At 57.0% G+C, this 245,730-nt stretch overlaps 2 protein-coding genes across 4 annotated transcripts in view; one reads left to right on the top strand and one right to left on the bottom strand.

The window, feature by feature from the left end:
* SEC61G (SEC61 translocon subunit gamma) overlaps positions 1–1,774 on the bottom strand; it is a 4,270-nt gene extending 2,496 nt beyond the window's left edge. Inside the window, exon 1 of one of the 2 annotated variants that reach the window (XM_045828049.1) lies at positions 1,634–1,774. The gene's annotated coding sequence lies outside the window, so the exon portion shown is untranslated. Of the gene's footprint in view, positions 1–1,302; positions 1,460–1,633 lie in introns of those variants that run through there. The other variant, XM_045828048.1, reaches the window with a different exon arrangement.
* Positions 1,775–98,841: 97,067 nt separating this feature from the next.
* EGFR (epidermal growth factor receptor) lies at positions 98,842–240,219 on the top strand. Of its 2 annotated transcripts, none has more exons than XM_045827089.1 (28): positions 98,842–99,068; positions 196,840–196,991; positions 198,058–198,241; positions 200,678–200,815; positions 202,326–202,394; positions 203,247–203,365; positions 203,688–203,829; positions 205,382–205,498; positions 206,324–206,450; positions 206,542–206,615; positions 207,472–207,562; positions 208,275–208,474; positions 209,374–209,506; positions 210,111–210,201; positions 211,200–211,357; positions 212,121–212,156; positions 214,320–214,461; positions 215,222–215,344; positions 216,014–216,112; positions 221,837–222,022; positions 228,434–228,589; positions 229,481–229,556; positions 232,894–233,040; positions 234,723–234,820; positions 235,123–235,290; positions 235,662–235,709; positions 236,626–236,731; positions 237,498–240,219. In XM_045827089.1, exons 1-28 carry the CDS (start codon positions 98,981–98,983, stop codon positions 237,857–237,859), a joined length of 3,630 nt encoding a protein of 1,209 aa, XP_045683045.1. In that variant the 5' UTR covers positions 98,842–98,980; the 3' UTR covers positions 237,860–240,219. The 2 variants fall into 2 exon arrangements, with proteins under 2 accessions (XP_045683045.1, XP_045683046.1); XM_045827090.1 differs by having other exon boundaries at positions 236,629–236,731.
* Positions 240,220–245,730: the final 5,511 nt, after the last annotated feature.

Genomic DNA, 245,730 nt, shown 5'->3' on the forward strand with positions numbered 1-245,730 from the left:
CATTGCTTCCAACTGGTACCCACCCCGCGCGGCTCTCATTCTGCTCAGAAGCCACCGGTGCTGGCAACCCAACAAATATTTCATTTTAAACTCCCCGGAACCCAGTGTCTCCTGCAGCGATTCCCAACCACGGCTCCCGCAGAGCCAGAGGAGAGGGAGGAAAACGTGGTTCCACCCCGCCTGTTCCACCCCGCGGCCACCCACCCGCCCAGAGAAGAGGCTGCTGGCTGGGGCGGACCGGTCGGATTCTCAGAACCGCGAGGCCTGGCTGCGGCGAGGGGCTCGGGCCTCGGGCCTGGGCACAGGCGGCCGGTCTGGACGCGGCCCTGAGCGAACAGTGCGTTTCTCACACTGGTTCTAGTAAGGAAATGCCGCCTCGTCTTCGCTTTTTTCTTTCGTTCCTTGTGTCAGAACTTCCTGTCCGCACGGACCTTGGCTTTGGGAGCCACGGATGCAACTGCTCCGGAGGCCAGTGCGTCCCTGTAACTTACTATTACCTCCAGGGCTCGGGGACAGCGGCCGTAAACACTACGCTTCTGAGAAACCAGTGGGCGAGCGTCATTGTAAGGCCAGGCGGGGGTTCGAATCCCGGTCTGTGCAATGATTCCTGGCCCGGGGAGGGCAGTCACAGTGATGAACATGAAAACATTCAAAATGCACCAGGAATTCTATACACATTCTGCGCCAAGTGTGTGGGGTCCCTCCAAAAACATGTATTAGTGCCTGCTGTCTTAGTATTTCGCCGAACTTGGTTCTTCAAACCAACTGGGCTTAAACTTTTACAGACGTCGCGACAGAAGTTAAGGACCCTTTCCCAGGGGCGGGGGGGTGCACCGGACACAAAACTGTCCGGGTTGGAAGCCGATACCCCACTGCGATCCGCTGACCTGCGATCCAGAGCGACCCTCCCAGGTCACGGCAGCGGAGGCAGGGCCGCCCGACCACAGGTCCTCGGAGGACCCATCCGAGAGGGCTCCCATCCCCAAAGACAACCCCGAAGGGGACCCCGGCGGCAAGCCATCGGCTGGCCGGGGATGAGCGACCAGAAACCCGACTTCTGAGCTTTTTCGCGCCCGGAAGGACCACGGACCTTGGCGTCCCTCTCCCCGGGGCCGCCGCGGCCTCGGGTCGCCGCTTCCCCACTTCCCGCGGCCGGACCCCGGTCGCGGACCAGAGCGAGGGGCCCTCTCACCGCCCGCCGGTCCGCGCCGGCCGCCCGGGAGCCCCGCCGGCCCGCCCGCGCCCCTCGCCTCCGCGAGTCACAAAGGCTCGCTCACGCCCCGCCGGGAGACAGCGCCTTACCTGCCCACCGACGCCTCGGTTGTTTGGGACACGTAGCTCTGGAGCGGAGGGACCACGGCCCGCCGGAACCGGAAACTGGCTCGCTGGCCTACAGCCCGCCCACCCCTCCGCTCATTGGCCGTTTGCGCGTAGAGTTCAGTACGCAGGCGCAGCTCGAAGAGTGTCCCGGCCCCGCTTCCGGGAGAGGGCCGCGGCGCGGGCGGGGGGAGGCGTCTTGACTTTGTAATATGTCTGAGCTTGGCATCTACCCTGTTCGTCCCCCGCTGAGCCCCGGGCACCGCCACCAGCCCGGCCGCACCCTCGCGCGGGGCCCGCCCTCTTGGACGCTGACCTGGCACATCTCCCCGGATTCCACTGGGCGGGATGACTTCCAAGTTCGCGCTTCCTGCGGGTCTTCGCGGACCGTGCGCCTCCCGACTGCCCACACTTTCCTTGCACTTTTATGGGTCACAGTGAAGCGTGTAACCCGCATAACGGTGTTTGCCCGGCCCCCAAACCTGGCTTCCTCCCGTGCCAGCCTTGGTAATATCGCGGGAACTGAGCCTACCGTTTGGTGCTTTAGATTTGGTTTGGGGACGTGCTTATCATCTGTGTATTTTGCTTGGAATATTGTGAACCCAGGCATGTGGTGGCCACTGGTGAACTTGTCGACCTGTAACTTACTTTTTAGAATGACCCAGTCTTCCAACAGGTATTTACTGTGCACCTCCTCTGTACAACACTTTAATACGTGCTGTGCGTCAACACTTTAGTACGCGCTGTGCGTAAACCTGGCATCGCTCACCCCTTTGGAGCTTGTTAGGATCTGGTCAGGGAATTCCGAATGCAGGGAGAGGGACAGACAAGTTAACAAAGTCATTTTAACTTAATATAAAGGCTGTGTAGCACATAAAAAGGGTGGTGTGGGGAGAGAGGTGGGACAGAGACAGGACTGCCTTGGGTGGTCACCGCGGGATTCCAAGGAAACGATGATGCCGGGGCTCTCATCCCAGGGGTGAGGAATGATGCAAACTGTTCAAACACCCAGGTCAATTCAAAATTTAAAAGTGACTCTTAAAACTAAGACTTAAAGGAGAGTGCCTAGCAAGTACATTTGTAACAGCCAAGAAACTGAAAGTGATTCAGGGGGTCCATCAACAGGGAAATGGATAAACAAAAAAAAGGCATATTTCCACAATGAAATACCACACAATTGAGAAAAAATTCTATGCAACATTGATAGTATCAAAAACATGGTGAGTGAAAGAAGTTATGTACATCCTAAGAAATGTTTTAGACAGAAAAATCAGTGCTCTGCCATGATGAGGAAATTGACACATTTCCTCCTCACCCCCTCCCCCTCCATTGCTGTTGGTGTTTGGGGATATTCCCTAAATGAGGGCGGATTCCTTTGTTGACTTCACTAGGATAAAAAATTTAAAAACTCTCCAAAGATACTGATAAGAGAATGAAAACACAAGGCACAGACTGGTTGAAGATGATTGCCAAACACATACCTGATGAAGGACAAAATATACAAAATCTCAAAACCCATTTAAAAATAGGCAAAGCATCTGAACAAATGCCTCACCGGAGAAGATGCACAGAGGGCAAACAAGCGTGTGAAAAAGTGTTCAGCGTCAGGTGTCCTCAGGGAACTGCGAAGTAAAACGGCGCAACACACGCCGCACACGCGTGTGTCACACAGCACTGAGCACACCGAGTACTGATGAGGATGCACAGCCACGGGAACTCGTACTCACGGCTGGTAGAAACGCAGGCCGGTACAATCGCTTCGGGAGACAGCTGGCAGTCTCTTGCGAAGCTGAACATAGTACTATGCTATCCAGCAATCACGCTCCTTGGTATTTACCTAAACGAGTTGAAAACTTAACGTCCGCAGAAAAACCTGCACACAGATGTTGCCAGCAGCTGTAATTATAATTGTCAAGAGGGGGAGGCCGTCAAACTCTTGCCTTCAGTAGTAGTTGAGTGGAACAAACTGCCATACCCTCCTACAATGCACTATGATTTAATAACAACAAGAAGTGAGCTAGCAGGCCATGGACAGACATAGGAGAAGCTCAAAGGCACGTTGCTCGGTGGAAGGAGCCGGTCTGGAAAGGCTACATGCTGTGTGATCCCAGCTCTGTGACATCCTGCAAAAGGCGAAACGGTAGAGACATTTAAAAGGTTAGTAGTTACTAGGGGCTTGAGGAGAGGGAGGAAAGGATAATGGGTGGAGCACAGGGGTTTTTCTGATGCGGTGAAACTACTCTGTGTGACCCCCAACGGTGGGCACGGGGCAGGAGGCATCTGTCAGAACCCACAGAACTCCTCGCAACACGCACAAGGAGCACGCGTGCTCCTGTAATCCTACCGGAGATTTTCCTGCCTTGCTTTCTCCCGCCGACAGGCAATCCTCCTCAGGCTTCCTCCTTAACTCAAAAGTGTGCAAGAAAGTACAAAACGGTCGTTCCCCAGAGCATTTGTGATCTTGCTTCCTGGCATGTCCTCAGTTTGGCTCAAACAAACTCATAAAAATTCTCTGTAGGTTACAGTGTTCTTCTTAGATCAACAGAGAACATTTAGAAGCCCTGAAAGCGACAAGGGTTTCCCTATCTTTACTAGCAGAAGAACCCAGGAAAGACACAAGATGGCGATATTACTCCAAGAAAACACGTGTGTGTGAGACTCCCCTTCCGTCCTTTTCCCTCCTCTCTCTCTCTCTCTCTCTCTCTCTCTCACACACACACACACACACACACACTCAGCCCAGGTTCACCTGACGTCCTGAAGTCTTTCAGGACCATCTGCTGTCCTCACCTTCTCAGCTCTGTAGTGTCTTACCTAATAATACACTTCATTTTTGCCCACATTCCATGACTATGGCACAGACCATTTAAACATCTCAAAAGCTTTCTAAGAGCTTTTTGTCCTTTTTTATTGTTGTTAATAAAAATCAAAACAATAAATAGTTCACAATCAACAAGATAGTTTATTCCTAGGGAGACTCATGATTACGACAATTTGTTACCAGTCGAGCTGCCTGGAAAATTTGGTTCCATTTAACTGGTACTGGGATTTGTGTTTCAAACCCTCAGCCGTCAGAGGGCAGTGCAGACGCACAAGCGTGGCCACACAGCCTGCCTCGTGGGAAACACCCCTGGATCTGGGTTTCTGGGAGCTCCATTCTCACTGCAGGAACCAGCTAGACCGTCCACAGCAGGAGACCGCCACCAGGTTATTAGCACCGAGAAGCATCCGTTGTATCAAAAGTGAAAAGAACATGAATGTATTTCTGAAAACCATCTATGTGATTCAAAATTTCTTGTTCAAGACATTATCTCTCAGTAATAGTGTAGTTCCCATCGACAAACCCTCTTGAAGACAATTGTAGCGTCGGGGCAACTACGACCTGAAGGCTCCCGATTCGGGAGGGGCGTCGGCAGGGAGGAAGACGAGACACTTGGTGAATGAGCCATTTTTAGGGCTTGCACCCTGAGGGCAGACCCCAGCCTGTGCCGTGGGGACACGGGAACCTCAGACAGCACACCTCCCTTTCTGGCCAAAGGAAGCACAAGAGAGAGTTCAGGGCAACTGCAGCAACTAGCAAGTGAGGGGCAGGGAGCAAGAAAAAGAGCCAGAGAAAGGGAAAAGTAACGCCAGAGTGTAAACTCTAACTTCTAGCTGCCCCTGAATCCTGCTCACACAGGGCAAGGCGACGTGGAGCGGCTGCAGCTGAGCCCCAGCACGTCCCCGACTTCCCCCGCTGCCCGCCGGTGCCTCTCCGAGCTGGGCCGCAAAGGCCCGGGCTAGCCCAACTCTGCCCCCGACGGCTGCCTAGTGCCCCGAGCCCGTTCTAAACCGCCCTGGGCCTCCGCGTGTCCCGCCAGCCAGCGAAGGGAGCCACACCTCTCTGGCGGGGTTATTTTTGAGGATTATCGTCACTAAAGTGTATAAGCTGCTGGCACACAGGAGTGAAGTATGAGTCTGCTTCCCACTTCTCTTCTGCGGTTTGCACGGAACCCGTGACTAATTCCCGATTTCTGAGATAAACTCTGGCGGCAAAACCTCCCGGTCATTATGCGACTCCGGTCCTGAAACTCCATGAAGAGCCGTGTGAGCTCGCTTCTAACATGCGTGGGTGATCCATCCCCATTTTTAACTCCGGGTTTGAGGAGTAAGCTGCCACCTTTCTGCAGCGGGCACTAGGCTGCCAGGCTTCTTAAGCCTCTGATGCCTGTAGCCTCTAAATAACCGAGATGGTTACCAACTCCCAAGGAATATTTCGGAACCGTTTGCCCGTCTCGACATCGGCTTTTCTGGCTTCCTATCTAGTCTGGGCTCTCTAGTCTTTATTAATCTTTATTTCCTATTGCCTCTTTTTTTCTCTCTCAGTGGTAACTTTTACATGCCTATGAGTGACGGTGTGGACCAGTTATTTAAAGAACTATGACCTCTATCCTGGAGTCATCTACCATTCTTCCTTGTATCCTGCCTCTCCCATCCAATCACCGCACACCCACCAGCCCTGTAGGCCCGCCGGTCCTTGCCCCTCTACCGGGGGCCTGTCCCCAGGACCCCATGGCAGCCTCCGGCCCGGGTCCCGCCTCCACTCACACGCCTGCACGCCGCTCTCCGCCCCAGCCGAGAGGGTCAGAATATTTAGTATGTTTATCAGCTCAAATGAATCTTTCACTTGAAGGTCTCTCATCGCTTCTGACTGGAGTTAGAATTAAACCCAATCTCCTCGCATGCCCCTGGGGACTTCCCTGCAGTCGCTGCTGAGCCTCCTCCCCCGCACTGTGGCCCTGGCTGGCTTCCTGCCCACGAGCGTTGCACGCTCCCGTCCGTCCGAGCCGCCGCACTGCCCGCACTCCCCGTGTGCTTTCTTCGCCCGGCTGCCCACCCCCGCTCACCCCCGCGTGGATTCTGTCCTGTCTCCTCCGAGAGGGGCTTCCTCGCTGTGCTAACTAAAGCGGTCCTCACTGGCCCCGGCCCCGGCCGTCCCAGGGTCCCTCTCTGTCCTCTGCCACTGGCGTGCGGCTTCGCAGCGCCTGCCGCAGTCGAACGTGGCTTTGTCTGTCGCAGCAGCACTCGGTTCAGACGTGCAAGCAGAGTTTATCAGAGAAAAGCGCTGAGAGAAGTAGCAGAGCCGGCGCAGTCCTTCTGACTCGTGTTGCTCGTAAGGTGGCGGTCAGGCTGGGTGCACACAGTCTGCGTGTCCCGTGGCCAAGGCACCGATAAAGCAGAGCCGTCCCCACGATGTTCTGTGCTGATGCTGTGCATCTGGGGGTGGGGAGCGGGGTCGGGGAACACCGGCGAGACCACGTGTTTCCCTGGCTGGAAAGAAGGAGCTCCTCTGGAACACGGCGACCGGTCATGGTCAGCCCGTCCACGGTCAGCCCGTCCCCCTGTTCAACCAGCCCAGCTCTCTGACCGAGCTCTCTGCGGTGACACTGTCCTGCTGGCCACCAGGACAGGGCCCTGCGCATAGGAAGGCGACCAAAAACTATTTCCTGAGCGAGTGAAAGAACGACAGCGTGAGTGGTGATGAAGTGAATGACTAAAAGGAGACGTGTTCCACGTGTCTCTTTTCATTCTGACTTTTTTTAAATCCTAATCTAAGATCACAATCTGTCCCAGATGGCTTTTGGCAACAGGGGTGATAATGAGGTCATTTCCACTACGACAGGGTCAATGTTAGTAATGCTGACTGCATACTCATCTGTTTTTGGAATGCTTCTATATTGGCAAAACAGGAACAAAAATTGTCAGATGAAGGGAAAGTACGTGCCCAGCGGAATCCTCAGGAGAGTGACTAATACAACAATGTAAAACACTCACCACGCACCGGACCAAACGCACCCCCCGAGGATTTCTCGTTGTAACGAAGTTCCCTGGTCTTTAATTTAGGTCAGTGTTCTGGCTCCGCCTACTCCACAACGTAAATCCTGGGGATGGGTCTTGTTGGCGTGTAAACTGAACAGGACTTACTTTCATAACACCAATAAAAAACAGCAAAGTGGGCAAAACAAATCCTTGGTCGTCTCCACCACGACCCATTGCCAGAATCATGTTCCTCCACCAACGTAACATCTGTGCTTCGGGCCCAGGGGACTAAGGAGTGACACATGATGGGGAAATTGCACAAATTAGCCCACTGTGTGTTTCTACGAGTCATGCTCTGCGGTGATCTCAAGGCCGTTTTCTTCAACTAATGATTAGCATGGGACCGTCGTAAAGCCTCTGAAATTTCACACCCTTAGCTACTTTCTTTTCTAACAGTCTTTCCAACATCATGTTTTCCTCATTTCCACTGCACTTCCTGTTTTTTCCTTGGGCCGTGGGATGATTTTTTCTTTCTTCCTCTGATGGCCTCCTACTCATTCATTAAACCACAGTCAATTTCTTACTCCTCTCACATTTTGCACATTCTTAAACCTCAAGTAATCATGTAGCTCCCACGTTCACTTAGCTATAGACTTCGAGCCAAACTCTGAACAACCTTTGCAGCCGCATGTAAAGCTGGACCCGTGTGTTCAGGCCCTACTGGCGCCTGGCATTGACCATGTCCGCTCTGTGCCCGCCCCCACCCCGCGGGCTTTCTTGACGGTGGTGCCGCGATGAACCCCGCCCACTTGCCAATCCGTAAGCCCACGAGCCTGCCCTGGCCCTCAGCACCACTCTCCACAACCAGCCATCAATCATGCCTCATAGTCTACACGCCGTTCTACGTGTCCGCTCTCGCCAGCACAGCTGTAACCGCATGTGCGACCTCTCTGAAGCTCAGCGGTCACTCGCCGTGGCTCCTGGCAGCTAGGAGGCCGCAACCTTGAACCAAAAGGTTCTTTAGGACCCGCCTCAAGGCCCCTCTAGGACTTTTGTATGAAATACAACCTCTTCGTTATTAATAAGGGTCTAAATCGGTTCTCCTGAAATTCTAGGGAGTATGTTGAGATGAAGTCCAGTATTGCTTATCTCCACAAATATTTCTTATCTATAAAAAGTGAATAAGAATTCAGGAATGATAACTGCATACGTGAAAGATATGAGCCTGACCTCTAGAAGAAGCGGCAAGGGAGTGGAAAACCAAGGTTAGTGTGGCCTGAGTAAGAGTTCACGTCCACCGCGGGTTTCACACTGGACAGGACACCCACACGCTCTGAGCTTCAGTTTCCTTATCTGGCAACTGAAGATGACATCTCACTCACACGGGCGTGTTGGCAGATAAATAACATCGTACATGAAGTTTCCGTCTCAGCAACTTGGGAACTGTTAACACACAGGAGCACGGCGCTTTTATACCCAAAGAGTAAAGCGTCGACCATGGCTTTCAGTAACAGAGTAAGGACGTCGCCAGGGAAACGCCGGCGCACAGAGACCACTGGGGAGAGTGCCCAGCCATTCCCGAAGGAGGTCCGAGTGTCGGGGATGGAGAGGGGTCGCGGGCGGGTGGCCTCACCTCGGACACCACGGGGCCACAGAAACAATACTGTTTCACTCCTCAGCTTCTGGGAAAAAGGAGTTTGCCACGTGGAGAAAGAAAAAGAAAGAAGGCGTGTGGACTTTTATGGTCTTTAAATACAACCAGTCTAAGACTCACCTTTCACCTGGGCCCAGCGAGTTCTGGGCCCGAGAGCACTTTCTGGCCGCTCTCAGTCACCGGAGAGAAGCGCTGGGGAATTGCGGGTGAGCAGCCTCTCCGCGGCTGGGACCTCGGACCCCCAGACTCACCTGGGCATGGGTGGGCTCAGCCTCCACCGTAGGAGCCGCCCCCTGTGTCCCCTGCAGACAACCGCTAGCTGCTAACTCGGTCCGGGACTTCAGAGCTCCTGTAGTCCAGCCCTTTGTCTCGGGAGGAGGACCACCCGCCAGGCTCAGGCCCACCGAGTGGACAGCGCTGGGCCACCACTGAGAGGCGAACCGGGCCTGGAGCCCAGCTCGCCTGCTCCTGGTCCAAACCCTTTCTCCAGAGCCCCGCAGCTGCCGCTGTGCACCCTGGAGGCCGTGGACTTGGCTCATTCAAATGCAAATGTGTTGTGCGCGGCTTTCATGGGGCATTTTTTGTCTGGCTTTGCAAACTGGAGTTGGCCGCTCTGGGCGGGTGTCGCTGCGGAGGCGCTCCCAGCGGCAGCCCCCTCCTGAAGCACCAGTGTTTTCCCTGCGCTTCTGTTTCGCACGGGAACACGTGCTTCCACTTTCCCCGCAGCCTGACCTGGACCCCGCAGCACTTAGCGCCGCGTCCACCCGATCCAGGGGAGGGGCCAGCGGTGAGGGCGACGTTAAGGAGACCGGCCTGGCTCGCAGGGACGTCCTGCGCAACCTCACTCCCACCCCTCCTCTGGGAGGTCCCCCAGGGGACTCCTTGAGGGACCTGGGGCTGCAGCTGGGCTCCGTGTGGGGTCAGCGCCGGTGGGGGGGTGGGGGGTGAGGGGCGGGGGGCAGACAGGGGTCCAGGGCAGTTCACAACCGCTGGCGAGGCTGCCGCTCTCAGACGGTTACAGAGGTTGGGCCGCCCGCCGCGGAGCCAGCGGAGTAAGTCCCGGCCGACACCTTCATGACGTTCCTGGTTCATTAAGTCATCAATACTGGATTCGATCATCAGGTACTCATTAAAATCAGCACAGTCCAGAACTGCGCCAGGACCCAGGGGCCTGCTGTCCTGCCCCTTAGTCTAGACGGGTGAACAGGTGAGGGCCATGCAGGGGTGCAGGCGACACAGTGGGGTAAGATTCCCAAGTTCAGGGGCGCAGGCTCTTCCTGACTTCGCTCCGGGGCCGGGCGTGTTACAACGGTGCCTGCGGGAAAGCAGTGTGTGGGCGCCCCCCCTCCCCTTCCCCGGGAGCTCGGCCTCGGGGCCCTGGGGCTGAGGTAGGGCAGGGGGTGGCAGAGAGAGGATGGTGCAGGTGAGGTCGGAGGATGGGTGTGCGCCTGGCTGCTCGGTGGGAAGTCCTTGAGCAGACAGACGGCCGGTGTTCTGCTGGAGTCGCTGGGTGCTCTGGAGCCAGAGAGAGGGCGGCACAGGGGGGCTCCGCCCGGGCTGACAGAGCCAGACTGGGAGCCACGAGAGGTTAATGAAGCAAGGCAGAAGTCCGTTTTCCTCTCCTGGAAAGGTTACCTGCGTGCAGGTGGTGGGCGGCTGGTGTGGCACCCCCACAGGGTCACGAGGAGGGCCCCCTCCTTTCCTCTGTTCAGTCCCCCGGAGGCGGAGTCCACCACAGCCGGGAGCATGCGATTCCCTCTTCTAGGTCCGGCCCTGCCGCTCCCACACATTTGCAGGTGGCCCCTAGAGGTTTCCCCCCGGAGGAGTAAAGGCCGGTATTGGACAGATGACTCAACTGCCTGGGAATTTTGTGGATGTAGTCATATTGGATTAAGTGATCATTTTGTCATTAAAAAAGCTGCACTATAGCTCTGGCTGGTGTGGCTCCGTGGGTTGGAGCACCTTCCTGTGACCAAAGGGTTGTGGGTTCGATTCCCACTCAGGGCACATACCTAGGTCTCCAGTTCGATCCCTGGTGTGGGCCCGTACAGGAGGCCGCCAGTCGATGCTCCTCTCTCACATGGATGTTTCTCTCCCTCCCTTCCTCTCTCTTAAAAAAGAAAACACACAAACAAACACTCAAGTGCATGGGCCATCATTGTGAGGCGCATGGAATTAAGGAAGCAGGGAGTGGAGGGGAGTCTCACCAGGAGCGTCTTAAAATCTCCAAATGCTGTGTGGCCCGTCCCCAGCTTGTCTGTCCTCCCAGTGTCTCCTCTCCAGCCGTCTGGTGACACGCTATGACAGGCTTCTGTTCCCCAGCATTTGGGATTGCATGCAGAGGTTTGAGCTGGCAGAAACAGGCAAATCCTTGACGAAAGAAAATATGATGTACTCTCAAATCTTTCACTTTCTTGTATTCGAGGTTAAAAAAAAAAGCTGGAACAGATTCTTAGAGACACACTAGTCACCAAGTAGACCACATAGCTACACTAGGAACAGGCCTGTGAGAACAAATGCTTCTAAAGTCATATTAGTTAAAATAGGAAACTATCAAAGGAGAAACTGAGAAGGCAAGGCTGGGGGGGGGGGGTGGCAGGCAGAGACCGAGAGAGACCCGGACTCCTGTCTCCCGGAGTCAGCCGGAGCTTCCGCACCGGACCTTTCTCAAGCCCGACGACGGAAGTCCCTCGCGGCAGCAACGAGCCCAGCTTGCAGAAGGGGGAGCTGCAGCTCAGAAAGTCCAGCCGGTTTCCCGGGAAGCCGGGGCCGGCGGCAGCTCCCAGCTCAGGTCTGCAGCGGGAAGCGTCCCACAGGCGGGCTCCTCGGACTAACGAGCTGGCCCCGGACGGCGCCTCCTGGCCCGGGGCTCCTTATTTCGGCGAACGTCCCGCCCGACTGGCCAAGGCCGAGGGCCGGCGTCATGCTGGACCGCAGTCTTTCCCAGTAGCGCCCACTGCCCATGGTGTCCCCTTCTCTGCCATTGTCCCTCTCCAGCCACCATGCGATCCTTCTGGACTGCGGGTTCTGGCCTCACCCACCTCTCCTTACCTTCCCCCACTCATTCCATCTCTGTTGTTTGGAAGGATGGAATGGCGTTCTATTTGGGATGGAGCGGGAGGAGGAGGGCAGAATGTTCAAAATCCTTCCCTGGCCTACACAGCCCAGCAGGACCGGCCCCTCACCTGTGTCCTGGCTCGCCAGGGGCACGCGGCGGACCAGCCCCCTTCCCACCACCGCAGACCTGCCTCGTACCCTCCGGTCTCGGGGTCAGGGCGTCATTTCCCCCGCAGCACCTCGCCTCCCCTAACCTGCTGCATAGCTCACTCGCGATGGCGATGCTCATGGTTCATCTCCCTGAGCCAGAATGGAAGTTCCAGAACTGAGGTCAGGGTCCACTGTGCCCTCTGGTCCCCAGAGCAATGCCTTGCTTGGACAGTCCACTTGCTTAACAAGCAGTTGTTGGATAAATTGTTTTATTCGCTGATACGTATGGCCTCTAGGGGAATAGAGAACCCGCCCACCCATTTCTGGACGGCGTGCACCCGCGTACCTGCAAGAGGAGCGGGCGCGTGTTGGGGCGTGCCCAGTCAGCGTGTGAAGCTCTCAGGCGAGGGTGTGAGCAGTGCACTGAACCGGGACTTCAGGAGAGCAGAGCAGTGAACCGGGACTTCAGGAGAAATCCGCCGTCCAGCCCGAAGGGTGACAGGGAAGCGGGATGACGAGATGAGATGACATGGCATATAACCGACTATAAAGGGTAGTTAGGTTTTGTTTGAGGGGTGGATTTCAGGGGGGTTGGGGGCCTGTTTTTGTTTTGTTTTGTTTTGCTATTTTCACGTGTGGCACCGGTCAGTTCAGATGCGCCATCATTAGCTAGCACCTGTCGTTTGCGTTAGGGCTCACTCCTCGCGTTGCTTGGTTCCGTGGTCCTGACCACGCCCACCGTGTCCGCCGCCCGAGCGCCACACAGAACAGCGTCTCGGCCCTGAGAAACCCCCGCCTCACCCACTCGGCGCTCTCCCGCCAGCCCCCAACCGCCAGCAACAACGGACCTTTTTGCACTTCTCTTTAGTTTCGCCCTTTTCGCAATGGCGTCTGGTCGAAATCACACAGCGTGGGGCCTTTCCAGATCGGCCTCTTTTCCTGAGTGCCAATGCACGTAAGGTTCCTTTGTGTCTTTCCATGGTTTAATAGCCCATTTCTTCTAATCCGCCGTATGAATGCACCTCGGCTCGTTCACAAGCTCCCCAGGTGAAGGGCACTCGGGCGGCTTCCAGTTGTCGGCAGCGATGCGCGAGGTCTGCGGCCAGTGGGCACACGTGAGCGTCGTCCGCCCCAGGCCGCCGCGGCCAGCTCTCCAGCTGCCGCCCGCACACGCCGGCGGAGAAGACACCTGCGCACCGCGGGTCTGCACTCTCGGCGGGACTCGGACCAGCTCCTCGATGCCTTTCACGACTGTTTCTGCAGGGATCCCGTGATCAGTTCCGGGACCGGTATTTCTGGATCCACGAGCACATTCAGGAGAAAAGCGGCCAAGAGCACGGGAGGGCGGGAAGTCCCTGGAGGAACTTCTGAAGGCACCGAAGGCATTCTGATTGAGAAAGAGAACCCAGGGACCCTGCCAACGTCTCCACCGATGGCAGAGCGGGGGAGGCCCAGGGGAGAGGGGGCGGCCCTGCTCCGTGGGACCACGAGGAGTGGGAGCAGGAGCAGTGGGCGAAGCAGCGTGGACATGGGCCCCAGGTTTTCAGAGGGTGTGAGGCTCCCTCCCATCTGTGGCAAGCACTCGCCTATCTCCCTCATCAAGGCGCAGGAGAGAGCGGCCAACGACAATATCCCGTTCCTGATAAATCCTTGAATACACCCCACGTGCACTTCCTGCCCAATCCTGCCAGGCAGGCAACCTTCAGAGTAGAAACCCCCTAAAACAACCTTGAAATTGGGTCCAATATCCCATACACTCTCCATGTCAGATGTCACCAGATACCGTACCCTGGAACGTGATCGATGCTGCGTATTCTAAACGGTTACACAAGAACACCCCCTCTAACATGGGTGTGACCCAACCCGCGTGAGAGGCAGACCCCCCTTTCCCGGGCTCCTGCGTTAGGTGTTCGGCCCCCGTCTGCACCCTCCCAACCCCAGTTCGAGACTCTCCCTGCAGGGTCCGTTGGACAGACACCCTGGGGTGGCCCCCCAGGGCTTTGCGCTCAGTGCCACGAGGACCCGTGGACTTCTCCCTCCCCATCGCGCACGTGCCATCTGACCCAGCGGCCCAGCGAGTCACCCTCCGGTGGACCGCTCGAGCCCCGCGGACGCCCAGCCGGCGCCACGGGGTCCCCGCTCCTGAGGAAGCCTGCGTGTCCTTCTCCGGAACTGAGTCGCCCAGGGCCTCCGTTTCGTGCCGGCGTCCCCCTGCCTGTCCTGGCGTTCTCCCTAACTGACGCCCTTACAGCTCGTCTTGGTGCAGCGCCTCCTCTCTGCGTCTCTCTGTTACGTTTACAGAAACTAACACTGGACGCTAAAAAAGGAACCAACCAAACAAGAGCCCACAGTCCTATGGGTGGACGTTCCGCTTTGAAGACGCCTGGCCCCAGCCTTCGTGTGCGCATGCCCCGGGTAAGGAAGCCGTCCTCCGTGTCCAGGAGCCGTGTCGCCGGGGGCGCCTCAACGCCACGAGCTCAGCCAGCGCTCCTCGTCGGGGAGCCGTAGAGGCAATCTTAACTCAAACCTGTATTTCTTTTGGCGTCAAGGGAAAACTATATAAACTTTAATTTGGCTGCGCGGGGCAGGAAAGGAGACGTCATGGCCAGCCTCCGCTGAAGCTCAGACTTCACACTGCAGGCCCTCTCTGTCAGAGCAAAGCACACAGAACCACGGAGCCGTGCTCGTAATGCAGTCACTTTAATTAGTCTCTCCGTCCCCATAAAATATCAGACGCTGGCGGAGCCGCCGTCTTCTGACTTCAGCCCCGTTAGCATGAGTGCATTACATTGGTGCCCCTCCAGCTCCGTGCTCACATGTCACTACATCACGGCATACTTCAGAATCCTGTATTTGCTCAGCCAGTTGTGCCAAAATAACCCAGAGAGAAAGGCAGGCCGTGCACACGGAGCTGATGTGTTGGTGCTCGCGTGGCACCAGCGGCCACATGAATTCTGTGCCGTCTCTGTGCTCTCTGGAGACTTCCCTGGGCGAGGCAGCCTGAGCACAGCCGCCGGGGGAGGAAGCTGGAGAGACAGAGGAGAACTCAGAACGTGTCCCGAAGGTGACAAGTCCGATCGGACACCGGGTGCTCTGTGTACGGGACAGGCGAGGGGAGCGGAGGGCCCTCAGCCCCATGCAACTCGATGCATCACCTTATTATTTGGCCACAATTTCAGAAAATGTGCGGGTGCTGGGTCACAGAGAGGAGCCCAAGGCTGGGCCTGCCGGGAAGGCTCTCGGACCCGTCCAGGAGCCCAGCCCACGCGAGTCCCACCACAAAACGGGTGCATCCCACGAGGGCTGCATGAGCCCCGGCAGAGGGGAGAGCCCTTCACCTGTGGGGCGGAGCCGGCACGCTTCCCAGGAAAGCCCCCCTGGAGGTGCAGGGGGTCCTTCCAACTTCAGCAAAGGTGCAGAGGCGTAAGAAGCTGGGGGAGGTGGGGAGACGCCGAGTTGTTAGAGCAGAGTGTTTGTGACAAAACTTCCTAAACCAGTGACTTTAGAGTCAACCTGGAGACATTGTCTGCCCTGACAGTGCGCCTCTGCACAGACCCTGCACTTGGGGAAGAGTCGCCAGTGTCCAGTCGTTGAGCAGACCCCTCCCTGACCCTCTAGCTTTGCACTCACGGCCGCCCACACGCAGGTGTACTGGGGCCGTGTTCCCCCCGCAAGGGACCGGTGGGCGCTTTGCAGAGGGAGCTACTTACTACAGGAAGCTACTTACTACGGGAGGGCTCCTTTACCATGGGGGGTGGGGTGCTAACACGGAACGCTACGCTCGTAAAAATGCAATTCTAAAGAGAGACCATTTTGGTAGCAGAAGAGACGTATCGCCTCCTTTCTCTTCCTTCCCCCTCAGGCGGACTTTCCATGGGTGGGCATTTTCTTCTTGAGGATGTGTCCTCGCCCAGGGAGGCCATTCCACAGAGGCCTCCTCAAGACACTTTGAATGCGTGAACGTGTCCTCGTAGTCGACCCCATGGTCCTCCTCGGTTCCCTGTAAACGGTGAGGAACCCTGGCGGCCCTTCCCTGAGACCTGTGTTCGTCCGGTTGTCAGTGCGCTCTGCTGTGTGACTGGCGACAATGGTGGTGACAATTTCCGCAGCACTCCATCCGTCCTGCGGGTGACTCACGCTCACGGCCAGTCGGTGTGGGGGGGACACCGGCCCTCCTATCTACCTCCTCTGCTCCGGCTTCGTTCACGTCCACCTCGCCCTGGTGTTCCTGAGACTCTGACTGTCCTGACACAGGTTACAGCATATTTCTCGGGCCGGCATTCCCATCCCCCGCGGGCGTGGAAATGGCGCTTCGTGTCTCTGAAAGCAGGAGCCAGCGTGGTTCTTGCACGCTTCTTTCCCAGACGGCTGCGAGCTCGGTGCAGACGTGCAGGGCGCGTCTGCCGCACGGAAGGCGTCAGGGTCTCGCACGAGGAACGTGTTGAAAAGCGCTCAGTGCGCCGGGGAGATGCGCCGTTCACGCCAACCTTTAGACGGCCCGGGCCTGCCGTGGCGAAAGAGCAGGCTCCGGGCCACTCCTGCGGGCTGCCCACTAGACGGAGGGGGCCACCAGGTGCTGTCGCCTGACTCACGGAGGCCCCGAGGAGGCAGAGGCTCTGCACTGAGTTTTGTCTCCAAACAGAAAATGACGTGTCGAACCAGCGCTGGGGGAAGCAGCTGCAGCGCCATCCCTGTGGGTCGCTAAACCACTCGGGACAAGGGATCCGTCCCTGGGGAGCTGGCGGAAGGCTGTCTCAGTGCGGCCACCAGGCCCGTGTGTGAATGAACACTCAGGAGGGAGACGCCGAAGAAACTCCCGAGGGAGGAGCTAGTCCGTCTCCAGGGAGGCAGGTTGGGGGGCAGGGCGGGGCTCCTACTCGCCCCGTCCTTTCCCCAGCACACCCGGACTTCTCTGGAGAAGCCCTGGGCAAGGACGGTCCCCATCTCAAGGGACACCAAACTATCCCTCTGCCTGACACTCCAGCCATGTGCCGAACCCAGTCTTTCCTCGGTCTCCGTGGGGTCTGGGAGAGGTGCCCCCGGGGCCCAGACGGGTCAGAACCAAGGCCGCCATCGCCTGCCGTCTGTTTCGGGGACGCCACAGCGGGGCTGAACAGGGCGCCTCAAACGTCCCCATCTGCAAAACGCCCTGCACCGGAATCAAAGCGGTGGAGTCACCTTTTCCCACACAAGCAGTGTTCTAATAACGTTAGCACATATATTTGGCCAATGGCATCATATAAAATCCTTTCGGGAGACACGCGGGTAATTCCATCTGTTCACTCCTTTCATTGTTGCTCGAGGCTCCAGGCTGGACGAAAACACGCTTCGTCAATGAGGCGGCATTATTAGGCATGCCGGAACACTGCTCCAGACGCTTTTGGTTTTCCAGAGTTGTGCAAGCTACAGTGGCATTCCAAAGCCTCTGTTTGTCTGTTTTCCTCCACTGGTTATAATTTTAAGAAGGGGGAGAGGAGAAGGAGGAGGGGGAGGAGGAGGAGGGGGAGGAGGAGGAGGAAGAACAAGGCTGCCACTGCGGTCCCCATCCCCCAGCGAAGGCTGCTGCCCATCCGCTGCCGTTGCTGCACGGTGTCCTGAGCACCGAGGAGGCAGAGCTGACGACGGTGTTGGGGGGTAGCTCTACCCCCGCCCGCCGTCTACTAACTCCCCTGCCTCCGCCTCTGAACGGTCTCCCCACCCCCGGCACCTGGGCTGGGCACCAGGAGAGACACCAGCTGCCTCTTCACAACCTTCGGGCTGGGCTCACAAAGGCCAATACGGGTCACGGCCACTGCAGTCCCCTGTCCCCTAAAGACTGTGATGCTTTCTGAGGCAGAGACCAGTGTGTGTCTTTCTGTCGTCCTAGGTCTGTGCGCCCTTCCCAAGGGTGGCCGGGGCCAGCGCCAGACTTCAGGGAACAGCCAGTCCCAAGGTTGCTAATAGAAGGGCCGGCCAGCCCCGCGGGGACGCCGTGGTGCCAGGGCAGGGCACGCTTCTGCAGCAGGTCCCGGTCGGTGCTGGCCGCCGAGATCTGGGCCAGGACGCAAGAGGGTCCTAGGCCCGAAGCTGCCCGACGCTATCTAGGCGGCAAAGGAAGGAGGTGTTGGGGGTACAGAAGCAGAAAGGGCAGCGTTCCGGTGGATGGATGTCTGCCCAGCGTCCTGCTGCCCGCTGGATGAGGGCGGGTGTGCAGAGTCCCTGGTCCCACGGGAAGCCGGGGGTCAGGGGAGAGAGTTAGAGGACACTTCCCAAGTGGGCGAGCCGCCGAGGCCACCGGTCACTACCTAACCAGTGCAGTACCATGTCAGCTTCTGACCACGCCCCTGTGCTCTTGCATAGGTCCGAAACCACTTTTTAAACAAGCAATGCGCTTGGGGACTACACCGACAGAAAAGCGACTGACCCCGGTGACATGTGGCCAGCTGGGCCCTGGGGGGCAGGATCGCAAATTAGAGAAAGCTGTTCCTACAGACCCCCTCACGCTGGCATTCTGCACCCCCCCCCCACTTCCCATCACTTCCCCGTCCCCAAGGACCCTGCACGCTGCCCCCAGGCCCTCCCCCACCCCGCAGCCACCTCGTCCTTCTGGGAAAGGCTACTTCTCTGCCCCGTGTCTCAGGGCCTCTGAGTTCCAGCATCTCAACCAGTTACGTTGGGAAGAAAGCAAGCTCACGTTTTTCATTGACTGATTCACACTAAGGTGGTGAGAACTGGCAAGTTTTAACTTCCTGGCAACATGTCGTCACTTAAAAAAAATTCAGCCTTCAGGGAGTCCCTGAATCAGTGAGTGCCAGGCTTTGAGGATCTCTTTTCTGCGGGGGGGACGTTCCCCAGGCGCCCACCTTTTTCTCGTGTGCAGCAGCAGAAGTCAGCCCTTCACAGTGGAAGCCTGAGAAGTCACTCATTTTCTCCGGGACTCTGAAGTCGCTAAACTCTAGTTCGTTTCCTCTGTCACACTGAACTTTCAACTTGGCTCATCCCCTTCCCTGGTGGCCGCTGCCCTGAACTTAACTCGGACATCCATGTAAGAGGAGTTCCTGACCCCAAAGACATTCGCTTGAACTTCTTCCGCAGGGGGAGCTGAGCCAAGCAGAGCATTCCGTGTTGCGTAACCAAGGCTGATAAGACGTGGAATGGCTTGAACTCAGGGATGATGATACAGGACAAACAGCCAGAAGATGTTTCCCAGTCTTAATTAGGTTCCATCTGGCAGGACACATGCGCGCCTACTTCAGAGCATTTTTGGGTGGGGAATAACTGCTGGAATTGTTTATGTACCAGGCCACTCAGTGTTTGGGAGATAACCCCAATGGGAAAGAAAAACAAGGATAAAGTCATGGAATAAGTACTAGCAAATATTTCAGCTTCGAATCAATTTTATGGAAAAGTTGCCTAAGCTGGAGAGATGAAAGTCACGTGAGAGCAAAGGGAGGGAAATTTTCAACAGCCCCAGCCCGTGGGAAAGCACGTGACAGGGAGGCAAGAGCCCATTGGCTCTCACCCTGACACGCCCTCCCCCCCCCCTCGCCCCCTACAGCTAGCTAATCCTTCTGCACCGTCGGCCGGCAGCAAAGGCCCGCGGTAGGTCTCCACGCTTAAACTTACTGTTTTCCATTATTCCAAGAGAGTTTGGTTTTTTTGGTGTTTTTTTTTTAAGAATCCTTTGGCAAATCTCAAGGAACCAGCAACTCCTCTAACAACATGCCATCTGCTGGCCGTGCACCACCCCGGCCCTCTGCCCACGGGAGCCGCGGCGGGTTATGCGCCCCCGTGAGCGCGTGGGCGGCCGCACCGTCTCACCGGCATCTGCCCAAGGACCTTGCGCCCCGGGATACCCGTTTCCTGGGCAGCACCCTCATCCTCCCTCACGCTGTCACCGAATGCCTCGCTGCCCCAAATCCTCTGGCGTTTATCACGTGGGCCTCTGAGCAGTAACCGCGTTGCCGTTTCTCCGTCTTTCTTCCCACCGCCTGATTGAAACGCAAACCTCTCCCATCTCTGCCCAGCACGCTCCACTCCCTGCCGGCTCCGGCTGCGGCCCTGTGCCGCCAGCCAAAGCCCGGCACCGGTCACCAGTCACAGTCACCCTGGCGGGGCGTCCCTTGGATGTTCCTCCTGGAAACGGAGCAGCGCAGGCGTCGTGCTGACCGGCCGCGGGTCCCCAGGGGCGCCGTCTGGCTCTTCTCGCGCGCGTCACAGGCGTTCAGGCCAGCTGCGGCCGAAGCTGCAGGGCGACCTCTGGGGCTCTTGGAGGTAGCGAGAACCGCAGGTTTCGGGCCCTCGTCTGACTCCTCCTCCTGTCCTGCAACACGTTTCTGTTTCGGCGTCTGGGGCGCGGGGGCGTCTGTGTTCTGGAGGCTGTGGCTCTGGACACGTGACCCAGTCGCCGGGAGAGGAGTGCACTTGACCTGCGTCTGAACTTGCTCACCGTCCGCAGTAAGCCCCTCATCTGCAGACATGGAGCTCGGCAGCCGGGGTGCTGGTCCAGAGAGCCTCTCCCGGCTCCCCAAACTAGCCAGTCCAGTTTGCCTTCTGTACTTAGCATCCCTTCTCCAGGCTGCCCTTCTTTGGACTTGACCTTCCACATCGTGTTTGGAGGCCATGGCCTCCCTCTGCCTGGGATGGGGTCTCACCGCCCTTTGCCTCAGGCCCGTCCTTCCCCGCCACGGCCCCTGGAGCAGGGCTGCGTCAGGAGCCCTCTCTGTGTTCTTGCTTTCGGGGGGCTCCGCCTGCCAGGCCCCCGCAGCTGCCACGGATGAGAATCAGACTACCAAGACATGATCTGCTAGGGGAGGAAAGGTGGCGGATCTCTCAAAGGTGAAGGACCAAAAGCCTTTTCCTCAATGGGCTCTTACTAGGTTCATTGTGCACAGGAACACAGGTAACACTCATTAATCATTGCCAGGCAGTGAGGGTCAAACAGTAGATAACATGCAAAGAACTGTGAGGGCCTATTCTGAGTCAGGGTCTGTTAGCTAAAGGGCTACAAAACTGTGGGAAATAAACTCGCATCCTGCTCGGACCCTTACCATTTAATTGAGAGCATTCTTAGCCAAAGCAGTTTTCACAGGACTTTATGTATTCTTTCTTAGGCCTGATCACCCGGGGAACCCACCCTTTCCAGCACAGGGCTGCACCGCCCTCCGTCATTGTTTCAGGCTTAAGTCAGGCAGGGGAAGTAAGGCAGCCAGGAGATTAGGAGACTTCTTGCTGACAATGAGGACTCAGGCTTTGTCCAAGCTGAGGGGTGAGGGTCCATCACCCGCTTTTGCTATAGCCCCCCAAGTCCTTCCCTGGGGCCTCCCTGGGATCATGCCTATCTTAGGTTGTCCTCCCGCTTGAGGAATCTCACCCATCACTAGCTAACTGATTAAGCACTGGGGGCCAGTTATGGATGAAGAAAAAGGAGCAGAAGCAGTGCCCCTGCCAGGGAGATAAGCTTTGTCTCCTAAGTGGCTTATGATCCCAAGGTCGCTCCCTCAGCCTTAGCCATGGGGGGTTACAGCTTCTGGACCCAGGTAGGGCAGTTCCCAACAGGGGTCTGGGGACCTATGGCCACCGAGAGGTCCTGCCCACGCCCCAGCACACACAGGAAGTCTTTCACAGCCTTTTGTCACAGCCTTAGTCACACCGAAGCAGTTCTAAATCAGGTCCGCTTGAACTACCGGTCTCCTGTCCCCCTGGGAGCCTGCGGACCCCTCTGCCGCCCGGCAGTCTTGTCGCCTCGTGGCCCCCGTGCCCGGCCCGCTCACCGGTTCGTCCCACAAACATCCCCCCGGGGTCTGCGATGTGCCTGGTGCTCTCTTCAGGACGGGGAGGCTGATACAAATTCACACCTTCTTACTCTCAAAAATGTAACGATGGAGAGAAGGTTTGTTAACGAGGCAAGGAGACATTTTCACGGTCCCCTCGGGAACCACAAATGCAGTCAACAGACTCCTGTGCACCGTGAAGTTCTGTGGAACCGAGATGGTCTGGCCTGAATGACACCCGACTCTGCCCCAAGGACGACGGGTCCCCTGCAGCCACCTCCATCCAGCTCAGGCCGTGGTTCTCCCGCACCCGGAGCCGAAAGAGAGGCCCACGTTCTCTGCAGTCCTCACGGCCACCTTCGGGTCAATGCTATCGCCCGTCCTCCTAGGCATCTCTGCTTCTTTGAGGCTCTTGACCTTCGTCACCTACACCCTCGCCCCTCCCCATAGCTGCCACTTACCAAATCCCTAGTCATTCTGCTGCCCCTGCAGGAGACTCTGTGAAGACAGCACTCCTTAAGGGGTGCTGCAGGTCGGGCGGTGCCTGGTCCCGGCCCCCAGGCTGGGGCTTGGAGGGCGGCGAGGATCCCCCCAGCCCCGACAGGTGTGTCCCCTGGGAGGTGTGTCCGTTTCAACTCTCAGGAGAGAAACGGAAACGTTTTGTAAGTATTCGTGAAGTCCTTCATCTTTGCATGTGCCCTCCCTCAGAGACCCTCGGGGAGCAGCCTTTGTCGGCGACGTCACCGGGAAGGCTTGTGCGCCCACAGAGAGCAGCTCGCCCCCACACCCCGCCCCTGCTCGGGGCTCCGCTCTGCTGCAGTGATCGGCGTCTGTCTGTGACAGAGGAGCGCCTTTCCCTCCTGGTCTCCATCATCTGATGGCGGACGGGGGTGGGGACGGGGGGAGGGCGGGGCGGGGAGCAGGGGGGGTGGGGGGAGTGTGGACATTTTAATCTCCTTAGCGAAAACCTGATTCTGAAGTAGAGTTCTCAAAACAAGATCGACGCCATAATTTCTGGACAGCCACAACAAACCCTCCCCCACCGAGAGTGGTAATTTGGAGATGTCACTGAGGAAGAGCTCCATTCCTGGATACCCTCTGAGCCACGCCCCTCCGATGTATAAAGTGCTCGTGTGGCAGGGTCTCCGCTACCACCGCCGGCACCGTGCCCTCGCCCCGCTCTGAAGACTGCAGGGGAGAGACATGGGGCGAGGCCACTGCATGTTTCTTTGACGAAGATCCCCAAGGGGTGAGCTGAGACCTAGAGAAGCCAACCCAAGTGAAAGCGGTAACTTTGTGGTCGCCAACATTTGTCATGCCGTTGTCACTCAGAGAGGCTTAAGGAGGAATCCCATTGGCTCAGTGTCCTCAAAGCCCAGTGCCCAGGTAAGCGCCTGCAGCGTGCCCTGGGAGTTTGTCAGAAATGCAGGTTCTCGGGCCCTGCCCTGGCCAGACACCTGTGTTTTACCAAACCCTTCAGGTAATTCTGATGTGCACTGAGGGGTTTGAGAATCATAACATTAGAAAATTCTAATACATCAAGATTTAATGAAAAAGACTATCAAACTTGTTTCTTCTTTTCTATGTTCAAACAGGTGTTTACCTTGGTTTTAACGGCCTTTCATGAAAGACTAGGGATAAGGATGAAATGAATCTTCATGAAGTAAAATCACTGGTTGACACACTTTCTCTGAACTTGTGGGTGCACGTTAAAATCTCAGCAGCCATGAGGAGCAAACCCACTCCTATTGTTGCCACAATATCTGCATGTTAGGGTAAACACATCCGTAAGGACACAAATGAAATCACACCACTCTTTAAAGGTGGATGATCTCACCCATGGTTAGTGCCCATTAATGTCCTTACTGTGGAATACTCGGCTGGGCCAGTGGGTAGTTCAGACAGCGAAGCGTTTCTGCAGAGGTGACATGGGAACCCCGCCTGTCACTTTTCACCGAGAACAGACTGTCATTTGTCCCTTGCTGGCATACATACTCGGTCAAAGATTATTTCACTTCCTTACACAGGCCTCATGGGCACTTCCAAATTTGGGGAAATGTTTCCTTCTTCCTTGAGAAAGTGAGATTGTGTCCATCTTAAATATTTTCTTACCAATTCGAGGCGAGGCCAGCGAAACACCAGCGTGACTCATCGTGAAAACGCGGCCAGGCGGACAGAAACACGCAGAACTCTCGCCGACCAGCGTTCTTCTTCCCTGGGAGTCCCAGAACACGTGTCAACCTAAAGGGTGTTCCAAAGGCCTTCTCAGGGGCTCCTGGTGAAATGAATGCACAAACAAAACCACGTCCATAAAATGTGCTTTGGTTTCTCTTGCAGGTCCCTTGGGTCCTATTTATCAGCACCTTCCAGTGGTTACTTACATGAATACAATGTGTTGTTTATCCTTATTATCATTATAATTAATGGCAGTTTGTTTATGATTTCTCATTGGTTTTTCTCCGCACACGCACGGTTTTGCTACATCACTAATTTTTTGTGTTTCCCGAAGCATCTCTCAGAAAGAAGACACACGCAGAAACGGTGCCTTCGTCACGTGCACGCAGAGCAACTAGAAATCACGCTTTCGGCACGCATAGAGGTTTATGGAAATGTGAAGGCAGTTCTGAACAAGAAGGATTTTTCGCAGTGAGGAGGAGGTTCCCGCCCTCTGAGGTCTGGACACAGTTATCCTCCTTTCTTTCAGATAAAAACCTGCTTAGTTAGATTTTAGTGCTTTTTGTTTCCCTCTGCAGTTTCTCTGCCCCCGTCAGACACGGTGCTCACGGATTCCGAGTCCGAGTGTGGTTCCAGGGACTGAGATCCCGAACCACATCCGCAAAGGTTTCCTGTCAAATGACACCGCTCCACGGAGCTGTAAATACCACCGACGAGGCCGCTGTGAGAACTGGGGCGCCTGTCGTCTCCATTGCACCCAGACTCGCTCCCTGCTGGGCAGAATCTCCAGACAGTTCGAGCAAAATCATTGTAAGAAAACAACGGATTACGTGTTGATCTCATAAGGGGAGCATTAAGCCCATGGTTTGCCAGGAGTTCATGTCTCCGTAATGCTGATACACCACTTGCCAAAAAAAGAAAAGAAAAGAAAGAAAAAAGAAAGAAATTGCCATTTCATGTTTCAGTTAAGAAGTGATTTATTTCCAGAAATACTTCCAGATGTTCAAGTTCACCTTCACTTTAAGACACCACACTTTCCAAAGCAAGCAACCTCGACTTGCAGCTACCCCATCACGGTCCTCACTTCGGTTTAACATGTTGAAAGAAACGCGCCTATTTGTGCTGCCCCCGCCCCGTCTTCTCGGCCCAGGGACCCCCGCTGTAAACACACAGGGGGTCGGGGGGAGCGGGCTTGCAGGAGCTGCGTGGGGGAGCCCGGGCCACATCTGCTTCTGGTCTGCCGAAGCCGGGAGAGGACTGCCCCGGTTCTGGGGCCCGTGAGAACGCCGGCCCGCGCTGCCTCCCACTGCCAGAGACGGGGGAGGCTGAACTGCGGAGTGACCCCGCCATTCCATACGGTCCTCCGTGTAAACACACTTCTGGGGCAGCGGTTGCAGTCGGACAGAGGCGGGGGGTGGGGGGGGTGGGAAGTACCTTGGCTGCGTTACACGGATGGTGGGGAGGACAGCACAGCGCAGGTCCGTTCCACGGACGGGAGCTTGAAACCTGGGCTCTCGCCGGTCTTGAAGTGGCTCCCTGTACTGGGAACCTGCCAGCTGTGCCCCGGCGGGGGGGGGGGGCGGGCAGTGTGACAGCCTCCTGAGACCAGGCAGTGCGGACCCCAGCAGCTCTCTGTGCTGGGAACCTGCCGGCTGTGCCACCGAAGCCGGAAAAGGCCGTTGTCCACGGAGCATGTGAGAACTGCATTCCATTACCTGCACCGAGTACAAAGACTCGCCTCGTCTCCCTCTGAATTAGAGATTTGTTGAACCTACTGCTTAGCAGCTGCTTAAATAGAACTTAACGTGAGGTGTAAGGTCCTAGAAGAAATGTGAATCTATGAAAAAACAAAACCTTGCGAAATGGCCTTTCTCTGCAGAAATCCAGCTGGCAATAGATGCTGTAAACCGTACCCTAATTTTGGACATAAATTGGGCATCGCTTGTGCAGTTATATCCCAATACGAGCTGTTTCCCGAGGTCAGCAGAGTCTCGCACTGATTTACTGTATCAATGCCCTTCAGTCACTGCAGAGCCCACACCTCCTCACGCACCTCTGCCCCCGCCCGTCCGCCCACCCCCAACGCCCGGGTTCAATTCCAGACTCTTCCCGAGGAAGAAGAGAAGGCACGGCGGCCCTTCGGCCACCCTCAGGCTCCCTGTGCGGCCTCCTGCCAGGGGCTCCTCCTCTGCATCTCGGCATCTCCCCTCGTCTCGCTCCCAGCTACCAGCTCCTTCTCCTCTCTCTCCTCTCCTCCTCCTTCTCCTCCTCCTGCTCCCCAGCTTCCCGTTTCAGTTCTCACACCCCTGCCCCCTCCCGGGAGTGGAACCCTCCTTACAAAGTCTCCTAAGGCCATCCTGCCCACCACACAGGCATTATGGACGTTTGCATGGTTCTTGTGAGGCCCCTGGGTGGCTGTCTGCCCGACCAGGAACCCCAGGGGCGTCCCTTTGCTTGTCCCCTGGTCTCCAGTGTCTGACACCTTCCGGGGCACAGAGTGGGACTTCAAAAAGAGGAAACAAGTGGAACTTGCCCCAAGCAAAGCCAGGCTCTCAGCCTGGAGTATGTTTTTAAGAAAAAAGAAAGAAGTCATGAGGTTTCTAATGAACTCGACTCGCCCCTGCACGAGGGTGAGGACCCTCCGGACTCGGTCACTGATGAAACCCAAGAGCCCGCCCCCGGGGCTCAGGGGGAGTTTATGGGCCCAGGCACACAGACGCTGCTTACCCGGGGGTGCTGGCTTCCTCGGCCCGGCTGGAGAGGGCCCTGGGCAGAGGGGACGGCCTAGGAGAGAGTCCATAGTGCCCGTGGGGCCGCCCCTCAGACGGCCACCGTGGTGCAGGGCTGGGCAAAAGTGCCGGCGGGGAAAGCTGCGCAACACTTCTCGGCAAACAACCCCCGCGAGGGAAGACCGGTCTGGGGGCCTTGCACAACTTCTCTCAGCTCACGGTGGATGTTGCGTTTCTGATACCCTAGGTGCCAGCTGCTTGGGAGTTGTAGCATCTTGCTTTAGTTGTTTTCTCTGACTTTTCAAACTGCTAATGGTTAAAGCCGTCCGGGCACGCGGGGCTATTTCAGTTAGACAAGTGTCTCCATGTCAAAGCAGAACAACGCACGCTTGTGTTTGACCAGTCGAGATGAGTTTGTCCGCCTGTGTTTCCTGAGGACTGCGCTTCTTCGCAGAGCAGCCCTGCACTGCCCTCCCCTTCCGGGCGGGGCTTACAGATCCTGAGCGAACAGGATGGGCATCCGGGCCAAGTTCAGGGTGAAGTTCCCAACAGCTAATGAAATGGCCGGTGTCGAGTAGAATTTCATAAGAAGGCTTTTAGGTGAGGGGACTCCTGAGCTACTTGGCTCTCTGATGCGCCCCCGGTGCCACACGGATGTCACTACACAGCCGGGGACTTGGACGAAGGGTTCCTGAGCTCATCTCGAGTCACCTCCCAGTTCCCAAATCAGCTCTGCGGTCCCTGCTTCCGTCCACGCCGACCCCCCTGGGGACCCCGCCCTGTTCCACAGCACAAGTTAAGACACTAGAAGCCACTTCAAATTACACCTGAACTTTCAAACTCGTCCCTCCCATCAAAATGACCCATCTAATGCGGGTCACCCCTGCAGGCTTCTTGGGAAGAAAAGCACAGCGAATTTCCCCACTGCTGTACAAAAATCACTGTACATCCGCCCTTGGGTAAAACAAGGTGATGTGCGTAAACACCGGTGGAAGAAAAGAGCTATATACATCTTAGTTATTATTATAATCCATGGAGCTCTAGTTCAGCCACAACAACTGCATTTCATCCTTTCATTCGACACAGTGTTATTACGGGCCAACCAGCGTTCTGGGATTCTGGGTCCGGGGACAGAACAGTGAGCGCAAGACAAAACTCTTAACCTCATGGAACTTCTGGTTCAGGAGCAAGACGGTAGAGAAGATGAATAAGAAAAGCAAATGCCGATTTGGTAATAAGAAGTTCAAAGTGAAAAACAAAGCCAGAGAGCGGGGGAGGCAGTGTGAGGAGGGCTGGGATTTCAGCGAGATAAGGTGGAAGATAAGGGTGGCGTTCCCCCGAGGGTGGCCTGCCCTCCCCCGGGGGTGGCCTTGCCCTCGGTCCCCTGGGGCCAGTGTGGCTGCAGCCCCCAAGGGAGGGCGACGGGGCCACAGCGGGGGAGGTGTGCTCTCTCCCAGGGAGTCTGCAGGACCCTGGCTGTCACTCTGACTGACGGGGGAAGTCGCCGGAGGATTCCGAGCACAGGGGTGGCGCCCTGCAACCCCACTCTGCCTGCCGCTTTGAGGGATTGTGTGTGTGTGTGTGTGTGTGTGTGTGTGTGTGTTAACCTCAACACAGTTGTTCTGTCTTTAAAAAATTCAGACCTGCTGAGTCGGACTCCGTAGGGCAGAGGTGGTCAGAACCACCTGCAGGCCCGTTAAAATGCAGTCTGCCAGGTTCCGCCCCAGAGTCTCTGCCGGTCTGGGGCTCGGACTGAGGATCTGTCCTCCCACCAAGCTCCCAGGTGAGGCTGAGGCTGCCGGTGGGGGCCTGGGCAGACCCCTGCTGCAGGCCCACCGGCTAACAGAACAGGGCCGCGGTGCGGGAACGCCGGGCTGCAGGGGCAGGGACCGACGCCTCTGTCCCCCGGAAAACGTATGGAAGCCCAGGACCCGTTTATTTCGCCAAGGTTTATTGTGCCCTCAGTGTCAGGGGTGACCTGGCAGGAACCGAGATCACTGCCGCCGCCTCAGCGGCGGGGTTAGAGACCCTCAGGTCATTGCCAGGGCCAGGCCAGCGAGCTCACGGGGCTCCGCCCCGACGCCGTGGGCCCGCAGGGAAAGGCGCCCAGCCCGCACCCGGGTCGGCGAGGCTTTCCGCAGGGCACGCTTCGGTGGGGGCCAGTGCTCCCATGACGTCGGGGGCGAGTCCGAACCCGCGGAGCTGTGGGTTTTGTGTCCGTATGTCCAGGCAGTATGCAGTGCGACCGAATATCCAGTCACGGGCTTCAGAGAGAAGTTTGTCTTCCAAAAATGCTTTCTTAAAAAGTATTAGTCAGCCCTGGCTGGCGTAGCTCAGTGGACTGAGTGTGGGCTGCGAACCAAAGCATCGCAGGTTCGATTCCCAGTCAGGGCACGTGCCTGGGTTGCGGGCCACGGCCCCCAGCAACCGCACATTGATGTTTCTCTCTCTCTCTCTTTCTCCCTCCCGTCCCTCTCTCTAAATAAATAAATAAAATGTTTTTTTAAAAAATACATCTAACAAAAACAATTTTTTTTTAAGGCAAAGGAGCAACGCTGAGGCGGGAGCAGAACGCCCAGCCCCAGCGCGGTGTTTCCGAGCGCTTCGCCCTCCAGGACGAGCCCGTGTCCACAGGGGCGCTCTTGCAAGCCCTCCGTGGAAACACAATTTAGAAATAAGGATCCTTGTCGTAGCTGCACTCTCTCTCTTTTTTTTTCTTAACTGGGTCAGATGATTTATTTTTATTGAATCTTTATTGTACTCTGCCATTACCATTTAGTCTCCTTATACCCCCACCCCCCAGCAACCCCCACAAGGCTGTCGTCCGTGTCCGTGAGACCTTTGTCCTTCTTCCTTGACCCCCCGCCCCCCGACCCCCCACCTTAGCTGTCACTCTGCGCTCCGTCCGTGAGTCTGTCCCCATGTTGCTTGTTCGTTCAGTTTGTCCGCTAGATTCCACACGTGAGTGAGATCGTGTGGCGTCTGTCTGTCGCCGACTGGCCTACTTTGCTCAGCACAGTGCTCTCCGGGCCCCGGTACCTCCGACACACCAGCCCCCGCCCCACACGGCAGACCGCGACAGTCCGCTCTACTGGTGTCCTTTACTGTACACACGTTACAGCTGAGACGCTGAGGGTCTAAGTCACTGGCCCAGATGCCACAGGGAGGAAGGTGAGACACCCCGGTAATCCAGCTTCCCTGCTCACCCACACAATGATTGGGACATGTTTAAAAACTACGATACTGGCCCTGGCTGGTGTAGCTAAGTGGATTGAGTGCAGGCTGTGAACCAAAGTGTCGCAGGTTCGATTCCCAGTCAGGGCACATGCCTGGGTTGCAGGCCATGACCCCCAGCAACCGCACATTGATGTCTCTCTCTCTCTCTCTTTCTCCCTCCCTTCCCTCTCTAAAAATAAATAAATAAAATCTTTTTAAAAAAACTACGATACTGCATGTTCTCTTTTGTTAACAATGAATATTAAAATGCATAAAATATTTTAAAAGAGTGACAAAAACATTTTTAAAAAATTTAATTATATCCTCATCACACAGAGAGCTACTATTCAGCTTTTCCTGTGTGATACGGTACCTAAATGACATGCACGAAATTGTTGTAATAGACCTTTTATAAAATGATGCTTAGAAGTGTAATCTATATATGATTATACACAATGCACGTTCATTAAAAAATTAAAGTACAATACAGTAGGAAGTCCAAATTAAAAATCATTGAGAACTTCAAGACTCTGAACTCATACTCCAAGAGATTACAGAATTAAATTTAAGGATGTCTGTCCAGACAGATGCAAGATACAGGGAATGTCGGTGTCCACACCGACATTCTCTGCATTCTTGATTTCATTTCTTCACATGGTTTTCTTTTTTTCTTTTCTCTTTGGAATGTAAAGCTGCTTTTAATTAGAGTTGGCAAACAATGTTATATTAGTTTCAGATGCACAACGTGGTGATTTGACATTGATATACTTACCAAGTCATCAGCACGTGAAGTCTAGTGCCCCCTATCGCTGCGCAAAATTATTGCAATATGGGCTGTGTTCATGTTGTAACTATCAATGTGTATCTCTTAACGCCCTCCACAGTCTTTTCCCCACATCCACCATCCAACCCTCTGGCAACTATCAGTTTGTCCTCCGTATCTGTGAGTCCGTTCTATTTGTCCATTCGTTTAGTTTTTTAGATCTCACATAGAAGTGAAATCGTACGTATTTGTCTTTCTCTGACTTATTCTACTCAGCACGATACCCTCTGGGTCCATTCCTGTTGTCACAAATGGCAAGATTTCTAGGTGTTCGCATGGACGTCACTATTTTATTATTGAAGGTGGGGCTTCAAATATTTTACTTAGTATTTTCATGGATTTAGTGTGGTGGAGACTCCTCAAGAAGTTCAATCTTCCACCATCCAGTAACAGTCTACTTTTCATTTTAACTCAGGATAGAAAGAGCCAAACAGTTTGTGATATTAGATGAAGGTTTTCATATAAAATTAGTAGACACATGGATAAGTTCCCCAGAGGATCACAAGGAAGGTATTTTAAGTGAGTTTTTTGCAGAGTTACCCTGATGTTTTGTCTTTCTATGGTTGTTTCACTGGAGAGTCGGTCTGATTTCCTGAAACATAAACACAGAGGAACATTTTTTGTGTTAGTATTTGTTCATGTTTAAGGTCACAAATTCTAAAAATAGTGGTTCCTTAAGACTAGTCCTTGGACATTAGCCCTTCGAGACACTCCACACAAGAAGAAGTCTGTGGTTTGGGGAAACACCACAAATTCTTGTCTGGATATTTGCAATATCTAAGAACTTCCACAGAGAAAAAAAAAGTCACTAGTTTAACAGTTAGTGGTCATTTTGAATACCTCAATTAGCTTTCACTCCATCTAAAGAGAGTGACTGTGTTGGTCACATGCATGCTATGCGTGTGGGGACTTCTAAATTCTGTCCACTGCGAATCAGCCATTAGCAGCACTGAAGTGTGTACGTCACACCCACTGGCCGGCTGCAGGACCGAGTCCAGTAGGTCACTGGCCTTAGTTTCTTGTGGCTTTAGCAAAAACACTTTGAAACCTCTTTTTCTTTTCTTTCTTCCTTTATTTTTAACTAAATTCACTAGGATGACATTTGCTCATAAAATGCTGTAGGTTCCAGGGTTTCAATTCCATAACACATCATCTGTATACTGTGTCGTGTGGTCACCACACCAAATCAAGTCTCCCTCCATCACCACTCATCCCCCCTCCCCCATCTCTTCCCCCTCCCCCATCTCTTCCCCCTTTCTTAAGTGCCCACGCAAACCAGGAGGTCCGACCAAACTTGCAAAAGACAGGAGCGTCTCAGAAACTACAGGCCTTTCTGCACCCGGAGGAAGTAGTTGTTTTTGGAAACGAAGAGACTGACTTTTTCAAAGGAAAACCACTTAGGCGGAAGAACGTGCTCTCGGAGCCTCCCAGCCCCAGATGACTCGTCTTTCCTGAAGAGACGCCCTGGCCAGAGACAAAACGCAGACAGCCCGAGGCTGACTTCGAGGCTCTGCAGACACTGGAGTCTGCCTGTCGCCGCTGCGCCGACCCGACGCAGTTTTCGCCGCGTTGGAAAACGCGCATCCCTTTGGCCGGGCGCTCACGGTCAGTCGACTCACAGACACAGCCACGCTGCCTCTGACCGACCTGCAGGAGCACCCGCCTGCAGGAGCACCGCGCCCTCGCGCGCGCTCCGTCCGCCAGGGCGCAGGAAAACCCTCTCCCTTGCTGCCCCGCCCGCCCCCTTGCGTCGGCGCAGAAACCATTCCCACACTTCCAAATACGCCTTCACAATCCCACACCCCGCGTGAGGCTGGATTCCTTGGCTCTGGAAGGGCTCTCTCCAGAGCCTGAAACAGATCCCCGGCGGCGGCGGCGGCGGCAGCTCCTCTGCGGCTCTGTTCAAACAAACTTGGAATCTTCCGGGCCCCGGGCGCCCCGCGGCTGAAAGAAGATCCCCAGCTGGGATGTCCTGCATCAGCGGTGCCGGCCATGCACTGTTTTCTTTCCCGGTGCCGGCCTTACTGTCCTGCAATTTTCTTTGGCCCCGCAGGAGTGTGCTAATCATTCATAATCATCGCTTTTGTTTCTGTTTCTCCATTTCCCTTTTTCCAGAATAATTTCAATAACATTGCTACATACATAATGACATGTTACATATAAACATGCCAACATCGTGCATGGAAGAGTTCTATTATATCTAAGTATTTATGGCAGCAGCATAGGCACGGTCATAAATACATACTGACGGAGTTCCAAGGAATTCAAGAATTTCCACCGTATGTAAACTGTGACCTCATTTAGAGTTTTCTCTGTTGTTTTGGGTGAGCAATATTTATGCAACCAGGAAAAAAAAGTCTTTTCGAAATTACAACTAATTCTGGTATGAAGAAGCATCTAGTTTCTGCTTTGCAAAGATATATTTTTCTCTGGAAATGCTACGCTGAGCCGACAAGGCTTGAGAGAGAATTATTTTCAAAGAGAAGGCCAACGCGGAAGGGTGAACCCACCAGGTTCCGTAGAGGTGGCTTTTCTCCCACGTGGAAGACGTTTTCCCACCTCGACATTCACCGTAGTGACGACTGGATTGGTACGCCTGCTTCAGTGCCGGAGGGAACAGTCCCGGGCGTGGGAGAACTTCTCCGTCATCACTAAGGGAATGGTAAGTACCAGAATGTCTGTTCCTTGCCTGACACAAAACGCTGCTGCGTCCAACAGCCCTAAGTCTTTTGCTTTAAGTCGCTCATGGGAATTGAATGAAGAAGTAGTTGACCCATCGCGACATTCATTACGCTGTGCGTTAAAGAGGGCGCTTTCCTGGAAGTTTTCAGTGAGCCGTTACCATAACAACGGGACTTACTGGGCATTTACTGTGTGCCGTGCTCCGCACCAAGCACTGCACAGGGGACAAGCTCCTTTCCCCTCCGTGGGTCACAGTTACTGTGAGCAGCAGCGGCGGCAGCAGCAGCGCCTCCCCTTCTCAGACGAGGAAATGCAGACCGAGGTTCAGCAACTTGCAGGGGGTCACCGCTAGCAAGGACGGCATAAGGATTCAAACCCTGATGGTTCAACTGCCGGCATCCTAAACGGTACCTCTCTTCAAGGGAAAATGCTCTGGCTATGTATTTGGAGATTGTTTATATATACATGGCTCTCTTCTAAAAGATATTCAGAGCAAAGACAAACAGTGGGATTGCGTGTTTACTCGCCTTTGACATTGAACGATCGGCCTTTCTCTAGACGAGGCTAACGGTTGTACTTGGATTGGAGTAGACGTGAGAATCCCCGACCACTCAGTCCGAAGCCCTAGGGTGATAAGGGCTCCACCAGGCCGCAGTGTCTCAGAAATCGGTTGGCAACCCTGTGCGTGTCATCCTTTAGTCACTCGCCACCTCGCACAGTTGCCTGAAGCCACACACTCATTCTGGCCTCTGAACAATGTAGCGATTACTCACTGACAGCTGTTTACCAGTTCCTGTCACTTTCAGACCTGCTGCTTTTAATTGGCTTTAATTAGAGCAGTTCTAGAAGTGCAACAATGCCAACGGGACACAGGAGGCGGGAGACGTCTCCCTTTCGTGTCACGGTAGATGACACAGGACAGGGATGGCTTTAGTCGGAAACGATGACACTATGCGGCGTGGGATTGCCTCTTGGTGGAGCTCAGCTCCGCGGCTTTACCTTCCGTGCGTCTCCGGTATTCGACCACCTCTCACCACGCGGGAAGCCGGAACCCTGGCTCTGACCGTGAACCCTGGTTCAAGGGCCACCCTCATGCCTCTCCTGGGTTTCAGCAAGTGTCCCAAACCGTGTTGTCCTGGGTCGCTGCCGCTGTCCACGCCATTCCCAGCACGGCAGCCAGGGTGACCCTTAAACAGCATAACTCTTACGAAGCGTGATCCCCTTTAGAGAATTTAACCCACGTCATTTCCGTCCCCCAAGCCGCACTCTGAGTCTCACCGGAAGCCTCACCCGGGGCTGGCAGGCGGCGGGGTCTCGGGTCCTGGGACGTTTCTCACCGGACGTCCTCCCGGCTCCCCTTGCTCACTCGCCCCCTGCAACCCCAGGGCCCCCTCGCCACCCCCTGCCCCCACACTTACAAGACCCTCGAGCCTGCGATGTTATTTCCATAAAATTTAAAAACCTCCAACATCCTGCCTAAGTCCTCTATCCATTATTTCTTGTTTATCCTCCATGTCACCTGATTAGAATGTCAGCTCTAAGCAAGCAGAGATTATTGTCACTTTTAGACAAAACAGGACAGAACCTGGCAAATGGTAGGCACTCGATAAATGCACATTGAATGAGGAAATGGGTACATGAGCCACTTAATGCTTGCAGTCGAGCACGCTTCTATGGTCGAGCGTGAACATTCATTTGAATCGATGTTTGTGCAAGACGTTAGTCTAACCGCAAATGATGGCCACAGGTGATGAACTGGAAATCGGAATCAAGATTTGAGGCCATAAGGAAGGTAAGATGGTATAGTAAAAACAGCCATGAAAACCTTAGTTAAAATCCCCGCTCCCCCAGTCACCAGCCAGGTGACCTTGGGCAAGTCACTCTGTCATTCGAATCCTCAGTCCTCTCACCTGTGAGACAGTGAGGCTGTGGCACCTGCCTCAGGTGGCTCTTGTGAAGATGGCCGTACGATCCGGCGCTTCCACTTGTGGGTATTTATCCAAAGGAACAAGGTACCAATTCAAGAAGATATGTGTCCTCATGTGCTCGTGGCAGCATTACTTACAACAGCCAAGATATGGGACCAACCTAAGTGTCCATGGATAAATGAACAGACAAAGAAGTGGTATCTACCTACCTCTCTGTCTATCAAAAGGGATACTATTCAGCCATAAAAAAGAAGGAAATGTTGCCATTTGCCACAACCCAGGATGAACCTTGAAGGGGTTATACTAGGCGAGATAAGTGAACCGGAGAAAGGCAGATACCGTGTGATTTTGCTGTCTTTGGAACCTAAAAAAACAAAAACAAAAATGAAAGCAAATACAACAAATAAACAAATTTATAGATACAGAGAATATACAGATGGTTACTAGAGAGAAAGGCGGTTGGAGGGTAGGACAAAGGGGCAAAGTGGGTAGGTTTTATAGTGATGGATGGTACCCAGGCTTTTCGGGCAACCACTTTGGCACTGCACACAGATGTCGAACTACAATGTTGTATGCCTGAAACCCATGTAATAATAGCAACAGTAAAATGATCAGAGGAGTTGATACATGTAAAATGCTTGATATCAGGTAATTGCTCAATAAATAAATAACAATTAGTAGTAGTAATAATAAACACAGTAACTTTTTGAAATGTATAGAGAGCCTCAGAACTCTCTGAAAAACGTGCCCCCTTAGTCACTACAAACAGTTTCGAATCGTTGGTGCCTGACGAACGCTGGTTTTAAAAACAAGAGCGAGTCTTTCAGGGTCTCAGAGATGGTGGGCGTGGCGTGGCTGTCCGTGAATGACTTCATACCACGCCTGACTCCGCCCTGCTCCGGGGTCCCCAGACCTTCTCGCTCAGGACTCCATCACATTCTTGAGACTGATCCAGGGCCCCCGAAGGGCCCATATTTAGGTGGGATGTATTTATTAGTGTTTTCCGAATTCAAAATGAGAACAGAACTTTACCCAGTGAATTCATCAAAAACGGCAAGTCGTAAACGCACTACACACTAAAATAAATAACATTTTTTTATTTAAAAAAGTACACATGCCACAGAACAGTGCGGGAAGTAGTGTTGTTTCACAATTTCGCGAGCGTCTTCCACGCCTTGCGTCACAGAAGACAGCCCGGTGTGGGCGCACACTTCGCTTTCATCCTCAGCGACAACGTCACACGCCATGCAGACAGGAAACTCCGTCGTGTGCTCGTGGGGGAGTGAGGGTGAAAAGGACAAAAAAACTAAGTGTTGTCATGAAAATTATGGTCACCTTGTGGATTCTGAATTTCAGAGGGCACCCGCCTCCCCTATCTCCCCTGGAAGAACCACTATACCAAACTGCGGTCTTTGTCTTCTTGAAAGTTAATAAAAATAGAAAATCACATCGCTTTCAAGCATCTTTTTCTCACATCGTGTTGCTCTGACAGCCAGTCTGATTAAACAAGAAAACTTAAAAGATGGGACGTAGGGCCTTCATCCCTTTCCTTTCTCTGCCCTGCTGAGGAACGGAGTCTTACAGCCGAGATCGGGAACCGATCCCCTGCGACAGGCAGAGTTCTTCCCACCATGCGTGCGCCGTCCAGGACTCGACCCCTGCCTTCAGATGGTTTGTAACATAATGTAGGAGGCAGTGAGAGTTCTTTGAAAAGCACATTTGCAAAAAGCAAATTCAAAGCTGTAGATTTTTTTTTCTTAGTTGTCATTAAAAAAAAGAAAAGAGCCCTGGCTGGCGTAGCTCAGTGGATTGAGCGCGGGCTGCGAACCGAAGTGTCGCAGGTTTGATTCCCAGTCAGGGCACATGCCTGGGTTACAGGCCACGGCCCCCAGCAACCATACATTGATGTTTCTCTCTCTCTCTTTCTCCCTTCCTTCCCTCTCTAAAAATAAATAAATAAAATCTTAAAAAAAGAAAAAGAAAAAGAAAAAATGCCCTAGGGAGGGGCCCTGGCTGGACGGGTCGACCGGACAGGGCATCTTCCTGATATTGCGAGGTCGTGTGTTCGATCTCCCGTCAGGGCGCACGCGAGGGTCAACCAGTGAACACGCCAGTACTCGGAGCAACAGGTCGATGTTTCTCTCTCTCTCTGTCTCCCTCTCTCAAATCAACCAATGATTTTTTTTAAACCCGAGGAAGCAACAGTAACAGGCGTCACTCCGTTTCCATTAAAATGCCCGGGAAGACAAGGGGTTTGCACCAGCACGGGGAATCAAAGGTAACCGTGAACACGCACCGAACACGGGGGGCCGTGGGCCTGAGCGAACCCCCGGGGCAGCCGACGCGGGGACTCTGCTGACAACGGACGACCACGTGTGCCCGGCGTCCTGGGCCGGGGCACCGGGGTCCGGAGGCAGGACCGGCCCCGCCGAACCCGCGCCAGACCTCAGCGCGCGCCGGGGAGGCGGGCGACTCAGGGCTGTGCCGCGGCTCTTGGGGCCTCCCTGTGTCTCTGCGAGCTACTCCCATAAAAGCCCTGCCAGCGATGGAAACAGAGCACGTTTCTAAGAAAGCCAAGTCCCTCTAACTTCCTTAGAACCAAAGTGCCGACCCAGCCTGGGAACGGGGGGGGCGTGGCTCTGAAAAGACTCTCAAGTTTGGATCACTGGGCTGGACCCACGCCACAGGTGGGAGGCGGGCATGGGAGGTGAGTGGGGAAAGGGTGGTGGGAGGTGCTGCAGAGCTCACCTTTGCCTTGTGCCCGGGGGGCGGGGGAGGGCCGGGGCGGAGGGGCGGAGCTCCGGGTCCGGTCTTGCCCCCCAGCTGTCTGTCGCCCGGATACCATGCCCCTGCCTCTGTCTCTCCCAACCGCAGCCCCGCTGCGGCGAGCTCCCTCCCTTCCCTGCTCAGGCCTGAGTGGACCTGCCTGCGCGCCCTCAAGAATCCTCTGACACTCGGTTCGTACGTGCCAGGGCACCAGCCACACCCAAGCGGCCTGCGAGGGAGCTAAGTAGATTCCGTGTAGGATGACTGTTTAGAAAAAAAAAAAAAAATCGGTCTGGAAGAGTTCCTCTTCGTTCTAAGACAAACAAACCTAAATAATCAACGAGCGTGTCTCAACCGGACTGGCGTCCCCGCGATCCGCCTTCCCGCCCGCGCCAAGGCCGCTCGCCCTGGGTGCGCAGGCGCCTCCGACCGCCTCTGGCCCCGGGGGCGCTCGGGGCTCTGCCTCCCACGCGGTGGGGCGCTTTCATCTGGCTTCCGCGCCCTGAGCTCGCGACCGCGCACTCCTCCTTCCTCGCTCACCGCGGGCACGAGGGACCCACGTCACCGTGAGGCTTCGCCCCTGTCCTCCCAGACACTCCCGGTCTGTGAACGGGATGGGCTTTGTCCCAGGGCCTCTCCCAGACCTTCGTCCCAGGGCCTCTCCCAGACCCTCGTCTGCACCCGGCCCGGGTCCAGAGCCCCCGATCCCCCCCCCCAACCCCGGGAGGCAGGGGCCGGATGACGCGGCGCGGGACACTACACCGAGAGCAGCAGCACGAGAGAGGGAACCGTGCTCAAGGAACGGGAGGAAAACCTTTCCCCCCATAGATTTGCTGCAGGAAACAGCAAATCTATCTTAGAATGTATTTGTTCTGTACTCTCTCTGAAAAAAAAAAAGAAAGACGCATGGCAACCGAGGCAAGAAGAGGCTGCATGGAAAGCCGTGGGAGCCGAAAGGAAACGTTTGTGGGAGAGAGAGAAGAGCAAGCTGATGCTGCGGACCGCCGTCTCCCTGGAAGTGGGGCGAAATGCGAGACGCGAGCCCAGGGCATCGAGGGGAGGGATGAAGGCGACGACGACGGGGAAAGGCGTTGCAGACGGAGCGAAGTCCGCACAAGCCCCCGCCGTGAAGAATCAGCCCTCCCAGAGGAGGAGAAAGCCCAGCAAAGGAACAGGACAAACAACCCGAAGGAAAACAGAGGGAGGAAATGAACGTGTCCGAGAAGAATCTTTCCCCGGTGTTTAAAGCAAGTCTGGAGACTTAAGAAGTAAAAGGGCCACGTTGTGTGTGAACATACAGGGTTTCCTTTCCCGTGTCTTCATTCCCCCCCACCCCGCCCCTCCCACCGACGTCCTGGCAAACCCACCGCGGGGCCAGGCTCCGGTCCACCTCTGCCAGGAGGGAACTTCCTGAATTCCTCACCTGTTACATCTACCTCTCCTCACCTCCTGGAGAAGCTTTATCACACTCCGCCAGTAGCAGTGGCCGTGATGGAAGCTTCTTGTGTTAGCGAGGGTCCTCTCGTAGTAGATGCCGAGAAGAGATTAAACGTACAAGAATTTTATTCTGGGAAACACCTGTGAGAGAAACCGGGGGAGTGGGCACCTGTGGGCAGACCCCCATGCTAGTCTGACTTTCAGGGAAGGAGCGTGGGGGGAGGGGGACATGCGGGGCTGTGGCTGCAAGTCTTTGAAAGGCTGCTGGAAAGTCCTAGAGCGAGCCTTCCCGTCCCGCCCGTCATGGGCTGGGAGGGAGGTACGCCTGCAGGTAAACTCGGCCATGAACTTCAGAGCACGGCCACTCTCAGTTACACACTCTGTACTCAGCTGGTCTGTCAGCCGCATTTTCATGGCCACCACAGTGCTCAACCAACGTGGATTCACCAATCCATCTTATCGAGCCTCGGGACACCACGCATGCACGATTCCATGCTCCAAACACAAAAATGCTCCAGGCTGCACCCCGTGTGTTTGCAGAGGTCAAAACCCAATGGGGAGGACAAACACACCGTCCAGCCAGTGTGGCGCCCCTGGCAGATGCCGCGGGGACACGGAGGAAGCACACAGGAGCTGTACCTGCAGAGTCGGGGATGCAGGGAGGAGGACGCCAGCCTGGGAACGCGGCAGCAGGCTCAGGGGCCGGCCGGCCGGGAAGCGCCGGAGTACGACAGGCTGCTGTTATCTCAAGTATGCGCAGCCCCTCCCTGGGCAGGGCCGGTTCCCGGCAGGCCGGACCACGTGGAATGCGAGCTGTTTCGGCTCGCAGCACTTCCGGCGTCTGCCAGGCCCTCTGCTTTCCCTGACCCCACGGGGTCCAGAGAAGCAGCCCTGTCAGCCCGCATTCCAGAGCGGAGATGACATGCATCAGAGCAGCAGCTGTCCCACGGGGGACACGGAGCGGGACTGAGAAACAAGCCTTTGTTTTGCTTGCACATTCAGAAGCGTGACCCCAGCAGAACGCAGCACCCAGCCTGCTCTGGCCCGGGCCGGCAGGAGGCACAGAGACAGGAAACAGTTTCAGGTGTTCTGGGAATCCCTGCCCCCACCCAGTGTGTGGCCCGGAGGTAGGCTGTGTGATGGGCGTGATGGACAGGAGATAGAACTGTATAATGCCGTTTTCTCTAATGTGTTAATGATATTTATGGTGAATAGCCCTGGCTGGTGTGGCTCGGTGGATCAAGTGCCGGCCTGTGAACCAAAGGGTCGCTGGTTCGATTCCCAGTCAAGGCACATGCCTGGGTTGCAGGCCAGGTCCCTAGTAGGGGGCATGTGAGAGGCAACCACACATTGGTGTTTCTCTCCCTGTCTGTCTCCTTCCCTGCCCCTCTCTCTAAAAATAAATAAATAAAATCCTTCACAAAGAGATATGGTGAATAATTTGGACAACGGAGTCCCACGGATGGGTTTTCACTAGAGAAGAGACTTGAGCAAATCTGGTTTATGAAGTGTGGTCAGGAAGCCCACAGGAATGTGCTTGTAACTGCCCAGAAAGAGCCCCAGTGGGCTACTTCAGTGAGGGGCAGTGAGGACGGAGGCAGGGGCAGATGTAGGTGGCGCCCAGCAGGCAGATGCCACGGGGGACAGAAAGCCGTGAGCGAGCGAGGCCAGCACAGACGTGCAGGCGTCAGCTTTCGGGGGAGCTGACGACGTGTCTGACTTGGGGGACGTTGAGTCCGAAGTTACTCCACGGCACCCTGTGACGGCGGCTCCGCAGTGAGACGGCCCAGCTGCACGGTGGCTCAGGTGAGGCAGACCGGACGGAGCAGCCCAGGTGGAGCGGCCTTGGGGACCCAGATCCGATCAGGAGGACACAGGCTCCGATGGACGCTGGAAGTGCGCGCCCCTCAGGCAGAGGTGCGGCTGACCTGTGCAGACCCCGGCGCCCCCGCCCAGTCCCGACGGGTCCACTTCTGGGCGCACGAGGACTCCCGGTCCTCACCGGTCGGCACAGATAGCACCGTCCTGACTGGTGGGAGTGCAGCCACTCTGATTGGTCAGTGCGGATGCCGATGAGATAGAGTGGGAGGAGCACAGCGCAGGAGGCACGGCGGCCTGGCCTGTAACTTCTCCCTGAAATGCAGGGAGTGTGAGGGGCTTCTGCCAACAACGTCTGCTGGACTCTGGTTTTGAACTTGAGCCCAGTTAACCACAAGCACTCCTCTTGGGCAGGTGTTTTCTTTTCAGGGTCAACATAATCAGTTACTTTAAATTCTTAGTCTGATAATCCCCAAACCCTGCCCTATCTGAGCCTGGTTCTCATGCTTTCTTTGACTCTTGGGCTAGGTGTTGGCCCTTTCGCAGGCTGGGTGATATTTTTGTTGAAGGCTAGACATGAGAAATCTGGGCACAAGGAATGGAGGTAAACAGGCCTATCGTGTGAGGCTGTGCATTTATCTGGCCAGGACTTGAGTTGTGTTTCACATTTGCTGTAGATGCAGAGGTTCAAGGCTAAAATATCTTCCTGAGTTTTTGCTTCTGTCTCCCCTATTGCCTTTGTGTTTTCCGAGAGTCTTCTTCTCCAGGAGGGTCTGCACCTTGCAGTTGTGTTGCCATAATCTCATTGTTATTACACAGGAGCCCCATCCGTGCGGTGGCGTGGTACAGAGAGGAGGAGAATGTTCTATGATTCTCTTAGTATGTTTCAGCCTTTTCTTTAACTTTTATTTATTGATTTTAGAAAGAGAGACAGACAGATGGACAGACATCGATCTGCGGCTCCACGTATTTCTGTGTTCATTCATCAGTTGCCTCTTGCACATGCCCTGCCGGGGGTCAAACCTGCAACCTCGGCGTGTCGGGACAACACTCTAACCACCTGAGCGACCCCACCAGGACCTGCGTCTCGGTCTCTCAGTGGCCCTGTGCTCCTGGGCCGTGACCCTCACCGGTGATCCCTGAGGGCCCCAGCCTTCAGACCATAAGTGAGACAGGGAGACCCGAAGGACAAGGAATCGGGTGTGTTTCTTCCCCCGTGTCCGAGGCTGGCGGGGACTGCAGTGGGGCGTCCCCTCTTCCCCGCGGTGGCTGGGCTCCGTCCACACGGTTTTCCCCGAGAGCCAGTCTTGGTCAAGGAGGCCGGAACACTCCCGTGTGTTTCAGATGGTAACGTTTCCTCGCCCCTCCCTCTGCCGGAAGCGTGAGGTGGCTGTGTCCCCCACCTTCACCCCGAGGACCCAGGGGAGCTCCTGGGGGCGAGACGACGGCCGGGTCCCCCGGAGTCGTCATCTCCCCGCAGCCGGCTCGAGCTCCGGCTCCAGCCCCCCTGGAGGGGGCTCCTCCCAGCAGCAGCTTCTGCTCCCCAGAAGCCGGGAATCCCAGTCCCCACCTGACCATGCCATCAGTTCGGGGGTGCTAGGCTGCACTCTGATCTCCGGTCTCCGAGAGACCTACGAGGAGTCGTTGACTTTCGGTTTGTCCAGCTCCGTCTCTTTTTCCGAGACAGGAGTTAGGGCTTCTTCCCGCACAGGTATGCGTTGGACCAGAAACCAGAAGTGCCCGTGGCTTTGGGGCATCACAAATACCCTTCCTCCTGGCGTCCCGGGAATGACCCACAGCTGCCTTTTCCTGAACAGAAATTCTTGCGTAGTCCGTCAAGATTCGCCTTTGGGTTCGTCCTTTCCAAGTTTCGTTCAAGAAGACTTTTTCTGTTCCTAGTTGAAAGGATATTTCTTGCATAGTTTTTCCTATTGACTTTGTAATCTTACCTTTAACACTGGGATCTCTAATTCATCTGGAATCCACCTTTTCCTGTGGTGCTAAGCAATGATTCCATTTTTGTTGTCTCTGCACTGGGAGCCAGTTTGGGCAATGGAGTCTGTGAAACCACCCATTCTTCGCTGTGTGATTTACGGCATATTAAGTTCCCCTCCGTACACCCTCCCTTCTCCCGGGTGTCTGTGTTCAGTTCCTTCGGTCCGCCTGTCTGTTCGTGTGCAGCCCTGCAGGGTTTTAATACTATGTCAACATCTAGTTGGACAAACCCCTCTTCTTTCTTCTTTTTTTTTTTTAAGGTGAGTGTGCTATTCAAAAAGGCACTCTTGAATTACATCTCTCTGTGTTTATCTTTGTGCCTTGTTTCCCCCATCTTTTCCAGAAGGAACACAGAGATGCCTTTAAGTTGGTGTTCCTAGCGCATAAAGCAAGCCTTTCCTTCGTACGTGCGAACAGAGCTGCTAACCCAGCGTTGTGGGGGCCTGTGCGCCAGGCGGCAGCCCCGTGGGGACCTGGGAACTAACTCCCTCTGCTCTGCTCTGCTCTCCTCGGAGCCGAGGTCACTGAAGGGAAGAAGAATGATCCTCTGTTGGGAATCACGTCTTGAATTTCTGGCTGTCATTCTTTATAAAAGGCTAGCCAGCCCCAAAAGATGTTACCCATACAGGGGATCTGCAACAACTAGATTGGTTTTAGGAGAAAGCGCTGAGGGCCCACGAAGTGAGCTCATTCCCCAAGATCTCACCATCTCCCCTTCACAGACCAGGCATCGGATTTGGTCCTTGATCCTCAGGTCCCTGCTTCCGCCAGTCCCCGCACCGCGTGGCTTCCTTCGGCGACCAGGGAGGAGAGAGGCTCCCAGCGGTCGGTTCTGAGAAGGGCCCCGGCCTGAGCATGCAGTTCGCTTTACACACAACTGCCGAGGGACGGGAGCGCACCTCGCCCCGGGAGCGAGGGGTCCCACGCGAATCAGGACCTTGCTTCCGGCCCCAAGCGGGGTTTGTCTTCTTGTCTCCTGACAACTTCGGGCAGCTTGGAATCCAGTATTTGTGTACAATAAGGTAGGAGTCAAGGTCTGCTGCAAATATTTTGAGGACAGCAAAGCCCTGACAGCAGAAAAGGGCCTGAATTAGAAGCTGCAGTGACCTAATGGCCCTGGCGGGGGCAAGTGACTAATTGATTCTGTACACACAGCTGCCGGAGCCCGAGCGTGGAGGCGGAGCTGCCGCGCCGCTAGTATAAACCGTGTACCCTTAGAAGTTATTTTTATGGGGTGTCCTTTAACCTAAGGGGCTGCCGCTCTGTCACAGAAGCATGCATCAGCCAGCAGTTGCCACGGGGAAAAGAGATGGTCATACCGCTTTCTATTACAAAGGAAAATAAATTTACCGAGACAGAACAGTGCATAGGACAGTCCATCTTGTACGTGTGCAAGTCATGTTGTTCAACCGTTTCTCGCGTTTTTGACTCCTCCACCCATTTCCATGTCTTAGTTGTCCCTTATTTGTAGGAATACATACCGCACACCCTATCAAACAACAGTGCGGGTATACGACCCTATGACCTAGTCTGAGAATCTGTGTGTGTGTGTGTGTGTGTGTGTGTGTGTGTGTGTGAATGTCACTTGAAGCCTGATGAGGTCATTCTTTCGCAGCTGGGTCAGAACTGAGCGGCACCCCAGAGTGGATGGCAGAGCCGGCTGCGGCTTGGTCTTGGGGGACCGTCCCTTGGAGACGGACAGCTTTTCAAGTGAGCCAGGGCGCTCCGCCCTCTGGGTTCCGACCGGGGGAACCTGAGCAGGACTGCCGCTCTGGGCCAGGTCAGGCCATGGGTCCACGGCCCCCCCACCGCCCGCAGATCAGGTGGGAGGCGGTTCCCCAGGCTAAAGCTGCTGGAGGAGAAACTCCTTCAGAGGTCATGTGGCACAGGCCATGCTCTGAGACCTTCACTGCAGTGCCCTTTATGATCATGAATAACCGCAAACCAGTATACGGCCACACAGAACGTATTAGTATTCATTAGTACAGCTTAAACAACTAAATAAAAGGTTATTTGGAAATGCAAACAAGGACACAAGGAAATATTTATGTTGGCTAAGTAAAAACATTTGAATGTAGCCCTGGCCAGTGTGGCTCAGTTGGTGGGAGCGTCGTCCCGTGCAGCAAAGGTTTGCACAATTCCCAGTCAGGGCACATGCCCGGGCAGTGGGTTTGATCCCCAGCTGAGGTGCACAGGGAGGCAGCCAATCGATGTTTCAAACATCTCTATCCTGCTTTCTCTCTCTCTCTCAAAACAAAAAACATAGCCTCAGATGAGGATTAAGAACAAAAAAATTGAGCCCTGGCTGGTGTGGCTCAGTGGCTTGAGTGCCAACCTGCAAACCAAAGGGCCGCTGGTTCGATTCCCAGTCAGGGCACAGGCCTGGGGTGCCGGCCAGGCCCCCAGCAGGGGGCGCAGGAGAGGCAACCACACATTGATGTGTCTCTCCCTGTCTTCCCTTCTCTCTAAAAATAAATAAATAAAATCTTTTAAAAAAACATTTGAATGCAAAACCCCATCTAAAAACGATTCCAGTTACACAGCAGGCTCCACAGGAGGCCTGTTTGCGCGGAGGAAGAGGTGACCGACGTGTGCGCGCTGTGCTCACACGTACCGCCGCGCGCGCAAATAGTCCCAGAAGGAAATGTCTGAATTTCCCTTCGACGGGATTGTGACTTTCTGGGCCATTTTAACTTGTTTCTCCACTCAGCTCAGGCTTGGCTACAATTGGTATAAATTACCTTTAGAAACGGGAGGAAAGAGCTGCTTGAAAACCTCCGCCTCCCCCTGCGCTGCTGCGGGGCCCCAGGGCCAGCAGGGCCAGGAGGCGGGCCCAGTGGGAAGCAGGGTCCGGGTGCCTGCGCGCCTCCCAGTGCGGACCAGTCTCATCTGGGCCAGGGCCGTGCAGCGCGGGGGCCACCCCGGACGAACCTAAGGAGTTACCGTTGCGTGTGTCTGAGGTTTATGCACGTAGGGCTCTGGAGTCACCTCTAGCCGGGCCCAAGGGAAAGGTACACATGGCGGCCCGCCCAGCACAGGCCTGAACGTCGTACAGCGATAGATCAGGCTATTACAGAAGACACACTCCACTCCCCTATCTTCACGTTCTCTGTAATCACCTGTAGGCCAGGACAGAATTGGGGAGTTTGGGACTCCCCAGGATTCCGAGACAGCACAGGAACGGGCAGCCGTGGCCTGCCCCCTTACATCCCCACCCCCACCCCCGTCCCCCGTCCCCGTCCCCACAGGCCCCTGGCCCAGACCCTTACAAACCAGCCTTCGGAGCTCAGCGTCCGCCCTGCGTGCGGTGCCCTTGGCAACCCGCGGCCCTGAGGCTGCACACGGTCTGGGGAAGGGCCCGCGATGGACCTGCCGGCCCTGGAGCTGGTGTCCCCAGTCGCCAGGGCCCTGGGTCCTCAAGAACAGTCTAGAAGGCGAACATGTCCCCTTCGCCCTGCAGACCCCTTACCTCGAAGTGGAGAAACGCTGTTGGGAAAGGGCCAGAATGTGGACAAGGATGTGCGGCGGCGTTAAAACGTGACTAGCGATGACAATGCAAGTGGTGCAGACAAACTCTCAACACGCAGTGGGCCGTCTGTCCCCAGGTGTTCCGAGAACCAACACGAACAGAAAGTTTGTATTCTTTCATCTCCTTGGTGTCTGTGCGAGTGTTCTAAATGGCTTCGCACATCACCTGCTCTGACAAATGTCTCCCAGGGACTTGACTAGACCGTGTGCTCTGCCGCTGCTGCTGAGGGTCCTGGCTTTTCGGAGAGGCCGGGGGGCTGGCCGGGCCGCTCGGGGCGCACCCATCCTCGCCCATTTTCTGGGTGCTGCGTGCCGCGCTGGCTCTTGGCGACTCGAAGAGGAGTCTCCAGGTGGGACTATGGATTTTGTTATTGCTCTTGTCAGCTGCATCAGGTGTTGCCTCGTACACTTGAAAAAGCTGTTGTTAGGAGGATACATCATTAGGGTTGTTACATCTGCGTGGTGAAATAGCCCTCTCGTCCCTGTTTATCTCCAGCCACAGTCCTCGGGCTGAGGTCGGCTTTGTCTGATATTATGTAGCCTCTCCGGCTTTTTGTAGTGTTATTTGTGTAACACACCTTTTTGGTCCTTTTACCGTAATTGAAATTGCGTGTTTCCATTTAAAGTGGCTTTCTCGTACCCAGCCTATCGTCGAGTCCTGTGTATTAGTCAGAGCCGACAGCCTGGTTTTGATGCGTTTAGACCACGTGTAGTGGGGGTGTCTACTGGCGTTTGGACTTAGCCACCCATTTGTGATTTTATTGCTTTGGTCTCCCTGTTACTCCTGTTCTGACTTTTTGAATCACTGAAAGAGTTTTCAGTATTTCACTTTAATTTACATATTGGGTTTTGGCTATGTGTTTGTTTTTTTTTAATTTTGGTTGTTACTCTAGGGATTATAATATGTGCGCCCGGCATGGCACTGTCTCCTGTGCGAGCGGGCTCACTGCACTTTGACCTTTTCCTGCGTCGGATGCTGGGCTTCTTCTCTCATCAGTAAATTCACCCATTTAACTGAGTATCAGACGTTTTCAACCACATTTCTTTAAATATTCCCTTGTACCAATATTGTTCCTCCTCTTATCTGAGGCCACAATGGCATCAATGTGCTTGGCTTTTGTTCTTTTCTCCTGCGAGAGGAGTTTGTCCCTTAAAAGCAAGGGACCTAGTATGTCTCCAAATTCTCCAAATTGTTCTTTCTGACCTAGTATGTCTCCAAATTCTCCTGTGAATGTTTTTACTTTGAGTTGAGTTTACTTTACGTTGAGGCCAGCACACCTCGAGTATGACATTTTTTATATTTACAATATCATGTTGACAAAATGTTTTACCAGAACCAAAGACAGTGTCCACCAGCCAGTACCTGTACAGACAAACCTCTAGCAGCCGGCCCGGCTTATCCTACTGTGTTGATCACATTGGAAAAGGAGGGTTCACGGCAGAAACTGAAACTGAACCAAATCCATGCAGATATTTCTTGAATGTAGTTTTGGGGGTGGAATTTCTAACAGGGCTTACTCCTCCGCTGCACTCTGCAAGTACACGTTACTTTTAACGTCATCAACAGCAGGAGTTACAAGTTCAAATAAGTAGTGATCAATCCAGTGTTTATTTTGACAAATCTTTTCCTTTTACCTCTAAAACTCAACATGCTCTCATACCGCGATCCCGGCGACAGTCTCTGAAGAGAGCTCTAACAAAAGCCGTGAGTACCATCCGTTGCCACTCGAGATGAGTAAAATACACGTCAATCCTCTCGAGTGGAAAAATGTCCACCGTGGGTGCCTTTCACTTTCAGTCATCAGAAACAAAGTTCTGGAAGGCAAGTGCTGCATTTGTTGTGCCGTCAGTGCCCCCGACACTCGGTAACTCACGGAGAACTTGACACTCGCATTCTAACCACCCGTCTCAGCGACAGCTGACACTCAACCACAGCCCGCTTTGCACTCACTGTCAGACCCGGGGATGGAGGCCGCGGAGCGGGGGACCCAGAGGTGCCGGCTGAGGGTGCTGAGCTTGAGCTCCCTGCAGGGCGCGCGGGCGAAGCTGTGCATCGGCCGTCGGATAAACCGTTCGCAAGGTCAGAGGGCGGTTCTGCGTTGGAAACGTAAATGTGGCCGGAAAGTAGGTCTAAAACTTCATGTGTGCTCCTCCTCTCCACACAAATGCGGTAATGCTCTCCCATGCCCCCCAGGCCTCCCCTCTCTCTCTCGCCTCCCGCCGCCCAAGGAGCGAGTCTACGGAGTGAGGACGGAAGCAAAGGCCGCGCGTGTGATGTCTATTTGGGGGGTGAGGTGCCTTCTCTGTGCGGGAGATCAGCCCGAAGCCTGAGGAGAAAGATGATGATGGTGGTGATGGTGATGATGGTGGTGATAGTGGAGTCTGTAACCACTACAAGGAGCAAGACGTGGAGACACCTCATTCTGCAGTTGTGAAAGCGGAGGAACGTTTCTTGGAAGGGCATGGAGGAGCCGAGTCATCTCCCTTAGCCACCTTAGGAGACTGTCCGTGAGTCACCCCTCACTCACCGAGGCTGTCGTTTGGTGTGACACTGGCCAGTGTTTGAGAAACGGCCCAAGTCCCCTCCCAGGGACCAGCCCAGGCCCGGAGTGGGGACTCCTCGCCCCAAAGAGGAGTGGGGCCCCTGGACCACCTGCGAGGTGACAGTGTGAATTAAGCTCACACCCCCGGGACCAAAAGAGGGAAAAAGGGACCCCTCTCTCCCTGTCTGTCTTCTACCGGGGCAATCACTCTCCGGTCACCACCCGAAGTGACGTCCGTCCCATTTCCACGGGACCAGTGAGTGATCCACCAGCTTTAAAATCCCGTCCCAGGGATCTGGTTTCTGAGCCTCCTCCTGAGCCCACTGTATCCGTCTGCCCACCCGGCCCAGAGCGGAGCCTGGGACGACAGCATCCCTGCCAGGACTTGGTCTGGAAAGCGTCCGGGAGACAGGAAACACAGAGCCAGTGCGAGGAGGCGGGTCGGGCTGGAGCTGGGGCGTGCACTGCGGTGCTCGGCCGCTGGGACCCCCGAGGAGCTTGATGAAACGTGTTTCCAAGGGAGGGATGTGGCCGGCTGGCCTGTGTGGAGCCGTCTCCATCACCCACGCTCCGTGGAGGCGCCCACGGGCGTCCGCTCCCTGTGGCTCTGGGCTGTGCATGGCGGGCAGAGAGCGGGGTGGCTCCGGCACCCCGACCCTCGGCAGTGGAGACGCCCGGGCAGGGAGGGGGAGGGGTCTGGGCGGGGCCAGGAGAGGGACGGTCCAGTCCCCTGCACCCGCGTGGAACCGACAGCTCCACCCCCCGCTGGAGGAAGAGGTGGGCCCGGGGACGTCTGAGTGACACGAGAGAGGTGACCAGGGCAGATGTCACATTTGCACAACTGTCTGCAGGGGAAAGGGCAGACCCGGCATGACTCACCCCCGTGGTGTCTGCAGATGCCGGGGGTCAGCAGCCCTCGACGACTCGACCCCTGTGTCAGGAACGGAGGCCACGACTCCCAGCGGAACCGCAGCCCCCGGGGAGTCCTGCCGCCTCGTAGGTCGCTGCGGGGGAGCAGCTTTCCCGGGCGTCACCGAAGGCAATGGGGGTTCCCCAGATTTCACCCTCCCTCTCGGGAGGCCTTGGAACCTCGGTGGTCCCCCACCCCCCGACCCCGATGAGCCTGCCCACACTGCGGCTGGCCCTCTCAGCTGCTCGCTGGGAAACCCGCAAAGATGCCCCAAACGCAGACCCCGGCATCCCGGCGTCGCCTGGCTCCGCGGGTCCCGGAGCTGTCAGCTCTCCGAGGTGGTCGGGCAGATCTTTTGCCGCATCTTCTAGTGGCTTCTAGTGCGCGAGTGTGTCTAAGTGACACACTCGCTTCCCATCAGCAAAGTCATCTTTTAAACGAAACTCGTGAACCAGTCAACCACGTCATAAAATAAATCATAAGCGGTTAGTAAGCATGTGAGAGAGATAAGCCTCTTAATTATTAAAATATTCCAATTAAAAATGAGGTGATTGGAAACGTTAAGGCAGAATGAGGAAAGAAATGCGGGTGCCAGAGAGAGGGAACCAGGTGCCCTCAGACACCGCTAGCGAGTCGAGCAGAACTTTTCTGAAAAGAATTTTGGCAAGAATGGTGTTATTTTTTTCAAGCGTATTGACACAGGAATTCCACTTCTGAGGAATCTGCTTCTTCTAAGATTCATCTGAGATGCGAACAAGTATTTCAGCCAAATATATTCAACCTAGGATTATTTTTCATAAAGAAAACACTAAAAATCTCTGTAATATAGTTAGAGACGATTAAATCACAATGCATCAATAAAATAGAAATGTTATACAACTTTGTAAATCACCTTTATCAAGCCTTTGTCTACCAGGAGAAAATGCTTTCCAATAACACCAGGTCTCCAAAGCCAAATTTTAAGTGTGTACAGTGCAAATTCAATTACTCTAAAAAAAAATACATAGGGAGAACTCCTGAAAAAATATTTCAGATGTTAATATTAGTTTTCTGGGTGTGGAGTGAAAGGTATTTTATTTCTCTGCATTTTTATAGCTTTAACTGCTTCTCAAATTTTCTGCTGAGCACACCCGATTTTTGTATTAATTTTCTCCACCTTCATGGCAAAGGGTATTTCATGTACTTCACAAACGTGGCCCAGATTCCCAGGAAAACATGCAACTTGGCCAATCTTGCTGTGAACCTCCGAGCTGGGAGGCCAGCCACAGCCTGCACACGGTCGGTCTCCCCCCCCACCACCCCGTCCCCTCCGCTCTGTCTCCCAGCGCAGCGGGCTGGGAGCACTGGAGGCCGGTAATTATCTGTTGGTTTAGTATCATTTGTCTAGTCCCCGGAGGATGACCGATTTGCATTTCTCTCTCTTTTTTTGTGTTGATCCGTAGCACACTCTGTCTTCCCCCTAACGGGCCCCCGGGCACGCACTTGTCAGTGTCACTTTCCTGTGCTTTCAGGAGGCGCTGCAGCCGCAGGGTTCTCTGGCAGCCGCCCGCCATCTCTATGGTGTCCTCCCTTCAGTGTCCAAACGCCGTCATTAGCAGCTGCTCCGCCGTCCTTGTTCGGGCTCAATGAGGGAGCACAATCGGACTTGGCACGGGGCGCCTGCCAGGAGGGACCTGCCGCCCTCCCCGCCGAGCCGCGCACAGGGCCCGCTGTCCCTCACCCGGCCGGAGCCCACCGCTGGGGACCGGCCCGCCTGGCTGCCTCCCAAGCCGTGAACGCCTTGAACTCAGCCTTGGACGCGGTTTCTTCTTGAACAGAGCGAGGAAAACAAAACGGGACCAGACAAAACACCCGCCCGCACACCCCCGTGTAGGGATGTGCCCCTGATACCCGGAGACTGTTTTAGCGGAATTGACCCTCTCCCCATCCAGGGTGCAGGCTGGGAGGACCTACGGAGATTACCCGCCCCCCCCACCCCCCCGAGACGCTTCCTCTCACCTCCTCTGATCAATGTGACAGGCCGTGCAGCGCGGCCCCATGACAGCTCCACAAGCCACACCGGCACGAATCGATGTGCGCTGCTCATGTGCCGTCCAGCGGAAAACTAAGACACAAGACCGTGTGCGCACGCTGAACCCCACGAAACGAAAGTGCTTCCATGCAAACAGAAGTAAAAACGCACACGGAGAGGCGTCACGGAGATCGTCTGGTTGCTGGGGGGAAGACAAGGGCAGACGGACTGCCTGGTGTTGTCGCACTTAAACCCAGCCCGACGGCTCACAAAGACCAAATCGTACGCAGTTGCAGTGGGCCCCCTCTGCAAGGAAGAATCGCTCTTTGAAGGCAGTGAATGAAGGAGATGGCAAGAAAATTTCCCACTCTATTGTATTATGAGGCACAAAATCGTATTTTAAAAGAAAAGTTTTTTTGAACTTTAGGTTTTTTCCTGCAAGGAAAGCATAGGCCTTCCCCTTTACAGACTCTCTGGAAAGAAGCTGGAAGGCCAGAGGGTGAACCCCCCTCGGCCCAGCCCCCCTCTGCGCAGCCCAGTCCGTCCACGACGAACCCCGACCCCGACCCTCTCCTTGCACGTGCGAGGCCCCACGGACATCGGCACCACTGTCTTCACACTTAAAAGAAACCCCCCTTTTTGGCCCTGGCTGGCGTAGCTCAGTGGATTGAGCGCGGGCTGAGAACCAAAGTGTCGTAAGTTCGATTCCCAGTCAGGGCACATGCCTGGGTTGCAGGCCACGGCCTCCAGCAACCGCACATGGATGTTTCTCTCTCTCTCTCTTTCTCCCTCCCTTCCCTCGCTAAAAATAAATAAATAAATAAATAGATCTTAAAAAAAAGAAAGCCTGCTTTTCACTCATTTTCTCTTCTAAAAGCAATGCATGTCTCCACTAAAGGTTTATGTATAATTACTCCCTAATAGTCTTTCCCTTAAGCCTCACTGCAAGCCTGCGAGGGCGATACTCTCACCCTCATCGTACAGATGAAGACCCCGAGGGCCGGAGGGGCCGTGGGACTTGCTGGGAGGTCACACCGCCGCGGCAGGTGGGCTCCCTCCGTGCCCGTCAACGGGGGTCGCAGCCGCCCGTCCGTCCTGGCCTCCACCCTGCCCCTCCCCCAACCGTGGACTGTCACTCCACGTAGCGGAGTGCTCCTTTCCTGCACGGGCGAGCCCCCGCAGTGCCCCGTGTGTTCCTTGTTCCGCAGCGCGTTCCCATCGCCCTTTCGTTTCTTTACGTAGGGGATCTGTCTGGACCTGGAACAACCCTGACGCAGTCCCCAGACCCAGGTGGGTCCTGGGGAGACAGAGCTCCGCCTCCCCTGGCGAGGTGCCCCCATGTGTGCCCTGCTTGGGGCCCGTCAGACCAAAGGGGAAACTGAGGTGCTGTGGTCACGGGAGGTCGAGGTAAGACGTTTCTATGAGGTTAACGGGTGACAGTTTCCAGGAAGTAAAATTTCAGTGGCCTGAGAAATTGCCCCAGAGAATGGCAGTTTTATAGCTTATTTTATACACGAGATTCAGAGGGGGAGGCGTAAGCGGGGCCGGGGTGGTGGGGGGGGGGGCGGTGTTACGTGAAATCCGCTGATGGCAGGTTAAGAGGGTGGGGAGAAGCAAAGCAGGGGGGTCTCGGAGACCGGATGGAAAAGGGGCAGGAGCATGCACACACGCTTCTGCACGGCTGTGCACGGGATGGCTCCTGCTCCCAGACACGGTTTACGGTGGAGATGGTCACAATGCGGAGTTCTGCGGTCTCGGGTCCTGGTGCCGGAGGCTGTGCCCCGGGATGCCTGGAATAGGTCACTCTGACGTTTCAAAGGCCTGTTATCTCAGAGGCACGGAGACCGCGGGCGGGGAGACTCCAGGTGAAGACTGACCTTTGTCCCGGGAGCCACAGGCCTGGGACGTGACCGCCCGCCAGACTGGCTGTGGGTCCGGAATTTTTGTGTGATCAGGTCATCCCTCCGCTGGGGCTGCTCCAGGCCTCCGACCGTGCGAGGCCCCCACGCAGGCCTCCCCGGGGCTTGTCAGGCTCCGCACATGGCCCCCTCTTTGTCCGCAAGGAGACGTTTATCCCTTTCTCAGACTGCGCGGTTCATCTTATCATCGAGAGAGAGAGCAGCCTTACAAGAGGAAGTTCTGGGCACTCGGCGTTCACAGAGCCACGGGCGACCCTGGGTGGGTGACGACGCCAGGGAGCCGCGGGGTCGGCCCACCCGGGCGGGTTTCCGAACCCCGGATGCCTGAAGCACCGCATGCCGGTACCGCACACCTCGGTCGGGCTGGGGCGTCTGTTTGCCGTTGACCGAACCCGCCCAGCGTGGACGAGGATTTCAACAGGGCGCTTGTCATGAGTAGAACTGTTTAGGCGAAGGTTATGGTGAATGTTTCGCTGGTTCCCAAGCGCAGAGGTGGGGAGCAGGGGGAGGCACTTCCGCGCAACCTGAGAGTCTCTGTGTTTTCACCAGGAAACTTAACCCGTTCACACGTTGTGGGCCGTTTGAAGTCATTTCTGCACATTCGAGTTTCATTGTCTCTTTCCTGCCCTCTCTGTCAGGCCTCCGACTTTTCTCGGTTATTTCTTGTGCTGATTCTGTCTCAGCTTTGGACCGAGTGTCCTTGACAGAGCAGCTCATGGTAACCCTGGTAAACACAAGCCATCAGACTGGGTCTGGTTTATAAAAGACCAAGACAGTGTGCGGAGCTGTTCCGCCTTAAAGGAGACTAAAAATACAAAATGACTTAATGCAGTGGCTGATGCCACAGTGAGTCTTGTCCTGAGAGGGGAGAAGCGCCGTGAGGAGCATTTACTGGCTCAGCTAACGAGTTAGTCTGTGTCCAGGAGATTAAGATATTGTATCAATGTTAAAGTTAATGGAAGTAATGCATGTATTGGGGCTGTGTGAGAGAATATCTCTATTCTTGGAAAATACACACTGGCGATTTAGGGGTAAAGGGCCGTGATGTGTGACATTCTCAATGACCAGGAAACAAATTGTGTGGGTACATGCATTTCCTTTGCTCTCCAGGAGAGCAGTGAATGGGGCCAGACTTCACTTGTTGCCAAACCGGATTGGGAAGTGCTATCTCATTTGTTTTAATTTGCATTTCCTGAATTCCCGGCAGAGGGACTCAGGCCAGCTCACTCTTATCTCCTCTCTCTGTTTTATGGCTCTATGGTGAATGCGTAATTCTTGCAGGATTTCTTCCCTCCCTTTGGCTTGAGGAGCTTATGCATTAATTTTTTGAGACTCTGGAATTATTTTTCTGTTTCATAGGGTCATTTTTCATGCCATCTATGGTCTGTGTGCCTTCTGTTTATGTCCTTTGCCTTATTTTTTTTCCCAGAATCTCTGCCCAGGTCCCAAGTGTACTTTTTAAAATCACGGCGCTCCTCTTTCCAGGGGACAGATGGTAGCTCGTCACAGTTTGGGCAGAAGCGGGGAGAGAGGGAGCAGAGACCATCTAAAGCTCTGACTCAGGTACTTCCTTCTGAAATGCATCCTCATCCAATTCATTATTTCCTCTCCCTTTGAATTCAATTGTTTGTTTTGGGGGGTGTTGAGTTTTATCAGTTCTGTATAAATTTTGCATACAAACCCCCTATCAGATGTCATCATTGGTAAATATATTCTCCCAAATACATTGTATCTAAGGCAAAACTAAACACTGGTTTTATTTGCAAGAAAGTAACAATATGTGCAGGAAGGGCACGAGGCTGGAAAGGCACCCCTCACGGTCTTGTCTTTCTTCCATTTCGAATTTTGATCAGCGGGAAATATTACTAACCTGCATACACGCAAAATGCATACCTTGCCAGCTTGGTGGAGAAAATAGAGCAGAGGATACTTCTCTGTTTGATTATATAAAAATAAGGGCTCTTAGACTATTTTATGTCCTCTGAGGATATTGTCAGACAGAATCACTTACACGAAGCCATTCAAATTAGTCACGTTTTAAACGGGTGACCAATCTGTCTAGTGCTATTTGGTATAATGTTTATTTGTCACGCTATTACTCGTATACATTAATCATAGTGATCAGCGATGAACACCCTCAAAGATTCCCAACATTGGGCTGCAGTGTGGAAAAACATCTGGAGAAGAATTTTGACCTTAACAGTTCTGTTTCGAAATTATTGGCAACATGTTATGACCCAGCCGATACCAGGGAGCTCCACCTGCTTCTCCAGGGAAACAGGCCAGATGGAAGGAGGGTCTGGCTGGTGTCGGGATACATAAAGGATGCATCCAGAGAAAAAGAAGACATGTAAGAGCCTGGAAGCGGGTCTCTGAGGAAGTTGCAACATCATCCCGTGTCTGAGGTCATCTTGTCCTCAGAACTCAAGGTCATTCTTCTTGCTGAGCTGAAGGCTAGGCTCCCCGAGGGAACAGTTGAGCAAAAATCATGGAAGTTAAAAATGGTTTCATTCAATCTTTTCATTCTGCAGCTGCAAAAAAAAAAAAAATGTTCATGGAGGTTGAATAAGGAGCCTGACCTAGTTGCAAGCTGGACTAGAATACAGGTCTCTTCCCTAGTCCCTGCATTTATGAACTCACCATTGGGCGGGATGGGCAGGTCCCGACAGACCCTCGTACCTGGAGAGAACGTGGACAGAGGAGAGCTCTCAACCCACGGGGTGGAAGTGGCCTTTGCAGAAAAGAGTCCACAGTCATGGAAGTTTGAGAGTTGATTGGATTACCTCCAGGTAAACGGAGTGTTGTGTGTGTGGTTGGTTGGCTAGCTGGCGTTACCGCAGGAGTTCTTAAGGTCGTCGTGTCCTCACGGATCTCTGAAGGGGGCCTGTGAAAACAGCATGTCCCAAATCCGTGTGCGGCAGAGCACCAGGTTTATGAAACACCCCCTGTCTTACCTCCATGGAGCACAGCACACGAAATGTTCACCCAGGGAGTTCCGGGCGCCTCACCGTGACTTCCCCTAGGGATCCGAGCTAGGGTTTCCCTCCCCGTCCTTCATCCTTTGGTTCTCCGGCTGCAGGTGCAGACCCTCCCCACGACTCCCGCCCCCGCCCCCCATCCTCTCAGACAGATGGACGGAACCAGGCTCCTGCCGTCCCCACAGAGCTCCGATGCCCTTCTTTACGGAGGAATCTCTGCCCCTTCCTGTGAGAAGGTCCTTATTCGCTTGCTCACTTAGCAGCCTTCTCTTTCACCTGGTCAATATATGGCAAGCACCTACTATGTGCCGCGTTCTATTCTGGGCCTCGGGACACAAGCGGGGACGGACGACACCGTCTGCCCCGTGGAGCTCACATTCTCGGCAGTAGGTAGAAGGAGGGAAAGAAGGATTTCTCTAATCAGTAAGCACACCTGGCGTGCAACATTTTATCTCTTTCATGGCGTGTGTGTGTGTGTTTACAATATGTTAGGGTATTTACGCTTTTGCCTAGTTTTAAACTTGTTGAAAACAACACTGTATTTGTCTGCTCAGGCTGTCCCAACAAAATGCCATAGACCGGGAGGGTTCAACAGCAGAAGTTTGTTTCTCATAGCTGGGAAGGCTAAAAGCCCAAAGTCAAGGTGCTGGCCAGGTAGGGGGCAACGTGAGGCCTCTCCTCTTGGCTTGTGGGCAGCCGCCACCTGTCCGTGTGTCTGCATGAGCCCTCTGTGTGCTCCGGGGGACAGAAAGCTCTGGCCTCACCCTCTCCTCCGAGGACACCGACTCCCTCCCAGCACCCCACCCTCAGGAGCCGCCTAAACCTCATTACCTCCCGAAGGCCCCGCCTCCAAATACGGCCACAGGGGGCGTTGCAGCTTCTGCTGTGGATTTGGAAAGGACACAAACGTTCAGTCCGTTGCACTACTATTCCTCAATCTTTTTTAATTTTTATTCATTGATTTGAAAGAGAGAGGGAGGAGCATCGGCGCGTGGTTCCACCTACTGACGCATTCATTGGCTGGCTCTGGTCTGAGCCCGGCCGGGGGGGTGGCACCTGCGTGCTCGGAGTGTCCGAGCCACGCTCTCACCACCTGAGCCAGCGGGCGAGGGCTCCGTCACTTTTCTGTAGCTCTCAGAGCTCTGCGGGTGCTTCTTATAAAGCGAGTTTTTGGTAAATACGACTGAGTGTGAGGTGTGGAAAGAACCATTTGGAGGCAGGCGTGCGTGGGCGCGTCCAGTGCCTGGGGGGCGCGGGGGCTGCCGAGGGACCGTGGCGGTCCTCCTGCTGCGGGCAGGGCCGGAGGAGGATGGCGGTGTTTGGGCAGGCCCGCCCTGCACCGTGTGCGCGGCTCTCGCACCTGTGTTGACTTCATCAGGGTGCCCTAAATGCCTCGTATTCAGCTTCTGCCAGCAAATGACAAAACTTTGGCAGTTAGAGCCACATTTCACATTTTTAACTGGGCATTCTGTATTTTTTTTTTCATTTCCCAGCGAGGGCAACGTTGCCCTTTGGATCTATGCAAAGGACTAAACCCTCCTGGTCTGTGTGACTCTCTCGGTGAACAACAGAAGCCCCCGGGGACGATAGCAAAAGTGTCCTCTGCTCAGGCGCGTGACCCAAACAAGCGTGGAGAGAGAAGCTGCCGCTCTCCTTCCTGGATGAATCGCGTGTGTTCCTTGGCTTGATGTAAGCAGTAAAGATAACCTTCAAGGCATGCCTGACCCGCAGTACCGGCTCCACGGGAGTGTCTTCTGGCTGTGAGAACACGGAGGCCGCGATTCACCCGCCGTGGACTCCGCCGGCGTCCACGGAGCCCCTGAGGCGAGCCAGCTCCGGGTTCAGGCCCCAGGGTGTAACGAGGAGCTCAGCGTCTGCGATCACACTGTTCATTACCCTCTTTATTTGATCGCTTCCTCCTGTACTTAGTCATACGTGCACGGTTCTCAAGCTTCTGCTAAAACATACGGGGAGCAGCATGGGTCGTGCACTACGAGGTAATAAAATGTATTCAAAAGTCAGGGCGGAATCTGAAACTCTACTGTCTGAATAGACCGCAAAGTTCAAGGAGAGAAGCATTCTAGAAGGGACTGCGAGGGGATACACGTCGCTGTATGACGTTATGTGTAATTTAGGTCTTATGTACAGTCTGTAACATCCACCCACAAAGGTAAAGGAAAAGTAAACAGAGGGAAATACATGCAGTCCACGTGCGCTAGACGTGGCCAGCATCCTCTGCAGATGGAAGACTTGGGTAAGTTGTAAGACAAGGCGAACACCCCCATTTCAACGGCGCTGAAGGGCGAGAACCACCCGACCGCTGCAGCTGCGAGGCCGTGGGCGGAAGGAACCCCGGAAACAGTCTCCCCGCCCCCTGGGACCCCACCCCAGCTCCGGCGTCCGCTCAGTTTGCCGCGGGCCAGTCTCCGACTGCGGGCCGGGCTCGGCGGACGTGATCGCGGTGCGTGGACGATGCGTCGGGGATCCTGCGCCCGTCCGGGGAGGAGCCTCCGGTCCTGCTCAAGGCCGTCCCTTCCAGGTTGCGGGGCACCGAGCAGACCACGACCTTCACCGTGCAACCTCACACGGTGTTGTGAGGCTCACAGCACGGCACACGCAGGTACACACACGACGAACCCCTGAGCTCAGAGCCTGGCGTACACGTAAAACCCGAGGGACAGGTTCTCCTTTCCCCGACCTTCGCTGTGGGCAAACGCCCTGTGCTTTCGGAGGGGAGACCCCGACGAGAGCCAGTTTCGGGAGGAACCGTCAGAGGAACTGGGGCCCCTCCGAGGACTTTAAGGACAGAAAGTGTAGCCAGCCGTACAGGCAGGCACCTGGAACTAAAGACAAGGAGCTAGGACAACTGTCCGGGGAGCCACAAAGGGGCAGGTGCTGAAACCAGGGCTTGTGGGGTTACGACCCGTCCAGGTGCCTCTATCCGGAACGCTGCGGGCACCTGGAAGGTGCGTCATCAGAGTCACGAGGACAGATGCCATCGTGCCCACGTCCCCATAACCCCTTTTCCCCGTAACAAATGGAGGCACCAGCGAGAAGAGCCGGAAGGTTCTAATGAGTCTCTTTTCGGAGGTGTCATCACAATCGTATCCTCTGGAAGGTTGTGATCCCGCCGCCCACCCGCTCAGCTCTGCCCCCGCAGCCCAGGAATGCGATGACCAGGCTGTTTGGGAAGGGGCCGCCTCTTGCTTGGGAGGGTCGAACATCCGTAGGGAGCCTCGTGCAGATCCACAAATCAGCCTCCTTAGCCACGAGACGGTTCCAGAACTTAATTCAGCCGATTTGTCAGTAAACACATCCCATTGACCCAACTCCCCAGAGACGAGTTCTCGGCGGCGTCGGGGAGAGTCTCCGGAACTGACTTCACCTCTGAAGAATGGACGGCTGTCTCCGCACCCCCCCACGGGGGCGCGGGCGCTCGCTCAGAAGGCGCACGTGTGCGCGGCGACTTGGGAGACAAAAGATTTACGCGACAGAGTCTTGGCTTCCTATTTGTACAAAATTAAAATGAATTCCACATGCAATAAAGAAAATAAAAACTGTCTCCCGAGACCCGAGTTCGGAGGAGACTGTCCAGAAGGCGAGGGATGGGCCCACGGAGCATTTCACAACTCCGGAGAATGGCCTTTGTTCTGCCGTGTACAAACCGGAACTTTCTAGATAATTAATTCAGAGCGCTCCGTCCCTTTTGGTATGTGTGTCCACTCAGACTTGTCCATTAATTAGGCCAGATTGCCTCTGCCCTGCGATTGGGTGACCGGCACTGGTTTTTGTCATGTGTGTTTTTCTTTCCTAAGAAAGAATATCTCCTTCGCCTCCCTCTACCAGGAAAAAACAAATAGATTTTGATCAAATTGAAGCAAACCCTTATGGGAAAAATAAATGCTACAATGAGCAAAAAGCCCTAAAACCAGCAAAATGAAAGGAAATATAGGCCAGGTTCCCGGGTGGAAAGAGCCACTCCACTGTTCTCAGCATGAGATCGAGTGCCCTGATTTGTTCCGAGCCGACCTCAGTGGCCCTATTCAAATTCTGACCTGATTTCCCTTGGGCTTTAGATTAACATACTTTTTGCATAGAGAGGCCTTTATTTTAAAAGATGAGCGATTACTGTCAGTAGAAGGACTACACTAACATCTGAACCACATTTCCTGGGCGCCTACACCAAACCAAACCTTGAGGGAGTCTCCTAGGGCTTCTCAGATTTTCTGTTTGGGAATTTTAAAAGGACTTCAATTTTGAAAATTGTGTTCTTACATGTGTAATACATCCAGAAAAGGAGAGTGCAATGGACATGGGTTTGCTTGTATGTTTGCACGTGTTTGAAGAACAGCAATAAAACACCACACCTCCCCCCCCCCGCCCCGTTTAAGAAACAGCATTCCTGGCACCGTCTTCTGACTCTGCCTCTCTCCGGCCCCCGCCAAAAGGTGACCGCGATGCTTTTGAATATTTAGTATTTTTACAGTGTTTATTTCTAAATAGTTTGGAATTAGAGTTTTAGCTTTGTTTTTGACTTAATATTTACACACGATGGCTATTATTCTTGGGATGCTTTTCCTTTCAAGTTTTCCGAGGATTGGGTTCTGTTTTCAGTTGGCAAAACTTCTGTTAACATCTAGATTTGTTTCTTAGTGTTGAGTGGAACCAGTGACACTTCTATGTTTTTACATTTATTAAAAGCTTTGATTTTTTTAGTAAATATTTTAGTAAACAGCATCTATGTATTTGCAAAGTAAGGATACTTTTTGCTAATCGGATATGACATTCTAAGTATACCTAGTAAATGTATCAAATTTATTGGGATTACATTGGTTAATAAGGTTAATCAAGTGTACATTTCTGGGCTAAATGATCCGTATATTGCACTGTGTGCCCACCACCCAAAGTCAAATATCTTCCGTCACCAAATATTTGACCCCCTTTACCACCCCCACTCCCCTTCGTAGGATTCGTAGGGGAACTTTGAGGATCTTTCTGTTCGGTGGACAGGGGTGTCATCAGTGAAGTCACATGTCGCCCTCCAGAAAGGAGGGTGGGCAGAAGCTGTCACTGAGGCGCGAGGTCTACAATGACTCACACCGGCCTTGGAAGGGCTCCTGGCTGGCAGGGTGGCAGGAAGGACGGGGCCCCCCCACATTCCTCCAGCCCACCGTCCTTGTCTACCGGATCGCGATTAGGAGACCTCCATCTTTGGTGGAGCTGATGAATTTCTCCAATCTTCCTACTGGAGGCAGTAGGAAGAGAGGGGGAAATGCTGGGCATTTGCAAAGTTCCAAGAAGAAGAAACTAATGCAGCAAAGACGAGGCTGGGAACATGCCATTCATGATTTCGGCTGAGACCAGCCCCGCCCGCCCCACCCTGTTCACACCTGGGCTGAGCACCTCTGAAACAGGTGTGGCGCCAGGTGCCCCAGGATAAGCCCGGGCAGAGCCTCTCCCCGTGCCCCTGTCAGACTTACTGCTGAGAAAAACTCGGCTTTAAGACAAATCTCCTTCTCAGAAAGACAGATTCTAGTCACCTCGCGGTAAACTCCTTCCTCAGAAATCTCCCACAGAAGACTGAATAAAAATACATGTTATATGTCACCCCTGGGCGTGTCTGGGAAGGAGGCAGGGTGGGAAGGTAAGAAGGAAGAATGTTATTTGGTTGTTCGTAACCAGGGAGTTCATCTCTTTCTTGGAACAACTCAAAATGATTTGACAGTTACAATGAACACATAGGTCCTGTCTTAGAACTGACACTAAATTAAAGCCCATTTGCTGTTTTCTCGTCGAACACAGAGGGATCTACCATTTTTTTCTAAATTTCATTCACGTGTGTACGTGTGGGGGTGGGTGTTGTCATCTACAAATGAAGCAACAGGATTTTTTTAACTCTCCCTGTTGCCCAGAGTCACACAGCAAAGGGAGGCGGTAACAAGGCCACTGGGGAACCTTGACCTTCACTGGTTGCTCAGGATTCTGAGGCTCACCCTGTACGTGAAGGAGCCTCCTCGCTGCGGCCTAACCCCGAATCTCTGCAATGCGCCCGCTCCAATTAGCTGTCGGGAGAACAGAGGACGCCGTGTCTAGCTCACGGCTTCTGACGAAACGATTCAGGTCCCACGTCGGTTGTGTTCGGAGCCTGTGTGACGTCATTGCGGTGTGTCGGACACCAAGACTTCGTGAACACAGTCTCTAAAGCCGTGCGGCTGCATACCGACAGTGGTCTAGTGAGGGAGCAATCTGTAGCATCAACGATACGTAAGTAAATGTGTGTATTTTATCATCAAAAAGAATTTAGTGAGTGATGTCGGTGAAAATGGCAGAGTAAGGAAATGGCAGAAACCACCTTCTCCATTAAAGCCATGACACTACTGGCAAAAATTGCCAGAATGATCATTTTTGGAACTCAGAAAATAAACTAAAATTCTCCAGAAATCTTGGAAACATTTTTTTTTTTTTTTCAAAAAAACGGTGGGACCTGGTAGCTCAATGAGTTCCAATTCAAATAAATTCGCATTTAAATTCACATAGCATATTCGAACCGTCAAAAACCAAAAAGAGAAACCAAAAGGGAAATGAGCAAGTATTTCAAGATAAACACAGCTCAAATGAAGACATATCCTGCAAAAACATATGGGATGCATTTAACACCATGCTCAGAGAGAACTTCATAACCTTAAATACCTCTGTTGAGAAGGGAGAAGGATTTCAAATAAATAACCAAGCCTTCCACGTCAGAATGCGGAGAGAAGCAAACTGACCCTAAAGCAAACACAAGGAAGAAAATAATAAAGATTAGAATGGAAATGAATAAAATATGGAATATAAAACCAACAGAGAAAATGAACAAAACCATACTCTGGTTCCATAAAAAGGCCAAAATTTAAAAAAAAAACTTTAGAAAGTTTAAGTAAAAGAGAGAGAAGACTCGAGTCCCTAGAAAGATAAAGGAAGGAGGGGACATTACTCCAGGGGTGGAAAGGATTGTCAAGAAATATTGCAAACAGTTGTAAGCCAAAAATGACATAACTTGGATGGACAGATTCGTAGAAAAACACAAGCCCCCAGAACTGACTCTACAAGGACTAGCTACTGGGGTGGTAAACACACAGTCCGATACACAGATGATGTGTTGTACAATTCTATACCTGAAACCTGTATAATTCTATTAACCAATTGTAGGGAAGTCGGAGATGCAATATGGCTCCAGCAGCAAAGGCGTCTGGGAAAGGTCAGACTCTCCGTTTGACCTGCTGTGACTGTTTACCTCTCTGTAGCCCCAGGCTCGTCTGGCCCCCTGGAAAACCGATCCTGCCCCAAGACAAACACCGTGCCCCCAGGAAGGAGGTTAATGAGCACAGAGTGTGGACGGCAGCCTGGTGCTGTCTGTGACCTCGGGAACGCTCCGTCCCTTCTGGTGGTCTCCCTGACTGCCCACCGTAAGACGTTACTCTTATCAACCCCCTATGAAAAGGGGCCCTGCCCTGGGAGGGGGTGGGCTCCTCCCTGCCGGCCACCGCAGGGAGCCGCTGCTTCGCCGGTACATGCAGGTTCCTCCTATTCCAGTACTTCCAAATTTGAGTCAGGCTATGTGCGTGTCAGTTCTATAGCTTTCCGTGTCTAAAATCCTGAATTTAGACTGTCAGGACTTTCCCCCAAAACCAATGTCACCACAATAAATTCAATAAAATTTTTTTTAAATAAATAAATAAATAAGCCCTGGCTGGCATAGCTCAAGGGATTGAGCTCGGGCTGCAAACCAAAGCGTTGCACGTTCGATTCCCAGTCAGGGCACATGCCTGGGTTGCAGGCCACGGCCCCCAGCAACCGCACATTGATGTTTCTCTCTCTCTCTATCTTCCTCCCTTCCCTCTCTAAAAATAAATAAATAAAATCTTTTAATAAATAAATAGATAAATGGAGTAGACAACTTGCACAGGCCTATAGCAAGTAAAGAAACTGAATAAGGAAAAAAAAAGAACTGCCCACAAAGGAAAGCCCAGGTGCAGAGCGCCGCACCCGTGAATCCCACCAAACACTGAAAGGTGCACCTCACGCAGCTCCGCTCCCGGATTTCCAATCCCAGCGCCAGCAGCACAAGGCTCCTCCGCCCTCTCTGCCCCCTTGGGTGGATGCGCCACCCACACGTGTGGGATCCCGGGGCAGCAAAGAACAAACCGGGAGGTTTATCTTGCACGATTTCTCTCTTACACATCATGGCAGGTCCAAGGAACGAAGGCACATACCTCTGAGACTCAAGTATGGAAATGCGTGGCTCCTGTGCGGGCCCCTGGCGCTCTCGGGCAGAGCGAGGCGTCCTCGGGGCTGGTCCCACAGACGCGGGGGGGAGCCTGCCTGCAGGATGTGGGAAGACCAGGGGCGGGATGGCTCGTCTGGTTCCGGAAGGCTCTTACACCTGAGACTTGGAGCTGAGAGCCAATCCACATTTCTCAGGATCCCGTTACGTATCGGTCGAGAAAGCTCTAGGCTTTGTGACTTCGGTGTGTCGGAATAAAAAAAACAACCAACTGAATGAAACGAACCGTGAAGAGCCTTAGCTAAATCAGGACACAGAATTGACTTAGAGTATATTCCAACACCCCTAAATTTACTAGTTGCCCTTGGCAACAAAGGTGAACGTGTACCAACATCATTTGCCTTGACTTCTTTTGCACTAAATGAATTTCAGCAAAGAGGGATGATATTCCAATAAGTATCTGTTACTTTTTGTGTCTGAGCTGAACTATTAAATCTTCCCAGACCTACTGCATTAATTTAATTATTTCATGGTGACTTGGTAGGCACACTCTTAGCTGTGTACTCGTCTAACTAAACTAAATACCCTGAAAACGGTTCAAATTCTGTGTGATTGTGCATAAGTATGTGTGTGTGATCTTGTGTCCGTAAGGCCTGGTTATGGGGGAGGGAGAGAGACAGAGACAGGGATTCTGCAAGTGCGTTTTGGTTTGGGTTTGGTGTCTAGTTGACACAGAATATACGAAGCTAGTTTTTCCCCCACCTTTCCCGCCACGTCACCAAGTTTAGCCCTTTTACAAGTCGTACGAGTGCTCTCTGCTGATGCATTTTGCTGCGGGTACCAGAAAATGCTGAGTTCCGTGTATCTCCTGAGACTGGAAGGCGGTCACAGCAGGCGCCCTCCGTGAGAGGTGACGCCGGGCCACGTCTCGAGGTCAGCTAACGCGCCGTCTGAAGGGGCCGCATTTGCGCCGAGAAGCACGGAGCAGCAGGGAAATTTCAAGTCTTGCCAACTGTGGTTTGGCCCTTCTGGGATGCAAGGGAAAAAAAAAAATTACAGCCAGTCCCAGCCCCTCTGTTTCCTTTTCTCTGGGTCCAGCACTCTGGACTGCGGTCAACGCCAGCAGCTGGCGTCCTGGCCGAGTCTTAGTAGGTCAGGTTGGAGTCCTGGCCATCCTCACCCGGCCCTTCATCTGCACCCGCCGCACACCGGGGCCCGTCTGAATGGAGCCTCGAGAACCACAGCTCTGCCTGTTCTTCGCTTTGGGCAAGATCCGCCTTTGTTCCCCGCGAGACAACGGCGGTGCTCCTTGCCTTGGGTTGAGCGCTTGGCAACCTACAAAAAGCAGGGCGTACACGTCCGTGGTCGCAGCTTCCCACCGAACCCGCTGCATCCTTGTGGCACACACTCGTCCGACACACGCCCGACACCCTGGAATGAACACTGCGAGCTCCACACTGACGGGCACGTCCGTCGGGGCCGAGGGGGTCTGGGAGTTTGGCAGGGGCGTCCGGAGGGCCCGGGCAGCTCTTCCTTCCGTCAGCACGCAGGCCTCGTCCCCCGGGGCTCCTGCAGCGAGTCTGCTCCCTGCTCAGTCGGGGTAACGTGAGCCCTTAACTTCGGGGGAGCCCTCGGTGGGCTCCTCCCACGCATCAGGACCAGGCAGGGTGGTCGTGGGGTGACATCAGGCAGGGCGCGACCCCAGCCCTCAAGGGTACTTCAGTTTCGTGAGGAAGAACATGTTAGAATTGACCAAAGGTGCATTGCACACCTACTGCGTGCCTGCGTGCACACCTACTACGGTGGGTCCTCTCACCCTTGACCCCCACGTTTCTCTCCCGTTTGTGGTGAATCCCGTCGGCGGTCCCGTCAGAGCACATGCAGAACTCGCTGCTTCTCGCCCTGCCTTGAGCCGTCAGAGACTCCCGCATGCGTTCGTGGAAGACCTCCCCAGCTGATGGCCTGGCTTCCACCCTTGGGACTCTGCCTGTCCACGCAGCAGCCCAGGTGGTTCTCTTAACAGGTGAGTCAATGGTGAGATGCCTTTGCCCAAAACACGCAATGGCCACCAAACAGAAGAGAAGGAAAAGCCAAATCTCGTGGAAGGCCCGCCAGGCCTTACAGGGTCAAGGTCAGTGTTCCGGCTCTGAGTTCATTTCCTGTGTCGGCCACCACGCCCCCTCCAGACACCCTGTGTCCTTGCTGTCCTCAACATGCCCTTCACCGGGGAGCCCCCAGCTGGAACTTGCTTTCCTCTATGACACGTGGCTCCGCATCAGCTCCTCGAAGTTCGTGCTCACGCGTCACCTCCTCCAGGAAGCCTTCTCTGGCAGCTTTAGAAATTCCCGTCTCCCAAAAGAGACGAGATGAAAGAGAAGTTGCCGATCTTGTGTCACCGTGTTCCACCACAGCCCCAACCTGGATTATTTTGAACTAAATAGCAGACATATCTTTTCACCCAAAAATGTTTCAAAAGTTAAGACTTTTTGTTTCAAAAAATAACCCCAATGTGTTTATCACACCCAAACAATTTCTTCATGTTCTCCAATATCCAGCTGGTGTAGGAGTTTCCCTTGACGACCAATTGACCAATCCATGTTTTTAAGTTTGTCTCAATCAAAATTCAAGCAAGAATCTCTCTTAAGGTTTATTCTAAATCTATTCTCTCTCCCTCTCGTGCTTCTCTCTCTCCCCCTGGTCTCCTCCCTCCCTGCCTCTTTCTCAGTGTATTTGTTGAGGAAAGTGAGTGGCTTATCCTGGAGAATTCTACATATTCTAGATTTTGTTGACTACACGCTATCCTCTACATTTCCCACAAAGTGGTAATTAAATCTAGACATCTGATCCCATTTGAGTTCATAGTTTTAACAAGAAACGACCTAGGGGATGTTGTATAGTTCCGCCACTGGCCACACCGTGTCCGCCTGCCTTCCTTGGGGGAAAGGAGCAAACGCGAACAGCGCCGGCAGCGCGTGGCTCTGTCCCTTCGTTGGACGTGAACAGAGGCGGACACTCAGCTCCGGCCGTCCTTCCTCGTGTTCCGTCAGTGGGAGGAGATGGCGGCGAGTCCGGAGACAGCCCGGGCAGGGCTGGAGGGGTCACCCGGAGGCGGGCCTGGGGACAGCGCCGGGCAGTCCCAAGGTCTCGGGAGAAATGAGGGAACGGAGCAGCTGAAAGAGAACCTGAAGGAGAAGGTGCTGGACGGGAGGGGAGCGCCCTGGAGGACCCGCACGGAAGGAACGAACTCTCCTACAACTAGGGGGAGTCCGCAGCGCCGGACAGATGTCTCAAAGACATCGGATGAGACAAAGGACGGAAAAAGCATTTAGAAACAACAGCAAGAAACCACGCTCCTTACCACAGTTTCATTACCATCTGTGAGGAACCCAAAGGACATTCTCGTTTTTTTTTGGGGGGGGGCCTGACATGGCCCTTGCCACCTCCAAACAGACTTCCCCTGAGGGAGGCCGATTTACGAGGCTGGTGGGCAGGGCGGGGCATTTGGCCCAGAGGGTTGACCCTTCCAAGTGTAATGGGAAGTGGGCGCGGGCCCTGCCACGAGGGACCCACGACCTGCGTGCCACCAGTCCCCATTAGGAAGACAAGGGAACCACCTGAAAATCACCACATGGAGAACGCTGGGGCAGGGAAGCAGAACGACCCAAAGTGACCCGGTAAGATCCCAGATCAGAGACGCGTCGGCCAGAGAGACGAGAGCAAACCACCCAGCGAGTGGCTGGCAGAGCCAGGGAGGAGGCGGGGCGGCTCTGAAGAGGGCACCCGGCCAGCCCGGGCTCTGGGGTCCGGCCGCGGGCCTCTCGGCTCGGGCTCCAGGGTTGTCGGGGGGCCGCGGGGTGAAGCCCGGCAGTTTGAAAACTACCTGTTGAAAACTAGCCGTGCAGTAGGCGGGATCAAAAGTAATAAGGAAAGTCCCATTGACGAGCCAATAAATTTAAAACGACAATACGAAGCTTTTTTCACATAAAAGGGCCAGACACAAACATGGGTCCTGGTGCCCACTCTGCTTCTTGCCAAACGGATGAACTAAAGCAAATTACATTAAGACCCTGATGGTTGTTATTATTATTATTATATTATTATTTTGCATAAGACCTGTACAACAGAGCTGGCACTTTCCATCTCAGAGTTTGTGTTTGGAATAAGGAGATATATGTTTCAGACTATCAAAGAACCGCCGCCAAAATGCAAACTCTGACCCCGGAGTCTCTCAGGGTTTAAACAACCAGCCCCGAGGCCCCATAGCCGGGTCCTGCCCGGGCCGTGCGCAGGCTCCGAATACAGACCCATCACGCCACCTCCCTTCCTTGGACTCACCGTCAAGGGCACAACCTCCCACACTGCCCAGATCCTGGCAAATCTCTGGGGCCGTGGCAACATCGCTGCCAGCTGGGAAGCAAGCTGCAAAAAGAAGGAAAAAAAAAGAAAAGAAGAAGAAAGAAAGCACTTACAAGCCTCCAGCTCTAAGGAGAGAGACTCGTGGCCGGAGCGTCAGCAGGAACACAGGGAACTCGTTTATTCTTTCCTGTCTCACCTGCACGCTCCCCAGCTGGCAAACGGGTCCTTCAGAAATCTTAGACCAGAAAGGGACCATGAAAGGCTTTGATGAGTGTTCGTATTGTTTTTGGAAGCCATGGGCCAATCTGGAAATTATCCCCGCGGTATTTACCAAGAAGCAGGCACAGAGTCAGCCAGAGAAATTTCCAAAGTGGTGGAACCTGGTATGCCGAAGAGGTAAGACGTTTCCCCCAAAGCTCTCCGACTTTGCCAGAACTCTTGGAGCCGCCGGGCTCCTTGTATAGTAAGGACCCAAGGGATTAACATCTGGGGGTGGGAATTAAAGCCCAGCAAAATACAACCACAGATAGGGTTTTTCATCAAACTGTGTCTGAAAGCTAAGAAGGTTGACCGCTGAGTTCTCACAGCCAATGCACGGCCGAGAAGAGTGTGAACCCTGTTCCCGGCGTTTCCCAAGTTCGGGCTCCTACCAGGGTGACGGTCAATGTCATGTGTCAACTGGACTGGGCCACGGGGTGAAATCGCATTTCTGGGTGTGCCCCCGAGGGTGTCGCTAAGAGAGACGGACGTTTGCGTCGGTCCGTTGGGCAAAGCAGATCGCCCACCCCATTCTGCCCATCCCGCAGGTCTCTGAGCTGGGCGTCGGCCCTCAGACGCAGCCGGACGGGTCGGTGGGTGCAGGGGCGCAGAGAGGGGACTGCCTGAGAAAGTAACTACGGTACGATGTTAGTGACTGAAGCCAGGTGGTGGCATGTAAGTGTTCGCTGTAAATTTGTTTGAATTTTCTAGGTGTGTGAATATTTTCATGGTTGCATTTCTGTGTAACAGCAAACAAATAAAAATTTTAACAAGATCCCTTTTGGGGAAGCATTGAAAAATATCTAATACCTAGGAATGGATCAAACACAATATGTGCAATACCTCTCCAGAAAAAAAACAAATAAAAAGAACTACTATAAAGTGTTGCTGTTATAAATAAAGAAGAATGCACCGTATTCGTGGTCTGGAAGAGGCAATAGTGTGACCATCTCCACTCCCCACCGGTGGGTGCACAGAGGTGGGGACGGCAGGTGTGGGCGGCTGTGTTGATGTGGACAAGTTGACTCTAAACACTTTTTGGGGAACACCAAAGATCAGGAACAGATAAGACAATCTTGAAACAAAAACACAGCGGAGGACTCACGTGGCCAGTTGTCAAAACCTATGAGGAAGCTGCAGCCATGAAGACGATGGGTTGCGGAATCCGTGCAAAGACAGACAGGCCGGGCTACGGCAGGAGCAGAGCGCCCAGGGATGGCCCCGCACACATGCGGCCGCCAGGTTTCCCACGTACACGGGGCGGGGTCAGCAGGAAAATGTCTGATCTTGGCTCCTACCTCACACGGTGCATAAAAAGGTCAGTTCCTGATGGGCCGCGGCTAAATACGGAAGGTGAGACCATGCATCTTTCCAAAGAAAACAAAGTTGAACATCTTCGAGATCTCCTAGGGGCAAAGATTTCTTACACAGGACACAAAAAACACCCATCCTATAAAGGAGAAAAATAATAAAGTGGGCTACACTGATTTAAGAGAATCTATTCACGGGTATTAAGAAGTACAAATTGGTAGCTACAAAATAGTCTCACGGATGTAAAGTACAGCTTAGAAAACACTCACAGTGTACTAATTGTGCACGGTGCCAGCTGGGGACTGGAAATATCAGGGGACCACTTTGTAAGGTATGTGACTGTCTAACCACTATGCTGCACACCTGAAATTAATACAGAAAAATATTGAATGTAAACTATACTCGAAATGAACAATTTAAAAATCTACCCGTTAAGACACCATCGTGGGAATGGAAATGAAAGCTATGGAGAAAAGAAAGATGTTTGCATTACGTATTTCCTGCAGCTCGCGTGTACCCGCAATGTACAAAGCACCGTAGATCGATAAGGAAAAGACGGAAATGTGGTTTTTCGGGATGGGGGTAGATCTGGCCGGGCGCAGCAGCGCAAGAGTTGGCTGATTTCCCCTCCTCGTCCTCTGGGCTCCGGGAACGCGCCCACTCTTCCAGGCTGCGTGGCACGTTGTTAGGCCCCGTTGCAGTGGCATCGCTGCTGAAGCTCCTCTCGGTCTCCCACCAGCTTGGTTCGACAGCCCTCCACTCTCAGACGCCTCGAGGAGTTATATTTTTCTCGCCTGTCCCCTCGCCTGGGCTTTCTCTCTGCCTGTAAAGGGGCAGGGGTGGTAAAACAGCCAGCCGTGTGAACACCTGGACCCGCTGGATACAATGTGAGGGCCCTGGGGTGTGGAGGCCCCTCTGGGGTCTCCGGCTTTCCCAGCACCAAGGAGAGAGGCGATGACGAGGCAGTCACCTGATTTCATGGGGGTTCGGCTCAGCGCTGCCGTCGGCCGTGGGAACCGCCCGGGGTCCGCAGGAGAGGGGAGCCGCCCTCCTTGAAGAATTCCCTACAGCAAACCCCACTCCCCTGCCAGTCTCCTGGCTGGTATCTCTTGGGAGACCCTAAAATACGAGTCGTCCCCAGAGCAACAAACCTGATCCCCGACTCTGGGACCCAAGTGTTTCATCCCACGGCCACAGATGCGCTGGAGCTCCTGGCCACAGCTCGGTGCACGCAGCCCTGTGGGCCTGGGGCTTGCGCGAGCGGGGGGCCTGGACCAGGGGGTGTTCTGGACAAAGGAGATGCGTCTGGGCTGTTTGCCATCCTTGGGGGAGGCTGACCTTTCCAAGCAGAGCGATGCTACCCGCTGGCTGTAGCCACCGAGAGTTCAAGGTCTCCCCTCGGTGTTGCCCCGAGGTACCTGCCGAATATGCAGCTCTGTCCCGCGCCTCCTGCCGTCAGGGCCCTAATTCCTTACCCGGCCGGGCCGCTGTTCCCTGCATCCACTGCTGGTTAGAGTCCTGCTCCAAGCCCTCCCGCCTCCAGCCCCCCTCAATGACACCGCCGGCAAGGTCTTGCTGCTGCCCCAGAACCAAGGGACCTCTCCCCGTCATGCGAGTGGGAAGACTCAGTGCAAGTTGACCTTATGTGCTTTCGGCTGTTGGGCCCTTCTCTTGGGGTGCTGCCCACCCCAGCCTCACACCTTGACCTTCCTGCTCAGCCTGTCAGGCATTTCAGAGCCGTCGAGCAGAGCCGAAGCTCGCAGTGGTATCTGTCTTAGTTTGCTTTCAGCTGAAAATCGAGGAAGCCACTACTGCGGGCCTTGTCGATTATGGTGAAATACCCATACTATACGTGTGTGCATATCATAAAATTTGCCGTTTTATCTGTGTGCACACGTGGGCGGCAGTGGCACGGACGGCCCGCAGCGTGTGAAACCAGCACTGCTCCCCCTCTCCAAAACCGCTTCTCTGCCGCAAGCAGGAACTAGGAGTCGGTGATCCATCACTGGTTTTAAACGATGAGTGTTTTCGTTCTCCGCATTACCGACTTGGGATCAGGTGCATTCAGACACACTTCACCAAAGCCTTTCGGTATGTTGGAAGGCTCAGGGCCGAATGCTTCTCTCGGGAAGGGAGGAATCAGAACTCGGCGCAGGCCTGGCCCGGAGGCCTGCGCCGGCCCGGAGGCCCCCGGCTGTCTTCGGGAAGGTCGGCGTTCCTCCAGAGCCAGGCGGTCACTGTGGCCTCTGTTTCGCCACCGGTTCCCACGGACACAGTGGTTAGATTCCGTGCACTGGGACGGACGACGTGTCCAGGACAAACACCTCGTGGCATCTGAGCAATGCCACCCAGCCACTGACACACACACACACACACACACACACACACGCCCTGTCCCTGCTGCGGTCACATCCTCCCGGGTCAGAGGGCGCAGTGGAATGGAGACACAGCGGTGACGCTCGTGAGCAGAGGGCACTGGGACGCTGGGACACCCGCCTTGACCTTCAAAGTTGCGTTTGTTAGTGTTGGTGGTGCACCGCACAGCACGGTGGCGAGGACAGGAGCGGACCTGGAATTCAACAATCTCAGTTCAAAGGACAGCCACGCAGCTCCTGGGCCTTGGGACCCCCTAAGGCTCTTACTCACTAAGGCAGGTTCCCGGGTCTCCGTTCTCCAAGCTGTAAGATGCACATAAGTATCGTGACTGTGTCACGGCCCTCTCAGTGTCTGGCCCATACTTACAGCGGTTGTTAAAAATGGAAAGAATAAATGAAACACATCAATAAACAATGTTCAGTAAGTGTTTAGGTGTGCTTTTGAGACGCACAAGCGTGGCTAAAAAGACGAGAGGTTTCCATTAACGAGGCTGTTCCAAACGTCAGGTTTACAGACGATCAAAACTGTTTCTCTGAACAGCGCTCGGACGTCAGGTTTCTGCAGGGAGCAGGTTCGGCATTCTTGTCATAGTTTTTCCTTCCAGTTCCAAGATGCCGAGTTTCAGATAAGCACCTGAATTCCAAGCGACAGCCCAAGCGATACTGTCACGGTCACTCATCTATAACCTGGATTAGTTCGTGTGTGGGGGGGAGGGGGTTTCGGCATTCACTAGTCCCGTGGGGAGTCCGAAGAAAACTTCCAAGTTCATGAACGCCTGCACTTTGCACTGGTTGAGATCGCGCTCACCCCATTTCCATGGATTGCCACAGCCCAGGTGGCTGCACACCTGAACGTGTCCTTGGAATGTGCCGAGCCGCACACAGGTGCCAACTATTCCAGCTATGTGCTCGCAGCCCAGCGAACGCAGCTCCTCGCCAGCGAGAGCCCAAACAGGCCCCGGTCCCGTGCGGGGGACGGGAGCCAGGTGCTCTCGGTCGTCAGGTGCCATCCCGAGTCCCGCCGGGAATGCCCACCAGCGAGGGTCAGTCAGACTGAGGCCGGAAAACAAATGACTAGGTGACCCAGGAGAAGCCGCCGTGTACAGGGTATACGGCAGACACAGCGCTAATTGGATCTCTTCCTAACTAGGTCAGCGATGTCCCAAAGCCTACATATATCCAGTGCACATGACAAATTAGACCTCCATCTGGACCCCACACACAAGGGGAATGCAGGGGAAGCTGCCAACCTGCCCAGGTGAGCGTATCGTGGGCCCAGAAGGGCCGAGGTTCCAGGGACAGTTTGGAATCGGGAGAGACTGGGACTGACATTTGCAGCACCTTTCAACACCACCAAATCTGTCATAAGGAATGAAAGTATTTTAAGGTTATACATAGGCAGCATTTAATAACACTACATTCATAATTAATGCTCCTTTAACTGTTGTTCAATTAAATCAATGCTACTACCCAATATGCCAAACTAGTTCCATTTTTCTGTTGCAGAAAAAGAATATAACTGCTGCAGAGCTATAGCTTGCTATAGAAATTGAGTGTGGATTTTTCTATTGTGTCAAGAACTTTCATGTTTCGTAAATGCTATAATTATTATCTTAAGTTCTGCATCTTTTAATTTATTTTCATTTTAATTTTTGTGGATATTGAGGTCGATGCCAAAATTATGCTGTCATATAAGTACTACAATAATCATCCTTTTGCTTTTAAGTAAAGTCCTCAGCTTAAATTCCCAGAAGTAGAGCTCTGATCAGAAGGTGATTTTGTCTGTTGGTTATCTGTCCGTTACCTTTGCCGTGATGGGTGCTGCAGAACTCATGGGAAGAAGCGTTGTGCTAATTTGCACGACACGTGTTACAGGTGAGAGCAACACTCTCATCTCTAACACACCAGCTATTGCAGCATCCCACCGAGCATCAGAGACATCTCACTGGTCTTTTAAATACCATTTTATTTATAAATTACAATGCTGACCATCCTTCAAGGTTTGCCAATTAAAAATACGTTCCGCTGGGCAAATTTTCCATACTTAAATTCGGAGACCTTATTGGATCCTCGTTAGTTAGTAAGTAACAAACACGTTTTCCCATATAAGCTGAAAATATTTTCCAACTTATTTATTTTTACTTTGGGTCAATGATTTTGTTCATGTGTTTAATTAATTACCATTTGATATTCTGGTGATTTGCGAGCCAGCTGGGGATACCGCCCAGTTCCTGCACTCCCACGCGTGCAAGGTCCCTAAGAACTAGCGAGAATGAGTAACGTGGCAGCTAATTGAGGGCTATCGATGAAATGAAATTGGGACGGTATCGGGCTGACGAAGGACAAATCCACACTCTCTCCTAAGAAAGAACAGTACTACGAGGAAGTCGCGGCGGAGGGGGCCTGGCGGCGCCCTGTGGCAGTGCACCCCTGCAGCACGGCGGGGGCCGGGGGGGGGGAGGGAAAGCCACATGCCCACCAGCTGGTTCTGAAAGAACGGGGGGAAGGAGGCCCTACAAACAGTCCTCGCTTAGCCAGTGCACCGGGGCACTGCCTCCTGGGGTCGCGGCAGTTCCTTCTCCATGATGGGCACTGGCTTGTGCCTCAGTCGGAGCTATTACAAAGAACGCTGCCACAAATACTTTGCCTGTGCCTTTGGGAGCATGTAAGCATGCCTTTCTGTCGGGTCTAAATCTAGTCTGTAAATTACTGGTTTGCAGCGAATGCCTTTTGTAACTTTAATAGATGGTTCCCACATCTGATGACCGAACCTCTTTGATTTCTTCTACCAGCAGTGCGCAACAGCAGCTCCCTAGTTCATGTATTCTCTTAGTTAGCGTTTGTTCAGTTCAGTTGCACCCCAGACAGAAAGGATTTCAGAGTTCTAACCCTTGCAATAATTGACTATGATTTTACCAGTATTCTCAGAAAATTGGGGCCCCGATACCCTATCTCGGGTGACCGGACCTGTGTTGAACACAGAGAACAGAGTCAGTGAGAAAACCCAAAGATTATTCTGGAAGTTCTTTCATTTCTTCTTGCCATGACATTTAACAGTAATTGCAACCGTTAAAGTCTGGCAGACCCTATACACTTAACGAAAATAGCTATATTCTTACAACCAAAATTACTAGACTACAGTGATTCTTGTATTTCAGCAAGTTACCCAGTGAGGATGGATTACTTATGGTTTATTTATTTGAGTCGTGTATGGGCAATTCAGGACATGGTGGAAATGGCAAAGGAGTTCTTCATGGGCCCCGCAGTCCGGGTTGTCAGAGTCCGTCTTGGTTAGTTCTCCCAGCTGACTGCAGCCTCGGTCATTTTCTGTGACTCCTGCCCAGTACGGGACATTATTTACTCGTTCAATAATTCAGTAAGGGTTACCCAACGCTGGGTCAACACTCCACCTGCAATGCCACAGGAGAGCAAGGTGAAGGTGAGGTCAAGGGTGCTTTCTATCCAAGAAGAACATACTGGGCATTCTACTCTAGTCGCCTACCTCAGACCCTTCAGAAACACCCAAAACAAGATTCAACAAAAGATGAGTCAGAGCAACTCCCAAACCTGCCGAGTCTACACAGCTGGACCCACACGTGGTGGGACGGGACCCAGGACTCCGCCCAAAGCCCCGGTCGGGAGACAGAGGCATCCACCACGGCGCCGTGGTAACAGGCGCCAGGTGCAGCGAGGCCATGGGGACAGGAGAATGTCCCCATGAAGACCATTCCAACACCACGGAATGTGGGGGGGGAGACACTGTATCAACAACCAGCCTTTTCCACTGGCTCCAGCGGAGAGCCTGCCGGAGGGCAAATGGATCGTTGCTTATTAAGCACAGAACAGAAACAGATAACAGAAAATACTGATGGTACAGCAAAGCTTCTCAGAAATAAAGAAATGTTTACCTGTGCAGTCTGGCTCAGGATAAACATGTTCAAGAAAATGCACAGCAAGACACAGCCAGTGAAACTGGTGTACTTTGAGGGTAAGGAATCGTGGGAGGACCCAGGCACACAAGAGGGCTTACAGTTTGAGGGGAGGGCCGGATTATCTGCAATAACCAGAAACGCCAAGAGACAATGGGCCGGTGCCACCAGACCGTGACACACTCAAGTGGCCTCTGTATATCCTTCAGGTATAAAGGCCAAAATATTCTCGACCATGGAAGAGTCTAGAGGCCATTATACCCGTAAGATTTTTTAAAGAAGATCCTTGAACACAAGGCACACAACAGAAGTGCTTAATAAAATCCATTCGCCAATCTAAATATCTACCACATGCATTGGTGCTGAGTATCCAATCTACTTAAGTATATATAATTACAGGAAGAAATGATTGTAGAAAACGGTGATTGTAAGAAAAGACAGGAGGGCCATCGACACAGACGTATAGGAAGCAGATACAGAATGCCCAATGCTTGCGAGGATGACAAGAAATGGGACCACTCGGGCACCGTGAGTGAGAGTCAAAATGGCCCAGCCAGTCCAGAGAATGGCGGGTTCTCCCTCGAGTAAGCATGTGCTCACCGCACCACCCGGCCGTGGCATGCTTGGGTATTGACCCCAGAGAGATGGAGAGCTGTGTTCCCTGAGACACCTGGGTGCGAATGCAAGCAGCGGGTTCATTTGCGGCCACCCCAAGCTACAAAGAATACAAGCGCCTTTCCCCGGGGGAGGGGTCGGACAAGCCGGGGGTACATCGGAACCACGGAATGGGATTCAGCGATGGAACGGAGGCGGCTCAGGATCCACGCAGCTGCTGGGATGGGGGTCAAGGGGGTCGTGCGGAGTGAAGAAGCCAGTATCAGACGTTTGCATAATGGGTGGACTCCTGCACGTAATAGGCTCGAGATGACAAAAACTACAAGGACGGAGAACAGATTCTTGGCACGCACGAGGTGTGAGGGGTACGTGTTGGAACTGTTCTGTATCTTGACGGCGGGCGCGGTCACGCCAATGCACACCTGTGATCAGATTCCACAGCACTGAGCGCACACACACACACACATTCAAGTGCAAATGAAACTGGTGAAATCTGAAGTAGATGCAGGAGTCGCCTGCCCACCGATTCCCTGGTTGCGACATTGTGTGTCTGCAAGATGTTATCTTGGACCGAAGCAGGGTGAAGGGTAGACAAGTTCTCCCTGTATCACCTGCTACATTCTTTGTAGACGTGAATCTATGATGATCTCAGAATAAAAATTTTATTTAGTTTAAATAATACTGTAAACAAGAAAAATTGGGGATTGTAGAAGAATAAATAGCTAAATCCTAATGCTGAAACATTGGGCCAACCCAAATAATCAGTTTGCTCTTTAAAAGTTTTCCCAATCTTTTTTAAAAATTTAAAGAGATTATTTACAATTTTAATTAAACAATAAATTTCAGTTCTTTTAATTTTACTTTATTTTTTTACATTCTAATAAAATTAAATGCAGTGCAATTTATTTTGAGACAGCATATGTAAGTAGATTCTATTCTTCTAAAATGATTTCTGCCATTTTCCTATATATCTGCAGCTATATGTTAAGAAATATTTAGAAAAATATACACCCCCTCGCCAAGAACGGCTTCTTCTCAATAATGAAATTGGAGGAACATTTTTTAACTTTCTTATTCTTATACTTATGTGATATTTTAATTGCGGATATGTGTCATTTTTAATCTTCAGCAACATCCAAAACACAAAACAGAGACTTCGTAAAAGAGCCGTGCGGGACCCTGCGGAGGTCACAGAGTGGCGGGAGGGCAGGCCGTCGAGGGACTTCGGCGGAGGACCAGGGTCCCCCGACAAGAGGAGGAAGGAGCTGACGCTTCCCGAGACCCGGACGGAGTGAGGTAGCCCAGGGCCGATGCAGCACATACAGTACTGTTTTAAAAAACATGCATTTCTCAGTAATTGTACAAGTTCCACCTGGGAAAAGCATGCCATGGTGAAAACGGTTTCAGATCAGACTTTTCAGGATAAAACCCACTCTGGTTCGTTCTGATAACTCCCTGGCGTGACGCTGTGAAAGGCGAAAAACCTTACGTGACATAGTATGGACTTGGCGACCAAGAGGGCATTCATTTTAAGGGAGAATGTTTTTAATAAATAAAGTCTTGCTTGGTTCATTTTTCGTTATTCCAACAATCACTTTCTTGATGGACATCTTTGTTAAAGATGCTGTTGGAGTCAAACACTGCAGGGCACTAGTAACCTACTTTTTCATTTATATATAAGAGTGTTGAGATGATTCATTTCTATGGTTAGTTGGACATTTTCCCAATCACGAAGAAGCAGATATTAATGTGCTATCTTATCTTCATCTCTGCACAAACAACTCGCATGTTTTCAGTCTGGAGCTGGTGCCCCACCAACAACTCACATTAGCAGGGATACACCGTCGATATCTTTCGCTGAATCTATGTCTAATATTTGCACAGTTGACTGCGCCTGTCACCATCGATTTACATGGCTTCATTGAGTGATAACATAATTGGCCGTCATGAAGTCATGGAGCTGGCATTCGCCAGCCCGGTCTTGCCCACAACCCTAGCTACCCTGACATGTGGTCCCGCGGTTCCCGCTGAAGCCCCTCCCGCTGCAGGAGGCGCGCCACCCGCCAGGTGGTCTATCTCCACGACCGCCACATTCTTCCCCGTCTAAACAGATGGCTGGGGAGTGATCTTGCTGTTCTAGAGTCCTACCGGGGTAAGGTTTATGCTAATCACTTTTTGTGTTCAAACAGCGTATAGGTTGCAAATGACAGAGTCTATCTCGATCACGTGTAAGGAGAGGAAGTCCTCGGGGCTCTTTGGGGAGACGCTGAAACGCACAACAGAACCCGGGAAATACCGCCGCCGCCAATAAGCACAGAGCGTCCCTTGGGACTTTTGCTGCTCCGTGGACCTCGCGCCAAGATCTGGGACCCACCCACGTGCCCATCAGCAGATGAGTAGATAAAAAAGCTGCGGCACATTTGCACAGTGGAATAGTACACAGCAATAAAAAAGGAATTCTTACCTTTAGGGACAGCATGGATGGACCTGGAGACTATTACGTGAAATGCAATAAGCCAGTGAGTGAAAGACAAATACCATATGCTCTCACTTATATATGTGGAATCTAATGAACAAAGTAAACTAATGAACAAAGTAGAATGAGAGGCATGGACACGTGGAACAGACAACAGACAGCCATCAGAGGGGAGTGGGGGAGGGACTGGTCAAAAGAAGCTGAAGAGATCAAAGAACATGTATGTACAACCCGTGGACACGGACAATGGTGTGGGGATTGCCAGAGGGAGGGGGAAGCTGGGTGGAGTGGGGCAAGGGGGGGAAATTGGGACAACTGTACCAGCATGAACAAGAACATATAAATTAAAAACAGAATAACCCACAAGGGGAATAAAAAACACATTAGGCATTTACGGGCCTTGCTCTCAGCAGCGCGGCCATCAACCCCTGACTGCGCACCTCTCCCTGCCTGAGCTCTTGTGAAACGGAGGACTCAGGAGGCCCTCAGCCCGCCAGCAGCTGGTAGATGCACAGCGAGTCCCCGGTGAGAAGTGCCAGTTCTGGGGCAAGAGAGGAGGGAGGAACACATCCGTATATTTCCACCAGATTACCCGTTGGGATGGATACCTTTCACCTTGCTAATTCAGAGACTTTCCCCTTTTTCACCGCTGCCTGGCCGGTTGTTGGCTCGCCCGGCGGCTGCCTGTGAGCGGCTCGTCGCGGGCAGCGCCTGCATTATTAGCTCCACGGCGCTTCCCAGGCGTCTGGCCTGACGCACCGCACATGGGGGCACTTAATGCCATTTTTTATGACAATGAAATACGGTTTGAGCCACTTTCACAAGTTAATAACACAAGCCATGCATGATGGCGCAAGTGCCCACACACCACATAAAAGAAATCCCATCTTGAAGGTCGTGGGCGATGATGTTTGCGGGGGACGTAACTCAGACCGCGCACCCCGTGGCCGAGACCGGTCCATGAGAACCTCAGGCTGTCTTTCCTGGCGTGTGTATGCAAATGCGTCTGTGTTTCGGAACGTATACTGTTTCCTCTTGTTCATGGTTTTGAAAAATAAATAGAGTGGAGTGGGAACAGAAGCAGGGGCCTGCCTCGCCCTAGAGTGGCCGGTTACTAAAAACCACATTTTCACACAAATGTGATTACAGAAACTTGCTGTTTATGTCAATAGGGGCGATGTTTGAGCTTCCCCACCCCAAGTGAGGGCCGAGCTCCCGGGGGAGGTGGGTGGGGGGAGATACGACAACGTCTCGTTCGGGAGACAGAATTGGAAATCGATCCAAGAAGCTGGGGCTGTCTCCCAGGCGGGCAGGAAGTGTGACACTGGGGACATTGCCCAAGCAGCCTGAATTTTGCTTTCTTTGTCGGGAAGAAATAAAATTTCACTTTGAACGGTTACATAACCTACTGCGTGACAAACGCTTCACCAACACTACGTCTAGACCTCAGGACAAAGCTTCCGATTTCCCCCAAACGTTCACCCACCTGCAGATAGTGTTCACAGCCGAAGTCCAATGGCTCCAAATCTCAGCCAGCGGCACAGCCCTACTCGCCTCTGCCTAGTTGACCCCGGGAGGCCCCGAGGGCACCCTGGTATGCTCAAGAACAAGCACGCGTCAGCCGGACGTCGACCTTTATTTACGTGTCCCCAGCCACCTCCGCTGGTGCTTCCCGGGCTTCACCGACCCCTCCCCGCCCCGGCTGTGTCACGGGTCCTGCTGGCCCTCTGTCCCCTTCCTCTGGAAGAATGTAGTGCACCCCAGGACTTCCGAAGCTGCCCACTATTTCAATGCACCGACCCAACCACCTTCCAGCGGCTGCCCACCCTCCACCTGCCAGAGAATTCCCTTTCAGAATCACACCTTTTGCCTCAGAGGCAATGTTTCTCTTTTCTTTGTTGCAGGGGACAGACCCAGATTCCTTCAAACAGGATGTGTCGCACCTGTCCCGACAGGACCCCCGTCCTCCTCTCCCGCGTCAGCTCCTGCGATTTCTCTGCCCCCGGAAACCTGTGTCCTGACAGCACGGAAAGTCTTGCAGACTGCTCTGACATCCTTGCTTTTGAGGGTGCTCGTCTTCCTCCCTCTCCGACCCCATCCCAAAAGTGGGGCTCAACGTTCCCCTCCGCTGTGTTCAGGAGGGGCTCCCCCTCGCTCCCGCTGCGCTCTGCGGTTCGCTCGCTCAGCCACACTTCCGATGCTGCCTAACGAATCTAACTGTTAGCTTTGCTTTGCCGTCGGAGCGTTCATACTGGTCTTCTCCTGGGAGGCTCCGCCGGTTTTTAAATTCCTCCAGAAATCCCTCCTACCCGGCACGGTGTCTGACACGTTACTGACGTTCAGCGAACAGCTGAGTGAGTGAATGAATGCACAAGCGATATTCACCAAAAGCACGTGACAGCGAGGTGCCCATCACCCCGGGGCTCTGCGTGGCCTGCGCTGAGATGGCCCTCGTGCACAGCCCGGAGCAGCTCACAGATGACCTAGAGGAAAAGTGCGCGGACCCCACAGAGAACCCTGCCGGGGTCCAAATGACCATAGCACCAATGTTCTCTCTGGAGCATCTGCAGTCCCAGACCCTTTGGGGACTCGTGCCGCTAGGAGCCAGCGGGGACCGGTGGTTGCAGGAGCATAAATGACACCTGCTGGACCACAGCGGCACCTGTAGGCAGAGCCCAGAGGCCCTGCAGGTGGGTGGAAGCAGGTGGCAGGCTCCCCGAGGCCGGCTCCCATCACGGGAGTCCCTGTGGGGAAGCTGGCGAGGGTGTCCGTTCCCTCCCCAATAGAGAGAGAGAGAACCCTTTTCCCCGCGGGACCAAGGGCGCGGGAAGGTCTTGGCGGGCTTTCGGCACGCAGTCCGACGCTGGCCGTGAAATCCGTTCTCCACATTTGGGCAGGAAAAGGGGGTAGCACTAAAAATAGAACAAAAGAACTGACTATATTTGAAATATAGAGCGAGAGAAGTATTGAATAAGAACCAATGTAAATAACAAAAAAAAATGAGGAATTTCGAACGAAGATGAGGGTTTTAATGACCCTCGTATTGCTAGAAAAAGCTGTGTCTCTGTGCAATTTCTCACTCCACAAAAGAAACGGGCATGAGGAGTGTCTGATGCCAACATTCCACCCGATCATTTACACTGCCGAGTTCTCTAAGTATAGAGCATTTATTTTCCAAAGGGCTGATATGTCCTCAGTCTGCTAAACAGAAAACTCCCTACGTTCTCTCCCTGTGACCGCTGGGGCCTATTGAACTGGGCACCTAGTTTACAAGGGGAGCCTACCCTCATTGCTTGGGGTTGCACTGCATCACCCCGTGTGTGCAGAGGTCCCTTTCCCTGAACCTCACTTGTCAGAACGTAGCCAAGAGCCCAGGAGCAGAAATGCCCCCCACCCCTGCAACTTCGTGGTGAGCTGGGGTGAAGTTCAGGCTGCAACGTTTAGGGACTTTATTCAGGGGAGAGGACGCCTCCAGGGTCAGTTCCATTTTCCTCGTCATGTCTTTCCAGCCAGCATGATTCCAAGGTTCCTCGCACCACGAACAGATGAGAAATGGCAAGCAGTTAAAGGTGATTGACTTGACCAGCTGAACGGCGGTGAAGGAGAAGGACAAGTCCTCAGTGAACAGACGTTCATAAATGCTCAGCCACCTAGACGGGGACCCCGCTCAGAGGCTGAGACACCAACACACGTCGCCAGTTCCTCGGGGGTCGCCGGGGCACAGCCGGGTCTGTCCGCGAATCTCAAGAACGGCGGAGGTCCTTGGTTCCTCCGCGTGCTTCCGAGGGCAGCGGACACATCTCCGTCTCGGGAAAACCTTCCTCCAGTCACCCCACCTGAGGCAGCCCTCCCTCATCCGTCAGCTCCTCGGCGCCCTTTCTGTCTCCTCCCCAGCTCCTGTCCCGATTTACACTGACGGTGTGTCTGGCTTGACCTGTGTTACCTTTGTCCACCCGCTGCCCTGGATGTTGAGCTCCAGGTGGCAAACGGCCATGTTCTTCCTGTTCGTCGCTGGCTGTCCAAAGCCTGGCTCTGTCGCTTGTGGCATGAAAGGTGCTTGAAAGGTACGTGATGGATGAATGAAGAAATGTCACCAGGGCACTATCGACATTCCTCGATGACAACATATCATGTTAGAAACACTTAGAAGGATGAGTACAGGGATGCTGTATCTTGAAAGGCCAGGAAGTTTGGGAGAAGGTTATCACCATTTACTGAGAAACAGTCATGGACCAGGAAGGTTAACCCTCGTGATGATGATTAGTCCTCCCTTCACTGATGAGGAAACTGAGGTGAAGCAACTTTCCCGTTTTATGCAACTAGAGGTGAAGTTCGGACGTGAGCCAGAGGTCGCATCTCGTCGCTTAGATGGGTGAAGCTTCAGGTACCTGCACTCACTGAGGAGCTCGTGCGCATGACCTGGGTGCCGCCCGGGCCTGGCCCGGGACCTGGCTTCCGAGGGGACTGAGTAGGAAGGGAGGAAGGCCCTGAAGCCTGGGGCTGAGTCAGGTCTGAGAGCCGAGATGGGGAGACCCAGTTCAAAGGGCAGACGTGGAATTCTAAAAGAATCAAAACTCAAGAGTCCTTTGGAAACAGGATCTGACTCATCCTTCTGCCCACTCGAATCTGGCTTCAGCGTCCCCACCCCAGCTTCCCCCAGAAAAGCTCTTACTAATGTGTCCAAAGACGTGGATGCTCCCAGATCCCTGGGTCACATGCATCGTGTTATCGTGCCTGGCCTCTGGGCAGCATCTGACAGTCTGGCCGCTTCCTCTCTCGTGAATCACTGTCCGCCCCTCGGGGTCCCCACTGCTCCCTCGGGTCTGCCTCTCACCTCCGTGTCTGCTCTGTCCCAGGCTCCTTCGCCTCTGGATTCTCCTCCCCTTGGGCGGTCGATGTGGGGGTTTTCAAGGTCAAGGCCAGATTTTCTTCTTTCCATTCATGCTCCACTCAGCTCTCTCTCTCGCTCCTTGCAGGTAAACGCATCCATTCCCATGGCTTTAAATACTATTGACAGGTTGATGACTCCTGAATATTTCATTTCCCATCCTTCACTACACTTGGGAGCTTCAGATTTGGTTTACCAATCGTCTACTTGGCATTGCTGTCTGGATATTTTAAAGGCAGTTCCAATGGAATATGTTTAAATATAAACTAATCACCCCAATTATGATTTTTTAGTAGCCCCAATATCAAGGAAGGAGCCCACCTACCCATTTGGGCCAGGCGGGAACCTAATCTGATCCTCAGCTCGCTCCTCCGCAGTCCCCACACACCAGGTACCTTTTCCCCTGCCCGCCTATACCTGCCCCAGTTTCTCTCCTTCCCCAGCTTCGGGCCCCTGGTAGACGTCCCTGCAGGAGAGAGGCGAGCATGACCCCTCTCTGAGTGCTCTGAATTGTGATAGCTCTCTAACCAGCTGTCTACATCACGTCTGATTTACCTTAAGATCCTTTCCCACCCATCCCTCCATGTGCATGACGCAGCAGCCAAGGGGGGGTGAGGGACAGTGAACTGCGCATGTGCCCTGCGGCCGAGCGGTCCTGCTCCTGGGCACTCACGCACGCGAAGCGGAAGCCTCTGTCCGCGCCACGACTCGGACGTGAGTGTTCGCAGCACCTTTCCCGATGCCGATAATGGCCAAGAACTGGAAACAACCCCACGTCCGACCACTGGTGGGAATGAAATACGGCCTCCTCTGCATGCAGTGGGGTACTGACCGAGCAATTAAAAAAAGGACGAACCACTGATAAACACAACGACACGAACGAATGGCAAAACCATCGGCGGGGGAAAGCCAGGTGCAGCGGGCCGCCTCCTGTGCGATTCCACGTGAGCCCCAGGGTCCCCCCGAAACTCTAGGGAACAAACTGGTGGCCAGCGGCTTGAAGTCCCCCGGGGGTGTCTCGGGCAAGGAGCAGAGGAAGGGGTCTGCAAACGAGCGTGAGAAACTTCGCGGGGGGTGAAAACGTCTGGTATTTTCACAGGGGCTTACGGTGGCAACACACTGAATCACACACTTGGGGCAGACTCGGTTTACTACAGGTAAATTGTACCTCGATCAAGTTCGTACTGTTTTCTAATTGGCAAAAGAGTTAAGGCAGGCACTTCACAAATGGCCAGGAAGTACATGAAAAGATAAAGGCCCACACCCTCAGACAATAGCTAAATGCAGATTTAAACCACAGAAAAACACTGGATATATACATGCTTATCATTGTAAATTATACCTTAAATTCTAAAGTGCAGGTCTTAAAAAAGAGAACAAACCTTTTGAGACATCAGAGACAAAACACTCAGAAACCCCACTTGCAAATATGTGTGATCAGTACTACGGGTTACTCATGTCGGAAAACACTCTGAATGTCCTTCCCTGGGAACCAGGTAATAAACTATAGCACATCCATAAAAGGAGAGACCATACACTATGGCAAGAATGAGGAACTGGAACCGTTAAACTCTGGCCTGGAATGAACCCGTGATGTATTATTAAGTCCGAGTTTCCGTATTTACGTGCAGAAAGAGCATTGTCCAGACGCACCGTGTATCTGAAGAAGCCCCAAGAGCTGGTGAGCTGGACCCCCTGTGTGGGGGAGGGCCAACGGGCTGGGAGCCCCTGGCGTCGGGGGACGGGGCGGGCGCGTTCCGCCATGGACCAGAAGGGGCCACACGCTGAACCCGACAAGCTGGGCGAGGCCTGCGAGGAAGCCTCGCAAACCGAAAGCAGCCACACGGGGTGATCTTATCACAAACATTCCTGACTGCCGCCGAGTCGTGGCAGGGAGTCGCTTCCCAAGCCCGCCACTTCCTTGACAAAGGTCAGCCTTCACCTTCACCGGGCCCGTCCCTGCGCCCCTCCTTGCATCCACAACGACATGTTGGGCAACGCACCATTATCCCCATGGGAACCCCAGAGCAGTTTCCTTCCCCTCTCCCCCAACCCCTGTGGGCCCCACCCCCACGCCAGAGCAGACACCAGAAGCACCCCCAGTGTGACGGTCATCACGCGAACTGCTAACCGTGAACTATTCTGGACTCACCGATGTCAAAGTGTGTGTCCTTCACTTTACTCTTTATCCAACCCAGAGCGCTCCCCGCTTTGCTTTCTCCGCCTCCCCAGTCTGCAGCCAAGTGGATTCCCCGGAGCCCCCTGCCCAGGTCCCCTCCAGCTGGGACGTGAGAATGAGGCGCAGCACGGCCGCTGTCCGGAGCGCCTCCCGGTCCGCCGGGATGCTGCTTCCCGTCCCGACACCTGTCGTCGTGGGTCTGGCTCCGAGGAGCTCCGAACATTCTCGCTGGTTTGGGTTATTTCTGGAGCTGACACCGCTCAGCACATTTTTAAACCTCGTTCGTTGTGAACTAGGTGAACGTGTCAAGTTCTCAAAGTCTGAAATAGGTTACTGAGTTAAGCGGACGCCAACAGCCCCCCGTATCTCTAATGCTGAAATGCTTCCATATTTACTCGGATCACAAGCCCGAGTCTTCCCTGGAGGGTCCCTGGGACCCCCACCTCACCACAAGGCAAGTCTCAGGGAACAGAGTTCTCCTTTCCCCCTCCCCCCACCCCAGTTCCTTATGACTGGGGGGCTCGGAGCAGCGTAGAGGGTTCTATGGAATGTGACCTCACAGGGTGATCTGGTCTTAAATTCCTAACTGCCCAGGCCAGCGACGACTCGGTAAAAGGCTTCAGGCCAGCCCTGTCCTCCTCTGATCCTGTGCTTCTAGGCTGGCAAGCCTCCCAGAGCGCACGGCAATGCCCCTGCGGGGTCCTAACCCTCCCGGAGAGTGCTTAACCTTATTAACTATCCGCTCCCACCCCCCCACCCCGGCATTCTCCCGCCCTCATTCCCTCCCTCGTTGCCTCCTCCATTCCAAATGCACTTTTAAAAAACAACTGTCATTCTCTAGAGCATCTGAGACCTTGCTCCCGGCGAACGTTCTCGGGCTGGTTCCAGGAAAGGCTCACAAAAACTCTCCGCAGGTTTGGGCATCTCTCCCTCCCAGCCCGTGGGCAGTGGCAACCCCCCTCCCCGGAGCGGCACCGCCCCTCTGTCCGCCTCCACAGACCCCACCCCCCGCAGAACTGGCCTTCGTGCCCTCCGCCCGTGCGGTGCACGAGGGGGAAAAGGGAGCAGAGACCTGGAAGACATTATTCTTCGGACCGTGAAGATTTAATCTTGTAAAGAGGTGAGAAAACATTTGAAAGATGTCCGTACTTCCTAAATGCTCCTACATATTCAAGAAAATTCCAGCTGACACCCTACTCCAGGGGGGTTCTGGCTGTCAGGTGGCTGGGGTGGCAGAGAAAGGACGGAGCCACAGAGGTCCCATTAAGGGCTCTTATCGGAGGCGGAGCACTGCCGTCAGGTGGGAGGGCAGCCACGAGGAAAAGGGCAGCAGGGCTGTCACATGCGTGCGTGCAGCAGACTCCCAGGGAGGGTGAGTCACCCTGCTGACCTGGCCCAGGTGTCCCGGGGTTAGCCCTTTGCAACACAGTGTCCTCTGATCGCGGATGGCTGATTCAGACGGACGGAAAGCCCAGGAGAGGGCCGGCCTTGCCTCTGGGAAAAGCTGGAGGGAGAGGGGAGGTGCCCTGAGGGTTCAGCCGGTTTCCAGGCTGATGCCAGCGGCTACGTCTCAGTCGCTTCTGACACTGGGGAACCTGGTGGTCCGGTGTGTAGCCGATGACGCACTGTTCCAGCACAGGCGATGGCCTGTGTCCTCCTCGTCCGGGCACGTTCTAGCCCTTGCCCCCCCGCCCCCACCCCCACAGTGACACTTCTTCCTGGTGGGCACACGGAGGCACAGACTTTTTCAGAGGTGGGTCTGCGGCTCTGATGGGGTTCGTGGGCCGTCCTCTCGAAACCAGCCGTCCACTGGCCTCCAGGGCGGCCAGGCCGGGCCTCTCCTCCGTCTGCTTTGCTTCTCCCGCCTCATCTCCTGGGTCTCTTCTGCCCCTCAGAGGCCCCAGGGCCCCGGGCCCCGCCCCCTCCTTGCCCTTGGCTTTCTCTTCTCCCCACTGCAGGAGCTCAGTGATCTCTAGCAGCGTCTCTGCGTCCACTGCTGATCCCACGGGCTACCTCCCGCCCGACCTTTCTCCTGAAGGTCAAACTCAAGTCCAACCACTTGTGCCCTGCCTCCGGCAGAAACGCAGCGAGCCCAAACCAGACTCCCAGGTCCCCCCTTTCACACCCCCCCACCCCCCTGCCCCCCCCTCCCCCGCTGCTCTCTGTCTCCCTGAGGACTCTCTCTCTCGCCCCACCTTCGGTGCCTTGTCCTCCGTGGTGGCTCTTCCTTTGAAACGCACCTGGGGTCTGACCCCAGCACCCCCACAGCGCCACGCCAGCACCCCCCCCCCGTCTCACCCGGACTGTTAAAACCGCCCCTCACCTGTCGTCCTTCCGACGTGGACGCGGCTGCGGGAGGGATCCGGGCAGGACTGACGCCGACGGCGCGGCGCTGACTTCTCCACGAAGTCCTCCCGTGTCTCCCCCGTCCCGGCGTCAGTGGAAGCTGGACGCGATGCAATGGCCTCCCTGAACCCTGCGCCCCCTGCCCCTCTCCCCACCACCCTCTGGCCACGCTGGCCCCTGGCTGCTACCTAAATGAACTGGCTGTTTGTTTGTTAAGATATTATTTACTGATTTATTTTGGGGGGCGGGGAGGGAGGGAGAAAGGGAGGAAGAGAAATATCGATAGCTTGCCCCTCACACACACCCCAGCCAGAGACCCGGCCCGCAGCCCAGATCCATACCCTGACCTGGAACGGAACCGGCGACCTTGCATTGTGGGACTCCGCCCAGCCCACTGAGCCGCCGCTTCCAGCCCCTGCCTGACCCCCCGCCTCTCCGCCGGGCACTCGACGGCCCCCTCCCAGCGGGCCTCCGCACCCCATCTCATTTAGTGGGCGTCCACGGAGGCAGCATCCGGACCTGCAGGAATCGTTATGAGCGGATCGGAGCCAACCTGGCGACCGCTGCTGGGAAGCCGCCTCTCGGCGGACGAGGACGCGCTCCAGGGATGGCGGTGCTGAACCTTGTTTGCTTTATGTGTCACAGTCCACGGAGGAGGTGCCGGGAGGGCCACGTGAAGCCCGCTGGTGACGGATTGGGGGGGTGGGGCGTCTCTGGGACCCGGACAAAGAGTGAAGTAAAGAGACAGAGCCACGCTTCTCCTGCATGGCTGGGTGCAGGGCAGTTAACGACGAACATTTATGTGACACACACATGCAGTTGGTGTGCAGAGAGCAAGGTGACAACTGGGGGTCCCGTGGTCTCGCGCTCGGATGCAAGGTTGTGTCCTGAGGGGTCTGGACCAAACGAGATTCCTCAGGCAATCTGAAGCCTGTTATCTGAGATGCAACGGGCAACAGACAGGCTGCCTTAAGGTCAAGACTGACCTTAGTCAAGGACGCTACAGGCCTGGGACAGGACTCCCCGCGTGACTCACTTTCGGGTCCGAAGTTTTGGTTTCGGACCATCCTAGGAGGTTGCTTTCGGACTCTGAGTTTGTGAAGCCGCCTCAAGTGTCTCTCCTGAGCCTGCCAGCTTTCGTCTGTGGCCCCTTGTCTGTCCGCGCCTGCACCGACCTCTCCGCTCCTCCCACTGACCTCTCCGCTCCTCCCACTGACCTCTCCGCTCCTCCCACTGACCTTGCCACTCCTCCCACTGACCTCTCTGCTCCTCCCGCCCCCCGTGACCCTGCAGAGCACTCACCCCATGATGCCTGCATGCTCGGGTGGTCTGTCCATCCCCGTGCGCAGTGGACAGCGAGCCACGCCCAGCACCCAGAGGCGCTCCACAAGGTGCGTGCGTCTCGTCGGGTGACCGCGCAGGTCACTACACAAAGCGCTGCTTGGACAGGGGACACCTGGGTGCTTGGCTGCGGAGCCACTCACCTCGGGACATGACCTTGACGGTGCAGAGTCGGGGCCTCCCTGGAGGGGCTCCGAGCTCGAACCCCGGCTCCATTTCCTGCTGCCGACAGAGAGAGACACTTCCCCTGCCCCCAGCAGCCGGTCTCCCGGGAGACTTTCCGGGCCTCCCTCTTCTGCGGCAGGTGCTGAGCAAAGACACCGCAGGAAATCGAACTAACGGCCTGAAAAGCAAACTTTAGAGACGTCTCCAAGTCTCAGAACAGGAGGGGTAAGAAAAGCCACCGATATTGATTCCTCGATTGAGAAATCGGGGGGACTCAATCCTCGTTCAGACGTGAAACAAACACACACACGTTCAGGTTGGGGAAGGCGGGGTTAAAAGAGGAAGGAGAAGCGGTCACTGACAAATCCTTACTAGCAGAGTCGCCATGAAGGGCCTGGCGACCCCGTCTGCCCCGACCAGAGATAAACACGTCACCGAGCACCGAGTCCCAAGGTGGGGGCCCCGAGGCAGCGCCAGCTCCCTGCACTCGGGAGAAACCAATGTCAGGCCCGGGTCACCTGTGCACCCAGGGCGGGTCGCTGAGCGCCCACCCCTTACCTCTGCAAGGGCCCAGACAGCGCTTGGGGCCTCCCCACACCCAGCTCTGCACTCCACCTCGAAACCCCCGCTGTCCCCTTCCCGGCTGACCTGAAGCCACAGTGTCAGTGGGGAATCTGGGCATCCTCCCCACCCCCACCCTCCATGCGGGGAGCAGGCCTCACAAGGCCCTGAAACTGAAGGCAGTGGCCAGCTATCGTGCGGAGGTGCGGGCTGTGCCAAGCCCCTCCGGCCGGCCCGAGCCAGCAGTGCCCACTGAGGGCACACGCCGGGGTCCCTGTAAGCCGGTCCATCCACGGGCGGCGTGGGCCCGGGCTGCGGGGCCAGCCGCTTGGGGCCCTTCACTGCCCTTCTCTTCCTTTCGGCTGCGGCGACGAACAGCGGCTCTTTGGAAGGTGAGGAGCAGCGCTGGTCCCCAAGGGTGCTCACGAGAGAAGCCTCGGGGGAAAGTCGTTGTCGCTAACTCCAGCCACGGGAGGCGAAAGGGTCTTCTTTCTCCGCAGTGTCCAGAGAGTGGTTGCACGTTCAGGTCGTTCACGTGACCGTGAGGACTCGCTGAGGGATGCGCGTAACCAGGTGCACGGGCTGGGCTCCGCGGAGGGATCAGGGCTGAGCGGTGCACGTGGACTCCGCGGCCCTGTCTGCTCGGCGCGTCTCCAGGCAACGGAAGGCGCGTCGCAGCCGCAGCCACAGCAGCCCGCAGCCCCGAACCAAACTGCAGGCACTCTATCGTTTTGTCCAGGGCTACACGCCAAGTGCCTTACCTGTGCCGTTTCGAGTTATAACAACCCGACGTGACAAGCACTTAGCACCATTCGTAGAGGAAAAAACGAAAGCTTTCGGTTGGAAAGATTAAAAATATAGAGCATGCTCAAGGTCACATTGAGTTCATGGCAATTTTTCAATCCCTGTTCATTTGGTCATTCCTGTCCTTTAAATATGTATATATGTGTGTGAGTAATAAATATATAGGTATATGTATATATTATACAAATATGTGTGTTTTAGAAAAGCATAATGCATGAATGTGTACATATCAAATATAAAATACACAGTGTAATACAGAGTGTTCATAAAATACATCATGTAGATACTTAAGTAGGGACGGAACACCTTCTTGCACAAATCCAGGTGTGTGATGGCGTGAGAAACAACCTGGGAACCCAGGTGGTCCGGCAGAGGCGTGTCTCTCTCGCTCTCCGCGTCCATCACAGAAACGTCGCCTCTGTGTCCAGCTGAAGGGTCCACCCCCTGTTGCCCTGACCCAGGAGGGGGAGGAGGAGGAGGCCACTTTCTAGGGCACAGCTGTCACCTGCCATGGCAGGGCCTGTCTCTGAGATCCCTCCCCCTTCTTTCTGGCAGCTCCGGCCACACAACGAACCACTGCGGCGATTTCTAATTCTCCGGTCAACTGCAGAAGTAGGGGAGCCATTTGGTTTGGATTTCCCTGGCTGTGTTCCTCGTTGTTTAACCTGCAACACACTGCCCCCGCCCGCTTGCAGACCCTCCACCACCTGAAAAGTCACTTCGAATCCAGCCCCTGCACCTTTCCTCAAAAGCGGTTCCTTCCTTTCTCCAGCGCCTGTCACTCAAAGGCGACACTTTCCAGGCAGTAGTTTTCCTGGCCGTTTGAATTCTTTGCACATGGTGTCAATTTGTTTTTTTAAAATGGAAAAAAAAACTCTCAAATAAAACACGAGAGAACATTTTAAGACTTCCAAAATATTCTCTGCGTCCACGTCCTTGGTGAACAAACGTAAGGCCTCTCTCCGCGCGGGGAGTGTCTGTGTCCCTGCGGAAGGACACAAGCCTGGCGCGGGGTCTTGGCCACACGGCCTTGATGACATGAGACGAGAGGAAATTACCATGATTCAATGGTAAGTAGCTCAAAGGCCTCAAAATGCCTCTTGAGTCGTTCCCTCATAAACTGCACGTTCCATCAATTATTACGGTTTATGCGGACAAGGAAGCCAGGCAGAACTCGCTGCCTGGCAAGCCACACGATACCCAGCTCCACCTCCTCGCCCTGCACATCCTACTCCTGGTTCCCGCCAAGGCCGGCCAGCCTGTGTTCACGGTCACGGCGCGTGTCCCATAAATCGAGGGGGAGGTCCTTCTCTCTCTCTTCCACGGCAGGACTGTACTCTCCCCTAGTAATTTTTAGTTGGATGTGTTTCTATAACGTCAACCATAATAATGATAAGATCTGATTATGAGCTGTGATATAAACTCTTGTGTTTTTATAATACTCCATATTCGAAACATGCTCGTTTCAAGTGAGGTCTATCGTGGTGGGTAGAGTGTACTGGACCGCCGGACCAGAACCTATCGGCAGATACACGCACACACACACACACACACGAGATGAGCCGGAACGCATTGGAGAAAGGGACGTAAGGGCCAGGGGAGAGCCAGGGGCTGAAGAGGCGGCGGCGCTGCCAAACGGGGAAGGGAGAGGCCGGGGTGCCGGCAGCAGCCTCGCCGGCCCCGTGAACCGGAGAATCAGGTTTGGCGGTGTTGACGTGAGCGAGACACTTGACATCCTTTCTTTCCGGAGGGGACAGTTATCACCCACCCAGGCACGTGAAAGCAGACCCAACTGGCCAGCCCTTCCTATCTGTCAAGAGAAACCAAGAATCCACATTTTAAATACGAAACCTCTTCATTTTTAAATGTCACCACTAATTCCATTAAGATAAATATTGAACGGGCCCCACGAAACCACCTCTGTCTCCTGAACTTGGTCTGCAGGCCACCAGTTGGGACTTGGAGGCTCCTGCGTCTAGTTCCGACTGTGAGCCCGAGACAAGTGGCAACACCTCGGACAAAGTCGTTTCCCGTCGGTTTTAAGCCTGCGTCGTGGGCAAAGCACCGTGCAGCGACCTCCTGCGAGACCCCCGTGCAAAGGCACGAGCGAGCAGCAGAGCCAGAAACCAGCATTCAAAACTGCGGTCCTGCTTGCTAGGCACTTCGTCACCCTCCGCCCTGGAGATAATGAAGCAGCCTCATGACATAACCACTAATGAGAATGCTAATGACAGATGAACGCCAAAGCAGCTGTGCGTCAGCAGCCCGATTCCTGAGAGAGAAGCTGTTTCCTCCACACGCGGCCGAGACAGGTCTCCGCAGACAAAGTGACCCAGAGAGAGAGAGGAGGCGGCGGAGAAGTCCAAGCGTGCCCGCCCCCAGGAGCGCGCCGGAATCTCAGCAAGGGCGCCTGCAGAGGTCCCGGACCCTTACCTCACGGAAATAGGTGACGCCTGTGAAAGAATAAGTCTCCCTGCCGCCCTCCACCCCCAGCCCCCTAGCCGTGCTGCCCAGGGGCGATGCGGTTAGCACATTTTGGGGTCTTCTTAAAATATCCCGAGAAGAGCGGTTGCATGCATGTCACCCGAAAGGGAAGCCTGTTTTGGACATGCATGGTCTTGGGGAATGTTAGGGTGGGGAGGGACTGAATCCAGTTCCTCCTTCAGCCGCCCCTCGCTCGCGCTTACCGCTCCTGGACACACATCTAAGGACGGAGACGTCTGCTCCCCTGGAGGCAGCCGTTCCACTTCCAGACGGTGCCAGTCGTTTATAAAAGCCTTGCAATTCTGAAGTCCACCCCTTTGACGTTTTCCTTCGCCCGTTCCTGCTTCGACCTCAGAGGCCGGAGGAAACAGGCGGCGAGAAGCCTCCTGCCCGAGACAGACGTGAATAAGTGAGGGCTCCCCTCTCCCCCGCCCACCCCGGCCCGGGGCCCCGCTCCTCCTGCCCTTCCTCAGGGCCTTGGCCGCCACGTTCCTTCTGGGAAGGGCGAAAGTCACCTTCAGAATGCTCAGAAGCCTCGTCGAGGAGGGGAGCTGCTCATCAGAGGAGGAGAAACGTGAGGACAATGAAGATCCCGTGTGGGGACAGCGAGGGGCCACGCGAGCTTTAATGCGGGAACTGCCGGAAGCTTCCGCATGTCCCTGTTAACGCGGTGTGCGTGGACGCTTTGTCCAGGTTTTGTTTTGTTTTTTTGGCCAACCAAAAATGTTGCTTGTGTCTCCTCTACAAAGTTTCCTCAACACCCTGAGGTAGAATGTGAAGACCCCAAGGCTATCCGTCCCGCGGTCAGGAAAGCTGCACTCTGTGTGGCCAAGAATGCGTCTGGGGCTTGGGTTCAAGGTCGGCCTCGTGACTAGCAGGCGTGTTTCGGGACTAGGGCGGGTTATCTGTGGGAACGTCCCAAGCCACGGCGTCCTCTTTCCATAAAACCAGACAACGTGTAGCTTGGCTCACAGGGGTCAGAGCTGACGGCGCTGAGCAGCCTGGGGTCAGGACTGCTCTTGCTGTCCCTATGGCCGTGGCCTTTGCCCCGGCCGTGGCCTGGGACGTGCCTGGACAGGGTCTATGCGGGGCCCAGGCCGGGCAAAGCTCTGTCCCCCAAGACATCACTGTCCCGAGCTCGCTGATACAGTCTTGTGCTTAACAAGTGCCGCAGTGACCTGTACACGCCACGTGCCTGCCAGGAGGTGACAAGTTACCCTGACTGTCACTCACTCCTGTGTCGCAAGCTCAGAGGAGGAACCCTGGCTTTGCAAGGGTACCCCAGGAGATGCTGAGCTCGCCCGTTCCTGCATTTTCCGGGGTCAGCCTCGTGTGGGGTGTGTGCCTGTCACGCACCCCCCTCGCGTCATCGCTGCCACGAAGCTCTGTCCTCACGACGTCATCAGATCGGATGGAAGGGTGGGCTCACGAAACAGCCCTGGAGAGGGTGCTGCGTCACGAAAGGTGGGCGGTGAGAACTCCGAAGCCTTCACACACTGTCTGCTCTTGGGGGACGCAGGGCAGGGGTTCCCACGTGGTCTTCACAGTCAGTCGCAGCTTCAATCGGTTGACGAGTTGCCACATGAACAACACGATCTGTGCCGTCCATGGAACTTGCTGGACAGACGGCTGGCGAGCCAAAGGGGGGCCTTGTCGGGGACAAGCATGGGACCTGGGCGGAAGACTCGCTCCTGGCCTCCTGCCATGTCCCGCCATTGAGTTGCTGGCTCGCCCCTCCCTAACGTGTGTGGTGTCTGTCGCTGGGTGTACGTCTGTGACGTGTGACTGGTAACACGGGGCCTCGTTGGGGACCCAGGGAGGGAACCAAGCACCCACCCCCGGAGTCTTCACAGCCTTCCTCACTCCGGGCAGAATGAGCTCGGGGGTGAGGGTGGGGGGGTTCAGTGGGTGTCCTGACTTGGTCAAACACAGGAACACAAACGGCTCTAAATGCAGAGGAAAAGGGGCAGTTCCGGGGGTGCCGGGGAGCCCCGGGCCTGGCACCTGCGGGAAGGGAAGGAGGAAAGGTGTTCCTGTCCTCCCGAGACCAGACAGGGTACACTTGAATTCCACTTACTTTGCTTAAACCCCGGGGAGGCCAGACCGACCCATCTCAACATCGGTAGGTGGCCTTACGAGGACACTTGGGGACCGGGGTGTAGAACGGACCGAGAACATCTGTCCAGCAGGGCAGGAGCGACGCTGCGGAATTATTTAGCTCGCGGCCCTGCAGCCCCAAGAAAGCCTGCTTTCTCCCTGCCCAGTCCGGGGGGAACCTCCCAGGCGCTGCTCCTGACTCAGTCACGGCGGGGGGGCGCCTGTCTCGGGGGAGTGGGGCACCTGGCTTTTCCGTGGAAGCACCTCTGTGTGCCCTGGTGTCCCGCCTTCCTCCTAAGCGCTTGGCTCGTGGGGAGCAATGGTCCGCGCGTCTGCTTTTCAAGTGCCCCGGCTGGTTCCTGGCCTCCGAGGGCTGCGGGCTGCCCGGGTCCTCGTGCATTCATCCCGTTAACACTCCCCAAGGCCCGGCCGCGTGCCAGGAGTCCGGCGCCCGCATCTCAGACGGTTTCGAGGGTGCTTGATGGGATGTGAAGGGTCCTTTGGGCTGGAGAGCTCAGACTCAGCAGCCTGGCGCTCCCGCCGCGCGGGCTCGGCGAGGGCCAACTTGGCTGCCAGGCCGTCCTCTGTCCCCACTAGGGTTCCGGGGTGCTATGCAGGAGCTGGGAGAGGATTAAGGGGTGCTTCCCCGATCGGTGCCATTATCCGGCCTTGGGCCTAAGGCTTGGCGCGTTCGCCGGGAGCTGGCACCACTTTGTTCTGCAAGTTGAATTGGGAAATGGCGACCCTGGCACAGATCGGGCTGGACGCGGGCTGGGTCACCAGGAGAGCACGGCCAGGTCGCGGGGCGCGTCTGCAAGGACAGCGCAGGGAACCCCACCTCAGGGATGAACCGGGGTCTCCCGCTCGCCGTTCGTCCCTCCCGCCCCCGCCAGAGCGCTGGGGCCGGCGGGGGCCACCGCTGTCCGCCGCCTCCGAGCCTCCGTCGGCCGGCCTGCCTGCCTGCCCGCGGTGCCAGCTGCCGGTTTCTCTTCCCTCCTCCTCGCTCCCTGCTCCTCCCGATCCCTCCTCCTCCGACTGGTCCCTCCTCCTCCCAGCCCAGCCTCCCCGCCCCGCGAGCTAGACGTCCGGGCAGTCCCCGGCTCGGCGCGCCCGCCCGCAGCAGCCTCCGCCCCCGGCTCGGTGCGCACGCCCGCGGCCAGGGCGGCCCGAGTGCCGAGCGAGTCCCCGGCCAGTCCCGGCGGCCGCCGCCTCCCAGTCCGGACCACAGGCCACCTCCGGAGTCCCCGCCTGGCCGCCGCCGCCGCCGCCACCTCCAGCGCGCACGGCCGCCCGACTCCTTCCCGGACTAATTGCGGAGACCCGGAGCGAGCTTCTGCGGGCAGCGATGCGACCCTCCGGGACGGCGGGAGCCGCGCTCCTGGTGCTGCTGGCGGCGCACTTCCCGGCGGGGCTGGCGCTGGAGGAAAAGAAAGGTAAGGGCGTGCCCGCGGCCCCGCGCCCGGCGCTCCGGCTGCCCGAGGACGGCTGCGCCTGTGGCCCGGACCGTGGGAGGGGCGCGGCGCTGCGTTTCTGGTCCGCGCGAGCCTGCGGCGGCCCGAGGAGGCAACTGCGGGCTAGGGGATCGCGATGCGGGACGCCCCGGAGCGCGCGCGCGCTCGCAACTTTCTTCACTTTCCTGCCCTCCCACGCGGGGCGGGCGGGCGGGCGTCCGGGCGAGTGCGCCCCGGGGGCTTCGGGAAGGACCGCGAGAACCCCTGCCACCGTTCGCGTACCTCCCGGGCTGCCCCGCACCGCGTCTTCCCCTGACTCGTGGGTCCTTCCTCCCGGCTGCGGCTGCAGCCCGGGATCGGGAGGCCCGGAGGGCTGGTCTCGGTCGCGAACTACCTGTCGCTGCCTGCAAGGGACTTGGTGTTCTGGTCGGCAGAGAGGCGGGTGGGGTCGGACCCTGCCCCAGGGCGCAGGTCCCCGAGCCCCCTCCCGCTCAGCCGCACCCCGGGAGCCCGTGGGGTCTGACGCTCGCCTCGGTAACGCCCGAGATTCACCTCCCACCTGCAGCCCTTCCGTGGCGTCTCCAGGCTCCGGGGGGCGCAGGACGGAGAGGTGCGACCGGCGGCGCGGCGGAGGGACAGCCGGTGCCGAACTTCCTAGCGATCCGGTCCCTCCCCGCCGGTTTTTTTTCTGTTTTTGGTTTTTTTTTCCAAAATAGGGCTCACAAAAAACTTCCCTCCTCAAAGTGCCGCGATTTTCTCTTGGGGATCTTTCTTTGAGCTTTCTGAAGATGTGGACACTGGGCCAACCAAAATATTACGTTTATTATTTTTTTTTTAAAAAAAAGCGGATGGGTGTCCACGGTTCACGTGCCCCCACAGTGCCCAGAGCCGCCGTGAAGGAGTTTGGCTTCGTGGCTAGGGACCATCAACCCACCTAACGTGAGAAACATGCGTTGGGGGGGGGGGGTTAATTGCTCCATTTCAAAACCCAGAAGCCCGGGTTGCAGGAGCAGGTCTGTGCTTGCAGCTGATGTCACTGGCCCAGGCCGCGAGGGGGGTTGGTGCGGACTGGGAGTGCTGGAGCGGCGTTAGCGCTGGGAGCCGCCGCCGTCCCGAACTTTGTTTCCACTTGGAATCGCTTGGCGTTTTAAACCAAACCGGTTCTCCCCAAATACAAACCGACGGCCGCCTCCTACCCCCCAGACGTTCGGGGGCCTTGGTCTGCAGAGGGTGACACCTGGCCGTTGCCCACCGCGGTGGTTTGTTCTGAGCTCCTCAGGTGGCCCGGCGGGGCGGCCAGGTGTGGGGAATCGCTGGCACTGAGCAGAGATTGGTAAAGACTCCGGAAAGACCAGCCGGCGAGTGCAGAGCTCTTTGGGAACATCTGGAGTTGTGAGGTCTTGCAAAATCCGGGAAAGAGGAGGTGGGAGTGATTGCAGGAAGAGTGGATGTCTTTTCCGTGGAAGCCTGTCCTCCTCCAAGCCTGACGGGCGCCCCTCCTCCCGCTGCGAGCCTTGAGGGTCCCGACCAGCGGAGGAGGGGGGGTGCCCCAGCAGTGGTCGCTCCCCCTTCCTGCGGCAGGGGACCCGTGCCCCTGCTTTAAACTAAACTCTGCGAGTACCTCCAGCATTACTCTTCCCCAGAAACATCCCCAGCTCCTTGCTGTTGCCCTTGTGAACGGGGCTGTTAGTGCTGGGAGGTTGGTTTTGGAAAAAATATATATATATATATAAATGCCACTTACGTTGCCTGTTAGTCCTGTGTTTGCTTAACACAGAATTGCTCCTGGAGGAAAAAATAGTGAGGCTAGGCAAGCAAATGTCATTCGGTGAGAGTGACATAAAAAGGCCACAATTTAAGGGGCGGATAATTAAAAAAATACCGTGAGATCTATTTACAAAAAGTGTTAAAGGCCCACGTCAAACAAATTCACTTGGTTTTGTTCAAGAAACGCAGCTCCCTTGAGCGAGAGTGGTTTGGTCCTGAGATCGAGTTTCTCCCGTGCTGCTTGCGCGAGGCGCCACTGTCAGGCGCGCTTTGGCGTGTCCTCTGGGTCCTTCCGACCCTGACAGCAAGCACGTGACATGGGTGCTCTCCAGTGTGGGGAAACCGAGGTACAGAGAAGCAAACCGACTTTCCAGCCGCTAGAAGAGGCAGAACAGGGGTTCTCGGCCCCAGCCTCCCCTCCAACAGCGGACTCCACTGCCTGGCGGGAGATCTGCTTTTAGGAGAGCATCTACTGTCAGGGGCCGGGGGTGCGGAGGAACGGGGCCGGGGACTGGGCTCCCCAGAGCGGTCCCGGGGCTGAACTTGGAACACATGGCCTGCTGCTCGGGTCTAGACCCCCGCTCACTGTCACGCGGCAGTCGCTCGGGCCGCCGTCCCTGGAGGCAGCCCGGCCACCGAGTGAACAGAGAGTCTGGAGAGTAATGGGGGGGCGCTCAGCCAGCCCCTGGCGCTGGCGAAATGGGAGGGGGGAGCCCCGGGCGGCACTGGGGAGGTGAGGGACCCTCCGCCCAGGGAGCCTGCCCTGGCCCCACCTCTGGACACTCTCGTGTCTGGTGGCTGTCACGCCCAGCCTCCAATGCTCAGTTTCACGGTCCACGGTGTTCCCAAAACGTACTCTGCCGCTGGTAGGGGCCGACCGCCAAGATCCCTCGGACGGCCTTCCCTGGACCGGGTCCCCATGAGAGCAGTACCTGCTCGGGAATGTTCTTAGAGGCAGTATCAGTCCAGACGAAGGATTCCGCCGTGTTTCAGAAGAAAACACTCTTTGGTTTTCCTTTGATCTAAGCCCCAGGACCAGCAGCTGGCATCAAACTTTTTCGACAAGAGCGGCAAGCCAGCTCTAATATCAAATGAATAATTGTGGGTGTTTAAGGGAAAACAGCCCCACGTGGGTACCCCGGGCCCTGACGTGGGGCGTGGGGTTCGAGTGTTGGGGACACCCAGCTCGTGGAAGGACCCGCCTAGGGAATCACACGGCCCTCACCCTATGATTGTTGTGTTTGTGTGTTTGCGCCTGTGTTTCAGTTTATACGCGATCCAGTAGGCACGGGCTTACTGCAAGTCGGGTTCTGCTCGCAGGGCTACGTGTTGAGGAAAGGTTGAAGTTCTGGTTCTAGCTCTAGGGGCTGCCCCCTGCCTTGTTTCCCTGGAAACGCAAAGAGACTAGAGTGGGCTCCTCGGGTCTCCCCTGAACGAATGTCGCGTTGTTCTCTTCTGCCCCTTACGGACGTTTGAAAACACGGTGAGAACCCTGCCTGGTCTCGGGCGATGCAGGCTGGTTTGTTCTTGGGCCACGAGCACAGACGGGACAGACCATGAAGCTGGTTCTCGAGGGCCGGTCCCCTTCGACGTCAGAGCTTCTGCTTACACCTCCCCATTCGTCTCCCTCCTAAAGGGTTGCCTTTTCTAGGAAAATCCCAGCAGTTGGCTCTTTCCACACCGTGTGAGGGCGGTCTGCCATCCGGCCCACGGCCGTAAGCACCTTAGTTGGAGTTTGAACCAGGATCTGGGTTTTTGGTTTTGTTTTTATAAGATTCCATTTATTTATTTTTAAAGAGAGGAGAAGGTGGGGAGAAAGAGAGGGAGAGAAACATCCATGTGTGGTTGCCTCTTGTGCGCCCCCTACTGGGGACCTGGCCTGCAACCCGGGCACCTGCCCTGACTGGGACTCAAACCAGTGACCCTTTGCTGTGCAGGCTGGCACTCAGTCCACTGAGCCACACCAGCCAGGGCAAGATTCAGGTTTTGAGCCTTTTGTCAAAGTATCAGTTTGGCTGAAATTTTCACTTTTTCAGAGTCATTAAGCCCCGCTTTCTTGCTTTCTTCTTACACATTTGGGTAGACGCACTCAATCCAGGGGTCCAGAAAGTTCCCTGAGCCCGCGGGAGCCGGAGAGGTGGTTCGGAGCCAGCGTGCAGAGGCGGCTTGTCGTCGTAGCCTGGGTGGGAGCTACGTGCTGGACTTGACCCTGCGGTCTCCGAAGGCACCTGGGCACAATGTCAGACGCCTGACCCCGTTGACTAAGCAGCCCTGAACTGCATACGCTCAAAATAAATGTCCCTCCTACCAAGTGTCAGCGGCTTGCTCCAGAGAGCCGAGGGTGCCGGCCAGCACGGGAGGGTAGAATTTCCTTCTGGGCCCCACGTTACGTCCTACCCTGGCGGCTCCTCACAGGAAGACCCGGAGTCCGAGCATCCTTCCCAACTATATCTGGAACGTCTCATTAACGAGAGCCTCGAAATGCAATTTAGGGGCCTGATGGCTAGAAGAGAGTGCCTGTCCCCGGGACTAAATACACCCACAATTGCACCCTGTCACTACGGGGCCTACACATGGCCTTGATTTCGTGTAAATAATTACATCAGTCAACCACTGTTGTTTGCCCTTCCGTACAAGAGCAAGCATGGCGACCTATTACAACTCGGGCTTTTGTTTGCATTTTTCCCTTTATGTCCCAACCGCAGTCAGTGACTTGGGCTGTCCTGTCCGAGTTTGGAGCTGCAGGGATGAGTCACGCGTGGTGCTTGTCTCAAGTGTCTGGCGGTCAATTAGGGGGAGAGAGATCCCCAGATAACAGGTGTGAAGTGGGCACAGGAGCAGCGGCAGAATTCTCTGCAGGGCAGACGTCCCCCGGTGCCAGTCTTCGCTTTTCGTTCCGCCCGCAGAGGGGCCCAGGTCGGGCCCCACGTGGCAGGGAGTCCTCGCGGGAGCCCGCAGACAGTGCACGGTGTTTCCCCGGAAAAGTGCGACGCGGAGGATATTCCGAGAGAAGTGCCCGGACCAGCAGGGCCTGAAGAGGCTGGGAATTCCAGGCAGTGACGGGAAGACAAGCGAGAGGTGGCGAGGACACAGCTCACAGAGGGCTCCGCTGTCCCCGTGCGGGAGGAGGGTCACCCTGGGGTTCTAAGCCAGGAACTGGTGGGGTGTGTCTGGCGCTTCAGAAAATGGACTCCAGCCACGACATGGGGAAGGGACTGTCGGGGCACGGTGCAAACGGGGAGGTCAGGGCAGGGGTGCAGAGGCGCCTGGGGAGCAGGAGCAAAGGGAATGCAGAACCAGCCACTCACTCGGGCTGATCCGGAGGTAGGACTCATGGATAAGTACGTGTAGTGAGTGTGTTAGGTAGAGTCCCAGGAGGACGGACACCCAGGCTTCTGACGCGGGAGCCTGGAGAGACACAGAGTCCCCCGTGGAGGCGACGAATGAGTGCTTCAGGAGCACTGGGGTGGGCTGGGGGGACTTCAAGGGCTCGGATGGCAAAGCCCAGGATGCACTAGAGCATGTGGGTCCGGAGCCCAAGAGAGCAGTGTGACCTTGAACTATTGTTTTATTAGCTGTTTCCATCGCAGGTGTTGTCTTTGGCTGTAGAACGCCCCGCCTCCAGCCTGTCACAGGTTCCTGGCAACACCCACATCGAGCCAGGCGGGGCCTGGATTCCCAGCTGCTTTCTGGACGAGGCAGCTCTGGTTCGCAGCCAGATTCATTGATTCGCCGCAGCGATCAGCAACTGATCAATAACACACTGTGCGTGCAGGCACGCTGGGAATCACAGTTGTCTGTTGCTGCGGGTGGTCAGATGGGAATCGCCATTTCTTGTGTGATTACTTGGTTTGCTACGTTAGTGGCTGAACGACAAAGAGTAGGAGGTGACCGTTTCCTCCATTTGAAGCAGTGGCTTTTGAACCTTGCACGGACCCTAGACTCACCCAGGGTGCTTCGGAAAGAGAGAGGGGCCTTGCCGCACCCCAGCCCCGGGGAACCTGGGGGCGGAGCAGCACCCGCCGGGGCTACAAGTCCGAGGGCAAGCCCATGAGTGCGTCGAGTGGTGTGTGTAGCTCGTGGCAGAGAAGAAACTACGTCTTTGTTCTCTGACTCGCATCGGGACCTCACTCATTTGCACCAGCCTCCTCCAGATCCAAGAACCGTTACATTTCATTAGTAAATCAGCCTCAAAGTTGCATTTTTTTAAATTGAATTAATCCGTGAAACGTCTACTGTGGCAGCCCTCACAGTGTGTATCCCAAGGCAGCAGCAGGAGCGCCTTGATCTTCGTAGAACACACCTTCTTAGAGCCCCAGCCCGGGCCTCTGGCTGGGACCCTCGGGCGGGGGGGGACCGATGGTCTGTGACCGCAGACCGCCCGGGAGACGCCTCCGCAGGCCCAGGCTGACGAAGCCCTGACACTCCACCTGCCCGCGCCCTGCCGGGCTCTGGCTCCGCTGAGGGGACAAGACCACTGTGCCGGCCCGTCAGGGACTCACGCGTCCGAGGGGCTGAGCGGGGGAGAGGCTCCTGACCGGCACTCCGCGATGCGCCTTACAACGGGTGTGGTTTGGGATTTCGGCCGGAGCCCAGTAGAAAAGGGGCTGATTCTACCTCTGGGATGGGGGGTGGGGGAGACTTTCTCGAAAAGAGAACATTTAGGTGGACCTCAAAAAATGAGACTTCTGCTCTGGCTGGCATAGCTCAGTGGATTGGGTGCGGGCTGCAAACCAAAGTGTCGCAGGTTCGATTCCCAGTCAGAGTACATGCCTGGGTTGCAGGCCATGACCCCCAGCAACCGCACATTGATGTTTCTCTCTCTCTCTCTCTTTCTCCCTCCCTTCCCTCTCTAAAAAATAAATAAATAAAATCTTTAAAAAAAATGAGACTTCTGCCCGGGCTCCAGGCACAGGGAGAAGAACAAGAAAGACTCGTGGGCCCGATGCCCTGCAGCTAGCCTGCCCTGGCTTGTCCTTTTATAGATTCAAATGTCTTATAGCATGGACGCCGAGGTCTTAGGATTCCCTGCTTTATGACTCTAAGTGGCCACGAGGAAATACACAATGTCAAAAGTAAAATGCCAGAGAAGTGACACACTTCACACTTAAAAATCAAAATGGTCCTTCGGTCTTCTTTTTTTTTTCAAGTAACAACTCAACGGGAAGAACTGAAGTAGAGTCTGGATAAAATGGAATGTTGATAGTTTTAACATTCTCTCCGCAGCATGATTTGACCCTAAAACTTGTTAGGAATAGGAAAAATGACTACTTCCCATCCTTTATGTAACTCCCAGCCCAGAAAGCGGAGGGAGAAAGGAAGCAAGGGTCTGTGTAATTGTAGACACAGTGATTACGCGCTGAATCACATTGAACTTGGAAAATGTCTGTCCGGTTCCTTGGGCCACTGCCACCTGTGACGTAGACCTGCATGCACTTCCTGGTTCACCGCGGAGCACCACGCAGGTGCACCTGTGTGTGTGCGGTTGGCGTGGGCACGAACGGGCGGATTGGTAAGGAAGGCTAAAGTGCGGCTATGGGGGCCGAGCTCCCTGGGGTGCCCACCCCCCTGGCCTCACCGGGAAGGAAGTAGCAAGTGCTTCTAGATCTCCATTTCCTTAGCCCTCGTTGGAGGAGCATCTGTGAAGGGTTCCCTCGGAAAGGCAGGCAGGCAGTACCTGAAGGTTCCCTGTGATGCACAGGGCATGCCGGCGATGTCGTAACGGCGTCATCGTGACCCTGTGCCCATGTGTCCCTCGCTCACCCCCGGCTCTGGGGGTAGCTGGTGCCCTGCACACAGCCTCTCCGGTGTGACAGGCTGAAGCTGGGAGCGTGAACACTGCCCAGAGTCTCGAGTCTTTGCCCCACTTGTAAATTCGTTGGTATTTTTAGAGTCTGCAGTGAGAGCCAATCACTCATTGAATCAGTGCAGGTCCTTAAGGGGCGGGGGGGAGTGTGCCCAGAAAATGTCTCGTCACTGTGAACGGGATTTGAGAAAGTTCTTCGGGAAGCACCTGAGCTGGCTTTTGTCTCAGCAACACTGACCGTCTGAACGCTGCAGGGAGGGCTCCTGGCCATGGCCCGGCACCCGACAGTGTCCCCTAGGTCATCACCTCGAATCGTGAGCCGCCACCACGGAGTAAAGCGGTGCTCAGCAAGGTCGGTTAGGCACACTGTTTCCAGTTTGCCCTGGTGCTAACTTGCAAAATCCGTGTTTGTTTTTGTATTGGGGGTTCTTTTTTTACTAACATGTATTTTAATATAGTACTAGATGGTGAAACAATTATTATCTCTTGTACGAGAAAAGGACCCCCATTTCCTCTGCCTCTGACTGAGTCCAGATGAGTGACAGAAAGATGAGTGGTAGCAGTTGAAGAATTACCGTGGCACCTGTTGATTTTTAAGGTGTTGACTCTCAGGGGCTTTGAAATCTGATGAGTTTCAGAGCTTTTTCTTGGCTTCGATTTGCTGCAAAGTTCATAGATAGTCGGAAACCTTATCCTTATAGTTACTTCTCCTTTTTATTTTTTCTATTTATTGATTTTTTTTTAGAGAGAGAGATTTATTGTTCCACTTACTGTTGCATTCATTGGTTGATTCCTGTACGTGCCCCGACCAGGGATCGAACCCACAATCTTGGCGTTTCGGGACAATTCTCTTACCTTATAGTTACTTCTTGATGTCTTTCTCTCTGCTGCCATTTCCTGGTGCTCTATTAGCCATCATGCATGGAACCATTTATGAGTGAGACTACTGCATTACCTCAGTCTGTTCTTCCTCCTTTCCTCCCTCACTCTTTTCCTCCCTTTCTTATTTGCACGCTGCTGTGAATAAACCTCCACTGAGAAAGAAAGTTTGACAAATGACTGCAAAAGTACACCATATATTGTTTTAAAGTTACAAGGTATCAAAGTCAGTCTTTGTAATTATTTCTAACATAAGATGCCTATGCGTGTCTCATACTTTGCAAGGTGCTCTTGCTAAAGGAGTTTTTCTTGGGACGTAGCTAAATGTAACTGCTTTCCTGATCTCTGTCGTTGGTTACAACCGGAAATAAAATGCGTTAGAGTCTCTCTTCCCCATTTTAGCTTCCATACAATAAACTAGACGGCGCCCAGGCTCCTCGCAGCTGGAGCGCCTATGACATCAAAGCAAACACGAATGCACACAAGATGTGAATGTAAACGTGTCGGTAATAAGCACCTGCTGGTCAGTATAGAACTGGCTCTCCTGGGGAGTCTCTGTCTCATTGTAATTTTTCTGGCTAGAAAGTGGAATGTGCCTGTCATTCATTAAAAATGCGGGAAATGTCCAGGCATTCTTGACTCAGGGAAGGAAAGGGGATACTCTCTCGGCCAGGACTTGACTGGACTTGTGGGGCAGAGGGGACTCGCCGAGCCAGAGGTCAAAAAGCCACCTGTGCCGGTGGCCGGGGCTCTTGGAATAACCATGCTGTGCACACAGAGGTCACTACCACTGGGTGGGGGTCTGGGAGCTTCCTCTGGTGCCGCGTGTGTTCAAAACCGCCGTGTCTGTGAGTGAGCGACCTCCCCAGGCTACACGTTGTCACCACAGACTACAGAACACATCAGACCGGTGACCCCGGCACTAGTCCTCACTAATAGTCGGAGGAGGGCACAGCTTTTTGGCTCCAGAAAAGGCAACGATAACCTGATCTCTAGCATCTATGTGACGTTAAATTTTTTGTAAGTAGGAAAAAATGTGTACGGGGCATAAAATACGAACACACAAACAAACAAACAAAAATGGACTCGAATATCTCAAGACCTGCTGTGCAAGCCCTTTGGGGACCAGAGTTAGTGACTGAGGCTTGTCCCTGCTCCACAGCTCAAGGAGGTGCAGGGAGGGGACCCGGGCCCCACCTTGGCTGCAGGGCGATGCAGGCCAGGTGAGCGAGCACCTGAGTCCTGATTTCCATCTGCAGAATGCAAATAATCACAGCGCCCATCACGTGGGGCTGCAGGAAGGACGGGAGGAGGGATGGTTCGGGTAGAGGACGCGGCGCAGGGCGGCCCCCGGAGCCCGTTCCAGCCCGTCGGAGGGCTGACTTGCACTGTGACCTCTAACCTCGTCCCCCCCACCCGTCCGCACAACCTTTACGATCCCTGTTATGTGTGCAGAACCTGGGCATGCTCATGTCACTTACCTGAGGTCACCCCCACTAGGCGTGCTGGGCCCCTTCTGTCCCAGCTGCCCACCCTCCGCTCGGGCGCCTGTGGAGGCCTCAGGACCCGGGCAGTGCCACCAGCCTGACTCAGCCCCGTGGCAGGACCCCCAGAGCACACCGACTGCCCCCCACTGCCGTCCTTCCACAGCGGGGGGTCTGCCTGTCCATCATTGGGCCACTGCTCTTTCCTGCAGAGCCTGGGCCTGTCTTTAAAACGCTCTTCCCCTCGCTGGGCAGCTGCGGCAAACTCCCGGGCCGTGGTTGCAGCAGGACCTGACGTGGCTGCTGCAAAGGCTCCACGTCCCATCTGTCTTCCCCCACTCGTCCTTTCGCCCCTTTGCCCCTGAAGCACCAGTGGCAGTGATGGCCGCGTGCCTCCCCAGGCTGCTTGTGTCCCTGTGGTCCCCTGGACGCCGGGGCCATCCCACCCGGAGGAGGACCAGCACCCTGCCACGGCCCTCGGCCCCTTCGGCAGCAGTTGAGCTTCCTGAACAGGAGAAAAGAACCGATCTGTGCTGCCCCCCCCCCCCGCCCCCAGTGATGTTCGGTCTGAAATGAGCCGGGCTGTTTCAGGCAACAGGCAGTGCACGTGTGATGGATTTTGAGCGCTGTACCCTGTCCCGGGGACCGCCACCTTCACCCAGGACTCCAGCCTGGGGACTGCCCTGGGGTTCCCATGTTCCCCCCATTCATCACACGCAGGCCTGCAGGTGCTCATAGGGAACCACGAAGATGCACCGTCTACCTACCTACCTACCTGTCTACCTACCTGCCCATCCATCGTTTTTGAATGGGCCAAGTGACAGCTGGTCATGAATTAACGTATGCTAGAGCCCTGCCGTCTCCTACCAGCAGCCTATAAAAGTTGTTTTTAAAGTTGTTTTAAATCCGTGAGTAAAAATAAATGGCTTTTGCTGCAAGAAACACCAAACATGGAAGAGCTAACACTTCAAAGATGATAATTCACCTCACCGGCATTGCCGGTGGCTGCTTCAAACAGGGTGCAGGTTTACGAGAGACTTGCTCTGCAGACGGGTCGGAAGGGGGTCTGACCTTCGGGCCGGGCCTCTCCACCCCTGAGCGTTTGGAGACACGATGGCGGGGTTGCAGGGTGTGCCCGGCGGGTCCATCTGAAAACGTGGAGGACACAAAGGGAGGCGACTGTCGTTCCTGGCACGTGGGGCTTTGGGAGGCAAACATTTATTTTCTTTGCATATTAACTTTACAGTGAGCATTTTTTTTTAATTTAAGAAGGGGAGAAAAAATACATGGTTAGGAAGGAAGGATTGAGGATGTTAATTGTATGGCCCTTAGATAGCGTTTTCAAAAACTTTCAAAACACATTTCAGAGTACTTGTGTGAGCGTAATACTTTGATGCGATTTCCCTCAATAGTATCTTTTTACTTCATAGAGAAGTCAGGAAGACTTTTTTAATCGTTGTAGTTCCTAGGGGGAAAAACCACTAAAAACAAAACACTGACCACCTTGTGTAAATATGAATCGTGGTTTGCTGCGAAGGCAAAGCTTTTGTTGCTAACTCTTTATTTTTAAAGAATCACAGATTCACAGGAAGTTGCGAAACAGAGTCAGGGAGGTCCCATGCACCCCCCGTTCCCATGGTAACGTCTTAGTAGCTAAGTTTTAAATATTTAGTTTGATATCTTATCTCAAATGAACCTAGGCTAAATGCTCGCCATCTTCATCAGCTAGTGAGGTGACATCACAGAAATCGTAGTCTCCACAATACTATTGAGCAGTTCATTTTTGTTTAAATGAAATGTTTTTGTGTTTAACGTTGGGAGGCCTCAGAGGCAGGAGGAGGAAAAGGGGGTCGAGGGTGGAGGGAGAGCACAGGTCCGCCAACAGAGAGAGGCTGAGCGATCGACTCAACAAAGCCAGGCCCTCCTGCAGCTTCTGGAGTAATTTGCACGTGCTGCACTTACATGCCATTCCGGTCGCCTGTGGTTAGGTATCTGTGCGTCCGCGTCACCTGTTCCATGTCACCGTCGTCCGCTTGGACTCCTTGGCCTCCCCCACTGTAAGGGCAGGTGCTTGCGACCAGGCCCTTCCGGGACGCTGGCAGCGGTCCCTCTCTCGGTGCGGACACTGAGCCTGCAAACATGGTCCCTCAGTGACGCATTCCTGGTTGGTCCGCACACATCCCTGGGTGTCGGGTGTCCCGTAATCAGAGTTCTCAGTCCTCGACTCACGGTCGCTGGAGAGAAGTGGCAGAGACCTGGAGGGAAAGCGAGGTTTTATTAGAAAACTCGGGATCTCAAGGAAAGCGTCCGACTTCAAAGTCAAGGCGGTGCGTCTGTTCTTCCTTTTGGTGTACGTGGCAGAAAGATTTCTCCAACTCAGAGTGAGACGCTACTGTTACTCCAATTTACTCCTCGTTGATGACAAATTATTTAAAAAACAGGGGCGAGAAAGGGTGGCGGCCACGTGGTGTCTTCCTCCTCCTCACCACGTGCCCAAGTCCCTCCACGGACGGCCTCGTCCGCAGGCACGCACTGACCGCAGAATCCTTGCAGGAAGACAGCGTCACTGGGGGTGTAGACACGCTTCCTTCCCTGTCACTCCCGGACTCGAGGGCCAGGCTCTCATGGGACTGTCTGCAGACCCGCCCTGGCGCAGAGGAGAGGACCTCACCCCCACAGGGCAGCCGGCTCCCCACCCACTGGGCAAACCCGTCCTCATTCTGCAGATCCTCCGGGGGGAGATTCCCGAGCCGGCCAGTGACACTCGCACAGGTGACCTGGCGCAGCCAGGACTCTGGCGGCAGTACCCGGGGGGGGCCCATTTGTTTCCATAGATCCGCCTGATTGGGCAGAATCTCAGGGGCGCCTTTCACTGTCATTTTTTTCAGTTTAGTTCAACCCCGCAGGCAAGCATTGCGCGTGTCCTGCGCACCGTGGGCCCACAAGCTGCTGGGAATCAGGGTCCGTGGGAAATGCGGGCTCCGCCCACAGGAGCCGGCCGGCCGGAACCCCGCTGGGTCCGCAGGCCCCCACGCGGTTTGTGAGCACTTCAGACTGGAATGCCGCCCCTCGGCGTGGTCCCCGGCAAAGCACGTGTGTGCGCGTTCCGCAGAGCCTCTGGCTCTGCAGGGCACGTCCCACTTTCTCAGAACTGTGGACACACTTCGCCTCATTTGCATAATCGTGCGAGAATTGCCTCGTTTCCCTTTTTGACCTGGCGATGGGGGCGGGGCGGGGGGGGTGCAGTGGGCAGCAAGTCCCCGGCTTCCGTGCTCACAGGGACCAGGGTCAGCCCTGGACATCGGCGCCGTCCTCTCAGTTCTAGGTTTGTTCCCCGGCGGTGAGGGGTCCCTTCAGTCGTGCGGCCCAGCAGCCAGTCGGCTCAGAGGTACCTTCTGCCGACGTTTATTCCAGATCAGAAATGCTGTGGATGCTTTCCCGGACTGGTCCGCGTCGGTCCTGAGAGCCGGCTCCGAGATGGGTGGCGGGACGCCAGGACGGGGGACGGGGCAGGGCGGCGGGCGCACCCGGAGCTGCCCCTCCCCCCTGGAGCGCAGCGGTGCGGCGCCGTCCCGCTGTGGGGCGCCCCGGAGCGTCCGCGCCCCGGCCAAGCACGCACGGGGGCACTGGTGACGACGGGCGGGAAGGGGGACTGTGACGGGGGCGGGGGGAAGAGGGCCTGGAGCCTTCGGGAGGCTTGGCCGTAGGAGAGGGCACCCACCGCAAAGCGATGTGTGCTGTGCCCCGCTCCCCAGAGAGCCCGTGGGGACCACGGGGGACACTCCCCTGGCTCGCGGACTGCTAACGTGAGCCCGAGGTCTTTGGCCAGGCAGCGGGGTGAAACAGGGGGGCAGGGGAGGGGAAGAAGCAGGCCCTGCCTGGTGCCCCGGACCCCATGGGCAGCCGTGCAGCGGCCCACAGAGGACGGGCTCAGACCCGTGACAACCTGAGGGGAGCGACCGCTGCCCAGTGGGCGGCTCGTCCACCCCCTTTGACTGAGCACCTACTATGCGCCACGGCCTGAGCTTGCTTCCGGGATGCAAATGTGTATTTGGTTCCCGTCTCCCGCTCGAGGAGGCGACTGAGCACCAGGGGACACTTGGGATACTGCTCTGAAATCGTCTTCTCGTAGCCGAGGGTGCACTTGGGGGAGGGCCAGAGAGTGTTGTAAGATCTTTTTTTCAACTGGAAATGCCCTCATCCATGTTATTCATTTAATTCTTTTTAAAGATTTATTTATTTATTTTTAGAGAGGGAAGGGAGGGGGGGAGAGAGAGAGAGAGAGAGAAACATCCATGTGCGGTTGCTGGGGGTCATGGCCTGCAACCCAGGCACGTGCCCTGACTGGGAATCGAACCTGCGACACTTTGGCTCGCAGCCCAAGCTCAATCCACTGAGCTACACCAGCCAGGGCCTTTTTTTTTAAAATAAGATTTAAAAATCTTGTGTATTCCTTTTGGATATAAGCTAAATTCTTCTGAATTTATGTAGAGCCGGAGCCATGCTGAAGCAATAAGTCACAACCACTGCGCGTGTGTGTGTGTAAGTCACACCTAACGATGATCTTACTATTTTAAACAGTCACTTGCATCTTAAAGAAATGAAGCAGAGAAAAGAAAGCCGTTGTTTTATATTTACCCGCATGTTTGCTGAGTTTTCTGCTTCAAGCCTGGAATCTGGCCCTTTGGAGGTCAGGAGTAGTTTTTTTACCCCAAGAAAATGGAAAAGGCGGATTTGCCTACACACTGGCTGCAGGACCGCTGTTCATCTATCCTGCCTTCCTTCAAAGAGATATGAATGCTGAGACCAATGGCTAAATTCAGGTAGGGTTCAGAGATACTTAAGAAAAAGGTGCACTTTGAAGATTTGCTAATTATGTGAGTTCTCTGTTGGATAAACATGGGCAACTTTTCAAGGGGTCGAAGCTTTGGTAACACGTAAGTGGGTGGATTGGACCTTTGCAGTGTTTCAGAACTGGTTTGGTGTCCTGCGAAGTCACATTGAAAAGCACTTCCCTAATCTAGTTTTTACTTTGTGTTTTGTCATCTCATGACCACTGTAATCAGAGAGAGACATTCTTTGCTTCTGTTTTCCAGTGCCTACTTATGAAACATGCTGTGTTTTGGGGACAGCGTGCCTTTTCCCAGGAAATCTCAGGTTGACAAAAAAATAGGCACTGGATGTTTATCTGACGTTGTTTATGGGAGCAGGAGAAACGCAGCCACCCTTGTATACACGGTGCGGTGCGCCGCTAACTGGGGCAGAGGTCACCGGCACGCCGGAACGGCTCTGTAAACAGCAGGTGGGGGCCGCCGTCCCCCGGCAGAAGACGTTTGCTGCTGCTCCTCTAGGAACAGCACGAGCGTTCTCTGTGTGTGAGACGTGCATTTGCTTCTGCTGGGAAATCTCCATTTCCGTGGCAGGGATCCCGACAACTTCCTGGTCTTCTTCCCCTGAGTCAGCGAGGCCCCTCGGGACAGCCCTGAGTGAGTTCAGCGGGGCCTCTCCCTAGTGGCAAATGTCCCGGCTGTGTGTCAGAGTCATCGGCTGTGCATGGAGGTTTCCCCAGAGGCACGGAGCGGAGGCAGCCCGAGCTTCTGCTGCAGTGCTCTGAATGGCGTGGCCGAGGTTCAAGGTCCGGTTCGGCTTTCTCGCTGGGCTGTAAGCTCCGTGCGAAAAGATGCCATGGGGTCGGTCATTCGGCCCACAGGCCAGGTGGGCTCTGAATCAGGCCAGGTGGGCTCACTGACCAGCATGAGTGCCTTGTAAAACGTGGGACTTGGTCTAAACCAGCAAACAATGGGGTCGGAGGGAGGGATCCCAGTCCACGAACTTCCTCGTGGGTCTTCCTCGGCTTCGGAAGCGCAGGGAACAAGCGTGTCTCAAGGAGAGTGGCGAGGGCTCCTTACTTATTTCACTCTTCCTGGAATTCGCCTCTGAAGTGAGGAGCATGCATTGGCTTAAAAGTGTTTTTGAGGAATTAGATGTTGGGTTAAAACTGAATTATCAAGGAAGAGCACACCTGCTTCGTGCCATCGTGATTAGCTCCCTGCCCGGGGAAGGGTCGAAGAATTCTCTGCGGTCTGCCCCGTCATCCCAGTGACGCAGGGGTGTCGATTTCTGTTTCCTTTCAAAAATTCAGATGAGTAGAAATTGGCAGGCAGTTCAGAGTAACATACGACCTTCCGAGTCCCCGTCGTAATGAAGAGAAAGCTAATTATTTTTTTGCATGGAAGACGATGAAGCGATTTTAAGTGCCTCATCGAAGGGGGTAACCATGACGACTCTTCAATATTACATCAAAGAGAAGTAGGTTGGACTCTCTTTGGCTGGGAAGTAACTATGGACTGTGACCTCCAGGAGTGCTGGGCCCAGGGAGCTCGCTCCGCCCTGGAAAGTTGTGACCGTCCCCGTGGCCAAAGGCAGGAGTCACGTCCTATCTGCCTGCGGGTCCCGCCCGGCCCAGCGTTGGGGCAATGGCGAGGAGATCACAGGCCCTCACTGAGGAGTCATTAATGAAGTGAAACTGAATTTCAGGGGCAGGAAAAGCAATGTTGGTCTAACTCTATGACTCCTGTCCCGAGTAGCACCTGCTTGTCAGCTCTGGGCACAGTTTGCACCGTTTCTGACTTATCTTTCCAAGGGGCGGGGACGGGGTGGCAGTCTCCTTCACAAGGGGGACCATGCAGGGCGCTCTGCATAAGCATGTGAGGGGGTTACGACCTTCGAAACTTTTGAACCACCTACTAGGTGATTTTCTTGAATCTTTACACCAGAAGCCATAGCATAGAGGGAATGGGAAACAACATCAAAGCAGAGTAATGTCCGAGGGCCAGACTCTGCTGTCACAGGTGGGTCTGCAGGGGAGCATGGACTTGACTTTGCTTGGACAGGGTTTGCAAAGGGTTCTTTCCCGTCTCACCTCGGCGGATGGAAACCAGCCTTGCCGGTGACTCTGTCGGGGCGTAGGAGCAGTCTGTGAATCTCCGCTTGTTGTCCGTCAAGCAGACTGCCCCGTTCACGTGGCCGGTATGATAAACGGGCACCCTTTACAAACAGAAAACACAGCACTCGGTTAGCGTATGTTCCACTTACTCCACATCAAGTGGCGCCTGTCCTCCAAACTGCCACTCAGCGACTGTCTGCTCCAGGCGCGGTGTTCGCCACCCTCAGAGGGAGGACTCACAGTACAGCCCGGGGCTGGGGTCACAAATCAAGCCGTAGCTTCGGGAACATGGAGAACTGGGCCAGTGGCTCTCAGCTGGGGACAATTCTGCATGCCGCTCCCTGCACCTCACCGCCCGAGGACACCTGGCCACGCTGGGAGTCGTTTCTGGTGTTCACACTGGGGTGTGTCACTGGCGTCTAGTGGGGAGAGGCCGGGGCTGCTGCAAACATTCTTGCGTGCACAGGACGGCCCCCGCCACAAAGCACGACCCCGGCCCCAAATGGCCGTGGTGCTGGGGAGAGAGGCCCCGGATGGGCCCTGCCCCGCCACAGTTGGCTCTGACGCGTCTGTTGTCTTTGTGCTACCCTGGCCTGCGCTCCGATTCATTACGCCTCTCGCTTTGGAGTTAATCAGTCCTTGGCCTGGGTTTTGTAGGGGCCCCAAGTGCAACAACCAGCAGGGAGGTTGGCATTCCTGAGAGGTGCACCGGGGCCAGCATTCCAAGTTCACCTGCACCGGCTTGTCCAACCTGAACACTTACCAAGTGAAAGCAGGAGTCGTGTGAAGGCGCCTTGATTGTCCCCACCCATCGACTTGCTTACAAAGGAGCCAGGAGGCCTCGGAGTCAGGGCTGGCTCCCCCCGCCCATGGGAGAGACCACGTACATCGGACATAAAACGTGGACTCCTGTTTTTCCTTCTTTTTCCCTCTCAGGGCAGCGCCGGGGCAGCGAGAGGTTAAGCAATCGTGCGCCACCTCCCTCCCTCCAAACCAGAAGAAAAACCAGCCTGTTCTGGCCTGGCTTTGTCTGGGACAGAAGGCAGCTGCTCGGTTCTGAGCGCTCCTCTCTCTGACACCAGCCTGCCTGCCCGTGGCGGGGGTGGGGGGGGGGGGGGATAATGTGCTCAGGAGCGTGGATCGCGGCAGCCGGTGGCAAAGGACACCCATTGCTGCTTCCTGGGTCTCTGAGACAGTGGTGTCTGCGCTGAGGTTTCACAGCGGTGCGCCTTCCGCCGGGCAGAGCACACGCCAGAGCCAGGGCACCACCGACCAGCCGCCCCACACCTCCTGCGGAGTCAGGACGCCCTTAGCGGTGCCGAGGGAAGCGACTAGAACCTTGGAGCAGCTGCACACCCGTGGGGCGTGCGCAGGGCGGGCAACCAAGGGTCTCGTTGGAATCAGAGGCCAGCTCACAAAACAAATCGTGGCTGGGAGTTTGATTCCAATAACACCTTTTGTCCCATCATGTATCATAAAATACAATTTGTTGAACCGTGGAGTCACACCTGTAAGAGTGCCTGGGTGCTCCACACGTATTTGCTGAGTGAATAAAGGAGCTCAGAACCGGGCCCAACTCCCCCATTTCACAGAAGCAGAATCCCGAGGTCCATAGGCCCCTGCTGTTGCCAGGGAGCGAGGGCACCGGTGCGGTTGGCATGGTCCTGTGAGTCGTGTGCTCGCACAGACGCCCCCGAAACACATGACGAGCACCCTTCTGGCATGGGCACCTTCCCTGGTCCTGTGCCCAGCCCTCTGAAAAAGAGCCCCCCAAATTGCTTAAGCTTGCAGATCCACAGAATTCAAATCACGGCCCCCACCCCGCCAGGTGAGAAAATCAAAAGAACGGCCATGAGGTTGGAGACCTCGACAGAACTGTTTGTTGAAAAACAACGAAGCAGAGATTTTCACAAGTTTGACTCCGTTCAGCAAGATTTTAGGAAGTTTGCGTTATCCTGTCTATCAGTTCCTGCTCTGCCTACACTACCCAAGCGTCCCCATCCACTTACAGATCTAAGAAAATGAGCTCCAAGGGAGGACTCTGGAGGGGGTTCCCGGGGGGCCGCAGAGCCCCGGCATCGGCCCCAACCCGCAGTGGCTGCGCCGTGTACCGGGAGCACCTCCCGGTGCCTCCGTTCGCTCCCCGTCAAAGACCACGTGGCACGTAGATCGGTAGGGAGGACTCCGGGAGGTAGCACAGGAAAAGGGCCTGGCATGTGGAAAGTGCTCAGCAAACATGAACTGTTTCATTGCTCCTGACACCGTCCTCGTCCACGGTGTCGTTTCTAGACCGTTGCCATCCGATGTGGTCGCCATGAGCCACGTTTGGTGGCCGCTAGGCCCTCTAAGTGTGGCACATCCAAACTGAGGGGTGCAGAGAGTGTTAAAATGCACGCTGGGTTTTTGCAGACGTAGTACAAGAAAAATAGGTTAAAAATCTCCTTAATATATTTTGAAATTAATTACACACGTTGAAACAGAAAGTCTATTGCATTGAATAGTATGCAGGGTCCGGCAGAAGTAAGGCCTGCTTGAGTGCAGTTGGTAGGGTCAAAATATGGGTGCAATAATTTATAGATTTACTTTGAACATTTTACCTAGGATGCCATACAGTGTGCTTGAGTGTGATGTTGTTGTGTTGCAGAATCACAGGCTTACGGTTCTGCAATAAAAATTTTTGTAACGAAACAGGGGCATTATTTGTGCCAGACCCTGAATATTGAAGTTGTAGCTTTCTCTTCCTACTTGTTTACCAGCCTGGCTTCTGGTGACACGCGTGTTCGCACGCCAGGACTGGATGGACCACGGGGTATGTGCACCAGGAGGGCCCAGAAATGTGCTGCGTGTTCGCTTAAAACCTCCGAGTGTCTCCTGGTCTCCTCCCTTCCAGCCCTCACATCTCGGGCCCAAACCCTTAACTTTTCTGGGCTTGCTTTCTCTGGACGGTTGGCTTTCATAGCTTGAAAGAATGAGCATCTAGACAAACACGGATTTAATTTGCTTTCGGGCCTTTCTCCTCCGGCCAAGGGGAGGAACTGTGGACGCATAAATCTGCCTCCAGTATATGGGGCGAGATCCGGTTCCTCGCTCCCAGAGACCCACCGGGAAGCGGCCACCACCCTTGTGGTGGCTTCTCAGCGGCGCGGGGCCAACAGTCAGCATGGTTGTCACGGGCAGCGCTTGGCCGGGTGCGCCTTCCCTCAGCGGCTCCCAGCTCTGCGCCCTAGACACATGCTCACGTTAACAGATGTCCTCAAAAATAAAGCAGCATTCTGTGGTCCAGTAAGCTCGGAAAACTCGGCATCCACAAGACGACTTCTTGTGCACATTGCACCTTAAAGCGTCCGGACACTCCCACCACGAGCAGGCCTGGCTCACGCTGTGACAGCCCACAGTCACTCGGGTTTGCTGGACCACAGACCCATGTATTCCAAGGGTGCCTGTGAGACCGCACACCCCACGTGAACAGCAGTTGCAGAGACAGTCTTTCAAACAGTGACCAGGATCCGCTCCCCTGGGTGCTAGTTTTTAGGGACAGCAAGCTGAAAGCCTCCCTTTGAGAAGGGGTGGGACACCATTGTGTGCCGATCGCCTCTGTTGGAGGAAGTCGTCGATAAGTGTGCTCCTCTTAAACGAGTGAGGGGGAGAGAGTGACAATGGCTGCTGAGCAAGCTTGTCCCCTCTTACAAACCTGTCCTTCTCCTTGGTTTGAGGAAGGGCACTGGAAAAGGAAGCCTTGTTTGGGGAAGTAGAATAAGGACAAAACGACGCAGGGTCTGCCTCTCATGTATGCTTATGTATAATCGGTCTAGTTCCTGGAAGTAGTTGAGGCGTCTCATGACAGGTACCAATATGACAGAGCCGGTCCCCAGAGACGGACCTCCAGAGAGGTCACAGTGATGCGGCCACACACAGAGGCGGACCTCCTAGAAATGGCGCTGGCCGCTGGGGGCTGCCACCACTCAGCAGGAAACCCAGCTCTGAGCCCCCAGCGGCAGGGAGGGCCTCGGCGAGGCCATGGTCCCAGCTCCTGGCTTGGTTGTCAGCCCGGTCACAGTGTGCCTGCCTGCTCTGGGGTACCTCCTCGGGGTACCTCCTCAGGGTACCTCTCTGAGCACCTGGTCACTGCAGGTTTCAGCACGCAGGGCTGCGCCTCCCTGGAGTGTTGTTAGGCAGAAAAACTTCCTAGTGGGAAAGGCTCGAAAAGGAAGAAACCTAATGCATTCAGCCAAAATGGTTTTCAAGTGAAAAATGTGTTTGCGTACTGGATTTGACCGGCTGCTTTTACAAGATCAAAACTGGCATCAGATTTATCTGTGTGCAACCATATCTGTGAGAAAGGGGTCATCCCCAAAATATATAAAGAATCATACAACTCAATAAACAAAAAACAAAGAACAAACAAATACTCTATCAAGTAATTGGCAAAAAATCCAAATAAATATTTTTTCAAGGAAGACGCACAAATGGTTAACAGGTACAGAAGAAGGCACCCACGTCAGGGAAATGCAAATTAGGACCAAATGAGGTATCTCCTCCCACCTGTCAGAACGGCTACCTACCTACCGTCAAGAGGACAAGAGAAATGGTGGCCAGGATGTGGACAAAAGGGAACTCTTACGTAATTGGTGGGAATGTGAATTGGTACAACCTTTACGGAAAACAGTGCGGAAGCTTCTCAGAAACTTAAAAATAAAACCATCGTATGATCCAGTAATCCCACTTCTGGGTATTTATCCAAACCAAATGAATCCGTATCTCAAAGGGAAATCTGGCCTCCCAAGTTCACCACATCAGGATTCACAACGGCCAGGACATAGGAAACAACCTAAGTGTGGTAGACGGGCGACTAGATGAAGAAAATGTGATACATTGGAATACGGTTCAGCTATAAAAAGAAGGAATTCTTGCCATTTGCGGCCATGTGGACGGGCCTGGAGGACGTTGTCCAAAGTGAGATAAACCAGGCAGAGAATAATAAATCCCGCATGATCTCATTTATGTGTGGAATCTAAAAAACTAATAAGAATAATAAGGTTGAGCTTGTAGAAAGGAGAGCAGAGCCGTGGCCGCCAGGAGCTGGGGGGTGAGGGACGTGGGGAGACGTCGGTCAAAGGTGCAGACTTTCCGCTAGAGGGGGAATGACTCCTGGTGGTCCGGTGGGCTGTAGGTGGCGAGACCGTACTGCGTACATGGAGCCGGCCGGGAGAGCGGACCTCCCGTGTTCCCAGCACGCGCACAGCTGTGTGGCGATGGAAGGCTCGAAAACAGACCTGTGTGCTTTACCACCCAGCACATACGACAACACGGCTAGGGAATAGTAACTCAAAACTGTGTTAACACACTCATTAGCTAGGAAAGCATCCCCCTGGGGAGCAGTATACTGTCTATGTGCGTTATAATGAAGTAACTAATCGGTTACTGGGGGGACATCTTTAAAAATGTCTTTTGGTGACAGGGGTGATGAGCAGAAATGTGTAGCTCCTGCCATCCTAGGCTGTCACCAGCTTTCAGTCCACAAAGAGGGACACACACCTGACACTGGGGTGCCGTGTGACTCGTAGGCAACAAGCGGCATGAGCGGGTCCAGGGCCCTGCATGGAATGTGAGTTGTGAGCACTGACTGATGAAGTCGGCAAAGTTTAGGTAAACACAGCTGGGACTGCCCCGTGGCCTTTGGGTGACCTTGACCCTGGCTGCCGTTTACCTTTGGAGATACGAAAATCCAGCTCTGTGCCGTGGCAGAACCTTGCACGGTGCCTTTCTGGTGGTTTTGTCTGTCTGTGTTTTTGTTAGCAGATCTTTGTGGAGCCGGTAGAGTAGTTTATGCACAGACCGGGCTCACCCGGGGCTGCATCTCTCACGGGCGCATGCATGGCCTCGGGCGGGATCCAGGGTCAGGTTCCCCAGCCCAGGAATGCGGGCGGCCCTGAGCGGACAGTCTGCAGCTCGGGGCGGGCGCTCACGGTCACTGCGTGGCTCCGCCCCCGGCACGGCTGGGCAGAGCACCCTTGCAGCAGACTCAGAACTCAGACAGGCAGACAGGGAGACAAGCGAAATGGCCTAGAACAGACTTTCTTCTTTTGATCGACTAAGAATTCCAACGGTGTGAAACGCTGGAGAGGCTCAGGAAGGAGCTGCACACCCAGCACGCACTGTTACTGAAATCACGGTCTGCCTCTGAAGGAAATCCAGGCTATTCATGCAAATGGCAGGCCGAGCCCGCCACACACCCAGCCCAGCAAGGCTCCCCGGTTCCCTTCAGCAAGTGTAGCTCCCTTGCTCCCCGAGCAGCTTCTCCGTGCAGACACCGAGCAGCCCTGGAGTCTGCCCCGCCGCCTGCCCTGCCGGGGGGATACTGTCTGACGCCCCACAGTGGGAGGGGCGTCTGCGGTGCGATGGGCTGGGCGTTTGAGTTGCACCGTAAAGCAGACACACAGCCATCAGACCATTGTTGCCTGGCCGTGGAGCCACAGTTAAATCTTTCCTGCAAGCACATCGCCGAGGCTGACTGTCGTCGGGCTGCTGCAGGGGCGTCTGGGAAACTTAGGGCGTGACCCGTATTCGAATCAGCCCCGAACACGTTGCCTTTCCTGGTCCTTGTCTGTGAAGACACCTGACCCTCTGTGCACCGCGTGGCCCTTGAAGGCGAGCGGTCTCAGCTGTGTCCTCGTGACCCAAAGCCTAGCACTGTTCCCTGCGTTCGGGCTTTGCAGGAGTTGCATGACCTTCCCCACATGCTCGCCCTGTCTGCTTGAACCGGCGTGCCTTTCTGGAAGGCTTCGTCCACATATAACATTTAAAAAAAACACTGCGTCCTGAGTGCGTGTGGTGTCTAAGGCTTAGCCACCTCACTCCCCACGAATTTCCACATAAGCGGGCTTGCTCGTGTTTGTGACTCGAGATATTCAACAAGTCCCAACCGTCACACACACACACGCGCACACACACTCACGATTTGACAAGAACAAGAAGTCTGAAAGGCAGTTTGAAGTTCTATTCTTTGCCAGGAGGCACGTTTAGTAGCCGGGAGTGACCCGTGCAGGTGGGACTGGGATGGACATCCGAGGCTTTCACAGAACTGGGCACCGGTGTCCCGAGGGGACGCGGTCAGGCGGCCACAGGGCAGTTAGTGCAGAGTGGGGATCACAGCCCACGTCTGGGAGCTCGGCCTGCTGGTGGCTCCCGGAGGAGGAGAGAGGAGACGCCGGGCTGAAGGACGCAGGGGCCAGCTAGCTTCCCTCCCTCACTAAAGGGACAGCCGCCCGGCAGCCTCACGGAGCCCACGGGGACAGCAGCGACGGGACCAGAACTCAAAGTCCAAATGTCACACATTGTCAACCCTTTAAAGTACGCGGCAGCAGTATGCAGCGGTTGCGTTTCGCTCGTGTGATAGTGCACGACTTTCCACGCTCAGATTAGTAAAAGCAGGAGTCCCGCCCACATTACGCAGTAGGATACGATCTTTAGAGACTGGCCGTCGGAGCGATGGTCACTGACGTCCCCCGAGGAAGCTGTGCCCCAGGTTTCTAACCCGAATCGCGTCGTGGCCCCCTGGGGAGTTCAGCTGCCTGGGCCTCCCCGCAGGCCCCGCCCTGGACGGTTAGCCTCGGCCCCACCTGCAGGTCCGCACCTGCGTCAGGCTGAGACACTTCTAGAGAAGAGCATCCGAGGCCTCTCTCCTAATCCGTCTTTCACCGCGGGGCCCAGGCATTCCTTAGCATCGGGTCCTCACTTTCCCCTCTCCCCCCGCTCCTCCTCCAGACTCCCCCCCCCGTCGTCAGCACCTCCCAAGGCCTCTTGCTGTCCCCACCCATGGTCACCCAGCGCCACCCTCCAGGGGCTGCGCAAGCCAGGCCTCGGGTCCAGCAGGGCCGGTGTCAGGAGCCGGCCAGCAGGGAGCGGGCAGGACTCTGGAGTATAAAACGATAGACTCGGAGTGTCCACGGCACAGACGTCAGACTTTCAGTGGTTTCAGAGCCCGTCCATCATCCGGGTGATAACAGCAGTGAGAGTCCTCCTGCCCCACGCTGGCCGTGTCCCACCCAAAGCCACCTGGACGCCGCTGTCCCCAGAAGCCTCAGGGTGATTGTCGAGCTCAGGTGTGTGGGTCCCCGGGATGAAGGAAAGGGGCGGCCAGGTAGAGAAGTTCATCTGCAGCTGGGCTGTGCCGGCCTGGCTTCTGCACGCGATGGTCCCTGTAAATGGCCCAGGAGCACCTGACAGACGGGGCATGTGGCCAGGCAGGCCTGTGGGGCATCAGCGGCTGCCCTGGGGACGCCGGGGCCTGCGGCCTGCACTGTGTCTCCCAGCAGACAGAAGCGGGGGGACCATTCTAGAAAGCAGCAGGTGAGAGCTTGAGACTGCTCCCGACTCCTTGTTTCTGGGTCACCCCAGCAGCCCGGCTCTCCGGAGATCTCCAGGACAGAGCGGGGTCATGGCAGGGAGAGAGGGTGCAGCAGGAAAACCTGGTTCCCAGCCTCAGGGGCCTCCCCTCTCCAACCTCTAAAGCGGTGCCCTCCCAACACTGCAGAGAGACACGTCCCAGGAGGAAGATGTGATTTCAGCTCTCTAACTCTCGGGGCGAGCCCACCTGTCCCGGGCCAGGGCACAGACACAGCCGGGCACCCATTCTCCAGGGCAGACTATTTTAATCAGCATAATGTGTGTTCTGCTTATCTAGGGAAAATCCCTGTGGTCCCCTGACATGCTTCCATGGCATAACTCTGCGTTTGAGTAAATAAGACTTCACGGCCCGACTCCGGCGGGGACTCACTTCCCAAGGGACAGCAGGGAGGGAGGGACGCGGCTCTGGAAACGAGACCGACCATGCAGCCGAGGTCGCTGTCAGCCGGCCCCAAGTGAGGTCTCGGCCCCAGAGGCCGGGCCTGGCCCAGCCCCACATGCACCCCCGGCTGCAGTCGGCTGCGGGCATCTTGTCCAGACCGGTCTGCGACGGGGTGTCTGGGGGCCATGTCTGGGGTTTCCTAGCCCTGAGCGTCCCTGGAGCTGCCTCCCTCCCCGCAGAGCGTGTGTTCTGCCAGAACGGCGCCCGCGTCCTCCGGGAGCTCAGTTTACACGGCTCTCCATCCAACCCAGCCCTGTCGGCCGCGGCCAGGGACGGGAGCGGGAGGGCTGCCCCCCCCACCCCCGGGAGCCTGGCGGAGGCATCCCCAGCTGCCCCTGCTCCCGGGCGGGCCGGGAGGGACGTGGCTCACGTAATTAATCGTGGGCTGGCCAGGGCCGGGAAGCAGAGGCGACAATTAAAATCTGAAGGCCGGCGGAACGGGAGTCCGAGAATTCCGACCTCCCCGCCCCGCGGGCCTGCCCACTCCTGTCCCCAGCCCACTGGTGTCCCAGGTAACCTCAGCGGGGCGGCCCATGTCCTAGGAGGACACCTGATTCCCAGCCGTTCCCTTCAGGTGACTCACATGAACTCATACTCTTTTTTGTTTTTTTCTTTTGAGCTCTTAACTGATCTGCTCCACAATGAACCGGTTCTGTCTGAAGCAGACAACCTAGATTCCCCAGGGGCAGCGCTGAGCTCAGTCTCCCAGCAGGAGCTTTCTTTCCCCCCAGTTTGCCAGAAGGACAGGTTCGCTCGCTCGCTCGCTCCCTCCGGGTTGCCCGGGGCAGTCCGTGTCTGGGACTGCTGTCAGCTCCGGAGGAGGGAGGGTCGCCTCCCAGGCCGCCTGTCCCGTTCCTTCCCCACCCCGGACCCCCACCCCACCCCACCCCTGCTCTGGAGGCACTGAAGGTTGCCAGTTACTCCTGGCACCGCATGCTTCTCTCCCTCAGACGCCCAACCCCTGCGCCGCAGGTCCCCTGGGCTGAGGATCCAGTGCCCCGGCCAGCGGCAAGGACCTGGCCGTGCTAGCTCCACCCCAACTCGACCTTGGATGACCTTGAGCAGATTCCGCAGCATTTCACCCCTGCGTGGCCCTCCCTTCGGCGGGTGCAGGGTAGAAAGCACCCCGGGAGGACGGAGAACCGTCTGAAAGACAGAGGAAGGGCCGCGTGTGTCCAGCAGGAGTGGCCGGCCCTGGGCAGAGAAGGCTTTGATGTAACCACGCCGGCCGCTCCTCCAGTGCCCGCGTGCACGCTCCTGGCTCCCCTGCGGGGACCGGGGCTCGGGGAGAGGGGAGGGTTCCTGTGTCGCTCTAGGTGGGTCAGCCGATCGGGCGGCGCTCCGTGTTAAACACAGACGCAGGGCGCCTTCCGTCCCAAAGCTCAGGACACTCCATCCGAAGGTGCCAGGCTGCAGCCCGGGGTCCGTCGGTGCCTGGGGCCTGCACAGTGACATTCCTCACAGTCTGGCCGTGGGTCCTTGTATTTCCTTGTGGCGCCGGCCCTTCCACTGTCCCGTCAGGGTCCCTCCACCCCCCGTTCCCCCCTCAGCCCGCCCCTCTCCTGGTCCTCGGTGCTCTTCTCCACGCTCCTGGTGAAGGCCCCCTCGTCCCACGGGTGGGAGCACCGCCACCGCCCCACCGCGCACCTGTCCCCTTGTTCCGGAGCCTCTCGGAGGCTGAGCGGCAGCCCTGCCACGCGCCCAGGTCAGCCCGTCCACGTGCACCTCCCCCGCCGCGCTCTGAGGAATCAGTCTCGTCCCACACATCCAGGGACCATCCCACACGTCCTGTCCTGCGGACCCCCAGCGTGACCCTCTGGGGGCCGCCCTCGCTGTCGTTCCTGAGAATGGACATAACTGCTCCCTTCTCCCGCTCTGCCTCAGATCCCCCCGCCGCGTCCCCAGAGCCGCCCCTAGCGAGCGGTGCACAGCCTCGGCTGCACGTGGAACCGGCCGGGGAAGCCGTGAGACCCCCTGACGCTGGCCCCGTCCCCCGAAAAACCACTCTACACCATCTGGAATGGGGCTGACAGGCGTCCTTTGCCGGCTCTCCAGTTGACCGTATGCAGACGGGCATGCTCCACGGTGTCTCAAAATGCCAACCTGGGCACGTTAGCAGCTCCTGAAATTATTTTTTTTTAGGTAGCCCCGTTTACCTGCAGTTCAAAACTGAAAATATGTGAAATCAGTGCACGTGGGCCTCCATGCCTTCAGCCTGTGGGCACTAGTTAGGAACCGTAGTCGTGCGGAACGGAGTGTGTGCAGAGTAGCACGCGTGTTACTTCCCTCTGAACTGCATGGCACGCCGTCTCTCGCGCTTTCCTCTCCTTCTCCCAACACCCCCACCCCCCGCACCCTCCGCCTGAGACAGACACCAGGTCACTGCCACAGACGCAGTGTCCTCTTGAGCTCAGTTGGGTTTGCAGGTTTCGCTCTTGGTTCTGTGCATTTTCTCTTAGATGTCCACCAACTGAAAGGCCGTTTCTCTGGCTTCGAGTACTCACATCGCCCCGCCCGGTGCTCAGAGCACCTGCGTGAAGGGCCGGCAGCTTCTGGGGGGCCTCAGAGTCCTCGGTGGTGCCCCGCTGGGCCCCTCCCGCTCTGAGCGTGTGTTCGCTGTTCATGGTGGACTCACTCGGCGACGCCCTGAAACCAAATCCGAAAGCCGAGTGAGGTCCCTGGCCACCAGCAAGCAGCTCGCAAACCGTGGGGAACCAACTAGGCCCGGGCAGCTGGAATAAAGGCGTCTTGTGGTTCTCTGGCCATCTGGGCAGTGTAAGAGTTCTATGGGAAACTCATGAGTATTTTCAGCATTTAAGTAAAATCACCCTGTGTTTACGTGTAGGGTGGCACCTAGCGAACGAAAGGACTTGTTTGATGTCATAGTCGGGAGTGGTGACTGGTGCTTTTATATAATCTCCGAGGCTCGCGTTTTGGACCTGAAGATGGGTTTCCACCGATTCCCAAACCAGTGACAGCCAGGATCCGACTCTTTTTCAGAAAAACCCCTCGTGCCCCGCTACCCAGACGGCTTTGAACATGGGAGATGGCTGGGGTGGGACAGCACCCTGCTTGTCGGCCGCGGTTCCCGTCACACCTCCCGCCACAGCTCTGCCTGGTGGCTGGGTCTCCAACGACCCGCCGCCAGATACTTCGGTCAGCGCCCTAAATTAGCATGGAAAATTCTAACATCAGGTTCAGCTGTAGGTCAGAAGCCCGCGTTCCCTCCGTCTGCGTGTCGCCCGGTCCTCGGATGGAAAACCGTCCGCTCTTGGTGTGGAAATAATTTTCCTGAAGGCGATATTTGTTGAGTGACCGAGGGGATGAAAAGGCACGGATTGCGTAAGTGTGAAAAAGACTTGGGTGTTTCCGTTGGCTGCAAGTTCAGCGTGAGCCAACAGCGGCGTCACACGGATGGCCAAGTTCACTAATAAAAGGACAGTGTCCTGGATTCAGAAGGTAGTCATCTGGCCATGCCCTGTGCTGCTCAGGAGGCATGGGGCCTGGGCTGTGTGATTCAGGGCACATTTTAAAGGAACCACAGTGAGCCAGAGTGTGTGGTGTGGCGTGGGGCCAGGAGGGCAGAGGGTCAGAGTCCACGCGGAGAGCAGTCGAAAGTGTGGGGGTGCTGAGCACCGCAGACAGGCTGAGGGGCGCTCTGACGGCTGTCCTCAGGTGTGTGAGGTGCTGTCACGTGGGAAAGGGAGGCCGACGTGCTCTTCTGGCTCCAGAGCCCAGAACGGAGACACGAGGTGTCAAGTTAGAGAGAGGCACATTGTGGGGCAACCTGAGGAGAACTTCAGCAGCAGCCAGCACTGTCCTAAGATGGACATAGCTGTTCTCGAGAGCCACACCCTGGAAGCCTTGGAGCATAGTCCGGACGGGCCGTTTGCAGCCTCTCTGCGGGGCGGGGGGGCGCCGCTGGTGCCCCGAGGACGGTGGGCTCCGGGCCTCAGAGCGGCTCTCACTGCAAGCATCCCACAGACGAACACAACTCAGGATCTCAGAGCAGCCCTTGTATGTACACCGAGCTCTGCAGCCCGCGTTTCTCCGTCACCTTGTTAAACAAACCACCCACTCCTCCGCGGACACCACCAAAAACTCGCAGGGTGTGGGTCAGGACAGAGCTGAAGTCTGGGAGAAGGAGGACGTGTACGGTGGGTGTGGGTGCATCTTAGCGTTTCATTGGACTTCACTTGGCACCGACACGTGGGTGCCAGATGCAGCCCTCCTCTGCGGTCGGGTCAAGTCACTTAATGGAACATCTCCGGTGCTTGAGTCTCTAACGCCCGGTGAGGGGGGAGCTGGAAATGTGGTGACCCCGCGCTCCGCTCTCTGCAGACGGCACGCTCGGTAGCTGCGGAGGGCTGGCTGATTGTGCCCCGGAGAGGCCGGGCGGTGTCCTCCCGCCGTGGGGCTGTCGTGTGGGGACCCTCCCTCGTGAAGACGGTGCAGGGGGGCCCCGTGACCTGGACGCTGGGACGTCCCTTCCACTGAACCAATGTCTTGCTTTAAAATACGTGACCAAAGTTGCTTAAAAGCAAAAGGTGGTTTTGTTATTAACCGGACCCGGGAAAGCAGGATATGAAACATAACATCTCAGTTAAGAATCTAACTCGGGAAACGTCGATGGCATCAGCTCGAAAATATGTGCCTGGAGGGCTCTTAGCCAAAAAGTGAAAATCAAGAAGAATAAGGCGGCCGGTGATGGTGAGGCCGAGGAGATCAGGAAGGACGGGCATGTTTGCCATTCGTTCTTCTGCTGGGCTCGGCGTGGCCTCCGGAGGGTCCAGCTCTGTGGGTGGACGTCGGAGTCCCATGGACACTAATGCCAGAGACCAGACTGAACAAAGGATTAAGTGTCACCTGTGAAATTCCGGGGTCCAAAGACCACAAAGACCACGAAGCAAGTCCTCACTCATCTTGTCTGTGTCCTCCGTGCCAGGCGGAGCAGTCTTCGGGCCACAGGAAAATTGAGCAGAAGGCACAGAGAGTTCCTGCACCCCCTCCGCCCGCCCCCCCTACCCCCAGACCCCCTTTCATTAACACGCCGCATTAGCATGGAGCGTTTATCTCAACTGACAAGCCCATATTGGTAGTTGTTACTAACCCAAGTCCAAGGCTCACTCTCGGTGTTGCATCGGTTTTGACAAACGCATAATGTCACGTGTCCCCCCCTCACAGCATCACACAGAATGGTGTCAGGGCGCTAAATGTCCCCTGCACTCACCTGTTCATCCCTCCCTTCCTCGAACTGCTGGCCGCCGCCAGCCTTCTCCTAAACGTGTTTGTTCGTACGCCCTGTGTTACGGCACGCTTACCGTATCGTGACCATGTGAAACTACTTGGCTTCTCGTAGGTGCCCCACTGCATTTGTTGAACAAATATTTGCATGGATGCATGAACAATCAGAGTTTTGCAAGACTGCCGATCCATCGCGTCATCGCTGTGAGAAAACTGTGTTCTCGCCGAGATGTGCTGAGTGGACGCTGGACGTGCTCTTGACCCAGATAACGCCTGGGCGGGGGCGGAGCTGCAGTGCACAGGCCGGCGTTCACCTCCGGCCCAGCTGGGCCTGGGCCTGGGCCGCTCGAGGGCCCGGGCGCGGAGGCTGGTGTGGGCGCCCTGGGCGGAGACCGGCAGGGCTCCCCCCCAACCCCACGAAAGAAACGTAACTCTAACTCACTTCTCTTCTCTGGAGTTTGCTCACCTTTCCAGGTGAGACTTGTGTGTACTTTCTGTCACAACATTGTCCCCTAAGTTCACAGGGTTTTATATCCTTAAAATATCGGACTCCGGTGTGTCCGATGGCTCTTCTCCTCTTGGGCCCGTGCGCGTGGCTCCCTGACGGTTCGGTGTTCCTGAGTGCTTGGGCAGCTCTACCCAAAAGTATTTTTCTCTTTTGGCTGATTTCCTCGAGGTCTTACTCAAGAAGTGGAGTGACCGTGGTCCATGGTAAATGTTTGAGTTCCCCAAGGGGAGCTGATTCTCTGAGGTCCCGCGTTCTGCACGGAGAGTGTAATAAGGCACAAAAAATCCTCCGTAGCCCTGGCCGGGGGGCTCAGGTGTTCAGAGCATCGTCCGTGCACCGGGAGGCTGCAGGTCCGATCCCAGTCGGGGCACAGAGGGGAGGCGACCGACTGGTTTCTCTCTCACGTTGATGTCTCTCTCTCCTCTCCTCTCTAAAATCAATAAGCATATCTCCGGGTGAGGATTTTAAAAATCTTTGTAAATCGACCTTTTCTTAGTATCGTTCCCACCCCACTCTGTCTACAGAATAACAGATTATTTCTAGAACCCAAAGTCTAACAACTATCCTAAGTACAGCCCCTGTGGGTTGCTTGCTATTTTGCCCTCCTTTCCTGAAAACACTTTATGACTTCTCACCCCCCGTTTGGGGAGCCGTCCGTGGTTGGGGCAGCAGGCTGGTTGCGGGGAGACACTGTAATCTAGGAGGTTACCTGGGCCTGTTCTCTCTGGAAAGTGGACGCGTAGGACTTGGGAACTAGGGATGCTGCGTGGCCTGGAGGGAGAGGCCCGGGCTTTGCCGCCAGGAGGCCCGGGCTCAGTCCCAGCTCTGCCAGTGACCAACTGTGCGACCACGTGAGCCTGCAAATGACAGGTCTGCCTGGTTCACCTGGCAGCATAGGAGCTCAGCAAGTGAGCGTTTTCAACGGTGCTGCACGGACAGGCCAGCGGGACGGCAAGTCCACGGCGGCCACATGTCTCTGTCTTCCAGAGACACCCTCGCCAAGGGGCCGGGGCCGGGGCGAGGCTCCTCGTGCTGCTGAAACAAGGCGAAAACCGCAGCCCGAGCCCCACGCGGGGGGACTCTCCTCGGCCACGCGTCCACCGGCCGTGGTTGAGTCGCAAACAGCATGCCACTCCGTGAACCACGTCCAGCGAATCTGGGGGTTTTGCTCGCCGCCTTGAGCAGGCCACGTGGGGGTGGACGTGGCGGCCTCTTGTGTGGATGGGGATTCTGCCTTTTGCGTGTGTGTGGGGGGGGGGGGCGTGTGCAGTGCGCCTCCCTGGTCCCAGGCCTGGGGAGGCCGCGGTCCCTGCCACGCCGGCCCACCCACGGAGAGGAAAGCAGCCGGCCAAGCGGAGCGAGCGTTGCTTCCCAGCGTTCTCAGCCGCTTCCCGTGTGGAGACCCAGTGCACATCCCCTCGGGCTTCCCATGTGAGACCCAGTGCACATCACCCCGGGCTGTTTCTCTGTCAGGACCGCTCTCCCGTGTCCGTGCTCGTTTCCCACCGCAGCGGGCGAGGGGACCACGGCGCTGCTTCTGTAACACGCTCTCCCTCCCGTGCTCCGAACCTGCGCTTCCCAGGCCAGCCGGACTGCGTGCCAGACAGACCTCCCCTCCCGAGGGCCGTGGTCTCTGCGGATGTCATATATAAATCACTGGATACGTATAAACATCTCTCTCTGTGAGACTTCCTTTTCCATATGTGCACTTTTGGAACCGAGACAAGGGGAGCACAGCCCAGAGACTGAGAAGGGGTAGACTCGCTGTGATCTGATCTCCTTAGCCTACGAGGCGGTTTGTAGCGACAGACACGTTTTCTGCGGCCCCCGAGGAGGGAATCCCTGAAGCATCGCAAACACCCGAGTCACCAACAGGGTCCGGTTGTTGGGGGTGGGTGGCTTGGACTGACTGCTCCTCGGTCAGCAGGTCAGGGGCCCGGCCCGCACTCACTGTCACACTAGGCCGGGGTGGGGGAGGAGGGACCTGAGGGCCCAGCACTGTCAGCTCTGCTCTAAGTTCCGGGGGAGAGGACGGACCTGGGGGGCGGGGGGCTAAGTGACCCCCATTAACCAGGAGTGGAAACAGGCTGAGGGACCAGTGGGAACTCAGAAGTCGAGACTTCAGAGCAAGGGAGCTGGGAGGCTGAAAGCGAGAGGTTCGAAGATGGGGGAGGGAGGGAGGGACTGTTCTAGAACGGGTCTCAGCCCCAGCCCTGGCAGCTCCCAAGACGTGGGAGAGAAGGAAACTCCGGTTCTGAATTAAGTCCCGTCTTCAGGGACGTGGAGGGCATCGGGGCACACTGTCTCTCGCATCTGTGGCTCTGGCTGCAGAGGCATACGAATAAAAGTTGGAGGAGAGCAAGGGAGAGAAAGGTGCAACTGAAAAGGGGAGGACCCCCCACCCCAAGGACCCCTTCTCCACCCTCGAGCCAAGACCATAGTTCTGGATACGACTTAGAAAGGACTGTGGATTATTTCTGCTCAGTGCCTCGTTGCTTGAATGGACATGTGTTTTCTCTATCATCGCTGCCCATTCGCATGGAAAACTGAGCACGGGCGTCTGAGTACGGTTCGGTGGTGTTCCTTTCCGTTACGCGCGTGCCATTTGGATCGTGTCTGACGGGCAGGCAGACGGCCACGCGGTGCTGTGCGCTCACATTATTATTTTACACGGAGGCGGTGTGCGTGGGGGAGCATTGTTCTGAATTCCCACTTGCCTTCTTTCTCCCCCGCTCTTCGGAAATATCTCACTCACAGCGTCTTTGAGAAGCTCCTTGCAGTGTATCGCTCTGCTCTGGATTTGAAAATGTGCTTTTAGTACAAAGGTCATGGAGGCCTCCCTGCTCAGATGAGACGAATCTCTCCATGTCGTGGGGGGGTGGGGGGGTCTGTTCCGTGCCAGGAACTGTGCTTTGCGCCCCTCGTGCCCTCAGCTGAGTGCTCACAGTCAGCCTGCGAGAGAGACGTCGTGGGTTTTGTTTTCCCGTTGCGGTGAGGAGGAGGACCAGAGATGGGGAGTGAATGGCTTCTCCGCACTCACAGAGCCCAAGCCGGAGCCCAGAGCTGGGGCCCGATGGACAGAACAGACGGGGTCGGGTTTCCAGCAGTAAGATGAATGGAGAAACCTCTGCCCAGAAACCAGAAGGACGGGCCCCATTCACCTCCTCTCCTCTCCATCCTTCTGGACCACGGGCCAATGTTCCCCCCCCCTCGCTTCCTCCCCGATCTAGCTGGAAACCACACCCCTGCTGAAGTCATCAAGGCCCTGGCCTTTCCTTCACTTCGGTCCTCAGCTCGGGGGCAGCCGCACGGGCCGAGGCAGGATGGAATTCTCTGGGCGCCTGGGGGGCTTGGACCCGTGTGTTGGGGATGAGAAGACCAGGTGTGGGAGCAGAAAGAGAAATGAGCAAAAAAATAGGGTGTTTTTTTTTTTGATATGAAGGCTAAACCTTCACACTCACGGAAAACGTTCTCTTCCCGGGAGACCCTCTCAGGGCGCGTGGCCGCCGGCACTCAGGGGGGCTGTCCCCGGTTGGGTGGGCTGGACCGCGTAGCCTGGGCCAGGCCCACGCCCACCCAGATGGACACACTGACCGCAGCTCCGCAGAAAGCGAGGGCACAGAGCGATATGGAGGGTGAGTTATCAGGGAGCAGAGGCCGGGATGAGTCAGACCGACCAGGGCCGGTCAGGACCGGAGCTGGTTCTTATCTCGTTCTGGGTCGTAAATTCCAACTGCTCGTCTTGAACCAGAAAGAGACCTAACTGCGGGCGGTTGTTCTGAGGACTCTGTGCTGGGTGTTCCTGTTTTCCTTCTCTTCTCACCTCCACTCGCCACCCTCACAGAGTAAAACGTCCAACACAAGAAACAGAGGCTTTGGTAAATTTTTGTCATTTGAATTCTACTGTCCTGACTCCTAAGGAAAAAACAATTTTTCCTTCATGTTTAAACCTCCTTAGAAACTAGAAGCTCTTATACGTCCACAAAGGATTTACAAGTCTGGGCAGCAGCAAGAAGAGACGCTGGAGAAGTGACCCAGCGAGAGAAAGGCTGCCCAGCCCCACGGAGGCGGCTCTTCCCATTGGCGGGCGCTCGCCTCCAACTCGGCAGCCAAGGGCAGCTCGGGGGTGAGGGCTGGGGAGAGAAGGCACAAACCTAGCCAACCAGGTCGTTTGTGTGACAGCCAACACTCCCCCACACACGCCAGCAGCCTCAGGAGACAGGCGTGTCCCAGCATGGCCTGGGCAGCGTGACCCCCACGAAAAGCTTCACCCACGTGCCATACCACTCACCAAGTCCAATGGCATTGGAAGTCCCACGACAAATGGTTCCCAACTATTTATCCAAAGCATTTCAAATAAGCATTCTGGGGGCTTACAGAAGTTCCCCTAGAAGCGATCTGGAAGGTGACATTGCTTGGTGGTGGCTTGATCCTTCATAAATGAGAGGGCCACATGGAGATGCCCCCCCCCCGCCCCGCCCGCCTTCTCCGAAATGCAGCTCTGGACTTCCTTCGTCTTGCTGCATTCTGGGCTTTTCACGTCTTGACACTGAGACGCTCCGAGGAAGATCGCTCGGAGGCGGAGGGCGGGCGAGGAGCCGCCCTTGCCGCTGACCCCGGCGCGTACGGAAACGCCGCGTGCGGAGGAGCTGCACCGGGGCGGGCCGGAGAGTTACCGCGCTTCCCGGAGCCTCCAGCATCTTCTTCCGGGGGGGCACTTTGCCCACCACAAGCATCTGGGTGACCACTCACAGCTCTGTAGCCTTAGACAGACCAGCGCTATTTTAAGACGAAGAGGACAGAGCAGAAGCTGACAGGCTGTTAAAGGCTGACAGCCAGTTCCCCGCTGCCGAGGGTACTCACTGGCCCTGTTGCAGGAGGAGCAGGACCCAGCTCGGGGGCGTGGCGCCGTGAGCCACCCCGCAAACCTGTGGAGCCTGGCTGGGGGTGGGGGGGGGCTGTCACAACAGCCGGCGGTGGCGCGAGGCATCACCAGAAGGTGTTGGGGCTGTTAGGGGACAGGGACTGTGGTTCCCTGCCTCTTCTCTCCACTAATAAGTCTTCGGTTTTGCGTTGTTTTTATTTTTTATTGCACGTACTAGGGGTGACATTGGTTAATAAAACTATATAGGGCTCAGGTGTACGATTCTGTAATACATCACGTGTATCGTGTGGTCACCACCCCAAGGCGAGTCTCCTTCCATCACCGTTTATCCCCCTGCACCCTCTGCTACCGCCCCTCCCCCTCCCCCTCCCCCTCGGGCCATCACCACGCTGTTGTCCGGGTCTGAGTTGGTTTTGCCCCATCCCTTCCCCTTCGCACCCAGCCCCCTCTCCACGCCCCTCGGACAGCTGTCAGTCTGTCCTCTGTATCCGTGAGTCTGTTTCTGTTTTGTTTGTCAGTTTATGGTGCTCATCAGGTTCCACAGATGAGGGAGATCATACGGCACTTGTCTTTCTCCGACTGGCTTATTTCCCGTAGCGTAATGCTCTCCGGGTCCGTCCACGCTGCTGCAAAGGGTAAGATCGCCCTCTCTTGTGTGGCCGAGTGCTGTCCCGCTGTGCCAGTGCACCACAGCCTTCTTATCCACTCCTCTGCTGACGGGCACTTCAGCTGCTTCCGAATCCTGTCTGTCGTGGATAACGCTGCTATGAACATAGCGGTGCTTACATTCTTTTCGAGGGGTGTTTCGGGTTTCTTCAGGTATATCCCAAGAGGTAGAATTGCTGGGTCGTAAGACAGTTCATTTCTAATTTTTTGAGATGTCTTCACACTGTTTTCCACAGCGGCTGCTCCAGTCTGAGTTCCAACGGACAGTGCACGACGGTGACGTTTCCTCGCAGCCTCCCCAGCACTTGCTGTTTGTGCTGATTTGTTAAAAATAAACATTCTCACGGGCGTGAGGTGGTGTCTCGTTGTGGTCTTTCTTAACTTGCGTTTCTCTGATGATGAGTGACAGTGAGCATCTTTTCATATGTCTATTGGCCCTCTGTGTGTCCTCCTTGGCGAAGTGTCTAGTCAGGTCCTTTGCCCATTTTTTAATTGGGTTGTTTGTCTTTTGGTGTTGAGTTTTGTAAGTTCTTTATAGATTTTGGACATTAACTTGTTACCACAAGTGTCAGCGAGTTGTCTTTTCATGTTGTTGATTTTTTTTTCTGTGCGAAAACTTTTTATTGTGGTATGATCCCATCTGTTTGTTTTTTCTTTTGTTTCCCTTGCCTGAGGTGCTGTAACAGAAAAAAACAGTGCTACAAGAAATGTCCGAGATCTTACTGCCTTTGTTTTCTTCTAGGATTTTTGTGGTTTCAAGTCTAACATTTAAGTCTGTAACCCATTTTGAGTTTATTCTTATGTATGGTGCAGGAGAGTGGTCTAGTTTCACTTTTTTTTTTTGCATATAATTGTCCAATTTCCTCAAAACCATTTATTGAGTAGACTGTTTTTACCACATTGTATGTTCTTGCCTCCTTTGGCAAATATTAATTGACCATAAAGATGCGGGTTTATTTCTGAGCTCTCTGTTCTGTCCCATTGATCTACGAGTCTGTTTATATGCCAGTGCCATACTGTTTGGATTACTGTGGTTTTGTACTATAGTTTGCTAGTAGGTGGCAGTGGATTGCTCCCAGCATATCTTCCCCTCACAGTGGCGACCTGATTAAGGCCCCGTGCCAAAGTGACATCTGTACACAGTGCTGAGACGGTTTCCCCGAGCACAGAGGACCCCCCTGTATGCCCGCCACGGCCCTGTCTTGCCTCTCTTTTTTCGCAAGTCAACCTTGTCCCTCAATTTGGAAAGACTCTGTTGCCTCTGCACAGGTGTTGTTCTCTCCCCCAGAAATGCAGTAACACTGGCAAATCACCACGATCCATGTGACTTCGGAGAACTACAGCCCGCGTGTTAGAAAGGCACAGAACTGAGGCCTGGAGAATTAACGCTGTGGTCAGAATACTGTGGCAATTAATTAGCAAGTGAGTCACTGCCATGCACTCTCTTACTCTCCAACCTTTGTAGCACTTCTTTTAACACAAAGAAGTGTTCTCTGTGGAGCGTGCTCTGCGAAGTGGTGCAGCCGAGGAGACCCCACCGGGCCGGACTGAACCGGGCCCAGGTCGCCCAGACTGATGTCTGCTGGCCGGAGAGTCCAGCCCGCAAACCAGAGAAAGCTCGGTGCTGAGTAAATACCACGTCAAGCGAAGAATCCTAGAAGCAAAGCAGTTCAGGAGCCGCTGGAACAAATCGCTGCTGGTGTCTCACAGAGGCAGCTCTCCTCACTGTCAGGTCTGCTTGGCTGAGCTGCGGGCAGGGCAGGTCCTGAACTCGGATGTGCAGATGGGTGGTCCTCGCTGGGCGGGGGCTCAGCTCACACTGAGTGTCTGTCACTGCACGTGGTGCTGGTGTTCACAAAGGCCGAGGCACCTCCTCGGTGAGCGGGCCTGCAGGTGAACACCCAACAGCCTCAGTGGCTTTTCGGACCGGAATTCCCATCCTAGTCCGCCGTCAGCGGGGCTGGGGAGATGCAGTGGTGCCTGGATGTCTGAATGGACTTCCCTGGTCATGCGAGCTAAATATTTACAGGGCACCCCAAAACGGTGGTGCCTGCAATCTCCACCAGCCAGGGAGGTTTGATGACACCCACAACCACACTTTCTCTCTCTCTCTCTCTCTCTCTCACACACACACATGCACACACACACATGCACACACGCACGAAATCTTGTTGCCTGACTTTCTGATACCTACTCTCAGAAGACTTTCCAGGAAAACATCACATGCCCCATGAGACATGACCTGAAGGGTCTTGGGAGTCCACAGAGAGCAGCACAGGCTGTGTGACGGCTTTAACACCCCCCCCCCGAAAGGCACCCCAACACAAGCAAACTTTAGAAACCAGGCTTCAGATCACTTCAAAGGAGAGTGATGCTCCGTGCCTCAGCCACCGTTCTCCCAGGTCGTGTTTTCTCCCCGTCTCAGGCTGCAGCCGCGACAAACGGAAGGGCACCTGCTCTGTCTTTGTCACTGGGGAGGCCCCAGGCCCCTGCCTTTCCCAGCGCACCGAACCTTCCTTGATCTCAGGGAGACATACGCAGGTTTCGCTAACTAGAGGTTTTTTCTTCAGAGTCCCCTGATATCATCAACGTATTCTCCTAAGGGTGTTCAAAAGATTCACCAACGTGCCTGCGCCGGCACAGCCTCCGCCACCCAAAATAGAGCACAGCTGTCTGATTGCGGAAGCCAGAGTGGGGAAGGGACCTATGCCTGGAACTTCTTATCTAAGTTCTGTTTAGAATTCCAGGATTTACACACACACACACACACACACACACACACCCAGAAACACACACACCAATGCAAGTGGCATCAGCCCCTTTAAAAACGCTGAGCTGTGGGGGTCAGCGTGGGGCTCTGCAGGCCCCGGTCCAGGGGTCTCCTTTGCAGACGAGACCACGGAGCCCCAGGCGGACATCAGCTCGCAAATGCCCCGCCTCTGTCGCAACGCGCAGCCGGCGCCGGCCTCAGAAGCACCTGCACGACCGACCGTGGGCAGGCGGAGAGCACATGTCCCGGGCCTGGCTTTCCTCCCGTTCGCCAATCCGACCCTGAGGCGGACTAAGGGGGCGGCCGTGAGAGGTCTCCCACTCCCTCGCACTCGTCTTGCAGGAGGAGAAGGAGGTGAAGAAAAGAAAAAGGAATGAGCAAAGCGGATGGGCTTTCTTCCCAGAAGAATCTTACTTAATCCCAGCTTCACAAAGTTTTGCTTCAGTCCCTGGCAACCGGGGCGTACACACCCCGCTGTGGTTTCAGTAGCGGGGAGCAGGTGAGCCCAGGCAGGCCAGCGTCTTCCAGCCGCAGGCGGCGTGGAGACGAGCCCCAGGTCCCCATGCCACCCGTGTGTCACCTGTCTGCACCTCGGCCCTGGCCCCGAGACCGAGAAGGAGCCGCCGGACACTCAGCTCTGTCACCGAGTAACTACCGTGCGGGCAGCTCCCGGCACAGTTAGGAAGAAAGCAGGAAGGAATTTGGAGAATCTGTGTAATGTTCACAAGCAGGAAGCATGCCACTGATGGATGCAGTCGTGGAAAACTCATAAAAGATACAAACACAGAGGCTGATTTCCCAGGCCGGCCTTGTGGATTTTTCTGTGACAGCTTTCGGGGTGAGAAGAAAGGGACTGGCTCCCGAGGGCCTTCCGCCACTTACCCTTGTCTTTGGCCTCTTCTTCTTGACTTTTTCAAACTCAGAAGCACCAAGAAGTACGGGAAAGGCGTTCACGGACTTCTTCTGAAGAGAGAGTTGAAGACAGAGGCCCAGGCCGCTCTGCCTCTCACGCCCCATCCTCTCTGCAGGGGCCGAGTCCGGGGGCTCGAGGGCTGGCCCGGTCTCGCTGGCGCTTCCAGGAGGCACGGTCCTTCCTCGCTAGACCGTCTTACCGGTCCGTGCGCGCACGCATGTGGCTCTCGAGGACTCCCCACGGGCACACGTCCGCCTCAGGACTGATGAACGTGGAATCTTCGTTTCCAATCAGCACAGGCTCACACGAGTCTCTCCAAACTGCATGGGAGAGAGAAAAAAAGTACCCACCAAACTTCCTTGGCGAAAGCCCACTCAGCACGCTGAGGCCACGTAGATGCAGATGCTCCGGAACGCGGCTGATCTCTGCAAACACAGGCAGCTCGGTCTTCCGGGCGAGGCCCGGGAGAACGTCAGCAGCGACGGCAGAAACGGAGCGGAGGCGGCGCCGAAGCACGTGCTCTGCTCGCATCGGTGCCCAAAGGGCCACGGGGAAGCGAGAGGGGGGCAACCTGGACACGTGCGCCAGCGGCCAGATCAGAGCGGCTCCCCGCAGGACCGCTCCCCGAATGCGTGCGCGCACCCACGTGACCGAAGCTCCGGACCTGGGCTCGGGCGCAGCTCTCGCCCGCGCTGCAAGGGACCTGCAGGGGCGTGGAAGGCTGCACTGCGGGACAGAGTTCCAGTGCCAGCCTCACCTCCATTCGCTCGGCGTCACTGTGCGGGTCAGAGCCACCGTTAGCTAAGCAGCTGGGGACCTTCTCCTTCCCCAGGAGGAACTTGGCAGACTTGGGCGCGCGCAGCCCCGGCCCGGTGGGTACTCGCACTCGACCCGTGGTGTGGGTCACTGTGGAGAAGCACCTCCGTGGGCGTCGGGTGGGCGAGGTGCACACCCCGGCCCCCTCACCTCCCAGATGTGGGATGTCGGTGGGGTCCTTAAGCCGTCTGCGCCTGCGTGGGCCTGTGGGGACCGTGGAGCTCGTAACAGTGTCGCCGCAGAGGGCTGGGGCGTGGGTGGCACGTGGTGTGTTGGCTGCTGTCACTGGTGACGCTGGGGGTGCTTTCCCTGTCCCAGGAGGTGCCTTTCCCCTGCAAAGGCACCCGTTAGAGGAGGACGCTCGCACCGGCTCACTTTCCCGGTGTTCCCACTGGTCGGACCAGGACGGGCGGGTTCCTCGGTCGCTCTGTGACCACGCCCACTGCTGAGTGGCCTTTGGGTAGGCGCTGACCGATCGGCCACCCGCTCCCCTTCCGTGGTCTGTAAGGGGCTCCCCGAAGACGCTGGTGCGGCCGCAGAGACGGCAGCAACCTCCGGACGCCTCCAAATGCTCCCTCCCCCTGTGTATTCGCCCCTTTCTAACGCGTTAGAAACCGAGGACGGCGATCACCATTCCTCTCTTCTCGGACGCGTGGCTGTGGTTTGGGTCATTTCTCCATCCGGAACGTTCCCTGACGGTCAGACCACGGCGGCGTCTCAGCACCTTCAGGTGAGACTCGGGCTTTGCTGAGTCTCCTGGCCGGTGGAACCGGAGGAAGCCGCGCCCTCCGCGGACGACCTGACCGGTTTCGTCCTGGGTCCTCCTCCCTGGGAAACACGCGCACACCTAACTTTCTCGGAGGGTTTTTTTTTTTCTTCTGTTATGTAACCACTTAGTTATCTGTGACGTTTCCCAATGCTGAAGGGCTTCCCTGGACTCAAACCAGCCCGGCTTCAAGGAAGGGGTGACTCGAGGTTGGGGGGTGGGGCAGTGCAAGGCCACGGTCGCACCCACAGCGGACCAGCGTGGTCTGCAGAGCGGCTCCAGCCTCAGCCCGCCCCCTCGCCTGTGAGCCGGGGTGAGTGCCTCGCCTCGCCGGTGGGGTTTCTGGTGAGAGTGAAAGCACATGCTCCCTAAGGAGGCTCTAGCACGGCGTGTGCAGCAGGCCCTGCCCAGACACCGGTGCCGCGGCTGAGCCTGGTGCAGCGCCGGCGAGGGCGCGCACTGGTGGGAACGCTCTCGCCCTGACCGAGACCTGGCGCCCGCCCACGTGCTGCCCGTGGCCTGTAGGGACACGAAATGTGTATCATCTCACAAAGTTCAAGTGGGAGCCCGGGTTTGACTTTACGTGACGTCGGGGACGCGTAGCTGCTGTCAGGGGCGATGCCGTCTACTCGGTCCCGTTTCCCCCGTGAGGACACCAGGAGGAGCAGGACCTGCGCTCCAGTCCAGGGTCTCCCGGTCCCTTCCCTGGTCTCCGCTGCCCTGTTCATTGCACGGAGACACCCACACCTGCCTCTCCCTCGGGTTTCCCCGCCCGCTCAGATGCTATCTGCTTCGTATTTAAAAAAAAAAAAAAGGCAAATATTCTGTTTGCTCTAGCACTTAGTCAAGCAGTTATAACATATGCTTTACTTAGAGGAATGCATGTCCTCCACAGGAAATAAATAAGTTAAGCAAATTATGATGGCAGTACTATTTGCCTCTCTGTCCCTTTGGAATTGAAATAATCATTTCTTAGATGGAGTTAAAATTGTGTTTTCTGAGGAGCAGTGACAGTGAGCCACACCCCGCACCCCAACGGGAAGGCATGCACGGGACCCCCAAATGTTCGGATGTGGTGCAGGACGAACAGTATTATTAAAGAACATGTGACATTGGGGCATGCACGTTTTTTATTGTAAACTTCCACAAATGGGCCTACCCACTGAGGTAAAAAAAACATTATAATCATGATTTGTATGCTAAGGAGCTCACCAAATCATAATTATTTTTTTAAGGTAGCTAAGGAACAATGACTAACCTATCGTTCTGACTACTAAGTGAAGCGTTTTCTTTAGAAGGGTGTTGCAATACAACATTTTCACCCAGAATTAGAACCTTGAGATTGTGAAGCATTTCAAAACCTATTTTAGGCATCTTTGGTGAAGCTTCTTGCTGACACAGTGTCACCTGAATGAGAAATCAAATGGAAGAACAACCTAAAAAATATCTGGTAATATTCATAAAAATCACTTTGTCACCTTCTTAATCTTTTTAAGCTAATAACAGAAATGTATTTCTTGTCATTCTGTTGTTTGGGAAATCCCAGGTCAGGTGCCAGCGTGGCTGGAGAGGGCTGTCTCCCAGGTCGCGCAGACTCTGGCTGTGGCTCACACAGCCAGACGGTGGGGAGGCCACCACGCAGGAGGTCAGGGCGAGGAGGGGGCTGGGCCCCCCATCTAGCTGTTACATCGGGGGCAAGAGGGTCTAGTCTTCTTTCTTCCAAAGGGAGTTGCACGTCGACGCCGTAGAGACAAAGCTACAGCAAACCAAGGTAGCAAACCATTCCAGCCGCCAGCCCTGGCCCCGCCCCTCCCCGGTCTGTGGCCCGCCTCCCCCATCTCTGGGGGAGCGAGGTCCCGCCCCCTCGCTTGCAGCCATGTTTCACTTGCTCCCAGACCTTCTTGCACAGGCCATTTTAGCACCTGAGCTGTAGACAGGATGACAGAAATTCTTGTCTTAGGGCTTTTGTAACAGAAATGGTTCGCAGGGAGTTTTAGAGCACGCTCACTGAGAAGTGAACTCGGCAACAACAGTCCCGCAGGCCAACAGACGACGAGAAACCCAATATGTTTTGGAACAAACTTATCACTCTGGAGTTTTCCCATCACTGGGTCACACTCACATCACAGCCTGACACACACACACACCTGCGTCCCTCCCGAGTCTTGGGGACACTTGTTCTTGGACGTGAGCACCGCAGGCTGCCTGAGGCTGGGGTCCCCGAGCCGCGGACGCCGTGGGGGGCAGAGCCCGCCGCAGCGGCGAGGACGGACGCGGCTGTCACGGCGGCCACAGCTGCCTTCTCTGGCACGCTCCGGGCTACACGATGTACTCTGGGCCTGGAACTCTTTCTTCTTTTCAGTTGGTTTGTAAATAGGATTGTACAAAAATCCATGCAAATCAACCCTCCAAATCAGAATTTGCTGAGCTAAAAAGACCGTTAAATTAGACAGGCTGGCTTTCAATGGGCGAGGGGGGGGCCTCCAAAACCCGCTGAATGGTTCTTGCAAAAAAGACCAGCACGTTGCATGGCAATTTCCATTCAACTGGCAACGTCGGAGCCTGTTTACCTCGATTAATTGTCCTGTCCCCTTGTCCGGCCCCGCACGTACCCATTAGGGACCGGGAAGAAAGGGGACACGGGACAGGAAAAGCCTCCCTCGAGGCCACGGCTGACCGTGACATTCTCTTAGCTCCGTTTCGTCGCCTGCAGGTGTCTCAAGCCCCAGCTGTACGTGAGCTTCAGTAGTTCCTCAGGTGCCATACCTGGCTGAAATTCTCAGTTAAGACATAACTCTCACCATTGGACAGATCGACAGAAATGGTAACAAAGGTTGAATATCCCCTAAACCCGAGAAAACGCGTTCAGTGTCTTCAGCCATCCAAGACGGCTTCGTTAGCAAGACTCAGGCAGCCCAGCGGAAGCGGGCCCCGTTGGAGAGAAGGCTGGACGCCGCTGTCCGGAGGATGCCGTGAGCCCCGTGAGGCTCCGCCCCGGGTGGGTTAACAGAGTGAATAACTGACAGCACGCCGTCTCACTGCCGCCGCATTGTCCCATCTTGGCCTTGTCGTTCACGTAGAAAGTAGGAGTTCACATTCGGGGGGTGTGTGTTTTCCCTCTAACAGTGAAAAGACACATTTGTACATGTGTGCCCCTTCACGGGCCCAGCCACACCCTTTCTCATTTAACACTCTCCGGCGTGACTGTGATGTGGCGAATGACAGAAACGCCGGGTCCCGGGGAGCTGGCCCAGGGTGGCCCAGGCACGGGTGGCGCGCCGCCCGAGAGCTCCTGCCCAGTTGGAGGCCTGGAAACCCAGCCAGAGCAGGGCCTCCCGGCCCTCCAGAGGGAGGGCGACTTCTGGGGGGCCACACAGACCCCTCGGTGCTGCCGGTGGTTGCGTGCTCACAAAAAGGGAACCTCGGGCAGGTCCTTTTCCAGACACAGCCTCGGCTTTCCTTTTAGACGAAGGCAGAGACAGAGAGCTGGGCATGGTCCGGGGGCTGGCGCGGAGCGTGGGCTCTGGCGGGTTTGGCCGGCAGAGCTCGCCCAGCTGTGGGGGTTCGCCGGGCAGTCACGACGGGCAGTGAGCCGACAGCACTGGGTGTGGGGAGCGGAGGAGGGTGGCGCCTCGGTCTTGGGGTAAAGTACACGTTTGCCCGGCTCCCCTCCCTGCGCAGAGGCGCTGCCTGATCTAGGCCGCCCAGCCTCCTCGCGGCCTTCTGGAAGCTCGGAGAGCTTCCCCGTCTCCCCTTCGTGGTGTATTCCAGGCCCTGACGTGCTGCTGCCTCTGAGCACATGGGGGGAGGGGAGGGGCCTGGGTGACAGCTGTGGGTGGGGCCCAGGGCGGGAGGGCGCATGGCGACGCTGCCCTCCGCACCCCACACCTTCTCTGGGCCATGCAGAGGGCCCCCCTGCACGGCCTCCCCTGCAGGTACCCACCGGCTCCCCAGCTACCAGGCACATTTCAGAAAGACACTTTTTTACACTGTTCTTTTTAATACTAAAGAACATCTTATCAGGAGTTTCCAAGCTTCCTCCTTCCTCCCTCGGCGCCCTACACCCTGAGTAGGCTGTTTCCTCACCTGGCACGTGCCTTCCCACATCCACAGAAAATTTTTACGTGTGGGCACCACGTGCGTCCAGTTCGGTCACTGCCGATGGGGCCTGGCGGGCTGAGAGCTGGGATGCTGTCATCGGTCCCTCTCCGGCTCCGGAGGGCGGAGGCCTGGGCAGCCTGCAGGTGGTACCAGGTCTCTGGGCCCCAGAGCGCCTGTCCACCACCTGCTCCTGCTCCTCCACGGAGAAATGGGCGAGGAGTGAGCAGGCTCCCAGTGGCCCCCACAGCCTTGCATGGCGTGGAGCGTGGCACAAGGGTCCCAGACCCCGTCCCGCACCTCTGCCCACCCCCAGACACTAAGCGACCTCCTTATGTTCCGCTTCGGTTTCGAAGGGGAGAAGAGAGGATCAGTCCGGCCCTCAGGAGCTCTGCCCTCATTCCTGAGTGATGGGCAGGTTGGGGGGGCAGCGGGCAGTGCGGCCCCTGCTGGGACCAGCCGAGCTGGAGCCCTGCCAACAAGGAGGGCAGCCTGAGGTGGGGGACGGGGCGCCAACACCCAGGGCCTGGCAGAGAGAAAGCGCCCCCCAGAGGGGCTCCAGCCGCCCAGGGGAGAGAGACCAGAAGGCGGGGTGGGGCAGGGACCACTGCCTGTAAAGAGAGACAGGCCAGCACTGAGGCGGCCGGCCGGTCAGAGAGCGAGGCTGCGCAGGGAAGGAGGTGGACGGGTCTGGGAGCAGGGCCATGGACACCGGGGCTGGGAGGAGCACGAGGGCTGAGAGTGACCAGGACAGGAAATGGAAGAGGTCGGGACTGTATCTGCCCCCGATCGCCCCCACCCCCAAGCTGCGTCTTCGCCTTGTTCTTCCTGCGGGACCGGGACTGGGGACGGTGGGGAGATGGGCGTCGGGTCCTCCCCGCAGTTGAACGCTGACGTTTGCTTTAGCCTGTGTGTTCGTCCACAGCTTGGATTTCTTTTCAATACTGCACTAAATGTTATTTATCCCAGTGATGGAGTCGTTTGACGCCCCCACCCCTCAGATTTTATGCTTGTTTCTTACCTTTGATCACGACATGACACTTGAAGCCCCGAGACCAGAGAGGAAAAAACCCGGTAGTTGGTAAGAAAACATCCCCACGCTCCCGCCCAGGTATCTTCTCGGGAAAGCGGAAGTGAGCATTTATGAGTTGTAAAGAGTTTTTTCTGGGTTCCCTACACGAGTCCTTTGTCAGGACGTGGGTCCCTCCCCAGCACTCACTCCCCATCTCCATCTTCAGCCCTTCAACGTGGTCTCTGGCTGAGCAGAGATTTGTTTTGTTTTGTTTTTAATTTTTTAAGATTTTATTTATTTTTAGAGAGGGAAGGGAGGGAGATAGAGAAAGAAACAGAGAAATGTCAATGTACAGTTGCTGGGGGTCATGGCCTGCAACCCAGGCATGTGCCCTGACTGGGAATCGAACCTGCGACACTTTGGTTCGCAGCCCGCGCTCAACCCACTGAGCTACGCCAGCCAGGGCTTGCTGAGCAGAGCTTTTAACTGTGAAGTCCAGTTCATCCCCCTTTTTTTCTTTTCCCGGGTCGTGCTTTCGTGGTCATGTTGAAGAACTCCGCACCGAAGTCTCGATCCTGAAGGACTCGTCTTCTGTTTTCTTTCAAAAGTTCGACGGTTTTGTGCTTCAGACTTCTCTGTGTCCCGTGTTGAGTTAATATTTATGTGAGGTGTGAGGCTTCGGTCAAGGGTCCTTTTCTGGCCCCCGATGGTGTTGCTCCTTCGGGGGAAGAGGCGCTGCCCGCCTGGACGCTAAGCAACCGGGAGCTCCTTCTTTTGGTTCGGTTCTCGGTGGATGTCCGTCACTGCAGCCGGATGCGGGGACAGAGGTGTGACACTCCTTCCTGTTGATCTATGACCGAAGGGTGACCCGGTGACCGCAGTTACTTATCGGGAGGTTGAGGTGCTGGTGGTGACTCTCAGTTTCCAGCCCCCACTCACTTAGAAACACCCCCCTCCCCCCTCCCCCCCCCCCACCGGCAGAAGGTGCAGGCAAAGAACGAAAGCGCAGTCCTGGGTTTCAAACGCTGAACTAGGACAGCTGGTTGCCGCCGTCAGGCCCAGCCCCGCCGTTCTGCAGGTGGAGACCTTTCTGCTGTGTGGGAACAGGGATTTGATTTTGAAAGTGGCTTCGGCCGGGCTCCCCGCAGAGAGGGAGTGGGAATGAATGATTAACCGGGCGCTTATCAGCCGCGGGCTCCAGCCGCAGACGGAGCATTTCCTTTTGACGTGGTCTGGGCCCAGGACGTGCGGCCCGGCGCCGGGTCCTGCAAACTGTCTCCTTCCTCGTCCGCGCGGGAGAGGGAGGGGAACGCCCCCGGAGCTGAGGGGAGACGGGTGTCTCTGCACGGCCACTCCTACCGCCAGCACGGAGGGAGCGGTCTGGTGGGGCCGGGCCCAGCTCTCCTGATAAAGGCCGGGTCCTCAGGAAGCTGTCGTGTGGGAGCAAGGGAGCCGGAGCCGCAGTCCCTGAGCTCGCCTGCCCTCAGCTGCCCACTCCCGTGCAGAGGTGGACTCCTCCATGGGCCCCGGGGCGGGGCAGTGATTCTTCCCCTTGGCAAGCAGGCAGGGACCACATTACCCACGAACCTGGAGCAGGAGGGGCTGTTTCTGTACAATTCACCAGTGTTTGCTGGAAGGAGAGTGGATATCGAGGTTATTTGCAGTAGTAAAGTTTTTTTAATTTGCAATCTGTCTCTCTCGAGAACATTCTGTTTGCATTTCCCTATTTCCTGTGTAAGATATTTTTAAGCCTATCGTAGCCTCACAAAAAGTAGCCACCAGGAAGGCTCCAAGACACCATGCAGTTCAGTGGCTTCCAAGCAGTTTTGATCGGACTAGAGTAAGAATTGCATTTGAAAAGCATGCCGTATACATATGGCTGTGTGTCAAGTTTCATGGAATAATCTCTGTCTTTACAATATCACCCAGAGCCGTCCCGTTTCTTTTCTTCCTTCTAGTCTGCTTGTTCTCCTGTGTCTTCTTTGGTAGGTTGGTCTCAGCCCACTGGGATGACGTCCCCACACGCAGCTGGGTTGAGAACCACAGTTTGTAACATCAGGCTAGGGATATGCATTGCTGTACAGAATAAGAAACTGAGGCCACAGGTACGGGATTAACCCAAAGATGTGGCAAGCTAGTTACAAAGTGGCAGAGTCCGGATCACAAGGCTGTTGCAACATCACATGTGTGGTGTTGGGTCATTCTTAGTACCTCCGTGAGGAGAGGGATCATCTTGAACCTGTGCGTGTGTCTGTGGAAGATGAATTCTCGTATCATTCCCCATTCTCCTCTCCTCCCTTCTGCCCCTCCCCCTCCCCCACATTTCCTCGATAAAGATCTTTGCTTCCCTCTCATTTCCTTTGTCTCCCACCTATGAATTTATGCCCTCGTGGAGATGTATAAAGTTTATTTAAACTCAGCTGGTGGGGTTGAAACGAGTCTCAGAGATGGCATGCACACAGACCCACCCGGTGCAGAATCCCAGTGTGGTTTTTTCCGGAGCCTCAAACAAGGACGTGTTTTGTGAGGGTTCGTTGTCCAGGGCTCGCATTTTCACCTCCACCCCTTAGACCGCCAGTCCCTTCGTCTATAAAAACAACACACTACTCTTCCGTGCCCCCCTGGAAGTCACCTCTGTCTGAGACACTCCGTAAGGCGTCTGGTGGCAGTGGGCAGTTAGCGTGCACCAGCTCCCTGGAGCTGACCTAACAAAGGGCAGCCAAGTGGGTGGCTTCAAACCACAGGCATTGTCTCTCTCTCGGGTCTGGAGGTCAGAAGTCCAAAACGGAGGTGTCGGCAGGGCCCCGCGCTCCCTGAAACCCGCAGGGGAGAATCCGTCCTCGCCCCTTCCTGGCTCCTGGTGTGGCCAGCCCCCCCGCCCCCGAGGCGCCTTGTAGCGGCATCGCCCCGTCTCTGCATCTGTCCTCATGCAGCCTTCCACCAAGCGTCCGTCTCCCCGCCTTCGCGTGCGAGTCCCCTCTCAGCGCGTCTGTGTCCAAATCTCCCTCTTCCTGCAAGGACACTTGTTCCTGGGTGAGGGACACCCTCATGCGGTGTGACCCCCTTCTCACTTGATTGCATCTTCAGAAATCCCACGTCCAAGCACGGTCCCCTTCAGGGGTGCCAGAGGACAGGACTGGAATCCGTCTGATGGAACGGTTCCACTCACCACACCGTCATTCACACCCGCTTCCCTGGAGACTTGAGTTTAATGGTCTTTTTTTTTAAAGATGTTATTGATTTATTTTCAGAGAGAAGGGAAGGGAGGACAAGAGAGAGAGGGAGAGAGACATCAGTGTGTGGTTGCTTCTCGTGCGCCCCCTACTGGGGACCTGGCCTGCAACCCAGACATGTGCCCTGACTGGGAATCGAACCGGCAACCCTTTGGGTCACAGGCCGGTGCCCAGTCCACTGAGCCGCACCAGCCGGGGCGAGTCTAGTGGCCCTAACCGCAGGAGCGTCACAGGCAGCAGCAGAGGCATGTGGTCTCTGACATGCCTTTAAAGCATCCCGTCCACTTCCTTAGAGCGCGTAGCCTCAGCCGGCCTTGACCCCAGCAAGGGGGTTCCTGTGCGTTTCCTTCACCCCCCGGAGCCCTCGCCGCCGCCGCCGTCTGGGACTGGAGCAGGTGCCTGTGCTGACGGTCTGGAGCCCTCTGCCGGGCACCGTCCTTGGTGAATGCGCTAATGAGAATGACACACAGTAGGTGACTCTAACAGGGGCCCAACATCTATGTTCAGTGTCACGAAGGGAATGACGTGGTGAGGCACACGGCATGTACACCCCGGGTTCTGAGTCAGTTCCAAGCAGGGTGGGGACCTCGGGTGGGGACCTCGGGTGGGGACCTCGGGTGGGCCTCCTGCTGACAGGTGGAGCCCCAGGAAGGGGCATCCATTCCCCCGCCCCCCAGATTGCCACTCCGTGGATCAAACCTGTGTTCTAGGAATATGCGGACTGATACAATGCAGACCGTCATTAACATTTGAACACACAGGGAAGCCTTCGGTGAAGGAAGTCCTCTGATCCTGTGTGCTGCTCACAGAGGTGAGCAGGTGTCGTGCTGGGGGTGAGCACACGGGTTCGGGGGGACACCCAGTACAAGAAATGAGAGAGGCCAGAAGGCACAGGTGAGCAAGATCAGGATCCCCACACGTGGCCTGTGGTGAAGGGAAGAGAACGAGGGAACTTATGAATAATAACAAGGTCAAGGCCAAGCCAACCCACTGGCTTAACAATGCACCTGTGAAAATAGTTGCTTGAGTGAATTGTGATGAAATAAGAGCCCGAACTATGGTGTTGTCACCGGCTTTCACCAACATCGTGCATGACAGCAACACACGTGTCCCCGCACTCCTTCCGTGTCCGGGTGCTGGGGGCTCCCGAGGCTGCATGCACTCTGCTGGCTCTGCTCTGGAGCTCACAGTCACCCCGGCTCATCCGGGTGGTCGGCGGAATCCGGCTCACTGCAGTCGCAGGCCTGAGGCCCATCGCCCCTCCCCTCTCCCCGGCCGTGCCCAGCAGGGCGATTTGCTTCTTTGTGGCCAAAGTGTTTCCGCCAGGAAGGGCACGGCCATTCGTTAGGGACCTTCACCTGATCAAGTCGGGCCCACCGCCCACGGTGGCTCCTTTTGGCTTTGGGACCTTCGGGACGTCCGCAAAATGACTTCCCCTTTGGCATATTACCTAAGCCCAAGGGTGACACCGGTCCTGCGTTTGGATCAAGTGGCAGTAAGGGGTGAGCTGGAGCTGCAAAGCTGGACGAGCTCAGGCCAACACGCAGTGGTCTGCAGCAGGGACACACTCGGTGGGGGCGTCTGCAAACAGGAATGGGCCGGAGGTGGGGGGGGCACGTGGGCAACGTCGCTGTGACCAAAGAAGACGGACGGGGATGTTTTCCAGGCAGGAAACCAAGGGAGCAGACGAGAGTTGTCTCCAGATGTGTGGAGGGCTGTTCTCGGGAAGAACAACTGGACAGACTGGCCTTTCTGCCTCCAGAGAGGAGTGACGAGGTTCCCCGGGGCGGTCGCGGAGCCCCGAGGGTCACCTGTGACCTCGTTCCCTGGCCTGTCCAGATCGGTCGTGTTTCTGAATTCCGGAACAGCACGGCCCGTCCGTGACCTCCAGCACTCGGGCGTGGGCTGGACACGGAGGGGTACCTGACAGAGCACGTTTTCTTTGGGAGGATCAAGCCCAGGGAAGGGAGCCCCTCCCCCCCTCCATTTCTCTGCACCTTCCAGTGCTCCCCTGGCAGCAGGAAGTCGGGGCGCTTGGAGCCCCGAAAGTTCTGCCAGCCTCCCTGGAGTAACAGCATCCTCACAGGTACCTTGTATTCCATCGGGTAAAGGATACAAACCGGTGGAAGCGCACGTTTTTCCGCGGGATTCCGCGTGGTAGAAGGGGCAGCTCACGGGCCCAGCGGTCAGGTGGGCGTGGCTTTAGGTCCCAGGCCGGCCTGTGCTGCCCAACCCTGGACGCCAGCTCCGTGTTACTGAGCCCGTTTTCTTCTCCAGAACACGGGACAACTCTTCTCTCTAAGGAAACAGACGAACAAAGTAAACAGCTGGTGCTTCATAACTAGCACTCCTCCCCCTTTCTGAAAACTATCTCTACGGTAATTGGACGGTATCTCTACGGCTCAAGAATCCTTGGACGCTGAGGCGTTCGCTGTAAGCATCCGTGGCCTGGACTTCTGCTAGACGAGCTTGCTAAGTGCCAGGCCGGGAAGTGGCATTTCCGGGGGTGCGTGTGTCTGGGGCACAGCACTCGGTTCTTCACACACCACGTCTCTGAGCTCTCACAATGTGACTTTTCATTCTAAAACCGAGAGATGGGGCCCGTCAGGCCCAGGGGACACAGCGGGACCTGAGCTCCTGCCTGTGCAGCCCGAGGCTTTAGCCCGGGTCGCCCTGCATTTGACAGTTGTCACAACGAGCAGGTGGCCCTCCTCCACTTCCTGTATGCCCCACAGGTCGTTCAAAGCCAGTGCTAATACATCACAATGGGTGTGGTTTGCCCGGCGCTGGCCGCGCCTGGGGCCCTGCTCCGCTGAGTAACTGCTATGGGTTATCTGCTTCCCGTGTGGCCTGGCCATTGCTGCAGGTCGCAGCCGAGGTCAGTGACGCTCGGAGAGTCTGAATAATCCGCTCAGGTTCGCACAGCTGCTCCGTGCAGAGTCACAGGCCTCTGACCCAGATATGCTCCTAATGACTTTGTAAAAACTTTTTAACATGCTTTTATTAAGCACATAAACATAATCCTCAACTATTATTACGGATTATATTTCCACCAACGTTAAACCATGAAAAACGATGTATTCATCTGTCAGCTATTATCTTATTCATAGCCCATGTGGCTAAATAAACAGAAAAGGATGATAACGAATGATTGCGGCCCCATGAAAATATAGGTCACAAAATAATAATGCCAGGACCTGAGTAATTTTTATAATAGGCAACATTATCTTGATTCAATAGTGACAATATGTAATACTCATCATATGTTATATATTATCCCCCACGTTCTAGATAACGTAAGCCTTTCTTTTGAATGTTCACTGGGGTGACGTTGGTTAATAGTTACATAGGTCCCAGGTGTACGGTCCTCTGATCCGTCATCTGTGCGCTGTGCCGTGTGGTCACCGCCCAAGGTCAAGTCTCATTTACCCCCCTTCACCCTCCTCCCCCTCCCCCCACCCACCCCCCTGCCCTCTGGTCATCACCATGCTGTTGGCTGTGTCTGGGAGATTTGGGGGTTGGGGGTTTGGTTTTGTTTTTCGCTTAATCCCTTCCCCTTTCTCACCCAGCCCCCCAACCCCCCTCCCTTCTGACGGCTGTCCGTCTGTCCTCTGTGTCTGTGCATCTGTTTCAGCTTTGCTTGTTGGATTATTTTGTTCATTTAGATGTTTTAAAACCAATCATTACAGGTTGTCAGATGTGCCAAAAAAAAAAAAGAAAAAGAAAAAAGACAGTGCGTGGAAATCCAAAAGAGCGAGATTATTTCGCTTCCTTGGAGGACAGGGTTCCGCGGGAAAGCCCCGTGGGGGGGGGTGGCGCAGGAAGCGAGGCTGTGGCCTCCCTGAGCCCGAGTTCCCGTGGCCCCCAGGGGCCCGGCCACCCCCAGCAGAGCCTGCAGGTCCCAGGAGCTGCGGGCGCCTGTCCCTGCTCCGATGCTCCCCTCCCTCCGCCCCTCCTTGGGCCATGCTCATTGCAGGCCCTCGTCCACCCCACCTGCGGTCACCCGGTCCCGGCTCCCCAGGCCCCCCGGCTCCGGCTCCTGCTCCGGCGGGGACGGCCAGGGGCAGAGGCAGCCGCGGACGGGCCAGTGGCCAGCGGCCCTGGTGGGAAAACCGTGTGGGCTGTGGGGGCTCGAGGGCCCACGAAAGAACAGGACGTTTTTCTCTTCCTTCTGTGTCCCCTCTCCGGCCGTGAATCAGCGTCGGTCTGGCCGCCGCCCCCCTCCCCCGACCCCCACACCCCCCCACCCCCGCTCTGCCCACGGCCCCCGCGTGCTGGCATGCTCGGCCCGCGGCTCTGCCCTGATATTCCTCTTCTCTCCCGGCAGGAAATGAGCGGCCCCTGGTTTCGGGCCGTTCAGGAAGTCGTCCAGAGTCATAATGGCCCATTATCTGGCAGCCAGAGTTTACTTAGCTTTCGAGACTTCCACTGCCCACTTGAAACAAGGGGAAATATTCCCCGGCGCCCCCCCCGCCCCCGCCCCTCTCCCCTCTCCCTGAGTGTGCGATTTCCATGTGACCGCAGATGCTCGGACGCTGGCCGGGCTCCAGCGGCGGCGACACACACTCAGCAGGCTGCATCCTCATTCTAGGAAGACCCCCGGTGGGTTTCCGCCGTCTGTGCCCTGAGCTCGCGCTCACAGCCCCTTTGTGTAGACGGCTGATCGGCACTTACTCCCGACGCCCCGTTGCGGGAGGTCTGTGGGAGGGGGTGCCGGAGAGGCGCCTTCTGAGTCCCACCCTGGGCCCCCCACAGAGGAGGAGCCGTCAGGAAGGGGGGCCTGCGCCCCAGAGCCTGTGGTGCGTCTCAGGGGCATGGCACCATGCTTTCTCGACACCGGAGATGGACGGCTTTATGGGGGGGGGGGGCGTTCATCACGAGACCAGACTCGGAGGGAGAACTGCGGTCACTGTGACTCCGTGACGCACAGGAGGCTCCCCCCACCCTGGGGTGTGTCCGTGGGTGAACACCCATGCACCCAGTGTGAGCCCGGCCCTCGCCCAGGCCGTGATCTCACCAAGGACGGGACCGTGAGTCAGGGCTTACGGGAACCTGTGCAGGTGAGCACGGGGACACTCCGGTCCCTGCTGTGCAGAGGCCTCCGCTCCGTCCTCGGCGGGCAGCCTTCGCTTAGGAACACGCCCTTAGGGTTGTGTCCCGGCCACGGGAGGAGCCGCAGAAGTAGCTTTGGATCTTCTTAATCCTCTAGTAGAAAGGGAAAAGGGGGGGTGTTTTCTCAGGTGACCCAGGTGGGCCCACCGAGGAGGTGACAGGTGGCGATGTGATCGTCCTGGAACCCTGAGAGAACGCAGTGGAGTCCGAGGCCCGCCCTTGGCCTCGGCCACGCCTGCCCAGGGGGCCCCCTTGTCTCCCCCATCAGATACACAGCCCGGCGCAGCCGGGGGGGGCCCAGAAAGGAGCGGGGTGCTCGCTCACCGGCAAGGAGAGGAGGACCCAGGTCGGACTCTGCATTCCATCCCCCCCTGCCCCGCCTCGGAACGTGGGAGGAGGCCCCCGTTTGGCACAAGGGGCCCCGTGAAGGAGCCCCAAACCCAGTCTGTAAAACCGCAAAGCCAAGGCAGGAAACATCCCCAGGACGTCTCCGTGAGTCCACCCGGTGCCCCTAACGCCTTCACCACCCTCCGCCCCCACACGCAGCCCTCCCTGCACGGGGCCCCGGTCCCGCCTCCGGTTGTGCAGACGACACGGCAGCAACTTCAGAGTCATTGTCAAGTGAACCGCCGGGCATCTGCCCTTGCCCATTAAGCGCCGGCACCGGACTGCGCGTGAGAACAAATTACAGGGCGCACCTGTGGCCACGCGGCCCTCACCGTCACCCCAACTCTCCCCGTGATGCCCTGGGGAGCAGGCGGCCTCGCCCAGGGCGCCGAGGAACTCCTCCTCCTTCGTGCCGATGGGGACCCTGCCGCGCTCTCACCCCCACCCCCGGCCTCCCCTATCTCTAATGCTGACACTGGCTTCCTTTTGGAACGAGAGACCTTGGCCAGTAAACCCACTGTGTGCCCCCCTCCCGTCCTGGGAACCGGGAAGCACCCGGTTCCAGAAGTCAGCGGGTCTGCCCTCCCTCCTGCCTGTCCTCTGTCCTGCACGCCCTCCGTCACTCCTTCCTGCCTCCGGGTCTTCACGTGTCTCTCTGGGTTTAAATTCCAGGGCAGATAGGAAAGCGCCCCCTCGGGCCCCTTGGGAGGAAACTTCCTCTCGCCGAGGGCTTTCCGAACTGCCCGCTGCACGAACCCTGTGTCACTGCGCCTTGTCCCCCGAGAGGCCTGCGCCGCTGGTGGGCCGGTGGTGGCCCTGGGCCTGTTAGACGGACACGAGCGGCGAGCATGGGTCACGGGCACCTTGGGGGGACACGGGGGGGCATCCTCCGGAAGCCGTCTGCAAGGGGAGGCTCCATGACATGGGTTTTTCAATAAACGCATTTTCACGTTAGCCCCACGCAGATGCTGTAAGACGCGACTGGGCTATTTTCCCTGTAAGACGCTCCGCCCTCCCGCCCCGGGGGTACTTGGAAGCGGGTCCCCTCCCGGCTGCAGGCCCCACCCCACCCCACCCCACCCATCCGCGTAATCCCTCCAAACTCGGGTGTTCCTCCTGCGATCACCTCCAGGCCTCGCGCCCTAGAAACTGCACCGCGGACCCTTTATGTCCGCTGACAACCGGCCTCGTGGACGTTTCTCGAGTTGCCTCAGAAACGTGGTTTAATGGGCGATTTGTCGGAGTCGTGGCCCCGAATGAGGCCACCACCTCGCCCGCCTGGAGGAGCCCCCGAGACTCCGTCCCGCAGTGGGGCGGGGGGGGGGGGGCGGCGTGACTGCGGGTGGGAGCGGAGCGTCTCCCCCGCCCGTGTGTGCGTGCGGGGAGCCCGCTGGGCCGTCTTGTACACTCGCTGTCACTCCCGGGCTCCACGTCTCACAGCCCCCGGGGTTACGGGCACGTTTTTAGTTTAAATAAGAGTGTCTGTTTTCCCGGGAAACGTCTCCCGATCACCTGTCTGGTGCACAGGTTTTGTGTGCTGCTGGGAGGACGGGCACCTCAGAGGGATGCGGGGAGTGGCTGAGGATGCAGGGCCAGGGAGCCCACACGGCGGGGGGGGGGGGCCCACGGCCGCCCCTGGGCCGAGCTCCGTCCCTGCCCCACTGGGGGCCCTTTCTTTGGCATCCCTCACCCCGCTTCCTCCGCGCTGGCCTTGTGGTTCCTAACAGGCCCAGACCGACACCCACGTGCGGCCCCGGAAGTTGGGGGCCCCTGGGGTAGAGCACTGGGCTCTGGTCTGAAAGTCTGTATGGACCAGCTTCGCTTCGCCTCACTGGCCACCTGCACAGGTTCCATCCTCCTGACCTGCCCACATTTGCACGTGGGCCTCTTTGTTTCAATATACAGAACCCAAACTGAAGTGGGGCCCGAAAGCCCAGTTAGCCTGAGTGTGTCCCGGTCTCCTCGGCAGACGTGCAGAGAAGAGGGGGGAAGAGAAGGAGGGTCCCGAGGGCCCCAGGGTCCCTTCACCGTGGGCGCCTGTGAGCCCTCCTGCGGGGTCAGACCCGTCTCACGCTCTGGTCACGTCTCGCCTTCTGGTCCCCTTGCCTGAACCTACAGGAATCACGGTTCTGTGCTTCTGAAACGGAGTCAGCTTTGTGCTGGTGGTGGTGGTGGTTATTCTCCCTCCGCTTGGTCTCGCCGTCACTAGCCGGGCTGGTTCACAGCCAAACCTTGGTGGCCGACGGTTCGCAGTAAATCACAGAGGGGAGCATCGGAGCCAGGCTCAGGCCCCGTCGCTTGAGCCCCGGTGGCCGAGCCGCACAGCGAGAGTAGTTCTCACGGCGATGGGGTGCGCTCTGCCCCGCTGGTCCTGGTCCTTTCGGGGTGCGCCCAGTTCTCTCTCCTGCAAACGGCCATCCCCACTCACAGCTGTTGCCAGTCCGCAGTGAAGAATGCCCGGAGGAGGAGGCCGCAGGTGCGCCCACGCCGATTGGGATGGGGACTTTTCTGCCAGAGGCTGGGGTTGGGCTCGCCTAGCGTTGTCTCTGGGTATCGGAGTTTTCTTGCTGTAGGGGCGTGAGGGCGTCAGTGGTGCTGTTTCACGTTTCCCGGTGGATGGTCCTGCGCTCCGCCCGTGCTGGCTGGCGGCGTGGATGGCGTCCCCGTCCCACCGTCCGTTCCTGACAGCGCAGGCGGTTTCCGAGCAGGAAACGGGAGTGTGGAGGTGCGGGCGGACACGCAGCAGCTGGCGGCACAGAACTCCGTCCAAGGGCAGATGATGGCAAAACCAGACGGGGCAGGACATGCACCCCCCAGCCGCCGGCGCGGCCAGCGCCAGGCCTGCGAGACACAGCAGACACGGAACCCGTGGTGCGGACGGTCCGTGGGTCCGGGGACACTGTGTTTTCCCCGTCACAGGGCAGGAGTGTTCCCTCCGGGACGTGGGGTGGGGGGGTGTTGCTGCTTGGCGGGCGGACATCTGGTGATGACATTTGCTCGCTTGGAAGCAATTCATCTCAGAAGCGAGTTTCCGTGGACTGGGGGAAGGAGAAAAAGGAGCTGGCCCGGCCCAGCCTCCAGCCCCGTGTCCTCAGGAGAGAGGCCCCCGGTCGGCCGGGAGAGCCAGCCGCCTGGTCCGAGGGCCACGCCGGGGAGGTTGGCACAGCGCTGCTTCCGGAGGAGCACGCCGTGGGCCTCGGGGTCCTGGGCCCTCCTGCCGCCTGGGGGATCACTCCAGGAGAGACAGGCCTGTCGCGTCCGGCAGCCCAGTCACGCAGAGGTTTCCCAGGCCCCCCCCCCCGCACCGTGTGGGGCCGTGGGTGGACCGGTGCTCGGAGAACCCTGAAGTCAGGGACCAGCGCGGAGGTCAGGGGTCAGGGCGTGCACACAAGGCTCTGTGAGGGGCAGGGCAGCGGCCTCCGGCGCATCCTGACACTTTCCTTTCCACCTTCACTTCCGGCGGGCGCTGGAGCCTGCAGGCGGTGCTGGAAGCCGGATCAGAAGACAGAACGGCTTTGGGGGGCTCCTTCCGCGGGCCCCGGACAGGCCCTGCTCTGCGACGGAGGAAGCAGGCGTCTTTCAGGCGTCTTTCAGGTGCTAGAAGGGCCCCCACCGGCTTAGCGGAGGCCCGTTGGACCATGCAAACCCGTGACTCGTGGTGACGGGAAGTCGTCAACGCTCGCTTCAGCGACGAAAACGCAGTCCGGCGGGGACACCCAGACTCGGGGACCTGCCCTGGAGGCTTCGGAGGAACCGGGGTGCAGGCCTTCTCCTGGAGTCGGCCCCTGCCTGCCGCGCACGGCCGGGCAGAAGCAGCTCCAGGGCCCGCCCCAGCGGCCACCCGGGGCCGCTGAACCCCAGCCGTGTTGGCTCCCCTGTGTGTTAGCTCGGGCTTCCGCTCCTCCCGGGGGAAGAGAAAAAACGTGCATCGTTTAAAGAAAGCGGTGGCCCAGGCAGGTTCCCTGTGAGGCCGATGACGCCGCCTGTCCGGGGTCTGCCTCCCGCGGGCACAGCCCGGGCCCTGCCCCCACGTGTGTATTCACGATCGGTACAAACCCTTTCTGAAGCCCCCCACTCCCCTCCTCACAGGGTCCGGGCCTCTCGACACGTGGATCCTCCCGATGGGGACAACTCGTCTCATCTGCTGGCTGTCCTCCCACCTCCCTCAAACTCCATGTCCTCTTCTCTGAGTGGGAGGGTGCCCGCCGGGCCCATTGTCAGTGTCAGGTTAGCGCCGCCGCGTGACACGTGCCCAGTCCCGGTGGCAGCTGTGGGCGGTGCCGGTCTCCTCTCGGGCACATTTTTCTAAAGCATTTTCGGGGGTGCCCTGCCGGGCCCCGCCCAGGGCAGTGGTGGGAGTTTGGGCCAGGTTCATCTCAGCGCCCCCGTTTCCTGGTTTGTGCAGTGAGAGAATGACTGTCCGGCTCAAAGGATGGCATTCGGAGACCCGCACGGACGCCCAGAGACACACACACACACACACACACACACAGGCACACACACACACAGTAGTGTCTGCTGGTCGAAGAGGAGACAGTGGAGCTCACCTCCCTCGACGTTTCGCACGAGGAAAATCAGAGACTCGGTCCGCGGCCAGGGAAGCACCAAAGGGGGCCCCAGGCCCCACCCACCTCGGCCTCTGCTGGGTGGCACCTTCTCTCAGCCGCCCTGAGACTCAGAAAGTAAACACTGGAATGTTGTGATGTCTCGCTCTGGAACTCCGTCGTGACGCGGTCCAAGAGCAAGACACGGCGACACGTCTGCGGCTCCTCCGAAAGGGACTGCGGACCAACACGAGGAAAACGCACCGACGTCGGAGAGGCAGGAGCCCCGCTCGGGAAGGCCAAGGCCCCGCAGAGGCGGCGGCGTTGAAATCCGGGGCCCGTGTGACACCCGGCCGGGGGGCGCTCCTGGCCACGTGCACGCCGGCAGCCGCCAGGCCGCTGTGCTTAGCCTGGAAGTCACGCCCCTCGCCAGCCCTGGGTTCAAGGGTGCTCGGTGCCGGCCGCACCACCCGACGAGCTTTTACACGCCAGTGCCAACCCCTGGGCGGTTACTTCAGACTCTCCGCACGTAGTATACGATTACATGTATTTATTTTCTAAAGAGAGGAAAATGGAGGGATAAAATAAAGAAAGAACAAGGGACATGGTGTGAGAGAGAAACATCCGCCGGTGGGCCCTCGGGGGCCCCGGCAAGGGTCAAACCGGCGACCTCTCGCTTTGCGGGACAGTGCTCCGACCACCTGAGCCGCACCAGGCAGGGCACAGGTCACGGTTTTAAAAGCCTCCCGGGGCCTCCGCGGGACGCAGCCAGCCGGGGCCTGTGTTCCCTGGGACGCGCCTGCTCGCGAGTGCAGGCTCCCTGCCTGGTGCCTTCCAGACCTCCGCTCTGGGTTCTATTTATAGCCGGGCTGGCCCTGCCAATCAGAATGCAGCTCAGGGCCCCTCTCTGGAGAAGCGGAGGGCGAACCGGCAGCTGCTCCCTGCCTGCGGCTGTGCGGGTGCTGCGTGTGCACTAAGTGGGTCGGTCCCCAGCGGCTGTTCCTTGACCTTGGGTCGGGAACACGGGCCCGCGTGCCCCGAGGGGCTCCCGGGGATGCCCCGCAGGGTTGGGTCACTCACTGTCACTCACTGTCACTCACTGTCACTCACTCACTCACTCACTCAGCAGGCGCCTGCCCCGTGTCCGCTCCGCGTTTCCTGACGGCTGGGGCGACCCGACCTGCCGACCTGCAACGGGCAGAGCCCCCCGACTGCCCCCCCTTGGTCAGCCCTCCCAGCACAGACCCACCCGCTCGTTCAGCGGGTGGGGAGCGCCTCTCGGTGCCGTGAGCCGCTCTGTCTGTAGCTCCATCTAACCCGTGCTGGCTTGGGCCAGGGGATGGGCGAGGTTTTTTGGTTTTTGTTTTTAATGCTACGTCCTTTTAAGAATTCAAAGCCACCATTTAGCTGGCAGAGTTGCAGGCCAGTGCGATGGTGGCTCACACCAGGGGAGTGCAGGGCAACGCTCCTTTCTGTGAAGAGGAGAAACAGCGGCGTGGACAGCGGGACCCTCGGTCCTGGAGGTGCGAGAACCCAGGCGCCCGCCGCCGCCGGAGAAGGAGCACCGGGCCCCGTGGAGCCTCGAGGGCCTCGGCCAGGCCCTGCAGGGCTCACCCTGCCCGGGCCACCCTCCCAAGGGCTGCCCCGCCGGCCTCAGTGGGCTGGGGGCAGGGCAGCCAGGCACCCCCCCTGCGGGCAGTTCTGCACCCCGTCCCAAGGTCAGACACGTGGGAAAGCGAGGCAGGGGCCTCGCAACCGCTCCCAGGGCTTCTGCCAACTTCCACGAACAGATGTGGAGTCAGAGGGGAAAAAAGACAAAGAGCCTCCGTTCTCAACCTCACGGAGCAACTGGACCGTTTTTGAAAGGAGAGGATGGACCGATGACTTGTTTGTAATCTCGGAGCTGGCAGGGTTGCGCTCAGCGCGCTGCTGTTTACAGCTGTCACGGGTTGGGGTGGGGCGGCTTCGGGTGGCTCCAGTCTTTTCTTCATTTCTCTAAGATGCACGAGGCGGGGAGCATGCCAAGCCATCCAACAGGCTCCCAGTCTTGTCCAAAAAAGGTCCGTGTTCATGGTGGGTGCGCCAGCCCACCTGAACGGCAGGCGGCCTCTCCAAGGCCTCCCAGAGCGCCTGCTCCTTCCTCGGAGCCACAGGCGTGCTCACGGGCCCTGGGTCCCTGCCTCGCCTTTATTTGGTCCCTCTGCTGCCACACACTAACATTTTTAACTCCGTTCAAAGACAGCTGATTGTCCTCCCCCCGCCCCGAGGCTGAGCGGCCCGTCCCTGCCACCAGCTGACAGTTCCCGTCACTTTGACCTAGTGACAAGTCAGCTCAGGCTGCTCGGAAGGGGACCCGGTGCTTCCTGAGCAGAGCAGCCCGGAGTGGCAGGTGTCCACAAGACCTGTGACCCCCTGGGCCTGCCCTCTCCCTTGTGGAGAGCCGGGTGTGGGGCCTAATTAGAGCACATGCCACTTGTCCCTTTTAGAATTCATACTGCTGTCCACACGTCTTCGTTCTAGCTTCCAGGCGATGTGATTCTGCCGTTTGGCACACTCAGTTCCGCGTGGCGTGGTTTCACTGCGCCTCCTCTGGCTTTGTACCCAATCTTGAAGGAAATCTATGACCCCTCATCTGCCTGGACATCAACCCGCTGTCAGTAGGTTTGCTGAGCCTTCAGGGATCAGTGGAGTCCTCCCAGCCATCGCTCTGCCCTTTCACGGGACACTTGCCAGTCACATTGTGTCTATGTAGCCAGGGCCCTCAGCGACTGCCCGGCCTGTGAACTTGTAACGCCGCCCCAAAGGAAACAAGTTAACCGCACAGAGTCTGTGTTCCCGCACTCCCCGATGGCGATGGCGGGAGCAACAGGCCCTCTGTCTAAAAGCTACATACGTGGGGTTGTAGTAGCTGTATCTTTTTCCTGAAATGGGGATTCGTCCTCATCACCTTTCCCTTTCTGAACCTCAGCACACGAGTCCCTGCCCACCGTTTCCACAGCCCGCTGCGTTTGCGGGGGCGCGCTGGGGTCGAACCACCGGGGGCCAGCGGTCGCGGCTCACGTCCTTCTCATCGCTTTCCCATTCCGTTTTTGTGTCTTACATGAAGCCTTGAGAAAATGATTCAGGAGATTCCTCTGTGCTCCTTGGCGTGTACCCAAAGGACTCAAAAACGTGTCTGCACAAGAACCCGCACACGGGTGTGTGGAGCAGCTTTTCTCAGCGTTGCCACAACTTGGAAGCCACCCACCAACACGCCCCGCGGTAGGTGACGGATAAAGGAACTGAGGTCCGTCCAGACCACGGAACGGTCTCCAGTCCCAGGATGAGCCGTCGAACCATGAAAAGGCAGAGAGGACTCCCCTATCCACGTTACCGAGGGAGAGGAGCCCACTAGAACAGGCTGCCTACGGTGTGGCTCCGACTGTACGGCGTTCTGGAAAGAGCAGACCTGTGGCTGGGGGAGCAGGAGGGGCAGAAGGCACTGCTAGGGCAGGGAAACGGTTCAGTACGGTAGATACCTCAGTGGTACGTATGTGAGTCATTGTACGTTTCTCCAAACCCATCGGATGCACGACACCAAAGGGAACCCTCGCGTGAGCAGTGGCGTTTGGGGGGTTCTGCCGTGCCAGCGTGGGTTCATCACTCGTGACAAATAACCCCCCGGTGGGGGTGCTGATAACGGGGGAGACTCTGTGTGTGCGGGCACCGCGGGCACGTGGGAAACCCCCGTACCTTCCCCCCAATTTTGCCCCGACCTTACACTGCTCCTTAATAATAATAATTAATACTAATGATAATAATAATAATCCTGGCAAAAATTTTCCTAAGACGGCCGTGCAGCTGGGGGTTGGCATCCTCAGCTAGAGTAAACTGTGAAGTTACATTTTGTGCGGAGTGTGGGGGAGGGTGGCCAGTCAGCCCCTGCAGAAGTTGCGTTCCCTCCAGCGGGAAGGAAAATCCTGGACCGTATAGTAGAAAGGTCACGTATCTGACTCTGTGGATCCTTAGTACTTCTGCACAGGTTTCTCTTCCTTTGAAGAAATTGGGAAGTGGGGGAAGATGGAGAGAACAAGGACAAGAGTCCCCCAGTGGGTCACAAGTACCCTTCCGCATCAGAGTTCTTAGGATCTGTTCTACGTTTTGTGCGCGGAGATGGTGAACTCCTGCAGAGCCCCGGAAGGTTCGCGAGGCGTCCGAGGTTCGCAGCTCCTGGGGGCGTGAGCCTCGTGAACGCTTCTCGCTGAGGACTCTCCCAGCACCCAGCGTCTTCGCAGGCTGGACTGCTAAATGACGATCCCAGCTGAGGCTTCGGTTCCGTGTGAGACCTCCCCCTGGAGAGCCAGGGGGTGTTACGAAGTTGGTCGTGGTCGCCAGGTCTGGGCAAGCCCTGACGGACACGCCCTCTGTGCACTTGGTCTGAACTGGGTGCTTGATGTACAGAAAGGGATCTTTTTGGCTTGATTTAGGAAGGAAGGAAGGAAGGAAGGAAGGGAGGGAGGGAGGGAGGGAGGGAGGGAGGAAGGATTAATTTAATAATTAAAATTATGGTTTAGTTAAGTAGATCTCTTCTCATTGCAGAAGTCCATATTCGTCTTAAATATGTCTTAAAACATGTCTATTTGTTATCACTCCCTCCTGCATTTTTGTCAAGATAACCACGAAATCAATCCTGTGTTTGTGAACCTGTAGTGACCCGTTTAAAGACACAGCTGAAAGCTGGCCTCTTTCCTTTGAAACCTGATCTAAGGAAGAAAGTGGGTGTGGGCAGAGCTATGTGGGTGGAGCGCTCTGGGAAGGAATCGGGGTGGGGGTGGGGGGGGGGATCCAGATCCCAGTAAGGAATACCGTCGGGGGAGCTTGGACACCGGCGTCTGTTCTTCCAAACACACGCGTCTGGACACTAATGTCCTGTCGAAGACCCTCGATATTCTGGGACCCGTCTCTCCCCTCCACACCTTTGTCATTGAACCTAAACGTGCCAAACGGGATTGAGGAACAGTCACACCGGTTCTGGGTCGAAGCCCTCATCCACCGGTCTGCAGGTCCTCCGTCACAGCCGCCCGGGGGGGGGGGCGGGGGGACGAGAGATGCCTGGGCAGCCGGAGACTTGACATCTCACCGGACGCGGAGACAGGCCGGCGTCAAACCCCACCCCAGTTGCCTATGGGCCGTGTGACGGAGCAGGGCTGCTTTCTTAACCCTCACCTTCCTCTAAACCAAGAACAACAGGGGCCACGTGAGGGGCTCGCTTAGGGCGCGTGAGGACGTGTGTGGTCCTGAGAACCCCGTGGGCGCCGAGTCTCCACAGTGGTTGGCAGTGCCCTCCACCCTCAGCGAGGAGGGGCAGTGTGGCGGGTCCCGAGGCCGCCTTTGCCGGCCTGTCTGCAGGGGGTGGTGGCCCACCCGCCTCATTGCCCCCCCCCAGGTCCCCCCCACCCCTGCAGGGAGGCCAGGCTCAGCCCAGTCACTCCACCACACAGACCAGCATTCGCTGTCCATGTTAATGAGCTTTGTGTTTGGTTTTGTCTTTTGCTGTCACTTTCCAGTGAAGGAGGAAGTGGGCAGCCCGTCAGGGAAAGCGATTTCGAGTCATTTATTGTTTACGCTTTGGCTCCGTTCGCTCTAACGCAGGTCAGCTGCTCTCAGAACGCCGCTCCGCAGGAAGCAAGGGGGGGAGCGTGGGTTAGCAGCCTGTCCAGCGACAGACGTGTTAGTGATTCACGACGACGTCTTGTGACTCGTATAGCGAGTGCACGCTGCAAGGATACACCCCTTCAAACGTTCCTCGGACAAGGGGTGCTGGCTTTTGATTTTAGAATTTGGAATACACCCAATGGCTGTAATCATCCGAGGAGCTGGTGGCCGTTGCGTCTTTGTCCTGATCGCATATTTTTAGCTTCCTCCCCTGACGTCAAGCCCTGGGCGGGGATGCTGCGTCCAGTTGCCGCAGAACTGGGGGGACTGGGGGTGGGGGGGCAGCGGCAGGCACGTCTGGGGGCGGTTCCCGGCTGAGGAGGGGAACCGAGCGGAGCCCATGCCTGCCCCGCTCCCACCTTCCCCGGGAAACCGGCGCACTTGCTGTGCCTTTGTTTCCCATTCTCCGTGGGTTTGCAGGTCGGTCCTCAGTTTACAAACTGGTTTTCCAGTGTCAGGAGAGAAGGGGTACCATCACGTCCTCATGAAGGAGTGTCGGCCGTGTCGCCCATGATCACAGAGGATGTGGGTCTTGGGGAGGTGGGGGTCAGAGGGCACGCACTCTCGGCTGTCAGATGAGTGCGTTCCAGGGACCCCGTGTGCCGCGTGGTGGCTGCAGCGGGTGAGGGGTGCCCTGTGCACTTGGCAGTGGCTGTGAGCAGGCCTTGGGTGCTCACTGCAAACACACACACACCCACAGAGCTCTCTGCAGGAGGTGACTGCTGTGTTAATGATCTTGATCTTGGTAATCACTTTACAATGTAAGCGCATACGATGAAACCGTCACGCCGTACCCTGCAAGCACACGCAGGCAGGTTCGTGGGCTCCCCCTGGGTACAGCCGGGAGGGCTGGAGCGTCCGGGCACAGTGGCTCCGGCGCGCGGCAGGGAGACGGGAGTCGTTTCCTCTTCTTCGCGGAGGCAGCGCCCTCCTCAAGGCCCCGCAGAGGGAATGAGCCAGGGGCACTGCTCGAGGAGCCCGTGGGGGCTGGGGGCGAGCCTGGGCCACGGGCACCCGACGCGGACCCGTGACGACCTCCAGGGCCCTCCCAGGACTTCCCTAACTAGAGCAGGTGCAGAACAGAAGAAGTGTCCTGATTGTACTCTCAAGTTCACGTATATGGAACATGATTCCAAGTGTATAACGTTCATGCAGCTCTTTGGGTAAAAAAAAACCCTATTTGATCGCGGCGACACAATTTAGAACGAGCACTCCGTGTGCGGAGTGGGTTTTGGGAGCCTGTTTTTATTCCTGCTTCCGAGCGGTGAGGAGATGCGACGGAAAGTTTCGGTGGGAGATGAGGAGGGCGGGCTCGTGGATTTCTGGGTTCTCCCCCGAAAACAGCAGAGCTCGGGGACTCGGTAAAGCAGGCGTTCCAGCGGTCCACGGGGCCCCAGGGCGCCCGCACCCAGGTCGGGGGGCGCTGAGCTGCACCGGCTTCTTTGGGGACAGCCCCACCGCGGTGGGTCCAAGGGTCTGGGAGCAGCGTCTCGCCAGGTCCTCCTGCTGGACCTCGGCCGCCAGAGACAGAGTGGACACTGCACCTGCCCGTCCACAGCACTGGGCGGAGTGGCCGGAGCCCGCGGGTCCGGCTGAGGTCCGTGCCCTGTCTCAGTTCAGGAGGGACAGCTGCAGCACCTGCCACTCAAAAGCCCCGGGTCAGAGGTCACCGATGCCGCCCCCTCCCCCCCCCAACTGCATACCCAAGTCTTGCCTTCACGTGCGGAGCAGCATCCCCGCACGTCACCCTGAGCGTCCCCTGCTCCTTCCGCGTGAGACCGGGGCAGTCAGTGTCCTTGGGCGCCGAGTCCCCCAGGGGCGGCTCCTCAGCCCCCCGTCCCGCGCCCCTCGGCTCTGCGCGATCCGAAAGGCCCTGTCGGTGCCTTGGCACCTGCCTCGGCCCTGCCGAGGAAGACTCACTCGGACATGGAGACTTCGCGGGAAACCGTCCACGTGAACTATTTCACGCCCGAGTCCACACCCGACCCACACAGCGTGGCTTTCCCGACTCCAGTCTCGTGGCTCCCTGTCCACACACATGCTTAATGCAGCGCTGACTTTATTGTGTGTTCCCGAAACCTGTGAAACGTGAGTTTTAAAATCAGTTGTTTTTTCAAATGCATTTGGTGATCTGGTTAACAATCTGGGAGTGGAGACATTACCTGTTCACCCAGGGAGCTGTCTCCAACTCCCACACCTCAGGTGTGCTCGAGTTCATTTGCGTGGCAAACGTGGTGAATCCAGACGAACGAGGGGATGCACGTATGCATTTCCAACTTCGTGCCTTTCCCAGCGAAACTGCAGTGCCAGGGAAGTCGGGCTGTTCTGCCAGGGAAAAAGAAACTGTAACCGTGAGCATGACTGAGCAGCGTCTGGTGTATCGGAACTCGAGTGTCCTCGAGGCTCGCACAGAATGGGCCGTGCGGTAGCAGCAGCTGTTTTTCTTGCCTGCCCACCGCTTCCTCTCGCTCTCCACTTCCTCCTGTCGGACAGCAGACGCTGCGCTCCCTCCCGTCTCCGCGGGCGGGCCCAGGACCAGCCAACTAACGGTGCCTAGAAGGACTTCGGTCCCTCCGTAAGGAAGAATGCCCCTTGGGGTGCGTCCGTTCCGTGATCGAGACCTTTTCCTTTCGGCTGTTTCGTTTTGCCTTCTAGAGCACCCGTGGGGTTAGGCGGTCTTTAAAAGATCTGGTTTTAGGGGCTCACGTGGAATGAACTTCACGTGAACTAGGGGCCGTGGAACCGGAAACAGGGACGCTCCGAGAGGAGTGGACACCACAGGGAGGGAGCAGGGAGCCGAGGCCCCACCTCGTCGCCCCTAGTCCTGTCTCAGCGTCGGGCTGCGGGCGGAGCACCAGCAAAGCGCCAGCAGGACCCCCGTGACCTCCAAATTCCGGAGGCCGCGGGTTGGGGGACGCAGGGGCGTCTGCATGCAGGGCTGGGAGACGGTGTGTGTGTGTGGATGCCCCCCCAAACCTTATCTGGGGGACGTTCGTCCACTCGCTCTGCATGGTCCTCCTCCGTTACTGGAAACAAGCCGCCGAACAGACAGGCCCGCGCGTGAAACACATGGTTTGCACACTAAGAAAAATATGTGAAGTCCGTGCCAGTGGCCCCGGCCAGGCGGCGCAGCTGGTTGGAGCGTCGTCCTGTGCTCCGAAAGGTTGTGGGTTTGATGCCCGGTCGGGGCACATGGAAGAGGCAGCCGATGGATGCTTCTCTCTCTCTCTCTCTCTCCCCCCCCGTCCTCCCTCTCTCAAATCCATAAAAACACGTCCTCGGTTGAGGATTTTAAGAAATCCACATAAGATGGTTGTGCTGTGTCACAGTGTGCGTGAAATTGTCAACAAACAAGGAACAGCCCGTGAGCGGCTCTCCTGCCGCGTAAAGGAAACATCTTTTCACTGGATCCCACTGGCTCTCTTGGGACGATCTGTGTTTCCACTCTAGCTTGTTATTATTCAGAGGTGGCGTTGAAGCAAAAGTTGTATTCTCTCTAACTGGCAGAACTTCTGGAAGGTGATTCTTTGCTCAAAGGTGAGAGTCATTCCAAATGCAGGATTCGCTGGCCCTGAGCTGTGCCTTCTGGGAGCCTAGAAAGGCCACGGGCCGAGGCACTGGCCACACGTGGGCTCCCTGGTGATGCGTGGGTCTGGAGCACCGGGGCACGGCCCAGCGCTGGTGGTTGACACAGGCTCCCTGGGGGGCCCACCGGGGGCGGCTCCCATCCCCCACCCTGAAAACCAGAGCACGCTCGCCGCCACGCCCAGGACACCCCGGGAGCCCCTCAGGAATCCCCGGGAGGATGTCCGGGTCCCGGGGCCAGGGAGCGAGCGGCTCTGATCTGCGTGTCCCCGGCTGGACCGCTTCGAACGAGAGCAGCATTCCGCCGTCCTGGTAGTCAGTGCGGTGTCAGATGCACCTCATTCGGACTTCAGACGTTGCGGGAATCCAGGACACGCAATGAAAATCCCTATAAACCCATCGCCCTCCCGGCTGAGAAGTAGCAAGTTTACGGCTTTCCCCAAATGCTGTCGACACTCGTTCCGTATAACCGTCCGCCCCCCTCTGTGTCTCAGTGCCTGTGTGCACGGATAGATACATGTGATAAACCCCCACAAACATAGAACCGGGCTCTATGTCACAATTTGGAGCTCATAATTCTCCCGTAATCGTGTTCTCGAGGGTCTCTCTTTCTTCTCCCTTCCCCCGACAGCGCGAGCAGACCGTCGTCCAGGCCCCTCCCCCCTCTCCCCCTGTTCTCAGTGGCCCTTTATCTCGGTGCATGAAGGAGGCTTGGGCTGTCCCACCCGCCGCTGCTGAGTGTCTGGGTTACATCCGAAAAGGGCTGCGGTGAACTCACCCCCCTCTGAGGCACAGAGGCCGGTCTCCGGGGCCAGTCCCCGGGGGCCAGCTCTCCGGGCAGAGACCCACAAGGGTTTGTGTTCAGGGCTGCCCGGGAAGGACGTGAGGAACTGCAGGAAGTCAGGGACGCAGCCCGCCCGGGAGACATGGGTGCCAGGGAGGAGCTGAGGCCCTGAGTCGGGACAGGAGGCAGGGAGACCGAGTGGCAGACAGGACAGGCAGCGGTCCTCAAGCTTGTAAAGCTTGCCGTTCAAAACCAGACCGAGATTTAAAATGTGTCAGGCTCCAGGTGGCCGCACACGGGACGATGAATGGGTGGAAGGGAAACGGTACCGAGGTTTGACTTCCGACTTCCTGAGGCCGAGAATTGCTCGAACTTAACAAACGGGCTGGGTGCCCGGCACGTCCTGGCCGTGACCTTGGCAGTGGGAACACGGCTTCCTGCTCTCCTGGGCCTTACGTTTTCCTGGAAACCTGACGGGCGGTGCAGAAGCAAACGCACGAATAACAAGGAAGTTTCCGACGATGGTCGGTGCTCCTTAAAAACAGAGCGATGCGGCCCTGCCCGGGTGTGGCTCTGCGGGGTGGGCATCGATCCCCAACACTGGAGGGTCGCTGGTTCGATTCCCTGCCAGGGCACTTGAACCTGGGTCACAGGTTCAGTCCTGACTGGAGCATGGGCAGGAGGCAGCCCATGGATGTTTCTCTCCCTCTCTATCTCCTTTCCCCTCTGTCTAAAAATGAATAAATACAATCTTCTTAAAAAAAAAATACAGCAATGTGATGGAGGGAGACGGGGAGGAGGGGCGCCGTCAGGCGGCAGCAGCAGCGCAAAGCCCCGAACGAGGAACAGGCTGCCTTATTAGGCAGCAAATTCCGCAGCCTTGGAAGTTAGAAGTGTGCACCGAGGATTCCATTATGCCGTCTGCAGAGTTACTTAAAGCCTCTTTCCACATAAAATATTGATGTAATCCAAACAAAAGGTATCAAGGATGGCTCATGCTTTCCAAGTATCGGATTTTACTGCAGTTAACGTGGGATGCTGTTGCCATCAGAAACGGTGGAAGGGGATATCGGAGGCGTCTGAGGTGGGGTAGTGGGGTGTGTTTCCAGGAAACTGCTACTTCAGGCTGATTTGGCCCCCGAGGGGCAGCCTTGTGGCCCTCTTCAAAACCAAACAAACAGAAAAAAAAAAGGCTCAAAGCGTCCTGCTGGCTGCGGACGGACGGGCTGTGAGTGATCCTCCTGGGAGAGACCGCGCTCAGAGCAAGACAGGACAGGCCGTGAAACCGCACCTCAAAGCCTCCCTCTCTTTCCCAGATGAGTCACCCTTAGTCAGAGTATTACCTTTGCAGACAGGCTGGATGCCGTCCGAGACCTTAAAGGGATACTTCCTCCTGGTGGAGGTGCAAACTCGCGCCTCTGAGGACAGAGTCTGTGGGTCCTTTGTGCTTGGGGCTGTGGGCAGGGGTTTCGTGGCGGGGCATTTCAAACAACAGAAGCAGACCTAAAGCCGTGCTCCTTTTGAGTGAGCCCCCAAATGGCTTTCCGGTGCAGTGCAGCGGGGAGAGGAGACCCGGGTCCCCTCCAAGGCTGGTCTGTGCTTTTGCGACACACGACTTCTGGACACCGTTGTCTAGCTCACAACAAAATAGAAAATGTAGAAAATGTGGAGATACTGCAATGCAAACTTCGATTGCTAGGAGGTGTGATACTAGCATCATAAGATGTTGTTGCGGAAGGAGGGAGAAGGAGGAGATTCCATACGAATCTACGAGAATTTCCAAAGGGAAGTTTTAAACTTTCCTAGGGATGTAGCCACAGTGGGAGAAGACCGGCCGTCGGCAACCCCGGGGGAAGTGGGACGGGGGGGCGCCCCTGGTTCTCGGCAGCCACACCTACGTGGGTTTCCAGGGACAGGCCCTGCGCCGGCACAGCCCTCCCTGCCCTCGGCCACCCCCTGCAGGAGGCCCCCGCCCTCTGGGTGGCGAGGGCAGAGGCTGGGCACAGCCCAAGTGGCTCCAGCTTCAGTGACTTACAGGCCTTTGTTTTGAACCTTAAATGGTTTAAGGTGATTCGACTATTCACAGCTCCATTAGCAATCCAGCCCTAGCCAAGAAGTGCCTAGGAGATAACGTCTTCGCGCACGGCGTCCGGGGCCCCGGCCACTCTCCACCCCGGGTCTCCGCGTGGCTGCGTGTTCCTCTCTGGATGCCGAGTTTCAAATGCCGCTTTTCAGACTTGAGTTGGGACCAACTGCGGCCCTGCTTCCCTTTCCCCTGCCTCTGCTGGCTGCCAGCCAGCCAGCGGGCTCTGCACAATGGCCAGCTGGCCCCTGGCAGATCTTGGGCCCAGGTGTGAGGTGGCTGGAGGAGCTTTTCCAGGCCAAGGAGGGGGTGATTTCATTTTCCATGGACAGTCTGCAGAAATGAAGGGGGGGGCTCAAGTGCCTGCAGAAAAGCTTCCTCCTCGTGAGTGGAGTTTTGGGGGGTTTCCAGGCGTCCGCGGCTTTTATTCTTGGAAGCATCATTGTTGCTTCCCCCCCCTTCCATTTATCCCCCAGGAACTGATTCAGAAACCATAGAAATTGGATTTGGAATCGCTGAATGCTAGCAGACAGCTGACTGCACTCTTCCCAAGGAGGCCTGCCAGCTGGGCCGGGCACCACGTGGGGCCTGCTCCCGCGGGCGGGCGGGCCGGCCCTCCGCGGCCCCCGGTCCTCCTGCGGCTCCGCGGGGCTTGCGGCTGACAGCAGTGCACCCCAGCACCGAAGCGTGTGGGCCCCCTTCTCCGGAGAGTCTGTGGTTTGGGGCTCAGTCAAGCAGGGTGTGACTGCAGTCCATGGGAGCCGGTTTCAGAGCAGCTGTGAAGGAGGCAGGTTTCGTCTTGCTGGCTTGCTGGCTTGCTTGCTGGATTTTTTTTCCCTGCTCACACCTTGGATTTCGGTTTCCTGAGCCCGTCGTTACCACTGCCGCAGGCAGGCTCCGGGCAGGACCGAGCCGCCGGCTGGAATAAAATGCAGCCGGGAGTGGGTTCGGAGGGGTCAAGTGGCCCAAGATGTGGTCCGAAGGGTGCGGCGGGAAGCGCTGTTACTTTCCAGAGCGAATAGCATCCTTGGTTAGGCAGGAAGCCCCGGAGTGGGAGTGGGAGTGACCTGGCTTTACTTCAGGAGTGAACGAGTTCAGTTAAATAAGTTAGAACGAGATAAGATCAAAACAGACAAGTGTTAACCTGGGAAGTCTGTGGGCGCCTTTGTGTCCGGGAGTTCTCCTGCAGACCTGCGTTTCTGCACTAGCAGCCCACCCGGTGGAGACCGTGCAGCCAGCCCATGCGGAGGGCTCGGGCTGGTGTCAAGACGAGGGAATGTTTTTAAAACAGGCGGGAGGCCCAGGGCACGGCTCTGCGCTGGGCATTGTGCTCAGCGCCTGTGTCCACGTGATCACGTTTAACCCTCCTACCCCCACCAGGTTGGGGAGTCGGGAGCAGGGCTGGGCTGGGGGGTCTCACGTTACTCCAAGACAGAACTGGAACTGGACCCCGTGGGCAGCCTGGCTGCGGCCCCTGGGCCCTCGAGCCTCCCCGGAAACACCCTCGGCTGCCCGGGGCACACGATTCCCAGGCCACGAGGCAGCAACGACCGTTCTGCCTGGTGCCGAACCCCTGCCTTTTACAGACCCCCCCCCCGTTTGGAAAAACCCCAGCACGGTAACCACGAGACTGGACCCCGTGCCCTGACACGCCGTGTAGTTCGAAAAAACCTTCACACAGTGAGTTCTCAATTCCGAGGCTCCTGGAAATCGACGTGGCTCACGGCACCCTCTCTGGGCACAGTTTGGTGGGGATGTTTCGCCGGCTGCCGCTCGTCCCAGGGTCTCCGTGGTCGGGGTGCAGCCGGCAGAGAGCCTCGCGTGGCAGGTGACGGAGTCCGGGCCAACCTGACAGCACAGCGGCCAAGAGGCTGAGGCAGCTGGTGGGAGGGCTCCGCGGCTCGAACCCGGTAATTTGGGGTCAGAACAAACAGATGATTAGCTGGGGGCTGTCACTTTCAATCAAGGGCTTGAGCATCGTCTAGACACGGCCTCAGAATGAGGCCGGTGGGGCTCCCTGGCAGGCTCCGAGGCAGGCTGGGCAGCGAGGAGGCGCCCCCAGGTCTGGGCAGGAGCAGCCTCCCGGGAAAAGGGGGCCTGTTCGTGCTGAAAAATCAGAAACAATGGACGGGAACCTGTCTGACATGGGACACTGTGACAAGCCTTCTGGAGGCTGTGCCGGTGCCGGCCCTGGGGCTTTTGTACGTAGCCAAGATCACATGGGCGCTTAGTGGCACCATCCCAGCCCTGGCCTCTGTCCCCTCGCCATCAGCCCTGTGCACTGTAAATGACACCGCCCCGCCGCACGGTCACACGGGAGCCACCAGAGGCCGGATCCCAGCCTCGGTCTTCCACGACAGGTGGCCCCCTGACCGGGGGGTCCCGAGACAGTTACCGAAGGAAGACCAGATTTTGCCCGGTAGACCCACACAGTTTTCCCTCCCAGCCAGCACCCTTTTGAGAGTAAAAGGAGGGTGATCACCGGACCACACTCGACAGGACCCCCCGCACAGGCAGAGCAGGGCGTGTGGACCCCCACACGCTTCCGAGACTTCATCGGACGTCGAGTCAGAAACAGGCTTTGTCTCCAGCCTCCGGTGAGCTGGGAAGTGCAGAGACGCGGCCGGCTCCCTCCCTGAGCACCTGACTCGATGACACGGGCCGGCGGTGCTGGCTCGTCTGGGGGTGTGGCGACGGAGTGAGACCCCCGCGTGCGTGCCGCCTGGACAGGGAGCACCCGGGAGCCGCGGCCACCCCGTCCGCTCGACGCCTCGTCAGACCGGCGGGCTCGGGGCGGCTTCCTTCTGCTTCCCCGGTGACACCAGCGGAAACCACGGCATGTCCCCGGGAGGGTGGTCTCGGTGCTGGTTCTGGTTTTCCTCCAGCAGCGTGACGTCTGGGGGGTGTATGATCCTGAGGGTCATGCCCTGTGGTCGAGCAGAGCTCCTCCCACACCCCCCCCCACGGTTGTTGAGTGACCCTCCAACGAGGAGCCAGTGGGGGGACATCCAGGGACAGCCGCGGGTCTGTTCACTGTCTGTCCACACGCACAGTTTGCAGTCCACTCCCCTGGGTTCGCGCAAGTCCGGTTCCGACACCAGCGCCCCTGAACACGCAGCGCTGGCCGTGGGCCCAGGGCGGTCTGACAGGAAGCAGGGCTTTGTCTGAGCTCCGGGATGTTTCTGCGTGAGTTCAAGGCCCGCCCCAGTGCCCACCAGTCTTGGAGCAGGACACAGGCCTTCCTGCAGGGGCCCTGGGGCCGCCGGGGAGCTGGGAACTCGGGTTCTCGAGTCCCGGGTCGGGGCACTGCCTCGGTGGCAGAGGTTTCAGAGCTCCCGGGAACTTCGGTGTGTGGGTCGTGCACGGCTGCGATTTTAGATTTCCCACGGCGTGGGTCATGTTTGGGAGAGGCGCACACACACCCAGAGCACCCCCCGAAAACCTGGACGAGCCTCCAAAGTCGGAAACACGGGTACCCCTGAGCAAGGGCCCGGCGTTCTCTATTATCTGACTCATCGTGGAACGGGGGCAGAATGGGTGGGTCCACCGTCCTAGCTGTAACCTGACGTGTCTGACACCTGAACACACACCTTCATCATGCTGGAAACGACGACCCGAGGAAAAGACAGCCTTGGCAGTGTGAGCTCCAGAAAGTCACGCATGGTGTTCGTTCCAAGGACTGTGCACAGGTAGACCCCTGCTTGCTGGCTCGGGGAGCCCCCCGGCCCCCAACCCAGGCACATGCCCTGACTGGGAATCGAACCAGCGACCCTTTGGTTTGCAGGCTGCCACTCAATCCACAGAGCCACACCAGCCAGGGCTCCCCATCACTCACTGTATAAAGTGTCCGTGTGTTTATCATTGCAAGAAAGAAATGTGTCATCATGAAGAACTTAGGTTTATAACGTTGTCCAATCTGATAAGCATATGAATGCCAAAAAGTTCCAAGCCTTTTGAAAGCTTTCTTTGACGATACATTGGGTAGTTGTTGTTTTTTTTCTCTGCACACCGTACATTGAACGGCCTACAAATCCTTTTCCCACGAGACGGAACCTGGGGAGGTGGCAGACCCAGAAGTGACTCACACTCTCCCTTTCCTTGATACGATGGGACCTGACCCCTGCCTTTGGAGGCGTCACGTCACACCACACGTGACCGCAGGGCACAGACCGCGCTGCATACATGGAATCTGCTGGAGAGTGGGTCTTCACTGTCCTCATTAAAAACCGTAACTAGGCGAGGGGGCGGGCGTGTTCGTGAACTCGGCTGTGGTGATCATGCCCCAGCACGTATGTGTATGAAATCACCCCATTGTACACCCGAAGAATATACTACTTTTATTTGTCGAGTACACCGCAACAAAGTGGGGGAAACTCCGTGGCAATCGCACTGGCTCTGAAGCCGTACCTCTCCGGCGAACGTCTCATTCTTGGAAACGAGAGTTTCGATGTGACCAGGGGTGGTCTGATCCCGGCAAATGTCATGAGAAGAAATATCGCTGTGCGTTTTCTCCTTCCAGACAACATCTGAATGTCTCCAGGACATAGGATGTCTTCTAGCCACTCCCCTGAAACGCGTCTGGGAAAGGCTCAAAGAACTTACTCTACGCTGTCTCTGGGGCTAAGTCTAGCTCATGCCTTTCCCTCTTCTCTGCCCAGACCGTTAGTGCATTTGAAAACGTGTCTGCCGCTGTCACCTGGCTGGGGGACCCCGCCCTGGTCTCCTGTCTCCTTGATCGCTCCTTGGGGCCTTCGACGGCCTCTCCTGTGGGGAGAACTCTCTGTTGCAGTCCACAGCCGCCCTGAGGCTGTGCCCTTCCCGCACCCCCTTCTCCTGGAGCTTGTGAGAAATGCAGCATCTCACACCCCGGGGCACCCCGAATCTGCCGTTGCGCAAACTCCCCAGTAATTCCTATTTCCATTAGGAGGTCAGAGGCGTCGGAAGCGCTCCTGAAGGACAAATGTGGCAGAGGTCAGGGCTCTGACTGGGGAGCTGGATGCAAGTGGGGGACCTTTTGTTTCTTGTGAGCGTGGATGGACCCCAGGCCACCCCCTCGGGCCGGACCAGGCTGTTCTTTCTCGGTGTCTATCTCACATCCGTCTCCCAAAGCTGGGGCCTGGCCCCCTGCTTGGCATGTCCATCCTGCGGACACGCAGGGTGGCCAAGGCTGGCTCTTTGGGGATGAGTCTCCGCTTCCCGGTGTTCTGTTGGAATAACTTCGCTCCCCGCGTGGCTGCTGAGCAACTCCATCAGGGCCCTTTGTCGGGTGGACCAGTCATTGCTCCCTTCTTTCATGTGCAAGTTCTTCCCTTTGTAGAGGAAAGAATGCATGACCCATGAGGACACACATGTGGAAATCACCCATCGGCAAAGGCAGCGGCTCCTTCTCCCTTTGAGTCCGCCCATCCGCGCCGGCGCGGGGAGCGCACCCCTGAAACATGGCGAGTCTGGCTGCCTGCCCTCCTGGAGTGCCCGCTCCACACGGGCAAAGACCCTTCGTCCGAGTGTCCAGGAGCAAGCCCAGAGCCCGGGCACGTTGGGGCGCAGTGAACTCTGACGAGCGGTGCGTGAGCTCATCTGTTGTCCTCGAAGGTGGTCGGCCCGTCTTCGGACTCTCCCTGAGACTGGCGGCCGCTGGCCAGGCCGGGTCGTCTTCCTGTGTTTTCCGTTGGTGACGGTCCCTCCACACGTAAAAGGCGTTCCTTGCCCTGCTCTCAGGAAGAGCGGTCGATGGAAGCGAGTCCCGGGGCATGATGGCGAGAAACCGGCCCGGCGTCATTTTTGGGCGATTAGATAACTGTTTTCTGGGAGAGCGAATTGCCTGTTCGCTGCAAGTCAGGACTCCGCTGGACGGGTTTCCAGGGCCAAGGGGGGAAGAGAGAACTTCCCCCAGTCTCACTGAGTCTTCCAGTGAGAGGTCATGTGTTTTGAGAGCGGGGAAGATTCCATGGACCAGGTCCCAGTGTGACGACACCCGGCGCTGTCGCGGGCTGTGCGGGGCGATGACGCCCCTGGTGGAACACGAACACAAAAATTCGTCCCGCCATCCTCTTTGGGACAACCCAGACGACTGGAACCTCAGGGTGCTAGGGTGGGTGCAGCCATGCGCAGATTTGGGGGAGAAGGGTCTGAGACCAAAGGGAAGTCGTCTTCAGCAGGCATTGGCCGGCGACGGCTGCTCCTTCCTGCTGTGCTCCGCCCCCGCAGAAGGCATTTCACCCGAGGGGAGGGGACAGGCCGGACTGCTCTTCCCGGCACTGCCAGCAGCAGACGCCACGGGGCAGCAGGGGGCCTTGCCTGTCCCCCCAGCCCCCGGCTCTGCCGTCAGACAGGTGTCTCCAGCACCTCTGCGTTTTCCTGGAGGGGGAGACAAAAAGTGCCCCCACTCTAGAGATGTCGTTGGTGCTCACAACCAGCGGGTGGGAGGCAGGCCGTCTGTGACTCTGCCGCCCGTGCCGTCCACTGCCATCTGCTGCCCAGCTCACAGGGCAGTTGCTCTCTCTCTCTCCCCCCATGGCACCCCTGGGCCGGAGCACCCCCGTTGAAAGCAGACTGGAAGAAACGCAACACTCTGCGCCCTAATGGGTGGCTTGCGCCTTTTGTCTTAGATTACCGAGCTTTCCTGCGTAGCTTCGATTAGTCGTGCTTAGGATCAGGGGAACTTCCCCGGAGGAGGATGGAAAGGCACTTTGGTGACGCAGTCGGGTGCTGGCTGTACCTGACTCACTCGGGTGTCTGACAGGTGCCCTGGCCGCCCTGGTGCGACAGGTGGCCTAGACTGGGGACGGGGCCGCCTGGCAGGCCTGTTCTGTGCGTGCGGCTCCTGGCTGCCCCACGCCTTCCAGTCACGCCGTCCTCCGCGCTGCACGACGGTCACCAGCACAGGTCTCGTGCGAAGTGTCTAGCCACAACGAGATTTTTAAAAATCAAGTAGACACTCTATTTGATTTTTTAAAAGTCAACCCAGAGCACTGGAGTCCTTTAATTCACAGTAGAGGTTCTTTAGCACCCAAAAAAGATTTAGAGGGTGGATCTGAACGAAATGGTGACGATGTAGGTGTTCCTTGTGAAACTAGCCTGCCACCCACCAACGGGTTCTTCCCAAGAGCCCTGTGAGACCCACCAATAAACCAGAAGGCTCCTCCTCTAAGCCCTCAAACGCCCACATTTCCCTCACCGCCCCCCACCCCCACTTTTCCTCCTAGCGCTCACCCTCTCTCCTGGGGAGCCCGGATCTCAGCCACCCCTGCCCTTCCAAAAGGTGAACTGTCACCTAGCAACGCCGTCTCAGCCTCACCCACCCAGCCCACGTGCCACAGTCTCCCCGTCACGGTGGCTCCGCCCACCCCTCCCAGGGCCCAGCCCTCTGTGGGGCCCCTCCCTCCAAATCAGGGACCGCCCAGCAGCTCTTCCCAACCTGGGACCCCACCCCGTCCGCAAGCGTACCTGTGTCTTCCTACCACCTCCGCTCGTGCCGTCTCCCTTCCGTCTCTTTCTGCCCTCTTCTCCTCTGCAAGGTGTTCTTCGCAGACCGGCTCGGCATCGAATCCTTCAGGAAGATATTTGTGTGTGTGTGTGCGTGTGTGTGTGTGTGTGTGTGTGCGCTCCCTATACCCTCCTAGCGGAAGCTTAGCAGTTTGAGCAAGTGCCTTAACCTCCGTGACAGCGTGTCCCCTCTGTCTCTGCCTCTGTCTCTCCCTTCGGGACACGGGCCAGCGCACCGGGTCCTGCAAGCGGGAGACGCTGACGAGTGGGTGACGACGTGACTGGTTGACGAAGAGACTTCAGCGGCGCACCTGCCCTGCAAAGGCCACACGTGACAATACCCCCCGTGCTGGGTTCTTTCGGACGGGCCACCGGGCCGGTCTGCCATCAGCAGATGTCACAAGGCCGAGTCACCGGCTCTGTTTGCTGGCTTGCTCCAAAAGGCACTGAGAATGCTCCCCCTGGTTTCTGCGTCTCACCAGGTGGTGCCTTAAATTTCTTGTCTGGGAAAAATGGGATGTGCGGCTAGAGACCCTTCCCGGTGTGACCTAGTGAGTCTCACTGAATGGTAGTGACGTTTTATTCTGAAAGCGAAGGGGTGAAAGAGGCATTCTTTGGCACGTAGATATCTGTTGAAGCAACGAAAAGATTTATGTTTAGATTTCACTCCCAGTAGTTATTTCTGCTCCAGAGGGTAAGTCCCAGAAAGGGCGTGTGTGTCACACACGTGTTTGGTCTTTACTTCCTCTTTAGCAGAGCGTCTGTGGGGAAGTGCATCTCTTCATACGTGAAGCACCTCCCTGTAGAGTGTTTCGGAGCCCGCGTGTGCACACAGACCCACCCGTGGGCGGCGTCCCTGGGGGGCCTCCTCTGGTACGGAGCGTGTGCTGTGTGTCTGGCGAGGCTCCGCCAGAGGAATTCAGAGCTGCGGTGTCCCACCGACGTGAATGGCAGCAAAGATCCGAGGCGCAGCTTTGGAGAGGGAGGCCACAGGAGACAGGGAGGCACCCAGGGGAGAGGAAACGTAATGAGAAGCTGGAGCAGCTGACCCTTCCCGGCTCAGCCGTGGAACCTCAGCCATATGACCCTGTGTGTGCATCTGTGTGTGCATCCGTGTGCACGTGTGTGGTTCTGCAGTCTAATGAGGGAGAGAATGTAAAGAAATAGAAGTACGCACAAGAAGGCTATCACTTCGGTCACAGGAAAAGATTTCTCTGGTAGATCAGTCATGGCTTTAAAATGCCCAGACTTGCTGCTGTCCCCCCCGTGCTGCTGGCACAAGCGTCCCCGTGACACCCCACACCGCTTCCACCAAACCGAAAAGCTTTGTTTCGGCACGTTTTATTGGGATCCGCGTGTTTCAGACCTCCACGAAGTTTCTGCAAAGGCCCAGGAGGCTGGAAGTTAACTACACCTTTGAGCTGGGATGCTGAACACGGCAGAAGGCGCGGACCAAGGCCCAGGGAGTTGTCTGTCTCCGTTGTTAGGTGTTCAGATTTTTCCCGGTGGCAAATGTAAGCTCTGCAGTTACGGCGTTGTTTATGATATGTTTGGGTGGCAACGCGTGGTTGGGAACTCCAGGGCACTCGACGTGAGTGCCACGAGTGCCACGGGTCCCGGGATCGCTGTGAACTCCCCACTGTCGTTGTGCGCGGGTCTGGCCTGGAGATAAAGAACTCAGGGGGGCAATGCCCGTGGTTGACTCAAGCCCGAGTGGAGAGCTGCACTGTGGGCTCCGTGGGGCAGGAATAGCGTGGTCCCTCTGGCCGTGTCCCTGGGTCCCACACATTTCCTGGGACACACTAACATGACAACAGCGATGGCCATGACAGCGGGGACGGCGATGATGATAGTGATGATGATAGTGATGATGATGATGATGATGATGATAGCAACAGCTTCCATGAGCCACGCACTGTGTTACAGATATTAACAATGTCGATCTTCACGATGACCTCATGGTGGAGGCCCTTTAGCCTCACGGTACAAAGGAGGAAAGGGGGGGCCAGCGAGGAGGAGCCATCTGTCTGAGGGGGGACCACCAGCGCCCACGGAGCTGGTTCAAAGGTGGGCCCCCGGAACCGGAGCTCACACACTGACCCAGGGCCGTGTGCTGCCCTGGGGGCTGACCTCTGCGCACTGGGCCCCCGTGCACCCCGGGAAGGTGGGGGACCACCCGCCGTAGGGAGGACAGAGGGATGCGTCCCCTGAGCCGGCTCTGATTAACCACACGGACGGACGGACAGACACAGAAATGACAAAGGAAGCGCTTCATTCTCGTGGGCTTCCGTCTCCGTGGTTTCCCTCTTCGGTTGATTCCGTCAATAGCTTAAGCATCAGGCAGACGTGAATTAGAAAGCCTCGAGTGTTTGCGAGTCTAAACCATAAAGCGTTTTGTAAATGTTATTTTATCTGTAAGTGATGGGTGCATAATGAATGCCGCATTCATGATATGTAAAGCATCGTGGGGTTTGGGTTTAAAATGTACTTAAGAATTATCTCATGAAATAGCCACAAACATTCAGCAAAACCCAAATGCCTCCATTTAACCTCAAATCGACACAAAATGCTCAGTGAATAGACTTAGGGAGGAAAAAGGGCAAAGGTGTTTGTAATGGTAAAAACCATTCCCCAGTGAAAATTAATTTATTGTCTGATTAATGAGTTTTCTTCCTCGGCACATCAATCCTTACTCCTAATTGTTCCTGGATATTTGGGGTTTTGTGTTTCTTTTGCAAATGGAGCTTGCACTCACCTGGAAGGCTTGGTTCTGCTTCCCAACTTTTGGGCTCTTTTTCAGCATACCTTCCAGATAACCCGCCCCAAAGATCTGCGTCTCCTTGGGAGGCAGGAGAGGACCCAGTCTGGCCTCTCCCAAACCCAACAGACTTTCTCGATTTGCTCTACACGCCATCTACATGTCTTAGTCATCCTACAAACTGATGTGCTTTTTCCATGGAAGAAAGCATTACCACATTTTCCAAAGGGGGAGACGGCTATAACCTTCCTCCTTTATCCTCCCGCCCCACCCCTCACCCTTGCCACCACCCACACAGCATCTGCATCTCTTAAACTAAAAGCACAAATGATTGTGAAAGTTGATTGAGACTCACAAAGAAATCCTTGTGTAGAAGATTTTCTCAGCTTCATGGGGAAAAAAAAAGAGATCGGGTTGGAGTGGCCACTCCAGGTCTCGGGAGTGGGGTCCCTCCCCCGGCCCCGAGGAGGAGCCCCCTCAGCTCCCACCCCACCCTTCCCGAGTGGGGCAGCAGGCCAGCATACACAGCGCGAGGAGGAGTTCCGTTAAGACATAAAACGCACATCACAGTTTTTTCACTTCTGTCCTTCCTGGCCTCGGTAACCAGATTGTCAGCTTAGGAAGCCAAAACACAAACACGAAAAGTGCTTTTGATTGCAGCTCGCCAGCCGACTGACGGGCCCACTGCGCCAGGCCGGGGCCTCCCAGCCGTTCCCTGGGCCCGTCCTCACGCGTCCTGGCCCTGCGGGGACACGCGGGGTCCCAGATCGCCAGGGACAACTTGATCTTGTCGGTGTGTCCTGTCGGATTGAAGGGGACAGCCGGGGGGGCAGCCGGGGCAGGCACCAGGGTGAGGGCGCGGTTCCCATCATCTCCCGGAGAGAACCGCGGAGCCTGCACGTGGTGCTGAGATGTCCCGTGGGGACGTGGGGTCCGCAGCTCCCGTGCGCGGTGACGTCCCAGGCCCCAGGGACTTGGGGCCAGGCTCCTCACCACCTCACTCCTCTGCCTCGCCGGCCAGTTGTCTCCTGGACGTGCGGCCTCAGGAAACGGGCGAGGCTGCCCTCACCCCGCACCGTACCTGCGTGTGTGATGGCCCCAAGCCGCCTCGACGGCGCGTGGAGATGATCTCTAAGTGTCCCCCAGGGGGGAAAAATCAAATCGTCTCTTGCTCAGAGATAAGGAAATCCACACCGGGATGCTTTGGCCTGGAGATACTGTCCTGACGGAGCCAGTTCACCGTCACTGTCACCCTTGAACGGGAAGGCTAGAGAAGCAAGGCGAACAGAGAAGAGAGACCCGGTCTTTTCTGGAAGCGAGACAAAAACACAAGAGAAAAGTCGATGGTTGCAGTTTTTTCGGAAAATGATAGGAAACCTGTGAATCCCCCTGTGACTTATGTTTAAGTTCTTGCTATCTTGGCAAATAATTAACAGTGAAACCAGGAGGGCCGGGTGATGCGCTCCCCCGTCTGTGACTCCAGCGGATCCCTGTGTTGGGAAGACATCGCTCTGTTTAAATCCCAGACACATTCAGTCGGAGAAATGGGCTTCCAACCACGGTGTCCCGAGTCTCCACTCCAGCCAGCAGGCAACCCGACGCTCTGAGGCCGGCAGGAAGCCATAGACACCAAAACCGAACGGAGACCAAGCGAGGAAAAATATCTCCTCATCCAGGAATTTACCGTCAGCCCTGCTATTAATAGACAGAGTGGGGATTCCATTTCCATTGCTCAACTGCTGCACGAGCTGTTCTACTGCGAAAAGAGTGAGCTAAGGCTGCTGAAAACTTATATAGGATGTTTATGCCTATACTTCAGTGACTCAGCAACATTTATTTATCTGTTATTGCTCCTGGACTGTCCCGGGGGTAATCAGCTAAAGGGACACCAGAGGGAAACACAATGCTGGCTGTTGTTTCCAGATGACATATTATGCGTTAAAGAGACCAAATGGGCTGTGGGAAAACAGAACGGTCCTCCCAGCCAAGTGTGAGCGAAGGCAAGTCTCGAAGAGGCGGCCCCTGGGCTGAGGAGGCCAGGAAGGGGAGCCACGTGGGGCGCTTTCTGGTGGACACTGCCGTGCAGGCGTCCACACACGCGGACTTCCCGTGAGTGCGGAGGTGCGGGAGCAGGGAGACACCGTCACCAGGGTCAGCGCTGTCAGCCACCTGCGGGGCCATGAGGAAGGGAAGGAAGTTGCGTCCGTGTTTAGCCGGAGGAGGCGCACTGTGGACCAGCCTCAGGTCAAGGTGAGGGAGGAGTCTGACCGAGCTGTCAGGACCAGCCTGAGCGGGTCCTCACGCTCCGAGCAGGATCAGAGCCCTCGGTCACCCCAAACAGGCACTCGGACTGGACGGCCCTTCGTCGTGGAGGCGGGAAGCCAGGGGTCCTGGAGAGAGTGGGGACACCTGGGGTGGCCAGTCCGGTTCTAAAAGCCAGGGACCCCCAGCACAGAGCTGCAGCACCCCGGACACGACGCCACACCAACACCCGTGACGGTCCCGGCCCCCACTTCCTGTCCGTTCTCTTCAGGACCTTGTCCCCGACACCTCCATGGAGCCGAGGATGAAACAGGAGGACCTGACCCTGAGAAAACCCTTCTGCACTTCGGCCTTGAAGGAGAATGAATCGCTTTAACCTGCCGTGTCTCCTAGAAAGGACAGGAGAGGGGGACTTCTAATCATGTTCAGATGCCCGTCAACTCACAACGAGCTTACGCCCTGATGCACAGCATCGTTGAGTTGAAAATGCGTGAGTAGAACACGCACTGCCCACACCCAACCCGCCGAACACTGCAGCCTGGCCTGGCCGACCCTAACCAGACCCGCAATGCGACCTCCAAAACCGAGGGCAGCACGGTGCGCTGTAGCTCCTCGGCGGTTCACCCCCAAGACAGCGGGGCTGCCTGGGAGCCGTGCCTGCCCAGCAGCTCGAGAGAGTCTGCACCTCGTACCCCTCACCTGGGAGAGGTTCAGATCTCAAAATGCAAAGCACAGTCTCTACCAAATATGTATTCGTTTCCCACCATCGTAAGTGGAAAAACCCTAACCCGGCCCATCGTATGCCCGGACCATCTGTGATTCCTGACCTCCTGTTAGGCCTCCCTCGAAAACAGAGGTTGGCAAAGTCCAGCGCACCGGCCGAATGCAGCTGCTGCCTGTTGTTGTCAATAAAGTTTTATTGGCACACGATGGTGTCCTGCCTATTCGCATGCTCCTCGTCTCTGGCTGCTTTCGCACTGGTGCAGCAGAGCGCAGAGGTTGGGACAGGGACCACAGGACCCGCAACGCCGAAATATTTATTCCCTGCTCTTTTCAGAACAAGGTCGCCCGCCCCGTCCTGGAGTATCCTGAAGGGGGCTGCAGGCTCTTCCCTGGACTCGAGACCTGAGCCAGGACTGGCCAGCTCTGGCTGGTCCCACCAGCTCTTCCTCTTCCACCTAATAACAGCAAGGGGCTGCCTCTGAGAACTGTTACTTTTAAGTGATAGCTCTCCCCGTCAGGGGCTAACATGTTCTAGAAACAATAATATTTGCGCCAAATGAAGATTCTTCAGTGGCAGAAACTTGGCCTGCGCGGCCCCTGAGTTCACTTAGCGGTTGCTAGTGAATTCTGAGTCAGCCTTTCCGGCTCAGTGACCCCAGGAAGTGGGCGTCGCACTGCAGAGCCACCCAGGGCCAGAGAGGGCCAGGCCGCCCCCAGAAGGCAAGGTACGCCCTCTTGAACTGCCGCTTCCTTTTCCCATTTTCAAATGAAACTTAAGAAGAATACTTTCTCTTCAAGTGAATAGCAAAGGAGTCTTCTTTTAAAAAAAAAAAGTTTTTATTTACTTTTAGACAGAGGAGAAGGGAAGGAGAAAGAGAGGGAGAGAAACATCAGTGTGTGGTTGCCTCTCATGTATGCCCTACTGGGGACCTGGCCTGCAACCCAGGCATGTGCCCTGACTGGGAATCGAACCAGTGACCCTTTGGTCTGCAGGCTGCACTCAATCCACTGAGCCGCACCAGCAGGTCTAGGAGAACATTTAAATTAAGTAGGAGTAACTGGGGCGGGGGGGGAATGTCCATTTAAAAACAAGGGTAAAATAAAAAATGCACGTGCACACACACAGCCGACAAAGCCAGCTACACTCACAAAACCACCACGAAGGGTCAAGACCTTTTTCTAAATGAAAAAGCACAGCGGTAGAGAATGTTCTGAGCAGTGAGCTGGGAGTTGTCTTAAGGGGATTCTCCTGAAAGGCACACACGGTAGGTGTGGCCGCCTCAGGGGTGCGTGCCCAGCTCGGGCCGCCCGGGCAGAAGTGGGTCCGGACGCCGTCGGGGCCCCGGGCTCGCCCCTGTGGCCGGGGCAGGCGGCCTGGCCGCAGTCCCCTCCAGCTGTCCCTCCCGCGGCAGCAGGAGCTCGGGGCTGCTGGCCAGGCCACACACAACAGAGAGCAGGCGGGCGGGAGGGCGGAGGGCTCGGCCCCAAGCGTGCTCGGGAGGAAGGAAGCGGCTCATCCCACTGGGACCCGGTCCAGGTTCAGCTCAGCGGTGAGTCCCCGCGGCGCTGATGAAGAAGGGTCTGCCTGTGTGTCAGGGGCTCTGGCCACGGGCTCTCCCACCTCCCCAGGCCCTCCCTGGAGTCGGAAGTCCCCATGTCCCAGACGAAGCGGAGAGGGACCCCGTGATCAGGATGGGGCCTGGGAGGGGAGGGAACCAGAGTCCTCGCCCCGCCCGCCCTTGTGACTCCCCGGCCGCGGGGCCCTGAGGGGTGCCGGTAACAGTCTGCTTATCGTTCTGTCATCAGAAACACTCGGGGGAGGAGGTGTGGTTGCCTTCCACTCTTCTTTTTCTGTTTTTGCTTTTCAAATCCTGCCTGACAAAAACGTGGAGCGGTGGCGTGCGTGGTTGTGCCGAGGACCTGACGTGTTTCTGGGACGTGAGAGCAAGCCACTCAAAATCCCAGGCAGATTGTCTCTCCTCTTCCCACGGCCGCTCACGCAGCCGCAGCCGCAGCCGCAGCCGCAGCCGCGAGGGGACGCGATGCCCCCACACAGGGCAGGCGCCCAGCCTGCAGCAGCACCGGGCAAGCTCGGGCTGGGGAGCAGCTTAGAAATGTCAGGCAGGCGTGTCAAATACAGAAAAAACATTTTTAAAAGATGTTATTGATTTTATTGATTTTTTTTTAGAAAGAGGGGGAGGGAGAGAAAGAGAGAGAGAGGAATGTCAATGTGTGGTTGCTGGGGACCTGGCCTGCAACCCAGGCATGTGCCCTGACTGGGGATCAAACTAGGGACCCTTTGGTTTGCAGCCCATGCTCAATCCACTGAGCCACACCAGCCAGGGCAGAAATTTTATTTTTCAAAAAGCCCTGACCCATGTGGCTCAGTTGGTCAGGAGTTGTCCCACAAAGCAAGGGGTCCCTGGTTCGAATCCAGGTCAGGGCATGTGCCTGGGCTGTGGATTCAAGCCCCCAGTCAGGGGTGAACTGGAGGCGGCCAATCAATGTTTCTCTCTTCCATCGTTCTCTGCCTCTCTGTCTTTCTCCCTTCCCCTCGCTCTAAAAATAAATAACATATCTTTTTTAGGAAAAAGGAGTCTCGGGCGTGTCAGCTATGTGCCCCCCGCTGACTGCCTCCCCACCTCCAAACCCATTTCTTTCCCAAGCACCCTGGAGAGCAAGGGGGCTTCCTCCCGCCCCCCAGAGGCCTCGCCTCACCTTCCAGCTCCCGCGGGAGCAGAGAGTTCCGTGTGTTCAGTGCTCGGGGAGACTCCAGGTCTGCCCTTGGTCCGACAGGTTCCCCTGCAGGGAGCCTCAGAAGTCCTCCGTGAGGTCCCCGCACGTCATCTCGGGCTGTCCTGTGGTTCTGCGGGGGGCTCAGAAGCCCCTGCCCCGCAGAGGCCGGGCGGGACCCTGGCTAGCTGAGGAAGTGGGCGGGGCCTTCGCAGGGGGACGTGCCAAGGGGAGGGCACCAGGGTCCTTGCTTAGCTGTTTGGTGATGTCACTCGTTTGGGGGTTGGGATTTTGGGGGTATGAGTGGCTTTTTTCCTAATGTGCATGGGTAAACCAACTTAAATGTGTGTCTATTTAGGGAGACAGCCTTAAAACACAACTGTGGGATAGAAACTATTTTTTTAAGATGGGTGGTAATAGAAGAAAAGTGTGAAGGACAGTTAAACCATCCTGGGTGGGGAGCAGACACGCAGAGCCAGGCAGAGTCCGAACAGAGTCTGTCTGCAGAGAGACACCAGAAAGTTCTTTATCGCCCGCTCTGGATCAGAAGTCTTTTGTTTCCTAGCCAAGGACGAGAACTTGGTCCCGCAGGAAGAATGGCTGGGGAAGCGAATCTTCCAGGTACCCGTCGGCGAACCCAGATAGGGTGCCTCGCACCCCCACATTAGCATACGGGCAGTGGCCCAGAGGAGGGGACGCAGGGAACAAACCTCGGAAGCGGAGACAGCTTCCTCCCTTGGGGTGGTAAGTCTGGGGACCGAGTGTGGTGTGGTCACCCAGTCTGGCACTTCCAGCAACTGCTCTGTGCCTCTGAACAGGGGACTGTCACGCCTCCCTTGGCTGGGGCAGGAGGAATAAGGAGTCCGCATCCTGGACAACTGGTGGTTGGTGATTTCTCCCCTGTCTGGCTCGTGGTCCTGGAGCACGTCTCCTGCACGGCTTTGGGATGTCCTGTGGTTACTCCATGTGTGAATTCATCTCCCCAAAGGGCCCACGTGGTCCCTTGGGGCGGTGAGTACTTGTGATTCATCCTTGGCAGGCATCACTGAGCTGCCTTATTGATGACGTTGCAGCTGAGTGAGTGCGTGAACGTGGCCCTCGCACAGATCTCGGGGCACGCGCGGAAGGAGCCTTCCTCGGCGGGCGCGGCGGCACCTGACCACGCCCCCTCGCCGCGGTGGTTTCCCGCCACACGTGGCATCCAGATGAATTCGGGAGGGACGACTCCCTCCGTGAGTAAACAGCCCAGCGTGGGGAACGCCATTCAGCCCGTGTCGTCCTCCGGGGGTGACTCACGTGCGCCGGAGGAGAGCCCGGGACAGAGGGGTGGGAGCTGGGCGGGGACCGCGCCCGCGGAGGAGGTCTGGTCGGCACCGCCTGGCTTTGCCTCCACGTCACCTTGCTGGGGATGACGTAGAACGGGGAGCGTGTCCAGGGAGAGCAGAGCTGCCAGGGGGGCCATGGGGATGTGGGAGCCGCGGGCTGGTCCTCGCTGCCCCCAGCTCTCTGGAGCACAGGGTGCCGTTAAGTCCGAGGTGAGAGGGGGTGGCAACCGCGGGCCGTCTTGGGTCCAACTTCAGCCGGGCTTTGACCCCGGCGTTCAAGCAGCGGCCTTGGACACGAACCCCACCTCGGACTTCCACATCTCCCGCGTCTTCGCCAACCCCTCCCCCGCCCCGTGCTGCCCCGTTCGTACGGGGCTCCTAGCGTGCGTGGTGCCGGCACCCGATGAGGCGGGCAAACCCATGGGAAAGCAGTGGGGCCCCCCGGGGTGACCTCTTGCCCAGCAGGGGGCAGGCAGGTTTCAGCGGGAGCCCCCTGGAGGGAGCGCTCTGCACCCTGGGGGCGCGGGGGAGCGTCGGCGCGTGCTGCTCCTGACTGTGCGCCGGCAGGTCCAGGGCGCACGTCGGGGACCACGCGGATCAGAAGCCCGGGCGTGGCAGTGGGGGGAGCTGGGGGGGGGGGCCTCAGTGGCTCAGCCGGCGGACTTCTGGAAGGGAAGTGGCGTTACTCATCTCCAAAGCATGCCCCTGTGTGAGGAGAGTCCCTGAACGTGAGTCAGCAGCCGCCCCGGCGAGGGGATTAGGGAGACAGGACCCAGGCCAGCGCGGAGGCGCTTCGTCCGGTCTCCAGGGAGGAGGAGCCAGGCACACTGTGCGTGCGGCTCGTGTTTCCGCCCGCAGTGCGCATGCACCAAACCCGGTGTTCCGTCTGTCCTCCGGGGCACCCTGCTCCCCGTCCCTGTGCAGTCAGGGAACACTCCGGCCACACGTGTGTCTGAATCCATGTAACCTGACGTAGCCGTGAGTGTTTGTTCAGGGCACGGCATGGGCTCCAAGTCCAGATGGCCAGAGACCCGGGCTGCCAGGCCGAGAGACGTTGCTAAGCCCGTAGTAGGTGCTCAAAGGAGATGCATTGGCTTGAATGAACAAAAAGAGGAAGAGAGGTCGCTCTCTGAGATCTTTATTTAGTCCAAATCAGCTTCTGATCGCCCAGTAAGAGGTCCGATTCATTTGTGATTTACTAGCCATTCAACTACCTATTCTAAAAAAGTGGAATGGGCTCCTAGGTCTGTGATTTAAGATTTTAAATTTCTATCCTTAGGACCGTCCATTGGACAGCATCCTACAGTGATAAAAAGTGATGTGTTTTATCTCAGATGTTTAAAGCACCCCAAGTCTCAACACAGCTCACCGATTCTGCTGAGTCCTTGTAAAGCTTAGAACGTCCCTGGGGGTGGGGGGTAGGCTGCTGGTATCACCGAAAACACACAGGCAGCAGCAGGTTTCAAGTTTCGGTCGCTGCGGGTCCTCCTATGGTAGGGAGGCTGGTGGTCCGTGAAGCACTTCCACGCCCACGACCTCACTGTGGCTCGCACCCACCCTGCCAGATGCATCGGGCTGGTCCCCTTCGCACCAGTGAGACCCAGAGAGTTGAGACAACCGGCTGCAGACCGTGCCGTGATGGTACGTTACACGGACAGGGAGATGTCGGGTGGTGTCACCGGAGCCGTATTCCAGGGTCCCTCACAGAACGGGCCTGTCCAGTTTCAGAAACCCCAGTTCACGCCCGAGAGAGTGGACACAGCAGGCAAAGGCCCCCCCACCCGGCCCCGCTCTACTTGGTGTCTATTTTTTTTTAGATCATAAACTTGGCGTGGGGTTGTTTTCGTGGCTAGCAGAGAACCTGGGGGTGGAAATCAGCCCATCTGGGTGTTCTGGTCCCTAAGTCAAAAAGAAAGGAGATGTTAGTTTCAAGTCTTCTGTTGCGAACTCAGTTAGAGCCGCTTCCCTCTGCAGCTGTGCCGGCCACACCGGGGCCCGGCCGGCTCGGGCCGGTGGGCACATCACAACCGCGGGGCAAGCTCCCAAGGGCGCGGGCGGACTCCGGAGTAGGACTCCCTGGGCGCCTCCGAGTTGCCGCGTAGACCCAAACCCAGCGCAGCAGCTGTCTTTGGAGCTCTGTGAGCTGAGAGCTCTTCGCTGGCTATGAAGTCAAGCGCGATAAATGAGGAACGACTGAAAAAACATCAAGTTAGGGAAAATTAAAAAAAAAAAACTCCACAATTATCATGAGACTTGTCCCACTTCACAAAGCCTTTGACTCACTCGGAAAACTTAAATGCTCCTTTCTACTTACTTTTATTGTGTTCCTGATCATGTTATTGTGACTCAACCGTGGAGGGTCTACTTTTCTGTTCTTACGAACTGTTGCGTGGGTTTTATAGGTTATTCTGGTACTGTCCTCACATTTTATAGCACTTTTCTAAGGGGTGGATTGACTCCGTGTTCCCCAAAACCAACATGTAAGAACACGTGTTTGCAGATCTGGAAACCACCTGTGTGCCACACAGTGGCCATGAGCAATAATTCTGAACAGCAGGGACGTGAGTAAACCACGGGTTCGTTGCCTGCCTGTCTAACACATTCCATATATAGCGCTTCATTATTTGTCCATTATTTCTAATTTTTAAAGTGCTTTCCCTAAGCTTCTGGTCGTGAATAATGGAAAACTTCAAGGATCTCAATAGTTGTACGTGATCACGTCTCCATTTTTTTCTTTTTTAAAAACGTGTGTTGTATTGAAATGCCCATCGTCTGGCCTTGTTCATCACAGAGTTTTGTAAATTTTATCTTCGGCGTGTAAAGTCATATGTGGTTAGTATAGACATTTTGAGAAATGAGGAGACTCCAGGGAAGAACTTTTTTTCAAATGTGTGGTATCTGCTTCAAAATGAGGCGCTCATGCAAAACGGGCCACGGCAGCTCAGGAGGCCCCAGGGAGAGGTTCACGGAGGCCCGCGGCCTTGGCAGCCACCAACATGGGGTAGAGAAAACAACAAATTAAAACAATTATACGTTCACTCAGGCAATTCCAAAGGCGTCTGAGTGGATTTGGGGGAATCTGGAGAAACTTGTTTTGATGTTGTGTCTCAACCAGCAAAGCAGATGTGCCCAGGCATGCGGGCAAAGAGGGGTGCCTCCCCCCATAAAGACATGGGAGAATGGCAGGCTCTCCCCATAAAAGAAGGGGCATTTCGAGACGAAAGGGGGGCAGATGGCTCTTATTCTCAGCTCGGATAAATTGCAGGGCTCTTGATAACTCCCCATAGAACACTTGCCTGGGTCTGTCACTCACAGTGGAGGGCAACCCATCAAGGTGGGTGAGTCCCCAAAACACTGCGCTGTGCCATTAGCCGAAAGGGCAACGTTGCGTCGTCCCACACACATGGAGTTCTGAGCCCAGCAAGACTGTTCTGAGTGCAGACCCTCGGGAGTGCTGGTTTGGGGGGGCAGGGATTGTCTGGGAGGGCGTGCGAGGAGCTCCCTGGGGTGATGGCCTAGCTCTGTGTCCTGGGAGGAGGGTATTGCCTGCACACGGGTGTGCACTGGGGGCCTCGCGTGGAACGCTACACTTCAGACTGATTCTGTCACCACGGGGGGATGTGACCTCGGCAGCATCTGCAAACGAACATTGAACTAGAGGCCACGGCAGGTCAGGTGAGCTGGTACCTGTCCCTGCCTTTAAAACGCATCAGAGGAAAACGGGTCGATACGTGATACAGCGAACACAGTCAGATGTCACCAAAGCTTGCTCGCAGTCCGGTTCCTGCATCTTTTCCCTGCAGTTACGAATCTCCCTCCACAAATCTGAGGAGGAAAAGCCAAGTGCCGGGCAGGGGCTTCCTCCCGGCGCCCGCCGCTGCCCGTGACCCAGTCGAACTTGTCTGCAGGTGCGCCGGGGTGGAGCGCGTCACCAGTATTTGGTGAGGAGCTGCACGCAGTCACTTTCAACTGTCAAATGCATAGCCCTAACGCGATATTAACTTTCTCTTCGAAGAAACTGCATAAACACCTCATCCTAAATGCGTATTTTAAGGACATTCTTAAAGTACAATGTGTTCCCCTCTCTCTCTGTCTCTGTCTCTGTCTCTGTCTCTGTCTCTCTCTCTCTCTCTCTCTCTCTCTCTCTGTCTCTCTCTCTCTGTCTCTCTCTGTCTCTCTCTCTCTGTCTCAGTGAATATTCTACAGAGTAACTCCGCTTAACTCCGGCCCTTTGACCAAGCCTACCTGCACACCCGGACACCCCCACCTCAGACAACACCTCACGGCAGGTGTGAGTCCACAGACGTCCCCTAACGTCCGTCCACGTGCTCCCTGTGTCACACTACGGTCACATTTCTCAGTCGTTAGTTTCACCACAGAAGGGCGAACCTTTCGCCTTCCTCGCCCAGCCTTCAGGGCCACTCTGGGAGGCGCAGTGTTTTCACCGTGTCTCTGTTGGAGGGAAGTGTGGCGCAAAGAGCTGTGGGAAGAAGTTCAAGGTCACCTAGTGAGGGAGAGGCGAAACTACAATGTTCTCTTGGATGAGCTGAGAGGCTCTCGCTCTTTGAAGTTTCCTCTTCCATCCGCCAGCAGGTCTGTGATTTTTATGTTTTAAATAAGTTTCCTGACTCAGGGATCTCACGTTGAGGTGTTCCCATTGCTTTGTTCCCTAGCGTGAGAGGTGGGTGATACAGATGCAGCCAAGATCACACTGTGTCCAATCAGCTTACGGCGCTCCTCACCCCGCATTTCACTTGGATGCCATTGTCCCCTCCCGGGCAGATGGTAGGAGAAAGCCCCCTAATGACCTCTTTGGACACTTCTGAAATTACCTCTGGACAGAGGATTCGAGGTGCACTTGCCTCAAACTGAATCCAATAGACATCAGCTGCTTGCTGCTTCTCAAGAATAGACCTGCCAGACGGTTGGGCATTTAGGGTCTTTTGCAACTCTTTTGCCATTATTAAAAACATAAATAGATAATGATCAACATTTTTCGTGATGCTTTTTAAAATATTTAGGTCTGTTTTTTCAAATGGGGTTTCCAAACTGGAATCACCCTGACGTGGAATTTAAGCATATTTATGTATTTTCACAAGCTGCCCGGCGGGTTCCCAAAATGTTTTCTGAATTCACATTCACACCAGTAATGAGTAGCGTTGCTATTATCTTCCAAACGTAGGGTGTTTTTTCTGAATATCAAAGCAATTCCTGCCACTTGTAAACCACGATGACTCATGATGGGTATTCATCAAATGAATACTTTCAGGTGTTCATTCGTTACTTTTCGAGTGGGTGCATGCGTGCACAAGTACCGTCTTCTTGAGATTATTTTTTTCTGTAATAAAACAGGCTGGCCCTGGCCGGTGTGGCTCGGTGGGCTGAGTGCCAGCCTGCGAAGAACTGAGAGGTCGCTGGTTCGATTCCCAGTCAGGGCACATGCCTGGGTTGGGGGCCTTTGAGAGGCAACCAGTTGACGTATCTCTCACACAATGATTATTTCTCTCCTTCTGTTTCTCCCTCCCTCCCCCTCTCTCTAGAAGTAAATAAATAAAATCTTTAGATAGATAAATAAATAATCATCCATAAAACAAGCTACACTGAAATGGCGCGTTTTCCTGGCTCACCGACACCAGTTGCGTCCTGATTGGTTTAATAATAAGCATCCTTTGGTTCGGCAGAGAGGAACGCACAAGCCGACATTGTTGATCATTTCGGACGAGAGCAGCGACTGTCGTTTTCGTCGCTCTGTGTGCTGGAGGAGCCTCTTCCGAAACGTGCCGCAACCCCAAGTTCTAGTCCACACCGTCCTCCCGGCTGGCGTGAGAGCGTGACCCACGCTGCGGCGACCAAGACTGTAGCCCGTCAGCCAGGCTGACATTTGGAGAGCGCGCCTGCGCACCAGGAAAGCAGGGTCCGTCCCCAGGTGTACTGGTGGAGGATCACAGGTTACTGTCACAACCCTGGATGTGCTTCCGCGGTGGCACTTGTAAGGGCCTTGGAATGGGGAAACCCGTCTGGCCCCGTCTGCACGCCTTGCTGCCTGCCCACTGGGTGCAACGGCTCCCAGCTGGGGCTGAGCTCGAAGCAGCCTGGACTCTGGGCCCAAAGCAGCCCGGGGACGCTGGGCCGCTCCCATGTTGTGGGTGGGAGAATCGCGGAGCCATTCCACCCCTGGAGCCCGTCGACCTGGCTCCATCGTGCCGACTGGCAGAGTTCCCGAGCGAGAGCTCTCTCCGCCCCCGAATGGGAATGAGACCCCAGCAGGGCAGGAGAGGGGGGGCCCACAGGATAGAAGAGGAGGTGTGGGCAGCTTCACGCCCAGCGTCGATGTGATCGCCGGGGACTGCTTCTGCGGCCTCCGGACCCTCGCTCTGCACGGCCACACGGAGAAGCCAGGGCAGGCGTCGGACGGTGCTGGTCCCGCAGCTCCCGTGAGGAGGGACCGGGGAAGCCGGTAGAAGAGCGAGTTTAGAAAGAGCTCCTGAAGAAAGTCCCCGCCTGTTGACGGTGGCCTTGCCTTTGCGCTCAGCCGCCGGGGTGCCGATCGCAGTCCCGCCTCGGCAGACGGGGAAGCGCCTGGACGGCTCTGGATCCCACTCCAAAGCCAGGGGCCCTGTTTCTCCACCCTGATGACCACCTTGCTTCAAAGTGGAGTCCCCGAGCACGCTCCTGCTTCAAAGCCCCCGACCTCTCTGTGTTCTGTGATGCCTGCCCCAACGTGTCTTTTACAGAGCTGGGCCTGTGAATACAGCTTTAGGATAATCCTCTCCTTCGCTTTGAAATGCAGACTACCACGTGGCTCACTTGGTCCCCTAGTGGTCTATGTTTTCGTGCCTTAACCTTGATACCTCCAGACGTGAGGGCGTCGAGGCCCCCCCGCCGGCTGCGCGGGCAGGGCAGCCCGGCTTGGCAGGCTGCGGGCAGAGGGAGGGCGGGTAGACACACACGGGAGGGCTGTGGGTTTCTCCGGAGCTGCGTCTGTCTGTACATGTGTGTCTTCCTTTTGGTGTCTGCTAAGTCTCGTAGAACTAGACCTTTCCTTTGTTTTTGTTTTTGAGGCAGTCGTTTAGAAGAGTATTTTCCATCTCCAGCCATTTGGGTTTTAACTGCCACTCTCCTTTCTCACTGTGGACTTTCCCCCGGACAGCTCCGTGGTCAGAAGAGGGTGCCTGGAGTCACCGTGTGTTTGCAGACAGGCCCTGGACACCTGGGATGCGGCAGGCGCTCCCTCTGCAGAGTAGAGTGTTCATCCTGCAGTGATTAACTCGACGTTGTAATTACATTATTTTTATAGGCTTTACGATACGTGTTTATTCTGCCTACTGAGGTACTCACGGACTATTTTGTCTTAGAGATTTTTATGGAATTCCACCTGGGTCTCCTTGCACGGGTAGCCTGTTGAAACAAGTTCTTGCACCACAGGGGCGAGCGCTCCCTAATTATAAACTGCGCCTTATAAAACTTGGACATGTTTTATCACCTCTGCCTCGATCAGAGAGAATTAATCCTGTGCGTCACCCAAGCACGCAGAGCCGGCCGACGTCTGTGAATGTTGCCGGTTTCAGCCATGCCCCCTTCCTGGGCACCTCACGAGGTCTCTCTCTCTCCCTCTCTCTCTCTCTCTCCCCCCGCAGTTTGCCAGGGCACCAACAACAAGCTGACGCAGCTGGGCACACTGGACGACCACTTCCTGAGCCTCCAGAGGATGCTGAACAACTGCGAGGTGGTCCTGGGGAACCTGGAGATCACCTACATGCAGAGGAACTACGACCTCTCCTTCCTGAAGGTCAGTGCGGCGAGTCTGCTCCTCCCACCCGAGTATCGGAGAGGCGCAGGGGAGCAGATGGAGGCCCGGACAGAACGGGCCTGGACGCGGGTCTGCTCCTGCTGCGGCGGCTCCAAGTCCCGCGGAACCTTCGAGGCGGGTTTAGTGAGAAGGCCGCTTTGCCAAGAAGTGTTGAGGCATAACGGGGTAGCAAAGAGGAACGGGCCAGGCTGGCATCCTCCCGTCCCCATAGACGCCGACAGGACTCTCGTTGACTGTGGCTTCAGCCGTGGTATCCTGGTAGACTGGCTCTTAATTTTTTAAAAACTTGCCTTGGTGTTGCCCATTCTCTCAGTGTAAACACTCCCACCGCAGCTGGTTGGCCGCCGCCCACAGCGGTCCCAGAGAGCTCTGGGCAGGCGCCAGCAAGCCGGGGGCGGGGAGAGCCAGCTCTGAAGTCTGCAGGGTGTGACAGTCATGGAACGTCAGATTTGATTGGCTTCCTGATGATTTTTTCTCTGTTTCTTTTTTTTTAAGATTTTATTTATTTATTTTTAGAGAGGGAAAGGAGGGAGAGAGAGAGAGAGAGAGAAACATCAATGTGCGGTTGCTGGGGGTCATGGCCTGCAACCCAGGCATGTGCCCTGACTGGGAATCGAACCTGCGATGCTTTGGTTTGCAGCCCGCGCTCAGTCCACTGAGCTACGCCAGCCAGGGCTGTTTCTTTTTCTTTTTTTTTTTTAATGAGAAAACAGGCAAGACAGGTACAAAATAAATGAATCAGACATTTCTGTCCTCACGCGAGTGTGGCGACCACCGATCAGAACCAGAGCCCCAGCATCGCTGTAAAGTCCCAGCGCCCTTCCCTCCCGCCCGCAGGCGAGGGAGGCACCATGCGGGAATGACCGAGCATCCTGTCACCCTCCACGCCCTCAGCGGGGTCACCGACGGGCTTGACACTCCGTCAGCCCCACGTGTGCGTGTGTGTAGTTCCGTGAGGTGTCCCGGGCTCTGGGGACCCAGGGGAGCCGTGGCGTTCCTGAGCCCCTCCAGGGAGAAACATCGCGTTCCTGTTTCGTCCCCGCAGACCATCCAGGAGGTGGCTGGCTACGTCCTCATCGCCCTCAACGTGGTGGAGAAGATCCCTCTGGAAAACCTGCAGATCATCAGGGGGAACGTGCTCCTGGAGAACACCCACGCCTTGTCCGTCTTATCCAACTACGGGCCCAACCGCACGGGGCTGCGGGAGCTGCCCATGCGGAACCTGCAGGGTGAGACCCGGGGCCCCTGGGGGGGGGGGCAGGGGCTGGGCACGCGGGAGGCCACCCGCTTCCTCACTCCCCTTCACCCAGCACACACACACGCACTGCACGTCAGCCATGTGCGAGAGGCGGTGGGCGGAAGTCACTGAGAGAGGTGGTGGTGACCGATGAGACGGGAAGGGGAGGTGTAGCCCAGGGACCTGTGACCCCACGATCACGGAACACATCCCAAGAGTCAGTAAGAAAGGGTCGAGGGTCTGGGAAAAAGAGGGTATGGCCAGAATTTTTGCGCCCGGGGAAAGAATAAGCCACCAGCCTCACTACCTGGGCCTCGGGTGTAACGGACACGCGTGGAGAACCATGTGTGCCTGAGGGCGAGGGATGAAGGTGTCGCAGGGGAAGATCGAGCTCTTGGGTCCAGGACACATGTGCGGGTCCCGTGGCCGGACAGGAGGGAAGAGGACACTGGAGGGGGGAAGTCCGTTTTTTAAAATTGAAGATAGCAATGGCTGTGCCTTCGCCACGGGGCAGGCACGGTGCCGGGCGGGTTAAATCGGTAACGTCCCGAACGCCACGCCTTCTCCTCAAAGCCCTGGCTCCACCCTCACCCGCCAGACACCCTGCAGAAGGGTCCCTCTGTGTCTCAGCCCCCTCGTGGGCCAGATGCGGGTAACCACGGCAACGCACGTCCTAGGGTTGTTGAGACAGTTGAGTGAATTACGGTGGGTAAAGCACCTACGCCCTCTTCCTCCTGTTGGCACTGCTTCTGTCATTGGCGCTGACGTTGTATAAATTCAAGTTGATGTTATTGAACCATCCCCCACTGTGAGTTAGCGGGTACTGGCGGTGAACCCAGGGCCAGCCACCGAGGGAGAGCCGCCCCGTGTTGGAAGTAAATGTAGAAGAACGGCTGCCTCAGGACCACCTCCTTCCCCTCTCAGCTGCCCGGCGGGGACACCTGAGTCCCCGGCACCTCGCCACCGCCCTCTGCTCCCCACACGTGCCGACGGCAGGTGTGCTGTGAGGCCCCACCTCCCCCTGCCGTCTCGGCACCTCGGTCTGCCGCCCAGATCGTCACGGCACCCTTGACACCCCTGTCCTGCGTTTCCACTTCCGGCCCGCCGAAAGGGGCTTGTGCACCCCACTCTGGCCTCTCCCCAGAGAATGCTCTCACCTGAGTGGCCCACGGCACCCCTGGCCCAGCGTCCGGAGCTCCACGATCCCGCCCTTCCCGGCTCCCAGCCCCCCTCCCTGATCCCCTCATTCTCCGCCCTCCACTGAAGAAACCGCCCCCCGCATCCCAGCCTCCATCCTGCCCCGTCTTATCCGTCTGAAGCCCACGGTAACCCCCGCCCGTGTCCGCTCCTGGCCACATCCCGGGAAACGCCACTCCTTCTGACAGCCTCTGAGGTCTTCCCCGGGACGGGGAGAACCCTTCCTTTTTATGCTGTTGCTGTGTGCCCGGGTGCCTCTGTTCCTGCCTACGGGACGTCGGGCACCGCTTACGTATCTGCATTTAACCTGTGGCCGTCACAGGGCCATTGCGAGATGAATTCAGACGATGCACGTAAATCGTGTGCTGTGCCCTTCTGTGGGCGCATGCCCACCAGCTGTGTGCCCTGTCTGTCTCCTCGTGCCTGTCCGTTCTCAGACAGAAGCCAGCAGAGCGGGCTCAGTCATGCTGAGTCCACGGCACTGGCTGCAGTGTCTTGTGCACTGAATTCATCCGGTACCTGTGACACTTCTCAGCACCTGTTACATTCCACGTCGGTGCTGCCGCCACACTCACCCTTTGCCCTGGCCGGGGGCTTCGTCACCGCCCCCGATGTTTCACCCCCTCCCACTCCTTGCTCGGAAACACTCGTTCACTCCCGCACATCCTCTGCATCCCCGGGGCGCGCCCCATCCTGTCACCATCAGACACACAGATTCTTCTTGATCCTGGGACGCCCCTGTCCCGTGAATGGTTCCAAAGGCAGCTCGAGCATCACCGCCTGCACCCGGCACCCCCCGCCCATGGTGCTGGCGATGGCCGTCACCCTTCGTGCCCCATCTGCCCCTTCGAATCCACATCCTGCGGTGGTCCCAGGGCAGCCTGGGTCGGCCGCCTGGGAAGGAGAATTTCACCGCACGCCCGGCATTAGGCTGTGCCTGCCCACTCGGGCGCTCTCTTCCTTCCCTGCCCAAGTTCTACATCCTGATCCTTTGTGGTTCGAAGGCCCGATTCAGGGGGAGTCCGAACTCCCCTGTGCTCAATCCCAAACTCGTTTCCCACCCGCCCGCACTGAAGTCCGGGGGTGGGGAGTGGGGGCGGCGCTCCAGTGCTCGCCGGAACCTTCCTAGCAGGCGGCAGCCTGGAAAGAAACGCATGCCTGCCTCGCGTGAGCTCAGCGGAGACGCCGCCGCCGCGTGCTCACGGGGGCGGGGGGGTCCTTTCTCGCGCAGAGATCCTGCATGGCGCCGTGCGATTCAGCAACAACCCCAGCCTCTGCAGCGTGGACACCGTCCAGTGGCAGGACATCGTCGACGCCAGCTTCCTGGGCAACATGTCCACGGACTTTCAGAGCAACCCATCCAGCAGCTGTGCGTGGTGGTCGGCCAGGGCCGGGCGGGGCTGGGCAGGGCCGGGTGGGGCGGAGCCGGGAGGGCTGGGTGCTGGGAGAGAAGGCCCCGTTAGCACGGGGTCCCCTTCCCCAAGGGCAAGAAGGGGCAGTGACAGGAAGGGGCAGGATCTGCCCCCTGGAAGAGACCTGCTTGAGACAGACCAGGACTGGGGGCAGGACGTGAATTCACTGGTCTGCAAATGCTTTTCTCAGAAAGCATTTCAGAAAGATGCCATTAAGCATCATTATCTTCAGTGCTTCTCTTGTAAACCTATCATGTGCACATAGTAGAAACTCAAAAACTATGGTGGAGATAAAATGTAATACAGTAGCTCTGTACAGACAGTCACTTTGAACATTCCTCCGTGTTACACGGGCCATCTCTTCTCTGGGTTCCTTTCTCCCTCGGCCTGTCTCAGCCCCTTCCTTCACAGCCCTGTCCACTTAGGGTCCAGCCTCACCGTCTCGCAGGATTCTGAGGCGCACCAGCGTTGCGTCCATGCCCCTCACCCCGGGGGCGGCTGTAAACAGTGTCAGTCCTCCTCACGGGGTGTCCTGGGTCCACCGTCCTTGGTGTGTCATCAGCTCTTCCCTGTTTGACATCTGAATTCTTCCAGAAGCGAAAGTCTCCCCAGCTGTGGGAGACTGTGGGCATGTACTGACTCCTTGAGGGGACTGGGTCATCACAGGTGGGCGGGCCCCTCGTTGCCAAACCGGGTGGTCCGCCTGCTCTCTGTCCACAGACAGGGCACTGCAACCTTCAGATTTCCCAAGGCCGATAAAAGCAAAATGCAGCTAACGAGATCCAACACCTCTGCAGCTGTAATTTGCGGTCGACCATTGACTGTGAAAACTACAAATTTGATCGATCCGTTGGAAATGTTTTCAGACGGTAGCGTGCAGATCAATAGCTGGGGGTTTAGTTCCCCCACAAAGTGAGGCTCACCGAGGATGCCCGGCCCTTGGAACAGGGGTCCATGCCTCTCTCTGGCTAAGAACCCGGGAGCTTTTACTTCCTGGACCCCAACTCCCCAGGACGACTGGCCCACCCCACACCCCACGAGTGGACACGGCCAGGCTGCAGTGGGTGCGTGCTGACCCCAACACGGTAGACACTCTCAGCGTTGTTGAGGGGCTGCTGGAAAATTCTCCACACCTAGGCCAACTTGAAGTCTGGACACCCCCCCCCAGTCCATTTAAATCCCAGTCCCGTGGGCTGTGAAGTCACTGACCTCTCTCTGCCTCTGCTTCCAAGGCCGACGTGGAAATCAAAGCAGCCTGCGGTGCAGCTTTTTTTTTTTCTTGTGAGAGTCTCTCAACTCCTCCCACAGACAGACCAGCCGAACAGAACAGCAGAGAATAAGAAACGTGGACGCTATTCCTCCTTCCTGGAGCACTGCTCTGTGCTCCCGGGCTCGGGGAGGGTGTCGCCGGTGTCTCCTGGTGCGCTCCCCGTCGCTGAGGTGTGAACGACCACTCCTCTGTTTCAGGCCCCAAGTGCGATCTGAGCTGCCCCAACGGGAGCTGCTGGGGCGCGGGGAAGGAAAACTGCCAGAAACGTGAGTTGCGCGAGCAGACCCTCAGACACACACTCGAGGGCCCCCTCCCCTCGCACTGAGCCGCTGGCGTTGGCTGGCCCGTCGAGGGCTCCCAGAAGCACCGGGGTCCCGGCGCAGGGCCAGACCCCGGCAGACCTGTGGGCGGCCGGTGCTGCCAGCCTCCCCGCGGCCAACACGCCGGGTCGGCTCTTTGGGGCGGTCAGCCGTAAACAGGAGTGCGTCGGCCGAGGCTGCCGGTCACTCCCGCCGGTCAGCACGTTTGGTAGATCCCCCTGGGGACGCAAGGCCGGTCTGGCCACCCGTTCCCCCTCGCCTGGGGACCCACCTGCACCCACGTTTGAGCACCTTTCTGGGGAGGGTTTTTCTGCCGGACGCCGAGTGCCGGAGCTCGGATGGCCGAGGAGTCTGGGGACACGGCAGCCCAACGGCTGACCGCCGTCCTTAACGGACCATCTGGCCATGACGTGATGTGACCACCACGTCCCCTTAAACCCCGTCTCCTGGCTGGCATTTTTGTCATTTTTGTGTCACCCAGAAACCCAATGAATTTGTTTAATCACTAGTATCTAATTATTTAGCAGGTCTTAACGTCCAGGCTTGACCTGGTCAGTCCTCCCAAGTGGTTAAAAACAAACAGGAAACAAAGCAGAGGGACCAGAAAGAAAGGTCACAGTCCGACGGCATCTGGCCCAACGGGCCTGTCTGGGGACTTGAACACGCCGAGGACTCACGGAGTCCCGCCTTCCGGTCCCTTCCTCGCCCACTGTGGGCAGGCGCCCTCCATGGTCCCCGGGGCGTGACTGTCCGTCACCCTGGCTCTTCCGCTCACCCGCGACCTCTGCTCCTTCCCAGTGACCAAAATCATCTGCGCCCAGCAGTGTTCGGGGCGCTGCCGGGGCAAGTCCCCCAGCGACTGCTGCCACAACCAGTGTGCGTCCGGCTGCACGGGGCCCCGCGAGAGCGACTGTCTGGTGAGACCCCCTCCCCGGGGCCCCCTCCCCCTGGTGGCGAGCCTGCGGGTGCCGGGTGCTGCCTCCCCCCACCCGCACCCCAGCCACGGTGGGCGTCCCCCTGGGGTCGTGAGGTGCGGGCCCTAGTCCTAACGTCTACTTCCCTGTCATCTTGGCTCATGGTCCTTTGGGACACCAGGCTGCATCGGGCCCCACCCAAAGGTGCGGCGCCCTACCGAACAGCACCAAGGTTCGAGGTAGAAGACCCACAAAGCCATCCCCCTGGGTGGTGGCCCAGGCTCCGCCGTGTATCACGTCCCCACTCGTACCCCCTCTCACCCAGGTGTGCCGGAAGTTCCGGGACGAAGCCACGTGCAAGGACACCTGCCCGCCGCTCATGCTGTACAACCCCACCACGTACCAGGTGGACGTCAACCCGGACGGGAAGTACAGCTTCGGAGCCACCTGTGTGAAGAAGTGTCCCCGTGAGTCCGTCACACGCGAAACCCTCTCGGGGTCAGGCCGAGGTTCCCCGCGTCCCCCGCGGGAGCCCGTGAGGCCCCAGCTCGGGCTGGTGTGTCTGCTGCATCGCCAGGCACGTCCCCGGGGCCCGCGGAGGGCGGACGGGGAGTAAGTCGCTGCCGCAGGTGACAGTGGTGGCCGCCGCTCTGCTCACCGGGCGCCTCGTGCCGGGGCAGCCAGAGCAGGACACACCCCTGGGGTGTGGCCCCCCGAACTGAGGTCCAGCTGGGGGGGTCCAGAACAGTCAGCTGTCCAATGGGCGCAAACCAATGGCCGTTGGGTCCCTCACTGTCTGTCTGTTGTCCGAAACTGGTGTTTAACAACCTACACTGGGGAGTGCGTCGGAAGACCTGCCTTCTTGAGGGGAAATGATTCTGGGGAAAGCTGTGCGCTTAGGAGAACCGTAGAGGGCTTTTGTTTATTTGTTGTTTTGTTTTAATGACTGGGTTGTGCTCACCCGTACTTGCAGTGCGCTGGCGGTGACAGCATTTGCAGTAACGCTGACACCGATGACGTCCTCATAGAAAAAGCACAGGGCCGTCGAGCAGACGAGCATTACAGATTGATCTTGATTTCTCAGGCGGGGCAGGGGAGGTGAATGAAGAAAAACAATGTCTAAAAACAACGACCAAGGGAGAGGTGCCCTACCAGAGGAGCGGAGAGGAAACATTTTAAATTCTGTGCAGGAAAAAAATAATAATACACAAACAGAGCAATAAGCCAGTGCGGGGCAGATGACAAAGATAAAGAAAAAGGTGTCACCGCGGTGACCCAGATGTACCCTCTGAGAGAGGGACCACCAGGTGGCTGGGCAGGACCCTGGGGAAGCACCCACAGCCCGAGAGGACAGACGCAGACCAGTCACCGGGAAAATGACAGACACACACGCAGGGGCTCTGTGTGAACACCTGCTCGGGAGGGCCGAAGCAGGGACCCAGAGGGCTCCTGAGGGTGCTGATGTCTGTGTTAATATTGACACCAGCACATCACCGCCAGGGCAGAGGGAGGCAAGGAGGGGATGGATGTGTCCAGCTGGCCCGAGCACCCCGCCGGCCGCAGGGCGCCCAGCGGCCGCCCCAGGAATGAAACGGAACCTCGGGGTAGCAGCGTTGATGGAAGAGGGTGGTCTTTGTTTAGGGTCACGTATTTTTAATAAGGATTCAAGCGTTAACCACGAGTCCTGAAAGTAAGACCTACAGACAGGTGACTTTTCTAAAAAGCCGTGAAGAGGCGCTGGACGCTTGGGAGCAGGCACAGTGTTCCCTCCCTCCCACACCTGCTGCCCGCCCGTGACGAAATATCCCTCTTTTCCACACCTCGGTCTGGAAAGCTATTAAAAAAACTCTTGAGGTTGACTCCTTTTGAGTGTGCAGCCTTTTATTCTTTGTGCTGAAACCAAACAGAACGAGGGAACGCGGGGCCCTTGTCGTCGGCCCCGTGTGGGGAGGACACGCACGCCCCAGACACCTGGTGCCGCTGTCAGCACCTGCCTCCCCCTGTCCCCCACCCCCGCAGGCAACTACGTGGTGACCGACCACGGGTCGTGTGTGCGGGCCTGCGGCTCCGACAGCTACGAGGTGGAGGAAGACGGCGTCCGCAAGTGTAAAAAGTGCGAAGGTCCCTGTCGCAAAGGTAGGAGCCCAGTGTCGAAGAGGGGGATCTCCCCAAGGGCGCAGGGCTGGTCCTTCTGCGCCTGCCGGCTCCTGGGCAGCCCTTAGGCACGACTGGAGTCGACCCCTTTCTCCGGGCTCAGAAATCTGTTCTTTCCTCTATAACCATGCCCTGACCCGGGAGCACCCTCAGGGCCCGGTCATCAGCCCTTACCCTTTGTTGCTTATTTTGAACATTTTGGAATACCTCCAGACAGCGTGTCACTAGCACAGTGAGCACGCGTGCGCCCTTCCCGTAAATTCACCCAGCTCTCCTGCTTTGCCACATCGCCTTCGCTGCCTCCGTGTCTGCGTGACGTGCGTGCGTGTGTGTGTGTGTGTGTGTGTGTGCGCTTTCCCCCCGCACCAGGTGAGGGTCGCCGATCTTACCACATTTTGCACCCCGACCTATGTCCGCTTCCTTTCCCCACAAACCGGACAGTAACCAACGACAGACAGCTCCCCGGTGACCTCAGGTTTGCGCTGGCCCACGGCCCCCCCCCACCCCGGCGTTCAGGGGAACCTGCACTTCTCCCCACCGTCCCAGGACGTCAGGTTTTGCTGATTTCCCCCCAGAATTCAACCCAGCCTCGTGGGTGCCATTAGAATGCCCATCTCTGCAGTCTTTGTTCACGGAGAGCCACTCGCCAGCCGTCCCCCCCCGTTTTCCTCCGTCTGTCTGTTGAGTGAAGGACCGGCAGTCTGTCCGGCAGGGTCGGCTCTCTCCGCTCCCACTCGCTCGAGAGCCGTGTGTAAGTCAGCCAGCGCGCCTCTGTGAGCAGGGTTAACGCCTGCCCTGTCCCCGCAGTCTGTAACGGAATAGGCATCGGAGAGTTCAAGGACACCCTCTCCGTAAACGCCACGAACATCAAACACTTCCGGAACTGCACGTCCATCAGCGGCGACCTCCACATCCTGCCGGTAGCCTTTAGGGGGTGAGTCGCGGGCTGCGCCGCGGGCTGCGCCCGGCGTTGCTGCGCGGTAGGGGCGGGTGATGGACAATAACCTGTCTGTGCCTCGTTTCAGCGACTCCTTCACACACACGCAGCCTCTGGACCCCAAGGAGCTGGACATTCTCAAGACCGTCAAGGAGATCACAGGTGGGCGCCGCTCGCCACGCGCAGGGCCGTCGGGGGGTGGGGGGGGAGGCAGGGCTTAGAGACAACGTGTATCGAGCCCAGTTCACTTCCCCTTTGGTGGGACACCGTTCTTCCGGAATTCTCCCGTTAATGACTCCTGAATTCTTGAATGTTTTCCAAAGACGCAGTCACTGTCCCCTGCACGTGGGGGGCAAACACAGCACACAGAGACGCAGGCCATGGACGACTTCTACATGCGAGTGCAATTAACCTGTCGTCCCCCCACCCAGGCCAGCTGTCCCCCCCACCCAGACCAGCTGTCCCCATGGCCCAGTGACTTTCCTGGGTGGGGGGAGAAGGGGATAAACTGGGGAGGGAGGGACCCTCACAGCCCTGCTGCCCCTGGTAGGCTGCTAGGGTCTATGACTTCCATCAAAGCCCTGCTTCTTTCATTCCTAAAAAGGGAATAATTCAACCTAAATGACAAGACCGTTTTGGGCATTTGAATTAAATTAAAAAATTATGTCCGTGTCCTTGTTCATGATAACAGCTCGATACACAGCTACTCCCAGGTATCAGGGGCCTGCTCGGAATCCTCAAACGCGGAGCCCAGCCAGGCCCGCTGGGGGCAGCCCACCGGGACCACCCATGGGGTGGGGTGGGGTGAGCGGCGGGGGCTCTACAACAGGGGCAGGAAGTACCCTGAACCCTTGGCCAGCATTTACACGCATGTGTACACACTGGGCGAAGACGATAAAGGGGATCAGGTCAAATTCTCGTGTGTCCTGCCTGCTCACGGGAATCCTCTAAGAACGCCCCCTACGAAAAAGAGACGTCTACGCAGCACGCGTCTGAGCCTCGCCCTTCCGCCTCCCAGGGTCTCTGCTGATCCAGGCCTGGCCGGAGAACAGGACGGACCTGCACGCGTTCGAGAACCTGGAGATCATACGCGGCAGGACCAAGCAGCAGTAAGTGGGCCCGCCCCCTGGGGGGCCCTCCCTGGTGCTTTCGTTTAGAAACTGAGATATGCGTGCGGAAGTATCGCGAAGATGCTGCAGGGGCCTGCGGGATCCTGAACCCGTGACTTTTTTTTTAAATATTGTGCTACTTTTATTTTTATTTTAGATTTTATTTATTTATTTTTAGAGAGGGAAGGGAGGGAGAAAGAGAGAGTGAGAGAGAGAGAAACATCAATGTACACTTGCTGGGGGCTGTGGCCTGCAACCCAGGCTTGTGCCCTGATTGGGAATCGAACCTGCGACACTTTGGTTCACAGCCCGCGCTCAATCATGAACCCGTGACTCTCAAAGCCTCTCTGTTTGGTTGTTTGAGAGGTTGAAACATGGTCTGGATCCCCAGGCAAACTCAACGTGTGGTAAATAAAATAATGACATGAAGGCGTTCGTCCAGCCTTTAATCAGCCCCCGGGGTTAAAGGTTCTGAAGGAACAAGGAACTAGCTTCTCTGGGGGGAGGGGGGGGACTTGAAAAGACACCTGGAAATTTCGAAAGTCACAATACACACCTTTGGCCCTGGCACTTGTCCCTGGGAAGCAGTAAAGCTAAAGTGGCCCAGAAAAACTAAAAAAATAAAATCTTTTAGTGCTGTTGTGTTTTTGTAATTTGTTGTTGTTGTTGTCGTTGTTGTTGTTTACAATGTTATCCCCCCCCCCCAACCTAGCGGCCGCTTCTCCTTCGCGGTGGTCGGGCTGAACATCAGCTCCCTGGGGCTGCGCGCGCTGAAGGAGGTCAGCGACGGCGACGTGGTGATCTCGGGGAACCGCCACCTGTGCTACGCCGACACGGTGAACTGGAAGACGCTCTTCGGGACCCCGGGCCAGAAAACCAAGATCGAGAAGAACCGGGACCGGAGAGACTGCCGTGAGTCACCGCTGCGGTGTGATCGCGCGCCCACGGGCCTTTTGTTTTGAGGCAGAATGTCGCGGGGCCACCTGCAAAATTGACATCGCTTTGTCCCTCCCGGAAGAAGCCGGTGAAAGGAAATCCATACGCGCCCCACGGTGACCCTGCCGTGGGGAGTTCATCAGATTTGCTTCCAACTCGTTCTCCTCTCGCGTAGGACAGAGTTGCCTGGCGCTGTCGGTTGCCGGGTGGTCGGCCCGTGCAGAACCAACCTTGGCATGACTTAGGTGACCTTTTAGGTGTGGGCTCCTGCCTGCCCGTTTCGGTGTCCAGCGGCTGAGGCTCACCCACAGACACGCTCATGCACTCACGTGTGCACGCGAGGGAACCAGCATTTCACGTTGGCCTCTCCCGTCCTGCGTGCAGAGCCGAAGGCGGGTGCCGCCCCCTCGTGCTGAGGCCTGGCCCCGGGCGGAGGCTGATCCGAGCTCACGTCCCAGCTCTGGTCCTTCCCAGCCCCGAGACTTGCATCGGTCTCCCCGCCTCCCTTTAGGCTCCGCCTCCCTTTAGGCCCCGCCTCCCTTTAGGCCCCGCCTCCCCGACCTGAGGACGGAGAGAACAGCAATTCCCTCCACCTCGTGCGTGCGGCTGAGAGAGCGACAGGGGATTCTGAGTGTGCCGTGCGTGGCCTTCTGCCCACCTACACGGGGCGAGCGACCACAGCCAAAGCCCTCCCTCCCCCACCCACTGTTTCAGCATCAGCTGCGGCCTGGGTCAGCAGGACAGGGCCCAGCTCCTATCCAGGTGCCCCCGCACCCCGGGAAAGGCACCTTGCGCTCCGCCCATGGACACGCCCAGAGAGCCCAGCACGTCCCCCTGGTCCCTGGTCCGCGCTGACCACTGTGCTGTCTCCTCAGGGGCTCAAGGCCACGTCTGCAACCCGCTGTGCTCGCCCGAGGGCTGCTGGGGCCCAGGGCCCCGGAACTGCAGGTCCTGCCGGAACGTCAGCCGCGACAAGGAGTGCGTGGAGAAATGCAACATTCTGGAGGGGTGAGGCGCTGTTTCTTACTCCCTTTGTTTGAGGAGGAAGAGGAGACCTAGGGTCGGATAGTTTTTATGGGGTTGTAGTCGTTCAGTTTGAATCTTTTCCTTTGTTTCTTCTGTTTTTGTTTGTTTGTTGCCACCTGTTAATCACAAAAGGAAACGAGCAAACTCTTTTCACTACTGAATGGAATCTAACGATTTACAGCCTCTCTCTTTCTGGAATGACCGTATAATTTTCTAAGTGGCACAGAGTTCCCAGGACAAATAGACCCGCCATCAGCAGCGTGGACGGCCGAGGCCAGGGCCGTTCCGTCTGCCCTTTGTGGTGCGCCACTCCTGGGGTGTCCGCCTCCACTGATACAAATTATATCCCCTGGTTAACTTCTGTTCTGTGTTCACGCAACACTGGACGGTGCAGCCCGCAGGGCAGTCCCGGGTCCTGACCACTTGACCTCCACCCAGCGCTGCTGTGACTTTCCCGAGAGAGGTGACTTGTGTCAGCTGCACCGCCAGGCAGGCCGACTCCACAGTTGGAAGCCACCCAAATTCTGCCGCAGGGCGCTCGCTCGGGGTGGCCCTGAACTCTCTTCCCTCCCCCTCCCCGCCGCAGCGAGCCCAGGGAGTTCGAGGAGAATTCCGAGTGCATACGGTGCCATCCCGAGTGCCTGCCGCAGCCCATGAACGTGACCTGCACGGGACACGTAAGGAGCACGTTTTCTCGTTGCCCACCTGTCCCCCGGGGAAAGCCTTCAGAGCTGTAGACCCGAGAGGCCCGGCAGCCACCCGGGCCCTCTTCCCAGACAACAGGCTGTGCCATGTCACCCTGGGTCCCAGGGGCTGTGACTGCGCGGAAAAGTCCTCACACGACCCGCCGGCCTGAGCACCCGCCCCTCCTGCCCCCGCCCAGGCCTCAGCCCCCCCGCCCCCCCATGTCCTCAGACACAGCGCTGACTGCTCTCCCACGGAGCAGGGGAGCACGGGGTGGGCCGGGCCGGGCGTCTGTGCCTGCTCCCACTGCTTCTCCCGCCTGTCGGCACTGCTACATCCTCTTCATCAAACACCACAATGCTCTCAGGCGGCACGAGTGCACCATTTCCGGAGCATTCTTAAAGAAAGGCCTAGCGAACCTTTTCCAAACTCAGGGTCATCGCTACAGGTTCGGTGACACCGTCTATATTATAGAGCGTAGGTGAGAAGTCAGGGTGGCAGAATGAAACGCCCCACGTCCCACCGCGGATGAGGCAGCCGCCGCTGCCCTTCCTCGTCACCGTCCTCCCACGGACCTGCGCGGGCGTGGGCTCGTGTAAACTCTCCGTGGCGCGTCCGCTTCCCACGAGCCTCCCTGTAGCCCCCAGTGTGACGTGGAAGGCGGTCAGCCGACCGGCAGGCTGCCAATGCACATGAAGGCCAACCCAGACCGTTCCGACACGGCCAGGGGCCCACGGGGCCCTAGCGAAACGCGGTAAACCGCGCAGTCTGGCGTCTTACACGTGTCTCACGTCGGCGAGGCCCCACGCTGAGCTGCTCCCCGCGGCCCCGTCCAGCCAGCACAGCCACACGCGGGCGCGCGCTCTGCTCTGCTCTAAGCACTGCGACATTGTCCGGCTTTCCTTCACGAGACACGTGGAAGGTCAAAGGTGCCCCCGCCCTCGGGGAGAGGGAGGAGCCCCCCTGAACGTGTGCCCCCCCCTCGGCGCAGGGCCCGGACAGGTGTGTGCAGTGCGCCCACTACGTCGACGGCCCGCACTGCGTCAGCGCCTGCCCGTCGGGGGTCCTGGGCGAGAACAACACTCTGGTCTGGAAGTTCGCGGACGCCCAGCGCGTATGCCACCTGTGCCACCCGAACTGCACCTACGGGTGAGTGAGGCCGCCGCCCCCCCCCCCCAGCAAAGACAATGCTGACAGGCAAAAGCTTTCCTGTCTTGCCAATTCGTAGATCGAGACCACCTCCAGAATTGCCAGGTGGTGCGCGACGCACTTTGCGTCGGAGTTGGCTGGTTCAGAGGGTCCCCGGGGTCAGGGCCACAGGGAGAACGTGCCGGCGGGCAGTGGGGACGCCTCTTGGCCTCCTGCAGTTTACCCTGACAGGACTGTGTCCTGCAGGGTCCGCCCGCACGTCCAGCCCAGACGGAGCGAGTGACAGGTGGAAGGACAGGGTAGCCCTGCCCGGCCTCCCAAGGCGTCCGCCTGGTTTCCCAGGCGCCCGGGGTTCATCGGGGAGTCGTTAGGGTCGTTCCGGGATCCATAGGAGATAACACGGCCTGGAATGCTGCTTAATAAACAAATGATTAGCCACCGGCCCGAGCTGAGGGGCTCTGTAGCTTTAATGGGCTGAGAGGAACTTGACCTTGTGCTAGACAATGAGAGCTAATGACACTGAGAGGCAGGCAAGCACATGGGTTGCCGGCCGTCGTCACCCAAGTCCGACCTGGGGCGTCTTAGTGAACCACCCTGCACGGCAGCTTCCTCTTGCGTCAAGAGGACAGGCGAGAGTGGGGCGGCCTTGTGGCTGAGCAAAAGGTCGGAGTGTGTTGTGATTTCGTAACAAGTCTGCAAGAAAAAAAAAAAATGCTGGAGAAGAGAAGGATCGACATGCGCATTTCTCTTTCCGCTCCTGCAGCTGCACGGGCCCGGGTCGGGAAGGCTGCCCAGATAGGTAAGTGAGGCCGCGTCGTGTCTGACGGGCTAGATCCAAACAGCCCAGCGCACGGTGGGCAAAGGTGGTGCTTGGGCACCTGGCTGACCGCCCCCCCGACCCCGCCCTGTCAGGGCCCCCCCTCGGGCCAGCACGGCACCCCAGCGCTGGTCCTGCCGGGGCGCCTGCTCCCCGCCCAGTGCTTCCTCCTCTGCACCTTCCGTGGGCTTTCTGTCGCACCTGTGTGGTTGGGCCCTCCTCTTCTTCTAGCTTCTCTTCCTCCCTGGCCCTGTCACACACCTGTGCTTCGGGGACCTTTCTGTGCTTCAGTGACGGAACTCCCACCTGGGGAGATTCCCCCCCCCCACACACCCCCAACCGCCTTCTGTCCACGGGCCCTCCACCAGCATTTCCGTCCGGGCTGGTTTGCCGCCGCTGTCTGGAATGCTGCACTGCCACCAGCAGAGCCGGGGGGCCCTGTGCAGCCTCCGCAGCAAAGAGCGGAATTATCGATTATAACGTCCAGAGGGGAATCGGAATTAGACCCCCCGCTTGCCGTCCCGATAGCCCCAAGCACAAGCTTCCAGTCATGCCTACGGAATCCCTCTCTCCATGTCAGCTGATCCCCCCCCGCTCTGCCCCCCGATTTAGCAATGACGACAGGTCCCTTGTGCAGTCAGAGGGAACATTCATGGCGAGAAAGCAGGCAGTCTCCCCGAGGTAAAGGTTTCCTGCCGTGCCTCCGCTCTTCACTGAGCGAAGAGGGAACAGTAACTTCCTCCTCTTCTCAAACCACAATGAGCATCTGAATAATGAGGACCGCCATCACCGCCCCACTGGGACCAGCGGTGGCTGGTCTTGGCCACGTGTGTTCTTTTTCATTCCCTCGCCATTGCCTCGCCCTCACTATAACTGGAAGCGGAACACGTAGTCTGTAACAATTTATATATATTTCAGCGTTCCCTTCAAAATAGTCAAAACCCATTCATGCCAGCTGCATGGGCTGGTGAGATGAGATAGTGCAGGAGGCAGCTCTTGCCAAGAAGAAAGGGATCGTCCATGTCATTTTCATGAAGTAAATCTGACCCACTTACAAGAAATTTGTAAGAACAATGCCCCCCTTTTTTACAATAAAGTGATGCTACTAATTCATCTTTGATACTTGTTAACATTTCTACCCGAAAAGATGAAGTTTGCCGGACGCTAAAATGGCATAGATACATACGAATAATAACTGCGTACTCCAAATGCACAGACTGACACATTCAGACGGCCGTCTCCCCAGTGAGCTTTAGAACCGGAGCTGTGAGCCTTTGCTCTCTCCGAAATCAGGCACAACCTCTGAGAGGTTTCAGGCCTCGAGGTGACTGCCCTCATCTGTGACCTCGAGGCTTTCGGTGTGAAATCCTATCATGGTATAAACTCCCCTGAGCCCTTTGCTAAAGCCTGTCACGTGGCCATGGGCCCATCTCGAAAGCCAAGGACCCTTGGAGGAATCTCAGCACCTGTGCAAGACCCCCTCACCCAGCTCGGGCAGCACACAATGCATGTCTCACGCAGGCAGCGTGCTCTGTTCCTAGGCCCGAGAGACTCCGGAGACACATGCAGATTTGCATGAAAACCATTACTGAAGTCCGAGTTACTTGGGGGGGTGGGGGTGTTAAACATGTTTATTGATTGTAGAGAGAGGAAGGGAAAGAAAAAGAGAGAAAGAAACATCGATGTGAGAGACACACGCCGATGAGTTGTCTCCCGTATGCACCCCAACCGGGCGTGGAACCCAGAACCTAGGTGTGCCACCCGACTGGGAACCGAACCGGTGACCTTTTGGTGTTCAGGACAATGCTCTAACCCACTGAGCCACACCGGCCAGGGCCTGAGCTACTTTTTGAATTAATGTGTTTTGTTAACAGATTAAAAAATAACCATTGTGTGGAAAGGTCCAGGTAACACCTCCATTTAAAAACTGCAAAGAAGCCAGTCAGCGGGGGTGGGGGCAGGAGCTAGAAATGCTGCCCAGAATCCTTAGCTGTCCTCCCCCCTTTAGAAGCTGCACGGTACTCCACCTTCTGAGAGTGTTACATAATGTCAGGCTATCAAGGCATGCAGGGAATATGGAACATGCAGATGTCATGAAACCTGTCAACAAATCTGACCTTCCCATGTGTCTGCACCCCGTTCCAGGCCCAAGATCTCATCCATCGCCACAGGGATTGTGGGCGGCCTCCTCTTGGTGCTGGTGGTGGCCCTCGGGGTGGGCCTGTTTATGCGCAGGCGCCACATCGTGCGGAAGCGCACGCTGCGAAGGCTGCTGCAGGAGCGCGAGGTGAGGGCGCACGACCCCCAGACCCCGCCCCCGACCCCCGGGCCCCGCCCCCTGCTCCTTCCAGGAACCCCCACTACCCCAGACCGGAAGAAGGACTCTCCTGTGCAGACATTGGGCATTTTGCATTTCACATTTGTCGCTGTATCCGTAGGCTTTCTGCCTGCATATCCCGTTACCCAGTGGGGCGCGCGTCGGTGCTTCTCCCCAGTGAAACGCACGTGTTTCTGGGAGAAGTCACACGGCATGGGTGCACACATGCGTGGAGTCCTGCGGGCAGGACCGTCCCGCGTCCACGCACAGGGCAAAGCCTTGTGCACAGTCACGTGCTGACTCCCCGGGAGGGCGCTGCGGTCGAGGAGAAGTAGCTTTGGAAAATGCCCTTGTCCACAGCGGCGGCTGTTCCTTTCTGAGCTCTGCGTCTAACGGCGTCATTCCTGACGCTGTGGATCCCCAGGACGGTCCTCACCCGGCACCTGGGTCCAGCAGTGTCGGAAGCCACTCTCGGGAGGAGAGACCCCAGACGCTGTGGCATCGTGGCGCTTGCGTGTTAGGGGGCCTGGCAAGAGACCAAAAGGACCCCCCACATAAACATGCGCCTCCCCCAAATGTTCCCAGTTCGACCAGCTGGCCTAGAAACCGATAGGAACTGCGTCTGTGGAACCGGGGCGGCTCTTACGAAGGGCTTCAGAGAAGGTGGCCGCCCCCGCGTGTCTGGCCCCACCTGACCCCTCCCGCGTTCACCCACACTGGTCTCTTCCAGCTCGTGGAGCCCCTCACGCCCAGCGGAGAAGCGCCCAACCAAGCTCTCCTGCGGATCCTAAAGGAGACAGAATTCAAGAAGATCAAGGTGCTGGGCTCGGGCGCCTTCGGCACCGTGTACAAGGTGAGGCCGCCGGAGGCGCGGCACCGACGCTTCTGGGGACTCCAGTCGGCAGCCCCGCCCCCTCTCCCGCCCGTCCCCCGCTCTGGGCGAGCAGCCCGGAGTCCCCAGCTGCCCCTTGCTGATGTCACCGGCTGCTCGTGTCCGCGAGGGTTTGGGAAGCTCCAGCATTTCTCCCAGGTTGTCCAGAGGAACTCTTCTCTCGTCACAGTGACAAATAAGTCGTCCTGGGAGACTCGCACACAGACATGTCTACAGAGGGTGGCGGTGACCTCTTGGAGGGGTGGGTAGCACAGAGGGGTCTCCGGGACAGCCGGCATCCAACTAAAGCCCAGGTCAGAACAGCTCCCCCTTAATCCATTCAGTTTTTCTAGGCCCTCTTTGCACGAAGCCCAATTTCTGTTGGACCTCGTATCTGAGAGTTCTGGGAGAAGTGACACATGCCAATTGTATCACTGTCACGAGCTTCCGGCGTTTATCTGACTGTTCTGATCCATGGGACCTGATAGCTACAGGGCTGCTGCGCCCTGGTGACTCCCAGCACCGGGGCCTGGGCGTGCGGAGCTGAGCTCCCAGTCCCTGGCCCCTGGTGGACAAGGTCACTAATGACGCCCCACGGGGCATGGCACAATGACTGCCAGTTCACGTCCGCCCTCTCTCTCTCCACCCTAGGGACTCTGGATCCCCGAGGGCGAGAAGGTCAAAATCCCTGTGGCCATCAAGGAGTTGAGAGAAGCCACGTCTCCGAAAGCCAACAAGGAGATTCTCGACGTGAGTCTCTGCCGTGGTCCTGGCTTGGGGACCACCTGCGTCGTCCGCGGGTCTGGGTGTCAGGAGCCACTCTCTGGTGGCTCTGTGTTAGACGTCTGTCGTCACCACGTTCTAAAAACTAAAGGGCCACCTTTCATGTCCGTTTTAGTCCGGCTGTAGTCGGTGTCAGTCCCTCTCAGGCCTTCTCTGATGGAGAGGATTCACCTCTTCTGCTCTGTTATCTCCGTGACAACGATGGGCACTCACTCACAGTCGCTAGGCAACCACCGGGGCCAGTCTGCATACGGGCTGCTCATGCACATGGCCGCACCTGGCGCGCTCTGGCCTAGGTTGAGGCTGGACACTTTGTCAATGAAGAAACGGAGGCGTAAAGAACTTGCTCAGCCTCACAGGGGTAGGGTGGGATTCCAGCCGCTGTCCCTCCTGGCCCCGAAAGGTGAGGTCACTTGGCTCCATGCAGGTAGCTGATCTTTGAAATGACTTTTTAAAGGTGCCTAGCACTAACAGTGGGGTGCTCTGCTAGCTCTACAAACGGTCGCCCACCGTCTGCGTTTTCTCCCAGAACAATTTCACTCTTCTCCTTCTGCATCTTCAGATTGTTCCTTGAGGGAGGGGTCTCTGGGACACCCCATGGATGATTGTGTCTGTACTTTTGTGGGCGTCAAAAGTGTCCAAAGCTGCAGAGAACTATTTTGAGTTTATCGGAGCCGAACTGACGACAGTTGCCAGGAAGCAGCATTCTCAAGGGACCGAGAAAGTGCTCCAGGGGAGGGCAGTTTGGCCACTTATTTTATACATTAGAATCCACGGAGGAGGCCGCGGAGGGGGCAGTGACATGAGGTCCATTGGTGGCAGCTTATTCAGGGGGCGGGGAAAGCAGAGCCAGGGAATCTCAGGGATCGGATTCGAAGTAAAACGGAGAGACAGACACTTACTTCCTTCACACACTTCCTTTACCCTCTGGGTGCAGGACGGGGCACTACCGTCTCCAGCACGCGGAGGTGGTGCTTGAGCAACACGATAGCACTGAGGGGCCCCCTCCTGTTCGGTGGGAGGTTGTGCCCGGAAGGATCCGGAGGAGGGATTTCGAGACAAGGGGCAGCCTCCCTAAGGCGGAGGCTGACCTCTGCCAGGGAGGCTTTGGGGCCGCCCGCCGTGACTCGCTGGAAGTCAGGAGGTTTTGTGTCTGGTCCATCCTCACTGGCTACTTTCAGTCCCACCACGCCGGCCTGCCCCGCGCTCATGGGGTTCAGCATGCAGCCCCCCTTTTGTCCACACTTTCGATGCTCCGAAACTCTCTGCACCCTCTGCGGCCCCTGCCTAGCCAGTGAGGGGCTGCGGACTCAGCGGCAGCTGCAAGCGGCCATCCTGGAGGTTGGCAGTGGCCTCTCCCAGCAGAGGCTAGGGTGACCCCAGTGGACTGCCCCCCAGGGCGGTATGAGTCACAGCCTCTGCCCACTGGGCGTCCATGGACCCTCTCGCTCTTGTCCCAAGGCAGAGCCTGTGAACACGGAGGTGCAGGGACTGGGCAGGGGGGTAGGGAAGCAGAGTTCCAGGAAAAGGACTCAGACACCTAGGACAGCCCGTTCGTCTTACAGCCAGGAAGGATGAAGCTCAGATGGGGCGTCCCCACTCAGGTCTCTCACCCACAGAACGCACAGTCAGCCGAGCCAACGGGGGCCTTTCTCGGTGTGTTTGGGGACGGTGGGCTCCCCAGGGCCGTCCTGTCACCTCGGGGCAGATCAGCCCCCTGTCCACCTCTTCATGGGACAGGACGGGTTCACCCAGTGCCGTCGAGAGCCTCCCGCGCTGAGGGCATCCTTATCAAACAAAGCTGGCGTTCGCTGCAACGGTTCCCTAATGAATGTGAAGTCCTGTTAGCACGGTGTCGGCTCCTGTTAGCGCGGCCGAGAGGCGCAGAGCGGAGGACACGTCCGTGCAGGCGCGTCCCTGGCAGCGCCAGACCCCCACCGAGCTGGCGCGCCTAAGTCACCGTTCACCCACTCGGGGCCTTCTGAGAAATCTCACGAAAGGCTGTTGAGACGCGAGTTTCAGCAGTGTTTACAATGCCGAGAAAGGGCAGTCTTGAAGACGAGAGCTATGCTTTGGGAAGGAAGCAGGTTTCACTGAAAAGGGGCCCCCCGGGACCCCTAAAAGTGGAGGAAATCTGCTTTTCTGGGGGCAGAGAGATAGAAGATACAGGCCCCCCACCCCCACCCTGGGGCTGGGCACCTTCATGCAACCTGGTGAGTGGTTCCCCTCGCCTGACCTCTCTCTCTCGTCCACGCTCGGTCAGGCCCCGGACGCAGCAGCCTCGCGGCCTCTGCTGACCTTGCTCTCGGAGTCTCAGCTAACTGGGCAGGCTGCGAAACCTTGACCCTCCGGTCAGACACGCCCCTGCTGAAGGAGCTTAACCTCCAGGGGAGTCCTTTCTGCCAACTCTTAACATGAAATAGTTCTCAGAGGGGGACGGCAAGCAAGAAGGAAGGAACCAGAAATCATTTTGGCAACTGGGACACAATCACAGACTTTCACGGTCCCCAGGCCCCAGAGAGGCCCACACCTGCGCCACGTGAGCGAGGCACCTGCCCTCGGGCCCCGGGGTGCGGGCTTGGCCCGCGCCTGTCGGGGCTGCAGCCAGTGCGGAGATCGCCGCGGAATACCAGGCATGCTTGCCGTGGGTCACCGAACCTCCGGGACTCCAAAATAAACAGCCCAGAACAAAGCTCACTTCAACTTCTGCGTGCAGAACAGGACACGTGACCCGGCAGCGGCCCCTTTGTGCCTGGAGGGTGCGGCGGAAGTGGCGGCCCGGTTCTGTTGCTCCATCAGATTCTACCGCGATCGGGGACCTGGCGCGGCGCCAGGCTCTGTGTGGCCCGACACCCACAGCCACACTCTGTTCCCTGATTCCCAGGCCCCGGGCCGGCCGGTCCTCGCCGGCCCCACCGCAGATGGGCCGCTCAGACCGCTCCGGTGGCAGATTTTTCTCCCCTCCGCAATGAATACAATATGTTCCCAAAGCCCAGCCAGACCCTGAGAACGCGGGAGCCGCCAGAGGATTGCTTCGGTGTTATGGTTGTCCCGGTTCCCAGACTCGGGGGAGGGCGTGATTTGTGCTTCTCTGGCAGTCCCGCGGCCTATTAATTTTTCCATGGGCTTTCCAGTGTAAACTTAGGGCCGGCCACGGAAAGAGAATGCAAAACAGATTTATGTACGTGCTGCGTGTGCCCCAGCGGCCAGGGTTTTCTGGTAGAGCTTCAGCCGGAGCACTTGGCCGGACGCTGGGAATCGGGGTCCCCGGCCGGCCATTCACTTCGCTGGGCCTCCGTTCCCTCGTCGGGCAAACAGCGGCCTCCGAGGAAAGGTATTCTCAGGCCTCGCCAGTTCTCGCTTTTCATAAATAGTCCTTCTCAAAGGTGACGGGGTGTTCGAATGTCCCTGAGTGTGAAACATCTACTCTTTAGCGTGGTGGTGATAGGTCCACAAGATAAGAGAAAAGAAATGCAGACTCCGCCCTGGCTGGGTGGCTTGGCTGATTGGAGTGTGGCCCCGCACACCAAAAGGTTGCGGGTTTGATTCCCAGTCAGGGCACAGACCTAGGTTGTGGGTTCGATCCCTGGTCTGGGTGTCTTTGGAGGCAACCGATCAGTGCTCCCCTCTCACAGTGATGTCTCCCTGTCTCTGTCTCTCTCTCTCCCTCTCTCTCCCTCTCTCCCCCTCTCTCTCTCAAATCAGTGAACATTCCTCGGGTGAGGATTAAGTTTTTAGAAAATTAAGTGAACAGAAGTGCAGACTGTACTTGCCAGGAGAGAGCCGAGCCACTCAGGAACGCACCCGAATGAGAGGCCGCCACCAGGGGCACACCTGCAGCCTCTCTGTGGCTGTTCCCGGGAGGCGCGTGGCCTGGGCTCTGCTCCGGGCTCCGGGCTTTGCCAGGTCGCAGTGCCGTCCCACCCTGCCCTTTCCGAGGCGGCTCCGTGCCTGGACGGCGGGCGCCGCTGGAGGGAAAAGAGAAAGAAAGAGCCAGGCACTCCCGCCAAAGTGCTGACCGCGCTCGCTGAGTCAGCACTTGCAGGGGAAGTCGAGGCAATAAATAACCGGCGTCTGGCCCTGCGGTCCGGGTGGGGCTCTGGGCGTGGCCCTGGAGCGGGTGTGCAGGCCCCAGAGAGGGTGTGCAGGGTGGGGGTGGGGGTGGAGCAGGCAGGGGGAGGGCTGGGGGGAGGAGGAGGTGTTCGGGGTCACGCAGATGTGTCGGCACGTCTCCTGGGGAGTGCTCGGAAGCCCCGGGTTCCCACCACCGATCGCTGGGCCCCGCCTCCCTGCAGCTCAGGGAGGCCGGAGAGTTTGCATCTGTAACTTTCGGCTTCCAGGCTGTGCCGAGCCTGCTCCCCCAAGGAAAAGTGGGAGATGCCGGGGGAGTTTAACTCAGATTAGGGGTCAGGGAGGCCTCCTGAGAGGAGTAAGGGGGGTGGGGATGGGAGGCAGAGGGAACAGACCCAGGCCGGCCCCTGGGGTGGGGGTAGGGGTGAGGGGTGGCTGAGGGAGGGTGGCCGGAACTGGGCAGGAGGACCAGAGGGGCTCAAATTCAAGGTCCCGGGCTGAGCCCAGGGTTGGCGAGACCAGGGAAAGGGGGTTGAGGCCCTCGCTTGTGCAGAGAGCCGGCTGCCCTCTCCCTGCAGGAGCGGCGCCGGAGAGGCACAGAGCAGCGGAGCCCCTGGACTGTGTCCTGCAGACCATGTGGGCCCTTTCACAGCCCCAGAGAAAGCCGCCGCCCTGTGCGTTTTAAAGGGAAAGAGGCAGGATGGGTGGGTGGAAATCCCGGAGGACCCCCTGGTGCTCTCTCGGGCAGAAGAGGGGGCCTTGCTCTGTGCAGGGTCGTAAACAAAGCAGCTTCCTCTGCCCAGGAATAGCAGGGGGTCCAAGTCTCAGTGTGCTGACCTGCCTCCTAGACTCCTGCCTGTCGGCCAGCCGACTTCAGGGGGCAGGGGTGCCTTTTGCAGAGCAGCATGGTTGTGCCCTAACACTCAGGCAGGGGCCACGCAGGCCTCCCCCCACCCCCTTCACGGTGAGTCCTGGGCAGCCAGCTGAGTTTGGTATCCGGGTAGACTCAATGCCCTCTGTCCCTTCCGGAGCCGGAGACGGGCACCCGGAAAGGGCTTCTTCAGCTCCACTGGACAGAGGCGGCCCGGACACCAGGGCAGTTCCCACGGCCCAGGCAGGGGCGCGGAGCGCTCTGCTGAGACCGGAAGTCCCCCTCGCCACCTGCTGGCTCGGGCGGCCTCCGCTGGAGCTCCCGCCGCCCCACCTGTGCGGTGCCTATGCCTAGCCAGGGGTCCCCCCCGGCATCTGAACCAGCAGCCTCGTAGCCTTGAGGCGGAGGGATTCCTCCGTCGCCCTCGGCACCGCCCACATTCGGGACCTGGGGTCTCTCTCTCAGCCGGTGTTTTGCTGGCGGCGAACGCCACGCAGGGCTCCCCGGAGAGGGGAGTCTGCATGCGCCCTGACGCAGGTACCAGCTCGGTTTCACAGCCTGCTGCATAACAGGCCCCGCGGAAATGCCCGTCTCCGTCTCGTGGGTCAGCTTCCCCCGCCCCTCCGCGGACACACTTTCAAACTCCAAATCATGCTCGTGCTTTCTGCCCTGGAGCGGGGTCTGCGGGCCTCTCCCCGCAGCCCCGCGGGGAGCCTCGCTGATGCCGCCCCGTCCTCTCGTCCTCACAGGAGGCCTACGTGATGGCCAGCGTGGACCACCCCCACGCGTGCCGCCTGCTGGGCATCTGCCTGACCTCCACCGTGCAGCTCATCACCCAGCTCATGCCCTTCGGCTGCCTGCTGGACTACGTCCGCGAGCACAAGGACAACATCGGCTCCCAGTACCTGCTCAACTGGTGTGTGCAGATCGCCAAGGTACGTCTGGGGTCACCTGCCCGGGAGGGCACACGCCATGAACGGCCGGACCCCACAGCCTCCTCGGCTGCCCGGTGCCTTAGCTCCAGGGGGCGTGCGATTGTTAGCAAGAGCCACACTTTCTTTTGGATGACATTGAATTGTCTTCTGCGTCCAAGCAGGGCCTGTCCCACTGCGCGCTGAACGTCTCGTTACCCAGCTGCATGTGAACAGTTGTCTCTCCGTTGGATGCTCGGGATGGTTGGGTGTTAGGGCTCTTATTTGTCTGGGGTTCCTCGGTAATCTGGTAACTTGTAGGATCGGGGACATCTGTTCCCCGCGTGGGACTTGGTGCCAAGGCCAGCACACCGAGCTCAGGCTAGAAGGAGGACTGGGGGCCTGGTGGCTTTGTGGGTGGGGCAGGCGCTGGGCGCAAGGCCCGGTGAGCGGGGCAGGGGGGGACTGACAGGTGCTTCTGCCGCGCCACCTGTGGAGTCGTCCGTGTGTGTGTGTGTGCGTGTGTGTGTGTCCGGACTGCCCTCTCCTTTCTTCTGAAGGATGGCAGCCATCCCTGAATCCAGGATGAGTTCATTCAGTTTGTGAAACCTTAGGTTCAGATCAGGTCACCCTCTGAAGTTGCGGGTCAACGTGGAATTTGGGGGACACTACTCAGCCCGCAGCCGTGGCCACCCAGGGGGAGGAGGGGGTAGTTCCGAGGGGGCTTGAGTGAGCCGAGAACTGCTGCTGAGGGTCTGTCTGGCCGTGTCCTGACTCCCCACCCCGAAAACTCCTCCCCGGCTCCGGTCCCTGCCGCCCGGCAGCAGGAACGCAAAGGCCACGCCCGACCTCCCCGGCGGTCCCCAGGACCTTGGTTTATTTTCCTTGGAGCGCAGGACGCTTGCCGGGAGGGAAGGTGTGTGTTTTCTTGTGTGCAGCGGCTTGTGCCCGCCCACCCCCACTGGGAGGGGGGCTCTGTGTGAGCGGACCCTAAGGCCACGCCCACCAGCTGGTTCGCACTGTTCCCTAATTATCTCGTGTGGATCCACAGCTCCCCAAAAGTGACTTGTCACGTGGTGGGTCGCAGTGCCCGAGGCAGAGCTGCACTGACGATTCCGGGAGGTGGGCTGGTTGGGTGCAGGGTTAAATCCTGGTTCCGACACTCATCTGCGGGGGGGTGGGGGGGGGCAAGAGGGGGCGGCGGGGGGCAGCTCAGGAAGGTGGCTCTGTGTGTTTGCACCAAGTCTCTTGGCTGTAGTGGGATTCTGCCACCTGTCTGCCCAGGTACGGGGGTGACACCTGCCAGCCTCTGCGTCTTTCCCCAGAAGGTGGGCAGACTGGGTGGGTGTGATGACTGAAATCGGACCGGAAACACCAGTTTCTGGCTAGTCCTGCACCTGCTTAGAGCAGTGTCCCCTAAAAATGGCAGTGCCCGCAACAGGGATGGACTCAGCGCCCCACCCCAACCCCGGCACCAGGGTCCAGTCCGGTGGGGGGTCGCCGCAGGTCCCGAGCTGCATGTCCTGGGCCCAAATGTTTCCCAAGCTGGTTCTCTCTGTATGGGATGTCACTCGCAAAGTCGGCCTCTTAGTGAAGCCCCCTGGTGTGCCCTGTGGAGCGTGGCTTTGCGCTGAAGTCCTCTCACAGGTGGCGCTTGGGCCTGACGACCCGTTTACTCTCCCAAGAGGCGCTGAGCCCCAGTAGCTGCAGCGAGGAGCGCCCGCCCCCAGCGGGGGTAGGAAAGCCGTCGTTTTCTCAGCCTCGAAGAGAGAAACGGGCTCCGGGGTTCGGGACTATGTATCCAAGTAGTGAACAGTTTTCTCTGTGGAAGGCTTCAGTGAAACCAACTACCCAGAAACACTCAGTGGCCGGCCAGGCACGGCACCCCTGGCCTGTTCGCAGCAGCGGGATTCACGGACTCGTAAACGTCCTCTGCGGCTTCACCGGGGCGGGGGGCCGTCTTGGGACGTTGCCTAAATATTGCGGGAAGGCTGGTCGATTGTCCTGGCTACACTGCCAAGAGGACAAATAAAATCGTCTCAGCGGGGCAAAAGGGTGGGGAAAAAATAGAGCTGGCGGGGGAGGCAGTGGGGGCAGGGCTCAGGGTGCAGCAGGAACCCACGCCCCTGGCTGCCGAGGGCGGAAAGGGCTTCCGTCCGCCACCTTACAGCCTCGCTCTCCGCTCTCCAGAGCTCGCCGAAGCGCCACCTACCCGCCTGCCCCTCGGAAGGGCCTAGGTTGCTGAACTCCTGGCTCTTGAGGTCATGAGTGTCTGTCACTTACCAGAAGTGACTCAGGGACTTCAGAGAACATATCCAACTCCTTCTGGCTCCGCCAGCCAGCTCCTAAATCCCAGACTGTCTTAGGAGGCAGGGCCAGGTCGTACAACGTTTTCATCCAGAAAGAGCCTCCCGTCACCGAAGTTCGGAAAACAGTTCTACGGCGTCACACATGTCTCTGCAGACACCGCAGCCACCTTGTTACAAAGTTCTGCGATACATTAAGCTGCCTAGGCGGTGGCTCAGACAGCGTCCCCACACCTCTTGGACCCGACCCGGATGACGACCTCACAGAGCTGGGCTTCCAGACAGGCGACAGAAGGTTCAAACCGTTGAGAGTGGACCCTGGTGAAGGGTGACGAGAGGTGGCCAAGCAGCGGGAAGGTCTCAGAAGGCGACTTCTATCTGGCTGTCATTCTCCGGCCACAGCCTCGTCAGCACCAGACTCTGCTCAGTTGCATCCGCAAGATGAAACTGAGTGAGGACCAACTTCCCGAAAGACAGAGTTCAGAGGACTCCTTCTCCAAGTCCACTTTATCGTGGGGAAACTGAGGCATGGGGCAGCGAAGGGTCTGGCCACGGCCCCAGGCTGGCCAGCAGCGCGCCCAGCATCTGACGCCAGGCAGCCCTGCTCCACACCCTTCATCCTCACTCGCTCGACCTCTCGGCCCCGGGTGGAGCCCACAGGCCGGCGAGCCCAGCCGGCCTCCTGTCCCCGCATAGTAGGATGTCAGTGCCCCACGATCTCTGGCCGCAGGAGGACACTCGGACGCCGTCCCGCCTCCCCTGAGGACAGGGCTCGGCCGTGGGGACGCTGTCCGAGTTGCACTTTCTGCCACTCGCCCAGCCACTGTGTCAATGCATGCACCCCGACTTTTCCACGGGCTGGTCTGTCTCACTCCGGACTCCCCCCGAGAGCCGCAGGATGTGGCAGCCCCCCGGGGACGGACCCCGAAGTGTCCGGCGCAGCCACCCTGCGGAAAGAACCTCCCTGTCGTGGGGAGCGTGTCCCGGGGCTGCTTTTGTGCGTTCAGGCTCTAGGTTGGCGCGTCAGTCAGAGACCCTTGAACCTCAGTATTTCAAGATCCGTCCTCGCCGTGCTGCAGGAGTTAACAAAAATAAATGCGCTGAGCTAAACTGGAGTCAGGGTCTCGCGTCAGGAAATGAGTTTCCCGCAGGGCCCCGCGGAGGAGCTGCCCATACCGCTTCCGGCAGCGTCTCCGCGGAGCCCCTGGGAGTTCACGAGCGATGTCTTATCTTCGGTGGCTGGTTAAAGTGTAACCCTGCCGGGCACCGAGGTGGCCTTTCAGAGTGCCTCTGGAGTGTGGGACACAGACCGAGGAATATCGCCTTATCTAACTTCAAAGGAGTCTAATCTCCGCGTCCCGGAATTATCTCTGATTCCAGGCGCTCTGGGCTGGTTCGCTGTGGCCCCAGAATCTGGAAACTGCCCTTCCCTCCCCTTTCCCAAGCCTGCTGCTGAGAAAACGTCCCAGTTCGCCCAGAGTGCTCTGGTCCTTTAAGGGCCTGCGGGCGAGGAGTAGGGTGGGGTGGAATTCAGCTCCATTTATTAGGTTTGCACATGGACTTGCTCAGCGGCTCCGGGCCAACGGGCCGGGCAGTTCGTCCTTGTCTCGGTTTGGTTTGGGTTTTGTTTCGTTTTGTTTTTTTTCACATCCCAAGCAGCCTTTGGGCCAGCAAGCCAGTGTCCCCTGGAGGCCCCGGCCGGAAATTCAGGACACGGCCCCGATGGTGGTCTGGGGGGCACAGAGGACTCGGTCTGTGAAGCATCCCAGTCCCTGGACTTTCTGGGTCAGCTCTCAGGGCAGCCATGCGGCTGCCAGGACTTCCAGAACCTTCTAGAACAGGCTTGAAATGCCTGGCACATCCAGAGTGTCCCAAGCTGCCAGCTGCGATTATCACTTATCCGTCCGTTCATTCTCCAGCCAAGTTTTGTGGAAACACGTCCAGTGTCTCACCAGACCCTCTGCCGGGCCTCACAGAGGTGGACAGGACAGGCGTGAGGGCCATGGAGTGCGGCCGGAAGCACCCTCCGGAGCCCTCCTCGTGGGCTCAGCGCACTCACCGGAACACCGGGAACTCTGAACGAAGGGACAGGGTCACAGGTTTCTGCAGGCAGGGACCTGGTGGATCCTGGCTCAGCACCCACGCAGGAGCTCCCACGGGGCTGTCGGCCGGAAACTCGCGCTGAGGCCGTGGAAGAGCAACAGGGTGGAAGGCGCGAGAGTGGGCCAGGGGGACAGAGAAAGGAGGGGAGGGAGGAAGAAGGGGAGGAGGAAGGAGAGAGAGGGGAGAACACTGAGGGAACGCAGACTTTGCGCCCAACCCGGCAAGGCACCGAGCATAACTAACCCTTTTTGAACGGGCGAGTCCATCCTGTTTAAAAACACAGAAATTCCTCTTTCATAAGAGACAGGGGACCGAGCACACATCCTCATCGGCCCCAGGGCTCAACGGGGAGACGGAGCCCGTGGCAGGAGGCTCCCCGGGGAAGGGGGCTCCCCAGGGAGGGGACAGGGAGCAGCCAGTCAGCCCTGTGTTCAGACGCATCTCCTCAGCCTCTGCCCCCACCCCCACGCTCTCCCTCCCCACGCACCGTCCCTGAACAGGCACCCCCCCACCCCCGTGTGGATGCGCCGGTCCAGAGAAGACCCGCTCCGGCTGCCTCCTGAGCGGACCTGAGCCCGGTCCGTCTGCTTCCCCAGCACCTGGGACCTCTTGGGAAGGGACGCCTTTCAGTCCAGCAGCACCTTCAACGCTCATCCGGGACCTTTCGGGGTCACACCAGGGAGAGGGGAGACGGGGGAATCCATCATTTCTTTCCAAAGCAAAGAAAAACGTGAAAGGCCCTGAAAAGAGCCCTCGACTGATTCGAGTCTGGTGGGATGGCTAGTTTTGCTCCAGAAAGAACATTATTTTTTTAATTCCTTTTTTTTAAGATTTTTATTTATTTATTTACTTTTAGAGAGGGAAGGGAGGGAGGGAGAGAGAGAGAGAAACATCAATGTGCGGTTGCTGGGGGCCGTGGCCTGCAACCCAGGCATGCGCCCTGACTGGGAATCGAACCTGCGATGCTTTGGTTTGCAGCCCGAGCTCAATCCACTGAGCTACGCCAGCTGGGGCCAGAAAGAACATTATTTTCAGTTTCACTCTGCTGTGACAAGCTAACTAATCATTTTCACCTCATACCTCTGTGGAAGAAAGCAAAGCATTTGCCAGGAAATTGGGGTGGGGGATTGAGTCCCGACTGTTGCACCCAAATGGACCCGACGGGCCCCCACCACAGCCGCAGACACGCGAGTGAGTGACAAGGGGCTGGTCCAACCCACGAGCATCCTTCTCACGCACCTCAGGTGGCGTTCCCACGGTGCCTACTCTGTGCTGGAGAGTCCTCAAGTATCAGCCCTAGAGGGAAGGGGGAAACAATGTCCCCTGTCCTGGCTGCAGGCGGAGGGGTGCCTGGGTGGGGGAGTGGGAGGGGTCTGCGGGGCCGGACCCTCCCCCACGGCCTGCCCCTCCTGCCACCTGGCCCTGCACAGAGGGGAGGGCTGCCGGCCACGTCGACAGCCTGGAGCTCGGTAGGACAAAGGGAGGCAGGCCGAGAGGAAGGCAGGGGAGGAGGCCAGGAGGGCCCCACCTGCCAGCTGGAGGGCGAGGCGAGGCGAGGGCCGGGTTTCTGGGTGACAGCCCGGGAAGGCCCCGCACTGGAGGATTCTCAGCTGTGTTTCTCAGTTTCTCGTGCAGCAGGGATTCCGACCGCCAGGGAGGGCGCAGGGCACGGCACCCTGCAGAAGCCAGTTCGGTAGCCATGTGGCTTCCATTTATAATGAGCGAGAATAAACTCGGACAGACCTTCTGCACTGGCAGTGAGACTGGGAGGGCCGCTCAGCCGGGAGCGAGCCTGCAGGGCACCGCCGGGCAGCCTCTGTCCGCCCGCCCGCCGCCCGGCTCGGCCGCGCTCAGCGCAGGGCCCGGAGGCCAGCCAGGTGGCAGCCCGGTGGGCAGCTCCCGCCCCGAGACCGTCCTCCCCCGCTCGGTCCCTCTGGGGCTGAACCTCGGGCATCGCCAGGCTGGGGGAGGGCCCGCGAGTCGGCAGCTGGTGGCGCTCACCGCGCGGCACGGCCCTGGGTTTCAGGGCATGAACTACCTGGAGGACCGGCGCCTGGTGCACCGGGACCTGGCGGCCAGGAATGTCCTGGTGAAGACGCCGCAGCACGTCAAGATCACGGACTTCGGGCTGGCCAAGCTGCTGGGCGCGGAGGAGAAAGAGTACCACGCAGAGGGAGGCAAGGTGAGGGCCCGGCTCGGACCCGGGAGCACGTCCCCCCGCTGACTGGCTGCTGACGTGGGGGACATCCTCAGGACGTTCCGGGGGACATGACAGCCCCTGCCGCCAACACCTGGGTCTAGCTAGGGCCTGCTGTCCGTGAAGGCCGGGCAGCTTGGGGTCAGGGTTTGCTGGGCGAGAGAGTGCGGATGTTTCTGGCGCATCCAGGGAATCGAAGGCAGTAGCGGGCTCAGCTCCGTGTCCGGTTGGCCGGGGTGAGGTTTCAGCCGCCCCCTGCGGGAGAGCGCCCCCTTCAGGGAGACCGCTGGGAGACGCGCTGCTGGTTGGTGGCCGCCGCCGCTGAGAAGGTGTCAGCAATGCGGAGAGGTCCGAGGTGTCCCCAGACACCCCGAGGGCGGCTGTGACGCACGCCGGGTACCAATCAGCGAGGTGGAGTGCAGTCCCTCCTCTCGCACAGGTTTCGGGGCTCTCCAGGGGTGTCTGCCCAAGCGGGGCGGCGCACGGCTCTCCTGTCAGGCCTTCCAGAATGCTCTCTGGATCAGCCACACCCCTCTTCAGTCTCACTCTGGCCTGCACGGCCCCAGCAAGCGCCCCCACGCACGGGGCGGATGGGACCATAGGGCACGACCAGGTCCCCAGCTGCCAACACGAGCCCCCAGTCCTGCGGGACACACCCCGACCAGAGGCCCTCGGCCGCCAGCTCGGGGCCCTGACATGATAGTGCGACTGCTCCTCCCGCCGGGACAGCACTGGGCCAGGGGACGGGGTGGGCGGGGGTGGGGGGGCCTGGCTCCCCAACGTGGGTCACTCATCGTGTGTCCCAGCGTGGCTTAATGTTTCCCAGCAGAGGGAAGCTAATTGTTGCCTATTCATGTTGTCTCTCATGATCCCAAGGTGCCCATCAAGTGGATGGCTTTGGAGTCTATCTTGCACCGGATCTATACCCACCAGAGTGACGTCTGGAGCTACGGTGAGTCCAGGGGCGGGGGCCCGTGGCCTTGTCCTGGGGCCGCGCGGGCCCGCACTGCTGGCCGAGTTACGTTTCCCGCGCTGCCCCCCCCAGCGTGCTCGTCCGAGACAATGACTAACAGCGACCCAACAGCTGCTGTGTGTCTTTTGTGCTAAGAAAACATGACACAGGAAATGGAGTCTAAGTATCACACTCAACACCACCGGATGTCAGGGAACTTGTGGGGGGGGGAGGGTGTGGACAACAGGGGGAGAGAGACATCTTGGACTTGGGAAACGCCTGCGTCTGTGAGATCAAACCACATGCCCCCTCTTGCCGTGGATCCGAAGGGAGCAGGAGGGGGCGGCCGAGGGGGCTCCACGGGGGACGGGGCTGCAGTGGGGACATGAGGTTCGGTGCTGATGGACTCGGGGGCCGGCACTTCACGGAGGGGAGGGTTCTGAGCCCTGTGTCTTAGAGAGAGCGGCTTGAGCGAAGGGCCCCCCGGGAGGATGTTTTGGGAGACAGCAGAAACGGGAGGTCCGTGTGGCTCCCCGACTTCACTGATCCCCCCGAAAATCCCACCCCCTGGAAAGGCCACCCCCTCTGCACACCACCCCGCTCCGAATCCCACTACCCCCCATGAACCCACCCGCTCCGCACCCCACCCCCTGCGGGTCCCACTGTCCCTGCACAGGCCTGAGCACTGTCCCCAGCACTGCCCCTCCTCCAGCGCCCTCCAGAGGCCTCCTTGCCCTCTCGCCCCTGTCCTTGGGCTTCCTGAGCCCCGCCTTTGAAGGGAGTGTCACTACAGCGTTCCGACCACCGCTGTGCTGGGCGCCTTCAGCGCTGTGGCCACCCCGCGGCAGCCTCACAAGTCACCCAGCCTCTGCTGAAAGGTTGCCTCTGTTTGCTTGTGACTTGTCGGTCTGTCCCCAGCTGCGGAAGCAATGGGGGTGAACGGGAGGGGTCGCCCCACCTCCGTAGAAATGTGTATTTGGGGAGAACCGTATTGAGAGGAACTTCCAAGAGGAATCTAGGCATCATCACAAAACCAAAGTCATTCAGGGCAGTGTCCACGGAGTATGTTTTTTCACAGCATCGTCAACTTCCTAGTATCTCCAACTGCACTTTTTTTTTAAGATTTTATTTATTTATTTTTAGAGAGGGAAGGGAGGGAGAGAGAGAGAGAGAGAGAGAGAGAGAGAGAGAGAAACATCAATGTGCAGTTGCTGGGGGTTCTGGCCTGCAACCCAGGAATGTACCCTGGCTGGGAATCGAACCTGGGACTCTTTGGTTCCCAGCCCACGCTCAATCCACTGAGCTACGCCAGCCAGGGCTCCAACTGCACTTTTTTAACATCACGGGTCCCTGTCTGTCTCTGCGATGAGACAGGGCCGGCGTCACAAAGGCAGAGGTCCGGTCCGTGTGAAAATAGGTGGATTTTCGCAGGGACTGGGGGGCTGAGCGGCGTGGGATTAGCAAACGAGATGAGGAAATTAGGCTCTTCTGATGCCTTGTTCTTTTCAGTCACTTTCCAGATAAGTCTACTCCTGCAGACAGGTGGACAGAAGGGCTTTCCCCCCAGTCCTGGACCCTGCCCTGGGTCCTCCTCATCGACACCCCCCCAGACCTCGGTCAGACCACAGCAGGAGCCCCGGGGGTCTCCCCGCTTCCCGCTTCGCCACTCTCCTCTAGCCCCAAGCAGGCAGAATGTGTCTCTAACCGCATGAGGCTTGTCCTTCTCCACGTGACACCTTCTCTGGCTCCCCAGCACGTCCCCAGTAACATCCGAGCTCCCGGCCAGGACCCGTGGACTGGCGGAGGGATGCCCTGGCGCTTCCCGCCTCTCCAGCCTCCCGGGCTGCGTCCCTGTCCATGTCCCGCTCCCCACCCGGCACCCCCCGCCCCTGCCCACCCACAGCTCACACGAGGCCCACCTGTCTGTGCCCAGTCACCAGAAACTCTTCAGTTCAGCAACCCAATGCCTTGGAAAGGGTACAGCCAGGAGCAGAACTTCAGCATCGCGGCAGCGGGTGCGCGGTTTCCATTTTGCTGGAAATCGTGTCGTCAGCGATAGAAATCCACCGCGCGCTGGGATTGTCAGGTCGTGAGCCTGAAGTGTTCGTGTGAAGGGCACACCCTGTGACTTCACGCTCTGGTGTCCGGTCAAGGCCAAGTGTGTTAATGAACGGGGCACCTGTGTGCCCCACTGAGGAGGGGGAAGACAGAGCATTCACCCCACCGCCCAGCCCCACTCACCGCCACAGCCAGGTGCACGCACGCCCCTTCGCCGTTTGCCCCAGTCCTGGAAAGCGTGCCTCGCCACGGGGATTCCACGCGCCCGTGGAGACACGGCGCTCAGACCACGTAGACGAGAATTCATGGGTCTCCTCCATCCGGGAAGGAGACTGCTTTTCCTGCACCGAGTCCGTGTCGACGAGGCGGCAGCAGCAAAGGACCAAAGGACCCCTTTCCTGGCCCCTGGCCCGTTGCTTTTCTCCTCGTCCCAGCCCTGCATTCGGGGTGTCAGCTCCGGTCACTCGTCTGGGAACGGCCGCTGGAGATCCAGCAGACTTGTGACCGTCTGGATCTGGGAACCCGCTCTGAAGGGGAGGGGTCACGGGCCCCACCGGAGAGCAGGCCCAGCCTGTGTCTGACCCCTCCGTGTGGAGTCGGGGGGCCCCAGCTCGGTCCCACCAGGGTCGTCTCGAGTGGCACCGCAGGGCGCCTTCCTGTCCGGGGCGGGGTTGGGGGGGGGACCAGGCTCCCTGGGGTGCCGGTTTGTTTCCAGAGCACGGAATGCCAGGCACAGAGGCTCAGAGGTGGGGAGACCGTGAGCCTGGGACACGGTCTAAAAACAACACTCACTCTCAAGTTAATGCTGCTTGGATTTGTTTTTTAATCACGATGTTCGATTCTGAAACACCAAAAAAAAGTTTGGGCTTTTCGTGTTTACCAACAGGACATAGGGGAGTTTTTGTTTCTCATTTTTCTCTTGTCTGAACACCCGGTTTCTACCCTTGTTTGTCACACCCGTACTTCCTCCTCCGGGTCGCTCGGGGCCACTGTCTGGGGGTGTCCCCCGCCCCGGAAACAACGTTCATGCCGTTCGCGTGGCCCCTGGCTGTGCGCCTGGGGTTGACTGGGCATTCCCTCGTGCTGCCTCTTTGACCCTCACAGCCATGTGAGGAGATGCACCCTCTCAACGTCCCACTTTACAGAGAGGTAAACCGAGGCCGCCCCAGACCGTGGAACCTAGGTGTTTTGAACCTTAGGAGCGGCATCCACCGCGATGACTAAGGACAGGGGGTCGTGATTGTCAACTCACAGTGTGGCCACCACTTCATCCTCCCAGGGGTGACCGTCTGGGAGCTGATGACCTTCGGGTCCAAGCCGTACGACGGGATCCCGGCGAGCGAGATCTCGACCGTGCTGGAGAAAGGAGAGCGCCTCCCGCAGCCGCCCATCTGCACCATCGACGTCTACATGATCATGGTCAAGTGTGAGTGACCGCCGTGGCCGTGGCCCTCGCGTAACTGGACCTCGGCCAGACTCGCTGTGCCTGGAAAGGGCTTGCCGCCCTTAGCCAACAGTGGAGGCCTTAGATCCTAACCCCGCAAAATGCCGTCACATTCTTTTTTTTTAAAGATGGTATTTATTTATTCTCAGAGAGAGAGAAGGGAGGGGAAAAAAAAGGGAAAGAAACAGCAATGTGCAGCTGCCTCTCGTGCACCCCCACTGGGGACCTGGCCTGCAACCCAGGCACGTGCCCTGACTGGGAATCGAACCAGTGACCCTTTGGCGTGCAGGCTGGCACTCAACCGCTGAGCCACACCAGCCAGGGCTGCTGTCACATTCTTTATGGCGGGCACTCAAGCCCAGCGACATCTGTCACTGCCCCCCTCAGACATTTCTCGGGAAGCCCGAGCCTGACTCACTGGGCACTGGTGACCTGGCATTTGCCCGTGGTAGGAAGCAAATAAACAGAGTCAAAGTCCTCCCTAAGCCCCGACACAGAAATACTCGAGGGTGAGTCGCTCCAGGGAAAAGCCAACCCACATTCTGTTACCAGAGAGACTGGATGTTTTTAAATGCCTAATAATGAGTAACCACACGAGGCTCGTAGAATCAACATTTCTGCTGTGATTTGAACCTCTCAGAGGGCGGGTTTACGTGAGGTCTCACTCCAGTGTAGCGAGTAAACATCTCAATCCAGGTCGGAGTGCGTGGCCTGGCTGATGCCGGGACTGCCCCGGAAGCCCCCGTCCAGGGGCCCTGGAGGTGACAGGACACGGGTGCCGAGCGTCCCCACAGGAAGGGACCACAGGGCCGGCCCAGGGAGCAAAGTCAGGGTCCCTGTCAATGCCTCTGCAAACTTTGAGCTGCAGCTCTCCTGGTTTAACTTCCTTGCTCGGGGGGTGGAAGAAGCTGGGATTCTGAGAGGGTTGTGACTGGTCTGAGGTCACCTCCCAGCCGGGCCTAAAATAGCCTGACATCCCACTGGGAGGAAGTAACGATGAACCCCGAGAGGCACGAGGATTTCCAGCTCACAGCTGCTCCTCCAGCTTGTTAATGCAGCCCGGGGGGCCGTGTGCCGGAAAGCACTGGCTAACGAGAACGTCCCCCTCGGGAGGGCCCTGAACCCCCGCCGCGCCCCGCCCTGGCACATGGGACTCCCGGGTACGTGCTCTAAAGACAGCCCCAGGGAGGGGAAATCCCAAGTCCCGAGGTTCTTAGAGAAAGTCCCTAAATTCCCCTAAACGGAATCCGGTTTCAGACTTGCAAGCTTGCCGAGTGACCGTAGATGAGGCTGGCTGTCGCTGGATGGCTTGACGCCAGAGCCCCGACCCTCAGCACAGGTCCCAAGAAGCAACGGGCGTGACAAGGCGACCGGGTCACCGGTGGGCACCGGAGGGGATAGCGCCGGGGCGCCGGCTCTCGGAAGAGCAGGCGCAGAGAGAGCAGGGGCGTGAGTGCCCCTCGGATCCCCAGCTGTCCTGGCGTGAGGGCCTTCAGACAGGGCGGTGCTCCCTGGCCCGGGCCGGAGGGTCCTTTTCCAAGCGCAGGGTTCCTCGGCACGCACTGGTCTCAGCGGGTCTCACCACGGACGCTGGCTTCCGGCGGTGCCGTCCTCACGCCCTCTCAGGCTTCTCACTGCGCCCTTTTCCCTCCCGCCTTCTCCAGGCTGGATGATAGACGCGGACAGCCGCCCCAAGTTCCGGGAGCTGATCCACGAGTTCTCCAAGATGGCCCGCGACCCCCAGCGCTACCTCGTCATCCAGGTACCCTGACCCCCCCCACTCGCCCCCCCCCCGCCTGCTCGCCGCCCATCGGGGAAAGTCCCTGTCGCGAGCGCCGCAAGTCACCGTGCCCCGTGGACTCAGGCTAACCAAACCAAGCTCAGGGGCGCTGTTTAAGACGCACTGGGATACGCGTGCAAAACCCACGGCTCAGCACCCCGCGGACTGGTCCGCGGGCTCACGGCTGCAGCGCCTGCCCGCAGAGACCGCCGTCCCCCGCCCCCGGCCAGGAAGCCCAGGACAGCCCGCCGGGCCTCACTGACGGTCTCCAACCCCTGCCCCAGGGCGATGAGAGGATGCACCTGCCCAGCCCCACGGACTCCAACTTCTACCGCGCGCTGATGGACGAGGAGGACATGGAGGACGTGGTGGACGCAGACGAGTACCTCATCCCCCAGCAGGCCTTCTTCCACGGCACCTCGCCCTCGCGCACGCCCCTGCTGGGCTCCCTGGTGAGCCGCTTCACTCTCACGCTGTGGCTCCCGGTTTGGGCGCCCGGGGTTCCCGAGAAAGGGGTCCCCGTCCAGTGGAACTCGCCCAGAGACCGAGAGGTGCATGTTCACCAAACGGCGAAGCCGGACTCGGAACGAACCCATTCAGTGCGTCTGCTGTCTCACGGCTTCGCGACGGCGGGGTCGGAACCTTCCGAGGCTCCCCAAGGGCTGGGGTTCACTCGGAACTAAGCCGGGTTTTTCGGCAGCTAGTGGGTCCGGGCGAAAATAAGCACCTTTGCCTGTCTCCACTCCGTGAGATGCTCCTTGCACACTCAGCGAAGCGGGCGAGGTGTGCAAGCGTCCTGTAAACACCCTCGCTTCCCTTTCAGAGTGCCACCAGCAGCAGCTCCACCGCGGCTTGTGTTGACAGGAACGGGGTACGTATGCAAACCAGGGACCCGGAACCCGGGGGCAGCACGGAGGCGTGGCTCTGTTACACACAGAACAGTGCCCCGATCGCCCTGGCCGGTGTGGCGCAGTTGGTTGGAGTGTCACCCCGAGGCCGAGGGGTCATGGGTTCCATTCCCCGTCAGGGCACTTACCTAGGCTGTGGGTTCCATCCTCGGTCTGGAGCGCAGGGGAGGCAACTGATCAGTTGCATCGATGTTTCTCTCTCTCCCTTCCTCTCTCTCTAAAAGCAATGAGAAAATACAATGTCCTCGGGTAAGGATAAAAAAAAGAGAGAAAAGAGAATGCCCAGACTCCCCCAGAGAGAGAGCCCTGGTCTTCCTGGCCGTGTCGTTTCTTCCCTGGGGCACGGCTCCTCGGCCGCCGCCCCGCGGCCCGCACGGAGGCCTCACTGCACTGCGGAGCCGTTCAGAATGGGGCCCACGGACCGGCAGCCCCGGCCTCCCCTGGCGGTCGGTGGCCCGTGCAAGTCGCGGGGCGGCGGCCCCAGACCGTGAAGCGTGATGCCCTGCAGATGGTGCCGGTGCCCTAAGGCGGGGAGCCTCGGTGTAGATGCTCCCCGACCAGGTGGACGCTGCAGGCCGCGTGCCGCTGCCCACCCTGCGTATTCACTGACTACAATTACATGCAACTCACGTGCACTGCCTCTCACGTGCGGCCGTGGCTGCCGGATCGAGGAGCACAGACCAGAGGCCCCTGCAGGCGGGCCGCTGGGCGTCGCCGAAGGGGACCCCGCCCCTCGCCCAGCGGTCTCGGTGCTAGAAATGCGCAGCCTCGCGCCCCGCCCCCGACCTGCCGCGTCAGAGTCCGCCCTGACCTCAGATGACCCCACAGGCCGCCGCCCGAGGGGCCCTGACTAACGTGACCTCGCCTCCCGCCCCCCAGCAGAGCTGCCCCCTGAAGGAAGACAGCTCCCTGCAGCGGTACAGCTCCGACCCCACCGGCGCCCTGACCGAGGACATCATCAACGGCACGTTCCTCCCGGCGCCAGGTCCGTGGCTCGCCCCCAAGCCAGCCGCGCTCGGAGGCCTCCAGCCCCAGCGTCCTGGCCGGCGGCTGCCCCCGGGCCGACCGCGAGGGGGAGGCGGCGGCACATTTTCAGGCGCCGAGCAGGGGCGGGGGGGGGGTGCAGAGGAACAGCGCACCACCAAGCCGACAGAGCCCAGCACGCGTGGCGTGGGCCGTGAGCACGTGGCGTGTCCAGGGGTTCGGCTGGAGCTTCGGTTTTGCAATGAACCTGCTGATTCTCTAGGCTTTGAAGCAAACCGCTCAGATGTACGTGTGTGAGAGGGCGTGTGAGTATTGTGAGTGTGTGAGCATTGTGTGTGGCTGTGTGTGCACAGGTATGCATGTGTGCACAGGTGTGCGTGTGTGCATGGGGTAGATTTGATCTCCGTTTTCTCGCCTCCGTCCATTCTTGCCTGCGAACCGTGGATTATTTTGCTGTAGGCTTTTTCCCAGACACGCCCCCACCTGCCTGCACACACCCACCCCCCAGGGCAGGCCGCCCTCTTAGAACTGGGCGCGGGCGGAAGACAACCGTGCCCGCTGCTTTGAGACATCCAGGCTCGAAGGACACGGCTTGCTTTGCAGCGACAGCAGCACGGTCGTCTCCCCAGGTTCCCCCACCCCCCACCCCACCCCCACCCCCGTCACCGGTCTCAACACCGAAGAACATTCTCCGGCTCCAGAACGAGCCGTGGTGGTCTGCCTGCAGGGTCCCTTGCTGACACTGTCCGATGTCTTCTCCGTTTCAGAATACATAAACCAGCTGATCCCCAAACGGCCGGCGGGCTCCGTCCAGAACCCCGTCTACCACAACCAGCCCCTCAACCTGGCTCCGGGCCGAGACCCCCACTACCAGAACCCCCACAGCAACGCCGTGGGCAACCCCGAGTATCTCAACACCGCCCCTCCCCCCGCCGTCAACGGCGTCCCCGACGGCCCCACCCTCTGGGGGCAGAAAGGCGGCCACCAAATCAGCCTGGACAACCCCGACTACCAGCAGGACTTCTTCCCCAGGGAAGCCAAGTCCAACGGCATCTTTAAGGGGCCGACGGCGGAAAATGCGGACTACCTGAGGGCAGGCGCCCCGAGCAGTGAGTCCATTGGGGCATGACCATGGAGGCAGCGACAGCGGAAACAACCCCAGACTCCTCGGCCCCCAGGACCGGCGGCACCGCCACGCCCATCCCCACGGCCGTGCCCCCACGCGTCCTGGACCTCGGGACTGGTTTGGCCGTCTCTGCTCTGATCAACTCCTCTTTCCACCGGGAAGTGCCCCCACTCCGATGCACTCTGGGAAGCCGCAGGGACATCCTTTGTCCCCAACCTGGGAGGCGCTGGTGCCAGGCGTCCAGGAAAGAACGCTGCCCATCGGACCGAAGTTCACTTTACAATGAGGTATATTTGAGGGGGAAAAAAATCTACATGTATACGGAGCGTTATTGCTTGGGGACCTTGGGGTTTGGTTGTCGTTGTTGGCTCTGAACGGGTGTTTCCGACGAGGAGGAAGCTGGTCCGTGTCCCTCTCACCTGCTGCCCTGCGTGGACGGAGCCCAGCGGGGACCGAGAAGCAAGGGCCCCTCTCCCAGCTGGCACTCGATCCACGCACTGGCTCTGCTGCTTCCAGACGCTTCCACTGCCAGGCAGCTCAGACAAGAAGGCCTCCGCGAGCCGAGCCGGCCTGACGGGCACGGGCTCCGGTCACGGCAGGTGCAGAGGACAAGCCACTCGGACCCCTCTCTGGGCCAGGAGGGACCAGAAGGGCTAGGATGCCTCGTGACACTGACTTTTATACAAACGTCTCCACGGTACTTACTCTCTGCTGGTTGGCCAGTGTCTCCTGACTGTACGCGTCAGATTCCCTTGTTTACTTTTGCATTCCACTGTTTGCAAAGCCCGGTCCGGCCTCCCCACCCACACGTCAGTTCAGTGCGGCACAGGACACAGGGTAGCCCCGGCAGCTGCCCCCAGGACGGTAGCCTTTAACCAGGATGCAAAAGGTCAGGCAAGAGCCCATCCCCCCCGAGTTGAATCCCAGGAAATCCTTCAAGTGTTTGGAGGGCCAGGGGGGGACTGCAGAATGCACAGACTGCAGAAATGAAGCTGTGCTTAAAGCTCATTTAACCTTTCCCTCCCCCCCCCCAAAATATTAGTTTAGGCTACTCATAGAAGATAAATGTATGTTTATTTCACTTCCAAATTTTTTTTTTTTGTTCAAAGGGTACTTTATTCTTCCTTGGTAAGCTGTTCTCAAAGTTCCCCCCTCGTGCACCCATAGTCCTGCGGCAATAAAAGGATCAGGCCGCTACTTACGGCACATTGTGGACACATTGTACAGGTGGCAGGCAGTAAAGAGGACGTTATGTAGCGGGTGGCATTCAAGTGGCCAATAAGACATTTGAGTTTGAAATTGAAGACACTGCCTTTGCAACATCTAGAGGTGTATTAGAAGAAAAAAATATTTTTTCTTCTTAAAAAAAGATGCCTCTGTCATAGGAGGAGGAGCCGGGTGGGCGGGCCGCTCACGTTTATTCCGATCTGCGTGTGCCCGCAACCTGGCCTGGCAGCGGTGGCGTCCCACACACACCTCGCCAGCCCCCTCCCGCCCTTTCACCCGGGAAGAAACACTGCCGAGAACTTCCCGGCCCGTGGGTGTGTCCCACCACCTCGTGTCTTGTCTCAGTGGAAATACACACTCTACCCAAGCCCCTTCCGTCACGTTCTCACCTGCTCTTGAGCCCCTGCACCAGCCAGCCCAGCAAAGGTACGGAAGACATAAAAATAAACAAAACATCACCCCTGATCCCAAGGCACTGACCATAGAGCACAGCAAACAGACTCACAAATACTGAACGTAGAGCAACGTGACAAGCGCTAGACGAGCCGCGTCGGCCGAGCCCTGGGACAGCAGAGGGCAGGCGGGCAGTACCTGACCCTGGGGAGGCCGGGGGTTGGTCTAGGACTCGGAGTGGGGTTGGAAAGGGGGCGGAGGCCGGAGGCAGGAGGAGGTAGAAAGTGCGCTCCCGGTGGCGGCAGTGGGAACTGCAGCCAGCCCTCCCCACCCCCACCCACGCCCCGGAGACCCGCTGAGTCAGGTCCCCAGGCTGCCTGCCCCTTTATACCAGGGACTTCAGCGGGCTTAGGTCCCCAGGTCCCCCTTGGAGATGCGGTGTCCCCACCAGGAATTTTAAAATGACTAGTGAGATGATTAGACGGCATCCCTAAGAACCTGCAATTTGAGGCCATCATCATTAAATCACTTATTCTTAGTTCGCTACAGAATGTCAGTATTTTCGTCAGATGTGTGTTCGGCTCCGGGAAGCAATGATGCACATTCCATGTCACTTTCATTGGCCAGGAAACAGGTGATGGGCAAGGGAGGGTGCCTGGCCCCAGTCGGATGGTAGCAGTTAAATCCTAGTATTTTTGTAATTTGAAATAGTTTACTATAACATAATAAAACAGCAAAAACTATTCAAGCTGTTGCTTCTCCTTTGGATGTCCGTTTTCCTGCTTGAAATCCAGTTGCCAGATTCTCTTAAGGTTGCGTTTCTTGCCCCGTCTGTTCAGAAAGGTGCAAGGGGGCTTGTCGAAGCTTCCGACCCTGAGAGGGCGGAGCTCCCAGCGGGGGGCGGGGGGCGGGGGGGAGATCTCTGTGGCTGGTCTGGAGAGGGGGTCCCAGGAGGCAGTGTTTGCATCTTATGGCCCCGGTGGGCCAGATTGCAAAGCTCACCCTCTGTCCTGCACCCGTGCTGACGGCCAGTCCACTGGTTCCCCCTCGGTCAGTCCCTGCGGCCTGGCCCACAGCCCAGCCTCAGCCCCGGCCTCAGGACACGGAGTCGGGGGTGCTGACAACACGTGTGACAGGCTGCCGTCCTCATGGATGCCCCCTTCAGATTATCCCTAAGGCGGCCCTATGACCGTGCTCCATGGACACCACTTCTGTCACCTCATGAGGTAAAACGGAGATGAATCTTCACAGCTTAGGTGCCTGCTGAAAGTTCTTCATTGGGGTGCCATGCCTGCCCCTGGCTCTGCAGACGGAAGGGAACCATGGATTGCACGAGCAAGCGCAGGGGCGCCGGTCCTCCAGCGCAGCTGCCCTGGGACTCCCCGAGGTCCTCACTTCAAAGTTCAAGCGAGGTGTCTCAGGGGCATCCTGGGCCCAGGGACTCCTCCAAGCTCCCCCAGGCTGTTCTGGGGACCCCTGGGGTGAAGGAAAGCTCTGCGGCAGGACTTGGCCCTCGGATGATGGGCAGCCGCCACTCAGGACTCACTGGCCACGGGCCTCGGGCGGCACACGCATCATACAAGGCTTACAGGTCTCGGTGGCCCAAGGTCCCCACCTCACTGCCCACTAGAGTCACCTGGTGAGTTTGAAGAGAAGAGGGCCAGGGTCCCCTCAGACGTATTTAACCAAAATCTCGGGGCTCCCCATGGAAGTCGAATAGCAAGCAGTTAAAACTCTCACCTCCAAGGTTACCCTGGGCCGTACAAGGCCGGGTGTCTGCCCCATGCCCCCAAGTCAGGACAGAACAAAACAGCCAGCTTGCAGTAAAGATCCCCGGAGGCGATGGGTGGGACCACTTGCCGTCTGCAACAAGCCGACAGCCTCTAATTCCTCATCACCAGCACCTCACTAACCTGAGCCTTGCTCGGCCCTTGGACCAAGTGCATTTCTAAGAAGCGAGTCAGACATGCAGTCCCCTCCACCAGCGAATGAACTGCTCGCTCAGAGGGACGGCTGAAGAGAGTGGCCTTCATGTCCACTTGACATTCTCTCTCTCTGCAGAAGCACACGGTCACGGCGTGGTCCTGTCCCCCCGGGGGCTGTAGCTGATCGGAACCTGCCTCCATCCTGGAGCCGCGCGAGGGGCGTGCACCTTTGCGCTAGTCGGACAGGGTGTTCTCTGTAAATCTATTTTTGTGACTGTGGGGAGGAATATTACCCTTTTCTGTAGCACTAAACTTTGCAAGGTATCTTTTAGAGTCCTTTCTTCCTACAAAAGGAAATAGTTTACCTTACAGAGGCAGTAAGAGAACCGAAATTCGAAACCGGGATCTTTGTTTGCAGAGGGGATTCGCTGGAGTGGGAGCAAGGTCTCTCCTCCCTCTCGCTTGCCTGCTCTCACAGTGTCATCGCAGACCTAGGCTCGGGCCCACGTCCTGACGGAAATGAGGATCCTATTTTCCTACTTCTGAAAGGGGGCAGGTGGAAAGGCACATTGAGCTTAGCCTGGGTGTGAAGCGGGTTCTTTTGAGTCTGGTTGGGGCTGTTATTGGAAGAGAATTTGTGTCTGTTGTCACTAAGAGACAGATCCAACTGTGGACCACCCTCCACCCCTCTGCTGCTGTGACCCTGGAGGTGTAAAAAAAAAAGCAGTAACGGAGCATTCTGTTGCAAATTATTTTATTGGCATTTTTACGATCGACGTGCAGTTGGTGCAAATGGTTTCACTTGCCTGTTTACAATGAATATGTACTGAGCAACACAGACTAGAGACTCTGCTGGGCCCCATGGATCTGGTTACTCCGTGCCGGTGGGGGCTGCCAAGGGTCTCACCGTCCTGAGCAGGGCCGCCCGAGGTGGGCGGTTCTCAGCCCGATGCGCGGTGAAGTCACCGGCAGATTTGCACAATCCTGGAGCAAGAAGCTATGCCTCAGAACACATCAGTACCAATCTCTGGGTGCAGATTCCAGATTCTGCACTTTTCCGAGCTCCCGGAGTCCTTCTGAGGTGCGGCCGAGGCTGAGAACTGGCACCGGGGGACCCGCCCCAGCTGTGTGGGTTTGCAGGCAAATCCTGTTCACGCAGGGACCTCAGGACGGAGAGCACACGGAGCCACAAAGACCTCAGCGTCCTTCCTGAGTGCCAGGGACCCGGACGGTCGCAGGTCCCGGGAGAGCTGCCCAAGCATCGGAGGGGAAAGGGTGCAACCAGTGGATGCAAAGGAAGGAGCTGGAGAACAGATTCCCTTCTCCCACTTTCTCCGTTAAACAACGGACGGGTGTGACATAAAGACAGAGGGCATTCCCGCCGCTTGGGCCACCCCCTGCCGACCTCCCTCGGGCAGCAGGGCCCCCTTTATCTCCAGGGTGAAAGGGCAGAGCAACTTGCCAAACAGCAGACGCCAAGAGGATTCCCTCCGCAGCTGGATGGCTTCTAGACAAGCAAGGATTCTTGCTCTAAGAAGCAGTTTTTACACCATTTCCTAAATGACACCCGGGATGACAATAAGCCATCTATGGACGCAAGGCCACCAGCAGAAGCACCGAGAACCCGCACCCCGGCACCTGGCAGACACATTTCTCCATGCATTTGCTTTTTTTCTTTTTTTAAAAAGGAAACCTTTTGACCTAGCTCGACTACACAGTAATCTTGCTGTATAATAAAATACCATCTCCTGGAAGTGAAGAGACCCCTTGGGTTAGAGGTGGCAGTGTAACTCAGTAGCCTCACAGGCAGCAATAACTTCCCTTCGTTTTGAAACAAGCAGCAGCTGCACAACCTCTCGACACGGTACGTTTTAGCATCACAAACGTTTGCTGCGAGGAGGCAACGTTTGTGCAAACAAAAAGCAAAGTTCTCTTTTATACAGTTTACACGTGGGATCAGAACATGCTGACTGTACATTGAGTGTTAAACAATTGGATGTATACTACTCATTGTTCTTTACCACTCTGTACCTTATAAGAATTACTGTATTCTTGGCTAACAATGTTGGTGTTCATTACTGATCATATCTGACTTACTGTAGATGTTCTTTCCTGACTTTGTAAAATTCATCAATAAACTTTATTTTTAGAGCAGCTGCAGGTTCAAAAAGTGCAAAATTGGGCAGAAAGTAGGAAGCTCCCAAATCTACCCTGCCTCCCCCCCCACCACCCTCCCTCACTCTCGCCGCCCCCACCCCAGTGGCCTGGCCACAGTCCAAGTTCTGGAGGTTCCTGGGTGTGAGCGGGATGAGGACACAGGGTCCTTTCCACTCGCGGGTCACTCACGGGTCGCTCCAGGGGCTGCACTACCCCTGGCACATTCTGACTCAAGGTCTGGACTCCACGGTCATTTCACAGCCCCCGCCCCCCACCCCCAGTCTCTGCTTCCCAGGCTTCCTCCCGAGTTCCTCCTGCTCCACATTGCCCGGAAGTCGCGTTTCCCGAGAACAGTGCACCGGCCGGAGTCCTGCTGAGACGCCCCGGGATCCCGCAGAGGGATTCGTGGACTGCATCCTTGCGGGTGAGGGCCGCAGACTCACTCGGCCGCTGGCCGTCACCCGCCACCTCCCTTGCCTCTGGAGGCTTGTCCTGTCCACGGGGAGACCCGGGCATTCTTACCTAGCCCCTTCCCTGCTGACCCTTCAACGTGCTGCCAGAACTGCTCTGCCAAGGTGCAGGCAGGGGCAGTGTAAAAGCCCAGGCTCCACACTGTGGTACTTGGCCAGATAAATGGTGGGAAGAGGTTTCTCCTTGGTACTGGCCGTAAGGGCGAGACTTTGGGGATTCAAGCTCATCTCAACAACTGGGAAAAAGCAAACTTCCTGAGGATGCAGACGATGCCTCTGAGGAGGCGAGAACAGCTTCCAGGGGGCCAGAGTCACCCCTGAGCCCCTGGATGGCCCCGGGGGCGGGGGGTGCAGAGGGCTGGAGACGCAGGGTGGGGCTCACTGACGTCGTTTTCCAGGGGAACTAGCACCTGGGGGCCTGTGGGGTCGTCCACCAGGCTCTCGACTTCTCTGACATCCCAGTGGACTCCGACCCCCAAGGAAGAGAAGCCCAGCCCCCCACCCACTGCTCCCTCCCCCCACTGTCCCCTCGTGCCCCTCCTGGGGTCTTCACACAGAGCGGGGGTTGGTGACGGCAGGAGCTGGGGCAGGTTTCCGCAGGCTCACCCCCGCCCGTAAGCGGGCAGCGTTGACTCACGCCCAGGGAAATCACGGCTCAGTCGGCGGCGTTCCTTCTGACGACCAGCGATCACCTCTGTGCCGGGGCAGAGCTGAGGTGACGCCTGAGTTCTGTGGGGGCAGGACTTCGGGGGAATGAGGTCCTGGAGGAAGAAGCAAATCAGGATGGTTTGGGTGCCCTCCCACCGGGGTCCCCAGGCCGCCCCGATGTCCTGGCGTCCGGAGCCTCCAACCTGGTGGTGCAAGGCCCCCTGGGAAGGGGTTCAGCCCCTCGGAGTCCAGTGCCTTCGATGGGGGGTTTAGCCCCTCGTACAGGAAGGGGCCAGGCCCGGCAAATAGGGGCAGACACAGGGAGTGTCCCAGGGCCATGGCTGCCGGGACCCTGAGCTGCCATTCTCAAGAGGAGGCCATGGCCCCCAACGGCACCCCCTGACCTCAGGGCGAGCTCACCAGCACCCCCCATCTGCCCCCATCATTCTAGCTGGAGCTCCATGCAGAGGGGGCTGCAGGTGGGAGAAACTCTGTTGGGGACCAGATCTCGTCAAAGCGATCGCGGCTCTGCGCGGGGAGAAAAGCTTCCCAAGAACAGAGGGTCTGGAAAGGGGGCAGAATGGCTCCCTTTTTTAAGATTTTTCAAAGAAAAAGAATAAACAGGGCAAAAGGGAAAAAAAGCTCCAAATTCATATAAAGAGAAACACTTTGCAATACATCAAGGATTAATGTTTTAAAATATAAAGCATTCCATAACATCCACACAAGGGTCCCTAACAGAAGGTAAACGCACTGATAAAACTTTGTAAGCGCATGAATGGACCAATCATGGGAAACTACAGATGACTAACACCACGTACGGACGTACATGCTCTTGACTGGCGAAGAAGAAAAGGCCCATTAAACAAGATGATCGTCCCCGTTCACCACGCAGTTCAGCGGGGACACCAAGCGCCACAGGCCTTCTGGACGACAATGGAAACGTTGAACATGGGCCTCCTTCGACGGGGCGATTTCCCTGGAACGAACAGCCTGCTGAAATGTCGTTACCGACTGAACACGCCACCCCCTAAATGTACGGGCTGAGGCCCCA

Source organism: Phyllostomus hastatus, unplaced genomic scaffold, assembly GCF_019186645.2.
Source record: "Phyllostomus hastatus isolate PE091 unplaced genomic scaffold, TTU_PhHast_1.1 phas_scaffold_78, whole genome shotgun sequence".
In the NCBI taxonomy this organism is placed as follows: Eukaryota; Metazoa; Chordata; class Mammalia; order Chiroptera; family Phyllostomidae; genus Phyllostomus; species Phyllostomus hastatus.

Bases quoted from the DNA above. Each gene is read 5' to 3' on its own strand.
- EGFR (XM_045827089.1), top strand. From the start codon at position 98,981: ATGCGACCCTCCGGGACGGCGGGAGCCGCGCTCCTGGTGCTGCTGGCG. The intron at 99,069-196,839 runs GTAAGGGCGTGC...CTCCCCCCGCAG, and splicing joins GGCGCTGGAGGAAAAGAAAG to TTTGCCAGGGCACCAACAAC. The intron at 214,462-215,221 runs GTGAGGGCGCAC...GGTCTCTTCCAG, and splicing joins GGCTGCTGCAGGAGCGCGAG to CTCGTGGAGCCCCTCACGCC.